Source organism: Paramormyrops kingsleyae, chromosome 7 (genome assembly GCF_048594095.1).
Source record: "Paramormyrops kingsleyae isolate MSU_618 chromosome 7, PKINGS_0.4, whole genome shotgun sequence".
Taxonomy (NCBI): Eukaryota; Metazoa; Chordata; class Actinopteri; order Osteoglossiformes; family Mormyridae; genus Paramormyrops; species Paramormyrops kingsleyae.
Genome location: NC_132803.1, coordinates 12532177 through 12795880, shown reverse-complemented (window position 1 = coordinate 12795880; position 263704 = coordinate 12532177). Strand labels below are relative to the sequence as shown.

The window sequence follows — 263704 nt, the reverse complement described above, 5'->3', positions numbered from 1 at the left end:
TGAACTTAAGAACAAAACTAACCAAACACACTGGGAACAGATACCAAAAAAAAAAAAAAATAACAAGACCACGAGAGGTCAAAAATCAGGGGAAAACACTACAAACTGAATCATAAATAAACCTACTCATGGAAATAAGTAATACAGAAACTGGAACTAGAGAGACAGCCAGCATAACACTTGCAGAACAAATCACAATGACTGACTGTGGAAATCAACTAAGGCAGGCACTTAAATACACTGATACTGAGAACTAACAAAGGGCAGGTGTGAATATTCAAAAACAACCAATCAAACAACAAAGCAAGGCAAAAGGTATAATGAGCTACAATAAATGAGCACTGGATAGGGAAACTCTAACAATCATCAAGACTGGGAAAAAGACCAGTACAAGCAGAACATAAAACAGAACACAAGCACACTAACTCAAAACAGGTAAGAAATGATAACTAACAACAAATATTAGGGAAAAAAACAAAACAACAGAGGTTGGCCTAGAACTCACAACCAGAGATATAACCAGGGCATTCACAGCCTCTAAGTTACACACGCAACCTATTAAGCTACACGGCTGGCCAAAGAAAAAAGGGAAAACACACTAGGGTTGAAAAGCAAGAGATAGAAGGGGGAAAAAGGCAGAATGGCCAGCAATGGATTCTGGCCAAGCAGGGAAAGGTCAGAGGGCGGAGTCAGGGGGTACTACACTAACAGGAAGACTACTCCATACTCTAACTACACGCTGTGTAAAGAAGGGCTTTCTCAAACCCAGTTTAAAATGTTCTCCCGCTAATTTCCACCTATGGCCAAGTTCATGTATTTGAACTAATACTGAAGTAATTATTTTGTTGAACAGCATCCAGACCTGTTAGAATCTTATATACCTGGATCATTCCCCCCTTAGTCTCCTTTGCCCGAGGCTGAACAGATTCAGGTCAGCTAACCTCTCCTCATAAGACATTCCTCTAATAGTAAGGGAATTTTATGAGATATCTCACTATCTCACTAATCAATTAAAAAAAAAATTTTTTTCGAAAAATAATTAATCGGTACCCTAACTTGAGTAGGTTTTTTTCAGGGTTTCCCACGGGAGTTGAATTTCAACATTTTAATATCATGTTATTACACACCTTCACAAACTTATTGGTGAAGAAATTGTTTGATAACGATTTAGTTGGCAGATATTCATGTTTCCCTCACTATAAGACCAGGAATCATTCTTGTAGCCCCACGTTGAACCCTTTCCAAAGCAGCAAGGTATGGTGACCAAACCTGCATGCAATATTGTAGATGGGGTCTTACCAAGGAATTGAATCATCTTAGCATCACCTCCTTTGACTTAAACTCCACACACCTAGAGATGTAACCCAACATCCTATTGGTCTTTATAATTGCTTCCCCACACTGGCCAGAGTGGGACATGGAGCCATCAACATACACACCAAGATCTGCTACCTTTATTTCAGTGGAACCCATAAAATATCTGTACTTTATATTTCTGCTCCCTGCATGGATTATCTTACATTTATCTACATTCAATTTCATCTACTAGGTATCAGCCCAGTCGCTAATTAAATCAAGATCCCATTGTAGCCTCTGTGCTGCTAGTTCAGTATCTGCTACACCGCCCACCTTGGTGTTGTCTGCACATTTAACCAATTTACTGTATATCTTGTTGCTAATATCGTTAAAGTAAATTAGGAATAACAATGGCCCTAAAATTGAACCCTGCGGTACCCCACTATGAACGCAGGCCCACTGTGACATTGTGCCTCTAATAACTACCCGCTGATTCCTGTCTGCTAAACAGTTTTCAATCCAAGCTGCTACAGTTACTGAAATCCCTACTGTTTTGAGCTTAAACAGGAGCTGTTTGTGGGGGACAACATCAAAGGCCTTCTGGAAATCTCAGTAGATCACAACATAGACTTTTCCGTGATCAATTCCTCTGGTACCTCCCTCAAAGAACTCAAGCAGATTAGTCAAAGAGGACCTACAGTAACCACAGCGATTCACAGATGCACAGGCGGTCAGACTGTGGGAAGAAACCCCCAGGCTGGGAGCCTAGGGTTACCATATGTCCGGGTTTACCTGGACACGTCACTCTTTTTGGGCCCCCATCTGGACATCCGGGTGGTTTGTCAAATGTCGGTGGTCTGTCCAGGTGTATTACTGCAACCCGTATGACCCAGGGTTGCATGTTACAGTGGGGTACCGAGTAAGAGGAACGGCACCAATTTTCAATATACGGCAGCCACTCATTATCATCACACAGCATTTGCAAGGCTGGTGCACAAGTCTACTTTAAAAATGAAATGATATGCGTATGCCTAGGTGTCATGCTACTCACGAGTGACATCAACTTGTGATGTCAATGAGTGATGTGAGGAAATGAACATCTTTTTCGTCTCACCAAATATGGTAACCCTACTGGAGCTGCCAGCAGACCTCGCTAGTTACCTTGTCATCCTTCTGTTGGTATGGCACACATGACGCTATAGACTGATTGGGAAACTTCCTCGTGGGACCGTCCTTAGTGGAAATGGTGCTTTAGGGAAAACTAGACTGTCAGTGTGGCTTAGTGTGGTCCTACAGACGCAAGGCCTGTGAAATAAACTGTTGTGAGTCATGTAATGAACACTCTGTCAGTCTTCGTCCCCTTTCTACTACTTCTACGTCCATAGCGCCATCTACTGGTCGGAAGCGTGTGCTACATACTGGAAATATAGACAAACCATCAGTGCACACAATGTGTACCAGAGGCCTCAAACAGGAGTTCAATTGTTACGTTTATGCAGCAAAATGGAAAAAAAGTGTTGTGGTGTGAAACTGGGAAGAGCAATATACTCGTGCCAGCTTCACATAACGTACGGGAAGAGGTTATGGGTATGGGAATACTGAAAGATGCAGGTTCATGGGCAGTATTCATGGGCGGACCCCCCCCCCTCCACCGCTCGAAAAAAAAACACTGTAATGTAATTATTACATCGACGGGGGAGTCGGGTGTGGGTACCCCGAGATAAAACGCTCCAGGCGCCACTGTCTCTGTTTATTGGGTAGATGCAGCATTATTCATGCTGCTACACCAGCATATATTAAAGCACTTCAGACTTTAAGACGTGTCGAATTACATTTATTACAAGTAACATTTCAAAGATATCACAGTTAGGTCTATCAAAACAGAAGCAGCATACAGACGAAATGCAGATTAAGACAGCAATGACACAGGAAAAATGTACGTCATGACAAAAAAACGTGACAAAACGGCTAAAATACAACGCTGGTCATCGGCTGAAGACTACGGTTTCGGGAATTATTATTATTATTGTTGCTATTGCCATAACAGTAATGATAATAATAAGTATTATTATTAGAATTAATACTAATACTAATAATAAATGGATAAAGTAAATCCTCAAATGATGGTCTAGACACCGGTCTACTCCTAAGATTTATTTGCATACACGGAGTAGATCCTGTTTGGTGGATGCGCATATCAGTCAGAGAAAGTCACGCCTACTCCTGAATGCCATTGGCCGTCTCCTCGAACAGCTCCTATCCAGCGTAGGCATCAAAGAGGGGTGGCCGTGAACTTCGATGCACGCTGGTGACCACGGCCGTTGGAATTATAAGGTGTTTAAGAATTCTCCACCTTCATGAAGAATGTCTAAACCTTGTGAAAAAAACGAGGTGATGTACGCTCTTATGATGTCAGATACCAGTGACATGGTTGAGTAGCCCGGTAGAATTTTAAAATTTTGCTTTTTTTGTTTATACAGAGTAAAGGGCCTGACCACATATTGTAACAGCCAAAATTAATTCAGCACTCTATGGGATGACACCAGCGCGTTGCGACATACGTTGCAGTTTGGGAAATGCCGAGTGGAAGACGGCATGGACGACACGTGTTATCTGTAATCACGCGAACCAGTAGTTTTATGGTATGCAGATCTCCTATGTTCTCAAGTAGAGAAGGCATTCTGTATGAGCTGGCGCGATATAGTTAGTGTGTGTAGAAAAAAAGTATGATGCTTTAGCAAACTCCGCCAAAGACGTGTATGCGCAGCGTTTTACGTGCATGATACGGATGCGGAGGAGTGAGACGACACGACACGTGCCAAGCTGGAGTGAAGCATAACCACAAGCTACGTATTGTCACGCGTGCAAAAGACAATTCTGTGGCTGCAGAATCCAAATATGCTCCATGTATGTGAAATGCATGCAGACATTATTGGTGGACTTTCTCATGAGCTTGTTCCTGTTCTCCCGTAGAATGAGACCTGGATGGACAGAACCGTTGGACAGAACTGTAATCAGAAACAGCATGGATGTTTTTTTATGATTACCAGAAAGTCATGTGTCACTCTCTGTGACATAAACCGTCTGATGCTGGAAGAGTAATGGCCAGATATATGGACTAAATGTGTTTTTTCTCGTAGTATAATTACTACTAAGAAAGCTCAGCCCCGCCCCCATGCCACGAAAATCTCTCCTGCCCTCCTTGCTGTCATTTTCCCTCCAAAAAGGGAAGTTTCAGCCGTCGATGGGAAAGATAAGTGTCCTCACAGCCACTTAATAAGCAGCAAACACTTTTCTTTCTTGGCGCCGCTCGCGAATAAGTAATCGCTTCCCCAGACATACAGCCCATGGACTGTTTGGGAAAACCCTTAAGTTCAGTTCGGATATATTGGCAGTTCAGTGAGATACTAAGTTCAATGAATACATTTTGGGCCGGTTTCATGTAATATGCTGCGGTTATTCGAAGATATCCAGGTCTTCCAGGTTATTAGACGATATCCAACTGCTCTATCAAGACGCTAATTGGGCGGTTTGGGGCACAGTCCGGGACGGCAGTGCAGTCGGGCCCATCTCTTCATTCCGCTGGACCTGCGAGGAGCTCCCGGGAAGAAGGGCTAGGCGGTGTGGAGGAGAGCGGTCTGTAGTAATCGGCAGCTTCTCGGATGCGGAGCTGATACACGGCGAAAAGCACAGTTCCTGCGGGCACGGCAGCGGAGCCTGCGGCCAGGTAGGACAAGCCGGGCTTTTGCTTGTACGTCTTTTCCCTCCATGTCAGTGTGGTCTGTTAAAAGTAATAGATGCACGTAGGACTCGGTCGATCTTGGGCAGCTGATAGTCAGGGAGGCGTTTCATGGCGTGTCATCCCAGGTTAGCCGGTAGATGGCGGTATGGTACCTTGGCCAAGCCGTATATGGACCACAAGTGTCCGTGGAGAAAGTGCCTTAATATGGAGCGCAAGGGAGCCTCCTGGATTTGTTTAAAGGTAAAATGGGGTGTGTGATAACCATGAGTGGTAAAAGTGGTTTAAGTTAAAGGTTGTTGCACAGTAATTTACAGTGCTCTCTGTGAAGAAAAACACTGGGGTGGAAGCAGGGCCAGCCCAACCTTTTTTGGTTCCCTAAGTAAAATTTGATTAACCTAGTTTCCCTTTGTCATCTTCCTTTCCAATCTGAAAGACTGATCAGATGGGGAGGGGGGCTCTGGTGGCTGCTGGGCCATTAGTAAACCTGGCTTACGTCTTGGGCCGGCCCCGGTGGGAAGTTGCTCGATTGTCATTTCAAACCCACTGCTCTGGCAGATCGTACAAAGCAGCAACGGAAGTGTGGTGGTGAACAGGCGCTGCTTTTACACGGCTCCAGTCTGTAGAGCAGGGGCACAGAGCAGCGTGCGCCTTAGCTGACTGAGGGGGAGAGGGACACGGCTCAACTTAACCCCCTCCCCCTGAAGCCTGCTGGTGCCCCCTCTCGCCCTGGCAGGTGGTACAGCTGGTTCAGGCTTGATGGCGTGCAGTAGGCCTGGCTTGGTGTCTGCCCCTGTTTCTGTAGTCTGCAATGCCACTTAGGGACAGATCCCTGTTTCACTCAGGACTGGGAAGCAGCATCCTGTGTGTTGGTCTCTAATGAGATGCAGTTTTTTAGTGAAGGGAGTAGGAGTGTTTCACATGGGGAGGGGGACACACAACATCATAATTGAAATACAAAGGTCTATTTATTATGGGGGACAAATGACGCCAGATTACATATAGGGGGTACACCTCTGTTTATAGTGATGGGTGTGTATGCTGATGTACTGTGGTGGTTTTGCTGGAGCTTTTCCTAGGGGGAGGGTTTATTGTGTTTGTTGGTTAATGCGGGCCATGTGTTTGGGGGGGGGGAGTGTCAGCCGGTCTGTGTGGTGTGTGTCAGCTTTGCAAGCAAGTGTCTGTCAGATTGTTGGTTTATGCTGTTTTGTGTAGTTTCTCTGCTTGTCAGCATTTAAGAATGGGGTTTGCTTCCCCCCCCCCCAGCCAGCTGCAGTTATAAAAGGGGTATTTTGATCGCACCGTTTGCTATTCTGTCAGTGTCATTTTATTAGTTTATCTGACCATTTCGGCTAAGCTGACGAGCGCGGTCTCTGACTTTTCTCAGGTCAGTGAGATAGCTTATTTTGTTGCAATGTAAACACGTTGAAAACGTGTGGTGAGCGTAACCTGATTTTGGAGCTTCTTTTGAATGTTCGGAATAAAGTGCATTTTAAGACTTGCTGCGTTCGTCTTGCATGGTGATGTGCCGAAAGGATGCTCTGGCTGTTTCTGGAGCAGTTCCAGGCATCTCCCCATAGGCTGCTGTCAGCTTTAAGTTTGGACGAAGTTGGTGCCGGATGGGAGATACGGCACGTATCGTCGGAGCAGCACTATAAACTTCGTAACAATTGACTTGTGTGGGCTTATTCGGTGTGTGTGTGCTGAGTTTGTGAGGAGAAGGTGGCAAGTATAAGAGTCAATGGAAGTGAAGCAAGGAGGCGGAGGACCTGGCCAATGCAGCGGTATAAGGAAGGTCTCGGGATTACAGGAGAGGTTTGGCAAGGGAGTTCTTGGTATGTGTGACTGGAGTTGGGTGCTAATGGAGGAGATCTGTGGCCAGCTGGGAGCAGACATGGGTGAGTATGGGTTAATTCAATATAATGGTTTCTTTAGCTCTCTTTCACAACCTTATAGGGCAGCATTTTGTCAGTGCAAAAGCCAACCCCATCAGGTCTCCGAGTCCTTAAATGCCCATGCAATCAGTTCATTCACATCTCAGAAGCAGCACTCTGGCATCTCCAGGGGAAACAAAAGTCTGTATACGGTTGACAGCCAATGCTGTCTCTGCTTTGGTTCCAGGCCTTCCATCCAACACACCATGCCTTCTGTGCCATGCCAGTCTGCTTTGTCCTGACACATCAGTTGAGTTCCCATGGCCTTGTGGATTCTGGGTTTTGTAGTCCTTTGTGTGGTCCTGCTGAACCCCTTAGTGGCATTACTGCTTCTCCTTGAAAACAGCTCCTGTGGGCTGCCAGGTATCACAGACACCTGTCAACAAAGCGCATTGCCCAAGTTATCACCTTATCTTGTGCCCTGCTCGAGTTTCTGTGCCACCCATTTGGCCCACGGTCATTGAATCTTTGCAATAACTACCACTTACTAATGGCACTTTTCCGCAGCCACCAAGACCCGAGCCGAATCACGAAGAGACTGTTTCCTATTGTAAATTATGCAAGCCGTACCTGTCCTGTAATGGGGCTGACATGGCCCTGCTTACTAGCACGGCTGAGAATGTGACTAGACCAAGCTTCACCACCATCTGATTGGTAAAGAACCGGAATTATTCATTATTAGTAGTATCACACATCGTGATATATTGATACATTGCTCGGAACATAAATTTCCATCCTGTTACTCAAAAAAAAAAGTACTACAGAATGGCTGAATGAAATGGATTCATAATGAAAATTTACACAGGTGAATGCTAATTGCGGTAACATTTGATGCTAACATAGCGATTCTCACAACCTTGCTATTAAAAATTTAAATTAGGACATAGTAAATCATGATGTACACCGTACCGCACAGTACATAAGCATCTTTCTCCAAATCCGACAGTGCCTTTACCGAGGCGACAACCAAAGTGAGCTGGACTCGCGCTGTAACTAGTCTCTTCAAGGTATGGATTGGGTACGACTCAGTTCCTGCATGCTAGCGGAAAAGCGCCATAAGTCTTCTGCAAAAAGTATTTATTAGACTTACACACACCTCATATCTTCACACGCTGCATGGACATCATCGATGCCAGCTCCCTCTTCATCATGCAGTCCCTCCTCTTCTGTCTCACCCTGAAGTGACATGACAGGGTCTCCTTTGGCAAACGTGGTTGGCAGGCAGACAGAATCCCTACCTCTCTCCCCCAGTCATGCCAACAACTACCTCCTTCATTCCCACATTACATGTACATTTAGACTACATTTGCTGCACTTACATTTACACTTAGACTAATGTTAATGGGTTCTGCATGCATATCAGCCATGACAGCACACAGTCCTGTCATGTTCTGTTACAGTCAGAGCCTTCCTCTCACCAGAGGAGGATGATCAGCGTGCACAGCATCAAAAGGATGACTCCCGCCAGCAGGCCGAGGCACACCAGCACGCCCACGCCCTTTGTCTTCTCCACGGGTAACTCTGTGATGAAGGGCACACGACCATGACACGCTTATCAAACATGGCACATGCCACCGATCATTCGCTTTCTGACACTACATGCCACACCTGTTTTCCCCCTCATCCCACCCCATCCCTGGTACTTTACCAAAAGTCTTACATGGTTCCATACAGTTCGTTGAAATCCTTGCTGGATTTCAGACAACACGCCTCTCTCCTTCACTCCAAGGCAGACCCACCGCACACAGCACACCAGGATGGTGTTTCCTTTGGCCCGTAGCATTTGGCCTCGTTCACTACGGCCTGGCTCCTACACCCCAGTCTCCCTTCACATGCACCCCCTCCCACCACCTACAATTCAGAACCAAGGCACGCACACTCATGTTACTAATGCGGCACAGCCTTACGCTTCACTGGCAACAAATGCACAACATGTGTGTTTCTGCATGAAAATAGGCTGAGTCAGTCCCACTCAAAATTTCCAAGTGCGGAAAAAATAATTTCAGGCAGCAGTTTCACATTTCTGATACCCAAGGTGCTGGATCCCTATAGCACACTGCTGTCTTGTTTTCCTGGGACGGTTTCTTAGAGAGATTTACACCGCAAGCTCTCTCAAGCCAGCTTTTTTCTCACACACACACAAAAATAAAATATATATATATTTTCTCTGGATAGCTAGCTCAATCAGCTAGCCAGCCAGCTGAGTGTACACCAGCACAGCCAATCAGACGAGCTCCCGGCAGGGGCGTCTACTCGAGGCTGCTCCTCCAGCCACTCTCGGGAACGTGGCATACAGATCTAAGGCAGCAAGGCGTTGGCAGAGCACTGACTGCGCTAAAAATAGCCACAAGCAACTGGCACCATCGACAGTGCACCAGGGAAGGTGTACTACCCACAGCAGAAGTGTTTATTCAGTCACTAAAAACACCACATGGTGCCTACAGTGGTAATACTGCACTTCTCCATGACTGCTTGAGACGCACTGGCTCATCCATGGTCTACTGCTCCATCTGACACAGCAGGACCTGTCAGGGTGGACAGCTTGGCCATCTCCCACTCCCATAGTGCATCTCTCCTAGGAATGTCACCAGGGTGACGAGATGCCATAGGCTAGGCATCATGAGGAGACTCCACACTGAGGCTACAGTGCTCTCTCCTTTCCCCCATGATGAAGCCAAGGAGGGCACCGCCGCCAGGCAAATGTATCCCATTGGGCCTTAGAGTATAACCCAGATGACTGCCTCTGAAGTCCACAAGCAGATCAAATGTACACCCCTGTCAGTCCACACCCTGCTCTCAGCCCTCCTGCGCACACACACACACACACACACACATACACATACACACAGGCACCATGCACCACATACCTGTGGGCTCTATTGTTATCGGCTCTGTGAAGAGCTCGTAGGCTGGATCCTCCTTCGTGGTTGGACTAGCTTCTACTTCAGTCGACAGAGACCGGCAGACATAAGAAACACAGCAAGACACGGAGGCATCAGAGTCCCGCATTTCCTCTCGTCACGCCTCACCAGTGTGCCACAGCACCCCCCGGTGGTCTCCACCTTCTTAAAGAGCTTCTGTGTACTCCCAGGTAAAGTCAACAACCTCCTCCTTCACTACACCAAGCGAGAGCCGTGATCTGTGATTACATTGCCTCCACATACCAACTAAAGCCGCTAGCGGCCAGGTGGGAAACCTCACCGATCCAGGGCAGAGCCAGCAGCTCAGGACTCCACTCGCTCCAGCTGCCAAAGCTCAACTCATCTCCAGCCTGCACCTGAATGAGGTGGGGGTGTCCAGAGACCATATCCGTGATCATCACGGTGGTGCCAGTCGTGATCCTCTGGGAGGGAGAATCAGTCACGAAACACATCACACTCACAATTTGTGCACCATAACTGATTCATAAACCCTCCTCGGGGCGATGTTCTACACAGTGTCCTCAGGAGCAGAGACATTCACTGATAGCCCCCCCATCCAACACTTGAATTAAGGCAGAGGTGTCTTCTCCTATGATATTGATGCAGACAGTCCTCCACTCTATCATCATACTATCCCAGCATTTTCCCATCAATTCAAAAGCAGTGTCTCACCTCAGACCAAATGTTGGAGCCCACTGGCCGGTAGCGCAGTTGGAAGTGCAGCGGGAAGGCACTGCCCTGGGGCCACGAGCTCGGGTACCGCCAGCTAACTCGCAGCTTTCGGGGCTGTCCCGCCACCGGCTCCAGGGTCACGGCCTCGGGGGGGTCAGGTCTCACTGTGTGCAGGGGGCAGCAGGCACGTCAGCACATGGGTGAGACGGGGGACGCCGATAATGACGGGACACCTACACAGCTTATGGAACTGCAGCTGTATCCGTGTGGAGGCTGTGCCCAGGGGGTTGACCTCGGTGATGTTCATGGTGACTGTGTGATACCACATGGGCGGATTACCGATGGTGCACTCGTTGGGCTTGGACGGCTCCTGGTGGCACGTCTTCACATGGTTATCATACCTGCACAGAGGGATCACATCTGGACTCAGAGCTGTGGCGCAGTTCATCCCAACACTAACAAGGGTCACGTGAACCGCAGTGCTGTAAACTACAAATTTATAGCAGGACCAAGACAGGAAACAGCGGTAGTCACATGACTTGGCCCATGAGAGCAGGTGCTGGCTTAAATATCATCGCTGTCCAATAAAAAACATGCATCTACAAAGATCCATTATTTCTGGTGCATGAGAAACACATGTTGTCAGAAACTACTTTACAAAATAAACCTAAAGCAACATAATGCGACAAATACAAACCTATCATTACACAGCTATCACTGAACAGTTTAATGTTATTACTGGACTTATTTGGATTGTTGTCAGTGTGGCAGATATGCTGGTGTCAACAAGACACAAACTAATCTCATTTTATATTCACAAGTACCGTTAGTGATGTTAGCTAGCTATCAAGCTATGAACGTTAAATTATTATAATTAGCAATATAAAAGTAACCCATACAAATTACCATTGTGAATATAAATGCTAATTAGTACAAACATAAATACTAGTTAAACAGATGACTTGGTCGATCAGATGTCAGACGCTATCAGTTAACAGGCGAATGGGTGTATTCCATCTAAAGAAAAGTCACAATTGACAAAAAGTGGACATACGCATGTTTCCATCAGACAGTGACTATATCCTTATCTCCCCAGGTATCAACAAAGTGGACACAACACCTACCTGTAGGTGGCGATGTACTTGCTGGGCAGGTACGTGTTCACCAGTGGCTTCCAGAAGCAACGGACGACGTGGTGATTGACCATCCTGCACGACACATTCAATGGCTCCGGGGCACCTGGGGAGACCACAGCGGGGATCCATTCACAGACAGCACACCCAGCCAGGACACACCTCGAAAGCTGCAGTGTGTAGCTCCCTGTTAGCCACACACTAAGCAGCCATTCACTGGGTGTCATAATTGACCTCCACTCTTCATGACAGGGTTGCCCCTACTCACAAGTTTACCACCCACTGGTCGCAGTGACCTCCTGCTCATGAGGAGGGAAATAAGAATAGCCACTGAACTGCATAAGACCCCCCTCCCCCCTGCGAGAGCGAGCATATACGCAACATATCACTGTATCAGCGACCTCCACCTTTCCTGTCAGGAAGCTACAGAGGTCACCGGGGACGACGCTTCCTGCCTTTGAGTGAGCCCAGCGTTTCAGGGGAGCCATTTCCCGCTCCATCCAGCCCGACTCCACAAGTGCACGACTTCCCTCGCTTGTAACTTTCCAGAGAAGTGAGCTTCCGCTCCAATTGACAGGGCGGTCACACAGGTGGTTAGTCCAATTCCTGAGGGCCCCTGTCTTTTCTTAGAATGAACCTTGATGGCCAACCTGTCACAGCTACGCAACCCCCCCCCCCCATGGATGGGCAGCGAAGGGGCAGATCACCTCCACTACAGGCAGACCTTGCTCTGTACTGTGACGATGACATCACACGACCTCGCTAATGGCTCGTTAACCCAGCCTCAAGCTGCTTTGAGTACCCATGCATTGCCCTAGTTTACATCCGTGTTGGGCATGGCGTGTCTTGCATATCTGACGGGCATTATACCACGTTCTCACTTTTCATTTCACACTTGTCTCACTGAAGATCGCAGCCAAGACTTCTAGGAAACCCACCGCATATTACTCACTGATGAAATAGAAATGAATAATAAGAGCCCCATCCTGACCCAAGCCGGTCTAATCCCCCACATTGGCGGCTTGCACCGCTTTGGGACGGAACGGCTCACGTACGGCCCAGGTACAGCTTCACCGCGTGGACCACGTTCCCCTCCTCATCGTGACAGCTGTAGATTCCCTCCATGTGCTGAGTGGTGTTAACGAGCGTCAGGCCGCCATCCAAACCCAGACCCGTCTGTCCGGGAACTGGTGTGCTCCCGTTCAGTCGCCACTCCGCCAGGGACCTGCGGCACCCAGGAAGGTGATGGAAAAGAGTCACACTCTCCCAACATGTGGTGGCATTGCCATGGCGATGACCCCTGTGGGCGACCCCCACTTACCTGGGCAATGAGGAGCTGCAGGCCAGCGTCACGTTGCAGTCCAGGGAGCCGTACTGGACGTCTGCAGCTTGTCGGAAGAGACAGCGAGTCAGAACAACCACGCTCCATGTAATGCCCATTGCAGCCATATTGAGAGCACTGGGGCAGATGCACACCATCGACTTTGTTTCTGAGTCTTACTCTGTACATCTGGGGTTTGTTTGTAGGGCAGCAGTAAGTGTGTCTGTTAAGCCTGTTTTGTTTCCAGCGACGGACCGGCCTCGTGGGCAAATAAGGCGTCCAAAGATATAAACACAGGCAGAGACTGTTTCCTCACACGCGTTAGAATGTCACATGCCCCCTAAACCCAAAGAATTGCATTGTGGATGAAGGGAGGGGCTGCTGCAGTCCCAGGGCCACGTCCGCCACCCCGGTCACATTCCACACTGCTTCTGCTCAGGAAGACCATGATGCAAATGCCGACTTGATGAAAGCACAGCCCACCTGGCTGACTTTGACCCCTTAGGCTGAATGGCGGTCATGCCACTATGGTTCACGCCGACACGCTTACCGCCTCCAGCCCCTGCTTCTCACACACGTCACACAGCTGGCCCCCTAAGCATCTACTGTGGATCCTGCTGACATTTACCTCAGCGTTACAGTACTGTCCACAAGCTGCCGTTAATCATTAACAGTGAATAAATAAAAACAGTGGGTGATTCACCGGGCCTGCACGGGTCTACGCTACGGCGGCCCGCCTCTCCTGCACAACTTTACCTCTTTCCATACACTGGCCATTTGGACAAACTACTCAAAGCTGCACACAAGCTAAATCATCGCACCATAGCCTGCCATCCAGTAATTGCCCACCAAGCACTTGGTCCTTCTTTACTCAAATGGTACGTTTCACCAATGACCTTTCCCTTTCAGCTCAGGAGAAATGCACTCAAGTTCGCTCACTGGAGTGACATGACACTGAGATTTCACACTATTGTGCCCCCTGGAAGATTCTAGCTACAAACAACTGGAGGCATGCCTTCTGCCCGTCACAGCCCCGTGTACTCATTTCACACTCATTTCACACTGGTTTCACACGTGCCATGCATAGATCCCTCTATTGGCAAGAGAACTCTCTTCCTCAACTTACAGACACACCTAGACATTTCGCTAATGGCATTCTGATGTCAACAACCACTGAAGGGTCATCTGTGGGTCTGTCTGACCTCAGATACACCCCCAAAGTCCATCTCCAATCCAGCTACACCCAGGTAGGCGACTCACCTTCAGGGATCCATGGCTCAGAGTTGACGTGAACACAGAGGATGGTGAGGATGGCGAGGATGGCGAGGGCTATCAGACCACATGCATGGGTTGAGGTGGCAGACATCTGAAAGGAACACATAGGGGGGGGATTTCAGGACATGGTGCTGAGCAGAGGACCGCCCCCACCATGGTGCTCATGAGACCGCAGCTGGGCACAGTGGCATGCTCACATGGGCAGAAAGGGGAGTGGTAGATCGTGTCCGTGCTCTGGGTTCAGCAAACAGCTCACATGATGTCAGGAACACACGGCAGCACCGGCCACATGCCAGATGGCCCAGTCTCTCTCTGTTTATTCATCTCCCCTCCTCCCCCAGTGAAGAGCAGCAGCTAATGTCCTGCTCTATACTGAGGGGGGGCAGGTTCCCTGAATCCACTGTGAGGGCATCAGGTTTGGGTAACTGAGGGAGAACGAGAATGAGGCTTGGTCCAGGGCCTTCAAGATGATGCTCCCATGCAAACTCGATCCAAGGACCACCCCCCCGGTCAGGAAACCCCCAGCGATTCAGTGGACCACTGCAACATGCTTATCTACTTGCATTTGGGCTTCCCCATGTTCCCACTCAGCCCTGGATTTGGACAACATATAGACGCAATCCCGGGGGGGGGGGGGGGGGGGGGACAAGGAACCTGACTGCCACCTCCCATGAGAATGTCAGTTCTGAGGTGGGTCTGCTTTTAGGGGTTTCACTAAACCAGCAAATTGGAGGAGCACCCTTTCAGTCCGACCAATCGGAAGGCTTAGCAAATACCTGTGGTGAAAAAAGCCATATATCCCAGTGTTGGGACAGCTGAGAGATGGCTCTGCCTCTGCTGCCCCCCCCCCAGAAACCAAGTACTGAGCCAGGAGGGACACAGCACATGGGTTCAGTGACCCGGGGGCACCTGGCCTTGCGTGGGGGTGGCTGTCCTGTATTGAAAGAAGATTAAATGAGAGTGACCCCATAATCGCACTCATGCGGACATCAGCATCTCCAGGGGTCTAAAAAGGCGCTGCTGTAAACCAGTGGAGAGCGCTACTGGGGCTCCAGTAAACACAGAGTTCTGCAGCCACAGCACAGAGAACGAGAGCTGGGAACTGGGAGGCGCCGTCCATCACGGCCACAGACACAAGGAGCAATTCACACGGGCAGAGATGGAGCCCATGTGGCCCCCTAGGCAAGCTTCACCACCAGCGCCCCCTGTGAGACACAGTGAAATGGGCTTGTGGCCACTTTTGTGGCTCTAATGTGTCGACTGACACTGCGTGGAGAGCATGACAAAATGCCAGCCGAGCGTGTGAGTAAAAAACCCTCATGACAATCACATACTGAAAGACATCCTTGCGACTAAGTCAGACTCATTAGACCCAGGGGAAAAAAAACGTGTTGTTTTTGGCTACACTCTCTCTCTGCCCGGGACCTTTCTACGAAATGACCAGCCGCTCAGTTCTGAGGAAGCGCACGCCAGCGAATGTGATTAGTCCCACATGTTTACGGCACGCGGGCCTGTGGGGGGGGTGGGGGGAATGGGGGGGCTCTGCATTGCTTCAAAGAGAAATTAATCTGGCACAACGCACCAGTGACTCTGCCAAATATGAGCAGAGGATCGCGGCTCGAATTACGGAGATATGAATGTCATCCATTTTCAACGGCACTCCCCGCACTGCTGCCCCGCACTCATGGGGCCCCAATTCCTCAGCCGCCATGTTCCCAGACAAAGGTCCATTGTTTCAGAGCCCGGAATAAACGCCTCGCAGAAGCGCCTGCATGTTACTATTATACTGAAAGGTGGGGGCTGACAGCTCCGCATATGGACCCCATTCACAGGAGGCCAGTGTGGGAAGCGGCTGCCCGGGATCCGCTGGCTTTCGATTTCATGCCCCCCACCCCCCACATGTGTGACACTGGCTTTTAAAGGCAGCACATCCAGGTCGGACAGTGACCTTCTCACCTAGTGACACAGGGGCAGAGAGTGGAGAGAAAGCTGGAGAACCACCCCCAAGCTACGGCTCCACTGACCACCACTAACCCGACTGATCAGAAGCCTCAAAAATACTACCTCTTATTATGACCCCATAAGGAGAACTACATGGGGACACGCTGGACACGGGGGGGGAGGACCCAAATTCAACACAGCATAGCACCACCGATTGGGCCTCATTCTTTTCAGGAGAAAGTCAGTGGATGCCCCCCCCCATCTGGCAGGTGGAATAAATGCCGGCCACTAGCCGCATTTCCCCCTGGGGGGGTTGGAGGTAGTGGGGGGGGGGGGGGGGGCTGACTAATGGTTGCCTCAGTTTGTGGTTTTTACAAATTGAGCCACCTACAAACGTTGTCAAATGTGAGAAATTTGTCAGGCAGTAACGCAACAGTATCCTCTGCTGCCCTTCTCCGGTCCCTAGGATCGCGCTGCCGGTGAGGAAACAGTGTTTACCGTCAGAGCTATTCAACAAGGAGGAGGATGCGGGTGCCAGGCAAGGGCCTCAGGATCCCACCTGCCCCTCTACTGTGAGCTCGGCCTCCTGGCCCCGATCCTCCGGCTTCCTCATTCCCATCATGCTTTGAGGCAGGAGCCCCATTCCCCCACTGATCCTCTGGTTACCATCTTCTTTTGATACAAGTCTGAACATCACCCACCCAATGAGTCACTCACTTATGAGAAAACTTCTGAATGGCTTTTTTTATTGGGGGGGGGGGGGGGGGATGATAACAGGAATGAGAACTTGGAGTGGCATGCCAGAGATGCTCTGGGGGCTGCTGCCTGTGTCTTACGGCTGATCCATCTGTGGGGAAGATCTATCCCGATGGTCACGAAAGTCACCAACCTGATACAGCCCCCTTCTCATGAGGAGATGTGTAACCGTATATGGAATGTAGTGAGTTTGAATCCCATAACTGGCAGGTAATATCACTGCTGTGCCATTGGGCAGGGTCCTTAACACCAGCCATTCCAGGGATGCTGGCTGACCTTGCAGTCTGATCCCAAAACCTGCTGTCACCTGTATAAACGTATCTATGTCTCTCTAGGTGGGCTATGCGAAAGCTATTCAAATCCCCTACGGGGAAGAATAAAGCACTGCTACCCTCAAGTCCCAGCCAGAACCCACACGAGGGGCAGGACGCATTCGTGTGCAAACAGGGGGGGGCGTGTCCAGGCACCTCTCTGTGGTACCAGATGGTTTACACAAAGGGTCATACACAGAGGTGCTTGATGTACCTGTTAGTGTCTTCAGACTGACAGGGCCTGATCTGATTACCCACTTTCACTCCCAGGAAATACAGCGGGCAGCTGCCACTTAGCGTTTCCATGTTCATGCAGTGGAGAATCTGACTGCTGTTAACCCTCAAAGAGACCCAGAGCCCAGTGGCCCACACTGCACCGCAGAGACCCAGGGCCGTGTGCACTCACACGGAACACTGAAATGTCATCAGGAAAGATGCGATTGCGGTCCGTCTCGTTCACGTGCTGAGATTTGATGAAGGGACAACGGGAAAGCACGACCTGAGTCTCGTTTTTCAGCACACAATTCAGCGAGAGAGCACAAAATTATTATGTACTGGAGTCGTCATGAATAGGGCCTTACATTTTTGCCCTCTGCTGCATTCAAGAGATTCATTCTCTTGAATGCACATTAAAATAATCAAATATAAGGTATCACTCTGGACAGCCAAAGCTCGAATGAATCCCAGTCTTGGAAAGGCAACATTAATCTGCCTAGCGTGTGGATTAATGCTCGGCCAAAGAACCCCCCCCCCCCCCCCCCCGTGAGTTTGCAGAACAAGCTGTGATGTGCACAAAGCTGGACTGTGCTGCAGTGTACCTTGGGGGAAAAAAAAAACAGGGTCCTCTGGGTAAATAAGCAGTAACACAGCGAGCATTGATCCAGGATGGAGGGGCTCACCTCACCCGCAGGACCCTCTGCCCCCCAAAGGAGGCCAAACGTGAATACGCACACGCCCCACACACACACATGCTCCACACACACGCACACGCTCCACACACACGCACACACACACATGCTCTTCAGGTGCGGTTAGTCCTGCTTTACCAGATTCACCATATTCCCTGCAGTTTCCCCCCCCCCCCCACATATTTTCACTAGATAATTAGAAAAACAGTAAAAGATGCTGTTTTAGCCTGGCCGTGGATGGTATGACAGGGCTGTATCGATTAGCTCCCTGACAGCTGTCTGTGTTTGCCGGGGAACAGCGTGTACACATCCCACGGCGTCCCTGATGGGTCCCTGCATCCAGAGGCTACAGGACACTAAGCACCGCCTCTGCTTCAACGTGACACGCGGCTTGGGAGGAACAGCGAGGGAACACGAGAAGGGCAGAGGCTCCCTGCGTCTAATTAAACTGCTAAAAAGGCGTGAGGCTGGAAATGAAGGCAGCAAGTAGCAAGGATCTGTTTTCAGCCTCCATGAGCTCGCTGTCCTTGACACACAAGCTGTAGTAGTATCAGGCATTTCCTGCTTTTCATTACGAAAGCCACCAGTTAGAGGCCCCATGGACAGCCCCTCCATATAGCACAGACAGAGCACAGAAACACGGTCCTTCCTCCTCCCAGCAAACGGCACCAGTGAGAGGCCCCATGGACACCCCGTCCATATAGCACAGACAGAGCACAGAAACATGGTCCTTCCTCCTCCCAGCAAAAGCCACCAGTGAGAGGCCCCATGGACACCCCGTCCATATAGCACAGACAGAGCACAGAAACACGGTCCTTCCTCCTCCCAGCAAACGGCACCAGTGAGAGGCCCCATGGACACCCCGTCCAAATAGCACAGACAGAGCACAGAAACACGGTCCTTCCTCCTCCCAGCAAACGGCACCAGTGAGAGGCCCCATGGACACCCCGTCCAAATAGCACAGACAGAGCACAGAAACACGGTCCTTCCTCCTCCCAGCAAAAGCCACCAGTGAGAGGCCCCATGGACACCCCGTCCATATAGCACAGACAGAGCACAGAAACACGGTCCTTCCTCCTCCCAGCAAACGGCACCAGCCCTCAGGATCTCTGCCCCTTTTCTTAAAGATCAGCAGCAGCACTTGTCTGGCTGAGGACTTTGCCCACTGACAAACGCCCTTGTCCCTCCCCCTCCTTCCTGCACACCAAACAAAACAGGCCCTCGATGCATCTGAAGATGAACAATGACTGTTTGCCCTCCCGATAAAAAAGCTCTGTTATCGGTGATGCCCCTGTAGGTGCTTCATTCACCATGATCATTTTGGGCCAAACCAGAAACCAGGATGCATTTTGCTGATGTTTCTGCCTTCAGCTCAACACGCTCCAACACGTTGTGAACTATTGTAAAGACAAATGCCCCCTTCGGCGTTGAGGGCTACGGAGACCAAATGATTATCCGAAGGTCTCTATGGGAGTACCGTGTGTTTAGGGGGGCGGGTTGGATCGGGAGCTGATTTCAACCTTACCAGTGTTGAAACCAAACCTACACCTGCTGGGCTGCTAATCCAGGGGTGGGGGGGGGGGGCATGGCATATCTCAGGAGTCCTCTACAGGTGTACATTGGGGTGAGAGCACTTCGCTAGACCACATCAGACGCCAGAAACTCATATGGATTGAACTGAGAGAATATGCGATCAGAGTCTACTCATGGGAAGATCTGTACCCCAGTCATCTGGTACCCATTACAGCGGTGCGTTTGCCCTCAAACTCCATGCCAGTGAATGAGGGAGGGGCCATGTTTTCTCCTGCACCCTCTCCCCTTCCCCGCTTGTTTACAGCTTTCAGAGGCCCCGAGCCCACGGAGGCCCCTCTCATATGGTGGATTTCGCAGCCTCTTCGTTTGTAATAAATCAAAATGACATGATAGCTCTGACAGAAGGGGGGGGGGGGTCCACGCATCCCTCTGCGCTTAAAGTCGGGCAATCTCCCTGTCTGAGCAGTTGTACATACTGGAAAATAGTTAGCAGCTGCCTAAAAGCAAAGTCAACGCTGGCAGTCACGCTCCGGGGAGCCCGGCTCAGCGACTCAGGATAGGGCAAGCAGGGCCATTCTCTGCCCCTCGGAGGGGGCCGCCTGCGAGGTGCTGGGGGAGCAGCACTATGCCTGCGCTCTGGCAGCCAGATGAAAGGCAGGCGTCTGAATGGGGGTGAGAGGGCCCCAGCTGATTTATCAGCCGACACAGAGCCAAAAGACAGAGGAATTTATATGTAGGCAAAAGACATCAACGCACAAAATGTACTGGGAGGATGGAAACCAAAGAGGACAAGCGGAGAACCAGCAACTGGGGTGTTTAATAAAACTGCTTGCCGTGTTTATCCCCACTCGGTTTTGTGTGGCCTGATAGACCACGGTGTGCCACGCTCCTGCACTCAAATTACCGTGAAATGGCACTTTCGCAACACCAGAGCTCTTGTACGTTTGCAGACCTGAGTAAACACGGAAGTTCATACGTTGAGCAAACCGGGAGTCCCCCTTTCTGACCCAACTGGCCAAACCTCGGCCATCCAAACACACTGCGAGGCCCTGGAGCACGTCAAACATAAAACACAGTGGCTGGTATGAAATTTATAGAAAGGAACTTGAGCCACACTCTGAGGGTTATGTTCCCATGCAGGGCAAATATGACACCCTTCAGCAGCTATCAAAACACACTTCAGAATTACATACAAATATACAGCCAGACGGATAAGAGATTTAAGGTTGTCATGACAGCCTCCTCCTCACCAAAAAAAACGTGGCCTCCAGCCACACCTGGGGCAGCAGCGCCGGCGCCATGGTGGGTGGGGCCACTGAACAAATGGGGTGGCGGAGCACTGGAGATAAGCGTCGGGATAAAGTGACAGAGGTGACAGCCATCACAGGCCCGCCGGGCCGGGGACGCTCCGCACTTGGCGTCAGCGTCATGCTCCATTTCCCTAAAGGTGTTACGGCTATTTTTAGGAGCTCACCGCAATTCGGGGAGGGCTCCACCACACAGGAACGGATCAAACCCTGACCGACAGAGCATAGCGCCCGGAAACACCGCACAGACCGCCAGGGAGACCACACAGCAAAATGAAGCAAGCATGAAGTGACCTGAGACGGGCCCAGACGCCGTGTGTGCGGATCATGCACAGGGCAGCAGAAATCCCACATGTGGGTAACGGGCACCGGCGCGGTTTGGGACTTCACGTTCCCTTTGTCTCTCTCGTTTGGATCACTTTTGCTGGTTTTGGACCCAATCACCCAAACCCAAGGCTGACCTCAAGACCTGAATCCATAATAGACTAGTTAGTTTTTCCATCAAATGTTCCTTTTCTATACCACACCCCAAGACAAACTTAATTGATTGCCCTGTCCTGCCCTGATTCCATCAGCTCCTGAAACAGGGGTTTGTGCCCAAGAAACGGCCAGTGCTGGGCTGAAATGGCATCTGTCAAGCTCTCCTCTCTGGCAATTATACCCCCCGTCCCTCTGGTTCCTTTGCAAACTTTGTTTTATTTTTCTGGTAATCAACCATCTACATGGGGGGGGGGGGCAGTGATGAAGGCAACAGTTCACAAGCATGTCATAAATGTCAGTGAAAGAATAAAGATAAAAATGAGCATGACGCACGGCAGCTCATGCTAATGCCCGCAATAGTGATGCAGGCTGTTTGGGGAACATCATACACGACAGGACACACTGCACCCCAACTCCCTCAGTACCATCCCACCTCGGGATCTCTGCTGATAGGGAGGCAGCCCTCACAGACACCCCCCACCCGAAGGCCACTGCTCTGGACCTAAACTTCCACCCTGTGCGGCAGTGTCTAATTACACAATGGGTGGGGATACGACACAGTACACGGGCCCTGGGCTGCCCGATGTGGCATCTAGCCCTGATCGGGAGCACCTCCTGCTGCCCCCGCCCCCGCCCCCGCCCTCCCCCGCCCCCAATCCCGCCGGGCTGATGAGGCTCTGGCACGCTGTGGGTCTGTGCTCCTGATCATCTTCCAGTCTACTCCGAGAATGAGTCACGGTGAAGGCCGGACCCAGGCCCAGATTTCTCGTCACTGGGACGTCTTTACGAGCCATAGTGAGCCCAGGACACACCACCCCCGCAAATGGGGGGAGGAGGGTTTCAGCCTGGGGTTATCACATGACATGGTGTCAGTATTCAGCAAGATTGCTGGGGTAACTGCAATTCAGAATGACTCTTTCCCCTAGGAGGGAAGAAGCAGACCCATAAGGACAAACCAACTGCTACCTGGGTCTCAGCTCTGCACCATGGACCCAGTTTGAAAATAAGAACAGGACCGGACCACTCGGTCCTCAGCACTCAGACTGTGACCGACGTCTGTGTAGGTGACCACAACGGTTAGAACTGGACCCACTCTAGAGCTTAAGCTTTCTCTGCATCAGATTCCTTGGCCCAGCTGTCTCACACATTGTGGACCACACACAGTACCCCAAATGTATTCATGATCACCTTCTAACCCCACACCAGATCAGCCCACCTTTTGATATCCCAAGTGGTTTCCAGAACCTTATTCAGATCAAGCACTGCAAGTACCAGGGATCTCTTCGTTTAACTACTACGCCACCTGCTGGTTGACTGAGACTTGTTTTGATCACCGAGTGTGATCTTTAAACAGTCTTCCTGCCATTTGCAAGCTGCGGCTCCAAACAGCCTTCTCTGCCTACTAATTAGGCAACTTTCTGGCCAGGGTCTGCCTGTGGACCCTGGAAGTCTTGCGGTGGTCGAGAAGAACCCCGGCCTGACCAAAGATCGGTCTGGCAATGTGGCCAAGCCGATGTTCGGGCACCGCAGCCGTGCCACCGCAGAGCATTCCTCTCCCACCACAGGCTGGACAGCGTGCTGAACGCAGCACAGCGTGCTTTGGGGTGTGCAGGCGGGCTGCAGCCTGCATCAGACTCGCACAAAAGGCCAAACGGGAGAGAAGTTGAGCTACCAAAGCATTGTCAGACTTTTTTAAGAGTCTGATTAATAAATAAGCTTTGAAACACTATACGTCTCCTTTGAGGCTCGGTTTTCTTCAGACCATTTTAAAATGTCTGCTCTCCAAACCGTCCCCCAACCACGGCTCACTTCATTCCACCAATCGACTTCTCTTTCATGTCCCTAATGACCCTCATCAGCTGCAATCACCCCCCACCTCTACACGCGACACTCCAACCACAGTTAGCGACAGAAACACAAGGCTGTTCAGCGCATCACTACAATCAGAATCAGACGTGACCTGAGCCTTTCGAATGAGATAAGGCCTTGAGGATAACCACATGGGGGCGCCCCACAAACCACCCAGGGCTTTTAGCACATTTTTCTCTCCCGCAGGCTTCCCCTAAGCCTGTCAGGTTGATATCCACAGTGATCGAGCAGCAGAGAAAACAACGTGAAACACAGGGAGGTCAAATCCCAGCTTAAGCACCAGACTGTCAGCCACCATGATCAGGAAGAAAGAGGCACCTAAGAAGCCACCTGTTACCGGATTCCCCCTTTAAATGGCACTTTTTTCCTCATGGAAACCCAAGTGTACGCCGCTCCATCTGCTCGTCACCACTTCAGAAATCACTAGACAAACACAATCTTCCTGCTTTGCACATTTTGTCACATGCCCCTAATGACAAAGACATTTTAATGGCACTCTGTTGATTTTAATTCCGCACAGCTACTCAGCTGTTACTACTGGAATACACTGTTAAATGATCGCTTGAAAATTAACGTTTTCACAAGCACACGTCGAGAAATGATGCGAGGCGTTGACGGAAACCGCACTATCGCTGCAGCCTTTTAGCATAGCGAACCGCAAGCCCCAATGGATGCTGGGGGGGAACCGCCGAGATCCCCTGCACAGCCTCCAATGGCACGGCCAGCCCGGAGTCTGGCACTGACGCACGGTTCCCGAACAAAATTCAACTTTGATGACTTTTAATTTTTACTATTAGCAGAAAAAAAAACTTCCATTAAGTCAAACTTGGAAAATCTGACATAACAAAACTGAAAGTAAGTCTCAGATAGGAGACTTTAGGCAAGGACACGCACTAACCAAAGCTGGAAAGAACTGCACGTGATGCCTGCCTTCCCCGAATTACACAAGTCCGCATTCCTAACACTTCCAAACCCGGAGCATATTTTCGGTTTTTACACATCTGTTCAGATTAAATGGCCTCTCTGAAGTTATGACAGGCAGTAATACTAATAATAATAATCGTGGCATCGGCATCTCACGCCTAAGGCACTCTGAAAAGCTGCCACCAGGGATTAAAAATACTCGCTGAACTGCTTAAACATGAAGACATCTAAACAAGCAGTCCTAAAACAGCACTACCTGCATCCTAACGGGTAACTTAAAGTAATTGAGGAAAACAGATTAAGAAGTATGTTCAAATCTTAAATGGTCCCATATGCTCACATGCTACCCCCTCCCCCTCTTATACCGTTAACAGCGATTGCGTTGTAACAGATAAATGTAAGCATAGGGCCAACATGCTTTGTGTTTCCTGGCCTGTTGTTAGTGCTCCATTAAGCCGACAGAAACGTAAAGCTAAAAATGGCACTAAATGTTAAGTGCCACCCTGCCTTCTGAGTGACCCTGCCACACCCCAATGGGATCCGCCCTCCACCTTCGGCAGGGCCAATCAGGCGATGACACTGGCCTGTCATTCATGAGGTACCTCAGTAGTATGGAGTTCTGACTAAAGATGGGTGTCACCTCTCATTGTTTTAATATTTTACGCTACATGTCCCCAGTGGACTATGACTCATAAAATGGTCTCAGCTTCAAGTGAGAGCTTCAGAATTGTGATTTTGCTCCTTTTCAATGACAACACTCTCACCTGAGGTAAAGCCAGTTTACCTTTTAATCCGAGCAGAGACCCGTAACGTAATTTATAAGGGGCAGCATCCAACCCCAGAGCGAAAGAAAAATGTAAATGCGTCCGCACCATCGTCCGACCTTGGGGAAAACGAATTAGCCCGTAACCAAAGTACGAAAACAACCCTATTTAATCGCTTCGCTGTAGTTTATTTTAATTTATGTAAGTTGGCTATAGTTTTCCCACCTTATAAACGTTACATTCGAGGTCCCGTTTGCATTCCAGTTTTTTTCTTCTTAAAAAAAATGTATAACCCAGATTCCCCTCCAGAATTAAGGAATGCGCATATGCTGATGTTTTTTTAAGCTCAGTAAACAAGTTAAATTCTTCACCCTAAATCTAAAATGCCACCAATATACGTCACTAACTTTCATACAGCTGAGGACACTATTGACTAAACTTTTAACGATCGATAAGGAATTTTGCAACTGGCGGTACACATTGTTTACCTATTGGGTGAAATATCCAGCTTTGCTTGAGCTGGATGCAAGTTGTCAGTAGTAAACATTTTACTACACAAACGTAATATCGGGTAATTTTGTTGCGACTAAACCGCTAGTTTAACGTAAAATGCGGGTGGCTGAAAACATTCCTAAGTAGAGAAAAAGTCAGTGATCGCACACCCACGGGGACCACAAACAAAACGCAACCGAAGTATGCGGGTCATCATTAGTGAGCAAAACAAAATACAACCCTGTGTTGACTGTCGCGGTCGGTATTTTTAATACAAAAAGATTACGTGATATTTAATATTACTGCTGAGAATAAAGGTTAAAAGGCACCCCGTGGTGGTCGTCCTGCTTGACGACTGATGCACACCCTTCGGAATGGAAATCCACACACGGGACGCCAGCCCGCTCTACTACCGAGAGAAACTTTCTCGACTGTCCGACTCGACATGCGGGCGCTGTACCGCTTCGTGAAAGCCACCGCGGTTCCGCACGGGTCACCGGAAAACAAGAAACTCACCTTAACTTCAGATCGGAGTGGGTTTTGTCCCCCGATTAAAGCGGCGTATTCGTGGGACTCTTCTCCATGGTATCGGCTCTGCCCCCCGTAAGCTGCAAAGACCCGGGCTTACAGGATACCGAGTCGCCGGGTTCCTAAAGGAAATCAGCCATTGGTGAGCCGTACTGTCAGTTAGAAGCGATGGGGCCGGAGCTGGGGGGAAATAAAAAAAAAACTTTCTTCCAGTTATGTACGACCCCCTTATGTAGACCTTAGACCAGTTTAAATGCTTTGAGAAGATCAAATACGAGTAAGATTTGGGATCTACGGTACCGACCGGTAGATTACTTATCAGAGCCTCGGCATCGCTACACCTTCCAGGATTTAAAGCGAATTTACCTAATTTGAAAGTGGAGACCGAGGGAAAGCTGCGAGAATGCGACGGGTCCGTAATGAAAGTGTTGTGGAAAATTTCTGCCGTGGGTCAGAACGACTTCGGGAACTTGGGAGCAACAGGGGGCGGGGGGAGCTAGAGAGCGCAGCTCATTAACATACGGCGACCCGAAACTAGCAGGGTCCGGTGTGCTCTGGACACAATAGCAAGTCCAATTTCGAGCCAAATCGTAAATGTAGCTTTAACCTCCAGAAACAGTTCTATGTCGTAAATAGTCAGATCACGGACAACTGACTTAAACAAAAAGACGCATCTTCCTTTTTATGCGCAATTTGGTTGCTTGTATGCATTCAAAACACCTTTGATGCCTTAGGAGATATTACTTCCAAGCGTCGAACTTGAAAAAAGTATGGCAAGTTAAAGCAAGTTCCAACTGAAGCCTCGGGCGAGCACTTCTGTCATACAGACCGTGCAAAATCCTGACCCACGTATACTTCCCGGTTTAACACCCAAATCTTAAGATACAAACAGCCGTTCCTCCGCAATAAATCACCAAAAAAAAACTCAATGAATGGAAACGGATTAAATTCTATGTTCAGTCTAATAGTCAAATTAGGTATTGTCAAGTGCCAACATTCAGCTGGTAGCCGAGAAGTGCATACGGGAGTCGCCTTATCTTGCCCATCGGATAATTGTTGGAAACTACTTGGTTTTCAAGACCTTATTTCTCCACCCAATTTTAGAAAAGATCCTTTTCAAAATGCCCAAAACGAAAACACCCGCCCTGAAAATGACAAGACTTAGGGCAATCTAAAAAAAAAAGAAATGAATAATAATAAAAAAAAGTATATACGAGTAATTATGAACAATCATTTTGGGCACTGCGATGAGTTCAAACAAGCTGCTACTTTCACCATCAAAACCAACAGAATGGGCGTTTTCATAACAAATATTGCTTTACATCATTCATAAATCACGAAACAAGGACACACAATTCAGTGACAGAATATTTAGAGGAAGCATATGCGCTACCACTTTACTGATGCGGCATAACGATTTATATTTTGGTTATTGCTCTATTCATTATGCGCGCAATAATTGAACCCGTATTGCCAATATGAATACAAGTGTACATGTGCGTGCGACGTTTGATTTCAGTCACGATTCAGCACCTGCTGCAAGTCAACATTTTTTTCTCAAGTTTTTGTTTCTTAGAGCCTCGAACAACAGCACATTATATATTTTTTGCGTCACTTCGACCGCTATCAACTGGCTGAAGCGGTGTTCCATCGTTTCTTTGCTAAGTTAACACAAGTGCAGACCGAGTACGAAAGTATGAGGAAATGGTTACAGCCGCAAGTGGAACCTTTGATACTTGAATAAAATGTATCACTCACGTTACGATACGATACGAAGGAAACAATTCACGATTACCAATGATTTATCACGTAATGCGGATCTTCAGGCACTGGTCTGTGGTGAGAAGCACAGTGAGATGTGACCTTGAGAATTTGGGGGAGAAGGGGCACTTACGTGCAGAGTCCAAATGAACTTAGGGCGCCAGGCCATGGAATGAACAAAGTGTGCATGTGACCCGGCCTATCGAAGAGCGGGGTACGTCTGGAAAACTCTTTTAGGCCCATATTGTCGCAAATTAGTTACAGGTGAATGCGGTCACCACCTGATTTACAGCCCCACGAGCGTCTTATACCGTTATCAATTACTTATTTGGACATTCGCAGATTCGGTTATTCTATATAGAGTTGGACGTCAAAAATTAAATGGGAATATTTTTAGACAATGCGTAAGACATAAACATATAAACAATAGGCTACTGAAATTATTTGGATTACATATAATACATAAATATTAGTGTTATTTAATATTTGATTCTGTAAGTGCATAAGACATCTGTAATATTTATATAACCTCCTATTTGCTATTTGTTTCTTTTTTTAACTGCGTGATCTTCGTATCTTGCCTTGGGTTGCCTACCCCGCGCATCCTATAGTCTCTCTTCACTATACAGACCGGATACGGCTTGATTCCTGCGCGCCAGTGTCAAGTGCCATTTGTCTCGGGAACCATCCTCACTTACATATTAGCTGTTTCGTTGACCGTGGAATCTCGCGTTTCTTGCAGTATATTTTCAAGTTTTCAGTGCCGTCAAATTTTAATTTTTAGTAATAGACCCAAGAATTGTTCTTGAATCGGATTTCTGCCCGTACCCCTCGCGAATGTTAAAGAGTTACTATATTTGTAAAACATAGGCCTATTTATTATAATAAAACTTGTTTTAATGTCAGTCATATCTCATGACTTTGAGTGACAGCTGGACACTATATATTTTCTTTCCCCTTTTTATTTGGTGAAACCGGGTAATTAAATGATGCCGATGTGCGGTTACTCAGTTATAATGATGATAATAATACGGGATTGACATAACTGGTGCGCAAGTACGCATTCACCTTTAAAAGCGATACATTCGGCAATCGAGTGTTGTAGCAGCGTGAATGCGTACGCATTATATGTGCATTTGCGCCGATATGACAATGTCAATCTCTGATAATAATGTTCAGTTTGAAGAACAAGCCAAAACTCGCGGTACGGGTCGATTCCGGGCATTTCTGCCTTTAGTAAGATAGCTACATCTGCTGGACAAATGTGAGAAGCGTCAGGGGTTCCCTGTACCCCGCTTATGGAACAGCGAGACTCTGCATACTGTTATTTATGTGTGGGTGGGGGGGAGGTTGAATGAATCCAAATTAAATATTGGGTTCCGCCTCCGGTTCCCCCCCCCCAGGTTCTTCTCTGGGAAGAACCCGCCGCATGCATTGGATCTCCGTCAGTGGTCAGGGACGCACAATGACGTAAAACGCGTCATAAACGTTCGCGCGGACACGTCCACTAGTACGCATGCGGAGAAATATGAACAGTTACAGATTCATTTCAGAGTGGCCCCAGGGACAGTAAAAAAAATGGGTGGGGGTGCAAAGAAGAAAGCTGTTACTGACGTCTTTCTACTAAGCAATGCTAGATGTAGCAATGTGGTGCTCTACACAAAATAAAATCCGCATTGTTTAGTGTTATACTATAGCACAGTACTTAAAAATAATTATAATAGGCCTATAGCCTAAGTAGCATTGTTACATAAAGACACATTAAATAAATAATTACAGATATTAAATTATATCTTAAATAATAGGTGCTCGACGTCATAATACATTATTTCTTTCATAGGGTTAACTTAATTGCGTTGTTTTTCATACCCTAATGGCAGGACAGTATGAGCATTGAGATTTCAAATAGAATTTAGTTTCTAGGCTCAACATACAATGTATACATTTTTTATGGCATTGCAACATGATTGCAGGCTATATGCGATTAATCGTTTCACAGCCCTTTTGGCATTTTTTGTACCATCATACTAACCTTAATTTTATGTTTAAAACCTTTCCCCTTCCCCCACATCGGATGGCTTTTCTATGCTAGCACTGCAGGGGGCGCCAATACTTCAGCTAGCTAAATCGTACCCCTCAAAAGTTGCCGCCGATGGGATTGACTGGCCTTGCTACCCAAAATGATAAACATCACATTATCATAGATTACAGAATATGTATGGTTATGATACCCTGTCACTCATGTGAAGGTAAGCTTATTTAAAAGAGCCTATAATCCACTCATTTCTACTAACATTTAACTAAAAATAAATGAGGACACGTTTTAATTCTTAATTTTGCTTTTCTAATACTGTACGCTATAGAAAATGGATAGGCAGTATTTCATTACATTGTGTTTCAGCACAGTGGTCAGGCTTCTAAACAACCGTATTCTGTGGTTTTCCATGTACTTAGCCTGACGAACTCCTCCATATCTAAGACTTCAGAGTCATGTCCATATATTTTTTCCACAGAAGTGACAGAATTACTTCACGTTAAATCAAAAGTGTTTGACCAATTTTAAAACTGGGGTATAGGGTGACCATACATACTCTTTTGGGGACCTAAACATGCCTGAAATGGCTGCGATTTCACTTTGTTTCATGCTGATAGTTGCTTTGTATATTTTTTTTCGCGCGCATACACTAGAGGCCAGAAGTTAGGGCCCACCCTCCAATTTCTTATAAAAATAAACGATACGCTGCCTTTTCAAACTTTTATTACAAGAAAATATTAGAAACACTTAAAACAAATGTAACTGGTTTTTAAGAGTAATGTAACAATGTACTGTGCATTGTAGGTGCAATTCGATGAATGCAAGTGCCTGAGTATGAGTTTTGTCAAAATAATCAGCCCTTACCTTTACCACAGCAGCACAGATTCACAGCATCTGTTCCAGCTATTTTTGGGACTAACTCGTGTCCAAACCCTCCCAGCACCTTTTCAAGCATGCAAGCACTTCTGTCCCATTAGCTAGACACTCATTTTAAACTTGTTGGTCCAACTTGTCCCATGGATGGACTGATCCCAGGCCTGCTTCCAAAACTTCTTCAAATTTCGATTTGAGCCCTCTATTTAATTGTTAGCAGTGCTTTCTAGCCATTACGAGTATACAAATGACAAATATTCATAAAAAATTCTGACATCAATTGTGATACAGTACAAGAGAAGATTGAAATGAGGAGTAGACAGATCCTGCCCTCCAATGTTCTCTTCTTTGCAAAGCATTTGTGGAATATGACGAGCATGAACAAAATCTTTCATATGCGCATTTATACCTCTAAGAGAAGGACAAAGTTATTTGATTATATGGAGCAAAAGAAGGTTTCCATTAGTTGGGTTTGCATGGGAAATTCTGAAGGGTTTCCTCATAGTAGCTTTCAGTTGAAAGATTCCGTCAAATAATATCTGATAGTGTGACATTCACGCAGAATTCATTCACAGGGAATGAGTCCCTTACAGAATCTACACACTCACGTTCATTTCCCTACAAAGATTAGTTCTTTTCATTCTTCAACTTGTCCTCAGGAATATGATGTGAATGCTTCTTCCCTCCTCGACTATGGCCAGTGAGAGCCAGTGTGACATGTAAGGCGGTGCTGTAAGCGAGCATATGATTGGCTGGAAACTAAACCTGGGACTGAATGTGTACGCCTACAATGAACAACCAATAGTCTCTCCTTTAGTTCTGAACGAGAGACCTGAGTGAACAAGCTGGTGAGCGAGTTGGGGAACGAGAGACTCAGATACTGCATGAGAGAGCCATACCTCAGTCGTGACAGTAATACCCCATCATCAGACAGTTGTGGAAATGAAATTAATCTGCATGTGGTGAAAGGTCATGTGACTGTATTTCAATGATTATAATATCAGGTCAAACAGACAATAGAGTTGGCAGTATGGGCACAGTGCTGGTCCCATGTCAGTAGGGTGTGGCACCCCCCCGGGCCTGGATACATGCAGTGATACGGTGTGGAAGGGAGTCATACAGCCGTTGTTTCCTCTGCTGCATCAAGTCAGCAGACAGCTGTTTTAAGTGACCCTGGAGATCCTGCAGATTGGCAATGGGTCTGAGGTGACGTCCGAGCTGATCCCACACGTTTGATTGGGGAAAGATTGGAGGACCACGGGACGGCATAAACATGATACAGGCAGTCCATAGACACACCTGCCATGTGTGTCACTGATGTAGCGCTGTGCTGTCAGGGTCCCCTGAATCACCACCAGAGATGACCTGAAGTCGTACCCTATGGATCCCCACGACATGATGCCAGGAGTAATGCCGGTGTGTCTCTCCACAACACTGGCAACATTGGTGCCACCATACGCACCCATAATGGTCATCCGTGGTAATGCAGAACCAAGATTGATCGCTGAAGATGGTATGATGCCACTCGTCATCAGTTCATGCCTCCCTTGGTGTGGTCTGTCTTGGGCAACCAGAGCCTTTAAGACATGTGTGGGTGCCCTCACATGCCCACTGGTTCCATCATCGGGCGACTGTGACATCTGCATGCTCCACATGCCGGGCAATTGCATCATACGACCACCCTGCCTCAAGCAAACCCACAATGTGACCCCTATCAAACTCCATCAAGCGCTGGTAATGCCGTCTAATGCATCTATGAGGCATCCTCTGTGTCTGGTGACTAGACTTGCCAGCTCCTTGCAAATCAAGTCATTTATCTGAAGGCTTAACTTTTTTTGTCACTGAATTGTATATAGCCTAGGTGTGCAGTGATTTGCCGTATGCTGCAATTGGATTTCACAGTTTAAAATGTTCCTTAGCGTTTGGACTCGTTAGCCAACTACAAAAAACAGTAATTTAGCCCATCACTACAAGTAAGTCAATTCTGCAATTCAGGGAAATAATATTATCAGTTGCGTTACATGCGTATGTTTGTGAACATTGCGTTCCGCGCTCTATGTCTGACATCAATGAGAGCCAATGAAAGCGGGGAGCGCACTCGGTGGGCCGATCCAATAGCAGGGAGCGGTGCTTCCTGCCTCCCAATTGGCTCCGCCGCCGAGCTCGGTATCACCCATTGCTTTTTTAAAACTACTTTGACGAAGAAGTGTCTGTTTAGGGCAGGCTGTTAAAGCGGCCTTTGTGTTCGGAGGGATTGTCTGACTCTGTTCTAAATACTTTGTGCTTATCGTTGTGTGCATGCAACAGGATTAAAATGTGTAGTCGCATTCTCTTTTCCGTGTCTCTCTCTCATTCTCCTCGTCAAATGCTGATGTAATGTTAATGCAACGCCTGCCTTTGTATCGTTGCTTCGCCTCTGGTTACAACTCTTTGCTTCTGTTTTAACTGCGGCAAGTGGTACATCTTTATCCGGTTACCGAAGCATTTATCGGTTTTTCTGTAAACGCGCCCGTAGTGGGGATCAGTCAGTCCAGTTTCTCAGTGTCACACACATATCGCTCCATTAGGAAATCTAAAATTATGCTTGCAAATCCAACTGTTTTGTTTTAGAATATCCCCGAATTGCCGTTATTTCAAGAAGTGGGCTAGCTAATGAAAAAGCGTGATTGATGTTGAGCTTAGTCATGATTTGCACCAGCGGGCCATATTCAAAAGATACGGTCTGGCGAAAGAAAAGTAATTATGAAACAGTCCAGTTAATCCACCAGCGCTAATGGGGGCAGACGGCTGGCTGCTTGCCGACAGCCAAAACTGAACTGAAACTAAGGTAATTAGGTCAGGGAGCGAGGAGGAATATTATGTTCTTTCTTGCTTGCTTTCTTTCTTTCACATCGTAGCCTATAGGTAGTGCAGGACCCATGAGTGAATGTATGGAAAGGGGGTTCGGTGTTTCTCTGCTTTTAAAGCAAACTAGGTGTCGGCTTCAAATACAAGCAAGCGGATCCGCTTGACTCGAGTCTTTCACTCTCCTACTGCCACTGTTTTTTTTTTGGGGGGGGGGGGGGGCAGACCTGATTAATGAGGGGTCCAGAAAATGTTCCTTTTTGTCAGAAGACAATATAATTGCGTCTGAACATCTGCGCCAGAAATACGGAGAGCAGAGAAGATGAAAAGAAAGCGAAATCACTGCAGAATAATCTTTCAGAAGCCGGCCAAATTTTTCTGGCTTATGCTTCCCATTTCAGAGAGCGCCGCAAGAAATGTCCGTGTCTGACAGATTTATTCAGAAAGCGAACAGTCAGAAGGTAAAAAGAGAAGCCGCTACTTAGGTCTGTAGGTGAAAAGCATTTTTTGGTAAATAGAGCACTTCGTGTCCTTGCCAGTAGGTGACAGCCTAGGCACACAGAGAAATGCACACACCGAAGTATGGCTAAATAAAGCTTTTGATAGGACTGCCAGTTTAGGATGTAGTGGGTCAATGAAAGGGAACAGAAGGGGCCATGAAGTTTGAGGGCTGGCCAATCAGAAGACAGAAAAGCGGCACTTGAAGGGAAATAGCACCCGCTTTCTCCTACATTTGATATTCAAGGCATTGACACTGCAGTATTTCTTGTGAAGGTCCAAAGACTCCTTGGAACAAACTGCAGAAGGCACAACCCCACGTGCTCCTACCTGTTCTCCAGGCAAGGACACTTTGCAGGCTGAAAAGGACGTTATTCTGAATGAGCCGACTGAAAGGCCTCTGTGGTAAATGCCTCCGGCACGTCAAGAAGACTGAACGGCACCATTAAAAATGATGATCTCATTCCACCTCTCTATTTTCTTCTACGGAATTGAAATTTGAATAAACGACATCGCCAAAGAGCACATTACCGTGCACGAGCACAGCGCAGACTGATGCCGAATGCAGATCGAATCATCTCCGACGCTTATCCAGGACTCTCTCATTACCTCCCCACCATAAAGTGACTATGATGATTCGTTAAGTTATAGTGTGGTTTCAACTATGTCATTTCAGGGTTTGTTGACCACGGATTCTCTGGGAGTTGTCGGATTGAATTAAGCTTGTGCGTGTGTGTGAGGGGGGTAAACGTGGTGTGCTGTCTTTCGAGGTGTCCTTTATCAGAGGTCTCTGCAGTGGAGATGTTGGATGGTATGGATATGCCCGCTTCAGTTCATTTGGCCACCAGGGGGAGCTGTCGCCTTTCCAACTTGGCTTGAATAAATGCTGACAACTAAGGGAGGCAGTATGCCAGTCATGTGCCCTGTCAGATCACCCCATCAAGCCTCCCTGCAGGCATAAAAATGCGTACTAAATACTGCTCCGACGTTGGCCTTGCATTCCCCATGCCTCCCCCCACCCCACCGAGCACATACCGTGTCACGGGACCCTCTGTACTTTTGTGCGTCTCCTGGGATACCGACATCACAGATTTGCGCTGGAACGGCCTTCAAGGCCCAGAGATGTCTCTGGATGAGCCTGACCATAAATCAGTCCAGATAAGGGTTCTACTGGAGTTCTACCCCTGTGGCCCTGCTTCCTCCCCTTCCTAAAGGTTAAGTCTCTAGACCAGGGTATAAAATACATCACCCAAGCAAGCCTGGTTCTAATTAGCACCTAGCTCAGATAGCCCCGAACCAATCCTACACACTTCCAAAAGTTAGTGAGATTGTGAGGTGCCACAAAAGAATGTCTCAATTCATCCCTGGCACTTCTGAGAGGGGTGTCATCTGTAAAGCTAGACGGGAGACAGGCATGGAACCCCCCCCCAAGCCTCTGTTCTCGATTAAAGCCATGGTTTGGACACAGCCTGCGTCGACTCCCCCTCCCCTCAACGCCTGGCAGACGCTGGTGCCTCGTGTTTTCTGAACCAAACTGAATTTTTTTTCTTATTGCCAAAAGCATCCCACGCAACATTTTTCCAGTGCTATTAAAGACACCTTCACCATGGGGCAGGGAGGACTCACTCTGCTCCTTGGTGCTGGGGGAAGTTATAGGCTGCAAGGTGGGTAACAGGTCAGATTCATGCGTACGGCTGCGGTGGCTTGATGACCAGGAATGGACATGGCCATCATGCAGCTGCTGTCCATCTAGACTCATCTGTCTAAAACAGGGAAAACACTGAAAACATGGTTAGGTGACCCAGACCTAAGCGGGTGGCTGTGAATCGCAAGGCCTTTTTGCCATGTGGTGTGTGGATGGGCGTCTGAGACCCTGGTACCTCCATGTCTCTGGCTGTTTGGACTTCCTTCCAGCAGTATCACAGGCTGTGGGACCAGTGGCACAGGACAGCTGGGTTTAACCGGAACAAAATACTTTATTCTGGAAAAATCCAATCAGAAAATGGGGGTGAGGCCCTTTTAAGAACAGCAACCATAAACTGAACTTAAAGAAACCAAAAAATGTCACGAGGCTCCTTCGGTAACAGATGCTCCACACACTCTCCAGTACTGCCGCACTCCTGACCCTATAAAGCCCTAACGAGGCGGTGAGTCTAAGCTGGGCCAGCTGGCTTTCATTACGTAGGTTAGCTGTGGACACAGAGCCGGTGATCATTCAGCAGGGTGATGCAGAAGATAACCCAGAGTCACCTCAGGCAGCCTCAGATCTGGCACTTCTCAAGACGAATTCTCCAAGCCGGCAGTTTAACGCTCACTTCAACTCATACCCTCCCCACACGCTCTCCTTACATCTCCGGCACCATTTTCTGGCCCCTCGTGACCCTCCTCCTGCCCCCCCCTCAGTCACACCAGCCACTCCCCCACCTCCCTGACAGCTCGACCCTTAAGCTGACGCAGTCGGAGTGGACCGTGTGGCTTGACGTCCACATTTTCTGCCAACAGACCGTCTGCGAGAAACATACAAAATGCAGATATCTGTCAGACACACACTTAAACCCAGCTGCTGCAGTCGAGAGCCGGCCGGGCTGCAGGCTGCTGCAGACAGTGCCCAAGGTGCTTTTCCCGCTGGTGCGTATCCGTCAGGTAAAAGAACCATCAGTGTGTTAAGATGAAGCACATCACAGCATCACGGGTTGGGGCCCCCAGGTCTTCATTGCTGTTAAAATGAGTGACATCGCATTAAATACCATCTCCAGAATCCTGACAGACTGGCGGCCTTTTCTCTGATTGTTTCTTTGATTCCTGTTAGCTGAAAACAAAACCAGCAGCAGACTTCTCATCTTCCACTTGGCCACTGCCATTGGACCCTTGATAAATCTGAAGACTTCTGTCCGTAGTGGCGCTGTGAGTCCCGCTTCAATCACTCGAGTGTCTCGTAAGCAAAAACAAAGAGGAATGTGCCCTGTTTGCTGATATCGCACCTTCACACAAAGCGCGGTGATTAATGTCAGGCCTCAGAAGGAGAAACGCTAATTAGTGAGCCATCTTTTTATATAGATCCAGGTTGTGTAGTGAAGAAAAAACAAGGAGCTTGTAGTGAAATAATTAAAAACATTAATTTGACCCTCAGGTCTCAGTCTGGGGGATTTCACTCGCAGCGCCGCAATTCCACTATGGAGATTTGCTCTGGAATTAATTCGGCCCAAGGCCACTCCGTCGTATCTGTCTAGTGGCTCTTAAAAGGTCAGAGTTGTCATTAGACAGCAGTGCAGCAGACAGCTCTGCCGGGGTGTATCGATTTCCCAGAATCCACCGTCTTGAGTTTAAACTTTACATCTTAGGAGGGCTGTCAAAATGTCAGGTCGCCAGAAATGTCTCCGTTGGAAGCGGCCGCGGCTCCCAGCACCGACAGAGGCCTCATCAAAGGCGAGCGAAGGCCTCGGTGAGGCCGGGAAGCTTGAGGATAAATGGCAGGGGGGGTCCAACACCCCTAGAGGGGCAGGACCAGAGGCCAGCGCACCAGCCAATCACCAATCACAGGGAAAGTTGGTTATTGGGGCTTGCCAGTTCCCATGAGCGGCGCCTCGCTCGCTCTCTATGTTGGGGTGATTAGTTTCACTTTGTTTGATATATTTAATCTTTGTCACCAAGGATTGTTTTGTTGTACTGAGTGTGCACAATGGCATTTAAAACATAACAGGAAACAAATGGTTTTTATTTGGTAAAGGCAGGCCATTTTTGTTTATTCACATACATCAGCAGAGCACACAATAACCTGCGGTAATATTATTTCACGAGTCACAGCAAGCCCTCCCCCCCCCACAGCAAAGGCGTCCGGCGGCCTGAGATGGGGAGACCCGCCCAAGCCGCAAAGTGCTGTTATCACACTTTCCGCAGTCTGGCGTGAACATGTCACGCTGCGCGGAGGATAACTATAGATCCTTCCAGAATGCTCCGGAGGCTGTGTTGTTGGCGCATTACACTTGAAGACTTCATTTTCTTTGGTTTGCCTTAAAATAACAAACTTCAGCTGCCTCTGTGCTCCCTGTCCCCCCCCCCCCGCATCAGCGTAATGCGAGAACAAAGAGAGCTTCTTGGGTTTATTACGCAGATCAGAGCTAAGCTCAGGTGTGAGCAGCTGCTAGATGACAGGAAGCTCAGTGCTTCATCACACAGCTGCCAGACAGCATGTGTATGGGGGGGGCAGCAGAGGTATTAACATGCAGTTCATTTTCCAGTGAGCAGGTGCATCACGAAATGCTGGAGGTGGGAGGAGCTGCAGATTCATGCTCTTAAAATGTGCATGGAGTGTTATGTTAACGCTTAATGATTTATCTCTTGCAGCCCCCATCGCTCTGGCACCGGCAACATGGATTTTACCCTGAAGTCCTTCCCCTGCTCTGCGTTTCCAATGCTTTTATCAGACCCTAAATGAGCCAGAGAGATGAGCCGATCATCTGCATGTGAGAGGGTGATGAGTTTTCGTTGCCGTCGGTCCACTGAATGCTGATTGGCCGGCCATGCGACGCCCCCCCCCCCCCCCATCCCCCCTGCCAGCCACAAATGCTGATTGGGCGACCATTAGACAGCCCCCCTGCCGCGGGCCACAAAGGCTGATTGGCTGGCCACTAGATGGTCCCCCGCGGGCTGCAAATGCTGAGCCTCCTTATGTCACTGCACGTTTTCCGCTAGTTAGTTGCACCTGTCATGAGAGACAAATTAGTTGACGCTGTCCCCCTCCATCCCTCGTTCATCTTGTGAGTCTCCGGCCTTTACTGGCTCGTTGCCCAGGTAAAGAGGGGCTGTACTGCCCTCCCAACACACCACCACTGATGGCAGGAAGGTGATGGGCGTCAGTCCCTCATGGAGGTCGTATCTTGCTGGCATCTGTCTGCTCCATGGATGTGGGAGAACCTGAGGAGGAGAAATGGCAGAATTAAGGCGAGCCCCCACGTCAGAGGCAGGAATGGCACCGTCGTGTAAACGTCCACGCCTCTGTGGAGGAAAGAATCAGAAGGACCAATGAGGTATAACTTATGACTGAGCCCCCAGACTCCATCTCCATGGGGGTTGGGGGGGTTAATAATGCTGTAATAGCTATAAACAAGTAACATCCGGCATCTGATTCATTTAATATTTTCCCAATAAAATCTGTAATAACTAACGGGACCCGGCTATTTCATTGGGACCAGCGTTTTCTAAATTGCCGTTGGCAGGAAAACATCCTTCACATGGAAAGATGCAGATAAAAGGTGGGGCAGGGTCAGTAATCACACGTGCTTTCCTCAAACACTCCCGGCAGCACGGGCACGCGAATCAAAGCCATGCTAATGAGAAATGAATCATCCGAAGGTGCAGGAACTTATCACGCTCCCTCTGTTTTTCTTCATTCATAATAACCCTTTCTCCGTGTGTCCGTGAGGCAGCTCCCAATTGCCCAGGTGTCCGTGGGACAGCCGCCCATTGGCCAGGCGTCCATGGAACAGCTCCCCATTGGCCGGGTCTCCATGGGGCAGCTCCTGATTGGCCAGGGGTCGATGGGAGCGTTTGCAGCCCAGAGCTTCAAGGAGAAGAAACGTAAAACCAGAACCACATTCAGCTCGCTCACATTTTTCTTTTTAACGTGACATTTAGCAAAGATGTATAAGAAGTCAGCCACATCCTAGTGGCATATTAGTGATTCTGAGGAAAATCTAGTCCTAAAATGAGTTAAGAGATCTGTAAATCGATGTACAACAGCAAGAAACTGAACGACAAGGAAGAAGCGAGGGAATAACTGGAGCTGGAGTTCGTTGTGAAATGGTCACATTTAATGAACAACTCCTCATTTTATAGACATCTATAAAAAGAACCCAGATACCGGTTACAAGAATCTAACCCTAATACATACATTATTAAATAATAAACTTTTCATGTTAAAGATACATATCATTGTTTACAAAATATGATCGGGGGAATTAAGCAATTATGAGGGTCTGTAAAGCTGAGATCCTATATGTATATTTTCATTTAATAATAAACAAATACATAAAGCACAACTAGACGTCTTGAGTAACATAATATCAAGTTGTGGTACCGATTATAAAAAAATTGTAAAAACACATCTGCAAAGGCGACAGAGTTTGAAAGCAAAACATGTTGTTTCCAACCGGAGCTTATTCATATTGACTATATTGCCTCATATTTACAGGAGAAAACAAACCAAAAAGCGGTGATGGAAAAAGAACTGTTTTCGGTATTGTAATGGTTATTTCCGCAGCTGGAGCTTGTGATAACTGTACAGAAAAAGGAAAAAAAAAAGTAAGAAATAATTACTAATTTCCCCCCAAAATGTTAGTCCTCTCTTTCCTTGTCTTCTGTGTTGCTGGACGCAGATTCCTGGAATTCACATCGGGAAGCCAAGGATTCGGGAAAAATGTTTCCGAGACAAGTCTTTGGCATGGAGAGTTAGCTGTATGTAGCTGCAAAGTATGACAAACTGAGGAAAAGACAAAGAAGAAAAGGGAAAGAAAAATATAGGCATTCCTGGAGCTTTTGGCTAAGTATCAAAAATAATCAGTGAATCGATCGATTGAACAGGAGGAAGAGGGATGAGGCTCGATTCTGTTCCAGTCGTTTCCCCCGGATCCTTCGCTTCTGTCCGACGCGCGTCCCGTGTCTGCATGAAGCTTTTTGTTTTTTTTTTTTCTTCTTTTTTTGTAGAAATTTTCGTCACTTTTTGTTTGTGTTTATGCTTTTCTTCGTGAGAAATCTGAATTAAATTATTAATGCACTATATCCATTTAACATGTGCAAAATAGACAGGGATGTTCCTCGATTTTCTTCCACAGGAATGAAACACCGATATCTGGGGGGGGGGGGGAGGAGAAATGAAATTATTAAATGTCAGTGAGTGATGACAGACTCCTGTCCTTCAAACACAATATATTAATATCTTGAAATAATATCGATATTTTAGGACACATTAGAGTAGGAAGCATGTGGGAGGTAAACCATAACAAGTAAGATGAGTAATTTAACTGCGCTGTCACACTCGTTATTCATCAGAGAATAACTTAATAAAAGACAGGGACGGCGGAGATGGAAAGTGTCACTTAAACCTGTCGACACGGATCCATCACCCTCCCACCCGGGTCCTACGGCCCAAAATCGATGATTCACGGTTTGAGGTCTTAGACTGAAAGAGCTCTATCTGACGAAAGCAGGCTCTACACTTAAGGTTTTAAACTTCTGATGGGTTTCGGTGAACAGAACTTAATTTGAAGTTTTATCTCCCTGCCACACCATGCTAACACAAGAAGCTGTCTGGCGGCACACTGCCCCCCCTCCCACCCCCACCCCGTGTCAATAACTAATTTTTGACGAAAGCCTTAGAAGACTGTGACTCCAATGTCAGAGTCTGATGATGGACTCCCTTAGGCACACGGGGCCTGACTCCCGCCTGCAAAGCACTCCTGGTCAGCGCCGCCCTGTCGCCCGTTCCTCTCTCACATCTCACCCTGAACAGACCCATGGATCTCCATTGGCAGAACCATCTCCTCCCATCCAGCATCCAAGGCACAAAGTCTTATCTGGCTCTGCCCAGCATTATGTATTCTCTCATTAGCGATTAGCCAGGAATGACACTCTGACTTAATAATGCAACAGGAAGTCCTGTCTGGAGAGGAGACGTGTTCAGTCGTTTGGACAGATGTTACCCCAGCTGGACATCAAGATCAATGCTGTCCTGCTCTGTGCTCACTGACCACTGGAGATCCGCTTTGGACGAGTTCGGACGAGGTCAACTCACCACACGACCGACAGCAACGTGGATGCCAGGAGCAGGAGAGACGAGCCGGCCAGGGTGCAGCAGCTGTCCACAGGCACTGACAGCTGTGGCTTCGCTGAGGGGGGGGCCGCGGAGGGGGTGGTCTCTGGGTGGAGAAGGAGCAGGTGAGAGGCCTGTCCAATCTCAGTGCATTCAGTGCAGCCAGGACCCAATCACAAGAAAAATAGATCCATTAAACCACAGAGCCAAACAGAACAGCAGGTAATCTGGCAGTGAACCAAGAGTCCAGGCCGTAGTGGTGCACTTGACTAAGTGTGACTCACTGAGGCAGAGTGTGGCGCACTGAGGACAGAGACACTGAAGCTGTGTGATGCAGTGAGGACAAAGACATTGAGGCTGTGTGATGCAGTGAGGACAGAGACACTGGCTGTATGTGACTCAATGAGGCCAAGTGTGATGCACTGAGGACAGAGACACTGAAGCTGTGTGTAGCTCCCTGAGACTGAGCATGACGTACCGAGGACAGTGGCACTGAGGCCAAGTGTGACTCACTGAAGTTGAGCATGATACACTGAAGACAGCGGCACTGAGGCTGAACGTGATGCACTGAGGCTGAGTGTGATTCACTGAAGATGAGCGTGATACACTGAGGACACCAGCGCTGAGGCTTTGTGTGACGCTCTGAGGTCGGCAGTCTTGCAGAGGATGGACATGTGTGAACTCTACCCCAAAAATGCCTTTACTGTGCATTTCCCAACCTCCCCTCTCACAGAAGAATGTGTTCTTTATTATCGCCCCCTCCAGGCCATCGCCTGTTGTCACGAAGCAGCTGTGCAAATATTAAAAAATAATGCCGTATTTCATCACGGCCCCAGAAACTTGTATAAATTCAGATTCTTTACGGTGACTTGCCAGTGATTATCGTCTTTCCACTGCCCAGCCGCTCCCTGTCACATTCCAGGGCCCTCCCAGACCCCGCTGTCAGGTATTTCCCATATGCATCCAGACACTAATGTGCAGCTTTGAGACATTTTCTGAATGTCCCTCTGCTTTACAGAAGGTCACCATCTGATGTGTTCAGCTGAATGCCTGATTCGCAAAAAACGTGTGAAAAAAAAAGCCAACACATAAATGATCTAGGGCTATTCCACATGTGCTTGGAAGCTGCGTTTTGCACAATGCAGCTGGACAAACCCATTACATTTCCGATGCGTTTTGCAAAAACAGAGCTTGTTCAGTTAGAGGATCAGCTCTGTTATCAGAGTGTTACAGCAAGTTCTGGGTTTTGGGGTTTTTAAATATTGAGTTTTTTGGCAGGAATTCACTGCAATTTTACCAGGAAAAAACATGTAATTATTGAGGACAAAACAAGTTGCCTTACGCAGACGACCAGCTATGGGGTTAAATGCAACTCGATTAGGATTTAACTCCCTGGCTTCTCAGGTAAGATTTGAAGAACTAGGCTTTGAGAGGCTGATCTGATACCATCCTCAGGACCAAACTATCACCCTGGAATGCAGCCCTTCTGTATCCTGATGGCTACTGACGTCTCTCAGATCCCCACATACTGAGAGCGATGATGAAACTATACCTGGTCTCGATTCCCCTCTTTTAATGAGGATCTCAGTAGGTTCTCTCGCTTGGTTAACACCCTCATATCCTGAGTAATATATATTAAATTTTCTTGCAAACACTTTCACATTGCTTTTCTTGTTTTGGAGGTCATGTGATCGATACCAGCCTTGCCGTTGGCCTTTGAAGGATCGGGGGTGGGCCACTAGAGGGCAGTGCCGAGTTTCCATAGATTTTCCTTGATGTGCTGCTGTCTGCTGTAGTCTTGGCCGTTGCCTTTGGGCTTGTGAGAGTGTGCGGGATGCCTACCTATAACGACCTCTGCTTCAGTGGTGGAGGTGCTTTGCCGGGGCTCATCTATCCAGGGCGTGGCATGGACAGCTACACTCCAGTCACTCCAGGTGCCAATTTCCATGTCCTTGGCAGCCACCTGGATGATGTATTCCTTCCCCGCATAGGCGTCCGTGATAGTGTGGCTGGTGCTATCTGACAGCTCCACCTGCCAATCACACAATGGAGCATCAGTCTGTGGGCGGAATTAAAGGCAGACTGAGGCCAATCGGAGACACCTCTGTTGCAAACATCTGGCTGGTTGTTTTTCCTCAGAACACCAACACCAGCTTGCCTCTGCGCAGTACCAGGAATGTTCTGACCGAGGGAAATAGGCGAAGGACACGCCAGCCTGCCCGGTTTAGACTGAAAAGGTGCGGGAGCAGGATGGATCGGGGTGCAGCGTCGGCCAGGAGCGTCAATGGCTCCACCCGCGACAGACGGCGCCTCGCAGCCCCCTCCCGCCTCCTCTCCTGCATCAGCTGAAACCCGATCAGCTGAGGTCACAGGTGGGGGGCTGAGCCAGCTTTAGTCTCTTGGGGGTCCTGGGGCGGGACAGGCAGCCGGCTGGTGAACTTCCAGACCCCCCGCCCAGCCCCAGCATCAGCTTGTGTTTGGGATGAACGCGGCAGAGCTCTCCATTTACATGTGATTTCACGGCGATTTCCGGCACGCAGCCGCCATCGGTTTATTGTAAACGCCCGCCGAGCCGTGCACAGGGATTGGATCATTGCTGGCCCGCAGGTGGCCATCAGCTTGCTGCAATTTGGGCTCCTGTTTGAAATAAGGAACAGCAAAGGCGGAGAAGACTGGAAGCGGGGAAGCTGCTACGCAAGCAGAGAACGGAAGGAAAAACGGGATGAGCTGCACCCTAAAAGGCCAGCGGCTCTCTGCACCCCAGGGGGCATGATCTACACCTGTCAGCAAACAGGGATATGTAGCTGATGGGGAGACGGTGAGGTGGCTGTTAGGTTTGAGGCAGAGCTGGAGAGGGTAGGGGGGGGGTGTCTGAAATGGAGCTCTGCTTCACAACATCTATACGATCAACCACCCCGGAGAGATGGCTATTAATATCCTTTTTTCAAAGTGCATGTGTTGTATTTCAGCCCTGATGCCCCACCCCCACCCAAGCAGGCAGCTGGGGATAACTTAATGTCCAACAGGCTCCAGATCAGGTGACAGAGTCGTCTCAGCAGGGTGGAGCCTAAGTATTGGTCATGGCCAGTGACCCAGCACAGCACCAAACAGAAAAATAAACTCCTTTGTTTTTTTATATCTGGCCAGGAACCTGGCCTCAGGGTGCAGGGGGCGGATTCTCTGCAGGAGCAAGGCCTCTCAGCCCGGCGATTGCATGATACATGCTGCCCTGGTACAGCTGTGCTTACATCTGTCGGCTCACGGGAGGTGCTGACTCCGCCGACCACAGAGGGCGCTGTTGTCACTGTAGGAGCTTCACTGAGGAATGAGCAGAGGTGGGAAGTAACGAAGTACAAATACTTCATTACTGTACTTAAGTAGAATTTCCGAGTATCCGTACTTGACTAATTATTTTTGTTTAAACTTTTAACTTATACTGCCTACATTTTAGCATAACTGTACTTTCTACTCCTTACATTTTCAAATCAGGCTCGTTACTCTTGTTTCGTTTCATTTAAATGACGTTTATTAGGGCATTTTGCCATGCACTTTACCTATTCCGATTCAATAATGCGCGCCATCCAGACGACTTGACTGACTGGTTGAGGCTTAAAGACGTTTGTAAACACGCACAGAAAAGACAATCCCATTGGTGTATTTGTCTTTGCACATGATGCACAACACAATAGACATGATAAAGCGAGAGAGAGAGACTAAAACCAGGCAGCAACTGGGTGGGAAAAGATATCATGACTGCAGTGGAAGAAAGAAGCTTGAAAAGCAAGTCGTTTGAAAGATGCTGTGGGGAATCGAGGTGAGACCTCTCATTCTTCAGAGGAGGACCATGACTTCTTTTCTGTAATAGCACAGAACCCCAGTTCCCAAGAAAGGGCCAAACAGCTGGAGATTTACTTAGGATGCCCAGGTGATGCAATGAAGATACTCAAGTCTTTCCTGACAATATTCAACCTGTCATTGAGGCTCAAAACTCCACTACCAGCCTCAGCTACGTGCGAGAGACTGTTCAGCACAGCTGGACTGATATTCACACCGAAAAGGGCATGCTTTGAATCCAGGAACTTTGAAAATCAGCTTTTGAAGCTAAACAGAGGGTCTGGTAGTCCTATGGTGTGTGCCTCAGTTCTTCTGGCTTACACAAACACCTAACATATATTTGCATACAAATAAAGTTTTTTGAACACCATGCACATTGAGTTTATAACCCCTCAATCTTTTACAGTACTATAATGCATGATGTGTTTAGGAAAAAGGCGATCGTCATGTATAATGATGGTTATGGCCAATGGAGCCTTAAGTATTTATCTGACTTTATTTTTCTCTGCTTGTGTTCTACATGGAGTCCAGTCAGCTTTGCCCTAAAATGGTGGTATTGTCCTTTGCACGGGTACTTTATACTTTTATACTTTAAGTATGTTTTAGAGCCTGTACTTTTCACTTCAACCTGAGTAAAAAAGTGAAGTCAATACTTCAACTTTTACTGGAGTGTTTGTAAAAACATGTATCTATACTTCAGCTTGAGTGAAGAATGCATGTACTTTTGATGCCTCTGGGAATGAGGTATGCATGTGTTTTCATAGATACACATAAGAAAATACAGAACACGGCTGTAGCTGTGAAGCTCCCCGGCTGTACTGCCAGAGGCTCACACTGACGGAAAGGGAGATTCTTCTCTGAATTCCTGAAGTGCCTTTCTCCTTCCAAGAGTGTCCGGGTCAGGCATCGGTCTGAGCGGCATCGGAGAAGATAGCCGGCCGCATCCCATAATTCAGGGGCCTTATTCTGCGCAGACCATCACCCTGTCTCGGTGTGGACCACTTCACCTCAAGGCTCAGAGGTGCCCCAAAAGTGTTCAGCTCAGCCCAGGTTGGCCTCACGTTTATTTTTTATTAAATCGCAAACTCACTCAGCTCCTGGAGCCTCAGGCCCTGCTGGGGCTTTCTAATGGGGATCCATCTCTCGCTGAGCGTGGGACTGTATTTTAATTGCAGGTATAGGTTTTCCAGACATATCTGAACAGTGAAATTTCTTGTTTTTATTAAAGTCTTTTTGTGTGAGTCTCTACCTGCCCAGAATTCACAGATCAAAACAGAAGAAAACTACCAATAACCCAGAAGTGGTGTTATTAACTGACAGTGACAGATTGCGCGATTATACAACGCTGTCATCACGGACCCATGTGAGCATTTCAATAACCGCGATACTATGAAAATACTGGCCGTTCAAAGCAAACTAAAGTTTGGCATTTTTGGATGAAAATTCTAGAAGGAATTGAAAAGCTAAAGAAGAACAGACTTCTGAGCCAGTCTAGGATATCCACTGGATATTCATGAATATGACCGTGTAGAGACAGGGAAGTACACACACATAGAGCTCATATAGTCCTGTCTTTGTGGGGACCGTCTGCTCGTCTCAATGGAAAAAAACCCTAATCCCAGCTATGACAACCCTAACCCTACCCAGCCCTAACCTTAACCATAGGCAACCTAACAAAATACGAGACTTTTAACATTCTTACTTTTTTGATTGCATCACAGATCATTGTGGGGACCTGAAAAATGGTCCCCACAAAGTCAAAATTACAGGTTTTTGTTCCATTATCCACAATCCCCTCCAAAGAAGACGCACCACTGTCTTCAGGCCCCATAACAACTGGAAGGATGTTAATATCCATTAGCTATACACAGCCCTGCTGTCCATTATTACCTCAGAACAGGATCAAAACAGTGACATGAAGAATGCTGTCACAGCAGTTATCATCTGCTAACAGACACCCCTAATCAGAGTGGCTTACAAAGGCGGCTCTCTCACATCCTCTTCATTTACAAAGCGTCGGATCTGAGGAATTCGTAATGGAAAATCAGGAACGCACCGTTCAGGCTCCTGCGGGGAGCCTCCCCATCCCGGACGCTCCAGGGGCCCGATGATGCCGGCGAGTCCATCTGTGAAGACCTGCCCCGTCTCGTTATTGTAACGGCAATTATGCGCACTGCCGCAGCCTGAAACGCACCTTAAATATCGTAATTAACACACAGGTGGAAGCCGCGAGCTTCCAAGCGCGTTCGCACGCATGTTCACGCGTGTCCGCGTTACATGGATCACCTGGCCCCGGGGGGGGCAAGACAAGGTTAACAGGCAGGGGTGGCCTGAACTTCAGCAAGGCCTTCTCCGGAACTTTTGGAAGGACCTTCATTCCTCCACACTGCTCACACAGAGGGGGAGCTTTACAAAATTTGTGCGATATCTGAGCAACATCTCACTAAATAAATTATTCATTGGGCTCTGTGCATAAACAGCGCAGGGTAAGAGGAGGGATTTCATCTTTTAAATGAATCTAATAACCATAATTATTTTGTCGGCTCTAATTTCTCAGGCCTGCCTTTCTGTAGTTGTTTAGAAGGATTTGCATGAAATATAATGCCAGTTTTGCTCGATTCATGATCATTAGCAATTTAATAGCCAGAGAGATGGTGATGTAGATAAATCTTAGGATTCAGCTTACAAACCTATAATAGGGCAAAATTTTGGGGCTTCTGAAGATACAAAGAGAAACGGTGAATAAGCCAGCTAGGCCCCTCGCCCTCTCCGTTCTTTGAGGGCTTCCTTTTGAGGACTGCGTGGTACGGTTATAGCACACGGAAACGTGGAGAGGCCGTGACCGTTTTCCCAAACAGGATGGGAAAGGTACACTTGTCCTTTCTGCTGGAGGAGCGTTTGGAAAATGGTGTCCGAGTGGGGTAGGCTTAAGGTCTGGCTGTCAGCAGACTTTGTTTGCAAACTCGGACTTGGAGCGGCATGCAGAAGGGGTTTAACGGGAAGGCGAGAGAGGCTGCCTTTCCCACCTACTTCTGAGGAAGGGAGATGGGCTCTTTCTCCTCGCTATACCACCTGGCTGGGGCCAGACTTCATTCTCTTGTGATGCTGACCGGTGCCTCTAGGGGGCGCACATCTTTGATCAACGTTCTGCACTCAGCAGCTTGCGTCCAAGGTGGAGCAAAGAACCTGTCCGAAAGGCAGCCATGACACCTCTTTCTCTTTTTAAATCCCTCCTTCCTGTGTTGACGGCGCACGCATGTGCTCATCCACACACGGCTGCCCGTGACCTCGATGCCAGATGTAATGCGTGCATGAGTTGCGTTGCACCAACCAGGGTGAAGCATCGATCTTAGAATGGGGGGGGGGGGGGGGGGGGGAGTGGTGGTGGGGGCCGTGTGATCCAATGTCTGAAGGATGAGACATAAACACTGGTACAATTAGGACAATTAGGCAGCACATCCTGGGTCATAGTGGAGTGAAGGGGCCATGCAGAACAGCAGTGCCAGGATCCGCCCCCCTCCCACCCCCGGGATAATGTGCCTGATTGTGCCGCTGAATAATGATCTGTGTCACGTTTGACTCACGGTCATTGCAATAATTTCCTGCAATCAACACCAAAACACGCACAGCGGAGGCGTAAATTCGGATCCGTTTGAATTTCAGGCGTTGGCGGTGATGGGGAGGGGGGGGGTTCACAATGTGTCATTACTCTGGAGAGCTATCCATTGCCATCGTTTGACACCCCCCCACACACACCGTCTGCCGTATGGATCGGCAGCACAAACACTTCTGCGTGAAGAAGTTTGGGGCAGGCGGGGGCACAAGAGTAAGGGCGGTCTGCGGATAGCCGGGCCCGTCACGTCGGGGGGGGGGGCGCTCTGTCAGTCGGCCGGTGCGTGGGACAGCTCATACCGGACATCTTTACAAACCGAGCTGCCGGAAATGGCAGTGACTCCAGGGCACGGAGACCAGGCGGGCTGCAAGTTGGAGGGGGTGGGGGTCGGGATCGAGGGGCATGACCTGCGTTCCCCTATATTAACGCTCACTAATAAGAGGCCTCACATTCCTGTCCGCTCTCTACACATCCCTGTCTATGGGAACGGTGAGGAGATCCGAAGAGTGACACAATGACGAGGAGAGCCGGTGACTTCAGAGGATGATGCCGACCCGTCTCTAGGGATCATGCAGACACAGAGCTGTCCCTATGCCCTGTCCCCACACGCTGTCCCTATGCCCTGTCCCCACACGCTGTCCCTATGCCCTGTCCCCACACGCTGTCCCTATGCCCTGTCCCCACACGCTGTCCCCACGCCCTGTCCCCACACACTGTCCCTATGCCCTGTCCCCGTGCCCTGTCCCCACATGCTGTCCCTATGCCCTGTCCCCACACGCTGTCCCTATGCCCTGTCCCCACACGCTGTCCCCACGCCCTGTCCCCACACGCTGTCCCTATGCCCTGTCCCCACACGCTGTCCCCACGCCCTGTCCCCACATGCTGTCCCTATGCCCTGTCCCCACACGCTGTCCCTATGCCCTGTCCCCGTGCCCTGTCCCCACACGCTGTCCCTATGCCCTGTCCCCGTGCCCTGTCCCCACATGCTGTCCCTATGCCCTGTCCCCACACCCTGTCCCTATGCCCTGTCCCCACACCCTGTCCCTATGCCCTGTCCCCATGTGCCGTCCCTGAGAACTCGATACTCTGCTGACCAGTTTAAGGTGTTGCCTCTGAACTGACCACACCTCTATTTCCAAAATGGGATAATCAGGTGTGGGGCTTCTGGAGCAGCTCCCCCAGGAGACGAAGGCAAAATCCCGAAGGGTGGGGAGCCCAAACAGCTGTCTTCGACCATATCCATTGATGAAAGCGCTTGGACTGGGTTGGTATCAGATCCACCGGCACAATCCGGTCCTGGATAAAACCTTAATCCCTGGAAGTGGCTTTAGAGGCATGGCGGGAGGAGCCGTGGGGAGAAGTAAATAACGGGGACAGAGTCGCGATCGACCCCCACCACGAGTCCGGCATGCCCACACGGGCTCAGAGGGGGGTGGATGACGGGTGTGGTTCCAGGTCTCGGGGTGACACTACAGAGCAAGTGACAATTGAAGCTGCCCCACTGGGGACTGATAATTACCGGCCAGTGTGAGCACCAGCCAGTCATCAGCCGCAGAGCTCGTCAGCACACCGAGGATAATCAGGCCCTGTTTATACGGACGGCATGGGGACAGAGGGATGGCGTGCTGACAGCGGTCATGGGGCACCGGTTCGATCGTTCCTCAACCTGTCAGACACATGAGACCGGCCTACCTCTTCCGACTATCGATCCGGGCCTGATTAGGCTGACCGAGCGCTTAAGTGTGTGCAGAAGTAAACAGTGGAAAGACCTTAATTTAATTAAATGATCACTGCCTGAGGTGGGGGGGAAGGGTAATGATAAGCCCAGCAAGGACAGTCCTAAAACACTGTGCATCCTTATATTCCGTGGGTCCGGCTTTCTGCTCCTGAACTTGCGCTGTAACAGTCAGCAGGTGGCGTGCCGGTTAAGGAAGCAGCCTCCGGAATGTAGCCTGTTTGAGTCCCGAGAGGTTCATGCTGCTGTAGCCTTGAGCGAGGCGCTTAACCTGCATTGTATGTCACTGTTGCTAAAAGCGCAGGCTTAGCAGCTGAATATAAACGCCGCGCTGTGGGGAATTGGGGCTGCAGCTCTGGGCACGGCCTGTACCTCAGCTATCAATTACGCAGCGATGTAGCGCCTGCCTCGCCCTTCCGCGTGCTCCCCCCATGCCTGCCTCATTAGTTCCACCAGAGACAATTGACCAGCTCCTCGCTGGCTGTCATTTCCACACAGCCAACCCCGAATCTCCTTTCGGAAATAGAATTTTCTTGGGGTATTTCTACAGCCTGCTCTTAGCGGCAACGACCTGAGCTGTTGAATGCCGTGATCCTGTAGTTTTCACAGCTGCCTTTCAGGCGGTGGGAGATTTACACGCGTAGCACTAGGTGAGAGGGTCACTGTCCAAACGGCTGCTTCCAGCACACCAGCAACTCCTCACACTGAAGGAAACCCTGACCTCCATGGGGGCCCTGAGAGCCAACTGCTACATAAAGGTGCTGAGACTCCTCCCATCACAGGACGGACTCCGAAAATTCAATTAATCATACTAATCATTGAATAACGCATTCATTAGCGTCCTGGTACTCCGCATTGTATTGGTTATAAGGCTCTCCTGAGGATTTAAGGGAATGCATATGAAATGTATTGATCTCAAGAGGAAATACTGGTACATACAGCAGCAAGGGATGTAAGAAACGTACATAAAGTGCAGAAGAAAGTGTAGAGACAGGCACACATTGTGCTCACAAGTAAACACAAATAAATGTAAAAGTACACAAACAGAACATACAAAAAAGAACATGCAGGCATTAATCCCTCTTCCGCTGTGCCACCGCGTTCAGACGAGTCCGAAGTGCTTTATCCCAGACGCCAGAGACCCGCGAGAGCAGCTGTGAACGTTGTAGGCTGGGGGGGGGCCGGCCGGCGCTGTTTTAGATATTATATCAGACCTGGTTTCCGTACCTTTGTTCTGACGGGAGCCCCATTAAATACGCTCTCTTACGGCATCGTGTTTCAGCTAAACGCATCGCACGCTACAGTAAGTGCATCTTTTTTGCCTCCGGCTTCCTGTATTTTCTCTGTGGTTATTTCACGATTAGTCAAAGGGGGTGGGGGGTGTTAATGCTGCTCATTTACCCCGACGATGTCATTCTCCGCAGGTGTATGAGGCCGTTTGCGTGACACTGCCTCCCTTGGGCCACCCGGAAAATAACGCGCCACCGCGTTATGCGCCGCCGGGCCGGAGTGGAAACCCAGTCCATTAGAAGGTTCTGAAACATTTAAGCACACGACATACCACACACCACACACGGAAACACACAACACTTCCTGCCCGATACCAGTCCAGGGTGCTGAAGCAGAGTGCATTGCATTTAATCCTGGCACCTGGACCAATACTGCCACCCGGAGGCTGTCCTGATCACTGTACTGTCCCGCCATATTTCGGTAGATGGCAAGTAATTGGACAGAGGGACAGACACTCAGGGTCTCACCTCGAGACAAACCCCATAATGCACCTTCAGACAATCTAACGGGGAGGCATTTCCAGAGCTCAATTCTGTCTCAATGAAAAATTAACTAAAATGTAATTAAATCTTAGATCTGTCATTCTGGGTCAGGTTTCCCCTGTACTGTTTGTGTTTTTAGCTGAAAGTGCCGTGAGTAAGAGGTTTCATCTGGGGAAGGCGAGCGAATCGGGAGACGTGCGGATGATTCCCACCCCATAAGCTCACCGCCGCCTCCGGCTGGCCGTATGGCAAGCGCGTGCGCATGCGGGGGGCGGGGGGGGGGGCTGAGATGCGGGGATAGACAGCTGAATAACCCCTTTCATTCTCTCATTTCCTTTGCCATGTTAATGGGATCACGAGCCTGAGACTATTGATTAATCTAAGTGGCAGTGGGAGGATGAGAGCGACTTCTGCCAGACGTAAGAAAGCCTATTAAATACGAGGGGGGGCTGCATGTCAGGGCAGGAAGACAGCAGGAGTGCAAGGAAAGGGGAAGAAAGCGAGAGAGAATAAATGAATGGAAACAGCGATGGGGGAAAGGCATGGGGGTAGTCTTCATTGTTGCGCCGGCCAGCGAGGATGCGGATTAACGGGAAAAGGAGCCCCCCCCCCAGGACCCCCTGGGAGCCGTACGTACGGATGGCCCCGCATCCCACACATGTGTTGGACAGGAAGGCAGCATAAGGCGGCCGTTAAGAGACACTACAGGGACAAAGCGGTGTGTGTATGGTTGCCATGGTTACTGCATTCCAGGCAGCTCGATAGAGAATTGGGCACGCTGCGGCCAGGGGGCGGAGACGGGAGGGCCAGCGAGGCCCCGGGCGAGTGTGCGGGGCCATGGCGATGGCGTGGCCAGAGTTCACCTGCAGCGAACCGCGACTGAGGGAGGCGGACCGATGCCCAGCAATGTCAACACCCAATGACATCACATGACCATCAAGGCCGCCGCCGCGTGTGACCGCTGGCACCTTCTACCTTCACGCAGAGCTCAGCATCATTCAGCAAGGGCGCTGGATGTTAGCATCACCATGGTTACCGTCACCATGTTAATACTACATGGCTACAATCTAAAGCTTTCATGTTTGAACTTCACCTATAATACAGACTTAAATATAGGAAATAATACATATTGTGTTCCTTAGCTAAGGGATTTACTGGAAACAGAAAATCGTCAAATGTTTAAGAGAACAGAAGCTTCTGGATCCTTTTATCCAAGGGGCACGTGTCTGCAGAAGGGCCTTGAGAGGCTGCCTCCTCTGTGCCTGACTGAAATGAATAAATGATGAAGTGGCCTGCACCCGGTCTGGGCGGGTGCTGCGGGGCACGCCTTGCGGATTGATTTATCAGGTCTCGTGATCCCACCCCCAGCTCCAGAAGGGAGTCAGCTTGTTTTCCTTTCTGTACTGTCAGCTGGGCTGAGCCCAGAGAGCATCAACATCATTCCTGATGAAAACAAATAGAGATCCATTCCAACACCAAAGGCGATCCCTGCTCAGAAAGACCTTGCCCATCACCCCACATTCCTGCAGTCTCACGGGGGTGTTTCCTGAAGCACGCCTGTGTACAGACTCTCTGCGATCTGGGGGTGTTCGCTTTCATGGCCGGGCGTGCGGGGCCACGATAACCTCCTCATCATGGTGCCCACAGCAGGCTGGGTCTGCTCTCCAAAGAGGCTGTGGACAGGATCAGCCACACCTGATACTTCACACTTATTTATCGAAGTTTTATTTAGCAGGTAAAACCCTCATTAAGGACTGAGATTTTACTGTATCTCACTCATGGCTACTACAGTATATGAGGACCTCTTCTGGAGTTTGTCCCTATGACCTCTGGGTTATGAGTACACGCTCTTAATCGCTATGCCACCTAGTGGCCAGACTGCTTCTGGTGTCAGTGCTGGATGCCATTATATGGTTTTAACATGTTTTTACATGGTGAGGAGCTCAAGGGTAACGGATCCCAGGCTGGCCACATGCAGCTCTCAGGGCCGTGATCCGGCACGGGCGTTAGGCCAGAACCAGGATCAGTCCGTCCGTCACCAGAAATACAGGGGGACCCAGGGGAGGGGTCATCAGGAATAACCATGCCCCTCTAGCCCTCTTTTTATGGCTCTGCTGACAAGCGACGTGACAGAGAAGCCACCGTTGAAAATAACCCACCATTATAAATATTTAAGCAAAGAGGATCTATGGAAAATGAGCTTCATCTGACATGGAACCCGGCGGGGGTGATGGGGCGGGGGTGATGGGGCGGGGCTGACCCACCCCAGCTGTGACAATCAGTGCTGGCAGCTTACTGACGCATCTCAGGACCCTGTCCCACCACCCTGAGCCTCCAGTGGGGGCTTCGGTCTAGCCGGGTGGGCATAACAGGACCAGGGATGGTGGGCTCTGTCTCCATAACAACCTCCGCAGAATGACATCAGATGAATGACCTCAGAGAAGGAGGATGACGCGGAAAAGCAGGTCATACAGACCGAGCCGTCGCCTCACGCGCGTCTTCCTTTAAGGAGAAACCTCTGAGGGTGGCAGCCCCCCCCCCCCCTCCCCACCCCCCACGAGACTCTCTTGCTTGAACATTATACATCTAAAATTAAATTTTTATTCTGCTCAACTCCATCGCCCACGGCAACATCAGGCTGGGCCCAATTTGGCAGAGTGTGTAGGTACAGCAGCCCAGTGTAGGTCTATAATCCGCACGCACGTCTTTCGATAAGCGACACGCTTGTGCGTTTCCACCCCATTCTTCCGCCGCATAACCGCACCTGTGTTGTCGTCTTCACCGCTCAGGAAAACGAAATACGAACATGTTTGTCTCCTGTCCTCGAGAGAAGCACACCGGCTGGTATCGCTTTTCAGTTTAATGGAGCTGGCAGGAGATGACATCAGCTTTTTGGGTGAGTTTCGCTTAAAATACGAGAGCAGAGGGGACACTGAGATGGGCTCAATAGAAGCATATTGGGGAGGATGGATGCTAGAGGACCAGTCCGTCGCAGTGCCAGAAAACCTGACCCGGAAAAGGCAGTTAACATGCACAACTGCAGACACACACACGTACTCATATCTCTGTGGGGACCGCTCATTCATCTCTATGGGCAAAACTCTAATCCCAACAGACGACCTTAACCCCTACCCAGCCCAAACCTTAACCATAAGTAACCAAACAAAATACATGACTTTTAGCATTTTAGTTTTTTGATTTTTATAAAATTGAATTTCCCCTTGTGGGGATCGAAAAGCATCAAAATATCAGGTTTTTATCACATTATAGGGACATTTGTATGAGGAGATTTGGTCCACATGCACACACACACAGTCACACACACATTTCCAAACAGAAGTATCCTGACACAAATTTTTTTAAACATTTCCTACCTACAGAGACACTGGTTCTCTCTCACACACAGACACACACATACACACACTGTCCATATATACCTATCATTGTAGGGACTCTCCATTCAAAATACAAAACATTTGGCATTTTTGTTTTTTTTTCATTGCATTCACAGATTTTTACAGGTTTGTATTGTGGAGACAAATGCAAACTCACACACACTCACGCAGACACACATAAACACACAGCTGCCATGTGTGTGTCCACTGTCACTACAGGATCACCATCCCTCTCTCTCTAACAAGCCACCCTGAGTCCCTGACACAGCAGCTCCTGTCCTGACTCTCCGGAGGCTGGAGAGGGTCCCAGAGTGCCGCATGTGCTAACATCCTATCCCAGCATGCACTGCCTCTGCTCAAACCCAGCCTCTTTCCTTAATATTCTTTGCAGCCCATGTTTTCAGCTCAGTGCTGGACAGCAGGCAACCAAAGCTGCTTCATATTGTAACTGGAACGTTTATGGGGCTCTTCTGTCCTTGGTATTTGTTCCTTGGTATGTGGTACACGGGAGGCGGCGAGGACCGCTTGCCCACAAAGGTGGCTGGAATTAAAAGCCCCTGAAGGGGGCAGTAGAGTGCGGCAGATGGCAGTGCCTTGCTGGCAAACCTGAAGGCGTGCCCAGCGTGGATGTTCATGCTCACCAGAGAGCGCCAGATCTTTCTGCTTTTCTGAGAAAACAAGCTCCCTACTATGCACAGGGCAGCCACATGGGGGCGTGCTCTAGCCGAATCAGGAAGGCGTGTCATCGTACATTCCGTGCAGAGTCCTACCACACTGTTGTTGTATTAAATAGGCCAATTAAATCTCTGTATATCCTTTACGGCTGAGCCATAAGGTGATATCAGACTGGATATACAGCTCTGGAAAAATTTAAAAATTAAAAAAATTCACTCATTTCTCAATTTCTGAGTGTGCATCTGTGTAAATTATAATTTTTTTTTTGCAAAATCCCAGCATGGCTCTTCCCTGCTTCTCTTTAGTGAAGAGCTTCTTCCTTGCTTTATGGGTCTTCAGTCCTGCTTCTAGGAGCCTGATATGAACTGTCCTAGCAGTGCACTTCACACCTGCATTTAATGTTTTCTGTTCCTTTTGAAGGTCACTTGAGGTTATGGAGTTGATGGTCATCTCTGGCATCAGAAAGTCGCTTCCGCCCTTTACCTGGCTAGTTTTTGGTCGTTCCCATGTCCCCTGCTTCACCTTGTTCTTTGTCTTAGAGACGTTGAGCCTGGAAGCAGCCTGCCTTGCAGTGTAGCCTTCTGCCAGCAGAACCAGGATTAAACCAGGTTCTCTTCATTTTTTCCAGAGCTGTATATGGAACCTTTGCTTCCATAGTAGAGCTAGGACCTTTCACCCCTGGAGAAGCCATTGCCAAGCCGGATAGCTGTTCTACAGTACAGACAAACAGGGAGCCAGACGGCCGCACTCACGTGTTGCCACTGTTCCCGGATCAGTGGTCTGTAGCGCAGGAAGTACTTCAGGGGGAAATTCTCCACGTCGGGCCACGTGCTTGGGCTGCTCCAGGTCACCTCCAGGCGCCGCACGTTGTTGGGGATGGGTGTGGCCACCACCTTCTCAGGCGGATCGGGTTTTACTGCGGGGATGGGAGGGGGGCACGGCCTTATACACATGGAGCAGAAAGGCACGGCAATGTTCACGGCCGCTCACAAACATTCAGAGATGTTCATAACGTTTCTTAAATGCCCCTGTAATGGTCAGAGCTTCACATTGTCCAGGACTCTACGAAAATTCTGTCTTCAATACGTCGGCAACCCATCAATAATATGAAGATAAAACAGACAAAGAGAATATAGAAGAGAAATTAATGGATATAAAAATAAGGGAAGATTAGGTCAGCCCCCAGAAGCCAGAGAGAGATAACAAGGGAAGAGATGAGGGGGAGGCTATCAGCTCCATCAGCTCCATCAGCCCACCTCCCCCCCCCCCCCCTGACAGACAGACACCTGGACCACATGAGGATTTAGAGGGGGGGGGGCAGTGATGGGCATGGTGGTTCTTTTGCTTTGCAGCAGTTGGTGGGGCCTGGGGCTGAACTGGGGGGGTGGGGGGAGTTCGGGGGGTTCCGTGTGGATGGACAGACCGGCCACTCCCAGCCCGCCCCTGTTCTCGCCCCTCTGCCCCGGGCAGCTCATTACTCAGAAAGCCTGTAAGCGCCCATTGTGGGTGGGGACTTCTCAGAGGCCTCTGCATGGACATCTATACTCGACCTGGTGAATGTGTGTGGGGGGGTAATGATGATGTTTGCATCTTGCTCCCCCTCATGTAGAGGGTTGCATCCGCTGTCATAGGGTTCCCTTCCCAGCCCCCACCCCACCAATCCTCCCCCCCGCAGAAGCAGTTAAAATGTCAGCGATGGCTGAACTAAATTACATTCTGGTAAAATCTACTGGCACAGATGGCGGAAAGACAGCCAGCACTGAAGAGCCAGACGGTGACGTGTTTACCGATGTTGAACTCGTCAAAGGAGATGATGGTGGACGCCTGGCCTAGTGCGTTGATGGCAGTGACGTTCACCCTGTACTTGAACGTGGAGAAGAGTTCAGGGAACTTCACATTACACCGGTTCTTGTGGATCGGATCCCTCTGGACATCCAGGGACCTCTGATTGTGTCTGAGAGTGAGGAGACAGCAGTGGACAGTGTCACATCAGGTAAACCCAACACACTTCTGAAAATCACTGCCATCTTCTGGGACTACAGGACCTGCCTGTCCTGCGGCTGATTGGCTAAAAGCCCGGCCAATCAAAACAGCAGGGCATGAGGTCATCTTTACTTTACAAATGGCTGACATAAGCCTACCCCCTGGGAAATCTAATTTGTGGCAACCTCACGAGTCACAAATGAAGGTAGAGATAAATCACTCAAGTGCTGTGCATATATATTTTGGGGGAATTGTTTGCATTACCTCATTCAATGAACTGCATTTATGTGACATTCCAACAGCCACCCTCTTTGTGGCCCATAAGCCCACAACACATCTAGTAACACTGCTCCTAAAGCGATACGACGGACCCCCCTGAATTCATAAAATTTTAAAGTGATTGCACGATATATGTCTTTGAACACCATGGATAAAAACGGTCTGCAAAGGAAAGGTAATCACGGCATCTACTCTGTCCTCTGTGGAAGATCGATCACGGTAAAGTGATGATGGCTGGTTTACATCATGGCCGACTTTATGAGCACAGAGTGTGATGGTTTAATGACCCTCGCGTGGCCCTCGGAAGGACAGATAGCCCCATTCGTCGCCAGCGTGACGCTGCAAAGGAGCATCTGTTATAGGAAGCTAAGCCCCCCCTGCAGCCTGATATGCCGTGCAGATTATTAGGCCTCTTCAGTAAGCGATGGATCCCATTTATCTCTGAGGAACTGATTCCAGTGAGACCAGCTCGGTCCCCCCACAAACCCCCACTCTACAACCTTGGTGGCCAGATCAGCTCTGACTCATTTGAGTCACCGTCGGGGGCTGGTTTGTTTGGGTTTCCGGCTCCATATTTATAACTAATAATTGTCAGCAAAGCTCACATCCAACCAAAACCAACCAGCCTGACAAACCGAAAATGGCCGGAGGTCATATCGATACAAAATCGAGGTGGGCGAATTTTTAATCTATCCATAGGGGGCGCTAACCCAGGCGAGTTTACAGCAAGGGGGTGATGCGGCTGTAACACACACGGGGGGGGAGGGACCACTATCGCTACTCTGCAGGATCAACAGAAGGGGGCGCTGTTCATCTGCCAGCGATCCATACGGAAGGAGAGGTGGGCAGGTGGAGAGGGGCATCTCCTTCACCCCCGGGAGCTCCCTAAAACAGTGCCAAACTCAATTTCCTCCCGGAAATTGCTCCTGGATCATGGTGTGATGTTTGGTCCCGCAGTGTCACCAGCGCTGGCCCTAGCTAAAAGTACTCTCTGCCACAGTGTCTCGGGCACTTCAATTATCTGAAGGGTGGCCAACAAAACGAGTGTTATCAGGCTGAATATTTCAGAGGAGGAGGCGGGAGGTGCCCGTCGAGCTGGACAAGCACACCTGTCGCCGACGATTACGTATGAATGTGTGCCTAAGTGCTCCAATCAGCGCTGAGGATCGCTGATTTGCCACGGAGCAATAACAGCACCTGGAAAGACGACGGGCCGGTGGAGAAACGTGCTTCTGAGCCAAGAAGCCGAGCTCCCCTGGCCTCCTGCTGCCGACCCGGCCTGCGAAACCCTCCGATCTCACAATATCATCCTTCTGTTTCCCATTAAGAAACAAGCTGGTCTTTACCCTCAGTCTGTCTCTCAGGATGCAGGAGGCTCTGGATCTGGAAGCCTTTTCTCCAACTTAATGTTGGAAAACGTCACTATGTGACATGTTGTGGGTTTGACTTCCCAGTAGCACACGATGTTGAGTTTTTGACTCCAGCTGCCTTATAACCCATCTAAATACATCAAACTAAAACCACGCTAATGAACAAGGCCTTTCTGACCCAGATCCAACCAAACTGTGTGCGCCTATGGGCTCAGCAGGTGGCACACAGCTCCCATCCCAATCCAGCTGGAGTTGCCCCCCTGCCCCCACTCCCTGCCCCGAATGAGCATGTCGCCGCCCTGCAGGCCGTTGACGGAGCCTTACTTGACTTGGACCTCGAACTCAGTAGGGATGTAGGTGAGGTGCTGCAAATGCCAGCTGCAGTAGAAGCCCTTGGGGTAGGTGTTGGAGCGGCACATCACCACGGGATCTTTGGGAGGAGCTGAAGGAGACGGAGGCAATGGGGAGGGAGAAAGAGAGAGTGTGAAGGGAGGTCACTTGCCGGCACGGGTGGACAGGGCAGTGGGGAGACGCAGCAACCACCCCAGCCCCTCCCCCCAGATTAGACCACTTTCTTAAACCTCCACTGGACCGTGTCCGGCGCTTGCAAAATTGAAACCGATGATTTGAACTAGTTGCCTTGGAAACGCATAATATTACCTTATTCCTGCTTAGCAGTGTGAAATGTGGAGGGGAGGGACCAAGGGAGGGGCTTAGCTGAACGTACACTTCCCGATTTCGTCTTGACAACCAACAACATGATGCCTGGCTGGGAACAGTGGCTGCCAAAGTGCAGTGCAGATGGCTGACAGCCCCGCGTTCATGTGCTCACAGTTCCCCCCCAACACAGTGCTAACGTTGCTATGGACGGCCACACATTTCCCACCAACCGCAGCACCAGCAGACAGCAGCTTCTCTGACAGGCTCCTACACGCCCTGAATAAAGGGTACCCGTTTGTACCTCTGCCTGGCATTGGGCGGGATACAGAAATGGACTCCCCAAGGTAAAAACAACATTAATGTACCCCCAATGGTACAAAAATGTTCCTCATAATCCATTTCTGTACCTTAAAAGGTACATTTATCCTTGAGGGTACAGCCCCAGTGACAAGCAAAGGTACAAATCTCTACTAATTTTTCTGAGAGTGCAGGGCTGCTAGAGCACCCAGAACACAAGCCATACCACAGCCCAAAAGCAAAATCTCTAGCAGCTTAAACACTCTGCCAATCACATGCTAAAAGAGGCTGGAGGGGTATCCCCATTTTCTACAGGAAGACAGCACCAACAGGCAGTACTAATCAATCCATCTGCACCATCAGGCAGTACTAATCAATCCATTAAAGTTATAACGACTATCCATAAAGCCCACACAACGTGCCATATTCCCCATTAATAAAGTCAGATGTAACTCAATATATGGTCTATGAAAACCCTAAACAACCTCCCCATCATGATTAAGGGCAAAATGAATCTCAAATTGATGAGACCAATCAATGCCGTTCCCCCGAACTTCCCCAAACTCTGCCCTAATCACATCATTAAAAGTTTCTCTCCGGTTCGATGGCACACTTTGAAACACGTAGGGGGCGGCACGAGGTTCACGCTGTCAAGAATGATTTGGGAAGATTGACAGTCCGACAGAAAACATTCCTCTGGGGGGCACGTTGGCCCGGCCTTTGACGTATTCACGGATGGTCCCTCGATTAGTTAGTCAGCGGTGAAAGATCGATGGCAAATTACGGCGTGTCCCCAGTGTGGATGATCAAGAAATCTCGTTTGCAAAGGGAAATTTTCTGGCTTTGAAAACGGGCATCTCCGGCGAGGAGAGGTCATCGCCCATTTCATGCTGTCAGTATTACAAAATGGAGTGATCATTCCCACATCCTGAGGTCTTTATAAATCCACCCACATCTACAGACAGATTGGGTGAGTCCTGTGCTTATGAACCTCCCACCCGTCCTGAACACGGCCACATTCTCATCCCTGCACCTGCTCACCTGAACACAGGTAAGGTGTGATAATTATCCACCTTGCAGAATCAGGTGTGCCACAGCTTGATGGGCTGTAGGGGGAGCCGGGGAGCGAGGATGGGGCTATTCATCTACTGTTCTACATCTACTGTTCCATTCAGCAAGTATTGTTCAAATCCCTAGTGGGATTGGCTGTTGCACGATTAAGAAAGACACAAAAGCGGTCCTCTGACATGCTCACTTACAAATGAGAAACATGATTTGGCTGCACATTCTATATCCAAATATTTAAATCTATAAAACTGTAAGTATGTTGGCTTTTTAATGGTGCATGTAACAGTTTTCAGACATAATGATATTTCTCAGACAAGACGAGCAATGTAAACTATAGAAATGTAACAGAAGGAGAGTAATTACAATGGATCCCGAGGCAACGTGAGGGGGGCGGAGCATGGGGGGGGGGGGGGTTGGGGGAACGCTGCTGTCCTGTAGCTACCATCGCTGTAAATGCTCTTGCATTAACGACATCCCAGGGTAAAAGCTCTTTACTGGGGGACAAACGGCATTTCTGTTCCTTTCATGACAGATAATATATGCACACACAGTAACACCAATAACCTTGAAGACAGCAATTCAGCCGGCGACCCCAGGCTAGCGGACAGGAAGCGCACGACATGCCGTCCACTCAGCACCTGATGGAATTTACAGTCACTTCCTACCAGCCTTAGTCTTACATCCACGAATCTGTGGTGTTTCTGGCTAGCGGTGAATTCAGTGGTTGGATACTCTGGGACCGGGACTTGTCACCCGAAGGTTGTTGGTTCAAGTCCCAGGAACGAGAGCGCCTGGTTACACCCCAAAAGCTGCCATATAAGGAAGTCGAAGCACGCCACTGCACTCTGGATCTGGAGCATCTGGGATGTGACTAAATAAATAATGTCCTAATTCGACACAGGCCCGTGGGCTCCATTATCAGGTCCACCGAGGCAGCAGGGGCCCGCGTCAGCCGGCAAGACCCCCAGGATGGGGATGATGGGATCGTCTCTGCTTGGCCTCTGGCTCCCCGCCGGCCAGCCAGCCCTGTAATCTCCCACGATTAAAGGCCCCATGAAATGGAAGACACCATTTTGAAGGCTAGCCTGAGAAACGTCAAGCTGCTGTCTCAACATGAAAGGGAGGGCGGACGACCCCCGACCCCAGCTATCATCACGCCTACCCCCAGCCCCCCGCCCCGGGTCAACCGGCTGGAATGCAGGGAATGCAGCTGTCGGATGGAGACCCCCACAGGAGGGCCGTATGCCGTACCCGAACAGAACACCGCTCCGGTGATGCCCCAACCGGGACGGAATAACACGTGCCACGTTGAGCGGCGCTGTTCTGCTGCCCAGGCACCTCCCTTCCCAGAACCAGAAGCCAAGGGGATAAGCCAACCTCTGGTCTGAAACTAACAACTTGCCAAGTAAAAATGCCCGTTCCCCAAGCTGTGAGATGGGTCCGTTTCAATTCCTCAGGGGAAGCCAGGAGGTGATGCTTCGAATGAGCCAGCGGTGAAGCACGGGTCCAGTGCCGAAAATTCCACCAAATCGCTCTCTCAGGATTTGGGCCTGCCTGTAAATTCAGTGCAAACCTGAGGCAGTGTTTAATCAGAGCGGCTGCTGTCTGGTGTGGCGGGGCAGGGAGCGGGGACTTCCCGGTGGAACCAGAAGGCCCAGAGTGTAGTGGAACATTCTGGAGGAGTCGCACATATATCACAGATTCGGCCACAAGGTCCGCGGGGAATGGCCCGACGATTAAACTGTGAGAGCCTTCCCCTGTCCCCCGCTGTCGCTTCCTGACACTGAATATTTTGACAGCAACACCTCAGCCCCCAAACAGCCACTTTCACGAACAAAGTATAAATAGCCTTGGAGGCTGACGCCATGTTCTCACCCAACCTCGCCATCTGCTGACTGACACAGCCAGGGTGTCTGCAGGAGCACACAGGGAACACCTAGTGCAACCCCAGTGTTCCAACCAGCAGCATACTGGTCAGCACCCATTCCTCACCTACTGCCTAGCACGCCTCGCACATCTTAACATGGGCAGCAAACTGTCTTCCGTCTCACAACCATCAATGTTTCCATGGCAACAGACAACGGTCTGAATGGCGAAACGGACCACGCTAGAACAGGACCGGATCCACTCGAATCCGACTGCGTGAAAAGCGAAGCCTTAAGACGGTCAGTAGATGAGAGCGGGGGGGGGTCTCTGTCAACGAGCGGGAGAACACAGCACACATCAAGCTTCTGAACCACACCCCCCCCCCCCCCACCACCACTTCATCAGCTAATTACCAAGAAGCATGATGTCACCGGCCATCGTTTTGGGGTGCAAAGTCAGACAAACACGTCAATATATTTTAGTGCCTATTTTTTCTCCCTGAAGTTTCTCCCTTTAAATCAACAGGAAGAGCGAACTAACGTGACAGGAAGGAAGAGGAGCAGCTTAATTAGATTAGTGGCTGAACAGTTCAACAGATTTCACTAATTAAAAGGAATTCAGACGTACCAGAGATTTGCCGTGGCGTCCTACTCCTGAGCCAACCACCCCCCCCCCCCCCCACCCCAGGAGGTGAATTACATTTCCATACATGCAAAATGTACACTCAGAGAAACCAAGGTTGCATTTACAAAACAACAACAAGAGTAGCAGCAGCAGAAAACATTTGCTTTATGAATCTTTCACGTTGTCTGCAGAGGAAAGGAGTGTGTGATGCATCTGGGGGGGGCATCTAACAGAAATGGAGGGAACAAGATGGATGGGTGAAGGATGTGCAGAGAGAGGAGCAGAGGGGCGAGTGCCGGGCTCAGGGGGTCGGGGGTGGCTGAGTGGTCCTGGGGATACAGTGCTGCATGTGGGGCGAGGGGAGGGGGGGGTGTGCGCCCTGGTAAATCAGCAACAGGCAGTGAGCTGGACCTGCTGTTCACCCCGCCCCCCTGCCCCCCTTCACTCTCATTATCCTTTAGAACACAAAGAATAATAGAATATTTACTCTGTATACAAGTGGATCTTTCAGCCCTGTGCGTGCGTGTGTGTGTCTGCATGCAAAGCAGATGTACACAGTCATACGAGGTCCTGCACCTAACCCTAACCCTAACCGTACCTAACCTTAACCCTAATCCCATCTCTGACAGCCGGCACAGCGCCCCCTACCTGACCCTAACACCAACCCAAACCTCCACCCATCTGCCAGGATTTTGTACCAACCCCTCTAGCTCAACCAGGCGCAGTTACCGCTGAACTCTCCTAATTCTGTGCACAGTAACATAAGACACACTTTCCCATCTACTAGATGCTTTACGACAGTATAGTGATAGCACAGAGGTCAGAGGTCATGAAGTCAAAGGTCATCAGCTGGCACCACACACCACACCCATGGAAAGCCAGTAAGCCCCCAGGGATTTAGTTTATAAAGTACAGTGGTATTAATGGGATGATGGAGGCTCCACAGAAGCCAAGATAGAAAATAGAGAGCGAAAAGTGAATAATAAACTTTCTTTCTGCTTTAAATTCAGTGTTCCTTCCATCTACAGCAGTAAGTCAAATGTGTTGAAAGTGTGGATTTGGAAGAATCCCGGCATGAACAGCCCATTCAGAAATCCCTCAGAAGACCCACCGATGACTTCAGATGCAGCTGGTTAAATGCTCGCACCAGACTGTTCGCATTTCCCAGTGACTTCTGACATTTAAACGCGGTGGCTTCTACAGAAACCCCTCTCAGCACTTGTGTCCATCCCCCGCGTGGGTTATGAGGCTCCGAGCCGTTGCCGGCCTCTCAGAGCTCGACCATCCTGTAAATCTGGGGCCCCACTGATGTCTCATTTGACCCCCAGCTGGACTGGTACCTCTGCACTGGCACTCAGGCTGATCTCTGGAAGCTTTCATCCTGCATTCCCAAGGCGATCAGCCACACCCCTTCTGCTGCCGGCTCATACCTCTCACATGCCTTATCTGCATCTGAGCTGTTGGCCGCGCCCCCCCACTGGGCCCCATCCAGCTGCACAGCGTCCCCTAAGCCCACGCTGCGGCTGGGTGGAGCAGACGCTGTCCTGGGAAGCAGCGAGCCGCACAGGGGTCTCCGACGCCGCTTGCATTGGCAGGGGATAAATGGCAGCCATTGTCTCGCGCCGCCGCTCCACAGTCATGCTAATGGGGCTAATCTGACAGGGGGGCCCCCGACGGGCGGCTAGCGCCCCCCCCCCCTGCATTCCTGTCCCCTGTGTCACCCAGAAGGGACCCCAGCATTACATGCCTGTTTGTTCCCTTTGTGGGGTGGGCTTTGCTGTGGTTAGCGGCCGGGGGGGCAGGGTTGGCTGCAGGGGGTGGGGCGAGGGGGGGGGGGGGTGTGCGCCCTGGTAAATCAGCAACAGGCAGTTTTTTTGAATGACAGCTGTGATTGTAATCAGCAAGGGGGTTCCATCTCGCAGGCCCCAGGGGGGAGCTCGGCTGGGGAAGGGGGGCGTGGAAGCAGAGAGAATACAACCCGCCAGAGATCCAGCAGGACAGCGGGGGCCTCAGGTGACAGACAGGAAGAGAAGCCAAATTTATGTGTGACCATGGGTCTGGCCCGTTTCCACAGATACAACGTCTATACTCACCTGCCCGGGTAAGAGACCCGGCAGATAAACAGGTAAAGCGAAAAACAGAAGCTTTAAATAAATCTGTGTGCTAAGCAACAGAGTGGGTGGGGTGGGACGGGGGGGCAGAGGGCGTCTGGCCCGCCGGGCCGAGCGGGAAGGCCGCTCTCAATCCGCACACTGCTACCACCGAGGTAATTGAGCTGAAAATTGAAGGGCAAGACGCGGTAAACCCATATGGGTCCGTGGCTGGGACAGGGAGGCGGAACGGAGCGGGATTAGCCGGGCCGGGTCTGGCTGGGCTGGGGAAGCACTCCGCAGGGAGAGTTTAATGCTGTGTGGGCAAATTTGGGGATGTGTGTGAAATCCACTCCAGCTCCCGACATCGGGGTGGGGGAGGGGGGTGGTAGATCCCAGAGACGAGCTGTCAGTCACCACAGTGACAGGAAACACCTGGCACTCTGTCCCCCCCGGGAGTCACGGCTGAGCGAGTTATAGAGGGCTGGCTTTCGGCTTCTCCTGGTGGGGTTGGGGGGGGGGGGGCGTCTCGCTCTCTAATCGATATTTATCAGGCCGACAGTGACGGACAGCTTCAGAGTGTGACCGGGTCAGGGTCCTTAGCAACCCCGCGACCGTGGCGGGATTGCAGTGGTGGGGGGCGGGGTGAGATTTCCCAGGCACTGAAGTTCAGACAGATGATAATGAAGGTGGGATCCTCGGAGGGGGACTGGGAGGCCGGGATTCGGGCGCCACCGGAGGGAGCATCTCGTACGGCCACTCAGCACCACATGGAAACAGCCCGCAATGCTCACCACAGCGGGACGGTTTGCTAATGGACGCAGCCACACTGGTTACCGGCTCAAATTGGGCTTACTGGCGACAGCCCCATACAGGCCAGCGATCCACGATGGGTGGAGGTTCCCATGGGGACGGGGAGATGCACATTTACTGTATGATCTAAGAGAATCAGAGGATTCATCCCCAAAAGGAAGATGGAAGGAGCTGGGTCCATGCCATTCAGTGCCAAAGAGGCGATGTCCAGGCTGCAGCCTCACCAGGGCCTGTTTGAGCCGGGGCTCCTGTGAGGGGGGGGGCCTTCCGGAGTGGGGGGTGGGGCCACCGGGGGGATGAGAATCACCCAGGGAGTTCCAGGTAGGAGGATGCAGTTTAAACTCCCAGTTATGAATTTCCCTGGAGTAAGCAGTGACTCCCCCCCCCCCCCATACACACACACTTGCACGGAGAGGGAGAGAGGAGCAGGTCAGCATCACGGCGCCTCCCTTGGGAGCCACACTGCCAATAAGGAGAAATATTAATTCTCCCCCCCGGGTAGCTCGATTGGTCCCTGGTCCGTAACCCAAGCCGGGTGCGGTGCCCCTATCAGGTTGCTAAGTGAAAACGCACGCTGGCCCGATGCGAATGTGTACCCCCCGCTCCCCCCCCCCCCAAGTAAGGGCACAGAGCACAACAAAAACCCCAAGCCTCATCCACTGCGCGGGAGCGGGCCCCTGGGGGACGGGGGACGGGCTCCAGGGTGGGGGTAGGGCTCAGCGCGTGGGGTGACAGGCCTGTATTTACATGCTTGGATCTCCCTCATAAAGAAAGAAAGAATTCCATGGATTCACTGGGCTATGAATGGACTTCAGAGGAACGACTCCCCCCCCCATCCCAAGAGTCCCCCACACCCGCCCCCCCCATGTTCCCCGCACCTTCATTAATCTCCCACGTTTCCCTACAAGAAAAGCCGGATTCCAGCCCCATATCTACATGCAGCTCCCCACATGGGGCTGGTTCGCATTTCCCAGCTTCCAAGGCCGCTAAATAAAACATGCCATATTAATCTCACACACAAGCAGCCGGCTTACAAGCTGCATGCATGTATGACAGCATTTCAGGGTAAGAAGATCCAACCGGCTATCCTGGGATCTGACCCGACAACCCTGTGGTGCTAAGACTGGGGTCGTCTGACCGACAGAGCAGGGGTACAGGGATTACTGTGCAAGGTACAGCTCAAGCAGGTGTTCATGCGCTGACACGTCCCGCAGGGTCCGGCCACTGACATTCTGATGGGACGGGGCAGGCATGTTGGGGCAAGTGTGACTTGTGGGGCTATGTGGGGGCCGTTTGACTGCCCCCTGCCCAGATGCACGAGATGCACTAGCAGGGTAAGCTAGAGATTTATGAAATGCCAGTAATAAGGAGTCGGATTTTAATGAAAATGAACAAGAACACACAATTTAAACTAATCAGTGTGCATTTATTTGGTGGGGCTAACAAAGGGGGCCTAGTGACGGCCTGGTTCTGGGCTTTTCCACTGGCCTTTCCCCGATGGGAGGGGGGCAGTTTATAGGCTTACCCCTCCCACTAAGACGAGCTAAGTGCTATCTAACCAGTCCTGGCTCCATCAAAAACGTTTCTACCGGCAGTAACCAGCAATTTGTGCAGATTGACTTCACCTGCATGACCGGAGAGTGACCGTTAAGAGGCGGTGTGTCACGGCCGAGGGCCGGAGGCGGAGGCGTACGCTCCAACTGAGCTCCACACACGGACAAGTTAAATGGATGCCCCTGTGTCTCAGGGCCTCTGGGCATTTTCTTAACCATTCACAGAACCCCCCTCACCCCCCCTTCAAATTAATTAAATAAACAGGTACTAATATCACCAGCACCATTCCCCACCATCGTCAGATGACTATGCAAACACACATGTATTTTAGGAGTGACTGAATGAAAATTGACTGAGATGGTCGAAGGAGGCTGACATCTGTCACAGAGGAGCTGCTGGGGAGGGTGGGGGGGATGAGGACCACATTTCCCTTAATGAAATCACGGCGGGGGGGCATGAAGAGGTCAAATATGGGCTGTTGTCCGTAGCGACATGAGGAGGGCTGTCATACCTGGAAAGGCAGAGCTCAGTCTAACGCCAGACAGGTGGTGACACACACACACGCACACACAAACACACAGAGACACACACAGGTTTGTAATTATATCTTTATGGGGACTCTCCATTCATTTCTATGGGAAAAACTCTAATCCCAAAATGACGACCTTAACCCCTGCCCAGCCCTAACCTTAACCACAAGTAACCAATCAAAATATGAGACTTTTGGCATTTTGGGGACCTGAAACATGGTCCCCACAATGTCAAAAATCTAGTTTTTATTACATTGAGGGGGATATTTGGTATTCTGCTAATAACCCAACCTGGGATGAATCCCTGTCATTAAAAATTCAAGAACTGGTCCCGTCCCCAGTCAGTACCGACCCAGCTGCTTGATCCTGTCACTCACTGGTGAATCTGTACCCTCCAGTCAATTCTGACTTGGGGCCTGTACCCAGCCCTGTAGTGATTGGGGGGCTGGAGCCAGACCCGTCACTCTCCAATCTGTAGTGATTCAGAGGCTGGACCCAGACCCGTCACTCTCCAATCTGTAGTGATTCAGAGGCTGGACCCGGACCCAGACCCAACACTTTGCAGTCTGTAGTGATTCAGAGGCTGGACCCAGACCCGTCACTATCCAATCTGTAGTGATTCAGAGGCTGGACCCAGACCCGTCACTCTCCAATCTGTAGTGATTCGGGGGCTGGACCCAGACCCGTCACTCTCCAGTCTGTAGTGATTCGGGGGCTGGACCCAGACCCGTCACTCTCCAATCTGTAGTGATTCGGGGGCTGGACCCAGACCCGTTACTCTCCAGTCTGTAGTGATTCGGGGGCTGGACCCAGACCCGTCACTCTCCAGTCTGTAGTGATTCGGGGGCTGGCTTCAAGTTGACTCACATTGGCTTACATGGAATTTATTTCCTTCACTGGGATTAATGGTTCTTTTCTACTGCCACCAAGAGCCAAGCCAGTCCCAAGCTGAACCACAAAGAGGCGGTTTTCCACTGACACTGACGCGAGACGTACTCACACTGACACGGCCGAAAGCATGATTAGACTGAGCTGCTGTATCACCACCATCTGACTGTTTGAAATGCACGAAGACTGCCGAACAGTAAATTATCTTTATTCTCTGTACATACTTCACGTTGCAGAAAACCGGATATCATCCTATATGCTCCTACATGTAAATATTGCCTCAGCAACACTATTTTTCTACTTTGTACTATAATTATTTGTAAATGTTGACTTGCCTGCCATTATCCTCCAGTCTGTATGTATTTTACATTTATATAACTGTATATCACTTATTTATATACCGTCTTGTAAATATTAACTGATAAGCACCTTATGCTACTATTTGCATTTCGAGCTAGATGGAAAACTGCATTTTGTTGTCCTTGAACTTGCGTCATGTACAAGGACAATAAAGTTGAATCTTAATCTTAAGAAAGAACCAGGATTCTGCGTCGACATACAAGGATCGTCTGATGGAAAAAGGGGCATGTTCTATATATCATTCATTATCAGTAGTATCGCATATCATGGTGTATTGATAACTTGAAAATTTCCAAGTCGATTTCACATCACTGTCACTCTCCAAACCCAGCAACGCCTTTCTGAAGCCAACCCTTCTGCAGTGGAAAACCAAAGCGAGCTGGAACCACACTGTAACTAGTCTCCCTTTGCGGTACGGCCTGGTTCCTGTATGCCAGTGGAAAAGCGCCACAACTAGCCGTTTGGAGCCTTACTGACTCAAGCTAACACACGCTAACAGCATTATGGGAAAAACCCTTCAAATGACTAAGGCACCGTTAACATTTGTCAGCCTCTCTCACATCGCTGTGCTACCCCCCCCCACCCCCCAACCGTGATCCGCCACCCAGTACCCCTCACTCTAATTGCCCGACTGTTTTCTGGTGATGGGGGATTTCAGATTCCTCTATGGCCTCTTAGGTGATAAGCTCTCTGCTCACAGCAGTGTCTAGGATAAAGGCCTGTTCTTAAAATGGGGTATTAGCTTCCTCTGTCCCATGAAACAGGAGTCACTGGAAGGCCCTGTCACGGGGCCCAGCCTTTCAGCCGGTGATACGCCACACATACCGCCAATGTTCAGCGGAAGCTGGCAATAGCAAAGTTGCTTATTAAAGCTGACACGTACCCCCACGAGACACAGGAGACCTGAAACTTGAAGAAAGTACCCCCCGCCCCCAATCCCGCACCCAGCCAGACTACCATTGTATCAATGACGCCTGTTTCAAAATCAACAGAGGCAAAATTTTGCCACTTTGGAAAATGTTGACACAGTGCTAATTTTTTTAGCGGCCAGCAGCATTACGGCTATCTAGCCCGTAACTGGACCGAGCTGCAGCAGGGGATACAAATCTGAATACAAAGACAGGTCACTCTGCATGACATAACCTCAACTACACCGGACCTTTCACCCCAAAATGCCTTTTCTGTGCGAAGGCCGACGGGCTGAGAGGCTGCAGGCAGCACTTAGGGTAAATACATAATATGTCATTAGGGCTGAAGCGTGATGGTCAGGGAAAGTAGCCGTCCTTCTCCATTAATGCCAAACATGGGCCAAATGAGGACAAATCACCTGCGCGAGGAGCAGACTGCCTTCCTTTCACCCATGACTGGGACACATTTACTTTCAGGCATCTGCGCCATTTACAAATTGGACAAGGTTATACGAATCCACAAGGCACTTGCAGATTTTCCGCAAAATGAATCGCATTTTTTCCCCTGACTATTCATTTTGCCCTCCGCAGGACAGACGGCGAAAATACCTCGCGCTTATTAGATTTCGTAAGGTTTTAGTTCAAACACATTCCAAGGCCTCTGTTCCACTGCAGATCCAGGCTAAATTTACATGCATTTCCCTCCGAGCATGAGAAATATACATTGGCATTTGTAAATACAAACACCTTCAAGGTGTCCTTCCTATGACCCACCACAGGGGGCACAGTTTTCAGAGAATATACGTGTAACTGATAGTCGTCATGGCCAGCTCCCCCGCTGGGTGCACAGAAAGTAGGGAAACCTTCTGAAACCCACAAAAAACAAGCCGTCCTGTTTGAGTATGGCGCGACTTCACACAAAATCTACACATCTTGTTTGAACAGCTCTCCTTTACTGTTGTTTTTCCTGGAACTCCGCAGTATCCATCGGATCACCATAACCCGAATATCTAAGCATCCTCATGCCCCCCGGCAGCCGCTAATGTGTGCCCGGGGTCACCAACTGGCAGGATGCCGCTTGATTCTAATTTGCCCAGGTGGCAGAGGGCAGCTTCCTTGTGCTTCATTCTATTTGATGGTATCTGAATTCCACACACGCTGTAGGACTGTATTTGCATTTAGCTCGCCGTGCTGTTATATTGGTGCTTGTTTCCCATGCGGGTGAAGCCTGGAAGAAATAGCGGTAATATTGAATCCCGGCCGCGGGTTCAAGGTCGTGGACAGGCTGCCCTTTCGGCCCCATCGCCATGACTGCGCACATTTTTAATAACACATAATTTGGGATGGATCTCAGTCATTGTATAACTGAGCGAGGGTTGGAGAGGTAGCGGGTAGCAGCAGGAATCATCCCTGTCACTGAGATTTCCCTGGAGACCACAATGTCTAAGTAATGGCCGTGTTCAACAATAAACAATGAGATTACAAGGGTTATCGCTGCGATCTGACCTGGGGGCTCTGGCCCTTTCCTCTCTGAGCATGTGAAACGTTTTTCTCCAAGAATTTCGGGGCTTTGGCAAATTGGATGACACTCAGAAGGGATCTCATGTGTGACCCACGGCGGACGTCTCAGCTGCTGGCCTCAGCGCATCGAAGGCATGCTGCTTCATCAGGTGGCACCTTATTGATAGTATTAATTAGCATCAATTAGTTCCTTAGCACTGGTTTGTTCCAGAGTTGCTTATCGCTCAGTTTTACACCTTAGTGATTTACTGCAGCAAGTCCAATTAGGAAGCTGTGTGCTGACAAGAGTGCAGCTGCCAGTTGCCACACTGAGGTCACTCGCAGTCCCCAAACGTGGCCACCAGCCACCCTTTTTAGGAGAGCCAGGGTGGCTGAAGAGCTTGCATGAGATGGGCTTGCAAAAACCATAAGAAAAACATTTTATGCAAAAAAAATCCTGGCGTCTTTAGGGGTGCAGCTGATTCGTAAATGCGCTGGATTAGCTCCTGTCCTTGACTAATTGCTTAACGGAGTCTTTAATTGGCCCTAATTGGCCAGAATAGGAATCTGTTCCAGACGCTTAAGCGATTAATGTCATAAAACATTTATGATTATGTGTGATGTAACAGGACATTCAGTGCTGCTGGTCTTCGTTCTATATTTAGAAATTTAAGGAATGTGGGAAAATCTGGAATAGCTATAGTGACAGAATGGAAGATGCCTGGTCTAGGCCAGAGCCCGTACACACCGCACTGCCCTTCTCCATGGCACTGGTGTCACTGGATTCCTCATTACACACAGCACCCTGTCTAAAAGCAGCAGCGATTTCAGCAGTACCCGCAAAGAACTGGGCTGGGCTTGGCTTCCGAGTTTCCACGGCGACGGATGACCAGCACTAACGTCAGTGATGAGCAGCAAGATGTCTCAAGTAATAAAACCCAGCTGACACCAGTTAGATTTCTGTGCTTGTTAAGGTTTTCAGAGGGGCAGTTGGGTTGTGTCAGAGTGGAGTAATGCTGTGGTTCTTTGGGTTAATATTTGTTCACTGGTAGTCAGAGAGCTTCCTCCCCGTTTACGGTGGGGCACACCATCTGTCACCTGCACTGCCCCCCTCCTTTGGATCCAGATATGAAGACCAGCAACCTCTCCAAAGCCGCTCCCAGGACCCTTTACTCTGTGTGCCATTAAGCCCTCGTCTCGCATACTGATTCTCCAGTGTGCTGCCTCTGTAAGGCGCTTCTATCCAATAAGAGTATGTCTGTCATCCAAGAATTTAGCACTGGGTAATTTCACATTGTGTCCACTGCACTACACTGGACTGGTCCTGACCATACATCAGACAACGGTGATTCTGCCCTGACCGTATATCACAGCGCGGTGATTCTGCCTTGACCGTATATCACAGCGCGGTGATTCTGCCTTGACCGTAAATCAGAGCCGGTGATTCTGCCCTGACCGTATATATTTCAGAGTGTGGTGATTCTGCCTTGACCGTATATCACAGCGCGGTGATTCTGCCTTGACGGTAAATCAGAGTGTGGTGATTCTGCCCTGACCGTATATATCAGACTGCAGTGATTCTTGTCTGACCGTATATCAGAGCGTGGTGATTCTGCCTTGACCATAAATCAGACCACGGTGATTCTGCCCTGAACGTATATATCAGAGTGTGGTGATTCTGCCCTGAACGTATATATCAGAGTGTGGTGATTCTGCCTTGACCGTATATCACAGCGCGGTGATTCTGCCTTGACCGTAAATCAAACCACGGTGATTCTGCCCTGACCGTAAATTATACCGCGTTGATTCTGCCCTGACCGTGTATATCAGACCGCAGTGATTCTGCCCTGACCGTATATATCAGACCGCGGTGATTCTGCCCTGACCGTCTATATCAAACTGTGGTGATTCTGCCCTGACCGTATATATCAGACCGTGGTGATTCTGCCCTGACCGTCTATATCAAACTGTGGTGATTCTGCCCTGACCGTATATATCAGACCGTGGTGATTCTGCCCTGACCGTCTATATCAGACCGTGGTGATTCTTCCCTGACCGTATATATCAGACCGCAGTGATTCTGCCCTGACCGTATATATCAGACCGCAGTGATTCTGCCCTGACCGTATATATCAGACCGCAGTGATTCTGCCCTGACCGTATATATCATAGTGTGGTGATTTTTCCATCCAGGGAAGCTCAGGCTTTTTCCCCAGTTTGCAAAGTCTCCCTTCACTAAACCGCACTTGGAACAAAGCCACCCATCCCATAAAAAAGGGAGAGAAATAGTTTCTATTGGCAGCGCGGTCGTGTGCGGCGGTGGGGCGGTTATTAGGGAGAGAGTCGGTCTCCGTGGAAGAGCGCCGGCTTGCTGGACTCCCTTTATCCGCTCGCCGCTCACAGGAGATTACGTTACTCAGGAGCCGCGTTTATTCCGTTCCCTTTGAGTCCAGGTCTGTGAACTATTCTAATTTGGATGGCTGGGGGGGTGGGGGGTGGCGTCAAAAGCTCTGAGGACAGCGATGGAATGTGACAATGCTAATTACTGCATGCAGGGCCATGAAAAAGCGCCCCCCCCCCCACCCAATAAAAGGCCCTTTCTGTGTCCGCTCACACTTGTCCGATACAGTCACGGTGCAAATCGCGCTTGCTTTCGGCTCATGGGCCGAGGATACGAGCATTTCTGCCTCCCTCACTGCGAGCAGCGAAGGCCTTCAATAGGGTCGCGCTCTCGAAGCAAGTCCCCGCATTTACAGTCCCCCGTCTACAAATCTCGGCTTCTCTAAGCCGGGGGTCCGATTCAACAGAATAACGTCTGGTATGCAGCCGACCGGAGGGTTCTGATCCATGGAGAGTCCATTCAATGTGGCATGGGGGGGCGGCACCTCTGAACTGTAAAATAATTCTTAATTCAGGTGTGAACAATGTTTTACGTTTATCTCAGAAAAATCCCTGCTAATCCCGTGGATCCCCCAAGAACGTACAATGAATCCAGAGACATGGACTCTGCAGGCTGACACAGGCCTCAGTTCTGGCAGTGTACTTCATCGGCTACCTGGAGAATTTATACCTGAGGATGACATGCAAGGGCCCACAGGGGATATCTGTATGTGGGGCAGCCTTAGTGGCGCTGGTTTGGAGGGAGACGCTCGCAGCAGCAGGCGGAACCGGGTTGCCACAGCGCCATTCATCTCTCTGAGACTGACATGGCGTTTAAAAACATAACTAGGTAAACTGAGCTCACTCTCTCTCGCTGATCACTCTCTCTCCTGAGCTGAGTGATCACTCTTTCTCTGATCACTCGCTCTCCCCTGAGCTGAGTGATCACTCTCTCTCTCTCTCCCAGACTAAGCGATCATGCTTTTTCTCCAAAGCTGAGTGATCTCTCTCTCTCTCCCTCTCTCTCTCTCTCCTCCCCCCCCCCCCATAGTGTATAGCACCTGTTGGAGGATGAGGCCCTGAGACTGTACAGTACGGGGGGGGGGGAGGTGCCCTGGGTGAGGGCTGACTGATAGATGATAAGATTTTTTGGGTTTCTTGGTCAATCCTCTATCCAGGGGAGCCCCCACTTTCTACCAATGACCACAGCTGAACTGATGAACTGGACCAACTGGTTTAGTGCTTCGCTTATGGGAGACCAGGACAGAGCTTGAGCAGCCGCTCCCAGCTTCCCCCGCTAATTCTCCTACGTGTCACCGAGTAACAGGCCATGCTGAGGACCGATTATGACTCTCCCTCCCCCAAAGGCTCCCTGTGCCCCCCCCCCCACGCGTCAGGGGGACAGTCTGCCTCTGACGTAGCGTGTTTAGCAGGAAGCAGGGATCGGTGGCCCAATGGTGAGACGATGAGGCGCGGCCAGGATGACATCACACGCTGCGGGGATGCAGGAGGGACACACCGGCCCCTAGCCCATAGCGGGGGGGGGGGGGCTATGGCCCCCTGAATAACTGTGACGGGACACCATTTCCAACACATGTGTTGCATTTTGTTGGTGCTTCTGTTTATTTTATCCAAACGGGACTGTGAAGCCCGGACACACCAAAGCGAGCACGTCTGTGTGTGAGCGCCGGCACACAGGGAGTTAGAGAGCCATCTGCACGCCAAGCGGCCGGGGGCTCCTGTGCTCGGTGATTCATCTCAGAGCCGCCGCCCCCGGCAGCACCGCCACTCTCGCCGGCTTCCCAGGTAATTGATTACTCATTGGCTGTAAATGATATCATGCATAATCCAGTCACTGCTGGGTAATTAACTGTTTTCTTAATGAATATTCGCTGTGAAGGCGTCTTCACGCCCTCCGCAGGTTGATAATTGGACTTCACATCATGGAGGACCGTCATTATCGCCTCAGTGCTATCTGGGGAATCGTTATTTTGGGGCCTGTCAGTCAGCGGCATGCTGATGTCGTTGGCGTCCACATCCCGCCGGATCCCGCTCCCCACAGCTCGATATCATCCCGCGGGGAGCGCGTGACGAGCGGCGGGGGGAAGGGGGGGCGATCGGATGTCAGACCCCGAACATCTGCACTGACGCGAGCATCGATCCCTGTAATGATTCACATTAATCATATCTTCTGCTAAAGGACTTTCCTTTGAAAGGGGAGAGGATCGATCCCCCCCCCCTCCGGCCATCCCGGGGCTGTGACGATGATACGATAACCCTAATCAGGCCCCATCGTATCGTCTTCCAGACGTGAGACTTTGGCCTTTTTCCCTGCTAAAACTGGGAGAAGCTGGCAGAGACTGGAATGGAGACCCCACCCAGCACAGAGAGAGTAGCAGCACTGACAGGGAACGTCTGTTTCCTTCTGCAGACCCACAGACTGCCTGACGTGACGTGAGCCAGAGTTTATACAGCATTTGTACAGAGATCCCAATAGTCAAGCAGAAATAATACACCATCTGTTAAAAGTTGCTCTTTAAAATTATTAATATGCCTGAACATACTTGAAAATATTAATAGATACATAATGTATAGTCCTGCGATGGGTTGACGCTCCAACCTGAGTTATTCTTTGCCTTGTGCCCTTAAAAAAGAATCTTAAAACTACCAAGCCATGTACAACATTACAAATATATTATATAAAAAATCCAAAAGACATGAGATGAAATATATTTAAAAAACCATCAGCTCACACACTGTAAGTACTTTCAAGCAGGATTGATCTACTCCAGGATTCGCTCTTCTCTATACCAATGTTGTTCCCACAAAAAGGCTTAGAAAATGAATCACTCCCCAGCAAGGACACTGTACGGTCTAGCAGCATGGCCCCCGGGACTGACCGAGGAGGGTGGGTGGGGGGGTCTCCCTTTTAGCCCCCCCGATACACGCACTGATTGGCCTAGTAAGTGACTTTGTTTAAGCTTCTATGGACTTCCAGAGGAGGGCTGGGCGGGGCAGGACTGTGGCTACGCCGCATATCAATCATTTAACCTCCAAACTCACTGCCCTGCTCTGTGTGACAGTGATGCGTCCTGCTCACGTCATTTCGGGCCCCTCCCTCCCCACCCCCCCTGCAGCAGCTTGGGTCATCTTGCCTCCAGCTGCTGAACTTAGTGCCCCGAGGCAATAAATTACAGCTAAAGTTTGGGGAGTGTTTTGGGAGCGTTCTGACAACGTTTGCGGCGACGCGTCCGAAACCAAATGCATTATGAACAGATGATCCCGCAGAACAACCTCCTCTCTCTGGAGCCGAATTAGTTTTTGTTTTCGTTTTATTTATCATGCTATTTTGGCAGAATGATAACTTGCTCTTTCAGAAAGGCTAATGTGGAAAACGATTTCTGTAAATAATGTATTTCTGCTTATAAAACAAGAAGTAAATTCTGTCATTGATGAAGTTGTATAAAAAGAACGTACTGCCTGAGGCTTTGAGCCAGCAACCTCATCCTGAACTGGAGCACAAACTTAAAGATGTCTGTTATAAACATGAGCAAGGTGTTCATCTGAATCCAGTGTAGGTGTGGGAATGTTTACAGCACAGAACCAGAGGAACCATCCGGAAATAAAGCATGTTGTGTCAGATATGGGTCACCGTGTGATTCACTGGACACCGGCGTCACCTGCATGTCAGATCGCTGTGGTTCCTGCCCTCGAAGCCGCCCCATCCCACCACAACACCCCCACGGACTAGTGACCAAAATAATTTCCCTTTTGAAAAGGTGAGAAATCTAAACCCACAAAATTACCCTCGTCTCTCCGGACGACATCCAGCAGAATTATTCACCCCACAGTGGGGACCCCTGACAAGCTGAAGGGTGTTACTGCCCCCCCCCCCGTCCCCCGTCCCCCCCACACATGAGTTTTCTTCTAGTGAAGTAGGAGCTCAAAGGGTACAAGATCTCTAGAGTCCCCCGAGAAAAGTGTCATCTAGAACATTCTCACAACTGTAGTGTGAGCAGGTACCTATGTCACACCAGGGTACCAGGACACCGTGTCTACGCCAGCATGGTCACATGACTCACAGGTTGGATGGGCCCAGCCGGCTCCTCTCTGACCGTTTGTGGGGTGGCGTGGGTGGAGCCGAGAGGAGCCGGCTGGCAGGATGCTGCTGTCGTCTGGACCTGCCGGCCAAACGCAGAGCTCTCGGGAGGGATCCTGGCAGTGCCAGATCACAGGCCCCACCTGGGATCTGTGGATCAGAATCCGCAGCAATAGATGCAACCGCGACACATGTCTATGGCGCAGAGGTGGCGGGTGCAGAACAGGCTGGAGATGCAGAGCGCGACGAATCTGCTCATCACACAAAGCGGAAGGTTGTGCGCCGCTTAGAACCCCAAGGGAGCGTCTGTAAAGTTCAGACATGCTCTCGGACGGAGGCACCATTTTCCCTAGAGTTACCACAAACCCCGGCTCCCGGTTTTATCTCGGGTCTGTTTAAGTCTTGCTTGCACGGCCAGACTTGTTAATTCATCCGAGCGAGACGTCAAGCAAATGGTGCCCAGAGGTCACTCCGCCGCGCGGCTAAAGCAGGCGCTAATTAGCCCCCCGAACAGCGGGAGGCGATGTACTCATCTGCCCATCCCAGTCCACGGAAGTGCTGAGCGCGGACACTACGCTCCCCGAGACCTAGGCCGGTCCATGGCGCGGTGCGGTAATGGGGGGTTGCGGCGGCCTGGCGCAGTGGCACTGCTGGCCGCCACGCAGCGTGAAATTGGTGTGGGGCGCCGCCGTTTGGAGTTAAGCAACCGCAGCTGGGGAGCCGACGGCCGCCATCGCTGGCAAAGAGGCCAAAACAAACAGCCCAGCGGAAACCAGACACAGAAGCGAGCTGCACTGCGGAGAGGGGGCCAGGCGTCACGTGCTCCCCCCGCAGCTGGGGGACGGCCCCCTGCCTCCTCGCCGGGCATCGCGTTACACGCCAGCATCCCGCATGGGCTGACTGGCAGCCCCGGCCACCCTGCCTCTCACGGTCTTACCCCCCCCCCCCCCGCTTGGCTCTGACACTTAATGGAGCACAGTGCCATTGATCAGTGCAGTGATCATGCCGCATTATTCAGCAGGGCCCCCTGTCATCCTGTCAGTCTCTGCTGGGTCCCTGTTGGTTATGTGATGCACACAGAAACATACATCCTGCGAGCGGATATCTCACTGCTCACATAGCTGTGAAACTTCCCCCCCACCCCTGCCACCCCCCCATGTACAGAGACCCCCGCAGCCTGTGATGCTCCACATCTTACACACTCAGCATTCACAAAGACCACGAAGGAAGCTCTCCATTCTTGCTAATTAAACATCCCAGGTATTATGCCTGCCCCCCCCCCGAACCTGCCACAAGCACCGTGCAGAGGCTCCTTTATGGAGATGACGGGGGCCGGCCTGGACGGGGGCCAGCCCTGACTGCAGTGAGAGGCCACATCTGTTCCATGTCCGCTAAGGATGCAGAAGTGAGATGTATTATAGCCTCTCTCTGGAAGCCTGGTTTAACAAGGAAGACGTTTAATAAATATCTTTACCCCCCCAATATTCAGTAAAGTATCCCATTTCCAGTTGTGTTTCTTTTGTGTGCTCTGTGGCCATCCCCCTCGCCCCCTCGCCCCCTCGCCATTAGAACTCACAAAGGATGCTTTGACGCATCCCCTATTTGGTGGGAAAATTGCCATTTCATGCCAGCCCAGCAGCTAGATTTGGAATCGGGGGGTGGGGTGCCGGAACGTCAACAGTTTGTTGGGCGGTTACAGGCTGAGGGCTCAACTGTAAACCTTAAATCCGAGGCAGGCCGCTTTCACCTCCTGCCCTGCCAGGGGATCAGAGGCTATAAATATTTTCCAGTAAGACGCGTAATTTGTGACAATCCTGAGTAATCCTTGACTTCCCCACCGCATGCAAAACAGGCTCATTTCAGATTTGTTGACCACAGCACCAAACTAGCATAATTATAGAGGCTTATATGAGAATCCAACAATCACAAGTAGAAGATTCCAAACTGTCTGGGGCTTGTCCTCGCTCCCGAGAACCTCCGACTCCCAAGGTCCCACCGCCCCAAGGCCCGACAAACGTGGGCCGCTCGCATGGTTTTTCCTGAACACCGATCCAACATTAATCCTAGATGGGGATGTGTTGCGCTCAGCCGACCGTGGTGGTTTTAATTAGATCGTAACGGAGCAGACGCAGGCTGCAGCAGACGGCATGCTGCTCCCTAAGCCCCCCCCCCTCCCAGGCGCAATGATTTTATGCTGAAATGCACCAAAACGGCGTGCATTTCAGGCGAAGGTCAGCAGCTCGCCGACTGTCTCTTGCCGCACTGGAGGTTACGCGCAGTCGGCTCGCTGTGACTGACTTACGCTTTATTGACTTTATGCATTTTGAAATATTTCCTCTGAAGCTGACAGTGAACGCAGCAGTAACAAACATGCCCGAGGTTGTCGGCGATTCGCTGGGGCACAGCTGACCCCTTGCTGCTCCCTGTCAGAATTACTGCGATTATGAGGTCGGCATGCTGGTGATGGGAGAGCGGTCCCCAGTCCGCGGGCCGCAGGGCAAGCTCATCTGCGACCCCTCAGCACTGCCCCCCCCCCAGTCATGGCGTTATGGCCTGGCTCAACCCTTTCGCCACAATCCCCGGAGATACAAACCATGAGCAGTATATTAATCACAGGCAATTCATCTGACAGGGGGGGGCGGGTAAATATATGCAATTTGGGTGGGGGGGAGTTTCCTTTTTCTCAGTCCAAGAAAAAAACCATAAATAGTTCAGAAAGTCGCTGATGTCATTAAGGCCGATTCAATCTGACCACACAGCAGTTTCCCGTGCCTCGCCCCCCCCCCCTCCACAGGCCATATGTCCTTCATTCAAACACCGGCCCCGCCCAGCAGTACACGTTAACTAACACCGAGAACTCCGAAGCTCGCATTTTTAATGGTATAATAACAGAAATAATAATTACAAATATTAAGTGTGCTTCATTATGCCGGCTCCCCATAGTGAATGATGCTGAATATTAGGATTTTAATATTTTATACATTGAAATTTAATTTATATTTTAAAGCTAATTTATGTGCCAGTGGAACAGCTGATCCAAGCCATTCCACTGGCCTCACTTCCCACGCTCCGGGTGATTCTGAGCGGAAGCTGCTGCGTTCCGGACCTCCTGAGGCACGGCGTTCGCACGAGGGGGGGGGGGGGGGCACGTGCATATGCGCAGCGTGACCGTTTCCCAGGCGAATCCCCCCTACACGCAAAAATCCCGGTGCTCGACGCAAAGGCCCCTGCACAAACACAGTAACGTCACCAAACACTTCCTGCTGGTGTTTACTCACTCTCAGGCTGACGTCATGTACAAATAACCCGCATTTCAAAAAGTAAACCCCATTTAAGGAATGAAAGAATTCAATTTCACAGAAAGGGCCTGAAAATTCAGTATGAGTTGGCTAATTTAGTCAGAATGTTTAACTGCACTGACTTTAAGCGATACATGTTAATTACATACAGCAGTAAGCCTGAGGTCCCTGACAAAACAGCATAATTGTGTTTGTCCTTTACAAATGAAATTACCCAAAAAAGGTAGGGGGAGGGTAATTATTGTGTCAGTAAAACAGAACAGTGGGATCACTGAGACTTTTTTTTCATAGCCTCTAGTTCCTAACCCCACCCTGAGCCATCTACCCGATCCGACATAAACCCCCCCCCCCCCCCCCCGGCCCGATCACATGCTGTGCCATCAGGACCTGCCACCAGCCCCCACCCACAATTCTGTCTGAGGCCTATAGGCACATGGCGTCTAACGGGATGCCTGCATCTCTTAAATGGTGAAAACAAAACGGAGTGACAGGGGGAGTGAAGGTCGTCTCCGCAGGCCGGGTAAGGACGCCAATCTCCTCCCGCTGGGAAGGACAGAGCGCAGGGCTGAGGAGAAGCAGGGACCGGAGAGATTCCCACACTTTCCATTTAGCTGAGGGCAGTGGGAATTTCTCAAATTGCAAAGAGGGTTTAGGCTGGGATTCGGCAGCGCTGGTTAGTGGATTAGGGAACCAGAGGGAGGGTCTGACTTAGTTGCTTTCACAGCTCTAAACAAACCCAGCTTGGGGCTGGTAGCACATCGGAAACAGCAGAAAGGCCTCATCCCAAAGCTATAAACAAAAGAAGATGTCAACAGCACAGCTTTGTAATGGCCTACAGGCAGTCTGAGAGTAAACGTCCGTCGAACGTTACAGGAACATGATGCAAAACACGGCTTGGAGACAGTGACCTCAGCTGTGTCACAAAACTTAAAAATGATAATGCAGTTGAAGGTGAAGTATTTAGACAGGCGAGTGTTTCCTTCTGGGGGGCAGGAGCAGGAGGACGACGGGCTGGTCTGGAGGCCGCTGTCTCGTGTCACAAGACATTCAAGCCCCAGGACTCTGCCACATTAACTGCAGCACTTAGGGAGCCTCTTATCTTGTTACCTCTCCCTCATAGAGAAAGAGAGAGGGGGAAACTGGATGAATGGCTTTGATACGACAGAGAGAGAATGAAGGAGAGCTGGACAGAGACCCCACCCCGAGGAGGTCTTTGTATGGGCAGCGGCGCACTGCCTTGGGGCGTAACGCATACCTGGCCCCCACCCCCCATGTCACTGCGGAGCCTCTCTGTACAGTAAGTCACACGCTTCACACGCTTTACAGACATTTCCTGGTGATCGAGCTCATGTGCACATTCACGGCACCTCGCTAACGTTCTCTCCCCTCCCCCCCCCCCCCGTGATGGCATCTGAGCCCCGTATCGGCCAGCGTAATGCTGGGTCGGAGGAGTCCGGCTCGGAATCCGGAGCTGGGGGGGCACGGCGTGGGGCACACCTGGCTCTGCGAAATTTGCCACTCCCCCCCCCCCTGCTGATGCACCACTTCACCCATTTCATTAGGGAAAGATAAAAACAGAGGCAGGGTATCGCTGCACCACCCCCCACCCCCCCGGCCCCACCTGCAGCTGCTGTGATGGCTTTTACACTTGTTCCATGCGCACTGATTGGCCGGTAAATCCTTTTCTGGTCCAATGGTTTATTGCAGTGACAGCCCCCTGATTGGCTGGAAGCGACTCACTGACCGGCCGGCATGCTGTCCCACAAGACTCCTGCGACCGTCTCCCTCAGACAGAAGCCCCTAGTTAATCAGAATCTCGTCAAGCTTGCAGAGCACCCCTGGTAATATCCCCAGCGTAATGCTATTACCACTGCGAGAGACAACAGCCGCCCCCCCCCGCCCCCCGCCTCCGCTCTCCCCATCATCTCTACACGATTTATCAGATAATATCACAACACTCACTGTTCACATTATATCACCATCATGGTCCAGGAGATTGAAAAATAACTGTTAATCCTGGCAGTTTATAAAAAGCAAAGTCATACAATTCATAATTCATCGGCCATCATCGGTGTAAATGTACATGAAAAAATGCCTCAGTCTCGGTGTGAAATTTTAATAATAAATAACAGTTGGTGCTGTTACCTAAGCCCTGATGATGTCATCACCCATGATGCAGTGGTTTATGGGGGGGGGGGGGGAGTTAATTACGTCATCCTCAGTATACACTGTCAGAGGACTCTCAGGCCAAATGACCATGCACCCCCCCCCCCCCATCCTAATCCTGATTGGGCAGGGGTGTGTGACAGCCTTACTCTCCTGATGAAGCTTTTATACCTTCTGAGGGTTTACATAAGGAAGCCCCCCCCCCCCCCAACACACCTTGGGTAAACAGACATGGAGGAGGGGAGAGAAGACGGGGGGCAGGGGGGGGGGTTTACTCACTGCCCACCCGCAGGTTGATCTGGTCGCGCCGCTCGCCGCCGGGGTCCTGGAAGCAGCTGTAGAGGCCGCTGGAGCTCAGGTCCACCTGCTTGAGGATGAGCCGAGATCCCTGCTCCACCCGCTGCGCCTTGACATCCGTGCCGTTCACCTTCCAGGTGACGGAGGCGTCGGCCTCCAGCGTGCCGCACTGCATGGTCACATCACTGCCCATGCGTTCATACTGCACTCGTGCACCTGGGGGGGGGGGGGAAGGTCAGACATCCCTGACTGCAAGGCATTAAAAACACTAAGCATGCCTTCAATACATGGATCACCTTTACACATGCAGTAATGTGCAAAGATTTAAGCAGTCAAAGAGACGTTTGTTAGTGACACTTGTTAGTGTAGAATGATGTGATGTGATGTTTCTAAAAGTGCGTCAGCTTGGTCGTGTCATAGCCTCTCCGAAAGTCACCCCACAGGATTAGCAGCAACCATCCAATATACATGTCCACATTAAAGACAGGTGGATATACCATCTAATATCGATGCAGGACTGCAGTAAGTCATCATCATGTTAATAGTATTATTATTTAATAATAATAATTTAGAATAATAGTTTGGGCTTGGGGCAGTGTGGTGGCACAGAAGTTTGTGCGTATGAATGGTGTGTTCGTGTGCCCTGTGATAGGTTGGTGCCCTGTGATAGGTTGGTGCCCTGTGATAGGTTGTTCCCTGTGATAGGTTGGTGCCCTGTGATAGGTTGTTCCCTGTGATAGGTTGGTGCCCTGTGATAGGTTGTTCCCTGCCGAGCGCCTTTAGCCTCTGGGATAGGATCCGGACCCCCGCGACCCTGAATAGGACAAGTAGGTACAGAAGATGGTTGGAAAGTTTGGGTTTGATGTGCAACAGTGACCAGACGGTGTTGAGATTGAACAAGTAGTTTCAAGAATTTTAATTCCTGAGAAATGTAGCAAATCAACTACAATAAAACTAAACATTTGATTTTACTGAAAACCGTTTTCAAAACATTCCAAAGCAAACAAGAGATCCAGGAAAATGAACCCCAACATGCACCGTGGATTTTTTGGGATGTTTGCGATTCTTGCAAAATGTTGTCTGATGTCCACTTCTCCGCATGCATGCTGCAGGATTTGTCATTGATCTGCTTGCTCGTAAGCACCGGCTGCTTTGTCAGGGAGTGAAAGGGGGAGGTTATGGTTGTACCAATTTGTTGATATGCTGATAGGGTCAGTATGGTGTGCTGTTGTAGACTAAAGTAATGTACAATGGGGATTTTTTACTCAAACATTTTTATTGTGTAATAAATGCTGTTTTTTAATTAAAAAGGTGTGTAAATGGCATTTATGTACGTTTACGGTCCATTACACCCCTGCAATACACGCAGGTTTATTTGACTCGACCACTAGCACACCTCATATGGCTAATCAATATCTCACTGACTTTTAAATCAAAATCAATCAAATCAATCAATCAATCAATTAATTAAATGAGCTGGTGGTGAAATTTAATGAATATGTGGAATGGTTGAGGTGCTCCTGAGGAAAGGTTTGAAGAAGACATTCCTTTTCCCGTCCCTGTTGTTCTTTATTGTGCTACTCTTCATTTGCATATGTTCTAACGTTAGATTGCATTTTTTGTTCTGAGCACATATATACTTAATACCCAGATAAATAGTTTTAACCATTTGACTGCCTAAGACATTTGCACAGTACTGTACATGACACAAATGTATAGGTATATATGTGAATATACATATCAAAAATCCATAATCGGATATATTTAATCGAACTGTGGATAAATAGTCTCATGCTGACAGTCTGATTTATTTAAAGGCATTGGGAATTCATTTTACATATGCTGAGAGCTGAGTCCTGGGACAAAATCTCAGACTGACTTGTGATTTCAGAATAAACAGTTACTGTGTTCAGCAACAACAGAATGAACCAATGTACATTTCGGAGACGTACTGGGTAAGCATGTACCCGGTGGGGACGATGACGTCAGGCAAAATGTCTCTCAGATGAGAGACACACCGGAACAGAATCGTTCCAACAGAAAACTATTATGACTTTTTCCCTTCCAAACACAAATTGTACAAACACAGGAATTTCAAATACGCGTGATTAAAATGCTTGTTGATGTGCAGGGACCCATCCTGAAGAAACAAGAAGCCGAAAGCTGTTTGCTGTCAGAGCACAACAAAGAGCTGGAAGAAAAGCAGCTTGGTGCTTTGAAGTTGGGACAGACAGACAGACAAAGAGACGGACAGACAAACAGGTAAATAGACAGACAAACAGGCAAATAGACAGACAAACAGAAAGACAAACAAACAAAAAGACAAACAAACAGAAAACAGACAAAAAAGGTAACAGACACCGACAAAGACAGACCAAACAAACAAGGACAAACTAATAGACAAACAAAAACAGTGATAAACAAAGAAACGGTCAAACAAACAAACAATGTCTTGATGCCATGACTACCCGTTGCTTTGATATTAACATGACAAAATTAATATTTCTGCTGTTTATAGAAATTCATGTCATTATGCGAGTGGTTCTCCAGCTCCAAAATGAAAAAACAAGAAAAAGGTTTAAAATAAAAACATATCTGTTACTGCATTTAGAAACTGCAGAAACCCAGGCAGCGAGCGCAGACCTGTCTGCATTTACCGTATGAGTCTCAAACAAGGGCTGAATGCCTGAGACAGCAAAGCCAAGGCTGCATGCACCAGCGGTGATAGGCAGCGTCCACGGTTCCTCTGCTTTCAGCTTTCACACTAATACTTGAGTTTAAGATCAGTTTTCTGCCATGTAGTGTACTTTTACATTTAGTCATCTGAAACATTTACTCGGCTCAGTCAAATCGATAGTGCTTAGACATTTGGAAAAAGAAAAATTTAAAAATAGCTAGTCTTGCTGCCAATATTTGCAAATTAAATTAAACTGTGTGCTGTTATTAATTTAAGAAGTGCTGTAAAATGGGTTTTGTGTCTTGCAAACACACAGACTGCCGCAGGGTTTAAAAACAAGGATGTTTCAAACCCCAGCAGCCGTTTGGGGAGAGTCCAGACACTCGTGCTCCGTCTCCATCTCCCCCCATCTGCTCCATGCCAGGATTGCGGCTGCAAGCACAAGCAAGAGCGGATGGGACCCAAGTCAGCACCTATTTATAGGCTGGCATCCAGAATCTTCTTCATAATAGGCGTTACAGCATGGCTCCAGTGTAGTACAGCCTGAACAAAGAGCTCCTGCAAAATATTCTGCTGTATAAGTGGGCAAAACATTAAATGCATGTAGAAGGTGGGGTAACTCGTGTCTCACATACTGACATTTGTGTCTAGCAGCAGGAAAACACCCTACCGTCCATCCTTAGTATGAGGGAAATGTCACAATCAAATCCAGATGGATTTTTTTTTTTACCGTGTTGGTGCTATTTAATTAAAACTCGGTGAAGTTTTCCTTCTCCTGGTGCTTTGCTGCCCCCCCCCCCCCCTCCTCCTCCTCCTCCCCCAGATCCCAGTGCACGCAGACACGCAGGCAGCCCAAACGGGATTATCAGCATGGGGATTAGAAATTAAAGTCTCCACTACCACCACCGCCTGTTTTAAATCGTCTGATTCAAGGGGAGCATCATCTCTGCCCTGCTGGGATCAGAAGAACACGGAGCACGTAATTTAGCACTTTCGGTAAACACCCTAAGATGATGTAACTATCATTTTGCTCCCTTTGAAGAATCATCCTGACCAACCACCCACCCCCCCCCCACTTTTCGTGATACTTTGGTGGCTCGTGAATAAATCCATTTCCTGTCTGGTGCGCTCTTATCACGGTGGCCCCGGAGTAGCAGGGGAGGGCACACAAAATTCCCAGCATGCCTCAGGTGCCGTCAACAATGGCCAGTTAAAAATAACCTGCATGTGGATTCTGCAGGCACATATCTCCAGCGGCACGGTTCCGCAAGTGTGCCTTGGGCCCAGTCGGATCCAGGGAAGGGGGTGGGGGCATAATTTCAAACCGGTAGGAAATGGAAAAAAATATCACCCTGCCATTGGACCACAGCATGTTATCTAGGGACATTTGGCTCAAATGGACCTCCAGGACCACTGAAGGCTGAAGGTGTGGGCCGACTTTGACACAAGATTAAGACTGGGCCGATTTGCTGGTAGCCTGCATTTTGGATGTCGAGGGCCACAAGCACAATATGGACTCCAGCGGTTGATGCGAGGGAGTACCAAACAGCCACCCACGGGCTTCGGGGTGGAAGAGGTGCGTGGGTTCGAGTCTCACCCCACTGCGAGACGCCAGCCCCTTCCCCCACCCCGATTTCTGTGCGTAGCTGCAGTCTGACACGGACTGCAGGGTTCCACATTCATCATTTTGTGGAAAAGTGAAATACTTACACTTAAGCAGCACTGATCGCCTTATTTTCTATGGCTTCCTGTTCAGTAAAATGTGTCACCTGCAAGAAGAGCTCAGAACCACAGGCAGCCGTGCAGATGTCAACATAACTGCAAAGGACCGGCGAAAAAACACGGCGAAATGTCGGCATTTTGGAGACAAATTGCATCCTCATGCCGTGATGTCGCGGCTGAAACAAGCGCTGTCACAGCTATCTACCAGCGTGTTCTGACGAGAATGAGCGAGTCTCAGGTCTGGGACAGCTGTTACACACAGAGCTCTGTTGTTATGGTACTGCGGCGTCACATGACTGCATCTTCAGTGAAATCTCTGGGTCACGTACGGGGACTGTATCGTAAATGTCAATGGGATTAGAAGCTTATGACTATTGTATCAGAAATATTTGTCCTTCACATTGAGCTCTGGGGTTTAAATGATTGATGTTGCTAAAGTGGGTCAGGCTGGTTGGGTTATTGTCTTCACTTTTCAAAGGGCAAGCTGGGAGCGTGTGTCAGGCCTTTGGCTGCACCATGGCCTCCTGTTCGGACTGCAAGACGTTTGAGGTTCAGACCTAATCAGACCTGACCCGACCCACTTGTGAACGAGCAAGTCCTTCAGGTGTGCCTCACAGTAGATCCACTCAAGGTCAGGTTTTCGATCATCTGCCAGGGGCACTTTAGCTCTGAATAGTTCTCAGCCTATGATTATGAGTTCAAGCCAGTCCTTAAAAGACAATAGCATCATTATCCAGTCTGCACCGGTATGACATTCAGTAAGTGACCCGACTCTGTCAATTTTAAGGAGAGATGTTTAATTACACGGCCACCTGCTGATCTCATAAAAAGCATGAAGCAGAACAGCAGCGACCCCGATTTCCCCTGTAGAGCGTCACTCCTCCTGCGTGACGCTGCCACTGCACCGTGCTCAGGGAACCGGCAGCCGCTGTGGCGTCACGACCAAACGCACGGGATCTGTCATTTCAGGGGGGGGGTGGGGGAGCCAAAATGATCTTTTTCTGCTTATCCTGCCCTTTTCTGTCTATATATCTGCAGGCATGAACTTGATGTTTGAATAATACATTCCTTCTGCTCTAGGAAGAAATTATACGCCTTAGGAGGGTAACAGCCTGATATTGCAGTGCAGATATATAACACACACATTATATATATTTATATATATATATTCAGACGTTTGTCATTCCTTGCTTGCATTGTAAAATACACTCCCAAAACAGGCAAATGAGCTGCATGACCGTGAGGCCTCCATAGCCCAGTTAATCACTTCTCGCTGATGTTTGCATCCATAATGTGCTACAGTACATTTGGAAATGCCTGTGCCATTCCCGCATTTTAAACATTACACTAAGCATTATAAAACATTCTAAATGCTAAGTAAGAGGTTTCTTTGCAGGCTGGGTTCTGCAGGCGGTTCCCCTCCGACATGCAGGCGCCCATCCGCAGCTGGGAGGGTCCCTGACATGAGGCTCGTCAGAAGGCCGGCGTGAGAGGACTGGATAAAGATGAGCGTCAGTGCCACCAACCGATGGATACACGGTCAGCTGCTCATCAGGCCCAGCACCTCACACCTGGCCACCATGGGGAGGGGGGGGGGGGCAACGAAAAAGCAGGTAGGGGCCCTGCTGGGGCGTCAGTCAGACCCCGGCATGAGTCTGGCTCCCGCGGCCGCGTCTCATACCTCTCCGGTGGTCCCACCCGGCGGGCGGCTTCCCGCGGACTGCAGTGCTGTGCGTCTCATAATGACTTAGCAGATGCTTTCATAAGAAGTGACTTGCAGAGATTAGAGCTTCACTGCAGAGCCATTAATAGAGCCGGTGACAAGTCCTCAAGCTCCTCAGTCACTGTGCACCATCTGCTGCCTCCAAACAAGCAGAGATCTCCTACAGACCTTCTTCCTGGTCATATCGCACTCAGGAAATGAGGTTCTCTAACCAAAGGCTAATATTAGCCACACTGCCCTCATTTACAAAGGGCTTAATGAAATGTGGACTGTGATCTGCCCACAGCTGACCAGGGCAGGACCTGGTCATGAAGTCATTTCAAGGCATCTGCTCCGCTGTCACATGCCTTGGTCTGAAGAAGCTTCACCTAGCTTGCAAATGCATGATTCTACATGTTGAAACAGATGGCTGTTCACCAGAGCAACGGGAGTATGACCACTGCCCTCTTGCAGGGAGCTCAAACTCGTGGCCCCTCAAAGAGATCAGGTTATGCTGCAGGCCACCAACGCAGTCTGAAAGCAAGCTCTGTCATGACTGGAGGTCGAAGTCAGAGTCCGTACCGAGTTTGTTCTACTCGCTCTCTCATACGCACCATTAGCAGGGCTCATCCACAACTGGGAGCTAGTGCTTTCTGGAAGGTGGCTCCATGAATGGGGAGAAGGAGTGGGAGGTCCAGTTTGAAGAATCCTGGGACGGGGACAATGCACAAAGCTCGATCCCGAGGGTCTGTCCTGCACTGCACATTATTCTTGGACCGTGAGATACGTATGTCAACATACATTGTTGATTCACCAAATGCTGAGCCGGAGTAATGAGTTCCGGTGGGCTAGCATGCTCACACTGCAGCGCTTCAGAGTTCAGCTAAACGAGGGAAACGGGGGCTTGAGAGAGAACTCAGGGGACGGCGAGTGTGGTGTGGAGCAGATTCCACAGAAAGGCGGCTACAATTAAAAACATGAAAAGCTGTACAGAGGAACGTGACTGGCTAAATGGGCAGCACTGCAGCATTCCCTGCACCTGCACTTTGCGTGAATTACAATGCGTGACTTGTTTTCCTGGCACTGTTATGTGCCTGTTGTCTATTTTTTTGTGCCCTGTTAGCTGTTTCTTGTCTCGGGCACGGCTCGGTGAGTAAGCATCCCAGTGCACGTGTTGCACAAGGCCAATGAAACATCTTGAATTGGGAATTTTGAACAGAATGCTGGCTGACCTTTTCTTAGACCTATATTTAGACTACAGAGGAAGTAGTTGAACGCAGCCTTGTTAATGCCATAAAGCATTTAATATCACGCTTTATTCAAAAACCTTCATTTTGAGTGGGCGGTCTCACATCCTTCTACAGTTTTTATCTTGGTTGCTTTCAATTTGGTCTTCGCTTGCCAAGACGGAAGAAGGTCAACCGATTCATGACTTATTCTGGAGATTAAACAAAACGAACTGGAATTAATTAACCTTTCAAAGCAGTCTGTCACCGTTTCTCACCAAGTCCTAATGAGACACTTCGACTATTCAATAAATTCTTTGGGCTGTGTTGGTATTAGAGCCACAAATGCTACAGAGACCATATTAACGGTAAACCCAAGATATCCACCATCCTTTGTGTATACATGTTTGTCTCCCTTAAGGTGATTACATACAGGCCAACATTTTGAGTATGTTGCCAGGCAACTGCCAACCAGGTGAGACAAAGGGCAACTCATCTGGATGTGGATGATCACGAAAAGTTGACCACTGCTGATCAAAGTTTTTCAAATAGAAATTTGCTGCCCAATATCAATAGGAAAGTTCCCAGTTAACAGCCGCATTGTTCAAAAAGTTTCCTTGTACATTGTCATCCTTAAGTTGACCTGTTGAGCGGTAAGGAGCTCCCTGGGTGATGCATTTGTAAGCGATCTAATGATTTTGAGTAAGTTGGCTATTGACATGTTCTGTTGAGCGTTGAGGTGTGGTGTTGTAGAAAGGCTCTCACTCTGAATGGTCACATCTCCAGCTTCTGTCTACAGCTGTCCTCTTAGAAGTATTTATGAAGCTCTGTCCTCACATTAGTGTTACCGCAAAAATGGGACGTCCATTTCTTAGTCTGCGCGTCAAGTTATGACAATCATTTGCAGAAGCAGAGGGTTTAGTGTTAGTTTGAAAACACATTTTGTGGCACATTCTCTGCAAACAGACACGTATGAGCCGCTGAGAGCGATTAATTCTTGGTTTGCACACCCAACATTAGGAGCTGCTCTGCAATCCAGTCTCTTAGGGAGGGGTCTAATGTGTTGATAGATGTTAGTGCCAAGACCAGAACTGCTTGGTGTTCAAAAAGAAAAAGACATGATTCGGCTAATGCCCCTAACAGATGACTTGCTGGTCCAAAGGGCTGTTCGCAGTGTTTAAGCATGTAGGTAAAAAGCAGCACGATTAATGGACGGTATTGTGAAACTGACACTACGTTACCCTCTGAGACATACTTAACACGTGTGATTTAGCTCCAAAACATCACGGCACCTGAACGTCACTCAGCACTGATGTATTCTTCGGTAAACTGGGACTGAAACGCCAACATCCATCATGCAGGCCCGCCGTTGGGGCTTTTCAGTAATACAGCAGGAGCGTACAGTGCCGTGACGCCCAGCGACCGTGATGAATCTCCTTTCCGGCGTTCCCCGCGACCCGGATCCAAGCCGGCATTCCTCAGCTTTCGCGCCATTGTCCGACCGTCGGCCACGCGATTGAGCAGCGAGCTACCGGAACATGTAAACAGCGATTCAGGGACGCCCAAAGACCTCCCTCCGCCACTTCCACGGCCTCCACCTGCAGGGATGGGGAACGCAGCCCTCCAGCGCGGCTCCACTCGGACATGGGGGCCCTCACAGAGTCAGCGGCTGAGACGCCATCCATGCAGAGGCGCTAAATGCTTATCTTGGCGCACACTTCAAAGCAAACACAGATACACCGGAGACGTGTGAATGGCAGACAGCAAAGTCCTCTTTGCCGTGGAGAACCTGACCTAAAAACTGTCTGTGGATGTTTTCAAATGAAAGCAGAGCTAATAGGCCCAAGCCATGTCTGACACAATGAGCCAGCACCACCATCAGTACAGCAAAGAGCAGCATAAATCCGCAGGAAATACAGTGATACCTGTTCCCACAACAACACGTGATATATGGTCAGATGGACCATATATGGATGCAACAGCAGCCGGTGCTGGAGACATCGGCAGTGGGACACCCTCACTCTGTGCCGTTTCCCCAACGCCTGCACTCATCCTGGGGCAACAGCGGGACAGTAGTGCCCAGGCTTGGCAGCCATCTTCTGGGCGATGAGGACCCTGCGAGTGCCCTCCGGCCCGAGTAACCATATCCACCCACCACCACCACGGGAGGCACAGAGACTCATGTAAAATGTATTAATTCCTCCACGTCACAGACGGCAGAGCGGCCTCAAGGTCACACCGAGTGTCGGGGAGGGACAAAGCAAGTCGGACTGGCGACAGGCAGCCTTTGCACCCCTGGCCCCAGGGAGGCTTGGAGCCCCCCCATCACGATAGAACTGATACTCTATCCAGGGAAACCAAGCAGTAATGGAGGGGTGGGCATTCTCCATAAACGCCGCAGAGCCCTGGACTGCTTGGAGGCTGCTTCCCCCTCCCCTGATCACCATTCCCCCTCCCCTGGCCACTGCTCTCCACACCCCCACCGTGATCACTGCGTCCCCCTCCCAAGATCACAGTGTCCCCTTCCCCTCACCACCGCATTCCCCTATGCCCTCTCCAGTGGGCAGATATGCTGTGTGCAGATTTACTGGGTGGCCCCCCCAGGCCCCGTGTGATGCTTCGACTAACAGCAGCCACAGACCCATGTGAAGCGACAGCGGGGGGAGTCAGGATCAGCGGTCGATGCAGCATAGGACTCTTAGGAAGCCACACACCTTTCCCACATGCAGAAACTGCATGGTAACACAGTGCGCTGCGTGTTACGCCCCCCGTGGGGGTCAGCCAGAGCATGCCAGGTTTGGGGTGGGAACTCCAGAGAGGGGGAGTATCTGTGAACACCTCACCTGTTCCAGGAAAGTAGTGAGAAATAAATGCCCGCCTTTAATGAGAAGCCGTCCTGGGGCTAAATGGCATCCCTCATCGAAATCAGACCCCGTGCAATCTGGCAACCCAAACGCTGCGCAGCTACGGGCCGCAGGGGCTGGGGGTCAGGTGACGAGTCGCATGTCATCAGCTCACCAGGGCTAATCTGGGGCAGCGGCACAGGCGTCCACGCCAAAACACAGCATTGAATCTTGGGTAATTTATTTATCCTGCCCGCCATACTCCGTTGTAAATATATAGTGCGTAGCGCATCGCTGCCCCTCGGGGCGAACGGCCGGCATAAAAATAATCCTCCATTTTTTATGCGTGTTTAACAAAGAACATGCTGTTCTACATCACATTATACTCAGGAGACAGGCCTGCGTTCAGCTGACATTTCGCACGCACTCTCACATGCCGCCATCATCCTCACAGAACGCCGGCTGGCACACATCATTTCCTCTTAATCCCCTTGCAATGACCAGTCAGGTGTCTCCCCAGCTCAATTGAGCTGTTGTCTGTTCTCCAGGCAGTAATATCCATCTACCCCCTCGCAAGCTGGGCAATTCAATCCGGCCGCGCTTTAAACCAATTTGCAGCCCGGATTCGGTCACGCTCGGATCACGCTGCTGAAAACGGCCAGAGGGGAACGGGCGCTGAAACGCGGCACGGCTCTGAGGAACCAGCAGACCTGCAGCCTGTCATGCATCATATGTGCATCAGCTGTCGCACATCCACAGCGTTTAGTTTAATTTAGTGCCAGTTCCATAAAGCCGCGTGGTAGAAGATGGAATTCCCCATGGTGCCTGGATTTCTCCCTAAGATCCCCCTCCACACATAAATAATCTTCACGATAATCGTTATTTCTGAAGGGCCTGGGTCCTGCCTCGAGTAGTAACTTGAGCTGAATCGACCGTGAATGAGTTGGTCTGCGTTTCTGTGACTGCACTTTGAGGTTGGATCTGGCCGAAAGCTACAGCCACGTCGGTCGGACTGGCGAGTGCCTTTGCAGAGCCAGTGTCCCGTGTCACATGACGCCTAATTATTTCACACACTTCCTGCTAAAATCCCGGATGGAAAACCTGCGGACAAAAACCGGGTCCCATTAGTGCAGCATCAGGAGAGTGGAAAAGATTATCATGTAATTATAAGAATGAGCACAGAAAGGTCATTACCCCCCAAAAGATGAAAAAATTCCCTACCAGATTATCCCAGACACGGGGATTAAGTTTAAAAAGCCCCCTGAACCCCCAAATCACAGCGTCTTGGTGTGTTGTCGTGTCAACCTTCTCTAGAGCTTGGAATGCTCTAAGAAATGCAATAAATAAAATTAATTTTCACAGAATGGAATACTGGATCAAAGAAAGGATGTATAACAAATGTTAAATATTCCAGTGACACCTCCCATTGGATCACACCTTCTCAAGGCCCACAAGGTACTAATTAATTCCTGCTTGTCTGCAGGGCCTCCTCTGGGCACCCAATGCAAAATGGGTTTAAGGAGTAACGCCGCAGGAACCGGGGAGCTTGACATGGGCGACCTCGGCCCTCCGTCCCAGTCCACGTGGGGGTCTGCATGGGACATCAGACTGAGGGGAGTCGTGGGATTGGCCAAACGTAGAGTAGAGTGGCCTGTCAGGAAGGTGTGAGCCAACACACCTAACAACCGAAGCAGCGTACGGCTCAGATGCCATGGAGCACGTGTGCTGGGAAACAGTGCAGCTTCTGTGCTGTTATCACCAGAAGATCTCCCCTGTTTAGATAAGGCACCTTGCTGAGAGGAGCAGCTGTGAATAGGGCCACCTGGACGTCGGATCATTGGCCGTCTCGCCGCCCAATCGGCCGAATAATAGGCGACTTTGTCAGGATCTGGTGAGAATATGTCAGCAAGCCGCTCCCTGGTACCGTCAGAGAAGCGTGACACCATTCGCCCCTTGTAACTTGTTCAAAGTTCAGACACCTCTCCGTCTGGACCACTGATGGAACAGATGGAACTGGGCTGCCGGAATATTCCATTCATCTTACATGAAGTTATCCTCCGGCTTTTCTCGCAGGCTTAACATTCCGGAGTCTCCGGCTCGTGAGGAGAGCATAATAAATTCTCACACGGCCTTCCAAAATCGTCAAATTCTACTGCAAAAAGAAAGAGCTCATTTCCAAAACTCCAGAACAAGACCAGAGATGTCTGGAAAGAGCAGTCATTTCACATTTATGAAGGTTATTTAATCACACCGGCCAGCCGGTAAATGGTCCATGCGCTTTGCGGGGGGGGGGGGGGGGGGGGCGGGACCCCTTCCAGGGTAAACACAGTGAGAATCAAATGGCTTTCAGAAGGAAGGAGGTTCCTCATCTCCTGCTCCCTCTGGTAACTCTCCAGCACTGAGCCTTGATGCTTCATTGAGTATCACAGGAAGACCACAGGCATTGGGTGAAGAAGGTAGCTAATTCAGGAGCCTTGGCTGTGCCGGAACGAGCGGGAGCAGAATATTCATTAACGAGAAGCTCGTCCCTGAAGCAAACTGATCGAGTGGCTGGGCCGTCATGGTGGCTGGGGCGTCATGGTGGCTGGGGCTCTTGGTTGCAGTGACCCATGTTATGGCCACTTGGGTTAATACGAGACACCACCTCAGACGTGCCCTCAGAGCAGCATTGTGATGTGATGACCCAGTGGATCCTCCACTAGCCTGCACTCGTGTGGGCGGTACCAGCGAGGAAGAGCTTCCAGGCCCAACCTCCTGATGCGGTTGGGTAATGAGAAGGCAGTACACAGTGATCGCCATCACAGTTGGTCAGGGCTCGGTGGGAATGAAGAGGTCAGGAGGAATCCTGGCCACACGGCCTCACCCACCCTCTCTGCACCCCAGGCTCCAGACGGATCGACAGGGGCCTCGCTGAAGTCACCAAAGCCAGCCGCCTGGGACAGGCTGCAGGAGCACCATACTCAGGCCCTGCTGGTATGTCTCACAGCACTAGACCCTGTATCCGCTCCAAGATGTGCTTAGCATGGGAAAAATGACCCTCCAGGAAGATAACGTGAGGTGCGTAACGCAGTAAGACAAAGGCTAGCTGAGCTCTGCCGCAGTGATCGCGCGTCTCGTCTCCTATTCAGGCCAACCTCATCGGGCAGAGCCAGAACCGGGGCCTGCGGGTCCAATTATGGGCTAATTGGCATGATTGCAGTGAAATTGATGGACTTCCCTTACTGTAAACTCCCCCCTCATCTGTCTCATTGCACGCAAAGCAGTTTATTTGAAGGATAGCAGGTGCGATAAGCAGGAGCGTGTAAAAACGTGAAAAAACAGGAACGCCTGGCACTATGCACGCCGTGACATGTCGGCTCAGCCCCGGGGGCTCGTCCTGTGACTCAGTGCCCCCCCCCAGCCTGTGGCCCCCACCGCTACAGGCTGTCACAGCACCCAGGGCACGGTTAACATTCTGCTGCACGCCTCAGTGGCTGATCCCTAATGTGGCACTTCGGTAAATCCATCACGCTAAATGACTATGACTAGATGGCGGCGAGGATGGGCGGCGGGGGGGGGGGCATCGCTCCCAGACAGATGCACATTTGCTGTGTGCGAGGTCACTAGGGTAATATACCGCGGTTACGGATGGAGGTTTGTTTGTGAGAGAAATGTTGTAATGCTCCTGGCCGGGCATGGTGCAGGACACACAGCCCCACACCGTAAATCAGGGTCGCGAGGCGTCGCACCATGGCAGCCTCCGCACCGATTTGTCCTCCGTGTCTGTGCCGGGGGGTCCGGGGGGGTCCGGGGGGGAGCGGCCAGCTGAATCTGGCTTTTATAGTCGGTGTTTGGTATGCGGCTTTGAACCCTCAATGTGCCTCTGAAAAGGACCTCTGTGTCACCCCCCCCTCCCTGGCCTTTCGTGCACCTGGATCCTCTATAAAATCCTGTTAGCAAACCTCAGGACTGCGACGTGGAATGTAAAACGCAGCCATTAAATATTCAAAATACCTAAATAAAACATAAAACCGCTTCATCACTCTCCTTTGGCATCAGACAGAGAGGCTGTCAACAAGCTGTGATGCAGAAATAAAGAACGTTTAGTTGAAAATAGAGGTGGTATCGGCATTATTTAACATTAAAACATTTATCTGGGCTAAGCAGTCCTACACATCACTCTCACAGGCAGCTGGATGCTTCACTCAGTCACCGCGATGATCACTCACAGGTACAATGATGCAGCCCCCAAACCCCCCTGCCGGGTCTTGAATCTGGAACCTGCTGGCTTTGCCGTTGCGATGCCCTCTGACCAGGCCTTCGGATACAAAACACCCAGTCACCAGCAATGATGAACGGATTAAAACAAGCACGAGCGGGCCTTTCTGCAGACACACGGCACCCACGAGCGGCCTGTAGTCTGCGATTACACAGCGGCTTGTAGTCTGCGATTACACAGCGGCCTGCAGTCTGCGATTACACAGGGGCCTGCAATCTGCGATTACACAGCTGCCTGCAGTCTGCGATTACACAGGGGCCTGCAGTCTGCGATTACACAGCTGCCTGCAGTCTGCGATTACACAGGGGCCTGCAGTCTGCGATTACACAGGGGCCTGCAGTCTGCGATTACACAGCGGCCTGCAGTCTGCGATTACACAGGGGCCTGCAGTCTGCGATTACACAGGGGCCTGCAGTCTGCGATTACACAGCTGCCTGCAGTCTGCGATTACACAGGGGCCTGCAGTCTGCGATTACACAGCGGCCTGCAGTCTGCGATTACACAGGGGCCTGCAGTCTGCGATTACACAGGGGCCTGCAGTCTGCGATTACACAGCGGCCTGCAGTCTGCGATTACACAGCGGCCTGCAGTCTGCGATTACACAGGGGCCTGCAGTCTGCGATTACACAGGGGCCTGCAGTCTGCGATTACACAGCGGCCTGCAGTCTGCGATTACACAGGGGCCTGCAGTCTGCGATTACACAGCGGCCTGCAGTCTGCGATTACACAGCGGCCTGCAGTCTGCGATTACACAGCGGCCTGCAGTCTGCGATTACACAGCGGCCTGCAGTCTGCGATTACACAGCGGCCTGCCTCTGTCCTGGCAGGCTGGAGGCCTTGCGAAGCACAAGTCGATTAGCATCCCATCGACGCCGATCTGCACGGCGTGGTGATCCTGTAATCCAGCGAGCACAGGAAGCGGGAGTGAGATGATAACAAGAACACATCCATTATCAGGTCCCCCCCCCCCACCCCTCAGTTTCTAGGGGGGAAAAACTGCCGCACAGGCTAATTTTGGAATATGTCATAAAGGGGACGTTTTTAGCGCGGGGCATTTTAATGAGAGGGAGTCACAGGCAGTCAGCATCCGCACGGCAGCACAAGCGAGGCATTTACGCCCCCCCCCCCCCCCGGACGCGGATGCGGCACCCCCTCCACCCCCCCACCCCGTGTGCTGAACTGGCCGTTTGCCTCTCACAGGCGCAATTTACTGGAAATTAAATAGAAAATGTAAAACAGCCGTCTGGGGCAAAGATAACAAAACCTGGGCTCAAGCAGCGAGGTCCAGTGTGAGGCGCTGGTCTCCGGCTGGCATTCGCCTCCTGCCACCCAGTCCCCAGCCGGGATGCAGACGGGTCACAACAATGACACAGACGCCCACCACAGGCTGCTGGAAATAAGCTGTTTGTTTTCCATTTAATCCTGTGTTTAAAACACAACTTAAATCAACGTAATCCTGCCTTTCTGCAGAACTCAGACAGCAAAGCGGCTCCAGCGAGGGACATTTCGGCGTGGGGAACAACGGCGTGAACGGGGCCGGGCCGAGCCGGGCCGGTGTAAGACAGGCCTGCGACAGAAAGAGGACACCGACGCCTTCCCGCGGTACAGTCATCATTATTTACCAGAGTAATCATTTCTTCTGTTTTTTCAGTTAAATAGTGGTTTGGGGGGGGGGGGGGGGTGCGGATCCATCAGACAGCAGAAATCTCACCTCAGAGGAAGTGGCCTCGGGCTAAAAAGAAAATGTTTCAGCAAAGTGTCATGGATGAATCTGGAAAGGGGGGCCGCTATGGCCCCAGCGTGGTGTGGGGCGACCCGGCTCCGGCTGAGCACGTCTCAGCCTGTGTGGCACTAATTACCATTTAGAGATCACACTCTCTCAAGGGCTGACACCCAGGGACCAGGTAAGTGCGATACATTTTACAGAACAGCACCCCACCACCACATTTCAGCCCACAGCCGGCCGATCGATGTCCAGCAGGGAGACATGAGCCACACATGAGAGGGTGGGAGCGGGGGGGATTGGGGGTCCCTATTATATGCTCCATAATAACAACTACAAAACAGCCTGATCGCTGATGAGCAAACAGAAGCTGAATTAAACAGAATCATTTCCAAGGCACTGATATTCCGTCATCTTTAATCTACTGCTTTCGGAAGGATTTAATTTATACCGAACAGCTTTTTAAATCCCACTGTCAAATTCAGGATATTAAATATATAAGCCAAAGGCAACAGCATCATTTCACATTGATATGTCACGTCGATGTTTGTTTATTTCATTAGGCGACTCGTTATAAATTGAACCAAGGCAATATTCATAATTAAGGTGAATTATTTTATGCTTTACACACTAAGGAGACTGAATTTCCTATGGCTCTGCTGCCTGACTTATGTTTATAAAAATCTGCTCCCCACTTGAGAATCCACTTAATTACAATGAGTTAAACCATAAAGACTCATTTTTTTAAATTTACTTTTTAAATTAAACTTGTTACCAAAACCAGTGTTCCGTGGTATGGATGTAATTTCAAGATGTAACCATTTTTGAAGACAATTACATACCACTTTGGACCCCAGTCCATAAGTATGTGTGAAGAAAACAGTGGCATAATTATTTTAAAAATCACCGCTTACAGCCCTTCAGAGCACAGAGTGCTTTCCCTGCTTCCTTTAAGAGCCTCTCAGACGATAAAAGGACACGTTTCCTTCAGCTTCAGTCAGGAGAGGCTCCGGAAACAGCCACACAGCAGCCACTCAGACGTGAAGCAGGGATTCTTCAGGCTAAACTCCCTGGCAAACAGCAACACCGCATCCATCCGTCTCCCATAACAGCTTATCGGAGGCAGGGCTGCGGTGAGCCCCCAGCCAATCCCAGCACGCACTGGGCACATGGCCAGCCAATCCCAGCACGCACCGGGCACATGGCAGGGAGCAGCCTGGACGGGCCGGCAGTCCATCATCGCAGGACACACTCACAATCACACACGGCAGGCCATTCACCGTGGGCGAGACAATCAATCAAAATGCACGGTTTTGGACCGTAGAAGGCAAACCGGTGTAGCTGTAGGAAGTCTAGCAGCACGGGAAGAGCACGTAGAGAACATAGAGAGAGAATTGAACCCCCAGCCCTGCAGTCACAGGTCACAATGTAAACGACATGACATAACCAATAGCAAGAAGAATAACATGAAAAGTACCGATGATGATGCAATATGAAAAATCACATTGTGCACATTGGAGTGTATATTTTCCATCCATCCATCTCCAGGCCACGCCTCCTGGTGAGGGTTGCAGTGAGATCTTGCTTTAGAGACGTTTCATATTTCTGCTATTTCAGCTCTGGGCCCACATCCCTATTTGCCATTCATTTTGCAGCAGCCTTTCCAGAAACATCTATGGGAAATTCCTGTGGTGAAGCACTGCTGACAGGATGGGCCGTCTCCGCCGCTGGGGGTGAAGCGCAGAGCGCCTCCTGGGGGCTGCATATTATCGCCCCAGCGGCACGCTGGCTCAGCAGCTCTACTTCCTTCATAGCTTTCACTGCTATTTGCCAAAGTCACACGAGTCCCCTTCCTGCCACTCACTACCCGCTGTCACACGACGGCCATGTGGAAGTGCCGGCCCCCCACTGGCAGAGCGCTGTCCTTCAGACTCACGTCCTTGGTGCCCTGCCCTCCCCCCCCTCCCCGCTCCAGCCCCACCCACATCTCTTAGGTCATTATCACCACCTGACCCCTAACCCTGTCAGTGTGGTCGGTAATGCGACACCAGGCGGCTGGTCAGGTAACTGGTGGATAAAGCCCAGGGGGACTGTAATGGATGGGTGAGGGGGGGTTACAGTGACAGAGCAGTGGGGGCGGCGGGCTTACCTTGCAGACTTCGTTTCTGCGCAAAGACGACGACCACGGCGGCCAGCACCACACAGCAGAGCGACGTCACTGCGTTTGCCATCTGTGGAGGGACACAGAGACAGAGGTGGGGGTCAGCAAGCTGCAGGGACAGCCCCCCAGTGACTGCCCACCCCACCCCGCTCACATTACCCGGCTGTGTGCAGGGGGGGGGGGGGGGGTTGCAACATGATGTGCAATCGCAGCGAGAGAGTGAGTGTGAGGAGGCGAGCGGACCGGAATGACAGGGTGCCGGTCGCAGACTCGGCCGTAAAGAGTCAAGCTGGCACAGGAACGGGCGTCACCAGCTGCCCGATATGTTCATTTAAACATCAGACCCACTGCCAGAGAGTCAGAGGAAGGACGTGCAGCACGCAGGAACCCATTAGGGGCGGGCAGCCCAGAGCACGACATCGCAACACGCAGGGCGAAGGGTGAGGCGCCCCCATTCAACACTCTTACATCACTGATACAGCCTGCAGCATCACGGCTTCGACGCTGTCATGTGAATAAAAACACATCAGCATCAATGCGCTTCCTCTGTTTATTTGGAAAGAAAGAGACCCGAGACCCTGGCTGAGATATTTAACAGGCAGCGATAGCATGATTACTCTGACGGTCCAGCAGCTAAGCCAGTGGAGACCCATCCGGGTTGTGAGGTTGCCCGCTTTGCGCCTGCCTGTGTTTTGCTGTTTGTTCTGCTTGATGCATTTGCTTTGAACTCTGAAGTACAGAATTCATTTTGCAACAAAAATAAAAATCGAGATGGAAAACACTTCTGATTCTCACGACACAATGGCAGCAAATACAAAGGAACCCTACAGTTTTAACAAATCCTTTGATTCATAATAATGCAGTTTTCCTGCAATTATTCCTTAAAGGGCTAATATGGCGTCTAAAATAATGAGTTTGTCTGAAGGCCATTGATAACAGCGTGTTAATATTCATGACACTGAGCTTATACCAGGATTCTGCTTCATTAAAATGCCTCACATCTAACTACACAATACCATTATAACATTCTCCAGCAGAACCAAATATGATTACAGGTATGGTTTTGGCTGAACTAATGGCCATATAAGATACAGAAATAGAAATACTTGTGTAAATGACCTGCTTCCTTACAGACCGTCAGAAAGACAGTACAGACTGGTATGCGACACTGATCCAGCGTGCTGGACAGACCACACAGGAGGGTTGATTACATCCGGATCTGATGTGCTAAGATATGAACAATAACTGCATGGAGAGGGGGGGGGGGGGGCGACATCCAAGGAGAAACCGGCTGTTTGGAGAAAATCACCGGGATGATCACGGGGGTTGAACCCAAAAGGCGACGAGGATATCAGCAGCTGAGAGGTGCGGAATTGGAACAGCAGCGTGATCGATGCCGGCAAATTAAAGCGGGTCACTAAAAGAGCCCAACAGAGGAGGACGGCCCCCAGCGTCCCAGCTGGGTGCTTGATGCCTCAGCCCAGGGGCCACGGATGTTTATGGGAGGACGCTGTTAAAAGGGCTGCTGGGGTGGAGAGCCGTGCCGTCGGCGTTTATGCGTTTTACGGCCTGCCGTTCTCAAGCCGCTCTTCTCTTCTCGTTTCATTTTCCCCCACCCCGAGAAATTTGATAAAAGAGCCATGGTCCATGGTCCGCAGCCGCCCCCCCCACCAACTCTGTGTTCTCTTAACAAGCACTTCAAAGCCACCTAGTAATTTACATCCTATTCTTTTAAGCCCCAGAAAAACACGTTTCACTGGAAAGACGGCGCTCTTCACTTCAGGACGACAGGAGAGGAGAATGAAGGAGCGCCGGTCACAGCAGGGGCTGCCTCATCACACCAACACAAAGCGCTTCAAAAAGACATTTCAAGTTAATTCCTAAAAAGTTTCTTTCTATGTGCGGCATCTGAGGGAAATCTGAATGTGAATAAATCGCGATCAGCCTGATTTGACGTGGAATTACCCTAATTGTTGTATCCTCCTGAAAATCAATTCACCGCTGCCAAGAACGGGGATTAAAATTTCATGGGTCCCATGTTAGCTTGACGCCTTTGTCTCCTGCCCTGCCTGGGAACAGTGGGACGCAACTGGGCGAGACGAGCTCCGGGCCTCAAAGCCCAGGATAAACATGGCCCTCCCCGCCGCGGCCGGGACTCTCACGGGCAGCTGTTTGTCCGCCTCAGCCCCCTCTCAGGACAGCGGCGGCCGCCGGGCCTCACTGGAGGCTCCGCCTTTGTTTCCCCGCACTGCCGTCCTTTCTAAGCACTTCACCCACACGCACAATCCTCCTGCTGCTCCTTCAGGGATTTCTCTCCGCGGCCCGCTAACGCCATTTTCCCGCGGGTCGGTCCGCGTTAGCTGCGTTCCGGATCTCCCCAGGCCTGCACTTGACAAGAAGCCAGCTTCAGCTCTTCCGCCCACAGGCCAGCCAGGTTAATGCCTCGGCCCCCAGCTTGTCTCAGTCAGACACTGAGCTCCTGGTTTCTCCCAGCCCACATCTGTAGGAGAGCAAATAATCGGGAAGTCGATGACACCCCCATCTACACGGCACCCCAGAAGCCGCCTTTAATCTGCTCTAAAACGATTTTTCTCTGCAGATTAATCATTAAACTACACCCCTCCGAGAGACCATGGCATTCTTAGTTCTTAACATACTGCAATCAGAAAATGGACTCAACCCCCCCCCCCCCCAGCCACCCCCCGACATGTGTTTTCTGTGGAACGTCCAGGAAGACGTCCAGGAAGACCGATGATGCCACAGGGGCCAGCCAGCATGTGAGGATGGGACATACTCAGCCCTCACTATGAGGCTGGGGGCAAAAGGCACTCCTCTCTGAAGCAAATGGGGGGTAACTTCACACGAGGTCAAAATGGCCACCGTTACTATTCTCTGCCACTCAAAAAGGGGCAGCTAACCGGCCAAAAGGCTGCCCTGCATCCTTGAGTCGCTTTGATGCGATGAGCAAGGACCCAATTAAATGGAAACAGAGCAGGTCTTCAGAAAAGTTTCAAACAGGCACTGATAATACACAGAGACATGACAGAAAACTGATACACGCACACACACATATATATCACACATATACAGAATACACACACACACATATTACACATATACAGTATACATATATACACACACACATATACAGTATATATACACACACAAATTACACATATACAGTATATATATATAAACGCACACACACATATATATCACACATATACAGTATATATACACACACACTTAGAAATGAGACAGAGACGGAAATCAGACACAAATAATTACAACACTGCAGATTTGACAAAGGATTTGCTTTCAAGTGAACAAAATTTTGAGATCAGAAAATGTATCTTCAGATACATATATGTATCAGATATATATATGTGTGTGTGTGCATGTGTCCGTGTCTGTATGTGTGCGTGCAAGATCTTTTGTTAATGTGGCAGTATCAATCTTCAGTTCTCAGCACATTGAACGTATGAGTAGAAATAAATGGATAGAGCTGGAGATACATAGATATTAAAATATCTGCTTATTTGTCAAAGACTCGCGTGATTGTAGCTCAGTCCGTGACTGCAGAGCCATCGATGGAGTCTCATACCAACTCATTAAATAGTGCAGTTATACTAGCTGCCCTGATCCACAAATGTCTAAATAATTATAGATAATAAAAGTCAGATAGCAAGAATGGGAAGGAGCCACAGTAATTTGAGCGTTATAATAAGTTTCAAAACAACATCAGGCTGTGTCCGCAGAGAGCCTGACTGACGCTTTCCATTTACACAGAGCGGCAGGAATGAAACAGACTGACAAGGGTGAAATTAAAATCATATTCCCAGCCCTGGCTTTGAGCTCGACTGTCCGGCCTCCCGATGGGAAGTGACTGGCACAGCGCGAATCATTCACAGAGGCCTCCTCTAGCGACAATGAGCCGCTGTGTCATAATATCACCCAAAATTCATTCATTGCTTGCTTTCCCTCTTATTTCTTTATTGATTCTGGACGTTCTGATGCATTTAGCTTGCCGGTTAATTGAAAAATAAAGCTGTCTCATTGTGGCCTCAAACGATTTTCCCCTCGAATGCGGAGCCCAGACGCAATTTGCATTTTCAAGAGAAGTATCCCACACGTAGTTCTGTGAATGCTCGCTGACTTACTGTGAGGGTCACCGCACAGCCGGGCAGAGCGGCGCGTTACGTAAGGCCATCGTGACGTCAGCATGACGCTCACAGGGGCCGCCCGCAAAGACACGCATCGTTTCTAATCACAAAGACCCCCGAGCTGACCCCTAGAGGCCCACCTGCTTGGAGCGAGTTGTGAAGCACACCCCTGTATCGATGTTTCCTCCCATTAGTCATGCTGGGTCTGTCTTTGATGATAAATTCCTCAGAAGTCTTTGTGCAGCCCCCTAAACCCCCCCCCCCACCCCACCCCACCCCTTGGATGTACCTGGGGATAGGATAGTGAGCAGAGAGAAAGGTACTTTTCAACCCGATGAGGCCCAACACGATCCTTCGATCCAGTTTTTCGTTTCAAAATAGCGTATCAAAATGTTATGCGTGTGTATGTATGTGTGTGTGTGTGTGTGTATATATATATATATATATATATATATATATATATATATATATATATATATATATAGAGAGAGAGAGAGAGAGAGAGAGAGAGAGAGAGTCTATATGAGCTTTTAGCTCTTTGATATCCAGAGGATGCTGCTGGTCAATGATGGTCCATGGACATTTTTGACAGTCAAACAAACAGCTTGAATGACCACCAAATATGAAACATGAAGATAAACAGCATGAATATTTTAAAAGCATAAAGAATCGCGAGGGTTTGATGCAATACTGCATAATGTGTAGGAGAGAGCGCTCCCCTACCGCCAATAATGTCAAGACCCAAATTCTGCTTGTTGATTATTCTGTTGGTTTGGAGATTTGGAGTCAACATTCACTAAACTCAGACACACACACACACACTTTCATATGCATGTGTGAATGACAGATAAATGGGGCAGATGCAATTTGTGTCTTTTAAAAAAAAAAAATTCCAGAGGATGACCAAGGCCTGCATTCCCCTCCTTAACTGGTTTCCAGCAAAACCCAGTGGCCACACATGGCTCAGTCCCCCTAACTAATTCCTCACCACACCATCAATCACGGTTGTAAGGGGATGGACGCGTGTGACATTTGTGTGCCTCCAAGGAGGGAGCCTCCTCCTCTGGATGGAACTGAAACACCCCCCCACCCCCACCCCACAATCCCAAACGGCAACATTACGAGCGAATCAAAGCCCCGGGGGGCTTCGGGGACGGAAGCGGGCCGACACACAGCTATGAAACACACGGCTGAACTGCGTGCTGCTGTGGCACATTGAGAAGCTAATCGCTAACATGGGTTAAAAAACAGTGAATCTATTCCTGTGTTACTAAATGGGTCCCTTCGTCACGTGCAGGCCGGCCACTCAGCGGCCCAGACAGTCTGTTTCGTTTATTGACAGGGATTTGAAGGAACGCCAGCGTCCTCCTGGCTGAGAATAGGCAGGGTCTCCGCCAGGTGAGAGGGCACCGGGATGCTTTCAGAGCTGCCACACGCTTTCCGCTCCTTCATCCAAAAGGCAGGAATGTTAACTGCAGGCTTGTCCAATTTCTCGAATGACCTGAAACGTTTCCCACCTGCCACCTGCTTCCAGACGGCAGCGAGAAAACCTCCGAAAATGGCATTTGGAGACTGTAAAGTAGAGGGTGATTGCTACTAGGCTGGCCTGTCTGGCTGATCCGTGTGCCTTAAATACACCGTTTTATTCATCTGGAGATGGAGCAATGAGCAGGGAAGGTGTTTCTGCAGGGGAGGGGAGGGCCACATGGAGGACGGGCTTCCGGTGTGACACTGCTGCACGGGGCCGCCCGCAAAGAACACTGAACCGGGACTCACAGCAGCAGCTGTCCTTCAAAGACAGACGGTTAAGGCTTCATACCTGAGCACTGATCCGTCTCGTCAATACGGCACATTGATCAAGTTTATGAACTAGAAACTGAGGGAATATGGGGCTGCTTCATAAAGCCCTGACCTTCAGCGACCAGCGAGAGCCCAGAGAAACTCTGTTCTCCCCGCACGCACACTGACACAAGCGCACACGCATACATGTTTGTAATAGTATCTTGGTGGGGACTATCCATTCATTTCTATGGGGAAAACTTTAATCCCAACATGACGACCTTAACCCCTACCCAGCCCTAACCTTAACCATCAGTAACCAAACAAAATACATGACTTTTGGCATTATTGGTTTTTTGATTGCATTCACAGATCTTTGTGGGGACCTGAAAAATGGTCCCCGCAATGTCTAAAATACAGGTTTTTATCCACACACGCACACAAATGCTGGCGTACCTATCTAAATGGAGACCTTCCATTTAATTCTATGTGAAGGATCTTAATTCTAATCACGACAACCATACCCCTACCCTGTCCTGTCCTAATCTTACTTATAAGTAACCAAACAAAACACAAGAACTTTGGCATTTTTAGTTATTTGATTGCAGTCACAGAGTTTATGAAATTGATTTTCCTCATGTGGAGACCAAAAGCTCAAAATAAATTTCTAATCACATTATGGGGACACACACAGACACACACTTATACACCTGTGCTCACAGTCACACACTCACACACACCGTGGCTCATGCCCCTATCCTGTGCTCACAGTCACACACTCACACACACCGTGGCTCGTGCCCCTATCCTGTGCTCACAGTCACACACTCACACACACCGTGGCTCATGCCCCTATCCTGTGCTCACAGTCACACACTCACACACACCGTGGCTCATGCCCCTATCCTGTGCTCACAGTCACACACTCACACACACCGTGGCTCATGCCCCTATCCTGTGCTCACAGTCACACACTCACACACACCGTGGCTCATGCCCCTATCCTGTGCTCACAGTCACACACTCACACACACCGTGGCTCATGCCCCTATCCTGTGCTCACAGTCACACACTCACACACACCGTGGCTCATGCCCCTATCCTGTGCTCACAGTCACACACTCACACACACCGTGGCTCATGCCCCTATCCTGTGCTCACAGTCACACACTCACACACACCGTGGCTCGTGCCCCTATCCTGTGCTCACAGTCACACACTCACACACACCGTGGCTCGTGCCCCTATCCTGTGCTCACAGTCACACACTCACACACACCGTGGCTCATGCCCCTATCCTGTGCTCACAGTCACACACTCACACACACCGTGGCTCATGCCCCTATCCTGTGCTCACAGTCACACACTCACACACACCGTGGCTCATGCCCCTATCCTGTGCTCACAGTCACACACTCACACACACCGTGGCTCATGCCCCTATCCTGTGCTCACAGTCACACACTCACACACACCGTGGCTCATGCCCCTATCCTGTGCTCACAGTCACACACTCACACACACTGTGGCTCATGCCCCTATCCTGTGCTCACAGTCACACACTCACACACACCGTGGCTCATGCCCCTATCCTGTGCTCACAGTCACACACTCACACACACCGTGGCTCATGCCCCTATCCTGTGCTCACAGTCACACACTCACACACATCGTGGCTCATGCCCCTATCCTGCACAGAAGGCTTTCAGACCGTCAGTGAGTACTCCTACACTGACCACGACACCAAACTCCCAATATTTGCTTATGGTCCAAAAAAAGCGGAACCACAGGCTCTCAGTGAGGTACTGAGGAGGGGGTGGGGGGGTGTAAAGTTCACAAACATGTGTACTTTGCTCCCAGCGGCCTTCACAGAGCAACCATACATGGTCCTTACCTGCCGTGACCCGGTTCCACCTACACAGCCCACCCAGGCTGCGGCCGAGCTTCTCTTCACCCCGGTCGGACTCTCTTAGTGTGTGAGGAGTCTGTTGTGAGAAGGTCCAGGGTAAAACCTCAGGAGCTCATTCACTGAGAGTTCCTTATGAGGCTGGCGGACACCTCCCGTAAAGCTTGTCTCCCCCCCCCCCCACTTCATCACCACGTTTCATCTGTGGCGAGCGGCTGTGTGTAAACTGCACACTTCCTATGTCAGCACGATGTTTTAAGCTGGTCCCCGTACACACGGGCGGTTTCACACGCGCCTCCCCCGTCCGGCACGGGCGTGAGATGCTCCGCACGTCAGCCAGCCCGGCGCCCAGCTTGTTTACCCACCGAGAACCTCCTCGCAGGAATAGGTAAACATTTCAACATGTGGTATTTTCAGCACAGCGCAATACTTGGAAATGCAGTGTAAGTATGTCTTTCTGAAAGTTAGTTTTTGAAATAAGACTGGTTAAGTAGCTCATCAAACGGACTACACAACAAGGCAAGGAGACTGGACACATGGGAAAATAGTGTAGATCCCAGTACATCTCCCCACCTATGGCCTCAACTCACTCTCTCTCAGAGAAGAATAAAAACAGAATTAGTCCAAACTGAACAAAAGCTCCCTCCACTGCTAGTAAATTCTGATTCATTCACTGTTAGATCCAAAAACAGACTTTCACAGACCAGCTGCACCTACCCACTGGCGTGTGTTAGCCTGTCTGCCAAGTTGCTTAGACAGTCTGACAAGATTTCATCATTAGCATATCCATGGCAACATGTCTGTTATGATCAGCCCGTTAGCTTATCCGTAGCTACATGTCTGCTATGGTCAGTCTGCTAGCATGTCTGTAGCTACCTGTCTATAATCATCAGCCTGTTAGCTTATCTGTAGCTACATGTCAATTATGATCAGCCTTGTTAGCTTATCCATAGCCACATGTCTGTTATGATCTGGCCGTTAGCTTATCCGTAGCTGCATGTCTGTTCTGATTAGCCTGTTAGCGTGTCAGGAACAGTACGTTCTGTTTGACCTGTCTGTCCTTCTGGGGGCAAAAGGCAATGTTACAGAGACAGAGTGACAAAATCGATCATCAGATGACTTTCCTTGTCGCTGTTGGTGATAAGCAGTGGCCGACCCAAAAACAGAAACAGGGCTGAATTCTGTGCGGCTTGTGAGGCAGAGCAGCTAAATCCAATTAGGGGAACAGCATGGCTTTTGTATCTAATGAAGGCAGCCCGTCCTGGGTGCTCCTGCACTGATCCATGTTGAATCCTGAGCTTCACAGCCAGTTGTGATGCAGCATGTGCATGTTTCTGTGTGAAACACTACTTACCTAGAGAGCTACCCTAACATATATATACATAAGCATATCCATCCGTACAACCATTCATCTTCCAGGCACTTATTTTGTACAGCGCCAGGGAAGCGTTAGAATATGAACACACAAATACACACAGACACAAACATATGCAGACATATCACACATGCACGCACACGACACAGAGCCTTTCTGCAGACAGCTTGGCTCTGTTGGCTGACGTTAACTCCCAATGTGATCTATGGCCAGTAATGTAATCATATTTTCCTGCATGGCCCCTGGGCGGACAGCTGTCACACAGAGCCGGCACCGGGCCCGGCAGCGTAGCCCATGGCCTCGTGGGAAGGGAAGGGGCGGGGCACAAGCAGCCATGGGCCAGTCGTGGGATTAACCCTTTCCACACCCGGAGAAGAAAGTGGACGATGTAAAGGGCGCTGCCCTAAGGTGGGCGCTCCACGTGTCCGTGACACACTGCACAGGCAGAGGGCGCTCCACGTGTCCGTGACACACTGCACAGGCAGAGGGCGCTCCACGTGTCCGTGACACACTGCACAGGCAGAGGGCGCAGTGGCCAGTGGCCCTTAGGTGTGTGATGGACAACATCACAGTCATAAGCAGTCTGGTGCAACACCCAGCTCCCTCCTTCGTCTGTCCCCCCCCCCACCTCGACACCTCCTGCATCCCCAGAACGTCTCTCATCATGCGCCTGACACAGTCATTAGGATTCTATTCCCAAGTTCCCGGCCTTTTCGGTGCTTATTAGCCAGGCAATCCATTATGGCAGGCCGGGCCAGCCGGCTCCCGCCGACTCCTAGATTACACGCGCCAGGCGGGGGGGAGGGCCGTGTCATCCGCGGGGGGGAAATATTCCATCAAACCCAGTGCACGGCCAGTTGGACTCAATCTAATTCAGCAGCAGCGTCAAACAAGGTGGAAGGGAGCCGTTTGATAAAGGAAGGGAGATAATGAGGGAGAGAGACAGGGCTGACAGGAAAGGTCTCGCTGATACGCCGGGACTCTTACCGAAAGGCCCCTCCCCCTGGTGACACCACGTAGCAGACTGTGTGCTCCACTTGCCTATGTCTTCTTTGAGGCTCAGATCTGAGGCCGTTTGATAATTCGGCTCATGATGTGTTTGTATCAGCAGCATGAGCCGCAAATAATCAGGAAGCAGAGCTAGGTCAGTGCTGGCTGTGGTTCTGCGTCCTCTGAGAAGTCGGGCCTGGTCCACTGGCTCGCAAAGCTGCCATTTTAATTACTAATTAGAGAGATGGCGTATTAGCCGTCTCTACGCACATGATGACAGGTGCAGCTATCAACATCATCGCTGTCATCATTGTCGCCATCATCATCATCATCATGAGACGCAAGTGAAGTTAAATGAGACCTGCCTTCAGGGGGCTCTTCAGAAGGTGAAACACATGAAAGAGACCCAGACACAGATGCATGGTGGTGAGCAGGACACCAGTCAACCAAATCCAACCTTCCTGATAGCCATCAGCTCTGGGGTATTTTGCTAAATCCCTTCCCTTTTGCAAACTGCACATTGCAGTGAGCAATGAATTTTGGATAATTAATATCCTGTGGCAGATGTCGCCACCCCTCTCCCCATCAGGGTTCCACCCCCATAGTTCAGATTTTCCAAGCCTCAAACCAGAGAGGTCAAAGGTCAAAATAACTAAGGTTGAGCTGCCCTCTCCCACTTTCAGGGGGATGCTGTGATCACTCCTGCAGAGCTCTGGGGAGGCACTACTGCGGATGGAAACATACTAGCTACATTTTATAGATTATTCTTTCAATCGATGCTCTTATTCAACATTGAGTAATATCTCTCATCATTGTCTTTTTTTAACGCCTGTTGACATCCATTTCCTGCTGCGTGCCTCCAAAGCTGGATCATCACAGGTTAAGTGCTGAACAGCAGGATCCTCCGTTGAATCAAACTGGTGACGTTTCGGACACCGACCACAGACTCGTTAAGTTCACCACTGAGCCACACCCACATGGGCCCGTTGAGGCTGCATCTCAAAATCTGAGTCCCGCCCACATTTCCCCACCTGCCGGGCCGCGCCCCCACCTCAGGACTGACAAGCTGCAGACTGGGTGGTCTTCCCCAGTCCCCCCCCATTTAGTGTTCAAACAGCACAGTCATTATTTACCATCACCCCCCACCCCCCCCCCCCCCCCCAAGGTCTCCAAACGGGATTATCGATCCGTCTCTGCCCGCCGCTATCAAAGCGGTGCTGAGCCTCTTATTTTCAGTCCCTGCATTCTGACGCCTGCCTGATGCATGCAAGCCTGACAGGGAGATGAGGAGTTTAGAGCGGCCATGTTGGAGTGGGGCCTGTCCTCGCTGGGTCTGTGTCTGATCCCCACCTCACATGAAAGCCGAATGCAGGAATGCAGATATATTATAAAAAAGAAAAAAAAAAAAAGTCATCGGTGAATCAAGTAGCAGCCGTCCTGTAAGGTGCTGCTCATATTGCAGCCAGATTCTTACATTGCTGTTAAAAACTGATCCCAGGACCTGCACATCTACCCAAAACATCCACCCATCAGCCATGACTGGTACCTAAAACAGCACAAACATGCTAACCCAATCCCCCCCCCCCCCCCATTGTCCTCGGTCACCGTACGGAGGTTCATGTCTACAACCATCAGTTCACTTTCAGAGAAACTTTTTTGATAAAGCAGTTGTATAATTTCCTTGCTGTCCATCCTGTTCTTCTAATTGCCTGGTAGTGCAACGAGGTAATCGACATAATTAAGAAGTATGACTTCATACAGAGTCGTGTTCAGACAATGAGGAGAATAAATCACCTTCCGCACAAATAGTCAGGCAGCATTAAGAGGCAGAGAAGGTCTAATTATTGCAGAGCTATTACAGCTGTCCTTACAGTCCCTTAATATGTGGGGATAGGAGCTAAAGAAACTGAGGATCATCTTCATAATGAATTTCTTCCCCAGCTCCCAAATGCAGGGGCGCCCAGTAACCCCCTCACCTCCAGCGACATTCCACCACTGGCTATAGCGAATGGTGTTGGAAGACCCTCGAATCCCTCATTTCCCGTAACAGCCCTGTCCAGACACGTCTCCATGGGCACCGGATGATACTCTCTTTAATGCCAACCTGCCATGCAGCACAGTTTAACTGTTAAGTCGTTGAATACCCATGTGTATTGTACATGCCTGCTAATTGTGTAGCGTGATCCCTGCCGCCCAAAAGCTTGTTAGCGAATGACACTCAGGGGTAGGTGTACGTTACTATCACATGTACTCAGATATCCCTGTGCTCTTACACATACACTACACACACACACTACTTACAGCCCCTGGCATGTTGTCTGAGTAAATATGGTGTAACTTCCTAATATATATATAGAATTACTAGATAATTTACTTCATTACCCATCCTACTATAGTAACTTTGGATATGTCTTCACGTTATTGAGATGTTAGCCATTTCTCGGTGTAATTTCTTGCACATTAATTTTCATATGCAGCATGTTTTCTCTTTCCCCTCAGATGCCTCTAAATTAAGGCACAGTTAATGCTCACCGTTAATGAGTTTTAAGGTCAGTATGCACATTACGCTGGGGAATGGCATTGCATTTTTTTTCCTATGACAAGCTGAGCATTTTCAGAAGTCCTTAAAATCACTTAATGACTTCAAATGATTAGTTCCTGCATGTAAAACTGTCCTTTGGCCCCTTTCCTCGCCAGCCCAGAGTGTTAATGCATTATCCGCTGCCATCATTGTCACCATATGCGGGCTCTCGGTCAGCTCTGAGGACACGGGGAACCGGGCCCTGTGATCCACACAAAAGCTGAAAGCTATGGAACTCACAGCAGGCTCGCGACGAGAGTGTACCCATGATGGACAGACGCATCGCTCTTGTACAATTACAGGTAAGATCTAGCACACCTGAACGCAACTGCCAAAATGTTACTTCAGAAAATCTATACAGAAGCCAAGGAGCTACTGCACTCGATGTCCCTTTCTGGGCTAAAAACACAGCCCTTCACAATTCTTTTTGAACTATTCATATTCGCAGTGTTTCTGAGGTACTCTTTGCTCTGAAACCAAACTCTTGCCGCTGGTAACAAATTGCCCATCGGAATGTTCTCTGTAGCACTGCTGATACTGCTGAGAGCTGACAAAACCCACCGTTACACTAAATATGTTGTTTTTTAATTTCCAGCATTATTACAATTGGCCTCCTGAGTATACATTTGGTGCATCTTGTTTTACTAAATTGATGCAACAGTGCTTTGGTAAAATAAAACGGCATATTGGTTTCTACTTGCAAGCGCCTTGTTTTGAGGTACAGACTGCTAGTTTATTCAAAGAGGAAATATAATTAAATAAAAATGTGGAATGTGGGGAATGGAGGGAGTGTCTGTAATTTTGTTTACAAGTGTTGATGTTTTATTTACCCAGACTGTTATAAATACTGAATTCCATGAGCACAAAGAAATACAATGGCGATTTGACGAGGTCAAATGAAACCTTCACGGAGGGGGTAACTGGTTGGCCATGCTAGCATCAAGACAGCGCAGGGTGTCTTTACATCAGGCAGTTATCCTGAGAAGCTGGGCTCACAAGCGTTAGGGGAACGTCGTCTCTGTATGTTTTCCGCTTCCCTCTTCTAGCGGCAGCCCTATTCACAGCACACGTCCCAGCTGAAAGCTCCCCGTCTTCATTTTGAACGGATAAACCTATAATGTGCGTTTTTGTGCCCTAATTTTCCCTACCATGGAAAATCGGATCATGCGAGCATCTGCTTTCACTGCTGATCTTAATGGATCCGCTCACCGTCTGTGGGATATCATAACCTGATCATATTTTTTCCTATCTAATACAAAACATGAGAGTAGAGTACGTTAAGCAATTCTGTCAGGTCATTATGAAAACATCAATCACACAAAGGTAGATTAAACAAAACCAAATTCATTTGCAGCCGGAAAAAAAGACACGCACAATGATTATGACCAATGCCAACTATTTCACATTTTTAAATATCCTTGAAGTAGATTTATATCTTCTCAAATATTCAGTAGTAAACAGCCTGGGACCTCTATTAGGAAATTATATAATTACAATGAAGGTCATTTTTACTTAGACACAAACCCCAATTAAAAACCGCAGAAAATGTGGATTCCACTAGCTGTTGCATAAAATATTCAGCTGACTTCCACACCCACCGATAAATCCAGATAAACTTCACACAGCAAGCCCTTTCAGAGGGATTTACTGTTAGCAAAGGCAGTAACAGTGCGTTGACGTTTTTGACGGATGTATTTTTAACCGTTGCTGCCAAGTTGAGCCAGAATCAGATGCCGGGGGCTGTCTGATATTAAATAATCGTTTAGCCGAAAGGGTTTCCTAACAAGTTACTCTACCTGGCCCGGGTTATTTTAGTTTCCCTCAGCAAAATCACTGCGACGAGCGAGTCGAGCGCGAGCTAACCCGCCCCCCCCCCCCTGTGCAAGAATCAGCCGAGGCCCCTTGGCTGCTAATGGGGAGCTAATGGGGGCTGTTAAGGGCTTTATTTCCAGCTCTGCTCGCTCCGCGCATCAATCGACTTCGCGGTATGTGAAACGTCAGCGACTGCGATTCCTTACACCTTGTCACGGAGACGGCCTGCGGCCTGTAAGTCCATACGACTGGGGCTCCGGCGAGCCATCGATCGCTCTGTCTAAAAAAAACCCACAGAAGTTGGACTTAAAGAGAGGCTCATGGTCCAAGGACATCTGCACATGCTCTTTACACCTGAAGGAGCTTGAAAGAGCTCCATTTGGGTGCAGAGAGGCCTGAGGTGGACCAGAGAGGCACCCAGTCCCTGTCCTTCAGGTATGTCATCCTGTGGAGTGCAGTGTCCTAAGATGGACCCGGAGGGTTGCAGGTTCGAGGGTTAATTTGGGACTGCTGACACTGAGCTCTCTGTCACCACGTTACTGTTATGTGTCATACAAATGTCTGTGTGTTTGTGTGTGTTACGGCTGCCAGCTCTCACACATCTGGCGTGACGCTCACGCTTTCAGACTCTCACACTCACGCAAGGAGTCTTATGGCAAATCTATATTATTTCATTAAAAACCTAAAATTAGCTTCATCAAAACCGCTGGGGTAGTTTGCAAACCCTGCAGACTATTTATAAGGTAATAAAATTCTTACATGCATGGAAATGAGTGCGCAGACTTGAATTGAAAATCTCACGCCAGCCAGCTGACTTAAGCTAACAACCCTAGTGTGTGTCTGTGTTTGTGTGTGTGTGTGTGTGTGTGTTGGTACCACCGTCAGGCATTCAAAGCATATTCTCACACAAGAAACATCTTTTAGATGTTTTAAGGGGTGGCGTAAGAAATCAATACCGACATTAAACTTGCAGTCACTGGCAGGGCCCGTACAATACAGAAGGAAAGTGTCTGTGCGTGGGAATGAAAACGCTCCTTCCCAACACTGTTAGTCCGACGGACACCTGGGGCGTTTCTGTCGGACGTCGTCAGGCTGAGGAATATCGCTGTGCTCCACATTAGTCGGCCCGGCAGATGAAACCACATCGATCCCATCCCTGCTCGACTTGCAGTAACCGGGATCCCATTTAAAGCCAGGGTCGTTTGAGCTGGCCCGAGAGAGAGGGAAGGTCAGGAAGGCTGCAGGAAAAGATCCATTTACGAAGCCTCCCCAGTTCTCCGCCTCCCATCGGCATCTTCTGTAATTAGTCCGAGATAGCAGATAGGCTATCGCTAAGCCGATAACTAAAAACCCGAGACAAGTGGCCAAAACGAGAGATTCCCCTCATCTGACTTTGTGCAATAGGCCACTGTTAGCCCTACTGTCATGTAGCATGGCTCCAAGTCCTGGTGGGTAGGATTGTGTCAATCACCAACTGCTTCAACCTACTTCCTGTTGGTTACTTAATCACTCCCATATGGACAAACTAAGACATTGATATATGGTAACCCCACCCATCACCTGTCTTAGCCTATCAAGACTGCTGGGTGTGGCAGTATCGAGACCCCAACTGATTGACAGCTGTCAGGAAGCCATTCGAGACTTCAGACTCCAGTGACTGAGCTGAGAGTTGACGAGGCAGTGAATATGCGGCCTGGAAGTGCGGTGTGGCTGCAGCTTGCCGTGCAGTGCGTGCTTCAAAGCGGGGGCTCGCATTATGCAAGCAGCACAGGGTGCAAATTGTTACACAAGGCACCTTGTGCAGGTGGACTCATTCCAGTGGTAACGGGCTGTGATGAGCCGCTGAACCATGGAATCCTCGCCCGATCTGCTCCGCGGAAGTGGTCAGGACGACGCCGGGAATACATGGCAGCATCCGGTGCTCAGGACCGAATCTCGTGGGGTGAGCAGCCTCTGCCTGCATGACCCTCAAGCTATAAGTCTCTTTGCCATATCTGCACCTGTTCAGCAGGGGTTGAACATCCTTTGACCATTTTGTTGACAGCGGAAGCCAAAGACCAACTCCAAGGTCACCATAAAAAAAATCCACAAGCAAACGTAGCTGATGGCGTCTAGCTCCGTCGATAACCCATTTTTCTTACTTAACCCGTGAAGAAACCCCAGACAGTACGATTTACTGTTACACACCTTGGATCTATTGCTGAAACCTTAATTAAAGGCAATGTCCAACAGACCTGACAGTAACAGAGCCTGGAGAGGCCAGTTTTAAAGGACTGCAAATCCGGAAACTTACTTACTGTGCTGTGGACAGCTGGCCAATCAGAGCTCCCAGTGGGCCGAGGTAGAAATCGACGAGACAGAGCGGGTGAGGACAGAGGGAATTACGAGGGAGTGGTGCTGAAGCATTCAGAGATGCCCTTCAGAGTCACTCCAGCCCGAGGCTCCAGTTACATCAGCGTACTGAGTTTTACCTAAGGCGGCGGGCACTAGGGACCAGCAGGCTGCCGTGCGATCCATTGTGAAATGGAGAGAAAATAATCGCTTATGCGCAGAACAGTAGAAACTGCATTTTGAGTGCGTTTTTCCAGCCCCCCCACCGTCCCCCATCGACACAATCGGGGTCAAATGGAGCATTGCGGAAATGCGAGATTCGAACAAACGATCGTCCATGGTGGACTCAAGTTAACCCAACTGACGTCACAGAGCTTTGACAAAACACTGCTTGTGTAAACATCCTAGCTGGATTATGAGCCTTGTTAAAAATGTTTACAGCCAACAGAGCTCGCTCGAGTGCACACGGAGCGTCACAAAGGAACAATATCAGAGCTGGAGCACAAATAGGGGAATCACTCACTCAGTGTACAAACACTGTCGACGGCTCACAGGAACCATCTGTGCTGGCCAACCCTGGACCATTCTGCTCCTCAGAAGGTTTAGGAGAAGCTACTCCAGGGTCTTGAGGGACCCACACTCATTTGTCCTCATCATACAATGAAGTTACCTGCAGTGATTCACCTGCCATTGGGGGATGGGTTGAAAAATCCAAAATGCACGGTGAGTGAAGGGACAGTGAGATAAGACCAACAAAATGAAGGTTCAACAGCACAGGGGCTTTTAGAAATAATCCACATGTCAGACACGAATTATAATCTCTGTGCCCGAGGTGACTTTAGAATCATAATCAGCTCAGGGGTTGTAAAACAGAGATACGGGTGAGTCAAACCGGCGATTAAATTTCAGACTAAGTCTGGTCAGGGAAGATCCCACTTGGAATGTGGGAGTTGTGACCTTGGCAACAATTAGCAAACCAGATTTACAGCTACAAGGTCAAACCATTGTCCCTGATCCTTAAAAATACGTGTCAGATTTAAATCTATAAAAATTTCAGGTTGAGCATTCAGACACCAAAGATCATAGTACCATGCTGGTTCTTATTGCAATTATTTTCACTATCATACTTCAATAACTCTAAGTATCAAAGCTTGTCATGTTACCGAGGTACCTATACTAATGAAAAAATGTTTGAGAACGTGATTTTTTTTTTTTTTATTCAAAAACGAGCACAGAGGAGGGAGAATCACCACATTTGGTAAGACGAGGGAGGCGGGAGTGGATTAAGAGCACAATACTACACTTTATTCCACGCGGTTACACGATGCGACGCAGCCCTGCGGTCTGGCGAGATGGGATTTTATGGATAAGGATTTTAAAGGGATTACAATGGAACGGCACTGCATTTTGGAATGGGACGGGTCCCTCACTCCCTCGGCGCCAGATGTGTGACAGTCTATCGCTTTCACAGCCCGACCGTATTCATAGGAGCGCTCTCTGAAACCAGGAGCTCGATCCCGCCACAAGGAAATATGCTGCATGAAATAAGAATTTGACTTTATGTGTCTGTGGGTCCGGGTGTCTGCTATTTGGGTTTCTCTGCGTTCCATGTTGTGTGTGGGGTTTTTTTTGTTTTTTTTTTGTTTTTTTTAATAAAAGCAACTTTCCTTTTATTTTTCAATAAATTAAACCATAAATAGTTTTCAGCCGGGAGATGCTAATGAACAAGAAAAACTCACGTCATGCTGAACCCACACATGAGGAATGTGCCTCAGGAACCGGAGGGGGGGGGGGAACCTCATCTTCTGTGCTTGTTGGGGACCATGTTCCTTTGTCTAATTCCTCAATTGTTACACAAGAAGCTTTTTTAAGACTTGAGTGTGTTGCTTCCCATGAAGGAAGCTATCCCCCCCCCCCCCCATAGATAGGAAATAGATTGGACATCAGCACGTTCCATTTGGTCATGAAACAGACCTTGGGGGAGACGGTGGTGTGCTTATATGTGTGCACACGTGTGTGTGTGTGGCGGTCACATGGTTGATCTTGAAAACTAACCAATTCTAAGACTCATACAGGACTGTCGTCCAGAATTGGGGGGGGGGGTTTGACTGAGCAGATCTGAAGTGACAGAGGGTGTCCGAATGATGCTGGCAAGAGAGGTCACCCGTCATTGAGACCCCCCCCCCCCGCCTCACCCCTCATCGTGTGAAACTGGAGTGTTTGACTGTGAGATTTATAGCATGTCAAGGTTCTGAACCTCTCCGGCCGAACGGAAAGCCGCCTTAAAGTGAAACGCAGGGCATTAAATAGATTTATGCAACAAAGCGACGGGAGAAGACAGGGATTAGAAGATGGGGGAATTTCATTAATTTAAGAAGCGAGCAGCCTGCTAACCTCAGCCAGGTCCAGCAGCATGGAACAATAACTTTGGGGATTAGGGGAAGGAGCCCGGCGAGAAGCATTCCGGCCAATCTAATTAAAGTGAAAGTTAAATTCATCGAGTCGAGCGAGACGTCCATTCTGCCAGAGTAGAGCTCCAAAATTAACTGAACACTGAAGTAACCCTTCAGGTGGGTGAGGGAAAAGATCTGCTGCATTTCAGAAGACTGGGAAACAACAGACAGCTTGTTAGGGCTCCTGATCCGCAATTATCACACCCTCTGTGAGAGGAATATGTCCACACAACAGTTTCCTTTCAGTTGTATACCAGATTATATACCACATGATATCCACAGAGAACCGAACCACGTACACTGGATTATAAACCATATGAGATACACAGAGAACCTAACCACGTACACTGGATTATAAACCATATGAGATACACAGAAAACCTAACCACGTACACTATATTATATACCATAGGATTTTCACAGAGAACCTAACCACGTACACTGGATTGTAAACCATATGAGATATACAGAGAACCGAACCACGTACACTATATTATATACCATATGATATACACAGAGAACCTAACCACATACACTATATTATATACCATATGATATACACAGAGAACCTAACCATGTACACTGGATTATAAACCGTACGATATACACAGAGTACCTAACCACATACACTGGATTATATACCAGATTTTATAAACAGTATGTTTATAATATACACATACATAGAAACAACTGAAGATCCAAAGCATTATGACCACCACCATGTCACTCAGATCTTTATCCCTGCCCATTTCTTCCGGATTCAACACATCATTTACCAGTACCGGAATTTTGGCTTACGTCCCAAGATACGTTAAAGTTATATATACCTATATATAATCTCCTGATTGCATGGCAGCTATTGCATATGGGCGCCTATAGACTTCATCCCTCTTCATTTCCTCCCCCAGAGTTAACATGTCCATCGCTGAGGGAATGACGATCACCTGCGGCCCCTCCTGACTGATGATGAATCAGAGCTCCGTGTGGAAGCTTGTTTCTGACTCCGCCCCCCCCCCCCCCCCACACACACACACATCACGGCAGGACCGCTGGTTGTCAGTCTTCTGGTCTGATGGTGCCGGCTACACGATGGCCAGGGGGAGTATACTGTAATCTCTGCTAACAAGGCCTCTGTCCGTCAGGAAACGTACATCCCAGCAACAGCAGGGAAAAAGTTGAATCAGAAATGACCGTGGTGACATGGTGGGTCCACAGAGACAAACAGCGTAAAGGAGCCTGAAAGCACATACATATGCGAGTGACGCGGAGGAAACCGAGGCTGGCGGCTCACTGGAGACGAGCAGTCTGATGCAGCCAGTGCCCCTCCCCCAGCTCGCAGAGGCCCAGCGGGTAATGCGAGGCAACGGAGGCAGCTGCATCCAAAATCAGAAATACAAGAGGCATGCATTACAAGGATTCTTCTGTATCCCTCAGATACAGAGGAAAACACAGGCATGTCTCTCTCCTTGTTCTGGCAAGTCACGACGACCCCAACAAAAGAGAGAGAGGGGGGGGGGGGGCGATAGAAAGGTGATTAATTTTGGATGTCTGTGTGTATGTGTCTGGAAAGGGGGGGCTCATTCTTTACTATTTCCATGTCATTTTCACCGCCCACCCACCTGTGAGCCCCCCTTGAGCAAAGGCCTGGAGGTGCCCCTGGCACACATGTGACTGGCAGATGTCTTCCTTTGCCACTCCATGCATCCTTGCCGAGCTCCTGCTTAACGCCAGCAAATGGAGCCCAGCCTGCTGTCCAGGTCAGGAGACTGGCTGGTTGTAGTTAATTAGGGGACCGCTGCAGTGATCGAGAGCAGAGATTAGCCATTGTTAAGCCTCAGGGCGAGGCGACCACTCAGGGCCAGGGTGACCTCACCGGGCAAGCGAGGACCGTGACCATGCTACCCAGTCCCTGCTGTTCGGAGGGTTCTAAAGACAAGGATGTCCACGATACAACTGCAGCAGAACCGTAACAATCGTCAAATGTGTAGTGAAATTTCTCTCCAAGTGGTCAAGGCTGGAAGATGCAAATAGTGAGGATGACCAAGATCTAGGTTCTTGGTATAACCTGAACGCACAGTCACCCTAAGAAGCCACACACACAAACCCAAAAAGACATACAGGCCCTTCAGTGCTTGAGCAAAACACAGAATCTCAGACTATGACACGCGCAAACTCAACACCAAGCCCTACACAAGCTGAAAGGCCGTGTGATGCCCATCTGCTCCCATTACGGCATCAAGATAGCGGCAAGGCGGACACAGTAGGCCATTATTAAATTATTAAATAATTGTAGATTTATTTCCTCCAAATCCGCTGCAATTTGTCACTAATTGATTTACCGTTTTCAACAAAGCTCAACTTTCAGGAAGGAAAACATAAAAAATAAAAAAATACACATTCCTTAAAAAAAGAAAAATAGAGGAAAGCAAGGTTGGTTTCAGAATACTGGAGTGCAGGGAGTCAGTTGGCTGAGCGCAGTGAGCTGAGCACTGCAAATGCATGGCAGGTGCACGGGGCTTAGCCAGTCCAGGGAGGGGCAGCACTGTCTGCTAAGGCTATTAGACAGATCGATAGCAGGGAGGTGCGGCTCCCTTCAGACCTGGAAGCTGATGAATTTGCCTCCAGCGTCCTCATTACAGGCAAATGCAGAGGGATGAAATGAGGACTGTGATTTCCGGGCTAACAGCTAGTGACGGCCAGGACAGGAAGAGAGACAGGAAGTCTGACGCGAGCTCCCTTTAGCAGCAGATCTCCGCTCCTATGCTTCCTCTAGGAATGGGATATCATTTAGAACGACCCCCGGGGCTAAGCCCAGCACGTGGGGCCGCTTGCCAGGAAGTGATGTCATGCCAAGCATGCTGGGAAAGTAGTTCTGCACTGGGGGTGGACCGGTGGACGGCGAGAGGCTTGGCAGCCGGAAGGAATTCTTCAACATGTGTTCTGTGGCCGGGGGACAGCAGTGAAAACTCAAGCCAAGCATTCGCCATCTGGACTCGCAGGCTGCCTGCCTCCGTAATTGATTACTCGATGGGAATCGGGGAATGTAAACAGACACTTTGCCTCACACGCGTCACAATGAGGAGGTGCTATGCTCATGCTCTTCCCCAACAATGAGGGTATCCCATGACTATTTAAAGGAAAAAGCCAATTTTAGTTTATAGCCTTTCATTTTCACTATTCCACTTAGTCATTAAGCACAGGCAAACGATGGGCACAGATAAATAATACTAGTGAAATAACTGGTCTAGGTCAAGCATACAATGGACCTGAAGTTCCTGAGACCCAAGAGATCATGTGATGAAATATACCGGTGTTTACAGTTCACTCGAAGGAAGGGCCGAACTCAACACAAATTAAAATCCATTCGGAAGGGATGTAAAACCTATTTCATGTCTTCAAGGAATTGGGTTTCAAATTCAGGGAAAACTTAAGCTGTATTGCATTTGTGATTTCATATCCACAAAAACTAACCAAAGTGACAGGCTGACTGCAGATCACAGTGTGTTACAGATGCTTTTTTTCCTTCATGGTACACAGATAAAACCAAAAGGTGAGCTCCTGTTTGCAAGGCCGCCGCTAACGGGCTGCATTAAAGCAGGAAACCACACACAGAAAACTCCTCCCACCTTCTGCGCTGTGCACAACCAGCACAATTAACACACCCGGCTCCACGGTCTGTCCCCAGATTTCAGCACTGCATCGATGCAATTACTCATAATTCAAAAATATCCTCACAAAAGCCTCCTGCAAATTTTCCCAGTGAAATTATGACAGGATCAATTTATACAAAATAAATATGCTTGTTAACCCTGGAGACAGCACCACAATTGAATGAAACAGCCTGGAAACTTGCACCAGAAAATGTATGTTTTGTTGCAGGCTATACTGTTGTCAAGTAGGCCGTGGGAATGAAGGGCATGGTGTATATTAATCATCCCATGCCCAGGGCACTGCGGCCATGGCGATGATGGAACCCAACGCCATCAAGGTTTTAATGGTTTTCAGCTCAAAGCAATTGTTGTCAATGGCGACTTGGGTCACACTCTTTACAAACCCACCCACCCACATGGTCACAACACAAACACAGAGGCGTGCACACACACACACACAGACACGCTCGCGCACACACACACACACACACACACACCCCAAACCATTTTGCAGGACCACCAAGCAGTTAATGATACAGCTGACAAAACTGCAGGAAGATCCTATCTGCCCAAGCCTGCCTGCTACAGGATTGGAGAGCTGATGATAAACATTGTGTTGACTGGAGCCAAGTAAGGGGCAAGGTGGGAATAAAGGAGAAGCGGAAGTCCATCAGCATGCGGAGATACATCCAGATGTGCCATCCTATAAAGACAAGCCAGCTCCAATACAGGAGGCAAAATGAAGGGACTGAGTGAACGCACAGCTCCACTGACCGTGTATCTGCCGGCATTGTACACCTCCTAAGCCTTTCTGACAGATTAATATCACGGAGATTAGTCTTTATAGATCTGTGTCTACTTTCCTTAAGGTGCTGGCTCTGCCTGTGATTTCTCAGGTTCCTCTGTGGACAATGTTTTCCATTGGGTGGACAGCGGGAGCTTCAAACACCATGATCATCAGGAAACGAGGAGGCAGGTCACCGGGCCCCAGCTGGTATGGCTCTATGCCTCGGAAGGCTACCTGGAATAGAGGTTTACACACTGTCCCAGTGCCACCCCAAGTCTCTGACCTTATCGATGGGGGTTTCTGAACAAATTAGTCTCTGTCTCCAGAGAGCAGCGTGAGGAGGGGAAAAGCAGCCAGCTCAGCCTGGGAAATAAAAAGACTCCTTAATGTCACCCGGATACCTCCTTTCATGTGTCCGGGTAACTTGGAAAAGTAATTTATTAAGGCACCAGACCTCTGGGGCTCCGGATTACGAGAAAGCAGACCACGGAATGTTATAGAGAATGCGATTCCTCTAGAACCTGGGCAACGGCTCAACTGTCACAGAAAGCTGAAGGTTCCCTCGGGAAAGTAATAAGCTCAAAGTTCGCCAGAACACGCGCAAACCAGGAGCCGACACACATGTGACACGTCACACGCAACGTTAATGAACCAGGTGGCTTAGACTACATGCGTGCCATTCTTATGAGCGCACAGGAAACTCGGGGCAGTCTGATTTGCATAATTAGTGGCTTTTTTGTGCCCCATGCTGGAAAGATAGAACAATGCTTAAGATAAAAGAGGATTTTGTTTTGCATTAAGCATATAATGAAGTGTCTTACTTGTAAGAACAATGTTCACCTAATCAGCCTATATGGCATTACCAACCTACACCGGCTTACAGGAACATGGGGCATATTGGTGCTCGCTCTGACAAGTCTCTGATTAATTACACATTTTAAGTGGTTTGTATTCATCAAAAGAAATTGTTCTTGATTGGATATTCATTAAGGCCCCTTCATAGTCATTTCACATTCCCGCTCCTTGGGAATTGTCAAGAACACGATCATAAGTGAACACGAACGTGATCGTAATATGAGGCACGCACTGCAATGGACCGGCACTGCGTGGTATGCAGCCCAGACTCCAGGCCCCACCCACCAAAACGCTGATCAGCATAGGCAGGATGGACAGATGGACGATACATGATAAGACACATAAATAAATGGCAAAGTAGTTTGCAGCATCTGTGACAGTTTCAGTAATCTAATTCTGACGACAGTTTACAGCCATGATGTAAAGATGCTGTTAAAAGGCTTTGAAACTGTGACATTAAAACCTTAATCTCATATCCACGGTAGATATTATCCTTTGCCAAAAGCTTCCAGTTTAAAGGGAATAACTAGTAGTCCCCTTTAGGTAATCTCACTTGAGGAAGTTGGGATTATCTGTTTCGTGTGTGGGGTGCATTTGAACTGTTTAATGAAGTCCAGAAGCGCATGCCGCAGGGACTCTCTCCAGAATGTTCTGGAAATGTCATGGACAAAGTGTCAGTCACAGACAGATTACACTCACTGAGCCTGTGGCAGTCTGGGTCACCGCCGAATGCGGCACAGAATCCAGACTGGGGCACAACAGTAACACCCATGGGGGGGTCGGGGGGGAGGAATGGGGGGCAGGGGCAGCTAAGCAGTGAATGTCTAAGGCATCTCATTCCGGCAGCCCAGCTCACCTTCCCTGTTCCAGGGAGGGGGGAACTTGTGAAGCTCGGGATGGTGGAAAAAGCCGCCCCCCCGCTCTGATTCCCCAGCTCCAGCACCAGAAGACAAACATCTGCCATTTTCACAGGCCACCCTCTTCCTCTGCACCCTCTATTCAGATGCACTGAAGCTGCCTGCATTGACCGTCTCAGGTAAAACAAATTAATTCCTCGGGTCCATATCCGAAGCGCTTTAACTTCATTGGTGATGGACACAGACTACTACAGTGTGACACATAGAATAAACCCCCTTTGGCCCAATGACCCGAAACATGATGCGTCTCCCACCTCAGGGTCCTGCAGAGGCCCGTCGGGGGGGGGGGGGGGGCTGGCAGCAGGGTTTGTTTCCACCTGTCGTCACGCTCATCACACATTTCATAAGAAGTGATTGGTCGAGGGGGAGGAAAAAATAAACCCTGGAATGGCTCTGTAGGCCCAAAAAAAAAAATGCCGGGAACTGCCTGGGATGAGCGGCTATTCGTGAGGAGCCTGGTGGGGGGGTTGGCTAGTTACACTTTATAAGAACAAGACAAACAGTTACTTTATGCAGATCAATGGACAAATCACAGGCTGACAGCAGGCTGAGGGGCGTCGGCCAGGGAGCCCATCATGCGAGAAGGTGTCACGCCTCGCTGCACCTGAACCAGGAGGCGGGACCCAAGACAGGTGAAGGACAGGCGAGGCGTCAGCATGTCTGCCTGGGGGCGTGTGGGGGCAAAATGAGGGAAAAAATCACCAGAGGGGTGAAGCTGGTCCATCCAGGGGTGCCCAAGAGATCAAAGGATTTCCTGATGTGGCCCCCACCCTGGTCAGTGTCCTTAAGAAGACTATACTGTATTATTCATGTGTGTGACTGGTGACCTGTTCAGTGCAGTGGGAGGTGGAGGTAGGTAGAGGGAGACAAGGAGGAACAGACTGACGGAGGGGGATAGACAAAGAGAGGGAGGCGGCGGGAGACAGAGGGAGCAGGAGGGAGATGGAGAGACAGAGGCGGTAGAGGAAGGAGATGGAGACAGAGGGAAACAAAGGAAGACAGACAGAGGGAGATGCAGGGAGATGGAGAGACAGAGGGAGACGGAGAGATGGAGGGAGACGGATGGAGGGAGATGGAGAGACAGAGGGAGACAAATGGAGGGAGATGGACAGACAGAAGGAGGTGGAGGGAGACAGGAAGACAGAGGGAAACAAAGGAAGACAGACAGAGGGAGATGGATGGAGGGAGATGGAGAGACAGAGGGAGATGAATGGAGATTGAGGGACATGCATCATCACCAAGAGACACTCGGATGGTACCATGCAACCCCAGCCATGGCGCCACCTGGCTGCTGCAGCAGGTGGACTGGAGGGGAATCTGGGCCGGATTCCCCACATGTCAAAAACAGAATGTGTCTGACTCTGAGGACCGCGTGCAGGTAACTAGTTATTAAGATGTTTTCCTGGTCGGTGGAGTTTCCATAGCCGTGGGAGAGCCTGATGATCTGTCACTGAGGAGGAGATGGCGCCTTAAACACCTGCTTTTACTGCCCTACTTCAGAGCATCAGAAAACAGGGAGCACTTGGGAATCCACCGCCAATTAAAAGGTAATAACAGCCCGCAGCCAATGACAGCCTGCACAGATATGCAAATACGCAGTGATTGTACGAGTGCAGACCGGCGACGTCACACACATGCTCATATGGCATCATGATGAAGCGCCATTTAAGGACTGATGATCGATAAATGCAAAACACCGGCGCTGACCTGAGGGCATCTGGCGGATCAGCGGCCCACTGGGCCGCGCAGTGAAGCCTCCAGTCAATAACTGCATGATCCCTGCCAGTCAGAGGTCAACGCTGGATGCAACCCCGACCAGTCAGCAAGGTCACCCCGTCACTTGTGAGTTCAGGTGAGATGAATAGGCTCTGTCTGTACAGATTTGATCAAACCGTACATCTCTCTCACACAGAAGATTTGCCAAACCGAATAAAGGAAGATGAAGCAGGTTAAGCGTGACCAGCTCCGTCCGATGCCGCGCAAATACACACTTTAAGCGTAGAGATGAAAAGCAGCCGCCTGTAGCTCCTGATTTTCCATCTCCACAAAGCTTCCCCCTGCAGCCTTCAGCCAGCCCTTTCAAAATGCACCCCCCTCCCCCACCGGTGTCTGGCTTACGCTGTCCACATTTACGCAGCGATGCGAATCTGGAACATGTCACCGCTGACAGCTGCCAGTCTCCCACTGAGACTCCTTCCTGCGTTTATTAATTACATCTCAAACATTTCATAATACATTTAAACCATCCCTCGCGTCTCCTGCTAATTACACCCCTGAGCACCGGCTCCGGGTCCCTCACACGTGAACGGATGCCGTCACTCTGGTGACGCCTCAGATGACATCCGGCTCAACGATGCGTTTGAAAAACACACACGGCCCAGTGGCTGTAAATTGGCGGTGCTGAGAGCCTCGCCGAGGCGGGAGGGGGGCCGATTTGGAATGCAGAGTAAACGACGCGGCCTGTCGCTGAGCCGCCCCCCCCATTTTCACTCGGACGCCTCGCCAGCATCGCCGGGGTCCTCTTGTTAGATATACACGATCGCTTCCCCTGCCTTTGTTTTCCTACCATGAATTATTCATCGCAGATCCAAATGCCAACTTTTCAGACTGACTGACAAATAAAGGACCCAAAGTAAATTCCTTGCTGCGTATGGGGTGGGGGAGGACGTGCGTGCAGTGTGCAGACGGCGGCTCACCCTTCGCTTCCACACCAAAACACAACATGTAAACATGGCTAGTGCTCTAATGAGGCTTTCGGGCCAGCCAGGGACACCAATCACGGGTCCTGACATTCTGTGGCGCTGCTGTGGCTTTATGGGCCCGTAACTCCACCCTAGTAACCTTTCCCTGCATGAATAAATGGGAGACGCACAAGCTCGCCCTTTGACCTCTGCCCCCCATTAACCCAGATAGCTGGTGTCCCTTGCTGTCTCCACACTCAAGGTTGGGACAAGTTTACCCTTTTCTGCTGATTAGAAACAAAATGTGGATGGCAAAGGGATGGCAAGTGTCACTCTGTCATGGTGTCAAACCCCTTCAGCTGGCTAGTGGAGCAGAAATGCTCTCAGGACTCAATGCAAGCTAATTTATCACTTCGAAGCTGAGGGAGATGTCTGAAGCTGATTAATGACCCTGAAGGGGAGTCGGAAGCGCGTGGTTTAAAATGGATCAATTTGACTGACTGAACATCTCGGAAGCAAAAATACTGCAGAGTATTGATGGACATTTTATTGTTCATTTTAATGTAAAAATGATAAAGTAAATCAGGAAAGTCAACGGAGACTCAATATTATGTAAAGAATGTGAACTGCTAGCTTAATAAAATGTGATTAGTTAAGTGCTCAGTCAGAGCAAACAGTCTGTATGCAGAGTGGCTACATGGCCTGGATGAGAACCACCGAGGGAGATAAACCGACCAATTAAAGGTCCCAAATTTTGGAGTGTATGGACTGGCTCACACTCTCCCTCAACATTTAAATCACGTAATTGAATTAATTACTTTCCTCGTTGAGCTCATTTAACCTTTTTCTCAGAGCACTGGATGTCAGCTCGAATAGAGCCAGTACCCGCGCTAATGCTGCAGGACGGGCGCAGGACACCTTCCCCATGTGAGCTGGGGGTGTGTCAATCAGCCTGTCTGAGGTTCAAAGAGTCGCTTTGGGCTGTAGGAAACACTACAGCTTCAGCTGGGTATGTATTGCCACGGAAACAACACATGGGGCGAGAGCAAAGTCGTCCGGACAAAACACGCTGCCGAGAAGCGTGCGGCCAGGGATCACCAGGGATCACCAGGGATCACCAGGAGGTTTACAGCGTTCTCTGCGTATCCGGCATGCAAGAGGAGGGCCCGGTTTCTGAGAGAAGCAGCCGGAAGCCTGTCAGCCAACTCGCCGTGGAGGCGTGGGAGGGAATACGCGGCTGTCCCCCGTGTACCGACCGCTGTCAATTAGCGAGCCGCGGAGGAGCGGGGGCGCTGATGGGGGAGGCGTCGGCTCTCATTAAAAACGACCAAACGGGGGACGGGCGAAGATCACACCGCATGCTGATCACGGCGTGGGGGGGGCGCCCCCAAGGAAGGTGAGGGGGTGACATGCAGAAGGGGGGGGGGGGGGGCGGGATGAGGGAGGGCAGCACCCAGCCAGCCTGAAAGTCACCCTGATTTCTACTCTGTTATCACTCTCCTCCCACTGCCATGTCAACACACCCCATGATGCCACTCTAATCACCAGCTCAGACCGGCCCCCGCTCCCACAGCAGCCAGCATGACCACGGCACCCGTAACCGTGGGCGTCACCCCCGTGGGGACACCTGCAGACTGCCAGCCACTGCAGGGCGCAGCTTTTTAAAATGTCGAGCAATCAGTTGAGGAACATGGCAGAGTAAGGGTGGAGTACGTCCTCTGGGTGCCAAAGGCTACCCCATGTTTACGTATTAGTCAATGCAAGCGGATTGCACTTTCTGTTCTCGGCTCTGCGGATAGATCCTCACAGCCACGCAAGCTTTCTGGAGCGCTGTGGTCCGGCTGACCGATGCACACGACTCATTCTGCTCCCTGCACATTCCCAGACGGTCTAAAATAAACTGGGATTTCGGATATGGAGGCGTCTGGCGACAGGGAAGGCCGGGAGATAAAAACAGGCGGGATCACATTACACCTGAGGTGAGCACCACACCGGAAGGACCCGGCTGTGCGAGAGGCCTGCAGGGGGCGCCGGGTGGAGCCAGTCCCAAACCACATGGCTCAGCAGAAGAGCTCCACACACAGATGGCAGGCTTGCGTCTGATTGGACGGCCGAACTAGAAACAGAATGGGGGCGTGGCATCATTCAGTTGAGGGTGTGGCCAACAGGGAGCATGGCAAAGTAATCGCTGCTTTACGGAAATAATAGCTGCAAACAATCCTTAATCTCAGCAAATCCAACACGGTCTACATCACTAACAGGGACTGTTATGCATGCTCCCTCACATATACAATATACACCTTCATATACACCTTCAGTTTGGTCAGGTTACTGGATTTCGGGCAACAACAAACCCCTCACACTGGAGAACCCACTCCGGGCACCAAAGCATCGTACCCGAGTTCCAGGGAACACAAAAGAGCCAAGCAAACAGCCGCCTGTCCGGAGGGTCGCTGAACACCGACAGCGACTGACAAGCTCCAGTGATCTTGTACTAAATCAAGCAGAACTCGCACGAACCCGATGGCTGCTTGCTGTAATGCGCACGGACAACCTGCTGGGATTGCATCAATTTTATAGCTATTAAATGTTTGTTCTCATGCCTGAGTTGGCTTCCTTTTAGTCACTAAGAGTTGTACTTTAGAAAGAGCACATGATAAGAATGACGGTTCTATAGCCAAAATCTGCCACCTCAGGGAAACGGTTAACTGGCGGCTGCCCCCCCCCCCCCCCCCCCGGCGACTGACAGCCCTACTCATCCGACTCCCAGCCATAGCTCGTCCCCAACCATCTCCCTCCCCACCCCCTAACCCATAAGGTGCCTGCAAACAGCTTCTCTCATAAACCAGCAGAATTACACGGTATTCCACAATAAACCCTCACAGGGTGCCCAGCTAAATTACTTCAATTCTTTTATTCTCTAGTTTAATTTGGGATGATGCAATTAATTGTACTTTTATGAAGATACTGAATGAAACCTCTCATCAATCGCTCTCACAAAATTCTAGAGGATATAACATAAATCACGCTTCGTCCCCTAATGAATTAAAGGCATTAGTCTTCACTGTCGACGTTCCGGTACATCTGAAGCATCACATTGCACTTGGTCTGGCAGGAACCTGTGACTCTCGAAGAGCTGCCAAGGGGCCGTGTTAACAAATTCAACTTCTGATGAAGTTTTTCTTCTTTAAAAAAAGTGTACTTCATGACTGGGATTTTAATGTGAGGCAACCTGAAGGGGAAAATGAGCAGGGAGCCTAAATTGGCAAAATAATTGTGGACTCACCCTGGTTCGCTCAGATTTTACCTTGGCTGCGAATTTGCATAATGTTAATCATGCAGGCAACAACATCTGATGTTTTTGATTAATGACTAAAGGCCCTTGCATAACTTAGGAGTGAAGGTTAATTACACAGCGATTGTTTGCCACAGACAAACGTCACAGGACTATTTAAACATAATCAACCTAATAGTATTCTTACTTCAGAATGCGCCCTCATTAAATCGCAAAATCATTTTTCCCTCTTACATGCCAAAAGGGTAATGCTGAACGCTGTCAAAATAATTATGGTGCATTATATATTTATATAAGAGGATAAAAACACAACTGTAGCCGTGCTTCTTCAATCCAAAGGTGTACCCCCCCCCCTCCCACCACCACCACCACCACCCCATGGCTGGTTTTCGTGCCCAAAGTGTCGGTCCGCGTTTCCCCCGGCTGGGTGACAGTGGAGATGAAAGCCCAGAACAGGTTGTGTAAACACCATTAGGAAGTTTTAGTGGCACATACAACGGGCTGGATGCTTCTGTGAGCACGAGGCTTTTCCGTTTTCAAAAGCAAAGTGAGTATTACCGCTGTCTGTATCCAGTCGGCATTCCGAGGGCCACTCGCCCTGTTTATGGAGCATGAAACCTAATAAGATGACCCTGTATAACTAGAAATGGATGTTTACTCGCTTCTCTAACATAACAGCACGGCACAGAAATGTCCAGAAAGCCCAGGCTTTTTCATGACACCCTTCAGGGACCTTTTACATGAAGCTGGAAAAGGCTCCTTCACCTTTAAGTGTCGGCACCCCAAACGACCGCAGTGTAACGGCCGCGCTAACAGATTCCAAACAACGGGAGGCGGCGGCGAGACGAGACACCGCTGTCCTGCTTCCGTTCCCGTCGGCAGATAAATTTTAAAATGCGAACGCAAATCTCTGGGAGAAAAGTGCTTGGTGTGAAAGCGTGAGGGACGGCCCCAGGGAGAGAGGTGCTGATGGCGTCAGCTTTCTGCTCAGCGCTGCGCCCTAGTGCCCGTGGACTGCGATCGCCCTTGATACCAGCTGAGCCTCTCCGCTTGGGCGCCTCTGCAAACACCCACAGATTTGTCCCCAACGAGTGAGGACAGGACAGGACAGGACACCTGAGCACGGGCTTTAGTTAAAACCCTCCACAGGAGTTCCTCGAGAGCCGACACTTGCCAGAGGAGTGTTGGGGGGAGTGACATCCTTTGTCACCATCTTTTTGTCATCTGGCTCACAGAAGTGGCCTTTTGTGATGTACTCTGGCCCCTTCTGTGGTCTCACCGGAGCAGAATTAAACTCCTCCTCCACGTTAACGTTTTATGGGAAGCGCACTCCGCGGCCCCGTCAACCGCTCTCGGGCCGAGATCGAGCATGATGTCACGGGTGACACCGTGGCGCTGGGGGGGGCATCGGCTGCAGCATCAACTGACTCATGAGGGTCTTAAGTAGTCAGGGTGGGGGGGCAGTATTATTCATCTGTATGATCTAGCATCACATGATCTACATATGGGTGTGAATATTACATGTCCAGGAACAAGGGAAATGGAGAGTGACTGTATAAGGGGGTTGGGGGGGGGGGGGGGGGGCAATGGAATCATCATCATAGCGGCCCCAAGGGTATTTGTACGGGAGGAACTGGCACAGACCGTCACCCTTCATTAATACCCAGAACAAAAGAGCCCCCAAGAAGAACAGGAAATATTCATTAAAAAGGGGTATTTTGGCAGCCACCTTGAGAGGAGCTGGGGAAATACGAGCCAAAAAGGTAGCCCTGACCTCCTATCTCCATTTATTTAAATAATGTAATTAAATTAGAAAAATTATGAGAGAGCGTGTTACATTATCGAGATGATAAGGGAAAGCGTTTGCCCTCCGTGTGTGTCCTGTGTTAATGTTACAGCCTGGGTAATTATGAAGCGTCTGTTGGCTGATGTTCTGGGGGTGGGGCGGGGCGGGGAGGGGAGGGGAGGGGGGGCGTCTCTGTAAGAAGGCCCAGGTGTGGGTTCCTCGAGTCTAGCGCCAGGCGGCCGTGAGTCCACAAACGCCAACCGCCAGCTTATCTGCCCATGAATGCAGCCACAACAGCCCTATTACGATCTTCTCTGAATTATACATGCGCCGTGAATTGCTTTAGAGACGGCATGCTATTTTCCCGCGGTTTCGGGTTTATCCTATTATTTAAATAATAAATATTAATAAGGCGTGCCATCAATCTTTCATTTCAAAGTGCCGAGGTTGCGCCAGGCAGCTGAAAGTCGCCTCAAAGTTTGGCGGTTTTGCCGTCTGGAGTGTCCCACTCGTGTGTAACGTCCGCAAGCATCCGGCCAAGCGTGAACAGAGGGGTGCGGTGCTGCCGTCAGCCCAGCACGCAGCTCATTAAGGCAGCATCGCAGCGCTGCGTTACTGGGCACTGAATGCGAGGCCCCCACCTGACAGCAAGAGCTGTGCCTTTATTCCACACCCATCTGAAAGGCAGCCCACGCCCGGCGCTGTCACCATCTCGGGGACACGGTAGGGACCCGTCACAGCCCCACGTTTGCCTTGTAGCTTTATCAGACGCGAGTCGTGCTGTTAGCGCCCCGGCTAACGCCCCCCCCCAATCGCAGAGGTGGCGTCTCTTTATGCTAGAAAGCACTGGCCAATGGAAGCGGCATGAAGAGCAGATATTACACTGAAAGGATGGCCTCCTGCCCCCCACAGCCATATACAGGTACGACCCCCATCTCTAGCCTTGTCCCAGGAAAATATATAAAAAGGAAACCAAACGGCCCCCATTCGCCAGTTTGTTGCGGCCACTGTGATGGGATGCATATTTATCTCTGCAGAAAGGATGCAGATGAGCTCACACCCCTGCGCAGCCCCGTCAGTCCTGAAGGGGGCGTCATCCCAGGGCATGCACAATGTAGACCCCTGACCTTGTTGGAGAGATGGGGGGGGGGGAACATACAGTCATTTCTGAAGCAGGATTTAGGGTCCACAGTTTCATGATCTTACCTGAACATTAATACTGAACCTGAAAATGGAAATACTTCCCCATGACCCATTAAACACTTTATTTATGTACAAACAGCCTCCCAGCAGACAGTGGGACAGAAGCAGCTGTCAGAAACAGGGTCTGTCCAGAGGCCCGGCAGCCCGTACTCACAGTAACATTTTCTTCTGGAAATTTAAGTAAACAAAATAGAGGGTAGAAATCTGCTGAGCAGTGTGCGGGCGGCCCGTGCGGCTCGACGCGGGATAGAGGCGCCGCAGTGTGCGGGCGGCCCGTGCGGCTGGATGCGGGATAGAGGCGTCGCGGTGTGCGGGCGGCCCGTGCGGCTCGACGCGGGATAGAGGCGCCGCGGTGTGCGGGCGGCCCGTGCGGCTGGATGCGGGATAGAGGCGCCGCGGTGTGCGGGCGGCCCGTGCGGCTCGACGCGGGAAAAAGGCGCCGCGGTGTGCGGGCGGCCCGTGCGGCTCGACGCGGGATAAAGGAGTCACGATCCCGGCTGTCGCGTGCCGCCGTTAGGGCCACGCTGAGTCAGTCTCACAGGCATGGCGGCATTATTGGGTTCCCGGGCAGGGTCGTGGGCCATGTCTCTCCCGAAACGGCTCCCGGGCGGCGTCGCGGCCCGCCACAGGGGGGAGGGTTAGGGTGTCGAAGCCCAGCGACAGGGATCAGAGCGCTAAGTGGTGATCAGTGGAAAGAGCAAATCACAGATGGTCGGGTGCGTGTCCTGCATGCCTCCCCACCCCCGAACTTCAAAGGAGAGCCTCTCACAGCTATTTGCTACATGGCCAATGTCTATTATCGCAGAACAACCCCACCCCCAGGAAATGCAGTAAATGATCAGCAAATAGTAAAACATAACTGTAAGCAGAAGTCACATTTCCAAATACAGAGAATAGGGAAAAACTGCAGAGGTCCAAAGCGCGGCAGACCGGCAAGCCTGGTGTCTAGGGGCGAGCTGGCAGCCCCCCCCCCCCCACGGGGGTGCTAAACCTGCCTGGCTGTATGACAGCCAGACAGACCGAGGACAGCAACACTGCCCCCCCTTACACAAAAAAAACATCACTGAGCTTTGAAACAGACTGAACCTGGCACCCGCCCGCAGAATCTAGCAGCGGGAACCTCGTTAGCATTCACTTAATCCATCAGACGTTAATTTTTTAACAAGCGAACTCTACCTAATGGTGGAGGGCGTCGCGCGTCCCGATGGCTGTGCGATTAACGCCGGCGGCGCCTCGGATCCCAGCGTCTCAGGCCAGCAGAAGATGCACGCAGGCTGTGATGTCACAGTGCCAGCAGAGCGTTGCAGTGTTCTGCTTGTAACAGTTATAGATGTTATTTAATCTCCCAGGGGGGGAGCTCTCCAGCTCAAGGGCAGACTGATTCTCCCTTCCCCCCTCCCTCGCTCCCTCCCCCGTCTCACCTCCTTTCCATCCCCTGTCCTATCTCCATCCTTCAGAGCATGCCGTCATCGTCCGTTAGCCAGCATACTGTGTGGTTTTTATTTTTAATACCCATCCACACTCACACCTACATCGTAGGACCCGCTTCCCCTCGTCCCGGAAAAGAGACGCAAAGCAAAAATCAGCGTGTGAGCGGCTCCCCACCCCCCCCCCCCCCCCGGGAGGTGACCTCACTGCAGCTCTGCTCACATCCTGCGTCCAGCATGGCAGTGTGTTTACGGTCTGTGGGAGACAAGAGGGGTGGATCTGAAAACAGGCGGTCAGCATGGATAGGAGGATGTCCTAGCGACCAGAGGCTGTGTGAGAGGATGTCCCAGCAACCAGAGGCTGTGTGAGAGGATGTCCCAGCGACCAGAGGCTGTGTGAGAGGATGTCCCAGCGACCAGAGGCTGTGTGAGAGTATGTCCCAGCGACCAGAGGCTGTGCGAGAGGATGTCCCAGCAACCAGAGGCTGTGTGAGATGTCCCAGTGACTAAAGGCTGTGTCACAGGATGTCCCAGCGACCAGAGGCTGTGTGAGAGGATGTCCCAGCAACCAGAGGCTGTGTGAGAGGATGTCCCAGCAACCAGAGGCTGTGTGAGATGTCCCAGTGACTAAAGGCTGTGTCACAGGATGTCCCAGCGACCAGAGGCTGTGCGAGAGGATGTCTCAACGATCAGTGGCTGTGCGAGAGGATGTCTCAACGATCAGTGGCTGTGCGAGAGGATGTCTCAACGATCAGTGGCTGTGTGAGAGGATGTCTCAACGATCAGTGGCTGTGCGAGAGGATGTCTCAACGATCAGTGGCTGTGTGAGAGGATGTCTCAACGATCAGTGGCTGTGCGAGAGGATGTCTCAACGATCAGTGGCTGTGTGAGAGGATGTCTCAACGATCAGTGGCTGTGCGAGAGGATGTCTCAACGATCAGTGGCTGTGTGAGAGGATGTCTCAACGATCAGTGGCTGTGCGAGAGGATGTCTCAACGATCAGTGGCTGTGCGAGAGGATGTCTCAACGATCAGTGGCTGTGCGAGAGGATGTCTCAACGATCAGTGGCTGTGTGAGAGGATGTCCCAGCGACCAGAGGCTGTGTCACAGGATGTCCCAGTGACCAGAAGCTGTGAGCGAGGCTGTCCCAGTGGCAAGAGGCTGTGTGAGAGGATGTCCCAGCGACCAGAATGTGGCCAAAGAACTACAGCAGCCCCACTCCTGGCAGAGGACACGGCATGCCAGACACGGAGCCACCCCCCTCTCCCCCCCCCCCCCCCCGCGCAGCGCCCCAGGCTCTCCAAAGCACTCTGCTTCAGCTTCAATTGCCCAGAACTATATTTTACGAAACACAGGCAAGCAGGCTGTCAATGGCACTAACTTATGATGTGTTTAATGCAGACTTGTCAGCTGTAATATTTCTTAAAGGCATTGCGTATTTCTTAAAGGCATTGCGTATTTCTTAAAGGCATTGCGTATTTGTTGGCCCCCTTCTATCCAGGCCCACTTTCCCCAATTAATCAGACACCCCGTTTCCAGTCATTATTTTTTTCCATGTGAAAATGGCAAGATGGCGGAATTCGGACAACGGCTATAAATCTGTGTCCCCCGAGGGCACCTCCTCCCCCCGCACCTGGTGCACTTTGCAAAACCTATTAATTGTGGCATCAAATGTAAAATACAGTTTATCTCCCCTTCCAGCTTGGGGAGGGCAGGTAGTAAATTAATTATATATATTACAGCCGCCCCCCCCCCACCCCAGCATGTTGCCTGGTCGCTTAATCCCTAACCGTCAGGCTTCTCCGCATCCCTATGTCCCAGACAGGGATCCATGGAGGCCACACACACTTCCTGGGTGTTTCGGGAGCCCTGGAGCGGCAGTGAGACTCACAGAGATAAATGCTCCTCATTGTCACGCTATGTTATACGAGGCGACAATCTCACCAGCACACAAAGCCCAGTGTGTCTCAGGTATAACAGTGCAGCCCCCAGGACCGCGAGCCGAGTGTGAGAAAAGGGAGTGAGGCGTTTTTGGGGGGAGGGAGGCTCAGGTGACCGTAATTGTTGTGTGTGACTCGTCCCGCCCATCCCTGCCCCCGGGCTGTTTGTACACATCCAAGCACTCCGCTTTTCTGTAGACAGGAGCTCAGACAGTACTTAAGTGTGTCTCTTCCTGGATATTTCTGTACAAAACTCTGTAACCCAAAAAAGAAGCCAGCACTGCATGCTCAAAGCACCCAGGCATAAACCCTCTCTGCCGCTCGCCGGCGCCCCCCCATCCCCCGGCGGTATTGCGGCCATCGGGCAGGACGCCGGCCGGCCGGCCTCTCGGCACGCGCCCGAAAGCGGCTGCAGCGAGACTTTAATCAGAGGACACAGGAGCGATAATTTCATACTGCACCGTGTAACAGAGAGCCGCTGAAGGGCAGCGAGAGGCAGGGCTATAAAAAGACGGCGGCGTGGGAGAAGACGCCGCACCGCCAGGCGCAGGACGGAGACGGGAAGGCAGGGGGAGGCACTCCCGGGCCGAACCGCGGCCAGAAAGCACATGCAGCGCTTCCTCTCTGCGATCGATAGTGAAAAGGGAGCCCGTGCTCCCGCAGCACTTAACTCGCCGTGCCGAGAGAGTGAGCACAGCAGCATAGTGCTGCACTCAGGGACACAGTCTGAAGGCACGTGGCGTGGGGGGGGGGGCACCACATACGAGCCCTGGGGGGAGCAGCGCTGCCCTGAGATCCCCCGTGATTCTCCCAGTCTCACCATCGTAGGCAAGGTGACTCCGATCGAACCGGCTGAGACATTATGACCTGTTTTCTCAAAAAGTAAAAGGCCTGTCAGCATTACTCACCATCCTCAGAGTGACCGAGTATCGTGACCGAGTATCGTGACCGAGTATCATGACCGAGTATCGTGACCGAGCACGGTCGGCCTAGCTGAGCCGCTCGCTGCCAGAAGCTTCCGGAATACCTCCGATGGAGGGGACTAGCTCTGCGGCCATCCACACTAATGCCTGCCAGAGAAGGCAGACAGCAGAAGTGAGACTAATTCAACATAAACAACCGATCAGTAATAATAACTGATCATCAAAAACTCCTGTGGTTTCTGCCAACAGAAGATTCTCTTAAATACACCATATATCATACTACTGGGATGTAAATACCACATTATTTAGATCTAACTGGCAAATTTTACTAAATTGACTAGAGTCTGGACATGCGACAGGCCATAATAACAGCCACCAGATGCACTGCAGGAGCCCCACCCCCCCTCGACTTGCTTCTCCTTAACGTACATTCAACAAGTTGCTCTCAGTATTTGTGTCTCTCCCCTGTGTTTGTTGGATGTTTACAGAACAGTCCGAGGAGAGTGGAAGACCATCTGGACAAATTTACACGCACACACAGACACACACACACACACAGGCACACACACATGCTCAGAGTTCAGCCAGTTTAAAGTTCAAGTCTGGCACATCTGCCCAAACAGAAACAATTTCCAATCTGCTCCCGCATGTTCTTCATTAATCTCCCCAAATATTCAGAGTTGGGTTTAATATTTCACCTCTCCTGAATTTCCCTGCTTTCCCCAGGGACACGTTTCGACTGTTTTCACGTGCGAGTAAGATTTCTCGACTTGCGCCCGCTGGAGGTGAATCACTTGTACTTAAATGGATACTGCGACGTTTTAGGTGGAAGTCGCCTGCCTCGGAGGTAGCCTACCACAGCAGCCCGTAAAGAGCACTCTTAATCTTCCCACAGAAAGAAATCTTATCACGGTGCGTCTGTCAGGATTACAACCGCACACCTGGAGAGGGTAAGGAGGCGGGGTTACCGGCCGCCTTAACGAATGGCCTCTCTTACTCTCCTGTTGGGAGCAGGCTTTCCTCCAGCCCCTAAGATAATTCCTGTAACGTGTGCGCTGATAGTTTGCAGAACTTGCGTCTGTCGAAGGGTAGGGTGGGGAATCCCTTGGAGGGAGATTTCTGCTGTGAAAACAGACCCGGCACGAGAGGGGGGGGGGGTGCACTGGGGTGGCTGGGGGGGGGCAACGGGACCTCTCCCCGTAATAGTCACGTGGAAGTCGGCACCGCTCGCGAGTAACGACACATCCAGCATGCCGACGAGCAGCGGCGGGTATCAATAATTACACACCTCTGCTCATGTTCACACGCGCCGCTCACCACCTGAGGTTTATCATGTCAGTGGAACAGAAATGCTCACGTGTTCTGGGAGTGTCTTGGTTTTAGCATTCGACAGCTCTGCTCATTCCTCCGTTTCCCTAACGTCAATAATCTTGCAATTTCCTCCTCCTAATTTGCTTAACGAAACACAGGCTTGGCAGTGCCAGGCTGAGTATGTCATATGGATGCCAGGGTTAGGGTTAATTAAGATAACGACTGGAGAACATCAGCAGTAAAACATGTCATGTAAGCCTATCAGATGTGGTCTGGTGGATATTTTAGGAAAGTTTGGGGGGGGGGGGGGGGGGGGAACTGTCCTGGATTGCTGGACACGTATTGACGAAACACTGTGGAGACGCGAGGAGAGCGGCTTGGGCCCTTAATGAGGCCGCTGCCATCCTGACTCTGGCTCTGCTGGACCTGTTTGTACTGAGTACATCCTCTCTGAGCAAAGCCCCGTTCGGTGCCTTACTCAGTACCTATTCATGTGTTTGCAGCTGTCCCGGGAGGAGTAGAGCTGAACAGAACAGGTGAAGCTACAGTCCACAGGTAGCCAGAGAGCGTCTCCCGGTGAAGGCTGCTTCGCAGACAGACCTACCCTGGCACGAGACACTCTGTTTATTGTAAAATGCATAACAGAGCTTCTTGCAGAGGAAGGCAAACGGGCCGCCCAGAACGATACCGTGATTAGCCGGCCAGCACGCTGGAGCCGCACGGCTTTCCGCAGCGGGGACGGCTGACTTGCCACCAATGATTTATTCATTCATTTCCCTTTTAATGGAAATATAAAAGCCGCCATTGATTAGTGTTTAAGGATCGGCTGTTAATAGATTAAAAGCCATTGGAATCCAGGGGAAAAGGCCTCACTTCCGTGTATTTCGGTGTGCCCCCTCCCCCCACCATGAACTCTTTCTGATTGGCTGTTCTGATTGGTACGACCGCCTTCCTCGTCGCCTGAATGGCTACTTGCTCCGCTGTATAGTATCCCCGTCTCATAGATACTCCACATTATTGTGCCCTTAAAGACACGAGCCGGTTCAGGCGGTGCGGTCAGTTCCAGCAGCGTCAGCAGGTCCGCATGGAGATGCTTCGTCCACGTCGATTGCATTTGCTCAGCTGATCCACGCGACCAGTCAGGACTCCGCCAATCATATCTACAGTGAACACATCTCCACCGGTCGGGTCTGCGTCCGATCAGCTTGCCCGCAATCCGACATGGGCGTGGTTTCCCCAGCTGAGATTTAATGAACTTGGAGGGAGGACAGATCTTCAAAGCCTCTTGAGGGACAGGGGTGGTGTTCAGCGCACCCATTTTGGGGTCTGACAGCATAGTCCCCCCCCGTAAGCACTCAGCGCCAGTCACTGGGGGGTGACACTGCTGACACGCTAGCTGAGGATCCAACTGCACCGTCAAGACAAACGCAAGGTGACTCAGCTACGACTGGGCCGGACGTCAGCACAGCAATCGCGTTCAGCTCGCTCTGACAACTCGACCACGCTATGAGCCCAGTCAATGCAGAGTTTCACGACTTTTCGAAACATTTATACGAAACCAATAAACCCCAATAGGGACAATATTACCTACTCACTGCTATGCCGTGTATATCTATATTTATAATCAAGCTCTTTAGGCATGTGAAAATCATAATTATCAAACATGCAGTGCTGCTTCGTAACATGACCACAAGACTCACTCTGTGAACACTGCTACGCTTTAATCGAAAGGGGCGTGAACCCTCGCACAGAGACAGCCCTGTGAGTAACTCCACACAAGCCCAAAGGGGCCTCAGTGAAAAAAAACACCAAAGAAAAGAACACGCCGAGTGTGTTTGCCGGGCCAGCGGGCAGCGCCTCACACACTCCCCCCCCCCCCACCCCCACCCCCCCACCAAGCCTCGCCGCTGCTCCTGTTCGCAGATCACAGGCTGCGGACGCCTACAGCTGCCGGCGGAGCTGGCCGGGTCCACTCCTGCACCAGCTTTCAATTTGTAGAATTTGTGTATCTTTGTGCGGAAGATAAGCCCCACCCCCCCACACCCCAGCCCCCAGCCCCCTCTGATCAGGCCGCTGTCTGACATCTGTTTGAGAATGTTTGTCCAAAGCATAAGCACGCTTAGGGAAATATTGTGCTGCTTTTCTTTTACCTTTCTGCTGTTAGAATCCCAAATGAGCGGGATTCGGCCGAAGTGTCCAGCTCCGAGCTCCCCGTCGAGCTGGGAAATCAAAGCGCAGCTCGACATCGACCCCCCCGGCACGCTAAGGGGGGGGGTCCGCTAAGCTCCAGTCGCCTGTCTGCTTAGTCCACCTCTCCTTTCTTTTTTTTTAAATGGCATTTTTTTAATAATCACAAAAACACAGAAAAACATAACTCAACTCAAATGATTAGTCAGGAGTGACCCCTGGGGGTGGGTGGGGGGGTTAGCTTAGCCCAAGCGGCAGTGAAAGGAAGCCCCCCATTTTCAAAGTGTGGTCTGACAGTGTTACAAGACAGGCTCAGTGGAGTCCCCCCTCCCCAAAGGAGAGCTTTCCATCTCCGTATTCACTGGCAAGTGGTTTTTAAGACTGAGGTGCATTTACCCACTAACTGACTGCCCCCCCCATTCGGACCTGCTGTTGGGACCCCCCCCCCCCAGCCTGCCTGTCCCTCAACCTAGAACCTAACAGGGGGCTCGAGACAGCCCCCCCCCCCCGGCCATCACCACAACTGGCTCCTTCAAAAGCCCCCCTACCGCCGTCGGAGGGGGGGGGGGGGGGAGGGGGGCAGGGCAGGAGGAGAGGAGCACCGCATAAAGCTGAGGGCACAGGGAGATACAGCAACAGAGCACAACAAAAAGCCATGGGGGGTGGGGTGGGGTGGGGGTGGGGCGGGTAGGGGTGGGGGTGGGGCGGGTAGGGGTGGGGTGGCCGCAGTGGCCTGGGATTGGGGGGGGGGGGTGGGATTTCCGCTAAAACTAATCAATCAGAGGCCGATAAAGGGCTGCGCACAGGAGTGTTGACACAGGGTCAGCCTGTCCCCCGACCCCTGGCTTGGGTCCAGCGTCTCAGAAAGGCTCCGATAAACGAGAGTCCTGGCTAATTGTGCGGCCAGTGTCAGCACCTTCAATGCATTCCACTTTCTAATTCCTGTCCTTCGACCCCCCCCACCGCCCCCAACCCAGCCACCCTTTTTCTGCGAGCTCCCCCGGACAGGAGGGTACCGCCGCTGGTGGGGCCCCCCTGCACAGTGCAGCGCAGCAGCGCATCCTCCCCGCACATGGGCTGTCCGAGGTACACGCGCGCTCCAGCTGCCAGGGTCCCTCCCTCCCTGCCTGCCTGCCTCCCGTCACCGGGGACGGAGATGGCCATCGATCGGGAGAAAGGGACAGGCGCACCGAAGGTTCCCCGTGAACTGCCAAAAGCCAGAAACTCCCAAATGGAAGCATACAGGGACAGACGGACGGAGCCACAACGAACAGCCCTCCCATCGCTCCTGGACGTTCACACGGCAACGGGACCCAAGGAAAATCATGAAGAAAGAAGAGGCAGGAAACAGCAGCATCCTCCAGTGGCATTAAATGTGGTGTCGCTCTCTTCCTACGCGAGACGGACCCAGCAGACGGCAGAGCAGAAAAAAGAAGCAGATCCTGGTACTCACTGAAGACGCTTTGGCTGGCTCCTCTCCCCGTCCGTCCTCCTCAGTAGCAGCGTCCCTGCCTGCCTGCCTGCCTGCGTGCCTGGGTGTGCGAGTGTGTGCGCGTGTCGTCCGTGTGGAGGGGTACAGCTCCAGCACGCGGGCTCAGGGAGCACGGTCGCGGCACTCAGGCTGCCTGTGCTATTGCCAGTGGCTCGCTCCACTCTGGCTGAGGGAGAAACTAAAGCACTTTTAAACTCGCACAAGCCGCCCATGTGACCAGCCCAGCCTCAGCGAGGCAGTCAGGAATACATTAGCCAGCCAGCCTTGTCCACAGGGCGCCCCCTAGCTGCCATTTTGGGAACTGAATGCTGTGAGGAGAGACGAATGCAAAACATTCTTCACTGGGAGATACATGCACAGTAGGGTGGGGGGGGGGAGGGGACTGGAAATGATTTTTAATTTATTTTCAATTAGATTTCCTGTAGTCATTAAAAATGTCTTTCTTTAAATATTTAAGGAAACACAGTGTATTATAGCTTGATCATTTGCAGTTGAACATGCTGTTTCATTCCCAGGACGGGATCACACTGACTAATGCCATAATGCTCACCTCTCCCCCGCCATGCATGCCACACTGTTTTTATTTTTCATTCATTGTTGTTGTTGTTGTTGTTATTTTTCAAACCTGGGAAACTTCCGAAAGAAAATAAATAGTGACATTTGAAATATCACACAGATTAAATATGGCATTTAAAATCCCCGATACTTGGCTGCAGATAAAGACACTGGAGCTGTGAATGCAAGGCACACCCTCGCCCAGCGATGCCCGGCAACGAAAGAGCCCTCTGAGCATCTACAGCGACACGTCTGACCACACAGGGCGTGTCGCTGGAGCGGCTCTAATGCAGAACGCCACTCACAAGGACATTAAAGACCTCCATAAATGAGAAGAAAGGCACAGAGATACCTGACGCCCACCGCCTACCCACAATGCCCCGCTCCGCACTCTGTCCCCGCTCGGCTCACAGTTTAGTTTTGCTTTGTCCCTCCGCACCCCCACGCCCATGAAAGGGAGTCATCCTTGACACAGCTAGTGCACCCCCCCCCGACTTCTTTTCTGATATGCAAATTTGGTTTTTTTGTGTGTGTAAAACAATGTGGGGGTGAATACACGCTTGTGTGTGGCACATTTACAAATCAATTCTGATGTCCAGCCAAACCCTGCATTAAACATGAGGTCTCTGTGGGGGGAAAACTCATAGGAGAGACCCCCCCCCCCCACCACGTTAGCATGATGTCTGTCACTTTATCCGTAACACACTATGGTGCACGGGAGCGGCACAGAACACAGACGGATGGATGGATAGACACGCATGTGTGCGCACGAGGCCTGACTCTGTGTGCACGTCCGTGTAATACAGCCATTAAAATACAGGCATTAATATGAAAGGATCATCAGCCTCAGGCACTTTAACTGCACGTTCCGGCGGGAAAAGGCCAAGCTGCCCGCCTGCACCGGCGGTCATGAGCGAGGGACACAGACCGGCGACTAAACGCCAGCTGCCAGGGCTCCCGCGATGCCGTGCGAAGATGCCGTGCGAAGATGCTGTGCGAGGCCAAGGCTGAAGTGACCCGGGAAGGTGGGGGGCGGTGGAATGCTCCCCCCCGTGCCGAGTGGAGCGGAAAGGTCGCCTCGTCTCCGGGAGCGAGGCCCACCAGCCCCCCGGGACAGGAATGCATCTAACACCGCTATCCAGCGTCTGTGTAGCGTCCACAGAACAGTGACCGGGGGCCCGACCCCTCCCGACTCTGCCCGACGGCATTCCACACAAATAAAGGGATGACAGTCACATGGCAGCAGGGGGGCACCGACACGGATGGGGACGCGGTCACATGCTCGACCACAATGTCACCACCGTGAGGCAACGCTGCGGTGAGGCAGGAGAGGAAGGGCCCGGATCTGCAGGAGTGAGAAGCTGCTCACTTATGCATCAGAAACATGGAGAAGCCCTTTACTTTCCCCCAGTGGAGGTTTGAGGGCGTGTGGGGGGGAGGGGGCGCGGGTTGTGAAACCCCCAGTGCGTCCTCATGTGTACTCCTTGCCGGGTGGGGCCGGCCATATGCGGGGCTGCATCACACCCTTTGAAGGAGCGCTTTCGCATGAGATGCTCTCTGCGGGGACTCCCCCGGCACTCCCTTCCCTGCCCGGCAAAGCCACGTCACACCGCTGTGACTCGACTGTTTGCAATTTACCATCTGAAAGGCTGAGTGAGGCAGGCGCCTTCAAAAACATGCATCATCATCATTGTTAATATTATTATTAATGGAAGGAACATCATAGGAACCAGCTGTGCCAGTACCATCCATACCAGTTAAACGTTGTCACTGGCCACTCCCACCCAGTAAGCACTGGCTCCACCCACACCTTGTAGATGCCCCTCCCCTTCTAAAATGCCTGTCCAGTGACACCTCTCTCTAGCTGTTCCGGCTTCCCAACCTCTGAGTCCCACATCATAAGGTGACCTTTGACCCCTTAGGGGAAGCCGGCGGTGCGGTGCTTAAGGACCGGGATTTCGGGGCAGGCCACCACAGGTGCCCCTGGGGCAGCTCCCCTGACATCCTGCTGTCTCCACCCTGAGCTCCCAGCGCTGGAGCATCTTTCCAACAGCTGTTAAAACAGAAGCTCATCTCTCCATTAAAGGCTGCAGACTCACCTTCAAGATGACCAGCATTTAGTGGGCGGGTTTTAAAGCAGAGAATTGTACACTTTGTTTTTTAAACTTGTTAAATTACCCCTACCTCCACCCCCAACTGCCCTCCAGCCCCCAGCCAAATTTTTGCCTGTCAACAAGCCAGTTTCAAGAAGGAGGACTGTACCAATATCCTGGCCCTGCTGAATGTCCATTAACAGTATTCATAAAAATGTAGAGTTGGTTCAGTCCACAGCTCCCGCCGCGGTGCCCTTCAGACCAGCCACTAAGGGCATTCCTTGACTACACAAGGGCACCAAAGGGTAGAACTTGTAATAACAAAGTAGTGATACTCTGTCTTATTTCCCCTAGTGCTGCTATTTGTCATTTACATAACAAGTTGAGTTCAGGGCAAGCCTGCCTTCTGTTCAAATATCAACGTCTAAACCAAATACCCACGTATTTTCTCCACAGTACAAACGCATAATCATGTCTGTTTCTCCCCAACGCCGTGCGCATGCAAATCACCCCTCAGACTGGCTGAAAAATGTCTGAATTCCAGGTTTCTTAACTAGCGACAGAGTAACTATGGAAATTATTGTTTGTTCCTGTCCTGAAAAGCCACAATTACAGTTAGTTAAGAAACTTGAAGAGCACTTAAAGCACCGCAATGCTGTCGCCCGACTCGACGTTTTCTTCTTCTGCACACATTGAGTTACACCGATGTCTCGCACTGTCAAGTTGGGAGGTCCCACAGTTACTGGTGACGGCGATGGCCAGTTTAAACCAGCTCCAATGTCTCGTTGTCCATGAAGGATATCCGACCCCACAGACCAGGATGTCAGCCAATAATCATGCAGGTCACCCAAGTGCTATCATTCCCTGAGCTGCTCACAAACTACAAGCGGAAGGTCCCCACTACGCTCTTATCTTATTGCCATGTAAACTCTATCGGGCACATTTGGCAGATAAAAAATAAATGAATCTCTATGGTATTTGCTCATGTGATAGAAGCAAACTATAAATAAATGACAATCGCGTTTCCCTCTGTGCATCCACAGATCTGCATGGAAACTCGTGATATTTATAAAAATACATCCATCCTCAGCAACTGGTCTGTGCCAACAAGCCCCCTTCAGATGAAAGTGTAATCAAAATACCAGGCAAACGTTTTCATCTGCAGCCTGGAAACGGGATTGTCACAGAACGCAAACTTAGTAACACACGCCCCAGTTCCTCCAAAATCGCCCCCCCCCCCCAAAAAAAAATGTCCTTCAGGGTTGGCACATTCAGATGCCATTTTGACAGTGTGTCACAGAAACGGGTCAAGTCGATAAGACGATTTTTCATTTCCCAAACTGTGCTTGGTGAGTCTAGTGCACCATTCAGCACGATGACAGACTGTTATTTATGCAAACATCTCGAGCGGCATGCCCATCTAGTACACCCTCTTGCGTATTGAGTGCTGGTGTCATTAACGCAGCACAACTTCACGAAGTGCTACAGACCAGAGGAGGTCATTCAGCCCTCCATATTTTTCTTTGGATATTTAATAACTATAACTAAACATGCATACGATTAACTTATGAAGAATAAATGTGCGTAGAAGGAGATCCAGTGCAGGCTTGAAATAACTAATCCGAAGTTTACACTTGCACTAAACTCCTTAAAAACTCTTTTAATGCTGAAAAAGCCCGGTTCCCTATTGGCTGTCACTGGTGACCTTGTGTGATTGCCTCCGTAGTTGTCAGAGTTGTTTATACCTGTCTGTGCGCTTCCCAAGGTGCAGTCGATCGAGCCTCGCCAGTCGCCTTGGTCAGTCACCAAAGGAGCTGCATTTCTACCAACTTACTGTTGTACTGGATCCTTTTAAGGTGCCCAGAGCCTCGAGCAGCACAAAGAGCTGGAAGCGAAGCCCTTTGCGAGCTCGGGTTTAATTTCTCAGTGCTCACAGACTGATCCCTCCATTTTTACACTGCTTTGTACTGCAGCATCCATGTAGGGGCACAGACCTTGTGATCTCCCGAGGTCTGCATCTCACTTTCCACATAGCTTTGAAATTCTCTTTTAGCTCAAAGTCTCCCCAGCTCTATATTTACCCCACCTGCCAGCCGCATGCCATGTTCATCTCACCTGCGTGTTTAATGCTAAATTATTAACATTCCTTCCATTTTTGTCAGCAAATTATTTAATTGGAAAGCATGAATAATTTGCATTAAATATGAATTTTTTGCACTGCAACCCTCAACAGAAATTACAGTGGCATCCAGTCTACCCCAATTCTGTGCTGCCTGGACAGCCACCGGAGCCCCCCGCCCCAGCCCCCGCCCGGCGGTGACGTCCAGTATAAGCAACTGAAATGATTGATGGACAAATAAAATAAGAACAACAATGACAAAAGCGAGAGACTGACCAACAGCACAATGCATCAACTTCCTGTAAACAATGACCTTCACACAGGAAACTATTGACAGTAACTCTCTATAGGGCACTTTCCTTGAGGAAAAACGCTAAATACAATTTTACAGATTGATTGCAGGTCCTTAAAAAATGAAAAAAAATAAAACTTCCACAGTGCACACAACCCCTATGTGGAAAAAAGCAACGACACATGGAAAAAATATGAAGGTTTACGAGTCATCCATCACTATCAGATTCTCTTACTGAGAATGAAACATCAGAGGTGTCCGAGGGCATTTCCTCGTCCCTGACGTCTCATGCTGTCGGACATCCCTGCATGGTCGCCAACAACAGACACCCTGTACAACAAAAACATTTTTCTCCACATTGAAATTCAATGTTGACTGCTGCTTAATTCATAACAGTTTTTTTGGCAATTTATTCCATTTGTTGCAGCCGCGTCCAACTGTTTCTGTAACCTACTCCAGGACATTAAGGAATCCTTTATGACAAATAGGATTTTAGCCTAAATCTGCAGAGACTCGCCCTGGCCTTCAGTAAATATAAATAAAGCTAAGGGAGTTCTTCCTTACTGTCCCGTAGTCGACCAAAGTGTGTTTAAATAGGCTGTCGTCGGAGAGAGGTCACACACCGAACAGGAAGTGACGCGGGTGGAGCCAGTGAGAGGCTTGGTGACTTCATGACCATCTCCACCGACATTTCATTCACCCCTTAACAGTCAGAGGCAAGTAGAATTTGGGGCACTGGGCTATCAGGCCCACTAGCGAGGACCTCTGTCACGCGGGGTGATAACAGGGGAGTCACCACGACAGAGGAGTGACATAGTTCATGCAGTTCATTGCTCTTCTCCTGCTGCCCTGGGACGAATGCAAGGGGGCGCCCTCTGGGGGTCACTCTGGGTAGAGGTGGGTGGTGCGCGTCTAGCATCAGGGTTTGATTGTGCACGAGAAAAGAAAGAATAAGAAGAAGATGTTTTCATTCACTTAATCATTTTTATTTTCAAAGAGTCGACCCCACTGCTGCAGAACCAACCCTACGCACCCCCCGCCCCCACCCGCCCGGTGACATAGCCTGAAACCTGACGCTGCCCAAATCCTGTAGCCAATCAGATCACCTCGCCACAACCCCGGGCACCACACAACCATGGACAGACCTTCATTTCCAAAGCTGCGAGACCACGGCCTGCTCCAATCCCCGTCCCCGCCAGAGACCAGGCCATTGGTCAGAAATATGTTTATGATTAATAGAAAAAGATCAGATTGGAGAAAAAGAGAGAGAATGCATCCCATCTTCAGGTTAGAACCTGTGGGACGTTGGCATGACTATCCCAAACACCTGCGGTGGTCGCTTAGGCCGTTAGTGTTTCTCCCATGCTGAAGTGACAGACAGGCAGCGTCTTTTTCCTTCAGAGCGATTAGGTTGAACCCGACTCCATTTCCTCATGAATTGGGGGTTGCAGGGGGGACTTCAAACACGAAGGCGCCCAGAATTCAGAAAACACAGGAAACCCAGAGCTAACCACAGCACTGGGGCTTCACACATACTGTACAATGAGAGCAGTGTGGGGGCTGTGGTGCGCTCAGAAACACATGTCTGAAAGCATTTCAGCCTCGCTGCAAGATAAAACGGCCAGTGGCCTCGGTGGTGCACCGAGAGCGGGCCGGGCGCTCGCAAACGGGCGGCCTCGCGGCTCACGGCGGCCTCAGCCCGGCCTCAGCTAGCACTTTCCATTAGCGGGTAGCATATCCATCCACCCATCCCAGCCATATGAATCTAATCTTTGTTTTCTTTGACATGCATTTGACTAATGAAAGTCAATATTTTGGTTACGCGTACTTGTGTGTAGATGAGAGGTTTTCAAAGTGCCCTTTAAATCCCATGTGTTTGAAGATTACTGTCCTTATTTATTTTTTTGTTCCTGCACATGTGTTTCTTCCCCTCCTCTAATGGCAAATCTGATTTACACTTACATCAATTCCAAAGCGCCAGCTGGCATGGCCTGACTTGGCATGACGTTGCCGTTGCGTTGTGGGAACGTTGTCACCTTGCTACAAAGTCACACCAATGCTATGGGTATTAGAGGGGATTAAATTCACTTGAGGGAATCTTTAACACGGGATCAGTGAAATCCACAAAGGGTCCGGAGAACCTGGGGAGGATCAGGTATCACAGGAGTATCCAAAGCAGCCCCCAGAATAATCACTTTACACAAAAGGAAACTCTGCCTTCTTCTCCAAAGCACGAACACTACTGGAAGCAGCTGCTCCCAACATCGCAGCCCACAAATGAAATCTAGACAGCACCCGGCTAGAAAGCTCGACTGAGATCAAATTAAATATTAGACTAAAGCTGTAAGCTTCAGAATAGGAATGTGTTGTGGCCCTAATAAATGGCGAGAAATCAAAAGCTCACCACAGAGAACAACGTTCAGCATAAGCTCAGCCGTGAAATTGACATCAGCGAAAGGACTCGTCCTCTCACTGTGATCTCCTGAAGGGCTCTTCAGTGTGGTCGAGAGAACAGACGGACCAACCAATCAGATGCGCGGCACAGAGGGCGTATTGTACATGTGCATAGGGAGGTCACGGAAAGGCCGGCCCACAGCTTGGGAGCAATGGGACATTTCGGGTCTGCCTGGGGCACCGCGGACGCCGGTGCCGCGCAGATTCGCTCGGGCTGCGCCCGGGAGAGAAACGTGATTGGCTGCGAACACGGATGCATGCGGGCGTTTACGTGGAGAGCGGGAATGACATCACAGGAGTCTTTTTCAGACAGGGCTATTGTGAAGCGTGCTCACAGCTGTGAATGAGTGTTTCTATGCACTCTGTACAAGAACGCGTAATGTAACTGCAGCGTACAATTATGGTAGAAAAAGTACAGATGGTCCGATTACAATCTGCAGATTTCTTTTATTCTGCGATGAACACATCCTCTTTGATGAATGCGTGATAAATACTGATGAAACGGTGTTTCAGCAGCTCTTCAGAGCACTGACATGCGGTTGGAATCTCGAGATTTCTCCTCTACATCTACTCCACAACTTCCACCGAGTCACAGCTGCTCGATAGACTGGAAAGCCAGGCAAAGAGAAAGAATTTGTTTCTGTTGAAAAGCCGATGTGAGAACACATGTGATCACGCTTTCTTTCATGGGGAGGGCAGGGGGGAGTCATTCTAATGCTTTTCTGTAAGAAAAGAAACATCTCAGTCAGGTAATATACCAAACAAGCGTAACATGCCATTAGAAAAACTTACAACGTAAAACAATGCAGACATGCCACAGAAGATTATTATACAAATGGTCTTAAGCAATATTTTTGGGAGGATTCCCATAGAATCTGTGTGGCTGATCCAGAGTGATGGATGGATTTCATTACCTAGAGAAAAGACTGTCTACTCTGTATTCACACAAGAGCATGTTGCTCTGCAGATTGCAGAAGGACACACACCAGCACAGACAGGCAGGCATATATGCACGCACTCACTCACGCACACTTACACACACACACACACACACACACTCACAGACACACACATGCACGCGCTACAGAGCGGCTTGTGCGCCCGAAAGCGCCGCAGGCCAGCTTCGGGAGTGGCTGCTGTCGCCGATGACCTTTCGATCAGACCGAAATCTTGTCACTTTTTCCGAAATTGAGTCCTGCGTATTAAAAGCAGAGCGGGGATGACCGGTGTGAAGAACACCTTTTAAATGAAACCACAAGCACTGTTAAAACTAACCAAAGTGAATACAGATGGCCTTTAATGAGAGGGAATGTGTCAAGTGAGGCCAGCTTGTCTGGAGAACAGCGAGGAACTGGCAATATTTGTACAACTCTGGGGGTTAATTCTATCCATTATCAAAAGGCTTTAGTGAGAGAGGTACCCAGCAGGATGCTCATTGCGTACTCTCACAGTTTCTCTGTCTGCATGTCTGTCTCTCTCCGGCCAACTGTCTGTCTTTCCCTCAATCTCTCTCTGCCTGCCTGCCTGTCTCTCTCCTAGTCTCTCTCTCCCTATCTGTCTGCCTACATCTCTCCCCGATCTGTATTTCCCCCAGTCTTTCTCTCCCTACCTGCCTGTCTCTCTCCCAGTCTTTCTCTCCCTACCTGCCTGTCTCTCTCCCAGTCTTTCTCTCCCTACCTGCCTGTCTCTCTCCCAGTCTCTCTCTCCCTATCTGCCTGTCTCTCTCCCAGTCTTTCTCTCCCTACCTGCCTGTCTCTCTCCCAGTCTTTCTCTCCCTACGTGCCTGTCTACCTCTATTTCATATCTACATATAGCTCGATCGAACATAAAGTAGAATGGGATTAGTTCAGAAACACCCTGTGATAACTGCTGCACTTCTTTAGGCACATGGAAAGCCATGGTAACTTACCTCCCATGTTCACGGTTACACCAATGACCCTGCTGAAGAGGCACTGCTATCTCTGCATGACTGAAGCATGGTCAGCGGCTTATTTCAGCTGCATGACCTCTGACATACCACCATGGCCACATTCTCTGGCCACGACCTGGGTCTCTCGTGACTCTGGCTCTTGCAAGAGTATAAAATCCTCTGGAGCAGCATCAGCACTGACCAGGGAAAGCGGCGTCCTCTGGTCTGGACAAGCTCAGACAGTGCTGATGGATCAGACCTCTGAATTTGCCGGACATCTGGTGCGCCTTCAGTGGGAGATGCTTTGATTGTGCCTTGCGAGGGTGTCCACACATGGACTGTATTTACAGTAAATTTGTCTTGTCGGTTTGATCTGTCACACCAGGAAATCTACTTCAGAGAACAAAGAAGCCAATTTATCAATTACACCTGATTTTGTACTGGACGGGTCACACTGATAAGGTCCACATTGCGGGAAGTCAGTTACTCACTTCTCTGATAGTGCCCTGTCACCTCTGGGCAATGACTCACACGGAAAGGGCAAAAGGGCAACTTACACAAGGGTTTTCAGATTTTTCAAGCCTGGTGTAAAATCTGGAAGTGCTACTTTTGTTTTTACTGCTGGGGACACAACATGCTGCTCATTCCCCTTATTTCAGAGGGTCAAACTCCTCCGAAACACTAAACTGCAGCGCTAGACAGCGCAAGATCCCTGCCTATTGCTTATGGCTCCCACATGCCTGTGAAACAAAGCTTAAAAGATTATCATGGCCAGTCACCATCGCCCAGTCTGATGTCGTCTGGCTGCCTATCTGCTGAAGAAAATCCAAAGCACTTTGCTCAAGGGTATAACAGCAATTCCCTTTCTGATCTGCTCTGCAGCTGGATCCTTTAGTGTTCTTAAAGCAGGTGTAGATTTGCATTGTGAGGAGACTCCTCCCAGCCTGCCTCCCCAGGCAGACACACATCAGTGACCTGAAATACGGCCCCCACACCCCCCACCGCAATGTAAGAGCTCGAAATACCTAGAGAGCACACACCGCATCTATACGCGAGTATATATCACAGCCTATGACTAAGTATCCCCTGCTGAGTCTGTATTATTAATAGAGATTCTATTTTTCCAGTTTTATATGGCAGGTATATAGGGCTGTATTTAGTCTACCTTAAATAGCTCCATATGATTTAAACTCAGTCTGTTTTGGTTTCTGCTGTTTTTGATGAATGTGTGAGGCTTTCAAGCGCCCGCCTCCCCGCCCCCCCCCCCCCCCCCCCAACTCTGCCTCTTCTCATCTTACTCCTAATGCGTCGTTTCGCCGGTGTCACTTCCTCCGCCGTTCAGGTGAGATTTGCGAGCACTCCCGGAAATGCCAGGCGCCCTCCGACGGCTTAAATCATCCGGTGCGCTCCGCCTTCCTTTCCTGCGTTCCAGCCGGCAGGAAGTCCGGAGGCAGGAGAGGGACCCGCTCGGGGTCTCACAGGCGGCTGAGGCTGCGCAGGGGGGGCCGGGCAGCAACCATCTCCTTCCCTCACTCTCTTCTTTGTATCATTCAAGAAAACTTCCACGTGATCTCAGAAAAACATACGGCAGTGCCACGTGGCGAAGCTGAACATGCCAAGCCTCGCCCAACGTCGTGCGGAAGGCGAGCTGATGGGTTCGGATGGGAGGGGGGCAATATGGGTTTGCTGTCAATGTCCTAGGCCTTAGGTATGAAGATAAACGTGTGACGTGCTGTTTGCTAAGTATGCAAGATGCGTGGGCTTGTTCTCCGACACGTACTCTGGGCTTAGTCGGAAATGGCTGGGTCGCAGGGAGGCCAAGCAGACTGATACACAGAAACAACAGGAAACCTGTGGTTACATCATGAGTCAGTTGAGACAAGAGTAACTGACTGAGGCTGGGAGAGGTAAAGAAGTGACACGAAGAGGGGCCAGACTTAAGTGGAAGATGTTTGTTGCAAAAGAGGATGCTATGCTATAGATTAATAACTGCAATATGACAAGCTATGTTAATGCACAAGATTTTGTAAGCATAAAGGACATATCAGCTTAAGATAACAGTAGTAGCAATGATATTTAGCTATCGGGAAGATATTGGATGGTGGGTGGGTTTGTGACGACCCATGAGCAAGGAAGCATAAGGTGGTCAGGCAGTGCAGGGTGTGCTAAGATGAGACAGATATGCAGAAGTGGGGTTATGGTCACAGTTATGGGATTGGGTAACTAAGGGGGTAACCAAGGCAACTAAGAGTAATGATGTGCCATTTGATGTAGCAACCAATCATCATTGACTCTAGGAGTATTACCCAATCATAGTTAATAAGCTTTCTGACAGGTGAAATGCTTTTCACAGAAGCAGCCAATCATAATATCGATATGCTTTTTAGGGAAGCTTGAAAAAGGTATATAAGCTGATGTGTATCTTTGATTAGTGGGTCACTTTTGCTTCTTTCCTGCCTATTAGAGAAACGTTACCTTACAAAGTCTCAACTTGAATTGTTACAAGGGTCTGTCAACTACAAATATTGGTAGTGATTTTGTTATCTTCCACAGTTGCTCTTTTCAACGACCCTTATCATGTGCTTTAAACTCCCCATGTTATGATAAAAGTGCTCACTATATTCCCTTAATGTCAGTTTCTGATGATCAGTTTCTGATCTCGCCGCATACCAATGCACAGTACTCTACAACCCAACTGCTAGACAAGCAGACCCTTCATCTGCGCAATTCTGCACATCGTCCTCCCAGATCCTCCGTAGCCCGGACTTTGGCTTAAACATCAAAGCGATCCAACTCGGCAAACGTCTCTGGGTTGGAAACTCGCTCAGCTCAGGATTTATGAGAGACCCCCATGCTTTAAGGAACAGATTAGGTCTGTGTATCTCCCGAAACTAAACCCTGCCAGCTATCTTTATCCTCATGGCCGTCACACCTAGGGGGGGTCAGTTGTATTTGTACCACGCCATAACCTTTACACCTAATATAAACATCTCCTAACCTGCATCTTTGGGTCCACACTGAAGCAGGTAGCATTCTACATCAAAGGGTGGCAAACTTGTAAGATGGTAAGGATGTGGAGTGACTTGGCGGGTGAGCAGCTGTCCAGAACAGGTGTCTCTTTCGGGACATGCAGGTCACCACTGAGGGAGAAAGCTGTGGCACACCGAGACAGCACAGCACAGCACAGCACAGCACAGCACAGCAGAGCAATCACCTAATCCCGTGAGTCAGAACAGAGGGTTATCCTGAAGCAGTACAAAGCTCTGCAACTGTGCCAGGGCATATGCACAGACGTGATTCTGAATGTGACATTTCTTTGTTGGGAACTTGTTGCTCACATCAGCCGTTTGTCCTTTACCTTTGAAGGCGGCAGATGTCTTGAAAACATCCTTAGGATTTTGTTCCCCATGTTGCAGTGCAGCTGAGAGGTACTAGGACTGCAGCCTCTCTGAAGCTATTTTCTTCTGAGTGAAGTGCGCCTCACCCTGGGATTCACTAACAAGCTCTTGTGTCCTTCATGTCCAAATGGCACCTATTCCTCGACCCAGGAGATTCCCCCTAAAAGCAGAGAGAGGGGCCCATTGTCAGCATGCAGACTGATAAGTACTGACGTTCCCTTCTGATTGGCTGGAGAGCCCCTTCCCCGACTGTCCACACTGGTTCTCCAAATGAGGCCCCTTCCAGAGATCTGCAGGGCCCGAACAGCGGGGAATGGCATCCTCGGTTCCCTGTGCCTTTGTGCCAGCTGGCCGGCTGATCCACAGCCCTCCATTACTGCCTTATCTGCTCTAGGAAGCTGAAATGTGACAAGGCATTTGGTGCATTCTGCCCTGCATGGGGCTCTTTGTCAGGGACGCCCGAGTCTCTGGTAGCTTGTTACCGGATGTCCAGTACTTTCCTCCTAAGGGTGGGCAGCCCTGTATTAACCATTCAGCCTCTCAAAAGCCAAAGCCGAAGTCGTCTTCATTAGATCAAAGCAGTTCTGAGAATAACCTCCATCTTATGACCTGATACCCTAATAAGGAGCAATTTATGCAAAACATAAATATATAGCAATTTGCTGTGTGAATAAACCATTTGATGGAGAAGTTTTGTCAAGAGCAGACCTTATTAATCCTTCCAATTAAATTATTTTCACTGCAGCTTACATAAAAAAAAAAGATAAATGCTTAAACAAACTAAGTCATTTCAGTTTTGGAAAAGCTCATATTTCTAATCCCACATAGGCCATAAATGGCAGTATTCCAAAAACAAAATTAGTTTTAATTTTCTCATTGTCGGAAAATGGGAAAGTGAATTCCGTACCGTTTCTGGTTTATGCATGTTTTAATTTTCGTGCATGTTTTGAAGTCTGAAAATTCACTGTGGTTTCATCTGAAAACAAGGAATCCTGGGAGGAAACAGCACACATTTGCATGCCTCGCATTTGGGTTTGGTGCTGGGACACACATCTGCATGCCTGGAATTTGGATTTGGTGTTGGGACACACATCTGCATGCCTCTCATTTGGTTTTGGTGTTGGGACACACATCTGCATGCCTGGCATTTGGGTTTGGTGTTGGGACACACATCTGCATGCCTGGCATTTGGGTTTGGTGCTGGGACACACATCTGCATGCCTGGAATTTGGATTTGGTGTTGGGACACACATCTGCATGCCTCTCATTTGGTTTTGGTGTTGGGACACACATCTGCATGCCTGGCATTTGGTTTTGGTGTTGGGACACACATCTGCATGCCTGGCATTTGGGTTTGGTGTTGGGACACACATCTGCATGCCTGGCATTTGGGTTTGGTGTTGGGACACACATCTGCATGCCTGACATTTGGCTTTGGTGTTCGGACACACATCTGCATGCCTGGCATTTGGCTTTTGTGTTCGGACACACATCTGCATGCCTGGCATTTGGCTTTGGTGTTCGGACACACATCTGCATGCCTGGCATTTGGGTTTGGTGTTGGGACACACATCTGCATGCCTGGCATTTGGGTTTGGTGTTGGGACACACATCTGCATGCCTGGCATTTGGGTTTGGTGTTGGGACACACATCTGCATGCCTGGCATTTGGCTTTGGTGTTGGGACACACATCTGCATGCCTGGCATTTGGCTTTGGTGTTCGGACACACATCTGCATGCCTCTCATTTGGCTTTGGTGTTGGGACACACATCTGCATGCCTCTCATTTGGCTTTGGTGTTGGGACACACATCTGCATGCCTAGCATTTGGGTTTGGTGTTGGGACACACATCTGCATGCCTGGCATTTGGGTTTGGTGTTGGGACACACATCTGCATGCCTGGCATTTGGGTTTGGTGTTCAGACAGCTACTTTTAGAGCCCAGAGCTAACATGGTCATGCTCAGTGTCAGGTTAAAGTCACCCAGTAAAATACCTCTCTCTAAATTTTTTTCTTTCTTTTTTTTTAAAGGGAGGTTTAAGAATCAGTCATTATAGTCTTTATTGTCCCATCAGCTAAAGTAACAAAGTATCCCATCACCTTGGGGCATGACCTTACTCCAAACTTGCACAAACTTTATAAATCAAAGACTCATTCCATGGCTACCTGCCTCGGTTTAAAGATGGTTCCCTGCTGGCTGAGTCGGTAACCAGCTCCACATGTAGGGAGGGATTCTGACTTCCCTTCATCTAACCGGTGAGCTCTAAACGGGCACCTCAGACGGCTGCACGTGGGGGCGTTGAGGGCTGCCTTCTCGCCGGCAGGAATGTAACACTGCCCATGACCCGGCACATCTGTCCGTCCCCGTTAAGCAGAGCCGGTGCCTTATGTCACCCTCCTCCCCGCTCCATCCCACGCCGACCCGCACAACGCCGGAGCTGCTGCCGGCACTATCTGGGAGGGGGACCCGTCTGACACGGCAGCCGCTGCTCGTCATTGTCCCCTAGTGTCCACCTGGCAGTGCCTCACGTCACGCCGGCACAAAGCCACCATGCAAAGGCCCCTTTTGTCACCAGCAGCTGGAGCCTCTTCATGTGGCTGATAGAGGAGATGAGTTGTGGGTACTGCCATTTGGGATTATGAGGGTGACAGACCCGCTAAACTGCTGTCCTGGAAATCCCCATATAGCAGGCCATTGAAGGTTGCAAAAAAAGGGGGGGGGGGAGTAGGGTAAATGCCAATATTGTGCTGCTAAGTCCTGGCACCAAACGCCCCTTTCTTTCCTATAAGGAGGTCTCATCCACAGAGAATAAGGCCCAATATGCTGCTTGCTTCGCCTGGCACTGGGCCTATGGGCTTTCACGGCTCCGACAAACATTTACATGAAATCCTTTCCGCTTTGCATTCCCTCGCCATTCGTCCCACAGGTTTTCCCCTCTGCCTGTCACACTGTTCACGTTACGTCGCTTGCCGGCTTCTCCAAAGCAGCTGCCCCTTCAGAGGATGCTTAACCGGAGCAACTGAGGTTAGGTGCTCTGCTGAAAGGCACTACAGCGGGGCCGAGTCCTTAACCCATATGCCACCTGCTGCCGATCTTTAGGTACTGCAGTGGTGTTTATGACGAGGACCTGCTCGGTGTTGCCGAGCTGCAGGTCTCTGTCGGCCGAGAGGCGCTTCAGGGCAACATGGCAGAACCCTGGTGCTCTAACTGCCAGCTATATACAAAAGGGTTAAAACTGTGACTTCGGATGAGAGTTTCAGCTGGGCAACTAGAAGCACAAGGTTCTAACGTTATTGCAGCCGCGCAACTGAGGAACCCGAAACCCCATCAATGGCTCACGAGCTGCATCTCCAGAAACGAGCCACTTCTGATGGCTATTAAACTGGCCGTCATTAATGGGAATAATGCTGACCATTAAAATGCATTTTACATAGTTACAAGGTGCCCAGGCGATCAAACAAGCGTCATTAAACTAAAATGGCACAATATGCTTGGTCTGGCACACATCTGGATCAGTTTATACGCCGCTCTCTTCTCATTTCACAGCTCCCTTAATGGATACGGCTCTACCTTAAAGGGCATCGTATTACACCTGCATCACACTGCACAGCTGTGCCTGGATGGCAGATCTGCATTTTCATTTTTTTTTATAATTTACAGCTGATGCTAAGCGGTTGTGAGAGACCTAAATCCCTCGCACTGGAACGCATCGAACTCCCTGCCTTATTACAGAGGAATCTGCATGTGTATTAGACTCACATTAAAAGGGTAATGAGACACTAATGTTTCAGGCACACAAGTCATAAAAAGAAATTTGTCGATATTAGAGAAATAAAAATATACAATTATCTTTGCAGGCTGTTATCCAATGTGATTTCATGCTCATGTTTGCTTCCCTGTCATTTCCTGCACTCCAGAGTGCAGGGCATCGAGCCCCTCAGCTGTCAAGCGTTTGCTCGAAAGCTCCTTAACCACCATGCCACCTGCTGTTCAGGACCATTCCTGAAGTCTGACGCAGACCAAGCTGCGTGTTTATAATTAGTCTACACATCTCGCTCTATGTCGGTAACGAATTAGAGAAATATGAAACTGGCTTTTCAAGAAATCAATTACAAATGCTGCTTTTGTTTAACTTGGCCCTTCGTGTCAAAGTTGATATTGTTGGGCTTTAAACATTACTTTTGTTGCTAAGGGATGCCTGTTTAATGACAGTAACAAAACACAATCATGCAAAGAGTGCTTTCTTGTTTCAGAGTTTCTCTGAAAGTCGTTTTTTACGGTTTAAAAAAGTACAAAGGAAAATAGGTGTCCTTCATGGGACTGAAATGCATTGTTACAGGGTCTGCACCCTGCTGAAAGCTCTGTGATCATTTATACAAAGAGCGTGAAACTTTCTGTAAAGCTATTTCATCCTAAATTCAAATGTTAGACAGTCAGGTCGACGGCAATTTTGATCTTTTCAAGCAGGCCTGCACTCACTGCTGCGATTGTAGAGGCGGCAACAACAGCCTTGTTTACACAGAAGTGGCTGACTTCCCGTACCAGCTAGGCAGACCGGGCCTGATGCAGCCGGCACAGGCAAACTGCACAGCCCTGCACAGTCTTCCCTCTCCCGAGCAGCACACCATGTTTAGGGGATGTTTCTGTAAACAGCATGTGATCCCCAGCATGGCCACACCAGCACCTCTAAATGTTAAACTACCAACCATTATGTTACAGAGACCACAAATCTAGCATTCAGCCCTAAGTCGAGCTATAAAAAAATGCAGAATATAACCAATGAGTATGGAAGCTTCTTCTGGAAACAACAAAAGGAGAGCAGGGCATTATGGGGGAAATCAGCGGTGAACCATTACAAATTTTCGGTCTTGCCAGCATGCATGGGATTTACTCTCCCCTCCATGAGAGTAAAGCCAGCCAGTCAGGGAAGGCAGTAAAAGCTGAGCACGCTATGGGTCTGATGGCAGCCTTCATGTCAAAAGAGGCTAAGGGCCCGACGGCGGCCTCCCCGCTACAGCACGCTAAGGGCCCGACGGCGGCCTCCCCGCTACAGCACGCTAAGGGCCCGACGGCGGCCTCCCCGCTACAGCACGCTAAGGGCCCGACGGCGGCCTCCCCGCTACAGCACGCTAAGGGCCCGACGGCGGCCTCCCCGCTACAGCACGCTAAGGGCCCGACGGCGGCCTCCCCGCTACAGCACGCTAAGGGCCCGACGGCGGCCTCCCCGCTACAGCACGCTAAGGGCCCGACGGCGGCCTCCCCGCTACAGCACGCTAAGGGCCCGACGGCGGCCTCCCCGCTACAGCACGCTAAGGGCCCGACGGCGGCCTCCCCGCTACAGCACGCTAAGGGCCCGACGGCGGCCTCCCCGCTACAGCACGCTAAGGGCCCGACGGCGGCCTCCCCGCTACAGCACGCTAAGGGCCCGACGGCGGCCTCCCCGCTACAGCACGCTAAGGGCCCGACGGCGGCCTCCCCGCTACAGCACGCTAAGGGCCCAGTAACTGGTTCGTGGCAGCCTCCCCGCTACAGGCGTGAAGAAAAAAAAAACTGTTAATTCTTTTTCTAATATTTCCACTCTTCATGCCTCCAAAGGCGGGGGCAGTGATCCATTTTTAAGTTGCTACAGAGAGGCCGAAGGGCATCATGAAAGCATCACCAAGCACTGCTCGATACCAGCGAATGTTTACTTTTTACACCAATAAACACAGCGAGGTGCCAATGGCGTGACACGGGGCCTGCCACAGGGGTATAAGGACCCACAGGCTGAAAAAAACCCACACAACTCCAGCGCCTCTTGCCTGAACCCCCGCCAACCGCAAGAGAGAGGGAGAAGCTCTGTTCTGTCAACCGGCTAAATGGGAGCATCAATTAGGGGCTGATAAAATACGCGCTCCTCACCCCCACAGCTGGGATCCAATTAATATCCAGAGTGACACCGCAATCTCAGGTTGGAACCCAATTTGGCAAGAAAAACAAGATAGAACTTTTGGTTTCTGGCTGTCTGTGGCTGATCTGACAGTCGCTCTGGAGAGCAAGGCTAGCCATTTTATTGCCTTTCCAAGGGCGACTAACCCTTGAGAAGAGTTCTCTGCGAGGAAATTCCATCCCATAACCATACATATATATTCCAAATGTCCGAATCCAGTTTGGGAATTAGGAAAAAAATAAAAGGAGCGTGGAACAACTTAATGATGGATTGGACCCATTATGTGCAATTTATGAGTGGTTTGGAATTACGGTCACGTGAAGGAATCTGTTTTCCATGTATCAAACAGCCCCTAAAGAGATGTTTGAGATTCCTTGGCAGTTGAGGAACAGTGGTTATGTTACCACAAAAAATACATATATGGACCAAACGTAACGAGCATGAAACAATGAGTCTGGAGCGATTTACTCAGAGTCACTGACCGTACAGATATTTCTGCATAAATCAGCATCTGTGCATTGGTATCAAAAGGGACATGAAGCCTATTGCGATTTTGGTGGCAGTGGCCAAACTGCTGTCAGTATTTGAAATTGTCCCTGCCTATATCAGGCATAAAAATAAGCCCATCCATAAGAGGATTAGAGCAGGGGAAAGAGAGCCACATCTTTATAGCATCTGAAAATGACTCAAAGCTGAAGACTGAGGCTGCGTCCACACGGCAAGCGGCGAAATTTTTGTGTCGTCGTGCGATTCTGCCTCGGGCGCCGAGCACTGCCCGGTTTCTGCCACTTAGCCGTGCCACTCAAATTTCGAATCAATTGAACTTTCACCTAGTTTGCTGACCCCGAGCAAAGCGGCATCCAATCAGACATAATCTTTGTGAATCTTTGCGAATGTACCTTTGTGAAAGGTACATTCGGCGACTTGGAAACCAAGCCTATTTAGCTAATGAAACTAATGAAAATGCACTTATAAATGCACTTTTCGATCCATCAGCAAGAGAACAAGAGCTTTTTTGTGTAAACCAACAATGTAACTCATTTTGCTTCAAACCTAAAAACACTTCACAGTCGCACTCATTTTTATGGCAAACACTCTCATGACGTGATATTCACCCATCCAGCGACTTTCACAAGCGGCGCCGGTTTGCTGCTGGTGGTGTGAACGCGAAAGCGGATTTTTCGTCTGCACCTAGTGGTTCCCTGCTTGCCGTTTCGACGCAGCCTAACAGGCACGTGGCGTGTTGGTGAAGCTGCATGAGGAATACTGCACGTAAACACACCGTCTGCAGTGGCCTCCTGCTCTCGTCCCGTTCACGTCTGCGTTTCTCCCGTAACAGCACTGATGTGGCACTGGGAGGAAACTGGGAAGATCCCTGGGGGGTCGAAGGTTACCTCGTTCACAAGCGCATGTAATTAATGGAGGACTGGAAGAGTTCCTCAGGCTAGGGGGGTGGGGGGACGAACAGAGAGGCCCGAGAAAGTGACCCCGCAGCAGAGCGGGCTGCAAGAAAACGCCAAGGATCGTTTGGCGGGAAGGCCGGTCATTAATTATGTTAATTACGGATAAATGAAGCATGCATAAGTGGTTAGCGTACAGCACCGTGTCGGTCGATGACAAAGCAGGCAGGACGGGGCTGAGGAGGCGGCGCTGGTGGCAGAGCGCCACCTGCTGCATGCGTAGCCGGTGGTGGAGCGGCTAGCGTCCCGAGTGCTAAAGTCACCAGGGCTCGTCGTTACCGCAGGGCTGACACATAAATTACTCATCTCCCATGATCGCTGCCTGGCTCTCAGCTGCGTGCCCTTGGCCTGCAGTAAACAAGGTCTTTTTTCTTTTTCTCCTCAAACTGGCTACGCAGGACGGAAGGCAGTAATGCCGTTTGTGCAGCCCTCCCGGAGCTGTCACTTGGAGGAGATGGAGGAGACGCAGGCCAAGGCGAGACGGCCCCAGGTCCAGGAGATATATTTCTGAGCCGGCCAAGTGCAGGCTCACAAAATCCATGCCGGCAATCTGGAGCAGCCTGGGACACAGGACAGGTGACATAATCGATGCGTCACCCTATTTTTACCTCGAGCGACATTACAGCTTGACGGACCAAAGCAGGCACTGCAGGAACAGCACATCGCCCCGGCCTCACTTGCTGCACGCAGCAGGCTACAAGGAGAGAGACGCGCCACACGGCCCAGAATCCTCTAATGCACACCGCATTCCACGGGAAAGTCGAGAGGCAGGTCACCAGCTGTCATGAAGCCTCAGTGAAGTGACATTTTACATCTTCCTGGACTATATACCTGTCCTCCTCAGCGTGGGCTCCGGGGGCTCATGCGAATGACCACAGTGTACTTAACACACGGCTGACTGCATTTTAACACACCAACGCTGCATTTTTTACGCATTCGATGGACAAGCCTGTGGTGAGGTGAAGGCATCATACCCACCTAAAGATGCCCATAAAAAGGGGGCGTCGCATCGTCCGTGCAGGATCAAACACGGGGTATGGGGGGAAATAAACATGTTAGACTCCTTGGCTGCAAATGACGCCAAGATAATTAATGGCTGAATGACTTACGGCAAGCTGTACTTCACAAGCCCCTGATGCTTTTATTGCACTGAGATTGCTGCAGCCCAGATACCTGGACAGACATATGGATGCACCTCGGGGGGCTGATGGGCACCCCTCCTGATCGCCGAAACACCGGCTGCCAGCGGGACAACATCTGATTCCTCACTCTGCAGAAAAATGCAGGCATCTACAGTATTTGCAGTCTAAAACATGCAAAACAGATCTGGCGTAAAATGCAGTGAATGCGTTTTGTATACAAAATGAGAGAGCACTTGATAGGGTTTTGCTTTTCGTAATCTAAAGCTGTTGTGAACCAAAAGAGAGACGCGACATTAAATAGGCCCTAAGCGAGGCTATGCTAATTCACGCCTCAGCATGGGGACCACCAAGCACGCTCAGTCTCCTTCCCATATCCGAGCTCTGCCGTAATCCACCATCCATTTACTTTCATTAAGAAGGAAATGGTGAATAAATAAGTTGCCATAACACCTCCACACTGCCCCATGTCCCCGGCGTCTCCCGCTCAGCACCTCCACACTGCCCCATGTCCCCGGCGTCTCCCCCTCAGCACCTCCACACCGCCCCATGTCCCCGGCGTCTCCCCCTCAGCACCTCCACACCGCCCCATGTCCCCGGCGTCTCCCCCTCAGCACCTCCACACCGCCCCATGTCCCCGGCGTCTCCCCCTCAGCAGCTCCACACCGCCCCATGTCCCCGGCGTCTCCCGCTCAGCACCTCCACACCGCCCCATGTCCCCGGCGTCTCCCCCTCAGCACCTCCACACCGCCCCATGTCCCCGGCGTCTCCCCCTCAGCACCTCCACACCGCCCCATGTCCCCGGCGTCTCCTCCTCAGAAGCTTATCGCTTCTGATTTCCTCTCTTTGGCCTTTCCCTGCATTTCCAGGATCGTCTGGCCTCCGAGTGACGAGGCGCTTCCTCAAGTATCCTGCTGTCTTTTTTTTTTGAAAGCAGATGCCGTTTAGCATTTGGCACCCACAGATGAGAGCTGGGTAATTGCATTCGGTGTAGAATGATCTCCCCCCCCCCCCCCCTTCCCGGTCCTGTGAAGGGGTGGAAAAGTCATCCCAAAAAGCTGGAGAAGCACATCGATTTGTAAAATCCCATTTAATCGCTGCAGCAGACATGATTACCTGGTGCGGGCTGAGAAAGGAGGAGAACCACAGGCTGAAACCAATAACACTCACCGTCTTTGGGGAACGTTATTGGAAGGTCCATTTTATTCTGCTTTTTTGTATTACATTCAGACTACACAAAGACAGAATTACAGGCTTGCGACAGCACTGCTCATTAAAGGTAATTATGAAGGTCTTACCTGACTCCCAGAACGAAATGATTCTGCCGAATTACTGTTGACTAGTGCATTTGCATCAGGGAGTAATTGCTTTGTTAAAGATGAGCTTTCACCTCCCTCGCTGGCAGTAAATCCATCACGTTTCGTACGTGCTGCAGCATCTCCCAGGCTCACTCCACCAGCGGCACTCGGGTTCACAAATGCACCCCTGGTTATGTTATGAACAAAGGAAACACAGACTGCACAGAACACAAGTCAAAACAGATGCATCTATTCTGTATAACACTTTGGACTGTCCAGCAATGAACAGAACATTGAGATGCACCACAATGTGTTTAGTAGACGCCTGCAGTGTGCCTACACATCAGAGATTCTGAAGCAGCTGAGTGGTCTACTAGATGCAGACAGTACTGGACACCAATCAGGATGATATGGTGATAAAGTAAATAAATGGAATAATTATGATGAGGGTTGCGGCAATGACTGTAAAGCTGCTTTTTAAAATCCCTGGGTCAGCAAAGCAACTTCACTGTTGGGCCCCTCAGCAAGGCTGTCTGACCCTGTTTTCTCATAAACGTATGTCACCTAAGATAAAAGAGTTTCCAAAATAAAATAAAGTCCCATTTCCCTCGCCCGGACTAGGGTCACCGGGGCCCCACCCTGGAGCCAGGCCTGGGGGAGGGGCCCGTTGGCGAGCGCCTGGTGGCCGGGCCTTGGCCGATTGGGCCCGGCCAAGCATAGCCCGAAAGAGGCAAACGGGACTGTCCCGAGGTGGGCCCACCACCCGCAAGGGGAATGTCAGGGGTTCGGTGCATTGTGGATCGGGTGGCGGCCAAGGGAGGCCCTGGCGGTCCGATCCCCGGCTGGCAAAACTGGCTCTCGGGACATAGAATGTCACCTCCCTGGTGGGGAAGGAGCCTGAGCTTGTGCGTGAGGTTGAGAAATATCGACTAGATATAGTCAGGCTCACCTCAACGCATAGCGTGGGTTCTGGAACCAATCACCTGGAGAGGGGCTGGATGCTCTTTTCTTCTGGAGTTGCGGCGGGTGAGCGACGCCGGGCTGGGGTGGGGCTACTGGTGGCCGCACAGCTCGGTGCTTTAACAACGGAGTTTACCCCGGTGAACGAGAGGGCTGTGTCCCTGCGCCTTCGGGTCGGGGATAGGTCTCTAACTGTCATCTGCGCTTACAGTATGCGCCGAATGTCAGTTCAGAGTACCCGGCCTTCTTTGATTCCCTTAGTGGTATGCTGGTTAGCATGCCACGAGGGGATTCCATCGTTTTTCTGGGGGACTTCACCGCTCACGTGGGCAATGACAGTGTGACCTGGAGGGGGGTGATTGGGAGGAACGGCCTCCCTGATCTGAACCCGAGTGTTGTTCTGTTATTGGACTTCTGTGTAATGCATGGTTTGTCCATAACGAACACCATGTTCGAGCATAAGGGTGTCCATAAGTGGACATGGTACGAACATGCCCGGGGCTACAGGTCGATGATCGATTTCATAATCGTATCATCTGATCTGCGGCCTTCCGTCTTGGACACTCGGGTAAAGAGAGGGGCAGAGCTGTCAACTGATCACCACCTGGTGGTGAGTTGGCTCAGGTGGCGGGGGAGGAAGCTGGTCAGACCTGGTAGGCCCAAGCGTATAGTGAGGGTCTGCTGGGAACGTCTGGCAGAGGCTCCTGTTCACCGGAGCTTTAACTCGCACCTCCGGCAGAATTCCAACTGCATACCGGGGAAGGTCGGGGACATTGAGTCTGAATGGACACTGTTCCGGACCTCCATTGTGGAAGCGGCCGTACGGAGTTGCGGCTGCAGGGTGGTCAGTGCCAGTCGTGGCGGTAACCCCCGCACCCAATGGTGGACACCAGAGGTGAGGGGGGCAGTCAAGCTGAAGAAGGTGGCTTACCGGGAATTATTAGTCCGGGGGTCTCCGGAGGCAGCAGACTGGTACCGGCAGGCCAGGCGGAACGTGGCTCGGGCAGTCGCTGAAGCAAAAACCCGGGTGTGGGAGGAGTTCGGAGAGGCCATGGAAAATGACTTTCGGTCGGCCTCAAAAAGGTTCTGGCAAACCATCTGGAATATCTGGAGGGGGAAGCAGCTCCTTGTTCCTACTATTTATAGTGGTGAGGGGGTGCTGTTGACCTCACCTGGGGACATCACCCGGAGGTGAATACTTTGAGGACCTCCTCAACCCTGCCTCAGATACATCTACGCACACTGCCTTTGAGACATCTGAGGGCACAGAGTCTGAGGATGCTGGGGGGGGGCTTGCCCATCACTGGGGCTGAGGTGGCCAGGGTGGTTAAAGAGCTACGTGGTGGCCGGGCCCCAGGGGTGGACGAGATCCACCCAGAGTACCTGAAGGCTCTGGATGTTGTGGGGCTGTCGTGGCTGACACGCCTTCTCAACAGTGCATGGAGGTCAGGGACAGTGCCGCTGGATTGGCAGACCGGGGTGGTGGTCCCCTTATTTAAGAAAGGGGGATCACACTACAGGGGGATCACACTTCTCAGCCTTCCTGGGAAAGTCTATTCCAGGATACTGGAGAGGAGAGTGAGATCGAAAGTCGAATCTCGGATTCAGGAGGAACAATGCGGTTTTCGTCCTGGCCGTGGAACACTGGACTAGCTTTATACCCTCACAAGGGTACTGGAGGGGGCCTGGGAGTTTGTCTATCTAGTCTACATGTGTTTTGTGAATTTGGAAAAGGCTTACGACCGGGTACCCCGAGGTGCTCTGTGGGGGGTGCTTCGGGAGTGTGGGGTCCGGGGTCCACTGTTGTAGGCCATTCGGTCCCGGTATGAACGGGGCAGAAGCTTGGTCCGCATTGCCGGTTATAAGTCGGACATGTTCCCAGTGCGGGTTGGGCTCCGCCAGGGCTGCCCTTTGTCATCGATCCTGTTTATAATATTTATGGACAGGATTTCTAGGCGCAGTCAGGGTGTTGAGGGTGTCCAGTTCGGTGGCCTCAGGATTGCCTCACTGCTTTTTGCAGACGATGTCAACCTGTTGGCTTCATCTGCTGGGGACCTCCAACGTGCTCTGGGGTGGTTCGCAGCCGAGTGCGAAGCGGCGGGGATGAAGATTAGCACCTCCAAGTCCGAGACCATGGTTCTCAGCCAGAAACGGGTGGATTGCCCTCTTCAGGTCAGGGAAGACGTACTGCCTCAAGTGGAGGAGTTTAAGTATCTCGGGGTCTTGTTCACAAGTGAGGGTAGGCGAGACCGGGAGCTGGATAGACAAATTGGAGCGGCGTCTACAGTTTTGCAGGCGCTTAACCGGTTCGTCGTGGCTAAGAAAGAACTGAGCCGAAAAGCAAAGCTCTCGATCTATTGGTCCATCTTTGTCCCTACCCTCACCTATGGTCATGAGCTATGGGTAATGACCGAAAGAATGAGATCGCGAATACAGGAGGCTGAAATGAGGTTTCTCCGCAGGGTGTCTGGGCTCTCCCTTAGGGATAGGGTGAGAAGTTCGGATATCCGGGAAGGCCTCAGAGTAGAACCACTGCTTCTCCACGTCGAAAGGAGCCAGTTGAGGTGGTTTGGACATCTGGTGTGGATGCCTCCTGGGCGGCTACCCGGAGAGGTTTTCCGTGTATGTCCTACAGGGAGGAGGCCCCGGGGCAGACCCAGGACTTGCTGGAGGGATTATATCTCTCGGCTGGCCTTTGGAATGCCTTGGCGTCCCCCCCGTGGAGCTGGTAGAGGTAGCTGGGGAGAGGGAGGTCTGGGTAGTCTCCTTAAGCTGCTACCCCCACGACCCGAACCCCGGACAAGCGGCAGATGATGGATGGATGGATGCCTGTCACCTGTAACGCGATCATACCTGTGAGTGCATTCATAGGCCACTGCTGTTTTAGTGGTGTTGTTAAGCTAATCAGGGTACCTGCAGGCTTGAAATGAGTCCCATCTCTGAGCTTATGGAGCTGGCAGGTTATATCTACCTGTACACAAGGTGTCCCATCCAGAATGTACCATGCTGCCCTACGTTCCTGGAACATGCTCCAGAAAGCCACAACCCGACTGAGCGAGTGACTATCGCAAACAGACGGCGGGATGGACTTTGCTAAGGCAAAGCTCTTATCTAGAGCTACTTACAATCCTACCTGGAGATCCTGTTGTCATGTGGAGATTATTTTAACTGCGGGTGTTTCTCACGTGCGATCCCTCAATAGCCGAACAAACTTCCCATCCACAACCAACAGCAGGGTCCTTCTCAACCTTCAAGAACCACCTCTAGACTCATGTTTTCCAGGAAGACCTCAACTAGCTCATCCGACCACTGACCTGCTCTGTCTTCATCTCCCATCCCTTGGATGGATTCTTCTCAGTACTGAGTGCTCTTGTATTTTTGTACTTGTTTATTGAAAACCTAATCCTCATGGGACCTTCGATTTGATTTGTGCTCTTGTAAATTCTGCAAATGTTTTGTAATGCGTTATATAGCTCTGGCTCTGATGCAATGCACTCGTTACTGGTCATTCATTGGAAGCTGCTGGCTCCTGGATGCTCGTGATGTACTATCTGCCTCGTCAGGTCACTTTAGACAAAAGCATCCACTGAATAAATAAACACGAAAGCATTTATATGCTCAAGTGCCATCATCAAAGGTACAGAGCTGTAACCTCCACAGGATGTGACACCTTGCAGGTTTTGAGTCCACATCCTTTCGACCTAAGCCACTCTACGTCTTCTGTCCCTGTTCATGTATAAACAGAAAGGCATTAGGATGGGATGCCTGTGCTTCTTGCTGCCTTCCTGTAAATAATCCCTATCAGGCCAAAAACCACTTCTGCTCTCTTGTTTATTCCCCTTCCGCCACAGAATAATGCCAGGGCCTTCAGTGTTTGAGGGTAATTGAAGTTGTCCTTCCCTGTCACCTGTAACGCGATCGTACCTGTGAGCGCACTCACAGGCCACTGCCGTTTCATTTTTGTTGTTTTTATCTTGGGAAAGTTGTGCAAACATTGGAACGCATTCACCTCTCTGACTATCGTTTTAATTAATCTTGCTTACTTAGACGTGTAATTTAAACATTTGAAGGCTTCACCCACAGAGTCACTCATCTGATTTAATTAAGAGGGAATTCAAAGCTGTGAGGGGCAACGTGGCAGTTCAGCACAGCAGCTGATTGAGGCCACTTCAGGAACATGCCGCTTGTATCCATATTTATGATTTTTATTAGGAATGAAGCATATTATTTTCAGGATCTGCGATAGTGTGACTTAATCCTTGAACCTTGATTGGCTAAAGCAGCCTTTGTAATTAAAAGCTATAAACTCTTTTACAGACAAAGGATCAAGAGATTAGGTATTCAGTCTGTGTCGGAAACCAGTGGAAAATATATGAAATTTAGCATCTAATCGAGCTGTTTGACATTGCAATGCATCTTTCCATCAAAACGTCATTAGAACTATCCATGTGGGTAGGCTTGCCAGTAACTGTGAGGTAAGCATCACAAACTGAAACATAGCAATTAGAAGACACTAAACTCCCCCCAAAATTCTCCTAGTGGGTGCGTGTATGAACATGCATGTGCATGCTTTAAGAAAGCACTCTGAAACCCTGTTTACGTCTTGCCTTGGATCACTGCGTCTGACCTGCCTGCTGTCTGAGTCCCCAGCTTTCCCTCAGAGCAGGCAAGCTTGTTTATTACTCAACAGTTGCTACATGAGGTTTTGTGTACACACAGCCCTGTCTCTGTCCTGGCCACGTCCGGAGAGAGTTCTTTCATAGCTGTCAGGGGTTAATGCTGCATGCCCTCAGTCCTGGAGGAGTCTAACCAGCAGCTGAAGTGCCAAGGTGCCCAAAGGCCTCTCGTTAAGTTTGCTGCTACATCTGACAGCAAACTGGGGGCCCGTCTGGACCAGCAGTGACCCTTGGTCACCAGTCCAGGAGAAAAAATGTAGCCCTATCAGGGTTTTGCCTGTAGCTGTGGGGGTCTCAGGGCCCCTTGGTCTGAGCTTTGCCTGTAGCTGTGAGGGTCTCAGGGCCCCTTGGTCTGAGCTTTGCCTGTAGCTGTGAGGGTCTCAGGGCCCCTTGGTCTGGGGTTTGCCTGTAGCTGTGAGGGTCTCAGGGCCCATTTGTCTGTGGTTTGCCTGTAGCTGTGAGGGTCTCAGGGCCCCTTGGTCTGAGCTTTGCCTGTAGCTGTGAGGGTCTCAGGGCCCCTTGGTCTGAGCTTTGCCTGTAGCTGTGAGGGTCTCAGGGCCCCTTGGTCTGAGCTTTGCCTGTAGCTGTGGAGGTCTCAGGGGCCCTTGCTCTGTTCACCAAGGGAACCTTCCACATTTCACCAGGAGGAGATACAGCAGGAGGAACTAAACCACTGAGTTTAAGCAAATTTTGCGGATGGCTAAGTATTAAGCGCCTTTATTACCATTCCATAGTATACCATTTCCATTCCAGCCCATGGCATTCTATTCTATTCAATTTCTTTTCCATCCATTTCTATACCATTCGATTTCAGTACATGCCATTACGTACTGTTCAATTTACATGCCATTCCATTCTATCCAATTTCTATGCCATACCATTCTATTGCATTTCATTTATTTAAATTAAGCCTTCAGTGCCCTTCAAAGCTTTTCACCACAGCGACAATGCAGGTGCCTGCAAAAGACGTCCCTCCAAGACATCCACCCCCATTCTTCCAGACCACCCTACCCCAAACTATCCAGTCCCCTGATGTTTTGCAACCACTCAGCCATGCAGACTCCCAAAAGGAGAGCAGGAAATGCAGACACAGGCACAGACAGCCGGCCATGGGACACACACCAGACCTCTTTATGAGAAAACCAGAAAGCAGACAGATGCACACATCACATCCAATCAGCCAGCACCTTTTGAAATGCAGCCCATCTGTGTGCCTTTGGCTCTAAGCTTAGAAGTGAGGTAGCGCTTCCTGGCTTTTGTCAATGCCGGCCATTTAAGGACATCCTCCCAAGACCAGCACACGTCTGCTATCAATTTGAAGGAATCTATACGATCCTGGGCATCTTGGGTGTTATGTGACAAGAGAACCTGAGAAAATGTACACATGTGTTAGCTAGCAATGGCCTGTCATGAAGAATGCATGCAACGAGGAGGGTAACGCTCCAGAAAGTTCCACGTACAGTAAGCAAAGTACACTCCAAAGCCAAAAAAAATGCAAATTCTCCAGAACATAACATGTGTGCAGGGTATTTCTGTATAACACACATAGGCCAAATTATGCTAATGCTACTGCTCCAGAATGTTCTATTTGCTGTGTTTCTGTGCAACACACACAGACCAAATGTCTAATGCTCAAGAACAGTTCCTGCTGCCTCCCTACGTTCACTGTCCTTCGCTGCAAAATAATTTGCATTAATTCATAAATTTGCATTTATTAATTGCGTGGCAAATTGCTTCTGTTCAAAGTGATTTGATTACCATTCTTAACTTGTGTATCTTGACATCCAAGCAATTAGCACCATATGCATCACTTAAGGGTACAAGAGCTAAGTTAGCAATCTGCTGGTCACCTGCTCAAGCCCATGAGCACTAAGCTTATCTCCCGCTCATCACAGCCGGTAACGCAGACGACTGCAGCCATCAGACTGGCCCTTTGCTGAGTAATGTTATTGGGACACTTGACCCCCCTCCAGGTAATATTATTAAGTAACATTACTGCCAACCTTTTCGCATCATGCATTTATATTTGTTGGGCAGTGACTTCCTTTGGGGGCGGCATGCTGCCTCAATGGCCAGCCTCACATGCTCAGGGTTGCAGGTTTGAATTCTGCCTCCGACGTGCCTCAGATGAACTGGGCCTATTGCTACAGAATATGACGTGCATGGCAACAAGGGACACAGGTTCAAAGCACATGCCCCTTCCCCCTCTGTGGAAAACACACAGTTAAAAATCAACGAGGGAAAACATTGACGGACTCTCCAAAGACCTTTAGAACACTGACAGGCAAAATGAGGCTGTGAAACACAGCGGATGGGGTTGCCAGGTGCTAGCAATTAGAGCTCACTTTAACCCAACATGGTAGCCAGTAGGATGTGTGGTCTAACCTTTCCATTGCTGACATTAAACAGTGATCCCACCTTCACCTCTCCCATCACTATTGCAAAGTACACTGACAGCTGAGATCCAGATTCCAGTTATGGATCCTCAACAATTAGCCAAAGAGGCTTCATTTTAATGATGTCCCTTGGGCGTTCAGACAGCCTGATTATGAACACAGAAAAAGGAACATTTCGCTTTGATAAATCAAGGGATTCCATTCTCAACTTTCGGGTGTCCAGCCATGACACAATGCGTTATCTAGCCTAGCATATGAATGCGTAACTCCATGGACTGAGCCTGGAGTAGCCCACAGCGGAAGGTTTATTTCTGAGAGCCACTCAGTGAAAAAACGGCTGTTTGGGATGAACCAACCTTCCACTGCTCCAAGCAAAACAAAAATCCCAAACACACACAATACTCTCCAGAACTGTTACACAGTTCCCCGTTTGCAGAACTTAAAGAATGGATTTTTTGAGCCTGCTAGCTTCCCAAAGGTATAACAGAAGGAGCCCTCTGTAGACTTTCACCTGCCGTTTTGAGTGCAGGCCTCAAACGATAATTGGTACGTGGGGTTAATCCCTAATAACGAGCTTCCTACTGCATCAGCCTTGCCAGAGAAGTCCCTGTCACTCCTCTGTGGCCACCGCCAGCTGCCCAGGCCGTTCCTCCGCCATCACGGAGGCCGTTTAATGAGCCGAAGTAAGTCGCAGACGGTAAATTTCCAATTAATATGATCACTGAGATGCCATGGAGCCAGGAAGCCACCAGAGGATTGGAGGGAAATGTTGACGCTTCTAATACAGTTAAAATTTGCTCAGCGAGTGCTGGGGGACTGGGCAGCTTTTGTCTGCCATTTTTAAACCACTTCAGTGGCAGCTGAAAGACGAGGCAGACGTAGTGGTGCTCCATGGGGCGTTCCATGTGTCTTATTGCCATCTAAATCCCGATGACAGTAGGACGGGCCCGCCCCTATTTATCTGCAGCCAATTACAGCGGGCATTTACCTTGGCAGGAGAGGAGACAAGCAGCTCTGTGTGTCCTTGAACTGCCACGTCTGAGTTAATTATGCCCTTCATTACCAACCGCCGTACGCCGGACCGAAAGACTGCCTGTGGTTTGTTTCCTCTCACAGAGCAACGTGCCATTTTACAGATGCTTTATTAACACATAATGGTAGCATTACAGGCTGAGTACTGCTGCATCGAGCTCACATAATCATCAGATGAGCCAGAACCTCCAGCACGGACCTGCAAAATACGGCTGGCTAATGTTCTCTCGACGATTAAAACATATATCCGAATGATATTTATTTCAGTTAATGGGAACATTGATTGCCAGTTTTTGTTTACATTGAGTGGATAACAGTTGGATCAGTCAGAGCAGGGAGCCGGAACAAAAACCAGCAAAAGGGCATGCAGATAGCTGCCACCCGGAGCACTCGAACCTCAGACCATCTGCACCAAAGCGGAGGTCAGGCCATCCCAGAGCTGAGCCAATCCAATCTACTGAAACATTGGATATCAATAGAAACAAGAGTAGGAGAGGGCGTCGTGCCCACGTTCCTGGAAAAACCAATCAGACAATCCCATGAAGCCCAGCCTCTGCTGGAGGTTATTAAATACCACAGCTCCTCCAGCGACACGCAGCCAACGTTCAGGCAGAGCGCTGTCTGCGTGGCGGCCTGGTGACCCCCGCTTCACCACCATCACCTCCAGTGACACGCAATCTCCATACAGGCGAGAGGCTCAAGCTCCCCAGCCGTATAAACACACACCGCCTGTCAAACGCCATATCCATCCCTTCACAGGAAGACGCACGCTGACGGCACCAATGCTAAATTGAATATTTCTGTTTTCATTTCATCTGACAAGAGCAGCCCCTCCCTCACAGACTCTCATTTATGGTATGTAAGCGTGTCCCACATACGCTGCTTTGTAAAATACAAGGTTTGTTATTTCCGGAAGCTCCTCTGGGTTGTGTGTTTCTCCTCAGCGGGTTTTCTCAGGTGTAGTCGCTGCCGTTCTGGTGGTGCAGTAATAAACAGGGTCGTGCATGAGCTGTGAAGTTTAACATGGACCGACACGCCCAGGCCTGCTTCAAACTCACCCAGACGGGTTATGGACCAGCGTTATTACAGTTTTCATTTTTTTATGTAGTTTTTATTTCTATATTATTTTCAATTGTCATTTGATCTCCAGTGTAGTTTTAATTTGTTTTGAGTGTGGTTTTATTACTTTCAAGACATATTTCTATTTAGTTTTAATATATTACAGTTTCGGTTCAAGTTTTAGTAATTTTGTTTCTAGGGATGGACTGAAAGCTATTTCATGTGTTTGATCTTCAGAGAATCCGACGTCTATGGACAGTGCACATTATGTGCTAAGGTCCTCAAATGGGCAAAATATGTCGGACATTTTATTAATGTCATCTAAAGGCAATATACTGGATTGCCTTTCTTCCATCAAGGAGAAAAGGTAAACAAATCATTACTTCAGCTAAATAGTATTTTAAAATGATAATGAAAATTATTTGACATTTGTTTTTATTTAATTTGTTACTTTTGGAGATTAGCCTTAGTTTCTTATAGGTTTAGTTTTCATTAATAATGTTACCCATGTTGTGAACATCTGAAATGCCACACTGAAGCAGTGAGATGGACTGTAGGAGCCGTGGGCATCGCTGGAGAACAGCTGTGGCAGGGAGAGCTGGTAGGATCACCTGTACCTGCCCCCAAAGTGCGTGACTCCCTGTAATCTGAAAATGCAGAACCCATTCTCCATGATGGAAGCTTCTATCACTAATTACATTAAAGAGGGAGTGCACTTGTTCATGTGGGCTTGTTTACAGAAAAGCCACCCACCCCCAGCTCACTCCCACATAAACATCAAGCGGAGCACTGAGGAGCCCAGTTTAATCAAAGCCCGTCTCCCACATTTGGCCGCTCGTTAGCCGGGCAAGCCAGGACGAGTGCTAAGGAAGGGGCTGCTCCCTGTCTGATTAAAGCCTCCACAGTCCCGGCCCAGTCAATGAGGCCTCTTAAAACGACTCTCGACAGAACCGTACTCGTCGTTTATTAGCAGGAAATTATTAAATGCAGACAACACCTCCTTGCTAATATTCACCAGCTCAGCACCAAAATCACTAATTCCACTGCTTAACTGTTTTTTTTCCCCCCTTTAACATTTTCAGTTTCTTCAGCGGACTAACCTTGCATAGTGGTAGCACTTTCTATGATTAAAAATCCCATTCAAAGTAATCAAAGTGCAGCGCATAAGGGTTTAATAAAGATGTCTTTGTGCTCAAATGCCTTTTATGCACTGAGAGCTGTAACTGGCAATTTGCTTAAAGTGAAATTGCCACTATTAGCAATTGGAGCCGTTAGCCCTGAACTGCAAGGGGAGTGTTCTCATCCTCCCCGTCACCAACACCCTGGTGAACGGGTCCCAGCCATGGGCAAGCCTGCCTGTTAGCCTGAACGGACCCCCTCCTGCAGGCCGCCGTGCCGCTTCACACTGGGGACAGGGACTCCCCGCCTGGGGGACCCCCTAACATGCCAGCCCCATTTCTCAGGTCCTGAAGGCCTCAGAGCCACTGAGCAGAGGCGAAAGCCCACGGCCATTGAATAGACATAGTCAAGACCAAAACGGACCTGCCATCGAAGACACTGAGGTGGGATCTGGCTGCAGCTTGACGCTACCTTCAGGGGTGAGACCTCAGCAGGTCCATTACCGCCATCATGAGGATCACACTGCAAAGACACATGTATGGAGTGCAGAAATCAGCACATGGAAGAGTGTCATTAAGTCAGTCACCCCAATAATCAAGCCATTCTTAATGCAAAGGGGATGGGCCTGTGCTCAGAGACTGACCCTGCAGACCACACACAGGCATGACGCTCTCCGCCACCTCCCACAGCACCAGACGGCCGGCCTGCTTCACGCGCTGCACTGCTGTCCATGGTGCTGAACCTCTGCACTGTGGTCCAGGCGCCTCTTGCTGTGAACACAGCCAGCGCCCAGCTCCTCTGTTCCTCCTTCAGGGCTTTAGATAATCTGCCACCATTAAGATTGTTCAATTATTAAACAGGTCTCACTCCTGCGCGAACCGTATACCTGGTGTCAGTGGCTTTTGGGTGATTCCCCAGTCATGCTGTTTAAACTTCCACTAACACACTGGAATGGTGACCACAAGGGTTTCGAGAGCACAGAGGGGGCTGCTGCTGTACCTTGTAGTCTCTACCCTGTAAGATACTCAGCAGTGTTTTACCCACAAAGTACTACCACATGAGGTCCCACAGCAAACTGTTTTTATTGCAGGATTAATCACGTCTATTTGCGTCAGACCATTTAAAGTCAATTCAATTAAAGTGAGATTTTAAAGGATTTATTTTTGGAATCCGACACTGTGGCAAACGACTGAGGAGCGAGTACATAAATTCCTGTTGACTTCCTGCTTCCTGTAAGTCACTTAACGGGCTAGCTGAGTGCTTGACGGGTTGCAGAACCTGCACGAGTCTCTCTGCTCTCGTACTGCAGATGCATCCGATGGAAGCATGACAGCACGGAACTGCTCGGCTTCTCTGAGGGATCCACAGGAGTAATTGGCCAGCCATGGGCAGGACAGGCTGGGCAGGAGTGCTCCCTCATAGAAGGCAAGTGCCTCTGAATGATGCACTATGCACAGGAAAAAGGCACCATTTCTACACACTTACTGTAAATATCACACATAGTACATAATTAAGTAGTCACACATAGACAGTGACTACTAAAACACTAACCTGTGAAAATGCAGTGACATTGCAATGCTGTGTCCCTAATAATTGTAAAAATGTATGCTGCACGTCTGCCTTTTCCTTCCCCAGGGCCATCCAAACACAGCAACCAAACGCACATCTCTGGTCCCGGTCAATGGCAACGTGCTGTTTGGGAAACACAGATCAGCCTGTAATCACTTTGTGCTCCTCAAGGTCTGTCAGATCGTTTGTTGCACAGGCCCCTGTAATCACATGTTTGTGTTTTAGGTCACGGAGGATTCATGTGCCGTTGCTATGGAAGCGGTCGAGCTCACCACTGACGTCCCTGCTAGAGGTGCGGCATCTGGAAGCAGCAAAGACTGACGGGTAATAATCTATTGGGCCAACCGCGGCAGAAACGGCTAGAGGGCTGGCTCAAGCTCCAGGGTTCATTCTTGGAAAAAATTTAACTGTGGCAACAAACTTTAGCTCCAGCGTGCCCTGGATACAGATATGGATGGAAGTTTCCAGTTTCCATGGCTGACGGCTGGGGCCCCACACTCAGGCAAAAGAATGAGAAACGTGTCGAGTTTTGAGAAAGCAAGAGGTATTTGTGATATTACAAAGAAACATGCACCCCCCCGGCCCACTACAAGTCGTCTGTTTGCACCACCCCCGCTTTTCAGGTACAGAATCTACTCCCCCGCCAAATCTATGAGCCTCCTGAGGCAGCCGATGAAGCTACAGCCTCGAAAAAGCAGAGACCTGGAGGACCAAGCAGGTGAATTGATTCATTCATTTTACGAATGCCAGAATCAATCTTTCCTGTGCAGGGCATGGACAGAGCCCATCATTCATCTCTCACAGACGCTCAGATTTGAAGGAAATTCCATAAGCTCTAAGCAACAGATGAAATCCAATGAGCTATTGGTTTTTGTTGATCGTTTTCTGTAATAAAAAGCAGGAATTTGAAACTTTGTAAATTGGTAAGTTGCATCAGTCCCATCAGTCTCCAACACCAGTACTTTAAAAAGCTACGCCTTACAAAACCAGTTTACAAAAGTTATGTATCAGATGCTTACAAAGCAGATTGAATCATACTCTTCATTGTCTCAGCAGGGCCTCCCCTCAGAGCCCCCAGCAGGCAGGAAGCTGCTTCACGTGTTTCCATAAGCAACATGACTGGATAAGTACCGAGCTTCCAGCATCAAGCCTAATATGAAACACAAGAACAGAAACTGGACACCCAAACAGACCAACCATGTAAGGCCAGAATATGGAATTGTCTGCCAAGCACTGATCTTACCAAAGGCAAAGAGTGTCCCTATGAGAGTGTCCCTGTGAGAGTGTCCCTATGAGAGTGTTCCTGGGAGAGTGTTCCTGTGAGAGTGTCCCTGTGAGAGTGTCCCTGTGAGAGTGTCCCTATGAGAGTGTCCCTGTGAGAGTGTCCCTGTGAGAGTGTCCCTGTGAGAGTGTCCCTATGGCTGCAGTTCAGAGGTCAGCAGCTAGTCAGGATGCAAGTGTCTCTGGATTGAAATTCCACACCATATCAGGCGGGTATCACACATGTTTGCACACGATCACAAACACGTGCACACGCACGCACACACACTAGCATGCATGCATGTATGCATGCATACATACATACATACATACAGCTCCTATATTCCTGTTATTTTGGAGACTCTCCATTCATTTCTATGGGCATAACTCTAATCCTAATTATGACGACCTTAACCCCTACCCAGCCCTAACCTTAACCACAAGTAACCAAACAAAATACTCTTGACATTTTAAGTTATTTGATTTTTCACAGGTGTATATTGTGCGAAACTAAAAAATTGTGGGGACATTTGGTCCCCATAAACTGGTAAATGAAAACCTGCTTGCATGTACACACACGCGCACACACACATCGCTTAAGGTACCTCAGCCATGCTCCCCAGCTACTCTACTGCAAAGTTTGCCTGCTTGCCAGTAACAGTACTTAAGGTTTAGAGTGGGGGAAACTCACTATATTCGTCTCCTCAGACAAAGAGAAACAAAGACTTTTAATTTTGTACAGGAGAAAAAGCGAATCACTTTCAGGGGAGACGCTTCTAGCACAGAGACTGTGTCTCTGCAGAAATGGGCACAGCACACAATCTCTCACATGCCAGCTTTCGCCAACAGATTACAGGGGTCACAGTTCAATGAGGCCTGCTAATGCACTACATCAAACTAATAGGAGTAGCAGCAATTACTTAAACCAAGCTCCCATTTATGCATGCAAATTGGCCCAAGTCAATTTGCATTTAAGTGGGACTGACCTGATGAGGGGCATCATTAAACACAGACGTCACAAAACACCAGCCACCAATGGAAACTGTCTCTACTTTCAGACAATGAAAAATATCCTGACCTGGTGCTCGATCTCACGGACACAGAGAACGACAGAAACAACGATATAGGCACAGACAGACACACAGGTATTCGCACAGACAGACAGACACATTTACAGACAGAAACACAGACAGTCACAGTCACACAGATGGAAGCACAGAGACCAGACAGACAGGCAGTCACTGACATCTGTCACTGCGCACATGCTGTCTAGCAGTCAGCCCCGAGAAGCACGACTCTCTCAGACACACCTAAGCTGCAGCAAGTCGGCTGGACAAAATGGAGCAGCCCTGAGGGTAGATCTGCCCCCCGCCTGGGTTTATTTGTGTCTGTGGCCCCTACAGCTAGAATTAGGGCATTTTTTGAGGACTGTTTGACTGGCTGCCATTTGCACACCCATGTGACAACACATGCTGGCACTCAGAGGCTGTTTAGTCACCTGTCAGGCGGGGGGGAGGAAAGGGGGGGGGGCGAGGGGCGACTTCACTGATTTCCATTTAACTGTCCAATTATCACAGGACATAAGCAGCTCAAATCGGTATTCTCTGGCACTACTTTGTGCAGATGCATATGTGATTCCTCAGTCATGTGACCAAAAGGGACACGCTCGACATGATCACCATCTTACATGGCACACCTTCCTGTCTCCTTGCCCTTCTGAGAGATCTCGCCGCCAGTGAGGTGCCAACGTGCCTCCCAGCACAAGCAAGGCCTGACCCCCGAGAGACGAACCTGGCAAACAAGCACAGTCAGGCCTCCCGCTCCATAACGGAGAGGGGGCACATTCACCTAGCAAATTAACTAGCTACCAGATAATCATCGTGCTGAAAACGAAACCAGCATCTTTTTGCCCCCTGTTTTGGAGTACACAATCAGCAGCACAATTCACCAATAATCCCCTCTTAGCGTCAGCAGCCTGAAGCCTCCTGTTCAAATCCTCTTTCCTGGCACCGAGTCCCCATGGAAAACCTCCTCGATTACTGTAATTAGAGTCAGGTGACAAGGCCACCCCCAGCCTGCTTCCAGGGATCCGCATCCTGCAACCAGACTGACCGCAAACCGTGGGACCAAAGACAGCCGTGGTGCCCCGCAGAAGAACATTTAACGGCATACCCTAAGATGACAGAGAGAGACGAGGGTCTCGCGAGTGGCTGTTATCGCTTTACGAGCCCTGTGTAGGCTGTGTGCTGGGGCGGGGGGCTCTCACCACTCCTGGGGAGAGACAGTTCCCATGGGTGACGGATGTTTTGACGGCACACTGTGCTCCCCCCACGCTTGGTTTGCGCTCTGGGATTTGAGAGGATGTAGTGTGATCATGTGAGAAAAATGATCTGAAAATGCTATATCAGCTTCATCTTTACGGGGGCATTAAGGAGAATAAAGGATTACTGGACCAGATTTCACAGTAAATAGTTTTATTAGACTGGGTTTTATTGAGTGCAGCTGCGGGAGGCGAATTAAGAGGATGGATTAAGCATTATGTCAGATTCAGAGTCCCTCCCGGTCACGACTGATGCAGGCTCCATCCTCGCCATGCTGTGTCAGTCACACTGAGACCATGCTTAGCGTGCGGGTAGCATGTGACCGAGATGCAGCCCACGCCCTCGGCCCCTCCCCCGACATGCCTCCGACACTCGTGGCTTAACGAGCCCGCGGCGGGTGGAGGGGCATCTTAACGAAGTGCTTAATCAAGCAAATTAATGAGCAAACCGCATTGAGAGAGAAGGACGTGAAAAGCGGCTGATTACATTGGAATTGTCAGGCGCTCTTCTCGACAGGAGACAAGCCTGGGCTGCCTTACCGCGGGTCCCCGAGCAGCGGCATCAACGCCTCGGCAGGGAGCCGCCTCGCCCCCCCCGAACAGCATCCCGCCAGCACGCTAATGTATGATAATGTATGTGCCTCTGACTCAGCACGGCTGGCTCAGGCGTACGAGCGTGCTAACGCAGCGACCCGCGGGCTAACGTCACGCCATGGGCTTGGCCAGGCTGGGGGCCTCACAGTCACAGGCTTCTGGCCAGTGCCCTTATGCCAGCTCCCACGGGACTGCCAAACCTTCAATCAAGCATGTAGATTAAGGAGAGGCAGAATCTCCCCCCCCCCTCCTCTCTCTCTCTCTCACACACACACACACACACACATACAGTCCAACTGCAGGAAGGGGTCTCAAAATGTTGAAAATGCAGTCAGTTCAGTGCTCTTTGTGCCGCTCTCCACGTCCTCAGCACCTGAATGCCTGATTACCACCATGGGGGCATATGGAAGTCCTCCACCCACAGAGGGGCATGTACTGAAAGAGGGGGGGGGGGGCCTCCACTAGCACAAATTTGCCAGCATGTTGGATTTGCGAGGGAGAGGAGACTACGCTTTGATGCATCTGCAGATGTACGGGGGAGCGGAGTTCAGAGAGCCCGCCCACAGCCGCCCCGACAAGCCAGAGCGGAGCCGACATCGATCCCTGAGAGGAGCTTGCTACATATTTAAGATGGTCGCCCTCTGCTTCTCCACCTTTCAGTGGAATGCGGGTCGCACCCGAAAGGGCCGCAATCACAATCTGCACTCACCGGCTGGAGCTCTCATCCGTTTCCCAGAATGCACAGGGGGCGTCGATCCCTTGCCGTTATGCGCGCTGACAGCCGTCAACGGCCATTAGGATCATGCCCCTGCGCACTGCCGCACCCCCAACTGAGCAAAACCAGTACAGTCATAAGCCCAGTCAATGCTGCTGCCATGGCAAAGCAGGCCTTTCCGTTGTCAGACCCAATTTAACTTTAAAAAAATACCTGACAGCTATTAATTTCAATTAATGGGACGCCCTGGCAGGAGGTGCCACTAAAGCTGGAACAGCCCAGGTCTCGCCCCAGGTATGGCAGGCGGCTCTAGATGAAAGTGTCTATGAATATGATTAAAAATCCATTGTTCCGGTTTCTTTGCACCAGCAGTCAGGGCCCACTCACCGGAGAACCGGAGAGGAACCCCAGCGATCGACATGGCGCTTGGTGCACCTAGCTTCCGCCTGTTCCTCTAAATTAATTAGACAGCCACCATAAACAGAGAAGCGGATCCCCAATAAAGGAAACACGGGTTCTCAGATTCACTCATCAGAAGGGCCCAATTTCCCTTCATTATTTAAGGGCTGCGGCTGTCGCTGTGCATCTTCAGCGGGAGACGTGATGAATGGGAGAAAACATTCAGTGCCGTGCGCAAAAATTAATCTCCTCGCCAAAGAAACAGCCGAGCATTTCTGTGGCTCCATGAAATTGCTCTGCCAATAAGTCCACATCTCTGTAATTCAGATGTAAAAATAAAATCTCATTTCTAGTTTGGTGTCTGGAATTAAAGGATCGCTCTCTGGAAATGTTTATGTGGATCCAGCTTGACCATTAATGGCTCAGATGTGCTTGGGAATTTTAAAGAACTGTACGATATATAGTTGGCAAGAAAGCAGATCTTTCCCACTGTCCGCAGAAAATTGCCACCCACCATTCCCTTGCGGTTGGCCGTTTGGACGAGTATGGATTTTTGCGGCATGCTGATAATCAAAGGAAAATACAGCGTTCCTTTGATGATATTTCCAGGGCAGTGAAAAAGCCGACAGAAAATAGAGGGTTGTGTTTCTGAGCTGCAGATCACGGATCATGTACACTGTTATGCACGAAAACCAGACAGACACATTTCTCACCAAAATGCACACAATGCAGAAGCCTACGGGGAGAATATTGTGTTAGACTGCAGAGAGATTAGGGACTGTGGCTATTTCATTCTCAGGATGACAGGGGACGCACAGAACTTGAAGCTGAGTTATCCATCTCCGCTGTTCAGTCTCCTTGATAAATTTTCGCTGTCGATCCACAGGGGAATGTAACCCTGAATCTTAGGCGAGGCAGAGAGCATAGCCAGAGGACAATCCATGTCCGACTCGGATACGTGGGGGCCGCACCCCGGGCTGCAGCCCCCCAGTCACTATTCGTTTGTGCACACGCTAACAAAGCATATGCTATGAGGCCCAGTGATGCGGCACTCTGTGGGGGACCACCGCCCCCCCCCAAGTCTGTTCTCAAGCTGACGTTGCTCCATTAGGGTGATTAAAAATGCAGAAAGGGGTGCAGTGCGGATGGTGGGGAGGGGGGGGGGCATTAATGGCACATACAGGCGCACGGGAAGCGGGGAGGCTGTGCCGCCACGTGCAGACGGAGAGTCAGGCCCCCATGCCAGCATATGCAATTTGCACTTATGCTTCACATCCTGTCCAATGTTATTACCGAATTAACCCAAAGGGACCCCCTCTCCCCACCAGTGCGAGCCCTCCCCACAGCAGCCCGGACTGTGCCGCTCCGGGTTCCGGGTCAAAAAGCGACTGGGTGGCCTGATGGTATCTTGGGGGGGGGGGGGGGGGGGTTGTGGCAGGAATCTCAGGCGGAAAAGCCACACAGCACGGCACAGCCCCAATTCCTGTGGGAAGCAGGGAACCCAAGACACGTCCTCAACTTCAGCCGGCACAAGGTGCACGGAGGCCAGGCTAATTAGCAGCTTAGCAGCATGGGAGGTCCGGCCTGAGTGCCCTCATTCCCCTACATGTGTTCTACAGTACGGAGCTTTTTTGTTTTTTTGCAGATAAACCCTTTTGTGATCCTGTAATTTGTTCCTGCCACCCATTTCATCTGGCCATAAACCCCCCCCCAGAGCATCTTTTATGCACATTACGCTGGGAGATCACACATTCTGCTTCTTGTACGACAAAATCTCCCATGACCCACACGGCATCAGAACTCAGAAAAACGCGACCAAAACCAAAATTGGCAGGCCCCCCCAATTCAGGACCGGCCCGCAGAACGGGAGGGGCGCTACCTCACACTTGTCTAGCCGTTTCCCTTAAGGCCAAAATAACTGAAAGGGGACCCAGCATATAATGCACTGGTGAGTTACGCACTAGAGATGCATTCAAGAGTCTATGATACCACTGAGCCCTGACATGAAAACCGGCTTTCATGTCATGTGTTTATCACACCATTGCAGCATCTCCTGTTCTTTACTCGCATCTTTCAATTTTAACAAGAAAAACAACAACCGAGTACTTAGGGTATGACGTCCCTCAGACACAGCTGACAGTCAGCCCCCGAGGGCAATTTCAGTCCCCTGGAGGTGTCAGGTGTGCTTTGCAGTCAGCCCTCACACCCCTGCTTCCTTCTGCCCCCTCTCCACAGAGCAGTCAGGGTCACTCCAGTGTGATAAAGCTCCTCTCATGCACGTAGCTTAATGCTATATTTAGCATCACTGTCCCGGCCCGCAGTCTCCTGCCCACGTATGACGGCTGCTTGGCAGCACTTCATCCTGAAATCTGCCTGCCAGTCCATCCCGTCACCTCCTTGACCGCAAGGCAGTCTGCCTTCTTTGTGATGCTGGCCTTGTTCAGCAGTGCCCACCTGCTTATCCACCTCTCGCCGTATTACGCAGCTGCGGCATTATGTCCACACAGTCGGTAGGACAGCAGTGGCCAACTCTGCCTGGGGCTGTCTTTGCTAGTGAAACACAGGAAGTCAGTGCATCTCTGCCAGTCAGACACGGGTGGTCAGTACATCTCTGCCAGTCAGACAAAGGATATCAGTGCATCTCTGCCAGTCAGACAAAGGATATCAGTGCATCTCTGCCAGTCAGACAAAGGATATCAGTGCATCTCTGCCAGTCAGACAAAGGATATCAGTGCATCTCTGCCAGTCAGACACGGGAAGTCAGTAAGTCTCTGCCATTCAGACACGGGAAGTCAGTGCATCTCTGCCATTCACACACGGGAAGTCAGTGCATCTCTGCCATTCAGACACGGGAAGTCAGTGCATCTCTGCCAGTCAGACACGGGAAGTCAGTGCATCTCTGCCAGTCAGACACGGGAAGTCAGTGCATCTCTGCCATTCAGACACGGGAAGTCAGTGCATCTCTGCCATTCAGACACGGGAAGTCAGTGCATCTCTGCCATTCAGACACGGGAAGTCAGTGCATCTCTGCCTGTCAGACTGAGGAAGTCAGTGCATCTCTGCCTGTCAGACTGAGGAAGTCAGTGCATCTCTGCCAGTCAGACTGAGGAAGTCAGTACCTCTCTGCCAGTCAGATAAAGGATGTTAGTACATCTCTGCCATTCAGACATAGGAAGTCCAAGTACTTTTCAAGTGATAACGTCAATAAATGTCTTCTGCTGCACTATTCAAAACACATTCTGTCTTCTGTCTAAATATGGGTCAAATACTATCGTATGTATAGTTCCAGCCTTCCTCAGTTAAGTATTCAGTTGTGTGTACAGTAGTACTCAAATCACAACAGAACCATGATGAAAAACTATGCACATATAGATTTCTGTTTTTTTCCCCCAGTGTCAGCCAGGCGGTAGGTACCACTGCATGCACCACCATCACCCCTAAAACAATGCGATGAAATCGGGTCCCACCAGTGACTTAACCACACAGCCCTGCCCTGAAGGCCAATTCGGGTCAGAAAAAACATGGCACAGTCACGGCCCCCGGCAGCATAAACCTCCATGCTGATGTTAGCACTTCCCTGAGCCCTGCATGCACGCGGACTGCAGGACCCGCTGATTTCCATTTCACCTGAGATTAATTAACCTCTTTCCTCTGATTGAAGTTTTGACTCACTGAACCATATAATTTAAATCATGTTAACTGAACATGTCAGCTGCGGACGTGACAAATTTTTCAATCTTGTAAAAACAAATTTAAGCAGAAACGTGTTCTCTTAATAAAACATAGCCTTTTATTTCATTCGCTGAAAAACTTTCAAAACAAAGTAAGTTCATATTGAACTTGCATTAATCTAAATTACCATTTTATAGCCTGTTAAAATATTCAAGAACTAAGAACAACTTAGCAATCACTGAAATAACGAACATTTACTGCTATTATTCATTTAAGAGATAAAAATATGTAACCATTATAAGTATGCCTTGCCTCAACTCAAATTAAATTTAATACCAGTGAAATCCTATCACAAGGCCTTAGCTTAAACTTACAGCTTAACTGGGCTTGGATAGTTGTGAGTTTTATGCAGTGGAGGCGAGAATGCTGAATAATTAAGAACTCAGCTGGACGGGAGAAGCACACATTCCAGGTCAGCTGACAGCTTCCCCTGACAGCCCGAGTGCTTCTGATTCCTTTAATGGATCACATTTCTGGCTTCGCGCCCCCCAGCGTTTACTGCACTTCCCCGCACAGGGAGCGGGTACGGGGCGACCCCACCAGCGGTCATGGAGCCTGACAGGAAGCTGTCAGATGCCGGCTCGGGCAGAGTGCCACGGGAAAATGGGGCGCGCGTACGACGGCCGCCCGCGGCCGAGCCACTGGGGCACGGAGCACGGCGGGCAGACACACAAATAACCAAAAGTGCAAAAGCCAGAGAAGCAGGCAGCACAGTGCCTGAGAACGCCCTTGACAGAGAGCCAGCACATCCCTCACCGCGGCCTGTTATAAATCCTTACCCACAAATATCCAGGCGAGCAACCAGCTGAATACGGGACTGAGCTTGTGGATTCCTGGGGCCTGACTTTGGACAGAAGGGGGCCTCGTTTGATTTCTCCACCAGCTACTGTACATCATTCCTTTGTTCTCTTATTCTTCCTCTTCTTACCCAGTGGGCATTAATCAAGACGCTACCTCAGTGACGTGTGTGTGTGTGTGTGTGTGTGTGTGTGTGCATGTGTGCGTGTGTGTGTAAACATCCCCCCCACTCCACTCCCCATTCCTAATCAAGGTGAATATTCATTTGAAAATTAATTAGCCCAGCAGGCAAAACCCAGCTGCATTTTAGGTAATTAATTGCATACAACACGTGTGCTCCGTGACGTCTTCAGGGGCAGGGGGTGTTTGGGGAGGAGACGGCCGGGGCTTTTGGGTGACAGTGCTGACGTGCAGGGTTGGTGTTGGGGCAGAGAAGGGGGTGTGAGTGGCTTTAGTGTGATGAAAGTACGGCTGGATGCAGGGTTAAGTCCATGTCTGTTCGATCCCCTCCATCTCCCACACTGACCTTTACCGAGATTCTGCATTTTCCTTCCGTTCGCTCATTAACAACCGAGTGTAATTTCAGCCACTGAAACCTCTTTCTCACGTTCATTTCATTACTTTCCATTTCCATTAAGGGAACTCGCACACACAATTCGCACACCTACTGTACAAAATGCTTTTCAGAGAACATTTCATGTCCTTTAAAAAGGACATAATCCCTCCTTTCTTCTTCTTTTCCCCGGTTCCTCCTTCATTCCAGCTTGTTATCTGAACTGACAGGAATGGTCACGTGTCAGAGGAATGGATGAGAGTGTATCACTCCAGTCAGCACCCGGCCCCTGGACCAAGACTGTAACTCACCCCCAGTACCCCCCCCTCCCCCCCCCAGCACCCCACACATCCTCACCTGTGAGCACGAGTCAGCAAAATCCTTAATGAGTCAAGAAAAGTGAAGCATCCTACTGAGTGAAGGAGCAGATCATCATGGGGGTGACATTTTCCAATAAAGTGAACACTTACCTGGGGACAGGGGACTGAAGCACATGTATTAAAGGGCTAGCGGGTGACTCAGCAACAACTCTGTCCTGGTGACGCGGCACCTCTATGTGAGGAAGGTCCCCGGCAGTCATGAGAAGCTGTTACAAAGGGGGGGGGGGGGGGGGGGGGCATCACACCCCAGCGCTCTCTGAGGGATAAACCTAACGGAGCATATAATGTCTCGCTGATCTTGATGTTAGAACAAATGATTGCTTTATTCTAATCTCCTACTGTATTTTAAAAACCTTTGCTAGTATTAATCCGTTTACCTATTACTATATTTTGTTCATAGTATCTTTATAGTTGAAACTTGTGATTGTAATCATAATGACTATAAATTTTAAGAGATTTATATCATGCCAGAAAAGTTTCATAAAAACACTGTCTCCAAACCACCTGATCTTTCCTGAGATTAGCTTTTGATCACGACAGAACAGAAATAAGAATGTGAAAGCACTAAAATGAGATGTAAACCGTGCCCTTTTAAGGTACACCTTGGTATAAATGTGTGACTGTTTAGATAATAAAAACTCTAAAGCTACGCTACCAGCCAGTCAGCTACCAGCTAAACAGAATTCCTCCAAATAATAACAGCAGCCTTTTTCATCATCTGAGGTGAAACCTGAGATTAGTGAGCTGAACTGTATTGTATTGCATTGCTTGCTAAAGGGTATTTCTTGAAACAATTGGAATGAGGGGCAGCTCGCATTCCTGCCCTTTACGGTACATATTTCATGAAGGAAATCGTGAGTAATAATCTTTCCTTACCTCTGCTGCCACATTGTATGGAGGATCTCCAAGCTGGCGGAAAAAAATTACCACCATCCTCAAGGTAAATCTAATTAAAAAAAAAAAGTATCAATTACATACCCTAACCCAGTTACACACTCACAAGTTTAATTACAGGCTCATTTTCATATACGCCTCATACCCTGCATACCATTGGGGTGTAAATCAGGGGGAGACCGAAGCAATTGGTTCAAGCTTTGAGGGTCTTTTATTGCCACACATACACTGTATAATCAAATACTCAATTGCATAATTCCTATGAACCGCAGTGCAATCAGCAATAAACTATAATCAACATATAATGGAAAATAACACCAGAGCAGACTAACACACACTGAAAATGAACAGGGGTGCACTGGAGGGTGAACTGCTATAAGATCCTGGGTAATGTTAAATATTAACCCAGGATTAATACCACAACAGGGCTGACTCATTTAGCAAAACTCAGCCCTGTATTATTTCAGCATCTCCGCAAACAGCCAGGACACGACTTGCTAAAACGCCAAGAGAAGTGTCCTTGAACATCTAGCCGGGCCTACCCCAGCACGCACCATAGGTGGGAAGGACGTCCAGGTGACTAAGCGAGGGGACGGCTGCCAGGAAGTCATGCTGCTTCCTGAAAGGAGCCCAAGCTTGGAGGAGCGCCTGCAGGCCCGTCCCACCTTTCTGGGTGATTCGCTGCGACACGCTGCCATGGAGGGCGGAGTCTTCAGCTGAGAAGGGAGGGAGCAGGTTACCTGTCTATGACAGAGCAGACTTGGTTACAAGCCCCTTCTTGACACCTGTTACTTTGGCCCCTTCCTTGCTTACCTCCACATGGGAGACTCCCGCCCTGTATCCGTCTCTCTTTGTTATGATCAGTGACAGGACGCCATTCAGCTCTCGTTCGGCCTCAACGCCAAAGGCGGCAGCCTGCAAGGCAGCAGGCAGGTGTCTCAGCTTTCTTCGGCAAGCGGCCGCCAGAGAGCTCCCCCTTTCCACACCCCTCTTTTCAGGGTCAGAACACCGGAAATTGCTGACCAGAGCCTGTCAGTTTGAAGCACCATCTATGTCGGGGAAGCCCAGGTAGGAAGCCTAACCACCGCAGTCGTGCTGTCAAGTTGGACAGGATCTTCTGTCATGCGGCCTGCATGCGAAGGCTCCCAGACGATCCTCAAAGCTGCTCTCGTTCGCGCTTTCATCTTCCCACCGTCATTCTTATGTAGTAAATGCTGACGTAAACAAGCGGTGGGATTTACGGCTTCTCCTCCCACCACCCAGGGATGTGAATTTACGTCTTGTGTTGACTTCTGAATTAAGCGGGCAGCTCACTTGCTGACACGCGGCAGGGCTCGCTGGGCGGCGGGGCTCCGTCAGGGTGGCGGGGCTCCATCCGAGCGGCGGGGCTCCGTCAGGGCGGCGGGGCTCCATCAGGGCGGCGGGGCTCCATCAGGGCGGCGGGGCTCCATCCGGGCGGCGGGGCTCCATCAGGGCAGCGGGGCTTCATCCTAATGCATCCTCATCCATCACAGTCATTCTCCAGCTAACATGCAAAGCATAAAAACTGGATTTTTGGGGTCCTGGGAACCCAATGTGGGTACTGAGCAGCACACCGTTCCAAGCTGGCTTGTCATTCCATTTTTGAATGTACTCAGCAACATCAAAGCTTAAGCACAAGGCCGCAGCTGTGGCTAGGACGCAGCTACAGGAGGGGAGCGGGTCCGAGTATGGGACAGGGATCACACCATCTCACAACGGTTGTAACAAAACTGTTAAGGCGGAAGCCAACTGCATCTTATCTATAACCAACATCTTTCCAGTTGAGGTGCTTCATAAATGAAATTGTAAATAATGTCAAATATTGCTCCTGTTGCAAAAATGTCTCACACTTTTGGAACAAAGTGCCCATGCTGCTAACTGCGCTGAAATCATATTGATGGAAATGCTGATGTTAGTTTCACATTAATTAATCCACTCATGTCCCATTAAGAAAAGAAAAATCAAATGAAAGAAATCCCAGTGAATCCTAAATAATTTCCAGCTTTAATTTCAAACTGCTCATCTGACACACGTCCCCGTGGCTCTCCACAATAATTTCTGTCACTTTTTGGGTGTGGTCACCCATTTGAGATCCTGCTTTGCATCCGAAGGCGAAATAACACCCATGCGTTCTGTGCAAACTCCAGCATGAGGGTAATGCCATTATCAGAGCCGGGCCAGAGCGTCAGTGCTTTTGGCAGGAAGATCTCCCGGCAGGCAGACCCGGGCCCCAAGGACACGGCTCTGTCTCATTGTGCTTCTCCATGGAAAAGGCAGGATACGCTCGGGCAAACCAGCACTGCTCCTTTCTCTAAAGCCATGAATTGTGTGCAAGCTGACAGGTTCAAATTTCACATCAAACACATTGATATAAACATACAAATGGCAAAGGTGTATACATGTGGACGTGCAAGGAGGCCTGCGAGGTAAATAACAACGTGAAAGGTATGGGCCCTGAAGCCAAGGCGGACACGCAGAGCTGAGCTCAGACTACACGAGGCCCTGAAGGTGATTCTCATCTCAGCTTCTGGAGGCTGACAGCTCTGGCAGCCGCACAGAGCATCCCGTCTTACTCCAAATGCTACGCTTTTTTTGCTCAAGGATTGTTCTTTCAAACCATTTCTTCCGTTGTCTTTCAGCTGAGCATCGTGGGACCCATGTTTTTGGAAAACACTGGGAAGAGCGGTGACCTGATACTCAGGAGTCCACAGCTTTCTGCCGTTTCCTCCATTGTTCACGACAGAAAATATGAACCACGGGTTTCTCATAAGCTTGCTCATTCGGACCCTTGACGGGTCATTGAGACCCAGATACGGCTGGCGGTGGTCCAACCTGAGAGGAGATCAGCTTCCCTACCTCGCCTCCAACAAACACGTGACCCGGCATCTCAAGCCTCCCAGCAACATTCAGAGCCTCACGGTAAAGTGGGCTTACATGTGTTGCAGGGCGACAGTGTGGAGAATTCACAGAGTCGCTAAATAAAACACAGACACCAGGAAAGTACTTCACCTGCAGCAAAATACACAGCAGTTCAAATAAGCGAAAAGAAAACATCGCAAAATGAAAAAATAATTATAATTTGCCTTAAACATAGAGGAGAAAACGTCAACCTGACAAGAGCGAACGTGCATACAGACGGACCATAATGAGAAGTGAATGGGCAATCTGAGTACAATAATCGGCTGATTTTCAGCAGCACACGAGTGGCACACAAATATAGCACCTCCAGAGAGTGACCCTCCAGCTAGAGACTCTGCACAGCCACACCTTTCAATTTCTAGCAGCAATGTGGAAGCCAGCTTGGGCTCTCAGTCTCATTCCATCAGCGACCAAAGGAAAAAGAATTTCCTCCCTCACTTTGCTATTTAAAGAGCCACAGTTTGTTCTCCAGCGACGAGGAGATATAGCAGGAGTGCCTGTGATAATTTCCTAAGATCTCGTCGTCTTTCAGGTCGGCCCGAAAGCCCACAAGTCATCACGAGCCATGAAAACGTAGCTTTCTCTCACGCAAACGTGTGCGACGAGGTCGTCGCCCCTTCCGCACGGCCGCCCCTTGACTCGGTTCTGTCTCGGAAGTGGCCCTTCACTCAATAAACCGCATTTCCCCAAGAATTCTTCTGCACTCTCTTGTATCATTCAAAGCCACCTGTTCCCAGAACTGTTACCAATGAATGTATGACAAGAGGGCTGCTTTTTGGATTTAATTAATATGAATATTGAGGCGCTTGCTGGGTGCCCAACAGTCTTTAATTTAATTGCTGTCACTCGGTGAGCCAGGAGGAGGCCTTGGAGTACGACACTTGTTAAACAAGCTTTGCAGGCATTATTCAAAACCAGCCCTACTCTCCGTAGGCTTTTCCCTCCACTAAATCCAGAACCAGATTGTTGTTGAATCCCAGTGGAGGCCGAGATTTAACGGATTGCGACTGCATGTGTTCTGCCAGCAAATCAGCTTCCAGCGCAGCCTCAGAACGTGCTTTTCCTTTCCCTGGACCGGTGGCACATCCCTGGATGGGGAACTCTCGGCAGATGGACGTCACACCAACGAAAGTGACAAAGTCCCAGTAGAAGTCACCCTTTATAAATGCAGGACCAATGGTTAAGTTAATGTTTAATTCGGACTGGTAAGACCCACCAAAGAAGCCCATAATTCCCAGTGTACACCTCTACGATGTATAACAGCCCCTAGCCACTACTGCTGAACCGTCGACTTTCTGTTTTACCCATGTGCAAAGCACAAAGGGGGAAGGATAGAGTCCTCTAACTTCTGTCATGGGTACCAGGTTTCTAATAGACAGCCATTAGAGAGGACGTCACCATTACAGAGAGAGTTATGGTCTGAAGACACAGCCCCAAATCGTGTGTACCACGTGCCTGTTCAGATGAGGAGTGCATAGGACACACTTAGAGACAGCTGGGTGGGCAGGGAAGCCTATGGGGAAGTCAATGAGATTCAACAGGTCGCGATGTGAAATTGATACACCAGAAAAAAACCTTCCCTCTATCAGGAAAATAGGAAAACTACCCCAGGATAAATATAGACAGTTAAGGTTAAATGGTGCTGGCTGCCTCACTGAATGGAAACACAAAAAAAGTGCTGCAGCTAGAAGCTTATTTGGGATTGTAAACCCTAAACTGTCAGAATTGTACAAAAATATCTGATCAAAAACAGCCATCGATCACATTCTTGCTGTATGGGGTGTCAAACCACGCTGGGTTATCAAAACACTGATGGCCGCTGGCTAGATCTGGGGCATGACAAAGAGAGCAAATTGATTTTTCATCCACAAGAAGGGATGAATTTGGAGATAAGACAAATTAATTCTTACCAAGAAATACTAGGAAGGCTTCAAGGTTTAGCTTTTGATTTTCACCTCCGCTGGGTTGGGAAGTAATGGTATTCATCAGAGTGCTCTGCTCCTACAGAAGAATTGTCAATCAGATGGTACATTACTCAAATATGGACAGATTAAAACAGGAAGAATGTTCTAGTCATTCCAAAATCTGGAGAGTTAGCTGCTGTTTTTGTGTGTTTTGCCCATACCAGACAGCACATGGAAACAAAATTTGGCTTCGGACAGTAAACCGAGAGCGAGAGGTGGGGGGGGGGGGGGGGGGGATTTAAGGGTTTTGTTTACCACTGCAGCGGCTCCATGTGTGCGGCATCTGGTAAGAACAGAACGGCTTTATTACAGGCCTAATAAAACCAAACACCAGAAACAGGAATATCTAAGGCATATAAAAGCAGTTTCCTCTGAATCCGGCAATGTTAATCAGAGGGTGAGACACAATATTCTGTCCATTACGTGTAAACGTTTGCAGGAACTGGGAGGGGATTTGCATAAACAGGCTGTTCCAACTGTTGCCTCCGGCCGGTTACGTTTGTTTGCATGCTTGGTACGCCCATAACCAACGTGATCCGTGAAACTTCACACTTAAATACAGATGGGTATTTAATGGTGTAGTGCAGGTGAGACCGTCAGCTGTCGTCCTGTGGGGAATATACCAGTCATGGTTGCACCATACCCACCCACTCCTGCTCCAAATTTCTGTCTGACTGCTGCAGATTCTTCATCATCCAGATAGAACGAGTCTTTGTAGTTCCGGACATCCGGCAACAAAGACAAAAAGGTGTTTTCAATCCGAGATGGAAGCTCTGAGACAACTGCTGCTTCAGCTTCGACAGGTCTGAGATCCGCAACCTGATAATACTTGGCTGAACTCCGACGTTGGATTGCTTGGGTCAGTTTTAAGTCGATTCTCTGAACTCATCATCCAGCTGTGGTGATGAACCCCGCATAGCACAACCAGATTTGGTCCACTGTGAGAGGGGCCAGCAGGCACACCAGGCATGCCCGGAATTTGTTGCCATGGAGACATCATGCCATTTTCCCGAGCATGTCAGATGTGATACGGCGTCTCTGCGAAAGAGGAACCCCTGCTTCCTCTCATGGGCTGGCTCTCGTCTGGACGTCGGGGGTGAACCGTGTGTACGTTTCAATCATGGCACCCCCCCCTGCTACCCCAGCCACATGTGTTACTCCCAGCGCACACCCTGAATCTGCTGGCTTGGTCAGGCCTCCCCCACACTGGTGTCTTCTGTGGTTTACAGTGTAATTGTCCGGAGATACAGATGTTTCACATCAGCGAGGATGACCAGGGGCCCATAACCATATTTATAACGCTCAGCACGCTGACAGTTAATGGCAGGAAATGTTTTTGGCAACTAAAAGGGCAAGGCCTAAGCCCCCACGCTCCCCCTTAAGAGGGGAGACGGTACCTCTCTATTTGACCCCTTCCTGACCTCTTTCTGAGCTGCAGTCCCCTATAAAAACGGAGGCAAAAACAGACTTCAAGCCTTGTAACTCCCCCCTTCGATTTAAAAACCCTTGATGAGTAGTCAAGTCAGATAAATAAACTGTTCCAGCTCACTTTATTAACTCCGTTCCAAAGAAGGTATATCACAAGAGGACAGAGGACCCTGAGCAGTCATTATTTCCCAAGGAACGACCTTGATGCACAGTTCCCAGAAGATGCCGAATCCAGGGAACACACTTTGACTCACAGCAGAGCGTGACGCCCCACCGGATGAGCGGAGACACACCGTAAACTCAGCATTTTCACCAGGGAACTCTCGCTAGACTGTTTTGACATTTAACTGGCAAACTCCACCTGAGGTTGCACCGTGAGCGATGCTCTGCTGCAACTGTTGTTGTAATGATGTTCTTCCCCTTTTCACGGACCTGCTTATAACACGGAGCATAACATGGTGCTGCAAATCTTTGTTTTTTTTTTTTTTTTTTTTATCAAGTTAACGTGGAAATTTGTGTCAGCCTCTCAAAGAAAATCAAGCCCTCAGAGCACGAACATTGTGAGCACATTAGCGGAAGATGAAATCACACCTACAGGTCGGAGGAGATGAAAGCGGCAGAGAAAATCCTAACATTTATCATCCCTTCTATCAAATAATTAGCCGATTAAATCGGTGTAATGAGAACACGATTCTGCGCGGCTAACGTTACAGCACTCCGCTTTCTCCCCAAGCATTCTCGTTTATTTTCCGTTACAGATTCTTTGGGAACAACATCAGTGGGCACTTTTCAAATTAAATTCAGAAATGCTGAGGGAGAGCGGCACCCTGGGCCGCTGTGTGAGAGCAGGGGAGCGGGGCAGGCACACGCTTTCCAAGCCACCTCGGCAGCGGCTGGCCCGTGTCCCTGCTCGCCTGCATCTCCTGTAAGGTCACCATTAAAGAGACAGCATGTCGTCCAGACCCCTCAGACAGAATACGGCACTTAGCCTCTGCTGTCCCAAAACCCAATAATTTCGATTATAGAATTTCCATGACAGACAAGATAGACAGTGGATTCTGCAACATGCACGCTTTGTAGTGGAAATAAGGAGCATAATCTTAGTATTACAATTTTTGAATAGGTAATTAAAAATACATGCACACCTTTCATTGCATATTATTTCCTAGTCACTGCTACTTCCCAATATACTTAATAATATGCTATAAAAATAAAATTCCTAGTGCAGGAGCACGGTTAAGAGTACGTAAAGTGACCTGCTTACCGGCCAGGGATTAATGACACACTGCCACAGGCTGTCCACTATTAAAGACAACACTCGTGATGGGAACATTTTCTTGGGACATAAAAATATCTACAGATGGTTAAAGACAGAACCAAAGAGGCAATCTGGGTCACAGTGGATTGTTCTGAAACACACCGACCACGGCATAACTTTTCCAAACCATATTAACGCCTTCTCCCGTTTCCCCCAACAGTGTATGTCAGATTCACTTGAGCTCATTAATATTCGGGTCAGAGGTGCTCCTTCTCTGATCTTATTGGAGGTTAGAGGTCACATGTTTCCCACCATTCGGCAAGCACTAGATTTTTACCAGAAGTTTCTAGGCTAAGGTAGACCACGGAACATTGTGAAGGAAAGGTTTAATGAGAAATGTGTTAGCAGTTACGGTTTTACGGCAGAGTATATAAAGAGATAATACTGAAGCTTCAGGGCAGCCGCAATTCCTTGGTCATCTCATATGCCAAGCAGCTGTCTTGAATGCGTCAAAACTGAGCTTAGTATGGATTACATAATCCACTTAACTGGAATATGTGCTGGGTGTAAGCAAATATACGCTTTCAATCAATGCTTAGCTTTGTTTTAAATGCCTGTTTTCTAGATCTTTCCCTTCCCAGTCATATTTCTCAAGCACGTTCTTGCATTTGGATCCCAGCACGGCATGGAAAGTAGAATGTTTATATGATCGACTCAAACATTCTACGGGAAACGAGAGCAAGCAGGTCAATGCAAATAATCGGGTTCTGAAGTGCCTAACAAGCTGGATCTCATTTAAAACATGAACTTCCTCCATGTTATGTCTATTTTTAATTTTCACTTTGATTCCTTGTTCACTGGTTTGTATCATGACAAAAAAAAAATAAAACAAGATTATTTTCTTTTGTCATTCAAAATTCTAAATTCAGCTTCACCACTGTGCAGATTGTGCCTTTGAGTGGGGGGGTATAGCCACTGCAAGAGGCCATGGGCTCTTAAAGACAGAATAAGCTGCAAATAAAACGTCCTTTAAATGTGTCATTTCACCTGTTTACATCTTACCATGTGTAGCCCTGGATTTGACCATGGTATGCAGAAGGGTAGTTTAAAAAAAAAAAATCACTCTCAGGGTATGGCAGAAACGCACTGGACAAGAAGCCCAGATCGCTGAATAAATGCTCCCCGCTACAGACCCAGGTCACTGCATAAACGCACCAGACCAAAGGTCTAGATCACTATGCAAATGTTCTCTGTGCTACAGGCCCAGAAGTATAAATGCACCAGACCAGAGCAGCATGGTCAACTATGGTCAGCTGGCTGGTGTGAGATTTTCAATTTGACACAAGTCTGCACACACATTTACATGTATGTCACAGTTTTATTACCTTGTAAATAGTCCGTAGGGTTTTGTGAACTACCCCAATGGTTTTGATGTACAGCCGTGGCCAAAAGTTTTCAGAATGACAAAAATATTAATTTTCAGTCTGCTGCCTGTTTTTATGATTCCATTTGCATATACTCCAGAATGTTATGAAGAGTGATCAGATGAATTGTAATTAACTGCAAAGTCCCTCTTACTCCCAAAACACCCATTTCCACTGCAATTCAGTCCTGCCACAAAATGACCTGCTGAGATCATTTCAGTGATTCTTTTAATACAGGTGAGAGTGTTGATGAGAACAAGACTGGAGATCATGCTGATTGCGTTAGAACAGTAGACTGGATGCTTTAAAAGGAGGGTGGTGCTTGAAATCATTGTTCTTCCTCTGTTAGTCATGGTTACCTGCAAAAAAACACATGCAGTCATCAGTGCTTTGCACAAATAAGGGCTTCACAGGCAAAGGATATTGCTGCTAGTAAGATGGCATCTAATGGATTCATCAAGAACTTCAAGGAGAGAGGTTCAATTGTTCTGAAGAAGGCTTCAGGGCGCCCAAGAAAGACCAGCAAGCACCAGGACAGTGAGGCAAAGACTTGCGGAGGATGGCCAGGTGTCAAGAAGGGCAGCAAAGAAGCCACTTCTCTTCAAGAAAAACATCAGGGACAGACTGATATTCTACAATAGGTACAGGGATTGGACTGCTGAGGACTGGGGTAAAGTCATTTTCTCTGATGAATCCCCTTTCCGATTGTTTGGGGCATCCGGAAAAAAGACGAAAAGGTGAGCACTACCATCAGTGCTGTGTCATGCCAACAGTAAAGCATCCTGAGACCATTCATGCGTGGGGTTGCTTCTCAGCCAAGGGAGTGGGCTCACTCACAATTTTGCCCAAGGACACAGCCATGAATAAAGAATGGTACCAAAACATCCTCCGAGAACAACTTCTCCCAACCATCCAAGAGCAGTTTGGTGACGAACATGCCTTTGCCAGCATGATAGGACACTGTGCCATAAGGCAAAGTGATAACTAAGTGGCTCGGGAACAAAACATCGATATTTTGGATCCATGGCCAGGAAATTCCGCAGACCTTAACCCCATTGAAAACTTGTGGTCAATCCTCAAGAAGCAGGTGAACAAACAAAAACCCACAAATTCTGACAAACTTGAATTGATTATCCAAAAATGGGCTGCCATCAGTCAGGATTTGGCCCAGAAGTTGATTGACAGCATGCATAAACATAATGTAATTGACACTTACAAAATGGTTGTAATTATACTTCTGCATACCATAGACACATCTGACAAAAGATCTACAAACACTGAAGCAGCAAACTTTGTGATAACCAATACTTGTGTCATTCTCAAAACTTTTGGCCACAACTATAGCAAAATTTAGGTATACAACGGAAAAATATAGATTTGCCGTTCTTGCGTAAGTGTGAGAAAGCGTGACTGTAGAAATACTTTGCGCTATAGTCCCAGTTCCTGTAGAAATGCTCCATGTTAAAGGCTTAGATCACTGTAGAAATGCACACTGGTATAGTCCCAGATCACTGCAGACATGCTTTATGATATAGTCCCAGGTGACTGTAGAAATGCTCAGTGCAATATGCCTAGATCACTGTAGAAATGTTCCGTGCAACAGGCCCAGATCACTGTAGAAATGCTCCATGCTGTTGGCCCAGATCACTGAAGAAATTTTCCGTGCTATAGGTCCAGATCACTTTACAAATGCTCCGTGTTACAGACCCAGATGACTGCAGAAATGCTCTGTGTTATCGGCTTAGATCACTGTACAAATGCTCCGTGCTACAGGCCCAGATCACTGTAAAAATGCTCCATGCTACAGGCCCAGATCACTGTAAAAATGTTATGTGCTACAGGCCCAGATCACTGTAAAAATGTTATGTGCTACAGGCCCAGATCACTGTAAAAATGTTATGTGCTACAGGCCCAGATCACTGTCGAAATATTCCGTGCTATAAGCTTAGATCACTGCAGAAATGGTCTGTGCTATAGGCTTAGATCACTGTACAAATGATCCGTGCTGCAGGCCCAGATCACTGTAGATATGTTCCGTGCCCAGGCCCAGATCACTGTAGACATGTTCCGTGCTACAGGCCCAGATCACTGTAGACATGTTCCGTGCTACAGGCCCAGATGACTCTAGAAAAAAAAAATCAATGCTATATGCCCAGATCACTGTTGAAATTATATATGCTACAGGTTCAGATCACTATAGAAATGCTCTGTGCTATACTCATATCACTGTAGAAATACTTCCTGTACAAGTCTAGATCACTGTAGAAATTCTCCAAGCTACAGGCCCATATCACTGTACAAATGTTCCACGCTATAGGCCCCGATTACTGTAGAAATGTTCTGTGCTATAGGCTTAGATCACTGCAGAAATGGTCTGTGCTATAGGCTTAGATCACTGTACAAATGTTCCGTGCTATAGGCCCAGATCACTGTAGACATGTTCCGTGCTACAGGCCCAGATCACTGTAGACATGTTCCGTGCTACAGGCCCAGATCACTGTAGACATGTTCCGTGCTACAGGCCCAGATAACTCTAGAAAAAGAAAATCAATGCTATATGCCCAGATCACTGTAGAAATTCTCCATGCTACAGGCCCATATCACTGTACAAATGTTCCACGCTATAGGCCCCGATTATTGTAGAAATGTTCTGTGCTATAGGCTTAGATCACTGCAGAAATGGTCTGTGCTATAGGCTTAGATCACTGCAGAAATGGTCTGTGCTATAGGCCCAGATCACTGCGGAAATGGTCTGTGCTATATGCCTAGATTATTATAGAAATACTTCCTGTACAAGTCTAGATAACAATGTTTCATGTCATAAGCCCAGATCACTGTAGAAATGCTATCAGAGATCCCGGTCACACTAGGAATGCTCTGTGCTAGAGGTTATGCATTAGATGCAGTTGGAATGAAGTTCAAATCACATTATGAGCTCAAATCATCCTAAAGGGAGGAAAGCAACTCCTTGCAGGTGACTCTAGGTGACCCACTCAGGACCCCCACCAGCTGGCCCTGAATCTTTGCCGCTGGCTTTCATCTTGCCACCACAGCTTGTGTTGAAGGAGGCCAGAGACGCATCCGCTCAGGCTCAGGTTCGGGGACGCGAGCCAGAGCACCTGCGGCCACCACCTGCTCCGCACAGCACGCATGCCTCGTCATGGCCCGGCTGCTTAGCCAAGGCCCTCACCCAAAGTGACTTGCCTGCTTCTCTCACCTTCTTACAGCTGGATCCTCATACTAATGTCGGTCAGGTTAAACACCTCCATTCCTTCCTGTGACTGAAATCTGAATGCCATCAATCTGATAGCCCAGTTCCTTAAACACCATGCCAACGGCTCTCCCATATGGACTTGGACGTCTCTGACTTAAACCCAGAAAGCCCAGAAAGATGGTTTGAGTGGATTCTCAGTTTTGGTGGCAACTGGTGGCATTAAGCTGCTTAAGGACCTGGGCGGATGAGTATAAGGACACAAGTTCAATGAGGTGTGATGCAATGTTATGTCTTGGAACAACAGCTGGACCGTGTTAGATTTCATAACTCATCACTGCAGATTATTAACTCCAGAGCTGTAAATGCCGGCCGAGGACGACATCACCCTACCTCCATACATTTGTTACGTATTCAACAGTTGCGCATTTGTGTCTGGCAAATCTGGAAATGGGTAAGGTCAAAGCAGGGGCTGCAGACGTGCTGGTCATTAAAGATCTGAGGTCTGGCTCAAAAGGTTGCAGCCTCAAGCCCCAGGAGAGGAAGTGTGGTAGAGGTCTCCTTTAAATGCCCGGCTATAAATTGGGCCAGAACCCGGCCGACGGCATTAAAGCCTCAGGCAAACAAAAAAGTAATGCCGTTAACTGGGGCAGCTGGGAGGCCGCCCACTAGTGCGAGTCAGTCCTGATGCGGGCGGCAGCTGAAACAACACGAGGGCCACGGACCAGGTAGCGACCGACGATGGGAGGCCCCGCAGCCCAACCGGCCAGGGCCGGTCCACCCTCACTCCCGTCGGGGCTGATGTGGGGAGCGCTGGGCAGGGCTTAGGTAGGAATACATTCGCGACAGTTTACTGTCAGCACCCAGTGAGCAGCGGGAACGGACAGCTTGGCTCCCCAGCATATTTAACAAAGCGTGTGAGGCTCCTGGGGCAGTGCTGGGAGTCGGCAGCCATGGATTTACGGAGCCCACAATGTCACTGTGGGACCCTGGAGGACGCTGTGCCCGTCTGTCACCCCGACAGCTAAAGATCACTAATCTTCCAAGTCGGCGTGCTTTACATGCCATACAGCTGCCACCTTGGGGGTGCAGTGGAGCGCATCCGCTAATGTCGTGATGACCCACTGGAGACCGGTAACACAGGCGACGTGCTGGTACAGAGCCCACACAGCCAGGGCACTCGTGGCACGGTAGGCGACACACAAGTTAAAGATTCAGGCTGATGCCCCACAAAGAGAGGCTCTGCTATATCCATGACAATAGCATTCCCCCTGAACTACTCCAACTACGAAAATGAATAAAGGTGCAAAAATGCATCTATGTGGGGAAACTTAGGATAAAAGCATGTATGAAGGAATTTAACAGAAATAGAAAATAAGTATGAAAGTTATATCTCAGAGGAGGCCTGAAGATGACACCTGTAAATGCGTCACCACGTGAGGAACGTAAAAGTCACCCCCCCCCCCCACTTCCTCAATAGGGGCACGTTCCAACACTGCTGCCCTTTGACACTGTTAATGAGCCACCGTCGCTCCCTGAGGTCAGGGCGGTCACAGAGCAGGGACAAGATGGGCCTTTCCATTTCCTCTTCCTCCCAGAGCCTCCCCCTCAGCAGATCTTGTCCAGCATCCGGAGCCCATGTGCAGAACAAGCGCGGCACAGGTTAACGTAAGACGTGCCATAGCGTGGCTTTACTGCTCCTCCAGATGGTGACAGTCATACTCCAGCCTTCCACTGGGTCCCACCATCCCCATCCAGCCTTTGACAGTAAGCCGGGTGTGGCGATGAGGGGCGATGCATCGCTGTAGAACATGGGCTTGAGCTCATGTGCGGCTGTTTCTAATCTACTCATATGAGGTTGACAAGTAGAGAAGCTCAGTCTTTACTTCAAGGACAACTATCAAGGGTGTACAACAATTACTGTAGAAGCCACATGATGATAGAGCAAACTGTACCCTTACTGTGCTGTAAACTACTGTACATTGCCTGGGCCAGGCTCCCTACAACCCTGACAAGGGGAAGTGATGAGAAGCTGGATGGACGGATGAAAGACTTTTTTAAATATAAATCCCTAATTGTACCAAAGACTGTTTTTGTACATAAATTCACAAATCACATAAAAAAGAAACCGATCATCAGTTGGAGTTAAGATCAAAAGACAAGATAAAATATAATAACTGGTTCATCATGCCATATAATCAGCCAATCCTTCACCACGGTAACTGTGGGATCTTCACCTCTTTACTGTCTGACCTATACACACTAGTAAATAATAGAACATAAAACTAATCTGGGGCATTCTGATATTCAGTCCACCCAGAGGTCCACCGTAGCACAGACATCACTAGACGACCAGGAGTTTGCTATTCAGTGCAGCCACCGTAGCAGGTGTCACAAAACAATGAGGAGTCACCAGCACCTGAAGGGTGGGAGGACTCACATGGACACAGGGAGATCCAAGGTTCGAATTGACAGCCACGGGAAGGTAAACCAATGCCAGGGTGAATCGCTGAGTTCAAACTGAGAGAAGTGAATAAACAAACACGGGAAAATTCCTCTTTAGATCAGGAGGACACCAGATAAAAGGGAAGGAGACCCAGGGCTGCCATTCACCCAGTGAGCAGTTGTACCCAGACAAAGAAATCTTGACTCTCCAGTGATCTTTATCTCTTTCTGCTATATCTCCATCGTAATTTAAACAGCCAACACCATGGCTGAGCGCTGCTAAAAGGTGTCCTTACCATTGGCTAAAATCCAGTATGGTCTCCTTCCACTAGAGCTCCTTATGTGGATGCACAAGGATTAGTAATATGCTAAAAAAAAAAGTTTAAATATTTCTAGAACATCACATATCAGAGGACAAATTACAGCAGTGTTTGGTATGATGTCAGCAGTCCGCTCCTGTTGTCGATGGGAACCGTGAAAGCCAAAATCAACGAGACATGGGCCCGGAACCTCGTGGGAGTCTTCGAAGCATCTGTCATGCTCACAATCTGAATATATTTGCATGTGAACGATGTGAACGCGTATAACAAATAAGGTAAAGGCATATAAAAACGATTTACGAGAAACCTGAGGCTATATGAATGTATTCTAATGGCATCATATTAGGCCTAATTGCTTGTGCTCCCCCAGGGGGTCTGGTAAGTGAAGGCATAGTGGTGTTTTAAGTGAAGGAGTTCACGCTCGGAGAGGAGCTGCCCGCCTCAGCCGGCCTGCCTCAGCTGGCCTGCCACGCCTCGAAACTTCAAAGACATCACACTGACACGAAGGGGTCAATTCAATTTAAACCCAGAGACTTCACACTGAAAGCTAATGGGCTTCCCTCTCCATCCGTGATATTCCTCCATAAACGGGAGCCATGCATCCATCTGCCAGGTCGAAACATGTATGTGGGGGGGATGAAAAACATGTGCAATTATTTACGTAGAGAGAATTTAATAGTGAGGACACTGACATGCATGAAATGGGAAACAGAGTGAAAGGCAGAAGAAAGAGGGGGAGCCGGGGTCAAAGGTCAGGCAGCGATAGCAGGCCCAGAGACAAACCAGGTGGCGTCGTCGTTAAAAGCATGCAAATAGCGGCCGATGGTTTAGGGTTTCAGGGAAAAAGAGGTAACTGGAAACAACTCTGTTGATGTTAGGAATACAGGTGGCATTTCAGAACAATGTGGTGCTGATTATAAGCCCTCTGGAAAGGGAAAAACTAGTGCTGCAAGTCTGACCCTACTACTGATGAACTTCGCCCACAGTTCACCAGCTAACCCCTACGACCATATTTCATGTGTTTGCAGTTATCTGTAAGATGGTAACCAGTCTATCCAGGGTTGTAATTCCACACAATTGCAGTTATTAACCCCAGCCGTGGCTGGCAAATCGCACATGATCTAAACTTAAGACAAATGACGTACCCAGAATAAACTCCAGTCTACTAAGAGTGGGTATTTATGAGATGTTAGTGGACGATCCACAAACACTGCGCACTTCGGCATGCTGAAGTCAGGTATGGCTGAAATTCCCATGGTGATGCCACAGAATAATATGGTACAGAAAAGGACTCCCCTGAAGAACACTACAGCCCTTTGATAAGCTGCAGAGATGTTTGAGACTTAGCCAATAACAATCACCTGCACTGTGATTGCAGTCAATGACAACAGCACTCTATGTCGGCCTCCATCTTATCTTCAAGCTCCATCAGCTCACTTCCCTCATCATGGAAGAGGAACATGAATGCCCTCACTGTGAGATAAGAAAGAGGGATGGGAATCAGAGATACGGCAAATTGAAATTAGACCACCCTTACAGGAAGTCCACGTTTTGCCTTGATTCAAGTCTTTGCCAACTTCCTATCCCACTGCAGGTCATACCACACGTAGCAGAGCTGAGAACAGCTTTGACTCTTTGTCCCTTCCACCAAAACAAGGGCATTGTGCTGCTTGGGTTCTTGGCTAATACAAGGCAAAGAATTATGGGTCACATCCAGAATTTTCAAAACAATTCAAGACCCTCAATCATCTCAGAGGGTGTTGTTGGCTAATTTTACCCTGAAACTTTGAAACGAATCACTAAACCGGTGGGACGCTCTCGTCACTTCCTTATCATTATGCAAAAGACAAAAATAACGCAAAGCACAGAAATGTGTGTGCTGTTTTCCTGTGGTGCCAAGAAATTGTAAAGTGCCCTGATTTTTCTTCAAGTTAAAAGTGGGCTGTGATTCTTTGCAGCAACTGTCTCATTAACAGAAGTTCTGAGCTGGCTGCGATGCAGAAGCGTGCGTTAGAGATTAGAGACACTAGGGATTACAAGCTTCTTCCTGGGACATGCACCGTTCAGCGTATTACTGTATCGTGCTGTTTAGCAAACACCTTCCTCAAGAGCAGCTGTGCTGTCAAATGGGAGACGGCCGCATGCCAGAGTAGACCTGCATTCTACCAGCAGCTCTTGGGAGCCACGTGGGTCACCCTCACTGCTTGCAATTAGTTCCAAGGAGGCTCCCTTTGCTGCAGTAATGCATCATAAATCAGCAGGCCATGCTTCAGCCAGTTCAGCCAGGGAAATGTACAGAGCGGTGCTGACACGGTACCAGCCAGGTGCTATAAAACAAGGGTTATTATATGCCTCTATTATTATTTGTTCCCCCACCAAAGGTCCCTCTTTGACCATTACCAACTCTCGCAATTTCTATACTATGGCACAGGAAGGCATGGCAGGCCCATCCTGGTGCCAGCAATGCACCACCCCCCCCTCAACAAACAGACATACACACACACACACACACACACACACAGTTGGTCATTTGCCACGTCTTCATAACCCTGTTTTTTATTTTAGTTTTAACCAAACATTACAAGCCGTAGCGCAGCTGCGCTAATTGATTTTGACACGGCACTGATTAAATACACCATTATTTTTATTAAAAGGCACAGAGAACTGAACAACGGGCTGATCATGATAGCGGTAAAAGACATGACAATCGATTCAGTCAAAGACGTAACGATGCATTTTATCAAAAAAGGAGCGGATAGGTTATTAAATAAGAATGGAAACCACACATTTGTGCAAGTGGGCAGGGTTTCTGGCTGGAAATTTTGAAAGCAAATGGTTGCTTTTCAAATGGTAATGTGCCGAATTTGTGCTACACACCTATTCAGATGGCACTAACGACACCATCTCTAACGGGGAGCAGCCACCCCCCAGAGATCTGAGCACATTTAGGGGTTATGGAGGAAAACAATGGGTCTGAGCTACAGCTGACTGGTTAGTGATGAAGCGGAAATGCGTGTAATTGAGTTATGAACTGCGGGAACGCGGTCAGCTGGGATCTGTCAGTGGAGCGTGCTGTCACAATCGGGTCGTCCAGCGTCACCACCGTGTGCTAATCACCCACCCAGCCACCCCCTTAGCACAACTCAAGACGAAGGCGGCCGCTCATGGGCTGAGATGATGTCACTTTTCCCAGTGAGGTCTTTCACTGAAAATAACATTAAATACTACCAAAAAAAATCCTTTGACTCAAAACAGAATAAATAAGTTACACAGATGTGTTCCTTTTCTGACAAAAGAGGGATGATTAATTCGCTCCAAGAACCCAGTGTGCACAATTTTTAATACATTCTGGTCTCGCTTCTCTGTCTTTTTTATGATTACATTTCTGGTACAAGAAAGATTTTGTTATAGAAAATAAGCACCCTTTAATTTGCAGGCAAAATGAACTGCAGAAAGGACCCTGAGCTTCAGAAAGGATAAATTTAAAGCATACTCCACATTTCCAAGCACAAATACCACTCTTCTGCTCATCACAATAACGGCTGTCCATGTTTATGCGGGGGCAGCAGACAGCCCTGGGCCAAGCGGCGTGCTTGTTTACTAATTAAACATGCAACACGGCTTCAGGTAAACCCACTGGGACGGTGAGGCCAAGCGATCAAGGGCAGCGGTCCTCACATATCGGCCTTGGGAGCGATAATTACAGCGAGCACGGCCAAGCTGCACAGGGGCTCCACAGACGATCCGTAAATAACCCGACCCTTGGAGGAATGGGATCGGGATAGGCAACATGGGGACTGGGGAAGATTAGAATGAAAAGCAAGGTTAACGGCACCAGAGTCACAGGAGCATGTGGGCTGTGCTTCAGTTCACACTGTGTAGTCGACAGGTTGTTTCTCACAGCTGCCGATAACAAACAAAGAATCCTTGGTGTGCAAAGTGGAGGCACAGGATAGGGAGCCCCCACCTTTTCCTGAAAACATTTCATCTAAAACTCAACAGACCAGTTCAGGTTCATAAATACCAAGACTCGTACAGCTGTGATGCAGAAGCAGATGGCTCGCCAGATTGGGGGATGTACAGAGGAACGTGTAAATGTATAACAGGGGCTTGCTTGGATTGGAGAAGGTGACTGCATGATTCTCAATGCAGAGGGGTAGCACTGGAAGGAAAACTGTGGTGTGAGATGGATTTCTGATGCAGCAGTCAGGTGACCTTGAGACAAAATGACGTGGCCTGGAACTCCGGGCAGCCACGTACAGCAGCCCCAGCATCAGATACCATAGCTCCTTTCAAAGCACATGCACCGGGCCATGAACAAGACCGCCCCCTGCTGGACGAGAGAGGAAGGCATTCGTCTGGCTGCTAGAGGCACACATGGGGCTTTCTGTTCCAGCGCCCTGAACTTCTTTGGGTAGAGGGAAAGGGAGCCTGACATTTCACTATCTCTCTGCTTAAAACATGTCAGTTCTGAGGAGTCCCGCAGCCTTTTCCATGGCCTAGTTATCGCCAGCGCTCCCACCTCGCAGCCCCTGCTCTCCGAGGCCCTTATTCGGAGCTATTTGTGCTCAGTTCCTGTTTTAACAGCCTAGGCTATTAAGCACAGCACTCTAGGCTAAGTGGCTCAATAACCATGGAGCTGAAGTCCTCAGAGCTAAACCAACATGCTGCCCGACTGACCCAAGCACCTCCACCGTGGCACCTGCCACGCGGCTGTAAGAAGAAGCTCCATGGGTAACACCAGTGCTGCGGAAGGCACAATAAAAGCCCTTAAAAAGCTTGCAGACCCAAGTCCCTTTCAAGTGTGGCCACCCTGGAGTTCTAACTGGAAGCCCGTAAGCTCTAGGCAGACTCCAGATGTTCAACATAAAGCAGCACATAATTAGTTGTACATTTCGGTCACTGGCCTCCCTGGGGACTGCATTGTCTGTTAAAATAATACTTTATAATACTTTATTAGTCATTTTTATTATGTTATAAAGCAACTGGCCATGGCAGGAGGAGGCCAAACACACACATGCAAATGAACAACGGCAGCAAGCAACATCCCGTCTGCAGATCCTTGGTTTCCAAGCTGCAAATGGTCTGCACATTGTCACAAAAAGAAATCCGAGAGAATTGAATTACCGGGTCTCAGCAAAAACAACCTCGCAAGAACCAAACTGCACCAAATTTATCAATGTCCGAAACCCCAGAGTGCACTGGAAAAAGATTCGAACTGTAAATGACAAACAGCAAGCAGTGAAAATCTACTGAATGGCACGTTACGTTGCAAAGCATGCACCAAAAGCAAAAATGTAGACCCTCAGTGGATGGAGGCAGGTCAGTGACCTTGACCAAGTTAACAGGTCAGTGACCTTGACCAAGTTAACAGCAGGTGAATCCTGACGCAGGCAAAACCCGACAGCACAGTAAGTAAAATTTTGAAGATAACGGTTTTAAACAGCAGAGCCATATCTGAGTTTTATAACTCAAGCATCCTCAGTGTGCCGGAAAACGGAGAAAATAAACAGCTGTTCTACAACATTTTCTGTCGTGACCAACAACACATGAAACACCCTCATTTCATTTTATACTCACACACCAATAAAACTTATTTAGGAAATGACTGGTTTCACCAGGCGTGCGAATCTTTCGCTGCGTTTGAAATACATGCACCTCGTTGTACACTTTGGCATACTAATAAAACCCATTTAAATTTACAGAGACATCTGTCTATTCAGAGATAAATCCTTCCTTGGCTCAGCCAATCCTCTGGCCTTCCTAGCCGTCACAGTTGGTACCTTCTGGGGAACGATCCGCACTGACACACAATATCTCCAGATTCCCATACTCTGCTAATCCTGCAAAGTCATTCCCATCGAGCGCTAGCCGTTTGAAATGAGAATGACAGGCATTCTGAGCCCCCCCCCCCCCACCCCCCTAACTGCAGATAGCAGTGTCCCCCAGTGTGCCCCAGTGTATCCCTCCCACCACCCATCATTCCTGGCTGATAAAGCGACATGCGTTTCTGTCGCCTAGCTGTGCGGCCCCCATCCTGCTGCCCGTTGGGTATCAGTCGTCCCTTCAAAGAGACCATCAGGAGCTCACATACCGACATGCAGGCAGGTCCCTCCTCCAGATTCATTTCCAATGTTTCTGTGCCAGACCCAGACTCATGGCACATTAAATGTTAAAGCCAAACCACGTTCTTACATTGACAGTTAACATGCTAAATTTGCGATTCCCCATCCAGTTGTTTCAGACTGTAACATTCCACCGGTGATTCTGCACATGATATTACCTCCGGTTATCCATATTTTTAACACTAATGATTAGCACTCATTTGAGTAAGTTGGCCTGGTCAAAAGTCACCAGTTATTTCAGTTGCGCTAAAAAGCAGGCATGGATGCAGCATTCCCTTAGGGGTGGGGGGGTGGCAGATGGGGGGGACGGGGGCTATCACAGCCCCTGTAAAGGTGGTTTCCAGAGCCAGGCTCTAACATGACTGATGTAGCCAACGTCATGCCCTTGCAGGGGCAGGAAACGATGCTGCATTCCCGTGTCCCCAGCCTGAAACATGAAGATTCTAAGTGACCGCATTAGTTACATATCAAAACTGCCAGTCAGAAATATCACAGGGTTGGAATGAATGCTTGCCTACAACTCCAGCAGTCCTCAACACCTCAATTTCGGAGAACCCAATAATAATTAGACACAACGAGCTGTACTATGATTCTTTCATGTCCCCAGTGGCAGCAAAGTGAATTACAACATTCTCTTTCCCACCTTTGCTCGTTCTGTGCACATTGAAGTCCACTCAGCCATCTAAAATGCTCTATAAATCATATGCACAGTGCAATCTGGCAGATTTCTTTAGTTTTTCCTGTTAACTTGCAATTGAAAACTAGCTGCACATTGCACAATCAAGCCATGAGTAGCTTTCCTGACAGGAGTCTAGGTCTAAGAACACAGAGGTGACCTTCACAGCATGAGAAGGTCAATGACCCCCAATAAATCCCACATAATCCAAACAATGTCATGATGACCCAAAAACCGTAAAGTCAAACAATGTCTGCTGTGAAATCTATGGGGATATCCTGAAATTAAACATTCACCCATCCATCTTCCAAACACTTCTCCAGCATAGGGTTACAGTAATGCTAATCACTGCTAGCTCTTGCGGCTAGGATTCGAGTAAACAGCACTATTCTAAAATATCAGTAAAAAATGAAACATTCATTATAAGTAATGTTATTATTCTAGTACAATTTCTCACTGAACTATAAATAAGAAAAAAATCAAGAAAAGGATTGCACAATACAAGTCACTTCCTGTGCAAGCCTACGGAGTGGCACGCTTTAGTAGTCTTTTTACTTTTTCTGCCATTGATTACCTTTCGGTCTCGTGTTCTATTGAATATCTGATCCAAAATAACACTACAATGTTCATTAGCGTGTGTGCAGAAAAGGATCAAAGTGTTAAGAAATGTGTTACAATTCAGTGTTTCTCCAAGAGTAATATTCAACTCTCAGTAAAATATCACCATGGGACTGTAGCTCAGTTCCGACACTGCTGGACACGACACCTTTTACTGCTAATAACAGTGACCAGTGTGCTGATGATGGACTCCAACAGTGCTAGCTTGCGACATGACCAGGTCAGGGCAGGTCAGGGAGTATGCCATGATGCAGCACGTTGCCACACCCAGCACATGGCAAAACTTCTCAGGATCCTGCCTAGGGACCCCCCCCCAGGCACACACATATTCCAGTCCCACCCTCCGGAAATCCATTTGCCGCAGCCAGGTGTTACGTGGGCGTCCCCTCGGCCTGGTCCAGCCCCTCGGGTGTTCAGCAACGAGGACCCAGCGAACTGAGTCACCCTCAGGGAAACGCGCCACATGGCCGTAGTGCCGTAACTGACGCTCCCTCACAATGCAGGTAATGTGCCTCCTTTGGGAATCCCTGAGCAACCGCTCATTCGACACATCAGTGGTACCCAAGGATTCTCCGAAGAGACACAGTGCTAAAGGAGTCCAGTCTTCGTCTCAGCTTACTGGATAGCGTCCATGTCTCACAGCCATACTGCATGACAGAAAGCACCAGGACGCTAAAGACTTGGACCTTGTCCTCTTGCAAAGATATCAGGATCGCCACACACCCCTTTCCAGCAACCTCATGACCCCCCAAGCTCTCCCAATCTGTCTGCTGACTTCATAGGAAGAGTCACCACAGACATGAATGTCGCGGCCGAAGTAAGTGAATCTATCAACGGGCGTCCGGACCGGTAACGTGTTCTATTGTTTTAAGCGGGCGTCATACATGTGTCGAGCAGGAGTATCTGAGATTGGGCTTCATAGCCCTCATTTCCTCCATTGCTGAAAACCTGGTTCTGCAAATTGGTTACTAGAAGTATAAACGATGGACGTATGATTGTTTTTCTTCTGATGAATGAAGGCTATCGTCAGTTTCAAGGTAGGCTGAGCTTGGGTATATGTTATTTTAAATTGGTTTGTTTTAAGACTATCCATCCATCCATCCATCCATCCATTGTCCAACCCGCTTATCCTACTGGGTCGCGGGGGGTCCGGAGCCTATCCCTGAAGCAATGGGCACGAGGCAGGGAACAACCCTGGATGGGAGGCTGATTTAAGACTATTAATGTTTATTTCTTTATTTCTTGTAGCGGTTGTCGGAAGCGAGGCCGGTGCGGTGTTTTCGCCTGGTGTGCAAGTCATCAAGCTTCCCTTTCAAGTTCACCGCTATTGCCTTTGTTTGGTACTGCTGTTTTGTTGTGGTTTTGTTTAGGTTATTTTACTAATTGGTTATTGCGATTTGTTTATCATTTTATTGTGTTTTCTTTAATGGTTGTTTTATTGGTGTTTTGGTTATTGTTTGCTTTTTTCTTGTTTGTGAATTGTTTGTTTAGTACGGGAGCTACTTGGGGGGCCAAGTTGGCAACTGGCTGTGGGTAACGCACCTTATTGGCCTGCTAGTAGAGTATACTTGGAGTAGTGTGGAGTGTGTTGTAGTCACGCTTGCTGTGTAGTGGTGGGGGAGTCTTTCTCCCCTTCCCACATTTTGCCATTTTCTCTCCCTGTGCTAAACCAAACTGCTCCTTGCCTTGTCTTGTTTTGGGGTTTCAGGCTGTTAGATTTATTTTAGGATCAACAGGAGTAATAAAAGTATTTGCTGGAATCACATCCCTGCCTGTTTCTGTGTGAACAAACCTGTTGGCCTTGGTCTTAAGTGGGTTATCAACCAGAGATTCTCTTAGGTGCCGTAGTCGGACATCCTTCATTCCCTCCCTGCTCGTTCCGCCACACAAGCATTGAACAGAGTAGGAGCAAGAACGCACCCCTGGCCAACCCCAGAATCAAGTTGAGGTAACAGCCTTACCGCCAGCCTGGAGAAGTTCACCCCGGATACCACAGATCCCTGTGGCTTTCCCTACCACCAGTTGATTCATCACCTGTGCAATCTCAGTGAGACTGGGTCGTGCACAGCAGACTGGAGGATCAGCCTCGAGAACTGTGGACCCAGAGATGTCCAAAGTCCTAGCCAGAGGATCAGCGTTGCACAACTGCTCAAAGTAGCCAGCCCAGCAGGTCACAACTGCAGTGTCATCTGTAAGGACCTTTCCATCATCCACCTTGGCTACAACTCTCTGAAGAACAGATTCAGATCTACGTAATGCTTCGATTCCTCACTAAGCGGGACGTGGGTCACTAGAGCACAGATTTTGTGTCACCTGCTCACAGGTTTGTCTAACAAACGCCTGCTCATCTGCCTTCAGAGCCCTCACAGCCATCCTCCTCAAGTCCTGGTACAGACTGGAGTTGCCACCAAATTGTGCTGCAACTCCTCTCGATAATATCCAGGGTGCCATGTGAGATGAAACATCTCCTTCTGGGAACACCAGCAACAACACCACAACCCTCGGCAACCTTCAGGGAAGGTCTCCCACATCACATTAGAGTCAGCAGTTGCACCCAAGTCTGCAAGTTCCTCACACAAACTGCATGCAAACTCATCAGAAACAGCTTGATCTTAGAGCCTGGCCAAGTCTAGCCTCATTCTCCTAGTAGGTGGTAGCCTGCTGGATCTATGCTGAATCTTCAGTAGGCATGTAACAATGAATCGCGAATCAGTTCAAAATCGATGTAAATGTATGACGATTTAAACCGGCTGATGTGGAAAATGAAACGCTACTTTAGGAGTACCTCACAGTACTTTAACAGAAAAAACTGGTGTAATATTACATTCGATTTCACGACGTCAGTTCGACGTCAGATGTCACTGCGTATTCCCGTTGATGTCGGACGTAAGTTTTTGGTCTTGACCGAAAACCGAATTTGAAATTGAGGACGCACGGCCGGGCGGCGGAGTGGCTAGCACTGCTGCCTCACAGCAAGAAGGTCGCACGCTCTCCCCGTCTTCGCTGGGGGCTCCGGTTTCCTCCCACGGTCCAAAAATGTGCAGGATAGGTTGATTGGTGAGTCTAAATTGGCCCTGTAGCTGTGTGAGTGTTTGCGCCCTGTGGTGTGTTGGCCACTGCGGGGTTGGTTCCCATCTGCACCCATTGTTCCCGTGATAGTCTCCGTTCCCCCCCACAAACCCGGTTGGGATTAAGCAGTTTCAGAAAATGGATGGATGTACACACCACGCGATCTTATATCATCGGTGTGGCAGCATTTTAGCTTTCCGGTTATCACAAACGAAAACAGGGAGAAAAGCACAGACAAGACAAAGACTGCGTGCAAACATCGTATAAGACTGATAACATACACAAATAGCACAATGAACATGCTTCAGCATGTCCACCGGCACCACAGTGAGCTGAGTGACGATTATTAAATAGGCAAATCATGCGAAAAAGCTGCACATGCAAGCCTTAGTTTATTTATTTGAAGATTTTTTTTATTTACTTATTTTGGGATTTTTTTTAAAACAGTATTTTATTCAATGTCAGTTGCAATGTTAAAAGGACACGTTTTGCACAGTTTAGAAAGATAAATAAAAGAATATTTTAAAATAAATTTGTCTGCAGCTCATTCTGCTAAAACATCGTGGGAAAATCGTATTGTGAACTCAGAATCGTGAATCGTATCGAATCGTGAGTTAAGTGTATCGTTACATCCCTAATCTTCAGAGTAACAACAACAAGTCTGTGGTCAGAATTCACAAACTGGGCACTTTTGAAGACCCTGCAGTTCTGCAGGAGCCTCCAGTCACCCATTCCCATAGGAATGCCACCTCGTGGGCACCCATCGACCACAGAGCGAATTTGCGCGTAAAATGTCACCCTCAATGAGACATCACTCACTGTGGGTGGATTATACAGTACACTGAGTCACCAGACAACACACCCAAGGATTGCCTTAGCCTGAGTCTCATAATACGCTGACATCAGACAGCATTGGGAAGAGCCGATCACCACCACATCAACAGCTACTCCCTGAGTATGGCAGCCATCAGAGTGACCAGATCAAAAGTAGGTGTACCCACCTACAGAGATCTGACCACTACCCGGTCCGCATACCTCAGAGAGTGCTGCCACTGAAATTCGGAGTTTACAAAGCTCTGTCAACAGCAGAGGAAGATGGTCATCTTGCTGGAGACAAGACGTTCCACGTGCCTACCCGGATGGGACCCAAGTGCAACCATGCAGCAGGCGACGCCTCAGCACACCACCAACCCCAATCCCCAACAGGCCTGACCCTATTAGCGCTCCGACGGTTTCGACTCGTCCAGGGATGGGGCTCCCAAAGGCTTCCCCCCATCCCCTTCAAGAATCATGCAGCCTTCCTTTATGAGGCTGCAGCAGTGCTACTCCCACAGAGAGCAGAAGGGTGTCATACCTGTTTAGACTATTTAGAGCCGGATACAGTTTAATGTCATACTCAGGACTGACCTGATTCATTAATTCTTAACAGTGAATCATAAAACATTTGCTGATTATATTCAGAAGTAGGCAGCATACTTATTTCAAAAGGCCCAATAAGCCTTTTTTCCCCTCTACTGCTGGTTAGCCGCTTTGACTATGAGACAGCGGCACTCCTGTGTTATCAGCAGCAAACTCCTATGAACATATCCCAGAGAGGATCAACACGTGTGTGACGTAAAACTAGCAGCGGGAAAACAAGTTAATTGTCTGATTTTATCAGACAAAAAAAAAAAGTCTGAGGTGATTTGTCACTGACTCCCCCAGATTTATTGAGGTTTAGTCCTGTGAAAAGTGTCCCTTTAAATATATGTGCGGAATCGTAAACAGTCCAGCAAATATGTGGCCTATAATAAAACATAGCTGCTGTAAAATGTGGGGGAAAAATGCAGTTTGATCGTGTTTAGTGGTTCATGCTAAGACGGGTCTGGCTGTAAATGTTTTAATAAGGCCCACTTGGGATAAGCATGAGTGGTCAACTGTGTGGGAGAGAGATCCCACACATGCACCCATAAGCACCACACAACCACACCATATGAACATGACTCACACAGCGCGCACACACACACACACACGCACTGAACCTCACACAGCTGATTGAGGAGCTGAGCAGCTTCCTGGAATCCAACTACTACCACGCCATGGATTCCCTGGCTTTGTGGATAAAGGTACACCTCGAAGAGAAGGACTGCTATATTCCCAAGGGAGAGCAAGCTCACACTCACCCAAGGACAGCACAGTCAGCTGGACCCTTCGATCCCTTTATATGTAAGCTTGCACAAAGAAAAGCTGTTTTATCATTAAGCAGTGGATTTTTTGCAAAAAAAAAATTGAATGGTGTGTTTGTGGCAAGAAGTCATTTTAATCTGTTTAATCATTCTCCTCACAGATTTTGGAAATTGTTCCATTTCCCCCTTGCCTCGATAATGCGGTGCATCTGAGACACTATTATTTTTCATGCACTGTATGTCTTCTGGCACTGATATTCAAAAATTTTGCATATCAGGTAAAATTCACTTCTGGAACTATTTCTGAAGTGAATTTCACCAGATATGCAAAACGTTCAAATATCAGTGCCTGAAGACACACAATAAAAAATAATAGTATCACAGGCACGGTGCATTGTTGAGGCAAGAGGCAAATTGAGGCACTGAAATCTCCCCACAACATGCCACATGCAAAAGAGAACGTAATTGCTGTTTATGCCTTGCAGTCAATTTTACCTCTAAGAGGTATCCAATGCACAAACTTTGCTATTATTATTGCCGCAAAGAACCACATGTTAAAGTTGATAAATGATGCAGGAGGGTGTCACCACATTAAAGGTGGCTGGACGGGATAAAGGTGCTGGAATCTGTGAGCCCAGGGGGCATCTGTAGCTTCATGTATGTTCAGATCCCACCAGAAGCGTTTCTCTGACAACCAAAGAACCTCAGCCTGTCTGGACCACACCCTTCGAAAGATACCAGCCAGTCACTCAATTCACTACCATATTGTGCATGGCAGATGAAAACAAAATACAAAATTACTCTTTTTTTTAATTAGTGTTCTGCAGAGAGTCCTAACCACAGTGAATCCAAGTCAACAAAATAGGGCTTTACTAGCCAAAAGCAGTCGATATGTTACAGAAACAGCATGGAAAATTAAACCACTGGGTCACAGATATGGTAACGACATCACGTTAGTATCAGTCATGACTGGCATTAACTCAATGAACCGGCGCTGCGTGCAAAGTGAATCTGGCCTCACGGCCTGCACTGAAAGTTTACCCATTTTTACACTTTTTCAATTATTGCATCAAGAGGCATTTATGCTGGAAAGGGCTGACGCGTTTCCCACTAGCTATCACAGCCCAACACATGGGCTACAGAAGGCTGTGAAGTAAATGTTTGTATTGCACCTATTTTCATCATTTTACACTTTCTATACACCCAGTCACATTTCTGGAACTGTTGCTGGAACTACATGGAGTGGATAAAAGTAAACCAGTGCTGGGCTTCTGAGAAGTCACTGTTTTGGTTATTTTGGTCTAAGAACTCTGTGAGACTCAGTCTCAGTGGAGCAATTTTAAAGCAGTACGCACCTGCAAACAATATAGGTTGCGTCTCTATAAAAGGTCCTGCCAGCTGTGAAAGTATCTGTAATGTCTCACAGACCCCCTGTCAGCGTAAAAAAAATAATAATTTCCCAGGATTCAAATGAAGTGCAGACTACGTCGCTCTCAAGAGCGAAATGTTTGAACGTTTACCGTTTCAATTACGCCTCAGCGGCCATGTCACGTGTCGCTGAGCTCTGCCGGGTCAGAGTTGCATAAGCAATGGGCCGCTTCAAAGTTCCCAGCCTATCCTCCTCCTCAGCACATGGGAACCGCCAGCCAGGCCCAAGCAGCTAATTTGCCACATTTCATCAAATAATTAGTGCTGCTCGGGTATCTGGAGCTGTGCAGAGCCCAAAACCAGAGTTAAGTGTAGCCTCGGAAGGGGAACAGGGCCAGGCTTAATGCAGTGTCACGCTGCCCAAATGGACGATCTGTTTAAATTGTAGAAGTACACAGCACTTACTCCTGAGTAGATGTGGACCACAGAAACTACCAGCATCCAGATCCTGCGATACGTAGAAAAGTACCAGAGAGACACGGCTCATTACGTCCCAGCCTCTGCGACGGCAGAATCACATCCAAGGGCTCTAGAATGATCTACCAGCTGTAATACAGATCCAGGGTGTCGCTAGGCGATAACTGTGTGGCACTGCACATTACATGCAGTTGGCAAGGGATCTGGAGCTAAACGCCAGCTAGTTAGAGCTGTAAAAAGCTCAGAAGAGGCTGTATATCCTAAATGAACCCTTTTATAAAGAAAAAAGAAACTTTACTTTGCTATTTCATTTACTTGCACAAATGTCATGATCCCTGCACATATATTGGTCACTAATCTCACAATAAGGGAAAACTGTCGGACGCTTTTACATATGGTGCAGCCCAGGACATGAAATACTCGCAGGGTACGACACCCATCCAGGCAGCGCAGTGCTGGAACATAGCGATGGACGTGTCCTTGACAACATGCCCAGCTGGACTTCATCAGTTGACAGGCTCAGCAGAAACCCCATCTCTCAGACACACTGCAGAATAGTGGGGGACCTAAGCTGCTTGTTTCACGTCAAGTGAAGCAGAAAGACATCAGTTCTGTATTTACTTGTTTCATTACCACAAGGTTGCCAGTTTAAACACACAGAGCACTGGTGAGAGAAATGAGCCTTCAAAACACACCCGTGCTGTCAGACACTGACAGGGTTAAACCCAACTGTGAGTAAGGTGACTGATGGCACACACTAATCTACTATTTTCATACACTCCTGTAACAAGAGACCAAGGTGTGACAGAGGAGGAAACTGAAAAAGGTCAGAGCACAGTTACGCCTGGAAACCAAAGGGCACTCCATGCCTGTGATGCTATTGGGTTGCCATGGAGACAGTGCATCAGTCAGCCCACCAAGCAGCATGCCCAAAGCATGGTCCCCTATGGGAGTCATAACCCCATCAATCGCACCAGTCACGAGTGCAAGTTACACCCTGAATTTGGATGTGAGTGCAGGTTTCCATGGCGATGCGCAGACATCAGTAATCGTTTGAAAAACTGGGAAAAGGAAGGACCTGCATCGGCCTGGTCTATGTGTATGCGTGTGTTCCCTTTGCTGTTTGTCCTGCCAGTTGGGGCAGTTGTGCAATATTTTTGGCCCTTGGGAAAAACAACCCTGCACAAACCAAAGAGTGCTCCCTGGTCTCACCACACACCGCAGATTAAAAACAACAAGATCTACTTCAGAGGCTCTGGACTGGGCACGGATGTAGTTTGGACCGGATCCTAGGCGGAGAAGTATTACAAGAGCCGACCTGGTCTGCGTACCGTCACATGACCATCCGGGTCTGCATACTGTCACATGACCACCCTGGCATATACCACAGGTACTAAATCATAAACCAAAGCATCAGAGCTGAAGCTGTCTGAGCATTAGAGACCATAAATAAATTTAACTGCAGCTCTGCCTCCACTATAAACCAAATGTATACAGACTGCACATCTTTCAGGTGATTGAATTACTCAGCTTGCCCAGTGAAGTCAACAAATCTCCCCAACATTTAACACGGTCCATTTACAAAAAAAGAAAACAACACACATGCACCATGAATAAAAAGTAAAAAGGGTTTTTATCTTGCAATACAAGGTATCATTTCTGTTTTAGGAATCTGGAGAACTCCAGCAAGTGATTGGTACATTTTATAAGGTCAGGAACCTAAAAATGAAGAAAGTAAATCCACATTACACATCATGAATAGAAAGTGAAAACCACATTTAGGCATTTAATAGTTAAGTACTAGTGTCTTAATATCATGTTTAACTGCAGTTAATTACACAAAGTGCATTTTAAATCATGGGGAATTTCTCTGCGATTTACCAACAGATTCCTCAGCCTGTAAGCAGCTAAAATTACATGTTTTGCTGGGGTCACCAGGAAGTCAGTGAATTACAAACAGATTCTAACGGGAAAAGCTGAAAGTCCCCTAGATACGCCTTCATTTTTGTGAATTGCTCTTTTAAAATGTATTTTCCATTGCTACACAAATGTGGTCACACCAATGAAAATTGTGCTAGTGATCGTATGTAACGGTCTCTGTGTAACTAAACTTTGCCAGGTTTCATCGCTTCTAAATACTTTATGGTGGTCCTGAACGTTTTAATAATGTTTTGCCGCCCAAAGTGCAAAGCCCAGTTCTCAGCAATCAGCCCAAGGTTAATGGAACGTCGACCTTAAAGCCAGATTCGGTGGCCGTCTCACAGATGATAAATGAATCCCTGTATAATTCATTTAAGCTAAGCATTTGTATCACAGAACTTGTCCATCAGTTGAATTACATTGATTATTTTAATCTTATTTCTTTTTGAACATGTGAGGCAAAATATCAATCAGTTGTCACACAAATCATCTCATACATTATTCAAAATATTATTTTGACTGCCTTTTAATACTTTTTAATACTCTCTCTATACAATGGACACAGGCACCAATTAAAGAAACCGGAGAGAAGAGAATTTGTTGACATTCAGGAAAGACAGACAAAAAACAACTTTAGATAAGAAGCCTGCGGCTTGGGTCATGAGCTTACACAACACAGAGTTATATATCATCAGCTCCATTAATCATATATCACAGGATGGGTACTGAGTGTGATTCTATTTGTAGATAAAAGGTGCACCTGACAGAATTAAAATGGATGGATTTAATCACAAAGTCCAATTACAATTAATGATTTAATTAATATTATGGATGATCTAATATCTAATGCTTGCTAATTAGCATTAATGCAGAGGAATGTCTTGATGAATCCTCATTGTATCTATTCCTCATCAGAAAATCAATTTGTTAGCACTAACAATGACAGAAATGACAGAATGACAAACTGAAGGAAGGCTTAAAATAATGCAGCCCATGCAGAGTCGACAGGTATCAGTTAAGAATAATTAGCAGGAACATGTTTGTCGCTTTTGATTTGCAGCTTATAGCCTTGACCTCCTACGTTCAGTGTAGGCTTGGGCAGCATCTAATTTTGAAAACCGTCATACTGTCCAGACCTAATCTGCGGTATACGGGGGACCCCAAACAGAAAATCTAAGACTTCAAAATACTATGGTACATACCTAATTCCGTGGAATACTGTGTTACTCTAATACAGACCAAGCCTAGTTCAGCGACCATTTTTGAGGGATTTCATGCACCCAGAGAAGAAGCATCGAGTAGGACAAAGAGGACGATTGGCTGATACAATGCCCCCTCTCAGCCAATCATGCTCCCTGCTAACATGAACCATCAGGGCCAGTGAGGAGAAGGAAAAGTCTTCCAGCTTCCAGCAAACCATATACATCAAACTCAAATGTCGCTCCTTGTTAAGCTTCTCTAGTATAAAAAATAAGCACAGAGAGGTATCTGAACGTACAGCATCGTTACCTATTTTTCCAGTATAATTCTAGTTGATTCACCAGCTTGGTTAATACCACACGACTTCACAGAGTACATAAAAACTAATTGAACACAGAAATTTCGCATCATCTGGTGTGCACAGAGAAAACAGCAGAGCGCTCACAACGAAAACCTCTGAACTCAGCTGCAGCCAGACAGACAGGGAAATGTGCACCAATGGGGCGCACTCACGTTAGACAGCAACGGCAGCCTGGAACCTTCCTGCAAGGAAGTTCAGCACATGCCGCAACCGAAACATATATCCTCTGGTCAGGATCCAGTGCAATAATACAGGCAGACCTTCACAGCATAACACTGGTCACATTAAATATATAAACGTTTGTCCAAATCCTTCCTCATTATAGCACTGCCAAGCAGAAATAATAGATTTTTTAATATTTATATTCAAATTTTAATGATTAAAATACATATATTGCTTGTGGATCTTATAAATCCACTACTGGTATATTTTCAGACAATACTGGAGGGAAAAAGCAAATTTAGATAATTTAGATATGTAAATATATGTTTATTAAAATGAAAACTGTTACCATGTGTCTCCGTCAACAACAGCTGCTTTTGGGCAAACATATTCAGAAAAGGACATAGTGAAGCATACTGCTTACCTTCTGTCAGTGTACAGGGGAACGGCGTGCCCGGGGGGGGCACAGGCCAGACGCCGTATCAGGGATTCACGCGGCTCTGGAGGGCTGGTCTTCATGGCTGCTAGGAGCGAGAGGGTCTCAGGCCTTAGAAAAGGGCCAAGCAGCTCAGAACATATTCACCTGCAGCATTGAGCGTAAGAGTGCAATTAGACAGGCTAGGAGCATTCAGTTAGAAAATCTGCCACCACGATGACATTAACAGGCATTTATATGGGCGACATTTTTTTTCACTAAAGCAGCTTACAAATCACTGCATTAAGAAACCGATAAAGAGCTTCATACCCAAGTGTGAAAATGACTTATTCATGCAATAAAATGTAATACTGTGGACTGCAGACACAGCTAAACCGTCCTGATTGGTGTGCAGCTCCTGCTGCGTCGTCTTCCTAAAGAAAACCATTTGTTTTCATGACCAGCACTCATTTTTTGCGGTAAAAACCTCTGGACGAATGAAACACTATTCGCCATTCCATATATAGCTGAGAATGAGATGAATACTTGCTGCTATTTAGAGATTTAATTGATACTGGTTTCTAAGGACCACCTGTAAGCTCAACAAGTTACCGAGGCTGAAAAACGGCCTGTAGGGAAATCAGGGTCCGGTCTTTATTCTTATTATTACAGCTTCTTTTTAGAGCTTCTCGTTTGAAACACCGTTTGCTGTAAGAGCTCCGATAGACTATAATGATCGGGCAATTTTCCAGGTCGTTTTTACCCCAAATGGGCTAGTTCTGCATGAGTGTACTTACACAGCCATCAGGGAGAAAATACATAAATAAATCGGGGGAGAATTTGGCCAGAGATGGGCCTGGCCTTGCAGGTGAGGTCCGTCTCCGCAGAACCTGCTGATTAGACTCTCCTTGGTCTTCATGCTGTGGCAATTCACAGGCTGTCATCTGATGAGCTTTAAAGTGTCACTCATAACATGGTGGTCAAATCCGGGGAACCGCCAACAAGGGCAGGGTTCTTAGAAACGGACCACCGTGGAGCCAAAGGCAAATTGGGGGGAGCTTTTTTTTTTTTTTTTTTTTTAACGCTTCCTCTGGAATGATTGAAAAGCCAAAACTCTTGAAGGAAACCACGCAGTGGTTTGGTCTGTGGGGAAAGGATGCCTGTTAGTGCCATCTGGGTCTAAAAAAAAAAAGGGGGGGGGCCCTCATTCCAAGTGCCACCTTGGTAGGTCTAGTGGCTGGGTCGGGGTGTCTCAAGCTGGAAGGCCCCATTTCTGGGGGGGGGGGCTCCTGTTAACTAAATACCACCCAGGATTCAAAAGGAATCACTGAAGCACTTATTTTCACCCTCAGTTACCTTTAAAACAGTAAATATGCTACAGTCACCATTCAATATGATTTCACGAAAAACCCTGCAAGCGTTGATATCCTGAGCACTTTCTTTGAATAGGGAAAAAAGTACCCTCATGCAGACCCCTGTCATCTTAGTTTCACTGACAATCTACAGTATAGTTAAAAATAATATCATAATGCCATACAGTAGTGCCCAATGCAGAGACATGTCACCAAATACCGCATGGGGAGTCTGTCTGCAGTGCTTGCAGTGGTTTGAATCGTCGTTGTCACCGTTACTCATTGACCCCATCTGAAAAGCACAGCCTTTACTGTGGAGATATCACTCACGTCAGTGTGCAAGGCGGTCTTGCTGAGCATCTCCAGCAGGCATACTCAGCACTGTCAATAACATCCCATTGAAGTCTCCCCGTTTCAGGAAATTTAATCAAGAGTAAAGCAGAGATGAAGTTCCGCTCACAATCAGTCATCAGAAAGGGCAGTGAGACGGTCTGTAGATGGCCGGTCACTCACCGCTTGTTGGGAAATTGGGGTCATCCGACCACTGTGATTGGTCTAATTGAGTCTCGCTCTAACTAGAGCGTTTAATTCAGCTAGAGATTCAACCTCGGACATCAATCAGCCGAGTCCTTTTGCAGGGCTGCTTATCAAGTAACTGGACGAGTCGCTGGTGATTGACAGGTGCACTCTGCTCATCTGTAAAAAGGTGTCTGGAGTAATATAAAAGGCTGCCGTGATCACACCTCTTGCGCGAAATGCTGTTTGTAAATAAATGCGACTGAATGTCACTGCTTCTGTATCAGGAAGAGCATGAGCCAGCGGGCCGGGTTTGACCACCCTGGTGCCTCACATACTCCCTCAGAATCTCAAAACCACACCCAAGGCAAGCTATACTAGCGACACTAGTGATGCACAAAACAATTATTTAATCATCTGACATCTGAGTGAGACGGAGACCACCTCCCTGACAGCTGGCCCAGCTATTCTAAGCTTTTTAATGACCCCATTTTCAATTTCATAAAATATTTCTTACCGCAGGGAGTGTAATTCCCTCCCACAGCTTTGATTAATATCAATATTTTAAATGTTTTGAATAGTTAAAGTACACTTAAAAAATCTCTTACTCGCACAGACAGAAGTTTGGCAGGAGGAGACTATCCAAGAGCTATCAATTATTAAACGTTCCGGTCCATTCTAAGAGCACAGCTCTCCGACTGGCAGATAAGCCCATCTCTGTCCCTTCTGCCTCCACCCCCTGCCTTTGCCCAGCTTGCTATGGTGAAAATTCCCGAGCCCAGGATGGAGGGAGTGTTGTGGCCTTTCAGGGAAGAGATCCTCTTCCCTCCTGGGGACGCAGCGGAATTACGTTCAGTGATCTCCACTATCAGCTGACCCTTCAATCAAAAGAAAAAGCAAAAGGTACCGTCTGGGACTCAAACCAGCAGCCAGTGCACGGTCCTGCACGACACACCTGCGTCACAGGGAGAGGCCTCCTCGGAGCTCCCCAGCTCAGATTTACGCAGCTCCCTTTTCATGAGGGCACGACCCGTCGCCGCCATCACCGCGATCTATGATGCGCCTGAGATTTGCCTGATACGCTGCTTCCAGAATCATCAGCTGGGCTATCTATTCTCTGGAGACCTGATCGGTGGCACTCGCACTTAGCTGACAAATCATCCCTGGCAGGTGCTCACAGGCGTGTGTCTGTGTGCCAGGCTCTTCTTAGAACTTGCTGCCTTCCAGACGTCAAACTGTGAAGCTTCCATTCTGTGGCTTCCCATCTGGTGACTCGCTCATCAGGCACCTGGAAAATATTCACAGCCGGCCGCGCTTTCAGCGTGGGGGTTACTGCGGGTGATGGGACATAGATCATGGCGCCTTGCGCTCGTGTCCAGGCTCCCCCCGACGTGACGGGAACGCCGAGAGTGAAATACCACCACGCCTGTCGTGCCTTCCACCAGGGGTCCAGCAAGCAGGTCCCGCTCACGAGGCGCAATTTATCGATTACAGGAAACGATGGCGTGTAATCTTCCATCAAAGTGTCACAGTGAGACGGAACCCGCCCGACTCTCCTGTCAGGGAAAATCCAGCGGAGCACTCGCTCGGCAGTGCAAGCACGAGCATTCCTACCCGTCAGACTCTCACACGAGCTGCCTCCTCCAGGCGTCGTCACGGTAATACGAAAGCGTGTGAGCAGGTCACCCCGACAAGAGATGGCTAAACTAAACTCCACATTACGTTCCTTAACAGCACTTCATAATGGTCAGCAGGTGGCCAGGCCTGGTGTTAACCTTTACGGCCCACCCTGAGGTTCAGCACTGCCATTATTGGAAAAGCATTCGTTACTTCTTTTGATCATCCCTTGCAGTCTGTAGTACAACCTTCTTCCCTTTACATGAAACGTGGTGTGGAGTCGTCGTAGCCACCCCTGGCCCATCACAGGCCCTGTTAGCCATGGGTGGGCCACTGCATAGGCGGCTGTTTCTGTAGCTCTCTTCCTACACCGTGTGCCTGTCAATACTAAGGCCCGTGCACTTGGTTGGCCTTTTCCAGCACGTCACTGAGAGACCAGCCAGTTGACAATTTTTTAAAATATACTTTTAGCGAACTGAGAAATATCGACTTTCACTCTCATGATAGTTGACGTCAACACATCTGTACGCTATCGTGGTATGGCGAGCGAGGACTGACACAGTTGGTCGGCACTCATCACATATTTTACAACTTTCTCACAATCCAAGACAAAATGGTATCACATCCATCTTCATATGACAAAGTTGGTCAAATGGGATAAACCTGAAGCTTTGTGTCTTTTTGGTGCCTTTCTTCTTGCACATGCCCAGAATGACAATGCCTTGGGTGGGACACCTTGGCAGTACACAGATGTTCTGCGAAGGAGTTTCCCATCCTGAATGGCTGCTGACGCTGTTATGCTGCTTTCCACTTTAACCAGGACAGTATGACTGTCTGCGGCACAGAGTGAGCGTACACTGCCGATCTCATTATAACAGTCAGCTTTTGTATATAACCGGTCAGCTTGTCCCCAATAATGCGTCCATCTTCTACGCTAATGACCTCCTTTCAGGGCAATGTTCTCATTCAGGCGCTGCCCGGGACGTGGACAGCAACACTCAGGTTTCCGCAGCCCCGATTAATTTAAAAGTGAAGATGATGCATGAAAGCTGCATTTCCGGCTGGGGCAAACTCCGCACTCTGATAAAGGGCAAACTATCTGTACATCCGTGTCTCTCCTTTATACTTCTCTACTGAAAGTTCCTGGGGAGGTTTCCAGCATAAGAGCCGATTCTGATGGATCCAGGCATTTGGCTGAATAAACCACTCAGGACCCAGAGGTAGGACATCCAGTCGGTGTCACAATGACGCACTGATCTGGGAACAGGAGACATACATCTTCAGATAGTGACATTGGGATCCTTTCGGTTTAGTCTGCCTTTGTAAAAGACTTAGCGTTAAACCTGCAAACAGGCTGCCTCAAGGCTTGCAGGCTCAACCAGGTTCACCTTCACACCTCACAACCAAGGGTGGTCTCCATCCGCATTTGAGATGCCTCCACACACCCGCCTTCAACGCTGCAGTGAGATGACAGCTGAAGCGGTGAGCCTAATTTGCTCCGAGTGTGCAAACGTGACAGAACGTACATTTGTGTGAACTGTAACTGACTAGCAGTCCACGCAGAGCGTACCGTGTCTAAGGAGAGAATAATCGGTCAAACAAATGAAGAAAGAGGAACGTCTCTAGAACGCTTATTGTCACTGAACATTAAAACAACCAGTCCCCATATTTTTGTTGGCACTTTAAAAAACTGCTTCACAGCGTTGCCTTTTTTCCTTTAACTTGAAGGCTGTGTTTAACGTGCCAGACGTCTGACAGGAAAGGAGGAATTCCACAAAGGCACTCGGTACGGAACAATCCGGACCTAACGTGCTGCGTCCCTAATGGTGAAACGTTAACAATGCTCGAGAGAGAAGCCAGCGTTTGACGGTTTAATTAAAGCTTTTCAAGCTACAGTCGCTCTATTTTGTTTGGAAGTTACTGAAAGGCTCATATAAAAAAGTGTGGCTTTATAAAATGGAGTAGACTTGAAGGAAAACACATTATAGAACGACAGTGACTGTTTCACTTCATTGCAAAGCTGCGGGTTACTTTTTTTTTTTTTTAACTGAAAAGAACAGATTTGTTTGTTTTTTGTTTATATTGCAAACTCCTGTGTGCTTTGGGGTCCGCAAAGTAGCATGCAGGAATTTTCCTGCAGAACTTGCAGTATATAAAGAATTTGTTTTGATTTACACCTGCCAATGCATTATTAGTCACTGACATGAATACCAAAAACAACTTTGTCCATAACCAAAGTATTTATCATCTGACAGCTGTCAAATGCACGCTCGCTGATTCTCCCTGTCCTTCCTTAGGGGCTTGTATCACCAGGGAATAGTAGAAGTTATTTATAGAGACAGGTTAGGATTCGGTTCTGAAAGCAGGTCCAGAGGAATAACTAGCTCCGCGACCCAGCAAAGAGGCAAATTCACAACAACAAAGACAGTACAGCACTGTTTTGCATTCACTACTGTAAGACGTGCTCCGGGCAGGGTTACAAATGGAACTAAGTGATGCCGGCACGGCAAGAAGAAATAAGGACTTTATTTGGAGACGGGAGAGGAGACGGGTTGAAAAAGCAATGGGGAGGAATGAAAACAGAAGGCAGCCGCTCCGGCGTCAGCATGGGGGATATCGAGAAAACAATACGGGCATCGGGTCGCCGTAAGGGCTCGCACTCAGTGAGGGCTAGGGTGTGTTTGCTGAGTACTGGGGAGGGAACAAATCCTCTCATGGAGAGACTGGGAATGCGGCACATGTCGACTGAAGGCCCGGGTTCGTCACCTGATTTTGCATTGCCTCAGGGTGCTTTTGCCCCCTCCATATTAAAACCATTTAAAATAATCCTTAAAACTTACCATAAAAAAACATATTAGAGGCTAGGATTTCATTGAATTGCTAATATTCCTTTCAGTGAATTTCTTTACATTACATCATTATGCACCACATACATACTCATAAAGCTGGGAGTCACATTGCTGATGGTCGTGGGGATTAAATGCACAGGGTGTTGCAGCTTTACATAGATCCCATTTTATTTTTTAAAAGTGTCTTTAAGATGATTTAAATGTCATTTCATCCCAGAATACTAAAGCAATGATAGAAAAGGCAGTTAACCTTTTCTATTTTGCCACATTTCAATACTATTCATAATATGTAGTAATAATATGTGGCATGTAGAGTATAGAGACACACACTTAGGGCTTGTGAAGATGTCTGTATGACTTCATTGAGGAAATACCCTTTAATGTGATGCAGGCCACATGGCAGTGTTTCACACTGTCATGTTTAAATCGTTGACCTTAATACTTCTTTTCATCCAAGTTACATTCAATCCAATCAAGTCAATTGACATTGGGAATCACATATCAGCCTCTTGGTGTGCACTGGAGAAGGGTCCCACTTCAAAGCCCGGCAGAGCTGATGTAAAGCGCTTCAGGCCCACAGGTAAGTGGAGAACAATGAGGACCATTTAATGAAAGACAGAAACCCAGTCTCTGCTGGAGTCAGAATCCACTCCACTGATCCAGAGCCCAGTCTCTGCTGGAGTCAGTATCTACTCCACTGATCCAGAGCCCAGTCCCTGCTGGAGTCAGTATCTACTCCAGTGACTCACAGCCCCAGTCCCTGCTGGAGTCAGCATCCACTCCATTGTCTCAGAGTCCCAGTCCCTGCTGGAGTCGGTATCCACTCAGTTGACTCGGTCCCAAGTGCTGGCTTACACTTGAAGCAGAACAGCTAGAGTCACCTGTGTACCTTGATTACAGTTATCGGGGCAGCTCACCTATGAAATGGCACATCAGCAGAACGTCACACAGTTCCAGTATGAAGGCTCGGGGCTTCAAAGCAGGACCTGCGGAATGGTGGGAACTGTCTTTCAGCAGGAGCTGCTGGATCATCCTGGCTGGCTACAGTCGAGATGTGACCAGATCTACTCAAGGACCCACAACTCTGGCCTTACCATTATTTTTTCACTACTGACCCCTGCCATTACTTCCACAGATAAAATAATTCCAGAATGTGAATTAAGTATATTTCTTTGTCTGTTTTCCCAGAAAATGTGCATCCCTCCCTCCTAGCAACACTGCCCCCCCGCCAAAGGACAGGCACAAAACAGGGTGTCCGTTTTAACTCCTTCACAATTATACTATGCCCTCAGTTTTCTGCAAGAAATATTGGTTTAAAAATGTTTTAGCAATCACAAAACACACAGAGAACCATTACAGATGGTATCTGATAGAAGGTCATTAAGTCTGGGAGGTGCACAGACATTTTGCATTAGGAAGGAAGCATTACTTACTTCATAAGTGATTGGTACAATTCAAACTTACTCATTGTGACCGTTCATCTGGTGTTAGCTGGTTAGAGTAGCATAGAGTAGAGGAACTCGGAGTCCTGGACATAAACTGCTGAAAGAAAACATTAGCAAGTATGTACTTTCAAGGGGGCATTATAGACATCACCTGGTTTAATCTAGCTTAGGGTGGAATATCATTGGATTTATTTTTCAGGTGACATCAGAATGAATCATTGATCTGAATGATTTTGCATGAAAAGCACTGTGTGTTTGCCAGTCAAAGAGAGGCCACTACTACACAGAGGCAATCTCAGGAATTCAGGTTTCTGGCACAGGGCGCCAATGGGAGCCACCCCTCAGGATTGTGCAATCTAAAAGGCATTACCTTGTGTAAATTACATACACGTCTAATGCACACTGCAGAAGTCTGTGTCTTCATTTCCCACCGGCCGTAGCCTGTGCATTAACATATTCGGCCTGGTTGCCATTCATAATTTAAGCGAGCAGCATTGGGCTTTGTGTTTTCCTTTTCGCAGATATCACAAAGGAGCGCAGAGACAAAATGAGAATTTCGGTCACTGCGGCTCTGTCAGCTTGGCCTTAGAAACTTTCCTCACGGCTCTACTCAGGCTGCCACCAGCCATCTCACCCTAAACGCCATGTGTTCACCCTAAACGGCATGTGTTCTGCCTCTTGGTGTGGATGGACGCAAGCTGCGTTATCTGCTTGGCAGTCCGACATGCCTTGCGGACTTATGGCACCAACATTCCTCAGTGGAGCACACCTCCGGACGGTCACTGTGCATAAGTACCGTCGTCCTCTGCCCTCCTCCACCCCTGGCTGGACACCCTCCATCCCCTTCACGCTCTGGGCAGAAGAGGCAGGCGTGGCTACTTTGGATGTGTCAAGGGCTTATTGCCATTATTCCACTACCCGGAGAAACACTCGGCACTCAGCTGCTTTAGAGGCCCAGAGCGAGCTCTTCAAAGCATTCAGTACATCTTCTTTACATGCAAGCTTATCACCCACCCCTGATGCATACATGTCAACTTAGCTGCAGAGAAAAGTCAAATGTGTGGTTAAAAACAAATCTTTAGCAGGGGACGGTAAACATTGTTGAGGAGCAGTGGGATGGGTGACGATGGTAAGAGTTGTTGACCGGGTGTGGGGGGGGGGGGGACTCAGAAGATGACGCCTTATCTTACCCTTGTCAGCATCTGCCGCTGACTACAAAAAGAGGTGCAAAGGACTTGTTTGGTTTTCACACACCTTAACATGCAGGAGAGACACAAATACACATGAAACGGAAAGCAAGTTTTGGGGTCAGCCAGCGCCCCAGGAACAGCTGGGGTTGAGTGCATCTTCGGAGCTCCATGCCAGCCTCCCTCAGTCGCCACCAGCTGACATTTCCTGCCACAGACTGAAAGGAGCTCCTCTGACAACTCTGGCTTCAAGGAAATTGCAGAGGACGCCATTTTCTATGCGTCCTTTTCCTTGGGATGGCTTGCCTGAGATTATGCTGTTCACACAGTTTATCGCCGGTAGCTGGAGCTGCCTCTGATGCGGAAAGTGTCAGCATCCATAAAGGTCCATTAAAAGTTTCATTACAGCGCTGACATGGAGGTCTGCGAGCCAGCAATACGGGGAATACAAATGGCTCCGCGGCTCAGAATGTTTTTTAAACAGCTGCAGCGTTATAGCCCATTCGTCTCGCAGCGTCGGAGAACTGGGCCGACGCAGGGATCCAGTCACACGCAGGACGTGGTGGCCCCGAGATCACTAACAGACCACGACCCGCATCGCCTTCCTCACGCCAGCTGCTGTCCCCCCCCCCCCCCCCCGCCCCACCCCGACTTAGAGGGATTGCAAAATGGCATTCTTGCTTCATTGCTGAAGTTCATCAGGGGTCTGAATTCACTGGCAGGGACTGAGTTACGGGCCCATCTGGAGCCAGGCAGGCTGTAATATGGGGGAGGGAGATGTCATCCCAACACTGGTCCACAGTGAGGCCTGGGGATGATGTGACTGAGTGATGGGGAGGGCTCTTGGCAGAGGGCACAGCGAGAAGAGATGCGGCACCGAGTGTAGAGTAGCCCACCCCCACCCTGGGTGTCACACATGCAACTACTGCCCTCTAGCCCAGTCAACTGGCTGGCATCCACTTTCACTGGGCCGCAGTTTTACTGCAGGAATAAGCTTGTCCGTTTTCCACATTTTTCCAAGAGAGAATTTCCCCACTAACAGAAGCACGATGCTACCCCTCAGCCCCATCCTTGTGCAGCTAATAAACCACTGGCTCCTCTCCACTGACGCCTCCAGGCATCTGCGCCGTAGCAGTTTTCCAGAAGCTGCTAGAAGCCGTCACTTTTAAACTCCACACGGCACCGCTTTCCACCCCGGCGCCATCCTCACACCCATAATTGCTTTCGGACCCCTAGCAAGCCCACTGCGGTCAGTGTCTGGAGTGCAGCCTTTGAAAACCGCTTCCCAGCTCCTTCCCTGGGGGGCTTTCCTGCACCGCTCTGCTGACGTTCACAGGAGCCTCCATGTGGAAGCGAGAGGGGAGGTACTTTCTCCCGCTGTGGGACACCCCCCCGCGGCCTCACGACCGCTCACCCAGACACTGGGCTAACGGGCAACTTTCACTCACACCATCCGTTGCACACTTACAGAACCTCGGCCTCCGGCACTTCAGGACATCACGTTCAGCGGCCTCTGCTGGCTGACAGCCGCACCTCCACCATGGATGCTGGCCCTTCCAGGATCTCTCATACACCACTGAACATGCAGGGGAAAGCAGCCTCTTCACTCAGCCCTAGCCTCCTTCCTTTGCTCGCTGGCTCTATCGCACCTCTGCCTCATATAGTCTCGTTTTTGTTTTCACAGCAATGACCCCCAACATCTTTCCTTCACCTACTTTTCTCCTTTTGTTGATTCACCACAGGCCTCTGCTGGAAAGAGACTGGCAAGACGCCAAAGCGGATAAAGCGATGCTTGGGACTCATGCTTCGACAGGAGGCTTTGTGATAGTGTCTTACTCACTCACTGATCAAGGCCGGCTGCATACTGGCCACCAGACTTAGAAAAGAAAGGAAAACACTATGGCTGACAGTCAGACTCCTTTCTACACAGGAACCTGCAAAGAGGAGTTCAGGTGGGTCAAGCTGGCAAGTTAATGCCACAGAGTCAGTGACAAACAGGCTGAATTAACTTCACTTCAGGCTACAATCACCCTGAAGAGCATGCTGAAGAAAGAACAAGCGACCAGCAGTCGAGAAACAGAAAAACCAGCCATAGACTCATATTCCAGAGGAAGCTGCTATTTGACAGTGATATAAATGATGCACAGTATATAAAACACCACAAAATGATTTCCCAGCAATACTAGCACTCCAGGTACATGCAGTCAGAAAAGGATGTGACCAGGAAGTATTCATTTAAAGTCTATCAAACATTCAGCTTCGCTTGACAGCTTGAGGAACATTAGATTCGGCAGAGAACAGCAACGGATTTCAGCAGAGCTTTGGATCTCTGGGAAGAATCACACGGTTCATGGTGGGGGCCACATTAGCAGATTTCATCTATCCACCACTCTTTCCATAAAACATGGAAGACTGGAGAATATTCCACAGTCTTTTTCCGCTCGAGGGGCCATAGGAGTCTGGGACCTCGCCGGACCATGGAATTTTGGGAGCAATGATCGTTGAGGAAATCCCAGGGCTGTCGGGTTGTAATATACTTCTTAGGCCGCTGGCAGGTGGTGACATCACATCAATCAAAGTCCAGAGGCCCGCGACAGGAGCATGCTGGGAGGAAGACCCCCCCCACTCTGGGTGAGGAACACTAGGTTGTTCAGTCAGGGAGTGAAGCCTGGGGGGGGGGCTGTTTCCTGAGGCCCTGGTCGGGTGTAGGGAGGAACAAAGAGAGCAGCATAACTCATCTGACACCCACACGTCCCCCCCAGCCCCCATCCCGACAGGTCATGGGGAGAAGAAATACAGCCGGGGATGTGGCTCCCGCATTGGATATCGCATGGAGATATTTGGACAAGGTGAACACATTAACCGGCGGATGCGTGCTCCGCGGGGGCCCGGCACAGCGCCGGGAGACGCGCACTTAGAGGGGAAGCCAGGGGGAGAAAAAAGCAGGGAAGCAGCTTGACGGGTTTAACATCGCCATTTGATACGCGTGCAGTAAATGCGGCGCAGAGGCCTCCACGCCCAATGCCGAAGCCTCGAAAGTTAACGTCAGTTAGAAATGCTGTCAGGTCACGTCAAAGCTGGAGAAGGTCGTTCCTTTTATTTTTTCATCAAATATGCCGAATACATCATCTAGGTCTGAGTGTGCGTCTGTATGAATTAAACATTTAAATAGGCTGTCATTCTTTTGGCATGCTGATTAAATCTGATTATACGACGTGCGATCTCCCCTCCCGCAAAGAAACGGAATCTTTGTAAATAATAAAATGCCGATTATCATCCGTTTGGAACATTTTCCTGAACATTCTGGCGGATAAGGGTGCATGCCTTTGGAAGCAGAGGGAACAATGTCTACAAATGCCCTGAGATGAGAAACGGCATATCCACTGGCCATGATGGCAGCCCCCTGCCGGACGTGACCACGGCCTGGAAGAGATCATTGGTATGCAGCACCTCGGGAAACATTCCTGATGACGAAGCGAGCCTGACGGCACCGCAGCCCGTGATGAATTGGAGGCGAGTGTATGACAGCAAGGCAGCAGGGCTGACATCTTCACTGTGACTCTTCTCGCCGCGGCTTCCAGGCTAATGACGCTCAGGGTCGACCAGCCAGCTCTGGCCTTTCGTTTAAGGACGCTTAGAAGCTGGGGGCTGTAATTGTGTTGGCTCTCAGCTTCCCAGGTGGCTTTTAGAGTACCGGTTAATGGCCAGCGACACAGAAGCAGCACTTCAGTAATGAATCGCCCAGTGTCCCGCTCTCGAGGAGAGTCTGGGCTGACACGAGCACATTCCGCACACTGCAAAATACAGAGGAACGGAAGAGGATCAGATTAATTAGGGCAAGGTGCTGGGCTGCCAAGTGACTGACAGGATTATGTGGCGTTCAGCCACAGCAGCTGTCAGCTCCCCGGCTGCAGTAAATTCATCCACATATCAAAGACGACCCCCTTCTGGCTTTTGGTTGCCACTGAGGGTGCGGCTGTCAGATTGCTCTAAACAGTGGCGCCAGGAGAGCCACTGTCATGTATTATCACTTTACTTCGCCTTTGATCTCCTCACTTGGAGTTCACAGTGAACATTTAGCACAGGATGGCCAGAATTTCCTGATGTGCCTATGGGTACAATTAAAACAAAAAACAAAACAAAAAGAAGATATGAAAAATTTTTCAGTTTTCCAATTTATGCAGCTGACCTGCAGTGATCTGATCTGCATTTCTGAAGATATTATCCTGACAAATAATTAGGACAAACTAAATCCAACAAATTAAACATCACCCACCCTCACCAGTTCTACAATGATATGTGTTACTTTTATAAAGTGTCAAGATGCTGTGGCCTTGATAATATAAGCTCTTCAAGATGTTTCAGATGAGGATGGAAATATCTAGCAAGGAACGAACACTAATACTTCGCTCCCGCTATCATAATGAAGAGCTGTGCTGGTTTATTAATATAACATCACTATTCACATGTGACAGTGTGATGTCTCTATAGTAATTTTTAAGAATATTTACAATGTTACAAAACATTTTCCATAACGTTTGGGCCAATAATCATGACTGTAAGAAGGTTTGTTGCAATATAGTTCACCTAGAAATACTTTTGACCCACCAAGCTCTAAATAAGATTCCTCTTTAATAATCAGGCCCTGAAACTTGTTTACTGAGCCTGGATTCAACACAGAGGTGGAGCTCATACAAGTTCCTCACAGACACCGGCCTTATAATTTCATAGTCACAAATCTGGTGTCCAACCTGATCTCTATGCCCCAATGCAATTCACTCACATCCAAGAAAACAGCCCTCAGGTGGGAACAGGTAAACATTTAGTTGCCCTCAGTGCTGGAAAAGTAAACAATAGATGGTCCCCTCAGAATGTGTAATGCCACTAAAAGTGTGCACAGTCTAGATCGCCATCATAACATTACACAGTACCAGCCTCATAGGGGTTACGCACTTGTATGGGTGGCCAATGAAGAATTTGAGGGCACTGTGTACTTGACAGGGCAAGGCTATATGACGATATTATCGTTAATCGACAATATCAGACAAGTAACTCGGTGTCGATATCTAACCAGCAATTATCACTTTTGTCCATAAAGCTTAGGCTACACCCAAAATCAGAAAAAGGACTTAGGGTTTGGCTTTCAGTTCAGCCTTCTAGCCTGTGTTTCCGACGCAGTTTGAAAAAAATAAACAAACGCGGCTCATAGCGCAGTGTTTCATAAGCATTGCTCACTGCAATACTGGGTTGGCCATCCTTGTAAGCTGGGAAGTTCAACATTGTCACATTACCAATTTATATATTCCAGTGAGCAGCCGAAAGGTCAGGCATTCAAGTGCAACACTCAGGTGGGAATTTTGAGCATCCCAACTTATGCAAATGGTCAAACAAGACAAGCGCATACCATTGTTAATTCCCTTTCTAGATGAGATTGCCGACACCCACAATAGCCTGGCTATGAATTCCTTCTATGTGGCTCCTTTCGTTTTCATAGGTGGGACTGGTCTTCACAGACCATAGCCAAAACATGAGATAAGATAAAGAAAGAACCACTGACAATCAGACACTGACATTTAGATGAACTAGGCTACCCCCACCCCAGAAATCTTACTGTGCATGATCCCCCCCAACCCCAGTTCGAACCATCAGTTTTATGAACTATCACGCTTGCATGTTTTTTTCCATCAAAACAAAAAAATAAATAGAATAAAACAGAAACAATGTAGCAAATAAATAAAATTATGTAGAGTTGTGACTATTGATCCAAAGCGACAATCCATGCTTCTGCAGTTGGGGGTGGGGCTTGATTATTTGATTATCTTCTATCCCGATATTTTTTTATTGAAATATTGTATTTTTTTTTATAAGACATCGCCAAGCCCTACTCGATATACTGTCTAAAAACCTTGATTCATCTCACCAGCATAGTGCCCCACAGAAGGTAAAACATGCCAGTGCGCTAGTATGCCCATAAACTACCCAGGGCTCGACAGTGGCAGCGTTTCACTCGCATTTGCCTCTAAAAATAGATGTGTACGAACTGTGAAATGTATTCAGGAGAATGTGAGCAAATAAAAAGTAATCCAAAGGCTGGGGCAGCCTCTATTTTTTCCTGAGGACAAAGGTTGACAACACCACAAATGATGATGTCACTGTGCTGTCCGTTGGAGGGAAAAGAAAAAAAAATCATGTGACTACTCATCAGCAGAAAGGGCAAACATCAAGTGTCAAAATGCTGTAAAATTGTATGGAAGGCCATTCAGGTAGAAAACACAAGACAAAATGTGTCTCCACACGGTATTTTCCCCTTCTATACACAGTCAAAATGCTTGCGTTTAGATTCCATAAAAATATCCGTTAAAAAAATCTGTGGAGACATTTTATACTGCATTTTGCATTCATGTAATTTTTAAAGGCACGATTCACCGATATTTTTAAAGTGTAGAGCGACTTTGATGTAAACAAGTAAGCAAAATTCATCAGTGTGTATTAAATATATGATCTGTGCAAATCCCAAAACATCTTTAATAAATCTCTTACTTCTTACACAATATTTTTTTAATGATGCAAATGTGTCATGAAGTCCAGTATCAACCCAATATTAACTTCTAAACTAGTCTAACATGAACCCAAGATACAATAAATATCAGGTGAGTTCTGCTCTCAAACTGATTTTCTGATGCAGTAGGGAGAAAGATTCATTGTTCACAATGCGGTCTGTACACAGCGGCTCAGTCTGCACCGACATACGTACTAACAGAGTTAGAGTCAGACGCTGTGGTAGAGATGGAAGCATGACAAATCATGTTTTTAGAGTTTAGTGGGAGATACTGCTGACAAAGGACCTCTATAAGCCAGACTACAACGTAGAGCAACCCCAAATAGTCCAGGCACATTTATGTATGTTTTTCTTTTTTTTTTTTTTAAATAAAACAAACATTTAAACATTTTATTCCTCTTCAGCATAACAGAGCATTTCAAGTAGATTAGTTTTAAATAGTCCAGCATTGTATAGATGCATATTGGTTTCGATTAGTAAAATGTGAGTAAAAGCTCTCAGAACGTACTGGAGTTGGTGTAAATCATGCTGGTGCTCCCCATTTCTGCTTCCCTGGGGGGGGGGTTTCAGCCCGATACTGCAATAGGCACAACAAGAATTCAACAAGAAGCTGCCCTCAGGTGTCCACTAGGGCCGGCCCCAATACAGCCCACGTAGGCCTAGGGCGCCGTTTGACTGGGGGGCCCAGGAATGAAAAGAGTGAAGAATAAAAACTAGAAGACATATCTCTCATTGCATTCTATTACATTACAATGATAACTAGTTTAAATAATTCACTACTGTTGTTTTATGAAACAGACGCCAGATACCTTTTGCTACTGAAACGTTGTAATATAAATGGACACAATTTGTTTTCCGCTGCTCTGAGGGAGAGCGGCGCCCCGCAGAGTCTCGCCTAGAGCACCAGAACACCCAAGACCAGCCCTGGTGTCCACAAATGAAGACTCGAGTCACCTTATGAGCAGCTTTTTCATTAGAACAATTTTATCCCAGTCCTGCTGTGGAACGCTGGCTGAGCTCAAAGCGGGCCAGATGACCTGCTTATAAAAGCTGCTGAACCAGTGATGCCCTTTGGGTCTAAATGGACTAAGCAGACTCTTTTGGCATTTGGAATAAGAACTACTTTATTATAGATTCATACATTTATCTGTTTATATAATCTAAAGCAGTTTAAAGTATAAAATACATAATTATTAAAAACAGATTGAACGAGAAATAACTAAAAACCTAGTGTATATATTCAAATACATAATTTGGCTTGTAAATGTCTACTCGTATCCCTTTACTAAGGACAAACACATTGGAAAAATTTTCATTTCACCCCTGAAGTTCTTTATGTGCCCCTAAACTTTTTAACTTAGGAGCACGTGTGCTCATTGGGAGAAAAAAGTAAGCGTCAAGCCCTGCTACGGCAAAAACACACACACTGATAAATTCTGTACTTAAAAAAACATGCAAGAGGTAGCAGAAATCGAAGCAGCAGAGCAGTTAACCAAATAACCCAGAAGAGGCGCAGAGATGAACCGCCTGCACCAGAAAGACCCTCCTTGACTTTGAGCGTTGGAGTTTGTTTTTATCGCTTGTCATGCTCTTCATTATGTAAATATATTCACTGCACATCACATGTACTGTGCAAGGGGCAAGGGAAGCACCAGTTGGGACTACTAGACATCTCCTAAGCTGATGGGTTTGTTTTGTTTTTAGAGACACATTTTGTGTAACTCTATAAAACAGGGATAAAAGGAAGGTGTTTGCTGAGACAAGGCCAGGCAGACGATGCACCTCTCCTAACCCCTCAAAGACTTTGTATTTTGCTTTATGTGATCAGGATGCAAGGCGAAGCAGAACGTCGGAGAAGTGCTTACTAGAAAACCCTGATGCAGGTTCAGCGGATGAAGGAATGCACATAAACTCAACTCTGACACTGCAATTGGTCCTGCTGGAACTTCATCTACATTTCAATCGGAATGATACCGGAGACGCTGGGGATGGGATGTGGGCTCATTTGCAAAGCCAAGACCACCGTGGCATCGGAATGTAACCTGCACGAAGAACCGCTAGAGCTCAGTAAGCCAGTCCCTGCGCAGTATTTTACCATGACGCACCATCCACGTACCCACGCTCTAATCACCACTAATACCCTATCAAAGCTATTGGTTTTTAACCCCTAGTCATGAAAATGTGTGTTGCTGCTATTTTTTTGCTGCAGCTGATTTGACAATTAGCCACGATTGAGCTGTTGACTGAACAAACCTCTTCATTCAAATCATGTTGAACTGTCTGTGTTTGTCATGGACTCATTATAATGTCTAAATTGCATTTAATTGTCCTTTGCTCATTAACAGTTAACTTACTAAAGGTTTTATTAATCTAAAATAAAGTGATTTACACATGTGTGCCTTGATATCTCATTCAGTCAGGCTGTTCCTGCAGATCTCATTCCAACCCCAGCTCTGCATGATTAGAGGATGCATAGACAGCTAGAGTACCTAATAGAGGTATATTCATTACGATGTTCAACAAGCAGGCAAATGCAATTGGTGACCAGGCTGAACTTGCAGTTTACTGTATGCTAGCCTCACATCTATGTACCTTTTTTACAGCTTGAAATCACCAAAAATAAAACAGGTTGGATACAACCCTGTTTGTAACTCCTTACCATTCCACCTGGTAAGCAATGTGCCACCTGCTGGTCATTATAGAACACTGATAATGACAAGCTAAAATACATTAAAATACATAATTGGCCATGCAGATGCTCAGTGTAATGTGCAGCCGTTCCCTTAGAACAACATGAATGCAAAAACAACAACAACAGAGGCTGACTTGCATGCAAAAAACAAAGTTTTGTCATTTGTTAGTTTTCCAGCTTTGTACTGGGATATGGGCTAAATCTGAGGTGCAGGATTAAGGGGGACTCTTGAACGTTGTAACAAGGCTTTGTATCCTTAAACATCTTCAGGGAGTTTTGAGTGGGGCTGAAAGGCAGAGGTGCTGTGAAATTGAACATGAACTACCTGCAGCTTTAATGGCACCAAGGAGGGGTGGATTAATCGGCCACAGCCCACCACTCTCACATCCCTGGCGACTCCCGCACCAATCCCGCCGCGCCAGCTAGGCCTCCAATTAGAGCAGAAACATCTCTTCACAGTAGCATATCTCATCCCAGAAGCTCAACTTGCCTCCAGATCTGCAGAACAAGGCAAGGATGGGCTTAAATCTCTGGGGGCTTTTTGTGGCCAGGGGAGGGGGGTTAGGGCTATAAAAAATGCATCGATACTCAGTTAAACCAGTCTCTGACGTTTTCAAAGTGATTCAAACTGGTTGTATTTTCTTTGGGTTGTTCCCCACTTTTATCCACTTTTGCCCATCATTTTGGTATTTCTGCAGATGAGCACAGATCTGCAAGACTTTAACATGTCTATTTCTGCAGACAAGAAACAGAATGGACAGCAAAGCTCTGTAAGAAACATAACAGGAAGAGGGCAAGCAAAAGTACATGGGTCTCGCCCTCACACCAACTGCATTTTGGGGATGAGCAGAGCACCACATGCCTGTAACATATGGGGGGGGGCATGTTCACTTACAGAACATATTTTAAACGTGGAGAACCTGAGCATTCCTGGGCCTGCATGTGCCTGTTGACACTCATCTGTGTTTAATTTCGCAGACTGATATGTGAAATTCAAGGATGTCAAGAGAATGCGGTAGCCACACGCTCAGCATATTATTATACCCAGTAAACCCAATAAGATCTGTCACCCAGCCAATTAGATACCTGGGAACATGGCAAGCAGCATGACAGGTGACACCTGATGCAAGGCACCTCGAGCTTTCAGAAAAGAGAACTGGAGCATCTTTAATACCAAACAGCTGTGGACACAGGGAACAGCAGTTGAAAATCTAGGGATGAAACTGTTGCCTGTTTTGTCTCTGTGGTCTGAGTTATGAACAATTATGGTGTCTCTAAATAAAATCAGGAAGATTTAGAGTCCATTCCTGCACATTTTTTTTTTACAACCCAAACCTCATAAAAACACAGATTTAATGCATGTTTGAATCTCTGGAATGATAAAAGCACAGCAGTGAACTCACTTTTGCCTCTTGGGAGTGGAAATAAGATAAGCATGTGGACGACAACTGTACTTGGGGTAAGTCTGGGGGTGCTGTGCCATAACCGACACCATCGCTCTTCCACCAGAAGGCCTACGTCAAAGTCTGATTCCAAGTCTCCAACTTTCTCGTGCTTCGAATCGCTCCTGCGCTCACAGAATGACACCTTCCATCGCAAATGGGCAGATGCTTTCAAGCAGAGGCAGGTCATCTTTCAGAAACCTAACTCAGCACGCACTGTTCCCCCAGTATAAGGGACCATGTACTCCCACCATCACATCCATAAACAACTCTAACTAAATCTAAATGATCTTCCTTAAAGCCAGCCTCACATGGCCAATTATAAGCGAAATCTAAATGAGTATCTAATAAGGCAAACAGGCTGAGAGAACAAAGGCAGGTCAGTGCAAAGACTCTCAAGCTCAAAGTTTCTTTATAATTGGCCCCCTTCGGCAGCGCTGTCAACGGGCAGCCGTTTGAAAGCACACCAGGCTGTGCCTGCAGGTTGCGTCTGTTCGGGATTTAGGTGGGAGGACAACTTGCAGGAACTCACTAAACGTCTGCACCGAGCAACATCCAAAAATCAATGGGAAGTCAAAAGAAAAAGAGAAATCAATAAATAGATAAATGAACTGCCTTTCAAGAACAGTTTCTGTGATTTACATTCAATTCCGTGTCTTCAGCTAACATCCTTTAACATAAATATAACATTTAATTTTTGATAGCATGAATCATGTCACTACGAAAAATATCCATAAGCAAACAGATTATGTAAGCTTTTATATGCTATAAAGCTTGTTGAATTTGGGGACCCAGCACTAGTGAACTTACAATAGGTCAGTATGGCCAAGGAAGATAGCATTAATGGCTTAACAAATACAGGGTGATCCAAATATAAGTAGCCCGGCATCTTAACAACTTTAATAACTTGATGTATGGGACTACATTTATGTGGACCACCCTGTATGACACTGACTATCAACCACACACACCTGAAAGATGCTTCTCCATCCATCCATCCATCCATCCATCCGGTCAGGGTTACCTCTGGTTAAAAGTGTGCAATGCACCATTTCAGGCTGTTCATTCCGCTAAAAACGATTTAAAAAGCACCTGTTCACATTGTTCAGTTTTTGCACAAAGGACATCATTTAAATAAAGCACGATGGCTATTAGAACACCCCCGTAACACCCCTGCCAGTTAAAACGGCATTTTTGTAAATGTCCTTCTCACTGCTGGCAGATGTGACTAACAAAGCTTCCTGGCCAATGACAGTTACCTTCCGCATTCCCATTCCAGAGAAGAGGGTAAGTGCATGGGTAAGTGTTTACCAGAATGGGAAGTGGGGACTGACAGGTCACTAATCCCTTATAATTCCTTATGAGAGCAGTACCTATACTATAAGAACAAAAGTACTGGAACACGCCTCAATCATTGAATTCAGGTGTTTCATTTGAACCCATTGTCACAGGTGTTTAAAATCATGCACCTAGCCATGCAATAATGTTTACAAACATTTGTGAAAGAATGGGTCGTTCTGAAGCTCAGTATGCGTGGTTCTCTCATAGGAAGCCACCTCTGCAAAAACTGAGTTCATGAAATTTCTTCCCCGTGGGATATTCCACTGTCAACTATTAGCGGTATTATTGCAAAGTGGAAGCATTTAGGAACAACAGAACCTCGTAAGACCACGTAAAGCAACAGAGCAGGGTCGCCGAGTACTGAGGCGCATAGTGCAAAAAAATCGGCAATGCTCTGTTGACTCAGTAGTTGCAGAGTTCAAAACTTCATCTGGCATTAACCTCAGGAGAAAAACTGTGCACCGGGAGCTTCAAGGAATGGGCTTCCATGGCCGAGCAGCTTCATGCAAGCCTCACATCACCAAGCACAATGCCAAGTATCATATGCAGTGGTGTAAAGCACACCGCCACTGGACTTTGGAGCAGTGGAAACATGTTCTGTGGAGTGATGAATCATACTTCTATGTCTGGCAGTCTGATGGACGAGTCTGGGCTTGTCAGATGCCAGGAGAACATTACCTGCCTTACTGCATTGTGCCAACTGTAAAGTTTGACGGAGGAGGGACAGTGGTATGGGATTGTTTTTCAGGGGTTGGGGTAGGCCCCTTAGTACAGCATGACTGTGCCCCAGTGCACAAAGCAAGGCCCATAAAGACATGGTTGGGTGAGTTTGAAGTGAAGAACTTATCTGGCCCACACAAAACCCTGACTTCAACCCCAACAAACACCTTTGGGTTGAACTAGAATGGAGATTGTGAACCAGGCCTTTACACCCAACATTAGTGCCTGACCTCACAAATGCTCTTCTGGATGAATGGTGAAAACCCCACAGACTAACTACAAAATCTTGTGTAAAGCCTTCCCAGAAGAGTGGCAGCTGTTATAGCTGCAAAGGGGGAACCAACTCCATATTGATGGCTATGGATTCAAAATGGGACGTCATAAAAGTTCCTGTGGGTGTAACGGCCAGGTGTCCCAATACTTTTGTCCATATAGTGTAAATCTCTCTTCACAGCAGAACTATGTGGAAAGACCCACAAGAGGTACCGTGTAAATATTTAGGGCCACTCAGTCACATCTGTCATTACAGGCAGAGGGCTGGGTAAGCCAGTTGATTTGAAAGGCTAAACAGCTCCATGATTCAACTGAACATTCCCTTGATCAACTGTACAGCTGACAGCATAGAAATGTGTAGCCATTGGGCAGTGAGGCTCACATAGTCAGGGGTAACCAAACTACAGTGGAAAACATGGAAATCAAACATGCATTCATAAAATGAGAGCAACTCAGCCAGCCTTGCTTCTGAGCCCCATACCAGACATGTTCACCCAGCATTTTGACTTTGTAGCAAACAAACAAATGACAGATACAACATGAAACTATTTTTGTTTAATAGCTTAACATTGACAAACGTTTCACGAAGCTGTAAACAAATTTAATTGTTTCAATTAATGGCATAGTTTTGCCCAGTTCAAGTACAGGGAAAAAAATATGGAATCACTTTGTAATTTGTATTTCTAAAACAAATACCAGCAGAATTCTAAATGCAAAGTAGTATGTAGCTTTTAAAAAAAAAATACCTTACAGACCTTTAGGTTAGTTAGGTTCCTTTCAATTAGCCAAGTCCACTAACAAGAGTGGAAAGGTTTACAAAACTCCTTCAAGAAGGAAATCTGCACCAGCAGAAAGTGCGACGCAAAGTGGTTTTGCTAGTTTCATACCAGTTTATTCCCCATTTTCATGCCAACCGCACACATTTTCAAAATAAATTATTTTGCGCTTGTTTCCTACCCGTGGAAGTGGTGCCTTTTAAATGAGGTGCAGCTGGGTCCATTGTCGGCATGTTGCTATTTTAAGGCAACGAAGACACATTGCGCTTTTGACCAACGAAAACTGTCTAAAACCAGTGGCATATTAAACAATATTTAAGCAGTACGATTTAGAAACACGCGGGTGCACAATGCTCATTACGGACATAGGTAACTAACGTTTATTTATTTATTACATAATTTCTATACATTTTATTATAGAGTACAACTGGTCCTTTCACGAAATCATACTTATTCACTCAAGCTCATTATCAGAATTATGTACCGATGATAGGCTATTTGACCAACTGATGCACATAAGTATTTAAACACACCAGGTTGAGCGGTGAGCTTCAGTCTTATCCATCTCCTGACATCACTATACCACCGAGGGGATGATCTCATGATGCCAGAAAAGGAGGATGCACGCGCTGATACCTGATCTCATGTTTGCTTCACCTCAAAAGACTTAGGTGGAACAGTGGATGACGTGCTCATGCCAGGTTTGCCAGGTAATCATGCAGTTATAATAGCAATCCGCTGTAGCTCATGGGCCCCTGCCTTTTAAAGGTAGGGTGACGTGCCATTCTGATTGGTTTATTGCATGTTACACAAAAAGAACATACCTCTGAATAATTAAGAGTTAGGATAACCTTTTTGTGCCTTGCTCTGGCTCGGAGTTTTTTCTGCCGTCAAAATAGCTAAACGGATTTGGAAACGCCCATAAATGTTAGTTTACGCATCTTACAACCAAGATGTTGGTTGCTACCAGTTAGCTGTCTAAAATTTGGTGCAAACATAAGTAAGATGGGATGGCTGTAAAAAGAAAACATACAGGTAGACCGAGGAATATGTCAAAGTGTAAGGAAAGAAAACTCAAAGCAGCATGCTTTGAAAATAGATAATGAACAATAATACAAATGAGAAACAAATGGGTGAAAACAGGAGTCCATCTTGTAAGAGAACTGTAGGAAATGAGCTGAATGAAATGGGATTTGCTTATAGAAACATCAAACAAAAACCAACACTAACGCCTAAACAGAAGAAAACAAGATTACAGTGGGCTAAAGAGAAGCAATCATAGAGTGAAGATGATTGGATGAAAGTAATATTCAGTGATGAATCACGAATTTCCATTTGCCAAGGAGCTGATGCTGGAACTTTTGTCTGGTGCCGTTCTAATGAAACATAAAGATGACTGCCTGCAGAAAGCAAGCAAACTCCCCCAATCATTTATGATATGAGGTTGCATGTCAGGTAAAGGACCAGGGAATATGGCAATCATTACCTCAACAGTCAATGCATAGGTGTACATTAAAATTCTGGACACTTTTCTCATTCCATCAATAGAAAATAGGTTTGGTGATGATGATCGATGACGTTTTTCAGGATGATGCTGAATCTCGCCACACAGCAAAGTGTTAAAGCTTTTCTTCAGAAAAGGCATATCAAGTCAATCACATGACCAGTAAACAGTCCGGTTCGCAATCTAGCTGAAAATTTAGGGTGGGGAAAAAAAAAACTAGTTCATGACCAGGCTCCATCCTGCAAAGCTGATCTGTCAACTGCTGTTCAAGAAAGTTGCAACCAGGTTGATGCAGAATATTATTTTTTGTTAATGAAGTCCATGCTTCAGAGAATGCAGGCTGTCATAAGAGCTGGAGGAGGAGCAACAAAGGACCAGAGGTGGACATTTCAGGTCCAGAAAGTAAAAATCCAAACCAGGATTTCATGTCAATCAACCAGTTGAGTAGCCTGTGACTCTTTATGCTCAACTGTTTGGTTGAAATTAAATCCTGGTTTGGATTTTTACTTTCTGGACCTGAAATGTCCACCTCTGCAAAGGACTGACTGATTTTTTTTTTTATGAGCCCATCATTTTTGCCTCAAAACTAAATGATTCCACAATTGTTTCCTTTACTTCAGCTGGACAAAACTATGCTACTAATTAAAATTTTAATTTGTTTAAAGTATGTTTTGTGAAGCCAGAATATTCAGCTATTAAACAAAACATGTTTTGTGACATACCTGTACCTTGTACATTTGCTACAAAGTAAAATTACCGGGTGGATAGTCTCTAAGTTTGGTGGTTCCATAATTTCTACCAGCGATTATAAAAGGCAGCCATACAGCCTTGACATAATCACATGTTTCGCCTCAATAACATACTCAATAACAATAACATAAAAGACAATACCTACTAATCATGAAAGCAGTCAACTACAAAGTTTACAGATTCAACACTCTATGGGCACTTTTCCACCGCACCAGGTACCGTACTTCCAGTACTTCCATAAAGTACCAGAAGTATGGTACTTCTTTTGTGCTGGTTTTTCACTGGCATAAAAACTGATTCCAGTGCCCCTGACTGACATCATCACAAAGCACGACGCGGTATTTCTTTCGCTGAATTCAAATATGTTATGATCCTTCACTTTCCTGTAGTCCTGCTTAAGTTTTTTGATTTTCAAGCGGCATTGTTCGGTGTTTTGCATGTGCCCCATTTCTTCCAAGCGGCTTGCTATTACGGCAAATACTTTTTTATTTCGAGTCGTGCCATCCAAATCCCGCTGGATCTGTTCATCCGGCGATATGGCGATTAAAGCCTATGTTTCCTCGTCTGTCCATCCTTCCATTTTACTTTTTAATTTTTTTTGTTTCTACTGCTTTTTATTTAGTTTCTTGCTGTTCGCTGTGTGTTTCAAAAGATGGCGGTTGTATTTTGTGTTTCAGCGGCAGGCTATTTGCATAACCAATCAACAGCAAATACGTTTGCAAGTCCCACCCCAAAGTACCAAAGAAGTACCCCAGCTGGTTTGGCACTTTTGGTACTGGAACTTGACCGGAAGTCAATGGAAAAGCGAAAGTACCGAAAGTACTGTACTTTGCGTGGTGGAAAAGCGCCCTATCTGTAACCCATAGTTATTACTGCTGAGACTCCAATAAGCCCAAAGCAGCCGATTTGCCTAAAATGAACTTTACACATGTGCGCGTGAACAGCGAAGCCAATTAAATTCTAAATGCTAAGCTATATTGTATGGCATTTCAGTGCAGACAAGATTGTTTCCCCTGCTCAGTTCATGCATTATTTAGTGACACCCTGCTGAATAAAAGTGCGGAGATGTGGTGCTCTTTTCCACAAGACAAAGACTCCTAAAGCCTTTTTCATGTCCTCCTTATTAGACAGACCCCAAGCACACATACAACAGTAATGTGTCTGGATGCAGTATTTATATAGTTACTCCGCATCCTAATATGTACTCTATACTAGCTGAGAAGGGCTACAGGCCATCCTCCATATGAACCCAAGAGGGGTAACAGGTTCAAAGATGAATGAAAAGATAGAGGCATCATAAGAAAAATATAACTCTGCCCAATATGACCAAACCAGGAAAACAGGACTGCGGGAGGGGTGGTGGAGGATTGTTCAAAAAACAGCGCTTTACCCCAGATACCCAATAAGCTGGAACAATGTGATCTGACATTTTTCTGTCTTTAATTTCCTTTAAGAGATGGCTTTTTAAAGGTCATTGGAGTCTTAACAGCAACGGCCATATGGGAAACAACACATTGTCTTAATGTGCAATTCTCCTTCAAGAACCTGGAAGCCTTGTTACCTGGCTTGTGTTTTGTGCTTTGCAGGTTAATGAAGATACGTGCAGAGGGGAGGGAACTTGGGAGGGATGAAACGCAAAGGGATCGAAGAGACATTCTGCCATTGATTAAAAGAGCTTTTTTTCCCCACCACCAAAGAAATGCGTAGGGTTCCCATCACCTCTTAATAAAAAAGAGTGGCCAGCTGGAAATAGATATAAATCTTAACTCATGATGCTGCACATTCGTTACAAGACCTTGGAATCAACGAAGAAATTGCTTGTCCTGTGCTGCCTTGATTAATAGAGGCAATGGGTAAGGTCAAATCTCGATGATCATTTACTGGGGCAGGTTCTTGTCAGCGTCACCCAGACAACGATGAATCATTGCAGAAAAACCACATGCTTTGTGATGAAGGAGACCTCTGCGAGGGTGTTTCATTTTTCAGTCCTGGTTTTAATACCATGTTTAACAAAGGGAGAAAAAACACAATTGCCAGCACAGGTCCTGATCTGGCTTAGGACTGTTTAAGTGTGTGTGCTCAACAGTCAGTCTTCTGCTTTGACCATCCATTGCGCAGGAACCTCAAAGTTAGTCAATGTGGAAAATCTTAAGGGCAAAGGATTTTACACTGAATCATAAGAAAGAGAAATATGCAACAAAATAGCTGAAAAGCAAAACTTCTTACATGTGTGATGTGTTTGACCATCTCTGAAAATGGAGGAAGATGTCTTGTTTGGTAAATGTTTTCATGGTAAATTTCAGAACGTCAGCCTCCCCGTGAGTTGAAGTGTTTGTTTTTCTGCTGCAAAAGAATAGCAAGTACCACATGCTGCGTGACTGAGAACCATCTCTCTGTGTCCGGTAAACCGTGCTAAGTTTCGGCCTGCAGAGTGTTCCCATGGAGTCTGCCATAACAGTTTTCAGATCATGTGCAAATCTTCATCAGGATGTGTCTCTCACTGTTTGGTGTTCTACTGACCACCCGCCTCAGCACCAGAAAGACACACATACAGACCACAAATGTTGAACCAGTGTTGAAAAAGTGCCATGACCTATAAGATCATTCATAAGCAAAAGTTACTGAAGGCCAGCAGCCAAGACTATATTTAAGACAGCAAGGAAAAGTAATGCAGGGCCTACAGGGAAAAAAAGGTCTTTTTAGACCATTCAGCGCTGTATTAAGGTTTATATTTACCAATATCTTATACATTAAGTAACAAAAATAACAAGAGTTATTGAGCTCAACAGACCAACACATCAAGAGGTTTGCAGAGACAAAGTAAAAACATGCCCCCCAAAAGATCTGCTGAGGTTCTGCACGGTTCCACTTCTCTGGACGTGCTCCATCTCAAACAAGCATGCTGAGATGCTCAATATGAGAATTGGAATGGAGTGCATATATCCATCGTTTCTTCTGTTCACCACCATTTCAGGGTAAAAAAAAAAAAGTAAGTTCACTCAGTTCATAAGTCACTTTAAACAGAACCGTTCATCCAATAACAAATAACAATAATTTCAAAGTACTCTTTCTAAGTCTCCAAATTTGAGGGATAAACAGGAAATTAATTCTCTGAAGCTGGATCTATGAGCAGAGGGGGTCTAAGAAGTTTTTTCCCCCTGCAGTGGAACCCATTGTGTTAATGTCTCTGCTCCCAATTAAATATTTAGGGTATGTCACCACAAACCCGGGTAACAAATGCACAACCCACATAGTTCACTAAACAGACACACCTCAGAAGTCCTTGGAAAACCAAATTTAGGGTGAAAACGATGTTACTTCAGTGCAGCAGCCCAGCATTGCCTGGAAAAAACAACAGGAGAAAGGAAGGTACCTCATAGGACATAGGACTAGAACCAGTGAACTAGTGACACAAAATGGTTCACAGGAGAAGCACAAGACAGAGTTGGTAAATGCAAATCTTAGCCCATCACCCATAAATGGGAAGGCCGTGGTAATTGAACATCCATGCCAGTCAGTGTTTGCCATGTTTCATTGGTGTTCAACCATGACGAGCAAAGAGCCGGGCCACTCATTAACCTAACGAGGGCTGCCCAACAGGCTGCTGAAAAAACAAAAATCATTGCCAGCTGACAGGCTTGCGGCCTTTAATAAACCAAATTGTGCCTTTGTTTTTTCATAAAGAAGGAATTGTAAATGCTAATGTCAGTTTTATGGTGGAGTATTCAGTGTTGTTCAGCATGCTATACATTTGTAAAATAAGCGCAGAATTACTGATGAAATACACAAAATAGCACTGGTGTTTCATTGAACACCCATCTGTCTTAAATTGGCTTTCATTCGGTTATGAAACGATTAATAAAAACCCAATTTATCACCTAATACATTTTTTTTTATTATTATCGCCCTTAATCCTCTGTGGATCCTTCATGCTTCATTCATTCCGTCTTTGACAAAAATAGGCATAAAATGTGTCAATGTTCAGTGCAATTACAGCTACAGTTCAGGCTGATACTGGTAAGATTTTACGAAAGGCTCACCAGTGACCAGTTTCAAAGGCGGCTTCCCTACTCTCTAAGTGCTCTCTTTCTCAGTCTGTGGCTTAAACAAAAACATTTACAGTTTCAGAATCAGTAATGATCCACTCCTGAAGGTTTTTTTTTTTAAAAAAAACAGAAAAGCACTATAATATACATAATATATATTTTATATCTTTAAACCCTCCTTGTGAATTTGATATTTGTCTATTATTTAGATATTTGTCTATTATGGCACTGTTCCTTCTGGAGGGAACATTTTGTTTTGTTATGTATGCAAATACACAAAAAAACTGACAATAAAGGAAGTTTGTAATCTGTACAAGAAGTTACTGATAATGTGAATGTGCCAATCGCATGCTAGCAGTCATGGTCACATTTACTCAGGAGATACACAGAGAGGGATAAGAGTGGAAAACTGAACAGAGCCTACATATTAGTTTGTGCAGATTGTACCTCTGATGTATCCCAGTGAGCATCTGTGTGTGTTTTGTGTATTGGGGGGGTTCGGGGTCACCGGATGGATTCACCTCAGAAAGTGCCAGGAGCACGGTGAAAGGTACAGCCTAGACAACTTATTTATTTAGATGCTCAGCTGACACACAGGACAATGTCCCTCACTACCAGGGTAGACCGTGCAGCCGAAGCAGCACCTACAAAATAGGCAGCATGGTACCTCTGCACAAGACCAAAGGAATTCTGTGAACTGCTGTACTGAAAATGAACATCTATTTAAACTCAAATGCCACTACACATCCACAAACAACACGAAAAAACAGCCATATAACATTAAATAGTTACAGACATCAGAATTCAAGATGTATGAATGAGGAGTCTGGTTACACTAAGCGAAAGCCATCCGGACCCCCAGGAAAGGCTGCCAGGACACAAAAACAGCCTCACTCCTTGGAGCAGAGGCACGACTCTAAAGTCAGACCCAGCCTCCTTCACAGCGACAGAAGACAGGAAAAATGCAGTGGGAGATGCTGCGTGTACGGTCATTATGGCGATTTTTATTTCATCCTAACAGAAGACGTTACGCAACTGCACTTCAGCCCAGGATCACATCCCAGGAGACTTAATTACTGAAGTCATCTAGTCCAGTATCTGCCTCTATAATCACATTATTTGTGTCTGACAAACAGATCAAACAGGAGACATACAAAAGCTAGTGAAGATAACAAGCATCATGTAAATTCTCCACTACTAAGTAAATAACCAACACAGCCGAATTCCAGATGGAAGCATTTGATCATAACTGAATTGAAATTGAATTCTGGGAATGGTGAATAGTAACACATTACTCACCAGGAGTTCAAATGGTCCGGCTAAAAATCCAACATGGCTACGCTGAATCATAATTGTTCCACCAGCGTGTAATACACAAATGTACTTTTGGACGCTAATAGAATTTTTCTAGAATTTTCAGAAGGGAAGACACTTCTCAGAAACCACCGCAATGGGTTAGCTATTAGCTCATATTAAAACACAGATATAACCTTTCAGAAGGCATCAGCAACTCACAAAAGCAGAGAAAAGAAATGCACAAAAAAGTGAAGCAGGTAATGTTTTAAAATCGTACATAAAGCCTGAGGGACAAAGAAAACATAACAAGGCCCTAATCACCATCTAACTTATTAATAGGATATAATTAGCCACTAACTAATTAGTCGTTAGCCTGCTGGCCACATGTATGGGAGACATAGAAAATGTCACTATGAGCCAGGTCAGCTTTGGTGACCTCTGACCCTCTGACACATAATTCCCCCAGGAAGCCAGTGTGTGCCGCCTCTATCGCCAGATAGTGTCAGTTACTGAAATCACTGTCGCTCTGACACCAACGAGCCCTAGGAGGACACACAGAGGCATTTCCCATTTAGGGGTCTACCCACTAATTATCACACTCCACTCTCTCACTCCCTCTGCCTCTGGCTTTTGTGCCCTATCAGCCACATTACCTCCGCAAGACTAATGGCCACGGCAGGATGGCAGACGCGTGAAAACGGCCGTAATGGGCTCCGGTAAGGCAAAGCCCGATCAATTAAAATAGGGCGGAATGAGAAATGACGAGCTTGGCGATGAGGTGTTACATTCTCATTATTACCCAAGTCGGTGAACGCGAATAGAGAAATGCACCCAATCATTTATCCCTAATACACATTTCTGTAATGTTAGAGGGATGCATGCATGTACAGAGGAGGGGGGGGCAGGCCAATGGAACACGTGGCAGATTCATCAATTCCAGCAATACTGGAAGCAGAACCAGCAGAAGGGAGATCACTTTTTCATGAGAAGGAGTCATGCCCAGCAGTTTTGTAGGTCTGGGGCCACTGCTGGAGAGGAGCATCAGGAAAGTCAAGACAGGGTTTGGCAGAGTGAGGTCCCTCTTTTTATTTTGCGAAGGACCACCACTGGGTCATCACCGTGTTACAATGTGGAAGAGAGAGGACCCGAGAAGCGGCATGAGGCCAAGCAAGCCTGGAGTACCAGTTGGCAATGGCATTCTGATCTCAAAAACAGACGGACACTCCATTGGCATTTCAAATAAACCCATATGTAGGTGATCGGGCCATAAAAGCAAACTGGCCTTCCAGTGTATATAAGGCAAAGTATATCAGGCAAAAAGAAAACAATTCTGGGTGTGATATCAATAAGAGCTGGCAGCTTTAGCGCAGGCCTCTCCATCCCATAGCACAAGCAGTACTATTTCAGGGCTCTAAACTATAAATAAAGGGATGCTGGTTCATGCCCCCAAGGTGCTCAGCTGTTGCTCACTGGTGGTACTTAAAGCTGTGTAATGTAGGCAATGCGTAAACCTGTAAGTCCTGTAAGTCAGTTCGGATAAAAGTGGCTGCCGGATGCAAGTGACGGAGGCAAGATGAACTGAATCTTAAGCTGGAGACCAAGGGATAGATCCTCTAACTGTAGCCTAGCATCACTGGTTACACCCACAGCACCACACTTGCAGACCTCGAGGTGTCCACATAGAAATGAACGTTTAAGAAGTCCCGTACTTCATTTATTTTCATAAGGTCCCACTTAGGGAAAAGATGTTTAATTACACAATTTCTCACAATTACAGGCTTCCGAACAGCCCCTTACAGCTGTAACTGGTTGATGTATGTGGCTGTATGGCTGCATGTGAGCGATTTTTACTCCTTACCCCAGGGGATCCATCGGCAGATGCACGTGTGCAGCTGTGGCTATATGTGCCATGATCCCTCAGCCACCACAACCTATCATCCCATTCCACCAACCAGCAGGGGGCGCTGCTTTAATGCCTGCTGTGCTTTGCTTTCATTCTTGGTATTTCCTCTAAATATTTAAAACAGAAGGTAAGAGATCTCCGCAGCCTTGATAAGAGCCAGAATTAATAAGCCTTACAGATCTTAACAGAAAACAGTGGCAAACACATACTGAATGTGCATTTCTCTAGTATCTCTGAATGTGTGTGTATCCCGGCCTCTTTCCTCTCTACTTTCTTTCCCCTTCTTTCCATCCTGTCCCAAGCCATCAGGCCTCATGAGGTTTCCACTGGCGCTTGTCAGTTTAATTCAAAATCGAGTCACATTCATCGTGATTCAATTTAAGCTGAACCTGCCATCATAAGCAGCAGTACAGCATAAGAGGGGCCCAGCAGGCAGGCATGCTCCTTACGAAACCTCCAGCTCACAAACTTATGCTGCTCATGTCCCAAAGTACATGAAAACTTAAGAAAGAAAAACAGAAGACTGCATTCATCTGGGATAAAGTGATAATTTATCAAAAAGAAACGAGAGAGTAAAGGAGAAGGGATGGAAATCAACCAGGCAACATGGCAACTTGCTCACAAGACAGACATTTGTATATATTTTTAAAGTACAGGGGACCAGGGGGACAGTTCTGGATTCAAAGTGCTGTGAATCACAAACTGATAAAGTACTGAGAGCTGTGGTTACATGGCCAGCTCTGGCCCAGATGCAGGAATGTCTGGATAGCAGGTTCATTCCAAAACATGAATCTCATAATGCATAATTCATAGAATGAATAGTGAACATGTTTTTTTATTAGGAAGCCACACCCAAAGGCTTCTTATTCCCATTCATCTTCTAAAAATATGTGTTTAGATTGTTTTGCCATTTTAGCAAAACCGCTATAAACCCTCATTTATTTTAAAAGTCAGATATGCACCGACGTTTGATTTTATTTTTTCGTTTGTGGATGCAAAATTACTTGTTGTGCCTTGCAGCTGTGTCTTTTGTTCTAATTAAAATATAAATGGCAAAATCAAAGACTTCCATCCTGAGACCAGACTGATGTTAGCCAGGGATGCACACATTGCATTTCATATAGACAGATATATACATTCAAATTTACATGATAATTTCCCCCCATACATCTCTATCAGCAAAATGGGCTTCATCATCAGTAAGAATAAAATCTCAAATCACAGCCTGTGAACACAGACGTTGCTGTACAAATCATCATAGTCTAAGTAATGCTCAGAAATCATGCTGGACCAAGTCACCGGCAACTGTGCCAAGCAGACAGTCTCCTTCCTGTTCTGAGAACTGTCTGAGTTATAATTGTGCATGATTAATGACTTGAATTTTGTAAGGAACAGAAAATATACATATATTCTCAAATGTATTGATACTCTCTTATCAGTACGAGAAACCTTCACTGGAAGCCAAACTGGAACATGAAGCCAGTCAACCTACAGATTCCTCTCATGGTGCTTACTGAGAAGGAGAAGCACTTTCAATGCTGAGCTGTCCACTGTACCAGCAGCAATACTCACTGTTAATAGCTTGTATAGAGTGACTTTGTAATCACATTCATTGTGCACAGTTATTTAAGTTGTCAGTTTCCTTTTCATCTGCACACTAAGCAGCCCACATCAATAACTCAGCCTCTAAGCATTTGTTCAATAGCAGAAATAAATAAAGGCTTAAAAAAATCAATTTGGGGTTGTTTATCAAACAACTCCTCCAGAAAAAAGGGGAAGAATCCAGAAACTCCACAGGGAACACGTTACGGTTCCAAAATACAACTGATGTCACCCAAAAATGTGAAAAGGAAAGAATGACATAAAAATATGACTCACTGGTAAATCCACAAAGTGGCGAGCCTTTCCAACTTTTACAATACAGACTTTCTCAAATTCATAAAAATGGGTCAAATTGCATTATTACTAACTTAAAGACAGAACGGGGCATCACCTGAAGTGAAAGCTCAATAGAAACAAAAATGCTTAAAAAAGAGAGACTAACAGCTTTTAATAGCACTTAATAAAATCATACAGCTTTTAAATCTACTTCAGATAATCATGCATATTCAGAATAAGCAGTTAGACCCTGTCCTGTGGCCAGTAAACAAGCCTCTCTTTATCAACAGGCAGTTCAGAGAAGTTGTGCCCTGGAGGCTGGCCGGCCAGCCGGCGAAGGGAGACCATGCCGTTCAGGCTGTGGTCCAAACAGCCGGCCATTTCAGGCATATCAGCAGGATCGGAGGCACCTGGGAGGCTACCTGCCATAGCGCGAATTCAGGGGACACACAAGTAGCCAACAGTCTAATCCACAGCAAACCAACAAGCTAATGCATGGTGGCTTCCACCACAAGAACAGCAACGGTTAAAAGCTTGCGCATATGTGCATTATATCAGCGGAGGAACACAGCCCACTAAAAGGCACCGTGCATCTTGAAGCCCCTGTAATGTATTCGAACGAGCCATGAGAGAGGCAATTTGCAGCCTAAACCTAACAAATCAGTGTTTGTTTAGTACAGCAAGCTGTGAGTGGCTGAGAGTGATGTGCAAAATTAAGTGAACAAACGATAGAAGCCCTGTTTATTAAGGTTTCAGCCCTTAAATGACACCAGTGT

The 263704-nt window shown here is 48.7% G+C and overlaps 2 protein-coding genes across 9 annotated transcripts; both read right to left on the bottom strand.

Annotated features, from left to right (window-relative positions):
- Positions 1-3114: 3114 nt before the first annotated feature.
- il11ra (interleukin 11 receptor subunit alpha) lies at positions 3115-28112 on the bottom strand. 7 transcript variants are annotated; one of them, XM_023808430.2, is made up of 13 exons: positions 27999-28112; positions 26093-26226; positions 14277-14382; positions 13017-13083; positions 12751-12920; positions 11687-11801; positions 10800-10963; positions 10563-10726; positions 10171-10312; positions 9837-9911; positions 8388-8490; positions 8066-8145; positions 3115-7345 (listed from the first exon to the last, which is right to left on the bottom strand). In XM_023808430.2, exons 3-12 carry the CDS (start codon positions 14380-14382, stop codon positions 8067-8069), a joined length of 1185 nt encoding a protein of 394 aa, XP_023664198.1. In that variant the 5' UTR covers positions 26093-26226; positions 27999-28112; the 3' UTR covers positions 3115-7345; position 8066. The 7 variants fall into 7 exon arrangements, with proteins under 7 accessions (XP_023664198.1, XP_023664197.1, XP_023664199.1 ...); XM_023808429.2 differs by having other exon boundaries at positions 26093-26284; positions 27999-28107; XM_023808431.2 differs by lacking the exon at positions 27999-28112 and adding an exon at positions 26471-26588 and having other exon boundaries at positions 8060-8145; positions 26093-26284.
- Positions 28113-39903: 11791 nt separating this feature from the next.
- Positions 39904-148350, bottom strand: cntfr (ciliary neurotrophic factor receptor). 2 transcript variants are annotated; one of them, XM_023808665.2, is made up of 9 exons: positions 148094-148349; positions 104277-104358; positions 85959-86192; positions 60903-61020; positions 58734-58900; positions 57699-57862; positions 43765-43954; positions 41905-42028; positions 39904-40962 (listed from the first exon to the last, which is right to left on the bottom strand). In XM_023808665.2, coding segments are annotated over exons 2-9 (1080 nt in total). In that variant the 5' UTR covers positions 148094-148349; the 3' UTR covers positions 39904-40961. The 2 variants fall into 2 exon arrangements, with proteins under 2 accessions (XP_023664433.1, XP_072570408.1); XM_072714307.1 differs by lacking the exon at positions 39904-40962 and having other exon boundaries at positions 41901-42028; positions 148094-148350.
- Positions 148351-263704: the final 115354 nt, after the last annotated feature.

What these genes read in the sequence shown, in the direction of transcription:
- il11ra (XM_023808430.2), bottom strand. Translation starts at nt 14,382, where the DNA reads ATGTCTGCCACCTCAACCCATGCATGTGGTCTGATAGCCCTCGCCATC. An exon ending in GCTCCAACATTTGGTCTGAG is followed by an intron (nt 10,313 to 10,562) that starts GTGAGACACTGC and finishes TCTCCCTCCCAG; the next exon opens with AGGATCACGACTGGCACCAC. An exon ending in ACGCTGATCATCCTCCTCTG is followed by an intron (nt 8,146 to 8,387) that starts GTGAGAGGAAGG and finishes ATGTCACTTCAG; the next exon opens with GGTGAGACAGAAGAGGAGGG.
- cntfr (XM_072714307.1), bottom strand. Translation starts at nt 104,358, where the DNA reads ATGGCAAACGCAGTGACGTCGCTCTGCTGTGTGGTGCTGGCCGCCGTG. An exon ending in GAGTTCGAGGTCCAAGTCAA is followed by an intron (nt 58,901 to 60,902) that starts GTAAGGCTCCGT and finishes CCTCACTCTCAG; the next exon opens with ACACAATCAGAGGTCCCTGG. An exon ending in TCCGGGAACAGTGGCAACAC is followed by an intron (nt 43,955 to 57,698) that starts GTGAGTGCGGCC and finishes TGTGATTGGCAG; the next exon opens with GTGGAGCTGTCAGATAGCAC.